General features: G+C 46.5%; 2 protein-coding genes, 2 long non-coding RNA genes and 1 pseudogene across 18 annotated transcripts; 3 read left to right on the top strand and 2 right to left on the bottom strand.

The window, feature by feature from the left end:
• The first annotated feature begins 33,034 nt into the window (after positions 1-33,034).
• LOC139045093 (uncharacterized) lies at positions 33,035-44,682 on the top strand. Of its 2 annotated transcripts, none has more exons than XR_011502762.1 (3): positions 33,035-33,114; positions 34,289-34,483; positions 44,557-44,682. It is a non-coding gene; the product is annotated as an uncharacterized lncRNA (long non-coding RNA). The 2 variants fall into 2 exon arrangements; XR_011502761.1 differs by lacking the exon at positions 44,557-44,682 and adding an exon at positions 37,582-38,917.
• Positions 44,683-65,938: 21,256 nt separating this feature from the next.
• LOC123285344 (coiled-coil domain-containing protein 93-like) lies at positions 65,939-223,080 on the top strand. Of its 13 annotated transcripts, none has more exons than XM_070507483.1 (16): positions 65,939-66,416; positions 83,751-84,230; positions 106,975-108,015; positions 152,237-152,335; positions 153,123-153,179; positions 167,908-167,999; positions 189,300-189,336; positions 191,958-192,050; positions 192,337-192,387; positions 193,258-193,344; positions 205,180-205,262; positions 207,355-207,392; positions 208,802-208,886; positions 212,914-213,027; positions 215,057-215,187; positions 217,645-223,080. In XM_070507483.1, the coding sequence occupies exons 4-12, from the start codon at positions 152,273-152,275 to the stop codon at positions 207,365-207,367; spliced, it is 576 nt and encodes a 191-aa protein (XP_070363584.1). In that variant the 5' UTR covers positions 65,939-66,416; positions 83,751-84,230; positions 106,975-108,015; positions 152,237-152,272; the 3' UTR covers positions 207,368-207,392; positions 208,802-208,886; positions 212,914-213,027; positions 215,057-215,187; positions 217,645-223,080. The 13 variants fall into 13 exon arrangements, with proteins under 13 accessions (XP_070363584.1, XP_070363585.1, XP_070363581.1 ...); XM_070507479.1 differs by lacking the exons at positions 65,939-66,416; positions 83,751-84,230 and adding exons at positions 101,456-101,845; positions 123,544-123,666 and having other exon boundaries at positions 214,411-215,187; XM_070507484.1 differs by lacking the exon at positions 106,975-108,015.
• Positions 223,081-223,677: 597 nt separating this feature from the next.
• On the bottom strand, positions 223,678-241,621 carry LOC123285334 (5-hydroxytryptamine receptor 5B-like). Of its 2 annotated transcripts, XM_070507470.1 has the most exons (4): positions 241,004-241,621; positions 229,761-229,877; positions 226,585-226,669; positions 223,678-225,743 (listed from the first exon to the last, which is right to left on the bottom strand). In XM_070507470.1, exons 1-3 carry the CDS (start codon positions 241,619-241,621, stop codon positions 226,598-226,600), a joined length of 807 nt encoding a protein of 268 aa, XP_070363571.1. In that variant the 3' UTR covers positions 223,678-225,743; positions 226,585-226,597. The 2 variants fall into 2 exon arrangements, with proteins under 2 accessions (XP_070363571.1, XP_070363570.1); XM_070507469.1 differs by lacking the exon at positions 223,678-225,743 and having other exon boundaries at positions 226,668-229,877.
• On the top strand, positions 241,510-244,922 carry LOC139045092 (uncharacterized). The gene is made up of 3 exons (XR_011502760.1): positions 241,510-241,645; positions 243,070-243,168; positions 244,535-244,922. It is a non-coding gene; the product is annotated as an uncharacterized lncRNA (long non-coding RNA).
• Positions 244,923-263,032: 18,110 nt separating this feature from the next.
• Positions 263,033-264,520, bottom strand: LOC139045010 (serine/threonine-protein kinase MARK2 pseudogene; annotated as a pseudogene).
• Positions 264,521-277,605: the final 13,085 nt, after the last annotated feature.

The following is a 277,605-nucleotide window of genomic DNA, read 5'->3' as shown; positions in this document are numbered from 1 at the left end:
TGCGCCTGAGAGGCGGCCGTGATCGTCCCGTTCCGGCCTCGAGTGGACGGTGGCCCCGCGGGGGTCAGCAGGAGGCCTGTGGCAGAGCCCACGTCCGCCTGACTGCCCGTCCGTGTCCTTTCCTGTCTGGAACCGCCTTCGCCTGCGGGGCTCTGAGCTTTATTATCACGTTCGCCGCCCGCCATGTGATCCTCACTGTACAGCCCACAGAGCAGCGACACATCTGTCGCCTCACCTTCCCTGAAGCTCCATGAGGGCGAAGATCAGGGATGGACGTGCCTGCGCCCAAGCCCAGCGCGCCGCTTACTGGGACCCAGCCAGGCCCGTTCCTTTGCGGGTGGTCCCTGCCTGCGTCCCCGGGGGGACAGAGTTGCGTGGGTGGAACAGAGACAGTTTGGCCCGGGAAGCCTAAAATATGTACTGTCCGGCCCTCTACGAAAAAAGACTGCGGACTCTTGAAGTAGATTATCCCCATTTTACAGATGAGGAACCTGAGGCATCTCGCTTGGGCAGGGTACCCAGCTCCTGTGTCCCCAGCTAGCCCTGGAACAAGATGGGACGCCTCTCCCTGTCCATTTCCCATTACGGCTCCTGCTTATTACAAATTCTGCCAAGTGCATCTGGCCTCTGTGTCAAGCTTTCTCTTCATTCCAGACCCCAGGGGAGGAGAAAAGTATGGCTCACCTCCCGGGTGGAAAGGTGAGGATGTAAGGAGCCCCAGAAGGTGTGGGCATTGGGGTGGGGCTTTGGAAGGTTAGCAGCCTGTGGACCACTGTTTCTCCAGCCAAATCAGCTGCTCAGCCCTGGCTGCAGGGCTCCCGACACAAAGAGACCAGCTGCAGTGGGTCAGTCAGGATCACACCTGAGTCACAGGTAATCCTCTGGTAGAGCATCCTATGGGGGCACCTTGGGGTCAGCATTCCCTGTCCTTGGGCTTGGCCCAGCAGTGCCTTGTGGAGTCGTGGGCTGGTCAGGCAGAGAGGACACTGCTGTCACTAGGGGAGAAGCTAGACCTTGGGTTGCTGCCCCCCAGCCCTAGGCCAGTCCCTCAGCCCAGAATCAGCACTTAGAGAGGCTGCAGCCCAGGGAAAGAGACCTTCCTTAGGAAGCAGGGGGACTTTGAGAAGGATGTCACCTCTCTGGACCTCAGTTTCCTGGTCTCTAAAGTCAGGATAATAATATCTGTCTCGAAGGGCCCTGTTATCCTCTAGTCCTAGAACCTGCCTAGATGCTCTCATTTGCATAACTGAGGGGGGGATGACACTTCAACTCACTTGCCCCCTGAACAGGACTTGGGGTTTCCTTTCAGTCTTGGCCGTGAAAGGCACCCTGCCTGTCACAAAGGGCTTCCCCGATCAGATGCGAATCTGGCGATGGTGAGGAGCAGGGATGCTGGAGCCAGACTGCTGGGTGAAGTCCCGGCTCCAGCCCTTACTAGCTGTGTGACCTTGGGCAGGTTAAGCTCTCTGGGCCTCGAGTTCTCACCTGTAAAATGTGGATGAGAGTACTACCTCCTTCCTGGGGTTGTTGCAGGGATTCAGGGAGTCATGTATGCACAGTGTCCAGCAGAGTTTGTGCCGGATAGCAATTAACCGTTATTGTTAAGATCTGTTCTGCTTCTGAGACTCCAACTTTGGCTGCTCAGTTGTCTATGTAAATACTGTTACACAATGTTTTAATATGTGATCCCAGCCAGATCCAGAATGTGAGATACTCTACAAGGCAAATGATGTGCTTTCTCTAACAAATCAATGGCATGAAAAACAAGGAGAGAAAGGAGACATAAAATAAAACAGACTTGAAAGACATAGCAGTTTAATGCAATATGCGCCTTTTGTTGGGATCCTGAATCAGGAGTTAGTTCACTAACTGTAAAAAAGACATATTTGAGACAACTTGGGAAATCTGAATATGAACTGAGTACTAGGTGTTATTAATGAATTATTTTGTTAGGTGGGATGAAGCATAATGTCTCTGTACATGAGAAGACCAAAAAGTCTTCTTGCATGCTGAAGTATTTACAGGTGCAGACGTGATGTCTGCTGTTAGTTCAAAACATTCCAGCCAAAACAGAACAAGCAAAAAGCAGGGGCTTAGATGAAACGACATGACAAAATGTTGGTAGTTGTTGAAGCATCATGACAAATTCAGGGGAGGTCATTATACTATGCTTTACTTTTTTGTAGGTTTGGAAATTTCCATAATAAAAAGGTTTTTTAAATATGTCTCTTTAAAAGTAGGGTAACCAATTGGACTTCATCAGATTCAAAACTTTGCACATCAAAGAAGATTATCAAAAAAGTGAAAAGACAGTCGACCTAATGCCAGAGAATATTTGCAAATCATAGATATAAGGGTCTAATATTCAGAATATATCAAGAACTCCTAACAACTCAACAACAAAAAGAAACAATCCAATTAAAAAATGGGCAAACAACTTGATAGACATTTCTCCAAAGAAGATACACAAATGGCCAACAAGCACATGAAAAGACGCTCAGTGTCATTAGTTATTAGGGAAATACAAGTCAAATCCACAATGGGATACCAGTTCACAACCACTAGGACGGCCATAAAAACAAAACAAAGCAAAGCAACCCACAGAGAATAACAAGTGCGAGGACGTGGAGAAGCTGAGCCTCTCAAACCTTACCAGGGGAATATAAAGTGGTTCAGCCACTGTAGAGAGCTGTTTGGAGCTCCTCACAGAGCTGAACGTAGAACGACCATGTGATCCAGCCATTCCACTCCCAGGAAGAAAGCCCCAAAGCATTGAGAGCAGGGACTCAAACAGAAACTTGTACGCAAATGTTCATGTAATCACAATAACCAAAAGGTGGAAACAACCCAAATGTCCATCAGTTGATGGATGGACAAACAAAATATGGCATATTCCACACGATGGGACATTATTTGGTCATGAAAAGGAATGTAGTGCTGATACATGCCCCACATGGACGACCTTGAACACATGCTAAGTGAAAGAAGCCCATCACAAAAGGCCATGTTTTGTATGATTCGCTTTTGTAAAATGTGCAGAAAAGGCAAATCCATTGAGACTGAAAGCAGATGAGCGGTTGTCAAGGGGTGGGGGAGGGGGAGGAGGAGTGACTGCTAACGGTTTCCTTCAGGAGTGATGCGCGTGAGCTGGAACTAGGTGGCAGTGCTGGTTGCACCGTATTGTGAGTACACTCAGAAACACTGAATTGCACACTTTAAAATGGTGAATTTTACCTCAACAAAAAATGTATATTAAGAAAAAGTAGGTTGACCAACCCCACTGCAGAGCTGGTAGAACATTTATCACTCATTCAACTAAAGCGCCCCATAGGGTTAGCGTTCAGGGATGGGGAGCGGGAACCCACGGGATAGGCAGGTGTTTTGCTTAAGGCTGGGCTTCCAAAAAGAGTATGTGGTCTTCTCCATCGTGTGCTTGAGGACACGTCCACCCCCACCCACTCCTCCCTCAGCACTCCCAGGATGTCCGTTCACTTGTTCATGCAGCTCCTGCCCCGTGCCAAGTGCTGGGGTAACACACGGACAAGAAAGAGCCGCGGCCCTCAGGCAGCTTCCAAGTCAAGAAAGCAAAACCACAAACAAACCCACGTGGGCAGACAGCCCTCCCCTCCTCCTGCGGTGGGGCCACCACGGAGGGAGTGGCTCACATTAAAAAAAAATAAATAAAATAAGATTGGCAACAGATCTTAGCTCAGGGCAAATCTTCCTGAGCAAAAAAAAAAGTGAAGGCCCTGGCCCTGCTCACCCCAGCTCTGACTCCTCACCACACCTCCTTTCTGCTGCTTGTGTGTTTGGTGAAACTTTCAGTAAAAGTTTGTTTATTTAGTCAACACATTTATTTAAGCTTCTCATTTATTTAGCACCTTATTTATTTAGCAACATAAGAAAGTAAGATAATTTCCAGCAGGGCAAGGCTACTAAGGAAATACAGCTGTGGGGAAGGGCATTCTTTAGCTAAGGCAGCTAGGCAAGGCCTCTCTGAAGAGGGGGTGTTTGGGCTGAGTCCTGAGTGATGGGAGAGATTGGATGGAGATCTGTGTGAACGACGTCCCCAGCAGAGAAGGTGGTTAGTTCCAAGGCCCAAGGACAGGAATGAGACAGTGTGTTTGAGGAGCGGAAAGTCCAGTGTGGCTGGAAGACAGTGTGGTGAGAGGAGAAGCCAGGAGGGGAGGGGGAGAGGTAGGCAGGGGCTAGATCGCTGGGCTCTGGCAGCCCGAGAGAGGCCCTTCCATTTTATTCTAATGGCAGTGGCCGGTCCTTGGTGACCTCGGCAGGAGCTGTTTGTGGAAGGTGAGCAGGGTAGTTTGACAGGATGAGAGAGAAGGGGAGGAAGTGAAGGCAGGGAGCACAGCAGCCCTCGCTGTGAAGAATGGCTCTGAGAAGGGTTTGGGTTTGTTCTGTAAGTTGTGCTTGTATGATGATTATCTCACTGAGGAATACTGTTATTGAGATGATCTCATTGAGAGAGACAAATTGATGATGCCAGAGAGAGGGGTCACCGCAGGAAGGAATTCCCTGGGTGGGTGAGAGGGCACGGGGTCCAGGGCACGAGTGGGAGAGGAGAGAAATCAGGCAGTTCTTCACTGTAACAAGAGGAAGCTGCAGTCAAACCATCACGTGTACACTTAGACGTACAGGATGCTGTATGTCAATTATATCTCAATAAAGCTGGAAAACACAGGGGGAGGCTGTGGTCAAGGGCCCAGGCTGGTGATTTTATGAGGGAAGATGAGGTGGTTCTTATCTGACTGCTTCTTTGTTCTCGGTGACATATGGAGTGAGGTCATCAGCTGAGAGTGTAGTGGGGGGGGGGGCGGTGAAGGTTTGAAGAAAGCAGAAAAGATGTGAACTTTCCATTTGAAGAGGGAGAAAGAATCCCCAGGAAAATCTAATGGTTGTTGGACAGCATCGAGTGCCCGTTTGAGATCTGGGTCAAAGACGCAATGCGAGACTAGTTAGTGCGGTCGTGTGATTTTCTCCAACAATGTTCAGGCGCTCAGGTGCAGGGATGGGTGGATGGGTAGCTGAAGGGTTTAACCAGAGCTGGAGTTTGCCAGTCAAGTACAGAGTGAGGAGAAACGGGCGAAGGAGGTGAGAACGTTTGCAAAGGAGGATAGTGAGGGCCTGGGGGTGATCTATGTGCTTAACACTTAGATGGTGCGTACCACGTGCCCAGCACTGTTTCCAAGCACTTTACAGAGGGAATAAGTGGCAAGATCATTGGCCCAGTGGAACGTAAGGATTGTTGGAATGGGGTCACCAGAGTGAGCCAAGCAAAAGCATAAGGAGGTGGGTGATACTGGCTCAACACAAGGTTGACATAAGGGAAGCCATACCGTAGAAGAGAAATCATACTGTAACTTTGAATGATCTCTGCTAACTAAGCCAGCTGGATTGGCACCCTCCAGGAGATCCACCTGTTCTGTAGATTTTATGAGCCCTGCTTGTGCATATACCTTCCAGCTGCGATAAGATGTTAACTTTGTTCTTTTGAGTTCCTTAGGGATGCGCTGACACTTGGACAGAGAATCTATCTGGTGTGGCCACTCCCAGTCTGTAACATCAGAGGGTCAACATTCCTAACCGTCTCCCTTTGAAGCCACTGCTTCAAGATTCTGTGCCCCCCTTAAGATGGTTCTTTTGGACATTAGTCGGCCATCTTCCCTCTTGCTAGCAAGCTGTAATAAAATGCCCTTTCTCTGCCACCATCTTGCCTCTTGACGATTGGCCTTTGGCTTCTGGTGAGCAGATTGTGCCCTTTGCACAGCAACATGGTGATTAGAGGGTGGGAGGCTTGAAATGGACACTCCAGAGGTGGCATCAATATTGGTGATGGCAAGTCAAGAGTATGACTGTGGGAGTCCATGTCTGAGGTGGGGTGGAAGAGAGTATTAAGAATTGAGGATGTCTATTAATCATGTTTTTTATTTTCTACATTTTATGACAATTTAGGGGCCTTGCTATTCACAGAGAGACTGCCCCTCCCAGGACTAGCTAATTCCTAGAGACAGCAGAGGACTCCCCCCCACCACCCCAAGCACACCTTTCATATGCACACCAACCAGTCCAGAGCCCAAACCCCCAACTGTCTCCTTTACCTAACTCTCACACCAAGCCAGTCTGTCCCTTCCTCTAAATGACCCCGGGGTCAGGTCCTGGCCAACTAGAGACCACCCCCATAGCCCTGCCAAAATTATTCAAACTATCCAATCCTAAACGCACTTAAACTCCCCTCCCCTGCCTTGCCATTTCTTCCCATGGAAACCACAGTCAAGGCTCTAGGCCATGCTTTCCACTCGCTCCTTCTGCTTCTTAACTGAACCTGGAAGTTCCCCATGTGGTCCTGCACAGCATGGTGGCCCCCTCTAAATGCTTCTTTCAATGGCACTGACATTTCCATGTTGGCCCTCAATCACCTCTATAAATTAAATCCCAGGTACAATTTAAAAAGAAGGCTCAGTTACAAGAGGCCAAGATGGTGGATTGTCTCTGCCAATGTTGAAGCTGGTGAGAATGGTGAAAAGGGAAGGGGTAAAGAATACAGGGATCCAGAGGTTGCCCAGTGGCATAATGGTTAAGTTCACGCACTCTGCTTCAGTGGCCCAGGGTTCATGGGTTCGGATCCCAGGCGTGGACCTACACACCACTCATCAAGCCATGTGTGGCAGTGTCCCACATACAAAATAGAGGAAGATCGGCACAGATGTTAGCTCAGGGACAATCTTCCTCAAGCAAAAAGAGGAGGACTGGCAGAGACCTGAGACCGAGTCCTCCACGTCTTTGGAAGGGATGTGAGAGAGCATCGAGCCTCTGCCTTCAGGGAGGCCCACACTCCAGCCGTCCCACTCTTTAAACATTCACCCTGACCCATCCCCCAAACCCTGCTCAAAGAGAGAGCCTCAGTGTTCCTAGTGCAATGTTTCATCCCCCTCACCATCTGGAAAGTTCTCTTTCATGCCCAGATCATTGTCATCGCATTTAACCCCACGACAATCCCATAAAGTCAATACTGTTGTTTCCCCCTATTTAATAAAAGGCAAGGAAACTGCATGTACTTGTGAAATTTGCAGGGACTACACCCATATTTACCAGGACGGGGCCAGATGACATTCCATGTCCTTCCGTCTCTGATGTTCTGGATTCTAAACTCATCCATTAGGTTCAGCTCCTAATTTTCCTGTAGCAAATACTCTATAAACACACACGTCCATGAAAATTAAGTGGATATTAGACACGTAATCTTCATGTTTCTTTCATATTCTTTGGTTCAACAAATATTTATTGAGGGGCCGGCCCCGTGGCCAAGTGGTCAAGTTCGCGTGCTCCGCTGCGGTGGCCCAGGGTTCCACCAGTTCGGATCCTGGGCGCGGACATGGCACCACTCATCAGGCCATGTTGAGGCAGCATACCGCATGCCACAGCTAGAAGGACCCACAACTAAAAATATACAACTATGTACTGGGGGATTTGGAGAGAAAAAGCAGGAAAAAAACCCCAAAAAACAAAAACCAATCGTTTATTTAGAGTCTATATTGTGCCAACATCTTGCCGTGTGCTGGGGGTGCAGAGTGAGAAGACGCGGCCACTGTCCTTGTGGGGCAAACGTGCCCCCTGATTTCTTCACATCCAGACTGACTGCTTTACACCTAAGACATTTGCTAATTTGTATGTTTTCCATATTACATATCTGAAGGAATAAATAATTAAGTAAAATATAAATATTTTGTAATACATTTACACTTAGAGATCCCAAATCTGAAAGCTTAAATAAAAAGTAAGGAAATGTAAATTTGTAATATTTCCATTGATTACCATGTGTCAGAGAGAAGAGTGGGTTGGGAATCAGGAAATCTCTTTTCTGCCCAAACCTGGCTCTTGTATTAATTGGGCAAGTCCATGGGCCTTAGTTTCCCCATATATATATGTGTATCTATATATCTATATATCTCATGATATTACATATATTATGTCATGATAACAACAGCTACTCTGTGTGTCTCAGAATGCTGCAAGGATCATTAAGAAAATACATCCCAAATGGAAAGTCCTAAGGAAAGGAAGCAATGATAATTACTTGTCAGATGAAGCAACTGCAGTGAATTATCCTGAGGTTCATTGGTTTTACGTTTCTTTGGCTTTAGAGAGAGACTGATGTGATAATCTGAGTCAGTGCAAGAGAGGGGAGCTGGCAGCTCTTCAGAGACAGCCGTCTAACCCTGAGCTCCTCATTCACGCAGCCAGCCCTGGATTTCACCCAGGATCCCTAAGACCCCGGATATAATCTGGAGCCTGGCCAGCTGATCCCACGGGGAACTTCCAAACTTCATGTGGTCAATTATTTCACCGACGGAACTTTTTCATGGATTGGTCACAGAAGACAATACATATATGGTTTCCTTGCCCTTTTCCAATTAGAGGTGGTTTTAAAGAAGAAAGAAAAACACGGATGATATTCTGCATTTGAAAGTTGCTTTGGTTCATGGCAGGAACCCGAGGCCACACCTTGGGAGGAAGAAGAGGCCTTTCTGCGGCGTCCACCAGGTGGCACCAGGTCCCCAACACAGTCACACAGCCTTTCCAAGAGGCCGCAGGTGTACGAGGGCGCTTGGAAGGCAGAGCGAGAAATAAAAGAAATCGGCTCTTGTTTATGGGTGGGGAAACCGAGGTGGACGTAAACACATGCAGTGACGTGAGAACAGGCTCAAAGCATGTAACAAGCCCTGAGCAAGAAGGTTCACACAATAACGCAAAGCTGGGCGCCCGGAAAGGAGGGCGGCGGGGCAGGTGGGGTCAGCCAGGGGCTCGGGGACTGCCGGCTGCACCTGCTCACGAAGCCAAGGGGACGAAGCGGTGTCGAGTCTGGATGCCGAGGGCAGCGGTCCCCTGACAAGCACCGACTGGGCCCCTCCCTCCTCCGCAGTGGCAGGGCCTAGGCTCCCAGAGATGAAGGACTTAGTCCCTCCTTCGGATGGAGCGCAGCCCCGAGGGCCCAGGCTGGGGAAGCTGAGCTGAGACGGCACGAAGGCCCGAAGGCGGCGGAGTCCGCGCAACAGCCGGCACGAAGGCGCAGGATGTGAACGGTGCGCCCCGTCGAGGAAGCTGCTGAGACCAGCGAAGGTGGAGGAGGAATGAGAGGGGAGAGCGGGGTCTCGGCCTCTGGAGCTTTGAAAACATTACCAGTGGGAAGGACAAACTAGAAACTAAAGAGATCGGCTACCTACAGGGGACTAGTGTGAACGGGGTAATAAGATGAGGGAATAACGGGACGGGAGAGCGGGAAGGAGGCGGCAGTGACACGACTCTGGGCGTGTCCTCCTGTGCAGCTCTGGCTCTTAGACCCATAGGAACGCTCCACACACCTTCACAGAGCCCAGATCCAAACAATGAAAACCAGCGAGGATGTGGGGGAGCCCAGGATGGAATACGAACAGTAACAGTGAACTTAACTCTATCCCAAATCATTGATGTAACCACATTGATGGGAGTGGAGAAAAAAAATAAAACAACTAACCTAAGTAACTAGAACACAAATACTATAATCTAGTTAGTACATGAGTATGTCGCAGGGATGGAAGTTAGCAATTCCCACATTACTTTATGGATACACTAAGATTAACAAATCAGTAAACGTATCGTAGATACTGAGAGTGGAGTTCATCACTGTAGGAGGAAGAAGTCACAAATGAGGACGGGGAGGCTGAATGAACCTGGTGCTGAACTGGAATCAGAAGTATCATATCAGTTCGTGTTTGGCTGTGTAGATAGACAGACACGGAGATACAGATGTACGTACATGTGTGGGTTAGTGTAAATACATATATTTCCGAGCTCTGTCCACTGAGAGAGCCCAGAAGCACTGAGAACCCAGCAGTGATGAGCGCCCAGGTCTTAGTTTCTAAGCATCATTCTCCAATAAAAGGAGCCAGGGCTTCTTGGAGAAATGGTTGACTCCAAGGCTGAGGCAGAGAAGATACAAGATGAACCTGGAATGTCTTATAATGCCAGAAAGTTAGGATGTGCTTTAAAAGGATGGGGGCGAGGCGAAAGGACACAGGAGCCAATCTGAAGGTGCTCCCAGTGTCCAAGTGGTAACAATTTGAGTGACAAAATAAACAACGATAGTGTTGAATTATAACCCATATAATAAAATAGATACGCATTATTCCATCCTGATATCAATAAAAATGAATGAACGAATGAGGGAGGAAGGCAGCCCATGGAAATCATCATTAAGAAACCAGCATGGTGGTAACTGTTGTAGACAGGGTCCACCGATGGATGCTAAAATGAGTGGGAACAAAGCTGAGTACAAATAGGATGTTTGCATAATCTCAAATGATCTCCTCTAAGACATTTAAGGGAAAAGTAGTGATTTTTCAGTGGAGTAACTCAGCAGACAGCACTTTAACCAAGTGATCAAGAGAAACATGACCAGTAATAAGTCTCATCGACATCTCATCGTACCACTTGATAAGATGCACCAAGAATGACACGTCCTTCCTGTGGAATTCTTGCAAAAATGCATAACCTCATCCTACTCTTGAGAAAACATTAGACAAACCCACACTGAAGGAGTAGCTGTCCGAAGCTGTCAAGGTCTTGGACGATAAGGAGAGACTGCAGAAGGATGGTCACAGAGTAGAACAGACTAAGGAGACTCGAGGACCAAATGCAACGTGACGTCCTGGAACAGTGAAGGGCATCAGTCAGCAGTGCTGTGCCGACGTTAATTTCCTGTTTATGAAAATTGTACACAGTAGATGCTAACATTGGGGGAATCTGGTAAAATACATACAGGAGTGCTCTGTACTGGTTTTGCAAATTTTACTTAAGTCTAAAGTTATTTCAAAAAAAATTTAAAAATTACTGATGCCTTGTGAGTTAAGAGGAACTCCTATTTTTGAGCTACTGTTTAACACCAGGTATCCTTTTCATATTTCCTAATTTAATCCTCACAGCCCCCCACGAAGTAAGTACTGAAGCCTGTCTTCGCTCATGGGAAAACGGAAGCTCAGACATGCTAAGGAAGCCACCCAGTAAGAGAAGGGCTGGGATCCAAGTGCCCCCAGTCAGGCTCCAAAGCCAGGCTCTCCCCTCGTCCCTCCAGAGACAGATCTGTCCTTGGCCCTTCTTCTTACTCTCCCTTGGTGAGTTCCCTCTCTGTGCCGTGACTCTGACCACAGGCAGTCATCGACGGTGTATTGGAGTTTAATGGACAGAGTGTTATCTTTCTCAACGGTGCATAAAATAATGGAGTGTCCTACAGTCCACAGGTGTCTCAGATTCAATGAACTCTGATACTGGCCATGTGCAGACTGTCCCTGCTGGGCACCTTCATGGCTGTAGGTGTCCCTTCTGTGTGCCCACGGCTCTCTGCTTATCTCTACCTCTTATCTTAGCTCCTAGCACACCATTTTTTCCAATCAATATTAGCTACTTATTATTTTCTTATTTCCTCTATTTATACGATGGAAGTATTTCTCAGTAACTTGTCTTCCTTTTCTGGAAACGGTACTCTGTAAACCAAAGGCATTGCCATTTATTTCTTTTCTCACTTGGTTAATTTGTCCCCTCCCAGGACATGAAATTGACATGTATCACGTACATCCTGGGCCTCAGCGGTGGTGGAGGCAGGAGGCCTGGGGAGGAACTCGGGATCTGGGTCCTCTTCTGGCTCTGCAGGAACTTGCTGGCCTGCCATGGTCCAGCCCCTTCCCCTCTTGGAGCCTGAGTGTTCCCATCAGGGGAAGAAGGCACTGAATTAGCCGGTCTCTGAGGTCTTTCTTGCCCTAACTTCTAGAGTTCTCCATCTGAGTCCACCGCAAATCCTCGCTGGAGAAGAAGCCCTCTCTCCAGCCCAGCCTGCGCTGGTGAGACCACACTGACCTGAGCACCCTGTGCCTCCTCTCTGGTGCAGAGTGGAGCCTGCCTCCCAGGCCCACACCCCTCGGCCACCCAGGCCTCCCCAGTCACAGATCAGTGGCTGACATCTAGAGAGCTGTTTTGAGGCACAAATACTGGAAACAGAAAAATGAGCATGAGCTGCGAGGAGCCAGGGGACGCCCTGCTGTACTGCCTACTTTCTTGTCTGTCTCCTCAGGACTGGGGCCTGTTCAACTTTGTGCCCACTCTCACCCCCTCGTCCACACTCAGCCATCAACAGCACAGAATATGTACCCAGGAAATGCCCAGCGAGTGAAGAGGTCACATGGTGACTAACGGCAGTGTAAATGGGAGAAATGCCCCATCAGATCAGCTGATTGGAAAGGAGTAAAGTAAAGGAGGAAATTCACTGATGCCGCTGTGAGCTTAGGGAAGACCTAAGACCCAGAACACCGAGGCCCACGTGCTGGGAGATTAGTACCCAGAAAAGGACTGTGGCAGACACGCATGGGTTTTGCCCGCCCGGCCTCCTTCCCTTGTGCATCTGCCCGCCAATTCGCCTTGAGTTTCCCACCCCTCCCCCAAGAGCCCCTGTGATCTGAACGGGGTGACCCCAGCCAGAGGTCTTGCAGATGCCACAGGACCCAGGCCACAGGCACAGCACGGAGCCGAATGTGAGCTCCTTTGAGGCCTCCTGGTGAAACAGCGGGAGTCGTCGCTCTTCCTCATGGGTCCAGACCCAGCGCACAGCCCCGAGCACGGGTGGCCCTTTGGCACCACGGCAGCTCCAGCCCGAGAACAAAGCCAGCCCGCAGGACAGCTGAGCAGATAGCTGGAAGGACGCGGACTCCTGACGCTCCTGTTTGAGCCCTTGCACCAGCCACGCCCCACTTCGCCTGGACTTTCAGGAAGGTGTGCCAACAATCTCCTTTTTCCCCCCTTAAGCTACTTTGAATCAGGTTTCTGGCACAGACAACTAAAAATGCGCTAATACAAGTGACAGATGTTTTAAAACTGGCAGATTTGAAACAACTGCAGGCTTAAAAAAGAAAAGTCTTAGCTAACACACAGTGCTGGGAATGCGGTGTCAGAGGGCAGCCCGAGAGCCGCGCTGGGAGGGGAGCGGGCGGCAGGCGCGGGTCCCACCAGGCTCAGCGGCCACAGCGCTGGGCTGTGGGGGCTGCAGGGCGTCCTCTCGTCCTGGGACAGGAGACAGAGGCCCCAGGCTGCGCGTCCTTCTCCAGCAGCGTTGCTGCCTTCAAACAGCACTTCCGAAAGTGTCCGCAGGCGGACACAAAGGGCTCTCAGGAGCTGGGGGAGGGCGACACCTCTTTGCCAGGAGAATGCAAGGAGGCCCGTCCATACTCCTGCCACACCTGGGGTGGCCAACAGGGGAGACACCGCCCACGTTTACATTGTAAACATGTGCGTAATTTAGCCTCTCTTTTTCTGGTTAAACGTTACCCACAGCTGCCTGCTGGATGGGAAAGATGGCCAACAGATCACCGAGCAGGTATGTGTCAGGAAAGAAGTTCCCGCCGACAGCCGGGATGTTGACCCTTCATTTTAACAGCCGGGGGGTGAGGGGGGGCATAAAAGTCACCTGTGCAGAGGGTGTGGGGTTGCTGTTCGTGGTCCCCCCAGATGCTACATGTGCAGGAAGGCAGGGCTTTCTCTGAGGTTATAACCCCCTCACATTCATTCGTGGGCAGGTCCTCTGAGGAGGCAACGTGGGCAAAGTTTTTATTTGTTTTTCCTTCCAAAAACCATGATTTCAGAGACGATTAGAAAATTGTTCTTCTCTCCAGTGCTCTGAAGCTTCCCACGTGTTCCCCAGAAACAAGACTCTCCTGTCACTTTCTTTAGGCGCTTCTTGCTGGTGAGGTTGTTACTTAAACTACATACCAGGTACAGAGAGAAGATTTTAACGTATTTATCTCATATACGGACTCGTAAAACATATATGTGTAAATATGTCTCACTTTAGTATTTGTTTAATGCAAAAGTATCGTATAGATGAGCAAACTGAGGCGGAGATCAGGTAAGCGACCGGTTTAAGGTCACAGGGCTTGTACGTAGGCAAGAGAGCATTCTCTGAGTCTGTTGGACCAAACCCCGAGGTTCTGTCCACCTTCTGCCACCTCCAGCCACGAACATGAAGGAAAGGCAACATTTAAGCAAGGAACCAAACTGTAAATTGATTCTCCCCTGCTCAGTGTTCCAAAAGCACTTACTGTCTTTGTCCCTCATTTTTAAAAGTCAGCTCTATTGAGACGTAATTTACATACAATACAATTTTATTTATTTCATCTTTAAAAATTTAAGCGGACAGTTGAATGAGTTTTGACAAATGCATACACTTATGCAACCAGCACCACTCTCGAGATATATAATATTTCCATCACCTCGAAAGTTCCCTCATTCCCTTTTGCCGTCGATCTCCTCCCCTGACCCCTGGCTCCCAGCAGCCTCTGCCCTCATTTCCGACCCCACAGTCCGCCTGTACTATAATGTCAAGTGAATGGACTCGTGAGGCATGTCCTCAGTTTTGTTTCTTTTACAGAACACAATGCATTCAAGGTTGTGCATGTGCTAAGAGTTTGTCCTTTCTATCACTGGGCAGCGTCCTGCTGGGCGGATGGAGCGCAGTTGTCCAGGCATCCGCTGAAGGGCATCCGGAGTGTTTCCAGTTTCATACCATGGATAAAGCTGCTGGAAACATTCATGCGCAGAGCTCTGAATGAGCATATGTTTTCACTTCTCCTGGGTAAACACCTAGGACTGGGGTCTCTGGGTTATAGGATGAGTGTATTTTAACTTTATGGGAGTCTGCCGAACTGTTTCCAGAGCAGTTTGCATTTCCACCAGCCACGTAGGAGAGTCGCAGCGGCTCCACATCCTTACCCGTACTTGGTAAGGGCAGTCGGTTTCATTCTAGCCATACTAGTGCGGGTTTAGAGCTGTCCACTGTCGTTTTCACTTCCGCCCCTCGTCCTCACAGAGAGCCACAGGCTCAGGGACAGCGCTCAAGGCTCAGCACTCATGGTCTTCTCTGAAGGCCGTAGCTGGGGGAGGCGACTCCCAGGGACCCAAGTCAAAGCACGTGGAGAGAAGCTTCACCTCTGGAGGACAAACCCGAAGCCCGGCTTTGTTTCAAGCTTGGTTTACCCGTTACCCACCTGCCTTGTCATCAAGAAGACTAATCTAACCGGGCGGCTGCTCTGGGTTTGAAAGGAGGGGCTGACTTGGCTCCACCCACTGGGCCACAGTCTAGACATCGACCTCCCTGAACCCGCTGGGCGTCTCCTCAGGACCTGATCAAAGAAGAGGTATATTAACAGTGTGTCAGGCACCGTTCCAAGCGTTGGCGACCTGGTCTCGGCCCTCACAGAGTTTACTGTCCAGTGGAGGAGACAGACACTAAAGAAGCAACTACACAAGTTGTGCGTGTCACAAAGGCAAGTACAGTGACCCTTAGGCACATAACAAGTGGACTTAACCCGATCCCGGGAGCAGACAGGTGCTCAAGCGTTCCAGCAGCGGAAAGAAAGTGTGCAGAGCTCCAAGGAGGAGGCTGCAGGGGGAGCTGGATGAAACAGGTGACGCCCAGCCCGGCCAGAGCTGAGAGAGAACATCCAGGGCCCGGTTCACTGCAGCGGGGGCCTCGGCCACCGTGTTTTCGCCAAGGTCCCCAGGCTGTCCCGAGGCCCCCAGTGCTTGAGAACCACCGCCTGGAGGAATGACCCACTGGGCCACCTTGTCCACACCGCGCCCAGCACAGCCCCTCCCCAGATGGAGCTGACTCCCGGCAGACCTGCTGGAGTTAACTCTCCACACTGGGCAATCCTCTCGCACTTCGTTAATTTTTTTGCAGACTGTGGGGTTTTTGCTTTTCATCATTATATACCCTTATTTTTAAAATCAGCTTTATTCAGGTATAATTTACATACACCAAAATTTACCAATTTTAAATAAAAATTCAAAGAGTTTCGACAAATGTACACAGTTGTAAAACAACCATCACCTAAAAAAGTTCTCTCCAGCCCTTTGCAGTCAGTCCCCGTCCGCCACCCCGGGCCCTGGCCACCGCCAACCAGCTTTCTGAAAGCACAGTTCCACATTTCTGTACTTTTGCGTGAATGGAATCATCCGGAATGTAGTCTTCTGTACCCAGATTCTCTCCTGTGTGGAACGCTTTTGAGATGCGTCTGCTGTGGCGGATCGGAGTTCACTCTTTTTAGTGGCGAACTGGTTTCCAGTGTAGGGGTTGCTACAATTTGTTCAGCACTTGATGACACGAGTTGTTTGTGGTGCGTGTCTGTTACGGATAAAGCGTCTGTGAAAGACAAGCACGAGTCTGTGTGTGACCGGGCTTTCAGTTGTCCTCAGTGAACACCTGGCAGTGGGATGGCTGGGCCACCTGGTGCGTGTAGCTTAACCCTATGAGAAGCCGCCACCCGGGCTCCAGAGTGGCGTTTTGCATTTCCAGGCAAAATATGGGAGCGCTCCAGCTCCTCCATGTCCGTGTGGAAACTCGGCACGTCCGTCTTCTTCACGGAGCCGTTTCAGGTTGCGTCTCCATAAAACCACTCTTCCTGCCCGGAAAAAACACGGTTGAAAGGGACAAACGCCCCGTCAGGCGGCTTTCGTAGGAGTGTGGGGGGGACCGGAAGGGCTGGTCGCCTGCGGCCGCTTCCCCCCGCGGAGCGCGGCTGCCGGGAAGGGCCGGGGAGGGAGGATTCGCCTTCGAACGCGCCCAGCGCCCAGCACGGAGGACACCGGGACACGAGCAGGGCTGGCCGGGAGCAGGCCGCGCTGGAGGGACAGGCCGCCCCTGACCCGTGGGGGCGGGGACCCCGCCAGTGGAGGGGGAGGGCGAGGCAGAGAGGGGGCTCTTGTCTCCTTGTGAAGTGAACCCTCCCAGGCCGGGAGTTACAAGTCGTGCTTAGCTGTGTTTTGAAATAACTCCCTGTTACAGCAGCTCCCGATTAGTTCCATGCTAACCTACAAAGCAGCTGATCCTGGGGGCACTGTGTCCCCTCGGGGGCACAGACCCTCCCCACGAGTTGCTCAGAGATCAATGAGGAAGTGAAGGGCACTGACCGTCATTTCTGACCTGTTTCCAAGGACGGATTCTCTGACGCCCTCTCAGGTCTCTGATCTAGTCATTCGTGGCCTCTTCCTGAGTGGGCCTGGACACGCGAAACGGCAGCCACGCAGCCAACATCACTGCCACTCGGGTGACAAGGTGATGTTCAGGGCCCTGACTTTGCAAAGTTTAATTGACACAGTTTCTGTCTTCCAGGATTCCAGCAGCCGTGCTGCTAAGGCCGCAGGCCCTGAGGGGCCAGCCTCAGCTCTGTTTCCCAGAAGCCACACAAACCCCTGTTTTCACCCCATCTCAGAGCAGACTGAAATGGGGGTCGCCCACAGAAAGGACGCCACGAAGACTGAGCGGCTATAAAAGTATGGCGATCAGCCACACAGCTGCCGCTCGCCAGGTCTGTCAAGAGGCCAGGCAGCCCGGAGTGTTCCGGGGGAGAAAAATGCTATCTGATTGGAGAAGAGAAAATGGAGCTCCGGCTGAAACCACTTTGCCTTCCACAGCATCTTTTTAATCCCTTTGTCTGGTGCATGACATCAGTTCCCAGAACAGGGGGTTATTAATAACTGTGGGACCTTTTCCCAGTCTCCAGATCAATTGGCAGAAGCCTCTGGTTACTTCCTTCTGGATGCTTCTGTTATTCAGAGCTGGAAGTGGCCTCCTCCTTGAAACCCGTGTAGTTTTCACCTGGCTTGGGAATTGCACGGTGCCTCCCAGCCCCTAACCCACTGAGCTGGATCGTGAGGAGGCCTTGCCCCCGCGCACCTTCCTGAGCTGGCTCAGCGCTCGGCTGGCGTCTTTGCTCCTCTGAGATGCTCCTGCTGTCTCCAGGGGGGTGCAGCCTGTGCCTCTCCTCCCGCTGGCTCCTCACTGCCAAGTGCAGACCCAGTCATGACAGGATCTGTGGAGTTGGCCAGATTTAGCACAAGGTCACTTTGAGCTGGCTCCTCAACTCGTATCTGTGGAGGCCCCCAGTCAGCTGCTGGGCAGGTGCTAAGCAAGCCCAGATCTCAGTTTGTGGACATTGGGGTGGACACTTCTCCAGAAGGAGGTCCTTGGCAGCAGCTCGCATGGCAGGGGAGGGTCATAAATGCACTTGCCCTCAGCTTTCCTCTTGCTCTTTCACCCTCTCTGGGGCCTGGCCATGCCCGTGGCTCTGCCAGGATCTCCTCTCAGGAAACTGCTGCTCCTCTGACTCTCAGCCTCCAGGCTCCCCACTGCCACCTGCCCACTGACCATGTCACCAGAGATGGCACACTGGCATCCTAGCCCAGCAGGGCACTGTGTGATGGACAGGCCTGGGTTACCTCCTGGCCCCCAGGCCAGTTAGCTCCCCGTAAAGAAACTAAAACAAGAACGCCTGCCTGGTGACGATCGGCGATACTGAGAGCAGAGCCCACCCCACACAGCGCACAGCAGGCACACTCGGCCCAGCAGACCTCGTCCTCCCCACGAACCTGCTCGGCCTCCTCTTGCTCCCGTCTCAGTTAAGGGCATCATTGCTCTCTGAGTCCTCAGACTGATGACACGGCAGGATTCTTGTACATCTTTCACTGGTCTGTTTTGTTCTATTGTGGTGAAATATGAATAACAGAACACATATAACATAAAATTTACCACTTTCACCATTTTTAAGTGTACGGTTCAGCTCACGTAAGTACGTTCATGTTGTTGTGCAGCCATCCCCACCGTCCATCCCCAGGACTTCTCATCTTCCCTGGCTGGAACTCTGTCCCCTTTAAACACTGACTCCCCAGTCCCCCCGCCCCCGCCACCAGCCCCGGCAACACCCTTCTACTTTTTGTCCCTATGAAGTTGACTACTCTAGGGACCTCTACAAGTGGAATCATACAGTGTCTGTCTTTCGGGGTCTGGCTTACTTCCTTTAGCGTACACTGTCCTCAAGTTTCACCTACGGTGTAGCATGTGTCAGAATTTCCTTCCATTTTAAGGCTGAATAATATTCCATTGTATGTATTTACTACATTTAAAAAATGCACTTATCGGTCTATTATTTTAAATAGGATTTTTGGAGAGGAGACTAAGGCAGAGTTTTAAAACCCACACACGACAGAAGAGTTCACAGTGCAAGCTGTCCCCTCCCAGCCCGAGGGCAGGGCATCCCTCCGTCCCGGCCTCTGATTCCCCTCAGGAGGGACCTTCCCTTTCTGCTTTCCCTCGGTGCCCACGGCCCAGCCCTGGTTTCTGCCCAATGCCCTCGAGCTCTACTGGTTTCTCCACCCAGACTCTGCCTTCTGGAAGCTGTCCTGCACGGGCTGCCAGAGGGGCTGCCCTAAGGCGAGCCCTCACCCTCACTGGCACATGGCCTTCGAGGCTGCCCACCAGCGGGTCCCAGCTGACCATTCCAGCACATGTCCCCTGACACCGGGCTGCTTCCTTTCCAAAATGCCTGGGAGACCTTCTTTCTCACAAGAGTCAGCACAAAGGAAGGAGGCATTACCCTTCCTTAGAAAGTTCTCCGGGCCAGTCCCGGTGGCCTAGTGGTTAAGTCTGGTGTGCTCCGCTTCAGAGGCCCAGGGTCGGTGCCTAGGCGTGGACTTACATCACTCGTCTGTCAGTGGCCATGCTGTGGCGGCAGCTCCTACACAAAAAGAGGAACACTGGCAACAGGTGTTAGCTCAGGGCGAATCGTCCTCAGCAAAAAAAAAAAAAAAGGAAAGAAAGAAAGAAAGGAGGAAAGTTCTCTGAATTCCTCCTGCTACCCCGACCTGAATTTCTTTCTGACTCTGCTCTGTGGCCACTAGGTTACTCTCCGATCTCTCTCAAGAAGAATAAATTCCTGGAAGGAAGAAAGGAAGCTCATTTATCTTCGAATGTCCCTAGGGCCCACCACGGGCCTGCCTGGAGGAAGCGCTGTGGGTGTCTGGAATAGGGAGGGCAGTGCGTGGACGACTTCTTCACACAGGCCTGGGTGCAGAGGCGGGTCCGTAGGAGCCTCTGTTCCCTCCGAGTGCGGGCGATGACAGTCTGCCTCGTGGGCTTGCTCAGAGGACGCAACCAGTGTAAGGTCAGTATAGCTGGTGTTTGATAAAGGTGGGTCCTCTCAAATGGGAGCACAACTGCCTGTTAGGGGCCAGGCATCCGTGACACTCACCCACGAGGACAAACAGACCCCGGCGCAGGGCTGCGTCCCCCTCTCCACACAACCGAGGGGAGGGAAGAGGGTGGCTCAGACGAGGCCGCTGTTCCTGCAGCAGGGCAGGGGGGAGGGGGTGCCTCAGTGGTGTCTCCAGTTCCAGGTACCGCCAGTTGCTCCCACAGATGCGACAGGCCCCTGTGGAACTGCCCTTAGGGGCAAGGTCACATGCTGAGGCTGCACGGAGGCTGCAGCCCACCAAGCCCTACCCCGGCGTCCTCCCCCTCGCTCTTTCCCAACCTTCTCCTCCAGCTCCTCCTGTGGGGCCCTGAGCAGGGGGGAGGCATTGCCAGAGGATGGGGTACAATGCACTTCGCCCCCGGCCCCCCGTGCCACGATGCTGGGTTCACTGTGGCCTCCCCTACACGGCAAAGTTCTTCTGGTTCCTTCTTACTTGACGGGGCAACCAGAGAAGCCTCAAACAGGGAAGCTGCTCCTTCAGCCCTTCGCCCCTTCTTAACCATATTTACGAAATGCTTACAGATGCCAGGCGCTATGGGGCATAACCTGCTTTCATAGGGACTGACGACCACTCTGTCGTCAGTCCCAGCCACCCCTGCCCCTGGTTGGCCGCCTCCTCTTCCTGAGTCTGGCCGCTGGACGCCCCACCGGCCAGGCCCCCCAGGTGCAGGGTGTGGCCTTCTCCAGGTGAGGCCGGGTCTCTCTGGTCTCATGCTTTTCCGCTTCACACATTTTGTGGACATCTCTCATCTGTTGTCATCTTCTTTCCCCATTTCTTTGTCTTTTGGATTTATGCCTGTTTTGATCCTTTCATTAGCTCAGTGATGTTTCCCCTTGGAAGTAGAGAGAGATTCTGGTGTTCCAGCTGCCATGTTTAACTAGAATTTCCTTCCAATCTAATTTCCACTTGAAGTATTTTTACAGTGATTATGGCATTTGGATATGTCCAATTATAAAATAGTTTTTGCTTACTTTAGAAATTTGGAAAAATACAAAGGTACAGAGAAGAATACAAAGGTCACTCACAATCCCAGAAATCCCAAAAAAACCACTCACCCTTTTGCTGTGTGTATACACAGTCTTCAAAGATACAGAAGTAAGCTCTTTCTGCTGTCTTGAACCCGGCGCTGACACACAGAGGCTGCTGTCTCTACCACAGGCTTCTGTTGATGGGCGCTGCCAAGCCTCATGGGGACACCGAGTAATCCTTGCTCTGCTGATCTGGTGCCTCTCGTCCTCCCGCCGCCCCCTCACCCCCCACCCCCATTTCCCTCCGGCCGCACCACCCCGGAGATGTTCACAAGAAAGTCACCTGCAAGCCAGGTCAAAACCACAGTGCTCACCTGCAGTGCCCGAAGGAGGGTGCTAAGGGACATGGAGGGTCCCCCCCAACTCTCTCATCTCCAGGGAATGTGCTGCTAGACCATGAGAGAACTGAGAGGAAAGCGCCCGCCGTGCCGCCACTGTATTCCAGTCTCCCACTAGCGGCCAGCTGTGTCTAGCCCTTGACATCCGCAGCAGAGGACTTCCAGGGTCCTTTGGGAATCGCCGTGGTGGGGGAGGTTGGGTGGGGGGAGAGGGAGTTGTCCTGTCAATCAGCAACTGTTCAATCCAGCAAAGGAAAATGCCCTGCCGTCTGAGCCGTAAGACACTGAGGATATGGATGTGGATTCAGAACTTGGACCAAATGGAGAAAATGGTTGTACCAGAGACCAAGGAAATGCAAATTAGAAAAACAATGAGGTGCATCCTCCCACCCTCTCCCAATATATTGTAGATAAGCTCAAAGAGACTCACCAGCAAGACAGGGACGCCTATATTGCTGGTGGTCGTGTACAGTGGGAAAACGCTTTTGGAAAGTAACTTTTCAATAGCATTGAAACTTTAAAATGTTATGTCTTTTGATCTAGTAATTTTAGTTCTAGGGCTCTAGCCTGATAAACAAACGGCAAGCAGTAGGATATAGTGGAGTATATGAGGGAGCCATTTGGTGTAAAACTTTTTTGGCCTAACCTTGTTTTTTCCAGAAGGGCCTAACTTGGCCATTGAGCATGGACTGTGTATCTGTTTTAAGGATCTGCTCTGTCCCAAAGACAAGAACAAATGCCCTTAAGATAAAGGTGCACCTTCCCCAACCTTGGCATCTCCTTAAGGATAAGCAACTCTCTCTAGACTAGGAAGTGATTGCTGTGCTCACCTGTGACCACCGTGGTCGAGACCATGGATCTGCCACCTGCTGTGTCCACCGAGACAGCAGACCTACGACCTGCTGTGTCCATCCGTTGCTGTGCCGACAGGGCAACCTCGTGACTATTGTAAAAGGGACAATTCAATCATATGTGATACACGCTCTTTGACTGTATATGACCATGCTGTACACCCCCACCTCTTTGGAGTGCTCCATTCCTTTGTGGAAGGACTCTCCCGGGCTATATGGTCCTCAAATCTGGCTATAGTAAATTCACCTCAATTTTGATTTATACATTGGTTATAGATTATTTGTGTCGACGGGCCTAAGGAAAGAATTCTAAATGTAATAGAAGCTTTCTGCACCAAAATATCAATTGCAGCATTACTAGTAATGTCAAAAACAGTAACCGTCTCAAAGCCTAACAACAGGAGAATCATTCCGTGAATTGTGTTTGTGTAAAGTTTATTACAATATGACCAAAGGATTGTTATTGAAATAAGTGAAAACAGCCAAACCCAATATTTAGTATACAGTTGGATGATGGCTGTCAGGATAGGAGCAATGTATACACTGAGAAAGGAAGCAAATACACTCACATTTGAATGCTAGCTATCTTTGGATGAAGGGACAGAGATTTTTTTTTCTCTCTACTTTTCCGTGTTTTACAAATTATCTATTAACTAGTAATACTTTTATATTTGGAAAAAGAATAAACCTACTTTTTAAGGAAAAAATAAGCCAGTTTTCCTTCCCAGCAGTCAATCGACTGTGCGTTCAGATCACAGGCCTCTCTTAGAAACACAATTAACCTGGGCTCCTCTTGTGCGATCCTTTATCATGTTACTGATGAGGAAACTGAATTTAAAGAGGGCAGCTCCCCCAGTCCTGCCCCCGGCCCATCTGCCCCTGGCCCCACACTGCCTCAGAGAGTGAGCGAGGCACGTGGGACCCACCAGTCACTTAGCCACATCTCAGCGAGTGAAAGACGACTGGGATGTGGTGGCTGCTTCTGGGGAGTGATGGGCATTCCACATTCTTGAGGAGGGGGAGCCGGGCCGGGAAGATGCTTGGCCTCATCCAACTAGGAGGCCTCTGAGCTGGTCCCTGACTCCTCCCCAGGCATAGCTCGGGCCACACGGTCCCCCATAACTGCCTGTGCTCGGCCCCCTTTCCTCACTCTGGCCTTCCTTCCACTGCTCCGTCCACCTCAAGGCACTTGGTTAACTGGACTTCCTACTTGGAAAGCTGTCCCCTCAGTCCACAGAGCTCTGCCCCCAGTCAACTCCTGCCCAGCCTTCCAGTGCCCCTTCCTCCAGGAAGTCTTCCCTGGCCCCCAGACCAGGTGCTCTTGGTTGTTTTCCCCACAGAGGGACTGCCACTGTAATTACATAACCGTTAATGTCTGTCTCCTCCTCCGGGCCACAGGGCCCTGGGGGATTGTTTACCCAACCTCTCTGGAAACGAAGCGTGCTGGCAGATAGTGAGCGCTCAAAGCACAGCAGATGAACAAACGAATGAAGTTACTGGCTCTGCCCCCTCCACCAGGGGCAGGGCTTGCGGGCTCGCTGCCTGTCTGCTCCCTGGGGCAGCCAAACCATCCGCTGCCCTGGGGGAAGCCAGTGTGGCCTCACCCGCTCATTTCCGCTTCCACTGGTCAGAAGGGGTTCGGGGAGCAGCGGAGGCAGGGCGCAGTTTTACACAGAATGGCTGGGAAAGGCCTTCATGAGAAGGCGACACTTCAGCACAGACCTGCGGGAGGCAGCAGAGCAAGCGGCGTGGCAATCCGGCGGAAGAGCACGCCAGATACGACGCGGCACCCAGGTAATTCTGAATTTGACATGAATGTTCAATACATCTTTAGTGTAAGTATGTCCCAAATACTGCGTGGGACACACGCTAGAAATTACTCATTGATTATCTGAAATTCCAGTATTTGTATTGAATTATTTCACGTGTTACGATACGAATGTATTGCTATTGTAATTTGAAAAGCATCAAATAAAATTCTGAGATAAATGAACAGGAAGCATTCTTTAAGGAATCTCTAAGCCCAGATATAGAGGTAAAGCTAAGAAACTACTACGGACCACACGCCCTCTGAGGTGACCGCTCCTCTGAGGTGACCGTCCCTAACTCCCGGACAGCCCCCTTCCTGCTCCTCTTTCGCGTGTATACACATCTGTGCTACTTTCCGAGGGCTGTGGTCAAAAGTTCCACAGTCTGGGTGGCTTAAACCACAGAAATGTAATCTCTGAGAGTTCTGGAGGCTGGAAGTCCACGGCCGCGGTGCCCAGGGCCACGTGCTCTCTGAAGGCTGCGGGGAGGACCCTCCCTCGCCTTGGCAGCCGCCGGCATTTCTCGGCTTGCAGCAGCGTAACTTCTATCTCGTGTTCTTCCTGCGTATCTGTGTCCACAGTTCCCTCTTCTTAAAAGGACACTAGTCATTGGACTGGGGCCCACCCTAATCCAGTATGACCTCATCTAAGTTGATTACGTCTGAAAAAACCCCTATTTCTAAGTAAGGCCACAGTCTCGGGTCCTGGGGATGAGGACTTCAACGTACCTTTTTGGGGAACTCAGTTCAGCCCCTAACACTTAGCTTTAGGGACTGCAAACCATTCCGGATTGTTGACTTTTTTTGGTAACTTAAGAATTACTTTATAACACACATGCGGCAAAGTACACAACTACTAAGTGTACAGCTCAATGACTTCTTACACATGTACATGTGTGTGAACCCACTCCCCAGATCGAGTCACAGAACACGCCAGCACCTCAGAAGGCTGTCTCGGGTTCCATCCCAGTCCTTAACTGCAGTGTTTGGGAATCCCCAAGACCCTCCCACTTCTGACACCACCCGCAAGTTTGAGGGACCCTAAGACAACTGTCAGCTTCAATCTCTCACTAGAAGGACTCACAGAATTTACTGAAAGTTGTTATACTCATGGTTACGGTGTATTACAGCCAAAGGATATGGATTAAAATCAGCCAGAGGATTGTATAGGGCAGAGCCCAGGAAAGGTCCATGCACGGAGCTTCCAGTTGTCCTTTCCCCATGGAACCGTGGACAGGGCTAACTTCTCTCAGCAGCGACGTGTGACAATAGCACCAAGGGACTGCCAACCAGGGAAGCTCTCCCAAGCTGCAGTGTCCAGGGAGTCTTCACAGGGGCTTCTTCAAGTAGACGTGGTTGACCCCCTTCCTGGCGGACCTTAGCCTCCAGTCCCTTGAAGGGTCCATCTGACATTGCACAGCTCAAAGCTCCCTCCACAAATCACAAGGTTAGACTATCCAGTGTGGCACAGTCCAGCCCCCAGGTAAACAAAGGCACTCCTATGAGGCAGGGAATTCCAGGAGTTTAGAGATCCCCTCCCAGGATCTAAGGGCAGACCCCTCTTCGGGTAAGGGTAGTTCTTTACCACACAGCAAGCTTCCCCAGGGAAACAACTGCTCTGACCTCCATCTCCATAGGGTAGTTTTTGAACTTCTTCTAAATGGAGTCATGCAGTAATCATTCCTTTGTGTCTCACTCCTTTTGCTCAACATGGTGTCTATGAGGTTTGTCCTCTTCAGTCCTGTGAAGACTGTGTTACGTGAATATACCATGAATTTCTCATCCTGAGAAACATTCTATTGTTGATAAACATTTGGATTGTCTCCGTTTGGAGCTATTTTGAACATACGCATGCATGTCCTGTCGTAGACATAGCACTCATTTCTGCCGGGGAAATCCTCGGGAGTGGAATTGCCGGGTTATAGACAAACTTTGTTCTTTTTTAAAGATTGACACCTAAGCTAACAACTGCTCCCAATCTTTTTTTGTTTTCTTCTCCCCAAAGCCCCCCAGTACATAGTTGTAGATTCTAGTTGTGAGTGCCTCTGGTTGTGCTGTGTGGGACGCCGCCTCAGCATGGCCTGATGAGTGGTGTCATGTCCGCGCCCAGGATCCAAACTGGCGAAACCCTGGGCCGCCAAAGCAGAGTGCGTGAACTTAACCACTCGGCCACGGGGCGGCCCCTATAGATAAACTTACACGCAGCTTTAATAGATGCCGCCAGCGCTCCAAAGCGGGTGGACTTTCTCCTACCCCTGGTTTCTCCTTCTCAGTCTCCTTTGCTGTTGGCTCCTCATTTTTACAACCTCTCGATGTTGTGTGTCCAGGGCTCAGTTCTTGAACCGTTTTTCTTTTCCGTCTATACTCACTCGTTTGCCTATCTCACCCCGTCTTATGGCTCTAAATACTGCTATAAACTGGACTGTCTCTCCCCACGCACCGCCCCCCCGAATTGTTGAAGCCCTAATCCTCAGGGTGACTGAATTTGGAGACTGGGATTTTAGGAGGTCATTAAGGTGAATTCAGGTATGAGAGAAATCCTAATGTGATAGGATTCGTGGCCATACAAGAAGAGGAAGAGGGGCCAGCCTGGTGGCGCAGCGGTTAAGTTCGTTAAGTTCGCACATTCTGCTTCTCAGTAGCCCGGGGTTCACTCGTTGGGATCCCAGGTGCGGACATGGCACTGCTTGGCAAAAGCCATGCTATGGCAGGCGTGCCACGTATAAAGTAGAGGAAGATGGGCACGGATGTTAGCTCAGGGCCAGTCTTCCTCAGCAAAAAGAGGAAGATTGGCAGTAGTTAGCTCAGGGCTAATCTTCCTCAAAAAAAAAAGAAGAGGAAGAGAGATAGGTCTTTCTCGCTCAAGGCAGAAGCACCTAAGACAGGCCCTGTGAGCACAAGCGGAGAAGACAGCCGTCTGTACCCAGGCAGAGAGCGCTCGCCAGAGCCCAACCATGCTGGCACCCTCATCTTGGACTTCCAGCCTCCAGAACTGTGAGAAAATCCATCTGTCGTTTCAGTCACCCGCTCTATAGCATTTCGTTATGGTAGCCTGAGCTAAGGCAAATACCATCTGTACGTTATCTTCAAAATTTATATCTCAAGCTCAGACTTCTCGCTTGAACTCAGTCCCATAAATTCAACTGCCTACCTGATGTCTTCACTTGGATAACTGACAGACGTCTCAAACTCAGTGTTTCAAGCTAAGTGCATGATCTCTCACCGAATTGGTCCTCCCCTCATTTTCCCTCCTCAGCTGATGCCTGACCCTCTTCTTCCAGCTGCTCTGGCAAAACACCAGATATTACCCTTGACTCCTCCCTTCCCCTACACATCACATCCCATTTATCAGCACAGTCGATTGGCTGTACCTTCAAAATATATCTAAAAAGTAGACCAGTTATCACTCTGACCAGTGCCACAACAAGCACCTCCCATCTGGATCCTGGCACCCACCTCCAGTTCTGCCCCCACTCCTCCTACAGTCTGTTCTCAACAGAGAAAACAGAGTGGTCCTGGGAAAATGTAAGTCAGGTCACAGTACCTTTTGGTTCAAAACCCTCCAATGGCTTCATCTCATTCAGGGTAAAAGGCGAGGACCTGCCTATGGTTTATAAGGCCCCAGGTGGTCTGACCCCTGTCATTTCCTGCTAATTTTCCTCTCATTTACTCCACTCCAGCCCCACTAAGCCTGTGGCTGTCTCCTTCCTCATTCCTGTTCTCATATATTTTTACACACGCTCTTCTTTTTCCTAATTGGGCTTATGAGACGTTAATCTATTTATTGGTCTTTGCAAAGTACCACTTTGGATTAATGAATTGCTGCTTCTCCCCTCTTCCTCCTCCTTCCTTGGTCTGTTTTCTCTCTATTAGTGTCAATATTTATTAATTCTTTCCTCATTTCTTTTGGTCAGTTTCGTTATTCTTTTTTTGTTGTTTAACATGATAATTAAATTATCTTGTGTGCTCTTTCTCCTTCGTTGTCTTCTTTAGCAATGAAGTAACTTTAACACGTGTTTGGCCCCGCTCTGCTTTTGATGCATCCCACAGGTTTGGGAGGAAGTGTTCTCCTTTTTTATTACTTATAAGATAATTTACAATTTCAGAGTGGATACTTTGTAGAGGAGGGACAAACTCTTCCTCTCCACTCTTAGGATCACTGGCCGGAGCCAGGAAATCAAACTGATAAAAGACAGGGTAACAGGAGAAAAAACCTAATGATGTACCTATGCACATGAGTTCACAAAGAAACGTGACTCAAGGAGGCGGTTAAATTTGGGGCTCAGAGACCATCTTGGTAAAGGGCGATAAAGTGTGGAGAAGAAGCGAGACAAAGGCAAGGGCTTTGGAGCTTCTGCAGATGAGTAAGTTTGGGAAGGAGACTAGCAAATACATGGCAAACAAGGGCTGCTTCGTAAGGCTTGTTTTACAGATGAGAATCATCTCAGATGAGGGGTTGCCTCCTGTCTGCAGGGTACTTGTCTTCCTGCAGCAGGAGAGGGAGACACCTTCACAAACGGAAGTGTCTGCTACCTTTACAAGGGGAAATTTACGTCCTGCTTTTAGACAGAAAAGGGGAGGGCAGAGAGCCGTTTGCCATCAGCTCGCAACAATCCTTAGCCGAATGGGATCTGATCCCCTTCATCTTCTTTGATATAATGATTGGGGAGTGTATTTCCTAATTTCCAAGTAGTTAAAATTCTGCTTACTTTTTAAATTTTTACTATGTTGGATTATGATCAGAAAAGTAAGGTTGACACTTTTTTGAATTTGTTCATTATTATTTTGTTTTTTTGACAAAAACATGATCAACTTTTGTAAATGCTCCATGGACATAAAAAAATTTTCAATATGAGGGACATTTCTCTATATGTCTATTAAATTATATATTAATAATTATTTGCTTTTGCTACATGGTAAATTAATTTTTATCTATTAGGAATTTTTTTTAAGTTAAAAAAAATTTTTTTTGAGGAAGATTAGCCCTGAGCTAACATCTGCCACCAATCCTCCTCTTTTTTGCTGAGGAAGACTTGCCCTGAGCTAACGTCCATGCCCATCTTCCTCTACTTTATATGTGGGATGCCTGCCACAGCATGGCTTGACACGCAGTGCCATGTCGGCACCCAGGGTCTGTACCAGTGAACCCCAGGCCACCAAAGCAGAATGTGCAAACTTAACCGCTGCACCACCTGGCTGGCCCTATTAGGGATATTTTTGATAGTGTTTTCTTTTTGTATTCAGCTCCTAAGTTGTTTAGTGCATGTAGGTTTATTTCTATCATATCATCTTCATTAATTGTGTCTTTTATCATTTCATAATATCCTTCTATTCAGGTTAATTTTTACTACTTTTGTTTGTTTTCCTATCTTTGTCTGTCCCTTTAATTTCAGCCTGTATATATCACTTCATTTTATCTGCACTTCTCATTATCAGCATATGGGTGGGTTTCCATTTTAATCCGATTTAACACTCTATCTTTCTTTGGGAGAATTTGGTCTTCCTTTTCCCCTCCAGATTTGATTAAATTGCTATTTATTTCTTTTTTCGCCCTTTTTTTTAAAGATTTTTTTTTAATTTTTTTCCTTTTTCTCCCCAAAGCCCCCCAGTACATAGTTTTAGATTCTTCGTTGTGGGTCCTTCTAGTTGTGGAATGTGGGATGCCGCCTCAGCGTGGCTTGATGAGCAGTGCCATGTCCGTGCCCAGGATTCGCACCAACGAAACACTGGGCCGCCTGCAGCAGAGCACGCGAACTCAACCACTCGGCCACATGGCCAGCCCCCTTTTTTCCCCCTTTTTAATTGGTGAGTTCTAGCATACTTTTTAAAGTTCTACTGCTCATTAGTATTCACATTTCTCTCTGCTACTACATAAAAAACAAATAAATATTTTCACCTCTAAAATTTACCTTCCTTCACAGCTTTACTCTTTCCCAAAGGAAATTGTTCAAATCAGTATTTTTCAAACAGTGAGTTCCAATCCTCTAATGAGTTGTAAAATTAATTTAGTGGGTTGTGATCACTTTTAAAATAAAAAAAGAATTATAATAGAAAAATTCAGAGAACATAAAACATAGTAAAAATTTTGTTTCAAAAAACCGTGCCTTTGGGCCAGCCCAGTGGCGTAGCAGTTAAGTTCGCACATTCTGCTTCAGCAGCCCAGTGTTCGCCAGTTCAGATCCCGGGTGCAGACGTGACACTGCTTGGCACGCCATGCTGTGGCAGGCGTCCCACATATAAAGTAGAGGAAGATGGGCATGGATGTTAGCTCAGGGCGGGTCTTCCTCAGCAAAAAGAGGAGGATTGGCAGCAGATGTTAGCTCAGGGCTAATCTTCCTTTAAAAAAACCCCAAAACTGGTGATTTTGATTACAGGCATACCTTGGAGATATTGTGGGTTTGGTTCCAGACCACTGCAAAAAAGCAAATATCACAAGAAAGGGAGTCACACACATTTTTTGGCTTCCCAGTACATATAAAAGTTATGTTTACACCATACTGCAGACTATTGTGTGCAATAACATTATACCTGGAAAAACAATGTATATACCTTACTTAAAAAATACTTTATTGCTAAAAAATGCTAACCATCATCTGAGCCTTCAGCAAATCACAGTCTTTTTGCTGGTGGAGGGTCTTGTAGAAAATGCAATACCTGCGAAGTGCAATAAATTGAAGCACAATAAAACAAAGCATGCCTGTGGACCTGTGGGTGTGTGCACGCATTTGTGTACTGGGTCATGATAGAAAATGCATTTCTTAAAATGAGTATGTGGGGGACGAAGAATTTTTCTCTACCCTTGTAAGTTCTTCTGGCTGCTCTAAGAATTAAATTAGATTAACAAGAGAAAATCAAATTTAATTTCATACATATGGGGACTCCATTAGACTATGAGGCCTGAAGACATTCTGGCATTGAGGTTTATATGCTATTCTGAGCTAAAGAGAAGGGGGTAGGGGTCTGGGGCTTCAAAGGGGAGGAAGACAATTCACGGGAAGACGGGAGAAGCAAATGTTTGGTGAACAAAGGTTTGCCGTGTGTGCAGAGACAACGGGACACAGAGAACTTTGTTCCCCAGGCCCTGCTGAGCTCCCCACCACAGCTCACCCTGCTCCTCGTATTTGTCTCTGGCGATAGTTCTCCTTCCAAACACACCCTCCACCTAAATTCTTCTAGGTGGTTAAGGGGAGGGAGCTAAAGGAAAACTGCCTCGCGCCCCAGACACACATTTCGTGGTGGCGAATTTGGCTCCCCTCCAGCCCCGTCACAAAGTTCGACATCCACTGGGTTAAACGCGTTCATATTTCTCGTCGGGTGACAAAGGATCGAGTTCCGAGGCCTTGCCTGTTCCGTGAAAATTATGAGCGGGAAATTGTTTTCTCTTTTAAAGTTCATTTTCCCATTCAAAATCAGAGAGCTGAACCCTGAGAGAAATTTAGAGCAGTGATTCTCAAATTTAAGGGTGTGTAAGAATCACCTGCTGAGCTTGATAAACCACTGATTCCTGGCCCCACCTGAGATTTTGATTAGGCTTTCTGGCCTGAGGCTCATGAACTTGCATTTCCAGCAAGTTCCCAGGTGATGCTGATGCTGCTGGTACCAGAGCCATATCGTTGTGGCAATGATGTAGAGCAGCGATTCTCAAACCTGCGCATGCCTCAGAATCACCTAGAGGATTCGTTAACACGGAGCGCTGGGTCCGGCCCCCAGCTTCTGACTCAGCAGGTCGGGGGTGGAGCCTGAGAGTCTGCATTTCTAACACGTTCCCAGGCGATGCTGCTGCCGCTTGTCCTGGACTCACACTCTGAGAAGCGCTCCTTTAGAGGAAGGAAAGGTCAGCTTTGATGGAGGGCATCAAGGAAAGGGAAGGAGAGAAGCCCGGAGCTGAGAGAGGACCTGCCTCCACAGTGAGGGCTCTAGGCAGCCTGGGGCTCAAGCCAGGCCACTAGGGGCCTAGTGGATTTTCCACAATAGGGAGAGGAAATAAACCATAAACAACCTACTGGGCCAACTGCCCAACAACAGTAGCCATGGGCCTGTCAACAGGCAGCCCCTAGGCCACTTGGCAGGAGACAGATGTGTAAGTAAGTGAATGCTACTGGCTATTGGTTTGAGCCAAGATGGAGATACAATTTGTCAGCAAGATTGTCCTCTTTCTGGGATATTTCACCCTCACCCTCAAAAGGCCCTAAAGATATTAAGGCAGAAGTATTTCAGTGAGGGGAGAGGGGTCTCATGAAGGAAATAGGAAGACAGTGGAAGGGACTTCCCCCAGATTAAGAAGAAATAATTGTGTATGTCTGTGTGTGTAGGAGCGAGACCTAGGGCTCCCTGAGCAGCAGGGCTGGACCCTGGGGAGCGGCCAGGCTCCGAGGAAAATGGCTGCCTGAATCTAGGCGCCCCCTCTCCCCTCCAGGTGTCACACGGCACAGAAGCAGCATAGCCTGGGGGCTAAAAGGAACCTCGCCTACCCAGACCGGGTGATTCCTAGTAATGTGTGTGAATGATGGCCACGAGGAGAAGGGGACTCACGTGAAAAGGAAAAGTGCCCCTTGCAGCAGCACTTGCCTAGGAGATAGCAAGACTGAAGGTTGTGTTTCACCGATATTGGTACTCCTCAGTTAAAGCTGATAAAGGATGGTGCACTTTGCCTGACCCCAGGATGCCAGGCCCTTGCAGGACCTCACTGTCAAATTAACAAACAGAAACGTCATTAAATTGGAGTCAGGAGGCCAAGAGGGGGAGCTCTCAGGCCCTACATGGACAGCAGAGCCCAGCAGGAAGAAGAAAGACTTCCTCTTGTTGACTGGCTGGAAGCTCGGCCAATGAGAGGCTGTCACAACGCAGCGAGTGAAAAGCCCCGCCCCTCTGGACTCTGTTTGCAACAGCCTTTCCGACTGCGGCTTCGCTGTAGGAAGGAGCTTCTGCTCCCTTGCTGCTGGGGGACTTGCACGTGGCTTGCCAAGGTTGCAGACCCTAACTTGCAATTCTTTGCTGATCTTAGCCACCTGTGAAAACTTGTGGGCTTACTCGGTTTGTCTAGAGTGCTAGTTTTCAGAGCTTGCCTAGCGTGACTGTCTTTCTAGTCCTTGACAGCTGACAACACACACACATTTTGTTCTCAGGGTCCTACTCTGAGTCAGTTTCTTCCCTGGCAGGGGCTCTCTTGCAAGCTGACAGACTCAGCTTCGTGACCCTCCACCTCTGCTGGTCTTCATTTTCTTTTCTGGTGTCTGGAGGTCCTACCAAAATTACCCTGACGAACCTCACTTTGCTGAGGCCAGTGTTGCTGGACTCTGAGCCGAAAGGTGCCCTTTTGTGCTCGGGTTTGGTCTCGTGGGGCCCCAGCCTGTGGGTGATTCTCCCAGTGCTGACAGAACTGCGCTCACTCTGCATCCCTGGGTTTATTCTTGTTAACTGAGGGTGACCCAGTTACCGTATCTTGTGACTTTTTCTAATTCCCAGCAGGCCTCGGTGAGACTATTTTAACTTTCAAGTTTTGTCAACTGAGCTTTCAGTCTTGGTGGCTTTTCAGGAGAAAAGCGACAATCAGTGTCATTTCCTGAGCTTGCTTTCAGTCTGTCCTCTGGCTGAAGAAGGCGTCCCTTCTGTGGGTTCTGCGTTAAAGTGGGGGCTGCCGTGCTCGGAACTCTCCACCCCTCCCTCGAGGGGCGTCCTCAGGCCTGTGACGCACGCAGCCTTTCGGCTGGGCTGCACCGCCTGTCGATAGTGTGCCCTCTGGGATCATTGAGGCCAGGCAGGCAGCTCTCACACTTGGTGGGAGAAATTTCATGAATCAGATTACAAGGTTTCTTAAATTCTTTGGGAGCTCTTGTGCTAATTGGTTTATGGAAACTTATGAGTCCTTATATTAATTTTTTTAAAACCTCAAGAATTTCCAAAAGAAAAAATTGATTTCCAATGTTTTAAATGTTTTGGGTCTTTTAAGAAAACCGTTCCTGCTGAGACAGCAGCTCTAAAGGGAAACAAAGATTTGGGTTAATGACCTTGGTTATTATGTTACAAATAGAAGGTTATTAGGTTATAGCTCAGTGCTTTCTACAGTTGAAAGTGTTAATAGTTGTTATTTAAGTGTAAAAAGAGGAAAATTCCAAACAATATTTCTTTCTTTTTTTTCAGGAAGATTGGCCCTGAGCTTACATCTGTTCCCATCTTCCTCTACTTTATATGTGGGACGCCTGCCACAGCATGGTTTGATAAGCAGTGTGTAGTTCCACAACCAAGATCCAGGATGGTGAACCTTGGGCTGCCAATGCAAAGCACACAAACTTAACAGCTACGCGCCACCAGGCCAGCCCCTTGTTACTGAACCAGGTTCGTGTTTGCCCCCTCCACTCCTCCCCCCGAGAAAGCCAAACAGTGAGATGACAACATCGCAGCAGAGAGAGGGTTTACTTCCAAGGCAGCCAAGTGAGGAAGTGGGAGCATGAGCCCCAAATTTGCTTCCCCAAAAAAAGGGACTCAGTGATATTTATGGGATGGGGCAAGGTGGTCTGAAATGTGGAGTGAGGTGATTGGAGGTGAGGAGAGGTGAGGTAATCCATGATCTGCACAAGCGTAGTCAGACTTCATGACTCTTCATAGGACCCATGTTCACAAAATGGCGGTATTAGCATGATCAGAGGGTGGAGTTTTTAGCCTCTTGATGTCGAAAGGTTGCCTATCAGACATCTGCTTGAGCCCCGTTGAGAGGTTGGTGGCCTCAACTGGCCTGAAGTGGACAAGGAGTTCTAATTCCTGAAAAACAGCTCACACACCCATTACCATGGTGACCCAGGCTCCAGGGAGATGTTATCTATAGGACCCTGGTGGGAGTCAGGTAGCAGATTGCCTAAACAGCACAGTTACCAATGGCTGGGCTAAACAGCTAAAAGCTATAATCAGTAACTGCAAAGAGGAAAAAACTTTAGTACCTAGATACTTAATCATCAATGGCTGTTTGCTGGTTTCAATCCCCCCTATTGTTTGGTCACTTCTCATTCTTGAGGGATTTGGGGCGATGACCGATCTAGCTACTTCCTGCTAGATTGGGGCGTAGATCTGGGTTAAAGGAATGACATTTTTAGCACTCATTTGGAAATATTCTCATGTTCCTGGCTTACCAGAAGGACAAGAAGTATAGACAACCCAAATTTTAACAGTCCCTGAAAAATAGACCTAATCCCAGTGGGGCCTCCATCTGTTCTCCAGGTGGGGAAGACATCTGGTCTCAGTTTCTGATAGTCTTTTGTTTTACTGGAGATGCATCAGAGACCAGAGCAATGGCCTATACCCTGATCTTTCAGTTGTCAATGATGATGGCCATCAGCACAGACTCTCTACCTGGGGGTCATCACATTCCTAAGGAACTCAAAAGAACAAACTTATCAAATTATAGCAGCTGACAGGGTTCATAAAATCTACAGAGCATGTCTGGGTTAGTTAATCAGAGGTCATTCAAAGTTACAATATGGTTTCTTCTTTACAATATGGCTTCCCTTATGTTAACCTTGTGTTAACCCGTATCAATCCCCCCTTTTGTTGTTCATCTTCAATCTTGAGGGGTTATCCTGTTGGTGAGGAGCATAGGTTGTTCCATCTCATTGGACCAGTCCCTTGTGATGCAGGTGGGCTCCCAAAGTTCAGCCCATAGTGTGTTAGCAAGTAACCAGGTATTTAATAAGAAGTATTTCTAGAGAGACAAAAAGAAAAACACGGTTAATGGTGGGTGCAAATTATAAACCTTTCTGAGTCCAGGCAGCAGACAGTCAAAAGATTTCTGGGCGTCAGAATCAAAGCATCTTTTGCAGTTTGAAATGTCTCTGATGATGTTATCAGGTCTTCAAGTATCTTACTGAGTGTCTTACACAGCAACAGACGTGAATTCTCTTAAGTTTATATTAATTTGTCCAGCTTCAGTTTGCAAAGGTTCAGGAAAAAGGGCAGGTTCAGTTCTCAATGATTCCAAATGAAAATAATGGGAAAAAAATTGAAAACATTAATTTGGAGATTTGTGGCCAGATATTTCAAGAGACTAGAAGAATTCAGGATCCAGTCCAGTTAACAGATATAAAATAAAAACCTCAAAGACAATTATCAGGACTAGAACCTAATATCCATGAATGTGTACTATAGCTTTTATTGAAACATAATTTTTCTCTCTGAAATCACCCTCATTTTTACCAAAGATAGCCAAATTAAGACTAATTGGTTTGCAAGATAAGTTTCGTTTCAAGAAAATTGCCTCAATTATTTACAGAAGTACAGTAAGAATAGCAAGTGATTATATAGGTTCTTTCAAATCTGCTTTGCTGGAACTCTTTCTGAGGAATCTCAGGTTGAACTTTAAAGGCCTCTCGAGGCCAAGAAAACCAAGCCAAAGACTTGTCATCAGATTTTGCCTGCAATACCTACAGATATGGGTGGATTCCTCTCTTCTTGAGGACCTCCAATATATTTCGAGTTCCAGGCGCCTGCCAGATAAGTGACCTTCCTTACTTACCCGGGGTCCTGGAATCCTTGTAAACAAGGTACCAGGCCAATATTTCCAAGTGGCTTTGTTCCACAAAGTCCAACCCTTGTTTCTTAAAGGCTGTCTGGTCATATCTGAGTCTATGCCAGTTTCTCTCAAATATGACATTCCAGTCAAAGCCTTGGTAAGATAACCAATGTTTCCAATTGTGTCCTGTTATAAGGAGAACAGAGTCTTATTGAACTTATGGCAAATAACTACATTGCCATGAAAACGATACTCACTCATTAAGAGTTTCCAAATCCTGGAGGGATCAGGCAGGGAGAAAAATAAGCGTTTCAAATCTGCTTACAAAGGTATAATTTATCAAATTGATATGTCATAGTTAGCATGAGAGAAAAAGAGAAAAGACTTCCTTAAATCTGGAAACAGAACATCAAAAAATCAGCAATATCTCAAATGAAAAGTCCTATAAATCATAATCATCCTCATCAGTTCATTCAGTCCTGTGTAATCAATTCTTGATCTTAATCTTCTGTTAGCAGTTGTATGAGGTCATGAGTTTCTCTGTTAGAGTTCTGTAATTTCTTACCCTGTTCAGTTTTACGATCTGAAAGTTTATTAGAAACCTTATTCTAGCTGGCCCAGTGGTGCAGCAGTTAAGTGCACACATTCTGCTTCGGCGGCCCTGGGTTCACCAGTTCGGATCCCCATTGTGGACATGGCACCGCTTGTCAAGCCATGCTGTGGCAGGCATCCCACATAGAAAGTAGAGGAAGTGGGCATGGATGTTAGCTCAGAGCCAGTCTTCCTCAGCAAAAAGAGGAGGATTGGCAGCAGATGTTAGCTCAGGGCTGATCTTCCTCAAAAAAAAAAAAAAAAGAAAGCACTGCAAAGAAATCTTAACCTGTTTGGGGCTGGCCCCGTGGCTGAGTGGTTAAGTTCATGCACTCCGCTGCAGGCGACCCAGTGTTTCGTTGGTTCGAATCCTGGGCACGGACATGGCACTTCTCATCAAACCACGCTGAGGCAGCGTCCCACATGCCACAACTAGAAGGACCCACAACGAAGAATATACAACTATGTACCGGAGGGGCGCTTTGGGGAGAAAAAGGAAATAATAAAAATCTTTTAAAAAAAAAAAGGAACCTTATTCTAGAGTGTCAGAATCCTTTCCATGAATTTCTCTGAAGATGAAACATTTTGCAAAAGCATCAGAGTAAAACAATAACTGTCTGTAAACAACAAGATCCCAAAATGGCAACTGACAAAGAAATTTGGTTAGTTTTGTGACATATAATACTTTAAAATAATAACCAGAATTGTGGCTGACAACCAGGACCAATCAGAATTTTAGGAATGTTATATAATTTTTAAAACATTTATATCAATAACATTGACTCACATAATACCACCCTAGAAAGTTTATCATCACTTATTTGACAATGTTTCCCATGTAATTTAACATACCAAATAAGCCTAATTAGCTTAGTGTCTTCCTCCTTCTAGGAAGCAGGAGGAAATTTCCTTGAGAAGTCTCAGGGGCCCTCTGAAAATCGTCAGAGAAATTCTCTTCCTTCTTCCAAGCCAAATGAAAGTATTCAGGATTTGAATATTTTGGTGGTGGGGAGAGCTTGTCAAAAACATCAAAAGGTTTTAAAACACTTGTTCAGATAGGAAACCATGCTCAGTCATCCATTCAAAGTGACAACAGAACCAGTCAAGGGCAAACAGCTAAAACAGTCAAAAAATCTGAATAGAGACTCCAGTCTTTCTGAACAGAGGGAATTATTGTAACAAAACATAGATTTTCTGTCTTTTAGGTAGACTTATCAAAAATAAAGAAAAAGCCTTTTATAACCTCTTTATCAAGAGCAGACCAAAAGGTCAAGAAAATTATCCTTTAGAGAGAGAAAACAAAATTTTAATTTTTGTACCAGCTTATTGTTTTTTTCATTAAAACTCATTTACTCAATTGGATTTACTTTAATCTTAGCCAACTTGACCAGGCATAAAACTCCCTTCAGAATTTCTCTTTCACAAACCTTCTATAACTTTCTTTTTATATTCAGAATTTGTCCCATGCTTCCTTTCTTCCCTTCTAGTACTTGAGGACAAATTTATCTTTCTTAACCTAACAAACAAAAATACTTCCATTCTTTATAGCTTCTTTACTGAAAACATACATTTTAATTTCCTTGTATACAGAGTTGTTTGCCTTATTAATTTTTAGTAGCTTTAATTACATATATTAATTAGAATTTTTAACCCATATAGATCCTACTAAAAACTAAGCAATTATGAACTGTCCTTTACATTAGCATACTGTGGCTTGGCAAATTTATAATTTTTTTGAGGAAGATTAGCCCTGAGCTAACATCATGCCCATCTTCCTCTACTTTATATGTGGGACGCGTAGCACAGCATGGTGTGACAAGTGGTGCCATGTCCACACCTGGGATCCGAACCGGCGAACCCCGGGCCACCAAGAAGAGGAACGTGTGAACTTAACTGCTGCGCCACTGGGCCAGCCCCCAATATAAATATGTTTTATAATTTCTAGGAACATGCTACTTCATGGTGCAATCTTAATAAAATACAAGACATGTTTACTATTAGACCCAAACACATTTTAGTTTCTTTGCAATAAGAAGCCAAACATAGATAAACCTAGACATGTCTAATGATAATGTTTCAGTATTTTATCTCATTTGAAAAATGACTGAGGTATTCAGTGAGTTTTTTATCACTCAATTTTATCTAGCAACACCTCAAAGTTTCAAGTTACCAGAAAGATTTTGGAAGCTATTTTAAATATACATGTCATAAGACATAATTATTTTTAAAAGCTCACCCAACACTTTTATCTTTTCCACATTTAGTTTACTCATTCCCAATAATTATTTAGATTGCCTATAAAACTTCATGAAACATTAGACACAATTAGCCATCATTTAAAATTATTTCTGCTAACCAGTTTGGTGACAGAGATTGCATCAGCTTATTCGACCAGTAAATGTAGAATAAAGGCTGCGTGTCTGCATCACGTCCAGTGCTGACTCTGAGGGCATGTCCATTCTAATCAAACCAACGAATTTAAATGAGCTTTCATTTACCAAAGATTAATTTTATAGCATGTTAACTTAAAAAACATTTGGATTAACTTCTTTTCCATTTATAAATAATTTAGGTGAGCGCTTACTTTAAGCCAATTAAACAGAGTTCTCAATTTTGGCCATACCATCTGGAGGTAAAAATATCACACACATCTGACATACATATAGACACACATACACAGAATCTCCACAGCTATTGTTTTAAAAATTACTGCCATGAATCAGGTACAGTAATACAAAGCTCCCTAGGTATGAATCCAAATTTTGTTTTAAGCCTTTTTACTAATATTTGTGGAGAAGACACTCAAGATGCTAGATTTTTGGCAAAGGTGCTCTTCTGGCCATTTTTTTGGCCTTTTCCCCCTTTTATTATTCAGTCTTAGAAATTAGTGATGGGCTAGATAGTCCCCAGAGGATTTGCAAGCTCTCTGAGATAAGGGAAATGGGTGGAACTGCCTCTAGAGCTGCATTTCCAGTCTTACAAGGATTTTCCTAGGACAGTTGCTCTTGATTTCTCAGAAATTGGGTTGTGACTCAAATGACACTATGGGTTGATCTACCTGTCCAAATACAGCATAAAGGCACAGAGAAACCGCTCATGTTTTCTCCAAGATGGAGTTTCTGGGGCATAACCTATCCAAAGTTGAAAGCATTTCCAATTAATTAAAATGAACCCGAGGGGTGAGACTCCACAGATGCTTGGGGCATCCGCATGGTGCTAAGGCTGACTGACAGTAAGTGTCTGACTGACAGTGGGCCAGAGAAGGGTGCAGAGCCTGACCACAGGCGTCAATATAGTTATAAGATTTAGTCAAGTCCCATTCAGCACAAGGCAAGCCAGGGAGGCAAGAGGCAAAGGCTTGGAGCTGGCCGGGGTGGGCTCCCAGTGCCAGGGTTGAGAGTTAAGTCCCTAGCAGAAAGTTTTCCAAGTTTTGACTTTACAGAAGGTCTAGGTTCTGCTCAGGTCCAGCCTGAACTGCACCCCTAGCTGATGACAACAGAGGAGGTGATGAACGAGACAGACAAAGAAGGGAAAGAGGTGATCAGGCCTCACCCTCCCAGCCTCTTCCCAAGAGTCATCAAGATAAGGTCACACAAACAACAGTTCCTGGGCAAGACAGTTTACAGAATAAATTACTGGTCTCCCGTCCCCACAACTGACTTAGTAGGTGCCTAAAATCCTCAATAAGCTCTTGACAGGAGAGAAAACCGGGTTCCAGATTGTCAGTCAACGATTGACCAAGGGGCCAACCTGGAATCACTCCAGGGGCCCAAAAACCAGAGGAGAGCTCCCGGGGTGGAACATGGACGCTTCAACACCAGGCAGAGGTGGGGTTAGGGTGGGGTGTGGAGCTTCCATTAGCATCAGTAAGACCACGAGTGGAAGCTGAGATTCCAAATTTGATTAAGTTATTAAGACCAGAGAACTCTCTGACTGTGGCCATGTGGTGTTACAGAAAAATACCATCTTTTTCTTCTTCATGGACTTGTAATTGAAAGTTGTCCAATTTTGAAGAATGCAGCCTAGGGGGCTGCAGGTAGGAATGGAATTAGCATTCCCCATTGTTTCAGAATTTAGACCCGGCTGGTCAAAGTATATTTATGCAGCAGCTAGAACCAGATCTCAAAACAAACCAAACCAAGCCAAGCCAAGAGCACTTCTGTGAGTGGATCCCCTAGTTCTTACTTATTATTGAGCATCCTCGAAACCAAGACCCTCACAATGAAGGTCAGACCAAGGCTTCCTTTGTTGGAAGTCCCGGAGGGCGTCCCCTGCCAAACCAAGGCTTCCTTTCGGAAGTCAGACTTAAACGAAGGCGGAATAAGAATGCGATCACTTGTACCCAAGTTACTCACCAAAAAGACATCTTCCAAACCAAGAAGCTGTCTCTCTACTGAAAGTGAAACTATGCACCAAGCAGTCGGCAGCGCCAAGCCAGGAAAGAGTCCCAGAACAGTCCCAGGAGAAATGCACCCGGCAGCTGCTGGACGCACCCACAGGTCCTCCATACTGGAAAGGGGCTCACGAATCTCGGGCAAAAAGGTCCATCTGCACTTAGCTCCTGGCTGGCTCACCATTTGTTACTGAACCAGGTTCGTTTTTGCCCGCCGCCCAGAAAGCCAAACACCAAGACGATGACATCGCAGCAGAGAGAGAGTTTACTTCCAAGGCAGCCATGTGAGGAAGCCAGAGCATGAGCCCCAAATTGGCTTCCCCAAAAATAGGGACTCAGGGATATTTATGGGATGGGGGCAAGGTGGTCTGAAATGTGGAGAGAGGTGATTGGAGGTGAGGAGAGGTGAGGTAATCCATGATCTGCGCAAGCATAGTCAGACTCCATGCCTCTTCATAGGACCCATGTTCACAAAATGGTGGTGTTAGCATGATCAGAGGGTGGAGTTTTTAGCTTCTTGATGTCAAAAGGTCGCCTATCAGATATCTGTGTGGGCCCAGTTGAGGGGTTGGTGGCCTCAACTGGCCTGAAGTGGACAAGGAGTTCTAATTCCTGAAAAACAGCTCACACACCCATTACCATGGTGACCCAGGCTCCAGGGAGATGTTATCTGTAGGAGCCTGGGGGGAGTCAGGTAGCAGATTGCCTAAGCAGCACAGTTAACAATGGGTGGGCTACACAGCTAAAACCTGTAATCAGTAACTGCAAAAAGGAAAAAACTTGAGTACCTAGATGCTTAATCATCAATGGCTGTTTGCCGGTTTCACCCTCAAACAATATTTCTAGTCAAAGGCAATCCTTAGGAAATAGACTACTTTTCTATGACGCCCTCCTGATTTTATCACAGTATAAAAATGATGTTAGCATAATGTTCTAGTCTATGCAAAATTTGCTTTATTTTCTCACAGAAAGGATAATCAATCTGAACTCTATATATTTCCTATACTGTTTTTATTCATTTTAAACTAACATTGTTTTCATAAATGTTTGAGAATGTGAAAATGTAAACATTTGTGTTCAACCAAATTGAATTATATAATCAAAATCTTCATGAAAAGAATTGATTTTGGACTTCAGACATGCTGCAAATTATGTGAATCTGCAGAGGTACTCTAATCAAAGTATGGAAATTCTAAAAATAATTTTTTATGATAATTTTAATATCAATAGTGATTGCAGATTATTTAAGGATGCTTAAATTTCTAAAAACTCTTGCTGACTTTTATATTTGAAAGTAATGACTAATTTTTAATAGAAAAAAATTTCTAGGAAAATCAGAATTCCTAAAACAGAGAGAAAAAAATTACTGAATTATCACAATGTAGTTTTTTTAACCCAATAGTTTTTACTTATATGCTTGCCTATACACAAACATATTCTTTAGAAAACAAATCAAAATGGTAAAATAATGTAATAGATACATTGTTTTATAATGTTATTTAAGATTTAAATTTACATTTTCAAATATAAATGCTATTGGACATTGTATATTATATATGTATATGTTTAAATATATACAGTGCTATAATACCATCAATAAGTAAAAAGCTTAGCTGTGATAGAAAGGAGAGGACTGACAGCTAAGGAAAAATTCTCACCTTAGCCTGTAGTCTGCTCTCCACAGGAGGAAATAAAGAGTTACTCTCGCCTGCTGTACACTCTGAGAAGGTGAGAACTTTACATTGCCTCACCTAGTGCAAACTCTGACTCTCAAATGTCTACTGCTTTGCTTTCATGTCACGTTTTACCATGCTCCTGGGTTGTTTCAAGAAGCAACAAGGAATCTTCACTTCAAGAATAACTAATAGAGGCCAGCCCGGTAGTGTAGTGATTAAGTTCTTTCCCTCTGCTTTGGGGGCCCAGGGTTTGTGGGTTCGGATCCCAGCTGTGGACTTACACATCACTCATCAAGTCACGCTGTGGCAGTGTCCCACATACAAAATAGAGGAAGACTGGCACAGCTGCTGGCTCAGGGCCAATCTTCCTCATCCAAAAAAAAGAATAACTAATAAATTTAATGATTATTATTTTAACTTCTCTTTATTTTAAATATTTTATTGTTACTCTGTTTAATGACACAGCCAAGACAGCAACTGTTCCAAGACAACAACATCTTGTTTTTGTGACCAATCTATCCTGATGACTCTTTTTAATATTGCTCTTTCCCAAATTTGCAATCATGAAACTGTTAAGATGTCTTTTACAGCTAAAACATCTTTGGGGTTTCCTGGGCAGCCATGGAGAAACACAAGATTTGGTTCTTCATCTTACAAAGGAGAGGCAAAGAATACAACCAGATTCATATGGCATTCTCTAGATTAGCACTGTCCAATAGAGCTTTCTGAGACAGTGGAAATGTCCCAGATCTGCACTGTCCAATACTATAACTACCAGCCACGTGTAGTTGTTGAGCACTTGAAATGTGACTAGTATGTCTGAGGAACTGAATTTTTAATTTTATCTGATTTTAAATAATTTAATTTTAAATAGCTACATGTGGCTAGTGGCTATTATATTAGATAGCACAGGTTTAAAAAACTGAAAACTCATACGAGAGTGATTTTGTTTACCAAACCAAAATATTAAAACCTGAAAATGTCAAAAGAAAACTTCAGTCTTTCTAGTTGAATTACATATAAGTAACTTGTTATTTATATAAGTGTGTTTCAGTGGTTATATACTTTTCAGGTTCAGAAAAACCATGCTCCCAGACCCTTATACAGTGAATAAATCATAAGTATTATATCTTAATAGAGGATTCTACTTCCCTCCATTCTGTATGCTGATTATAAAAATTAACCAGAGCAATTTAGTCATATCAACCACAGGCTGGTTTGTAATTTTTCTGCTTACATTTGCCTACAGGTCCTTTCTAGAAGCGCCAGATCAGAGGTTGAGTTTCCTGGAAGAAATATCATAAAGTCTGAAAGGACACACCAGGGAATCTTGATTATGGACCCTATAGGGAATGAAATGATAAGTTGAACCGTGGCAGGACAAACATCAGCGCAGACATGGTAGTCAGGCTGCATGGAACAGCTGAGTCAGGACTGCCAGCACATTCCTCCTCCAGAGCAGAGGTCGGCGTGGAAGTGACTGCTGAACCCAAGCTCTTTGGATCAAGTTCAGTACCTATAAATAGGCCTACTGATTTACATTTTCTTTTGTTAACTACTTTAAATTACAAAACATTTTGTTTTTTAAATGACCATCCCAATTCTCCTAATTCTGGGATAGACTTTGTATAGATAACACATCTGTTGGACTCAGTAAGGCTGGAGGAGCCTTAGGATATGTAACTAACTGAGTTTGTGCCCCTTCCCTGGATACCAGGAGGTCCCTTCTATTGAAGTTTTCTGCTAAAAATCCCACCAGCTCCAGTTATGATAAGATTCATTCGTGGAAATTAAATTTTGCTTCTGACGAGCTCACAATGAACAACCTCATCAGTAAAAATTACGCCATCCAGGATGATAAGTTTTCTGTGAAGCCAGTTAAAATATCGCTGATCGTGCCATGACACAGGAAATGACTACTAACACTCTTTCTCTCAACTGATCCATCAAGGAAAATCTCTCTGCTCTCCTGTGTTGTAATCTAAGGCGTATTTGGTCATAACGCCTCTCAGACACTTGAGAAGGATACTTAGACAATTTACCCAAATTACAGGGTACACCTGTCATGGCTTCCCGTATTTGTGCGACAGCGTTATCACTACAAAAGTTGGGACTCAGAGAGAGGAAGGGGTGTGTCACCTGGGAAAGGTTCCTCCACCATTAAGGAGCATTCCTACCTCTCCGCTGGTGGCGTCTCAATGACCTGGCTCTTATATCCATGTGCCTGAGATCATGGTTCCAGTACTCCGTGTGTGCGTTTCGTCCTCTGGCTTAGGATCTCTGATTTGGAATGCTGCCTTTGAAACTGTCCCTAACAAAGGCAATGACAGCAAGTGAAGCTGTGTGGACTGTGTCACTATACAGGTTCAGCAAGAAAGCCTTGTCCTAGTTGCTGCCACGGTGCTGGAAACAGACGCACTGTAGTTAACGCTGACAAGACACAGCAGCGTTTGAGCCCTGCCTAATACCTCCTTTTGCGTTTGAGTAGATGCTTCAGGGGAGACAGTGGTTCCTTCATAAAAGTCAAGAACAAGTCAAGTGGTCGTCCCAGGTGGGAACAGCCAACCAATGGGAAGTTTACAGCTGAGCACCAGACAGGAGGCTGTTAGGGGACGTTCTGCGACGTTGGCTGTGTTCTCCCTGCAGCTGCGTCAAGTGCATTTTTAGCACGGTCTTAAGTGGTGCTGCACCACCACTATTCTGTTGGTTCACAGGCTAGAAGATTCTACAACAAAAGAAACCAAAGTGACCTAAATAAACACATAGAAATCGTGTGAGACTGTCATGTGAATCAAAGATAGCGGCGTAGACCTGAAATCTGGGAAACTGCCTGTGCTCTCTGCGGTCACCGTGACGCTGTGGGAAAGGGAGGGCTAAGAGAGGGGATGGTAGAACACTTTCCACGGGCAGCAGCGTTTGCCCAGGGATGTACAAACTGAACCTTGTATTCCATGGCGTGGGGCCGATCAGTTAACGCTGAGGAAGGACCGTGAACTTTGAGTGACCCCCGTACTCCAGCCCCTTGCAGGACCTAAGTGACCAACCGATGACAGGACTTGCTTCAGCCACCTCTACACAGGTCTGTAGGCTCCTTTGGTTCTCTCCAGGGTGCTGGTATCCAACGCTTAGCACAACCACTTTTTTGGTCCTTAAAAAAACCCTTTGATTTTTTTCTCGGAGAACTACTCAGTGAGTTTCTTCTCCGGTGTGTGTTCCCCTGCCTGGCAAGTGAATACACTCAGCTTTGTATTCCCTCTACCTGTGGTGGTCTTTATTTCAGTCGTTGAAAGACACGTGGCCGCTGTGTTAGACTGCAGGGCCTTCGCTCTGTGGGTGAAGGGAGGAGGGCCCATGACAACTGCGGTTGAATTTCCCATTTGCCAGAGGGATGGGGCTCGGAATCTGAAAAGAGTTTCTTGCACCTTATGCACACTATGGACTGAGTTTGTTGATTGAGATTTGCTGTTCAAACTCACTGTGCAATATAAAATGAAAAATAAAACCTTTCTCTTCATCTTCAACCCTTGGCAACTTCCCAGTGGAAAATATAACAGTTTCTTACGTACAGCCTTATGTATGACCGTATTTTTTTCTGAGATGGGATCATGGTATTTAAATTATTCTAAACATTGCTTTTTTATTGAACAGTATAGGTGGGGATCTTTCCATAGAATCATAGCCTACCAACTTTAATCTTTATAGCTGTATAGTATCGCATTGTATGCATATAGAATAATTAACCCATCCCCAAATTTGTGGACATTCAGATTGTTTCCCTCTTTTTAACTACAAAAAAACAAAGCTACTTTTCAAAAACTGAGACAAGCAAAAACTCAATAGAAAAATAGGTAAAAAGAGACCAGAAAAACACAGGCAAACGGGGTTTTTTTTTTTTTAGGAAGATTAGCCCTGAACTAACATCTGCTGCCAATCCTCCTCTTTTTGCTGAGGAAGACTGGCCCTGAGCTAACATCTGTTCTCATCTCCTCTACTTTATATGTGGGACTCCTGCCACAGCATGGCTTGACAAGCAGTGCATAGGTCCACACCAGGGATTTGAACCAGCAAACTCCAGGCCACCGAAGCGGAACAGGTGAACTTAACCTCTGCGCCACCTGGCGGGACCCAGCAAATGGTTTTAAACATACAAAAAGATTTTCAACCTCACTCAACCTACACTATAGAGAAATGTAAATGAAAACTACAATAAGATACTAATAACACCTTACACCTATCAGATTGACAAAAATCCAAATGTTTGACAATGCACTTTGTTAATGAGGCTGTGAAGAAACAGGCACTCACATATTGGTGGTTGGGACATAAAATGGTGCAACCACTTGGAGTGAATTTGGCTAACAAACTTCCATATGCATCTACACTTTGATTTAGCAATACCACTTCTGGGAATTTACCCTGAAGACTGACCCCCACAAATATGTAACAACTCACGCACAGGGTTATTCATCATGGCACGATTTTTAACAGCAAAAGATCAGTTCCAGTGCCTGTTAACAGGGAACTGATTGAATAAGATACGGTACATCCAGACAGTTGCACTGGTTTGTTGATTCTGTTGATTTTTCTACGTTAATCATATTGTTTTTCACAAAATGACAGCTGATCTCTTTACTTCCAATCCCCATATCGCTTATTGCATTTTCTCATAGCACTGCCGAGCATCCAGTATAATTTTAACGGGTAGTCATGGGGGTAGACAGGTTTTTATTTTCCATTAATCTTCAAGGGGATGCTTCTAAAGTTTCTCCATTGAGTTATTATTTTTTTAAATTCACTGTTGGATTCAGTTAGCTAATATTTTATATTGGATATAAAAATATATGTTATATATGATATCAGCCTAACTGACTTTTTAAATAATGTCCTTATCCAGTTTTTGGATTCAGAGTTACACTAGCCTCATAAATCAACTTGGCAGCCTTTGCTCATTTTCTATTTTTTGAAACACAGAGTATGTAATAAGAGTATCCATCCTTTGAAAATTTGGCATAACCCGCCTGTCAAACTGTCTCGGCCTGTGCTTTTTCGGGAGAAGTGCTTAATTGCAGTTTCATTTTCTTTAATGCTTATTGGTCTATTCTAATTTTCTCTTTCTTCTTTCATCAACATTAGAACTTTTCATTTTTCCAGAAATTTATCCATTTTTTGGTGGGTTTTAAAATATTGGTGCATATTTACTATAAAATTATTTTACAGGGGCCGGCCTGGTGGCACAGCGGTTAAGTGCGCATGTGCTGCTTCTCGGCGGCCCGGGGTTCGCCGGTTCGGATCCTGGGTGCGGACATGGCACCGCTTGGCAAGCCATGCTGTAGTAGGCATCCCACGTGTAAAGTGGAGGAATATCGGCACAGATGTTAGCTCAGGGCCAGTCTTTCCCGCAAAAAGAGGAGGATTGGCAGCAGTTAGCTTAGGGCTAATCTTCCTCAAAAAAAAAAAAAAAGAAAAAGAAAAACATTAGTTTACAATTTAAATCTCATTTTTGTCTTCAGTTATTTCTCCTTTTCTACTTTCTCTAGTTGCTTCTTCTTTGTTTACTTTTTCCTTTCTTTTTTTAAAAATCTTATTAGAGTTCTGTCTTACTGTTTTTGACGAACCAATTTTGGTTTTATTCATTTTCTCTGTCATCCTTACTCTTAATTTCATTGCTCTCTACACATTCCTAAGTGACGGACGGTACACATGGGACGTGTCTTTCTGCATTATTTGAGTCTTAAAACTACTTACATATAATTTTATAAAAATACAATGAATTATAAAAAGAAAAAACTGATGGGGGGACGTAATTGTCACTCAGCTCCAACAGAACAGTGAAACATTTCAATCAGTGAAATCAGAATTGCTGACGTTTTGCCTCCTAACAGTGACGCTTCTCTTCTTCTTATCGTGTTATGTATACAAGCATGGTGACAGAGTTTCCAATCAATTAGCGTGATGCATCGACAAGTGTTTAGACCATGGGAGAAGGAAGACAGCAGTTGATGGAAGATGACTTGTTGGTAAAGGACTAGAGAATTAACGAGGCGGCTCTAGAAGAGTTTTAGAGTTGTTTAAGTTCACTTTTTTGTTTCTCTTTTAAAGCTTTCATTATAAAAATTTTTAAGCACATAGAAAAGAATAGTCTAATGAACACTCAAAAAATCTTACTTAGATTTAACAATTGTTAATATTTGGGCAAATTTGCTTCATTTTTTGTTGTTATTATTGAGGTATTTTAAAGCAAATTACAGTATACTTTCTTACTTTGAAATAGTCTAGTAAGTATCTCCAAAAAAATAAAGATATTTTCCTACATAACCGTAATACTATTGTTCCACTTAAAAAAATTTAACAGGAATTTTTTAAGATACTGCTCAGTCCATATTCAGACTACAGTAATATTCCTCAAGTGGCTTCTATAATTGTTTTTTTAATCAAGATCTGATCAAGGATATATGTTACATTTAATTGTTAGGACTCCTAAGCCTTGATCAGTCTAAAACAGCCTCTCTGCCTCTCATTCTTCCCATGACAATGACTTGTTGAAGAGGTCAGAACGGTTGTCTTATAGAATGTTTCAACTTCTGGATTCACCCAATTGTTTCCTTTTGATATCAGTTCTTTTGTTCTTCTTTCTCCTATATTTCCCAAAAATGGTAAGTTAGATCTAAGTCTTAATTGGTCTGATTTTGAATATTTTGCCAAGAATCATTTCACAGGCGATGCTGTTTATGACATACTGCATCATATGGGGAGGTACAGCGTGTGGTGTTGCCCCTGTTAGCAACGCTGGGAGTGACCCGTGTGTTAAAGCGGTGACAGCGTCTATTGAACAGTTATGTTTATCACAGGATAATATGACACCATGCAGACAGAAAGTGCTGCATCAGATTTTCAAGTCATGGTTTTGGTATCTGCTGGTAATTGTCTGGATCAACTATTTCGTAAGGGTTGATGAAACTCAAACTTCTTTGTTCTATCATTGGTCCTACATTTATTAGCTGGCATTCCTCTCTACAGAAGAGCTTTCCCTCATCACTTGGGAATGTCTGTTTACTCTGAAATACATTTCTCACTGGAAAGGTAGGATAAACGCTTAATTCCTTCTATCTAATTAACAATTTCCTAATAATGGGTTAGTGGAAATTACCCCAGCCTTGGCTCGTTGAGTTCCCCCTTAGCTTGCTCCTGTGTCTCTTTCACACAATCCTGTCTTTGAAAACTTCTTGTTTTTTTGGGGGGTGTGTGGGGGGGAAGATTAGCCCTGAGCTAACATCCGCCGCCAATCCTCCTCTTTTTGCTGAGGAAGGTCGGCCCTGGGCTAACATCCGTGCCCATCTTCCTCTATTTTATGTGGGATGCCTGCCATAGCACGGCTTGATAAGCAGTGTGTAGGTCCGCACCCAGGATCTGGACCAGCGAACCCCGGGCTGCCAAAGCGGAACGTGCGAACTTAACCGCTGCGCCACTGGGCTGGCCGGTATTTGCTTTTTTTTGAAACGAGTTTCCCCAGTCCTGCCTTGCCCATTCCCAGCTCCGGTGGGAACCAGCTGTTTCTGCGAGCCCCGACTCCTTTTCGTAAGGACTGGTACTGAGAGGTCAGGACCCAGGCGCACTGTGCTGTCTGACCCTCATCCTTTCAGAGCACGTACCCCGTCCTCCCCAAACAAGAACACCACTGGGAGCTTTGGTTCACGCGGCGTTGCCTGCACAAGCTCTTCCCCACGCATTACATCAGTGTGACCGTTTACTGAGAAGCGTCAATCCGGTAAAACTCAAACACGGAGTGATTTGACTTCTTGTACCATCCCCGCCTTCAACTTGCTCTGAAAGCCTTCCTTTCCCAGGCCTCAAGGCCATTTGAGGCCCCTATCATTGCATGTCCATGTCTTTTAGTCAGTAGAACGATCCAGTTCAGTTTAACTCTATTTTCACATCTAATGCAAAGCAACCCCCTCCCTCCTCACAGGACGGGCAGCGGGGACCTCGTGTGAGGCGGGGTCTGCTGACTGACTCCCTCCCGCTGGTCCCACTTCCAGGTTGTCGCTCCTCGGGTGCTGGAGAAGGAAAACAGAGGGTGAAGAAACGCAAATGTCTTTTGCTTTTTTGAGGTGATTCATTTCTTTATTGAGATATAATTCACACTTCATAAAAACTCTCCATTTTAAAGTGTACAATTCAGTATTTTTTAGTATATTCACAAGGTTGTGCAACCAACACCACTATCTAATGCGAGAACATTTTCATCACCCCAAAAAGGAACCCAGTACCCATTAGCAGCCACTCCTCAATGCCTCCTCACCCCCCAACCCTCCCCCTACCCCAGCCTTAGGCAACCGCTAATCTACTTTCTCTCTGCATTTGCCTATCTGGGACATTACATATAAATGGACAATACATATACTATTTGTGGCCTTTCATTTCTGCCTACTTTCACTTAGGATATTTTCAAGGTCTATTATTCATGGCTGAATAATTCCATCATTCCAATATATAATTATTGGATTGCAACATATAATTATTCCAATATATAATAATATACATTATTATCCAGCATTCCTTGGCTGGATCACATTTTATTTGTCCATTCATTAGCTGAGGGACATTCGGATTGCTTCCTCTTCTTGGCTATTATGAATAATGCTCCTGTGAACCTGACTGTACCAGGTTTTGTGTAGATGTATGCTTTAAATTCTCTTGGGGATATGCCTCAGAGTGGAATTGCTGCATCATATACTAACTCTATGCTTAACTTTTTGAGAAACTACCACACTGTTTTCCAAAGCAGCTACAGCGTTTTACATACCCAGGAGCATTGGATGAGGGTTCCAACTCGTCCACATCCTCACCAATACTTGGTATTTTCTGTTGGCTTTTTTGATTTTCAAATTATGGTCATTCCAGTGGGTGGGCGTGGTGTCTCAATGTAGTTTTGATTTGAATTTCCCTAATGACCCAGGATGTTGATCATCTTCTCATGGGCTCATTGGCCATTTGTATATTTTCTTTGGAGAACTGTCTCTTCATATCCTCTGCCCATTTTTAAATTAGGTTACATGTCTTTTTATTATTGAGTTGTAAGAGTTCTTTACATATTCTGGATACTAGACCCTTATTAGATACGTGATTTGCAAAAAAAATTTTCTCCCATTGCTTCGATTGTCTTTTTTTCTTTCTTAATAGTCTCCTATGAAGCACAATAGTTTTAAATTTTGATGTAATTCAGTTTATTGTTTTTTCTTTTGTTGCCTGTTTTTTGTGTCATATCTAAACCATTGCCTAATCCAAGGACAAGGGCATGAAGATTTATTCCCATGTTTATTTTGTAGACTTTTATTTAGATTTGATTTTAGATTTGATTTTATTTAGGTCTTTGATCTTTTTTGAGTCTTTTTTTAAAATTCAAATTGAATTTATTTTTTAGAGCAGTTTTAGGTTTATACCAATTTTTTATGTATGGTGTAAAGTAGGGATCCAACTTCATTCTTTTATACGTAGCTACCCAATTGTCCCAGCACCATTTGTTCTATTTCCTCACTGAATTATCTTGGCACCTTGTTGAAAATCAATTGAGCATAGATGTTTGGGTTTGTTTTTTGACTCTCAATTCTATTCCATTGGTCTATACGTCTATCCTTAAGCCAGCACCACACTGTTTTGATTATTGTAGCTTTGTAGTGAGTTTTGAAATCAGGAATGTGAGTCCTCCACCTTTATTCTTTTTTTCCAAGACATTTTTGGCTTTTCTTGGTCCTCTGCCTTTCCATAAGAATTTTAGAAGCAGTTTGTCAGTTTCTACAAAGACGACGCCTGAAATTTTGATGGGGATTGCACTGAATCTGTGGATCAGCTTGGAGAGTAGTAGGTCAGACAACAGCAAGTCTTCCAGTCCATCTACTTAGGTCTTCCCTAATTTCTTTCAACAACGTGCAGTGCGCAAGTCTTCTACTTCTTTTGTTAAATCTATTTCGAAGTATTTTAGTCTCGTTGATGCTATTATAAATGGAGTTGTTCCCTTAAGTTCATTTTCAGAGCAAATGTCTTTTTCCTTCACTGGGAGTAACTGGAATCTCCTGCTGTGGCTGTCGGTTTACCTCGTAACGGACTGACCACAGAGGCCTCCTGTGGGCAGGCATCCACGGCCTGGCTCTCTCACATGACACGTGTGCTCTCTGGAGGGCCCTGCAGGCCTCCACAGAGCACAGAGTTCCCCGCTCCAGGACAGTGAGCTCCAGGTCCCGGATTCCAACTTTGCTACTCAGCCTCTGCCCCACCGGCCCATCCCACAGCCTCCTTCTGGGTTTTCCTCCCTGTGGCATGCATCCTCCTGGGTGGGATTCAGGAGAGAAGCTCAACCACAGCTAGCTCGCATTGTGCTCCCTTGTCAGGTAAGCGCTTACCTTCCAGATACTGCAATTTACTATAAAGGTATAGTAATTACAGTGCTGTGGAAAGGCACAAGGGTGGAAGGAGAACCTGACAGAACCCACAGAGAATCCAGAATATACGTCAAAAGTGAATTACCCACTTTTTGGGAAAAGGATAGCACTCTCAACGAAAGGTTTCAAAACAACTGGTTGTTGATTTTGAAAAAAAATAAAATTAGTTTCCTACCTCACACTTCACACAAAAGTAAATTCTAGGTGTACAAAATATCTAAAGGTTGTAAAAACCAAAACTTAAAAAAACTAGAGGGAAATATAGAATATTTTTATGACCTTGGAGAGGGGAAAGATTTTTTTAAAAGAAGAAATAATAAGCATAAATCAAAAAAGAAAAGATTGGGGCCGCCCTGTGGCTGACTGGTTAAGTTCGCGCCCTCCGCTTCAGCAGCCCAGGGTTTCGGCGGTTCGGATCCTGGGCGCGGACTTGGCACCACTCGTCAGGCCATGCTGAGGTGGCGTCCCACATGCCACAACTAGAAGGACCCACAACTAAAAATATACACAACTATGTACCAGGGGGCTTTGGGGAGAAAAAGGAAAAATAAAATCTTTAAGAAAAAAAAAAGGAAAAGATTGATAAATCTGATCATGAAAAGACACCATTAAGTGAAAAATCATGCTCCAGACTGGGAGAAGTATTGGCTGCATATAACTGATGAAGGATTTATATCCTGACTAAAGAAAAATTTCTAAAAATCAATAATAAAAAGACAAGCAGCCCATCTGAAAAGTGGCCCAGGCAGAAACGGAGATCCGAATTGCCAGTGAACACGTGGAAAGATCTTCAGCCCCGTGAGGCCAGGGAAATGCACATTAACACCATAAGGAAATACCATTTTACACTCTTCAGATTAGTAAAAAATTAGAAACTCTGGAAATACACAGTATTAGTGTTGGACACTCGTATTCTGCTGGTTATTTTTGAGATCTTTTTGTCAGTTGAAGATGTGTATACACCAAGACCTCGTAAATGTCACTAAAGAAACTTGCACACATGCATCAGGAGAGGATGCTATAAAAATGTTTATATAGCAAGGCTAAAAAAAACAGCAAACAAAACAAAACAAAAACTCTGGAAACTCACCAGATGGCCATCAATAGGAGATTAGATAAATGCTAAAACATTCCTACGGTGCAATACCATAGAGTAGTTAAGATAAATTCACTGGAGCCATCCTGTTTATCCATAGGATAAATCTAAAAAAAAAAAAAGAGCAAGTTGCAGAAAGGTACCTACAATGTGATAGCCTTCATATAACACTTAAACTATGAACACAATACTAAATATTGCTAACGGGTACATTTATATATATAGGAAAAACACAACAGGTGTGGCAATATAAGCACCAAATTCAGGAGGGAGGGAGGGAATGAGATCAGCTGGGCTGTACGAGGAGGTCATCACAGTTTCTGTTCTTGTTTGTGTGCCTGAAATACCTCACCAGAAGCAAACAAAAACAAAATAACTCCCGGTATTGTGAGAGCTCCAAATTCCAGTTTTTGTAAACTCTTTTATTCAGTTCTAATTTCAGCCTACTGCTTCCAAAAAACGTTGTCTACCCTCAGCCTGGTGACACTGATCAGTTTCTACCTCGAACCTCATGACTAAGACTCTCCCTTGTCTTGGGGAAGCCAAATACTTGCTTCTAGTTGGCAAGTCCATACAGGAATTTCTTCCCACTTTACAGCCAGTGTTTTCTTTCTAAAATATTCCAACCTGTTTGCCTAATTTTCAGAGAAAGGGGCATTCACGAGCTGGATACAGCAAACCTTTGGGAACATGGGTTCAGAGTGGGGGGTGTCAAATTTCCTCATCAGCCAGCTTTAAGACTACTGAAACGGAGTCAGGATTATCCAGTTCCAGTTCTGACTCTGTCCCTAGCCAGGAGTGCAAGACCATGGGTGAATCCCTGAACTGCGCGGGCCTTCGGCTTCCTCACAGTCAAACAGGGGTGGTGGAGCAGAGGATCTCTAAGGTCCCTTCCTGATCTAACTTTCCACGATTCTAAGGCAGGATTGATTTAAGGCTCTGTCAAACCTTCCTTGGCTCTGAAGTTTCTCTCTTCTCTCATCGCCATCATGCCGGCTGGATAAACACTGGTGATCTCAAATCTCTGGACTCGAGGGATGCTGTATTCTTCACATGCCCAAGTTGCAAGTACAAAGAGTCAATTTACCCCACCTGCCATCAGGCAAGTGTCCTGGCTGCTCCTCGGGGTAGAGACTAGCACTGTCTTTGTAACTTACACCAGCACTCGTCTGGTAAATCCCTTGAAGGGGCTCGTAGCCTCTTTGCGGTAAAATTCTCCTGCTTTCCCCTGGTTGGCACTAAGAGGAGTCTATTTTCTGAGGTATGGCACAATTACTTCCTGTTGATGGAGATACTGTATTATCAATGGACAAAGAGGGCCCATTTGAATTTATACAAATGCCAAATATTAAGTTCAGTGGGAGTAAGAACGGTCAGCTTCTAGTCAAACCTGTCAGTTACAAGAGTTGGCAACTACCTGTTGCAGTCAGGAATTACAGGTTGAAAGCAAGTAAGGTCAGTTTAATTCACGTGGTGTTTAAATTCAAAAGAAAGGAGACGGGCAAGCCGAGTTTGAACATTACACAGTTAATAGCAGGGAGGGTGCCTCATCCCAGATGACTCAAAATGCCAGTGCAGTGTGGGAAATGATGGCGAGAAATGTAGTGTGGCCAAGTTCTTGAAAGAAGACAGTGCGAGGTAAGTTACATAGCTAAATCATGCACAAGCAAAGGCAAATTTTGGGAACTCACAAAATCAAAATACATTTGAGAATATTAGTTTAGTGACTGTGAACAGACTAATATTGTGTATTCTAGGTTTATTTAGAAATTAGATGAAGCAATAAGAAAAACTAGAAAATATGGCATAAATATAAGTAGATTATCTGAAAAGAAGAAAAAGGTCTTGAGTTATTGCAAACAGTAGAAGGCAAGAGAATTTCATCCAGGCATAGAAAGCTCTAAATAAATAAGACTAGGCAGGAAATATGGCAAATACACATCTCAAAGTTTAAAAATTTGCTGATTTCTTAATGCATCATTTGACTTGTTAAACGGTAAGCTGGCAGAGTAACAGATTCCACCTCTATTTCAAGCACTACCTGATACAGTTAATGTGGCAAAACAAAAACAGAAGAAACACAATTGCGCAATTCTGGAGTCGTCGTCAAAGGTTCCCACGTACGACAGGCAGGCAGCACCCCGAGATTTACAGTCGATGGTTGGAATGATTTCATCCTTAATATAAGGGAACAAACAGGCAGGAATGTGCTGCTGTTACTAAAGCAGACGCAGTGGGGAAGTTTCACTTCCACATTCTGATCTAGCTGATGAACTCTTCTCACTTTGCCGGATGACCGTGAAGTGTGTGTGTGTATGTATATGATGGCCCACATGTCAAACTACTCCTACTTTTGGAAATATCTGTAAAACTCTAAATGACCTTGTTAAAATGGAAAGACTTAGGATTGCTCGAAATTATTAGAATAAATAAACCCTGCCCAAATGAGAACTAGTCTAAATCAATATTCTACTTCTGAGAGTGGGTTTGTCATGATGGTGAGTTTCAGTTTTGTTTATTTGGTTTGGCTCAAGAACACTCCCTTCATTCCATCTTAGTTTTCTTTGACCCACCCACACCTACTAAGTGCCCCTTTTGATAGTCCATCATTGTAATAACTGTATAGTCTAGTAATTTCTGTTTTCCCTACTAAACTGACAACACGCTCCAAACTGATCTACAGATTCAATGCAATTCCCATTAAAATCACAATTACCTTTTCTGCAGAAATGGACAAACTGATTGGAAAATTCATATGGAAATTCAAGGAACCCCAAATAGCCAAAACAATCAGAAAAGGAAAACAAAGTTGATGGACTCATATTTTCTGATTTCAAACCTTACTACAAATCTATAGTAGTCAAAACGGTATGGCACTGGTGTAAGAATGCAGATATATATCAGTGGAATAGAATTTGGAGTCAAGAAATAAACCCAAACACTTATAGTCAATTGGTTTTACACAAGGATGCCAAGACAATTTAATGGAGAAAGAATAGGCTTTCCAAAAAATAGTGGTGGGACAATTGGATAGCTACATGCAAAAGAATGAGTTTGGACCCTTGCCTCATACCATGTACAAAAATTGACTCAGAATGGATCAAAGACCTAAATATAAGAGCCAAAAGTCTAAGACTCTAAGAAGAAAACATTGGATTACATAACAGTTTCTTAGAAAGATACCGGAAACACAGTGACAAAAGAATAAATAGATAAATTGGACAATAAAATTAAAAACTTTTGTGCTTTGACGGGCATCAACAAGAGAGTGAAAAGACAACCCATTGAATAGGAGAAAATATTTTCAAATCATATATCTGATAAGAGACTTAAATCCAGAATATATAAAGAGCTTTTATAAATGAATAATAAAAAAGACAACACAATTACAAAATGAGCAAAGGCTCTGAATAGACATTTCTTTGATGAGATATACAGGATGGCCAATAAGCACGTGAAAAGATGCTTGACATCATTAGTCATTAGGGAAATGCAAATCAAAACCACAGTGAAATACCACTACACACCTAACAGAATAGGTATAATAAATAAGACAAATAATAACAAGTGCTGGTGAGGACGTGGAAGAAACTGGAACCGTTATACTCTGCTGGTGGGAATGTAAAATGGCACCTTCACCACGGAAAACATTCTGGCCATTCCTGAAAAGGTTAAACATACACTTATAATTTATCATCAGCAATTCCACTCCTAAGTATATGTCCAAGAAAAATGAAAACACATATCAAGGGGCCAGCCTGGTGGCATAGCGGTTAAGTTCGCATGTTCTGCTTCTTGGTGGCCTGGGGTTCACCAATTCAGATCCCGGGTGTGGACATGGCACCGCTTGGCAAAAGCCATGCTGTGGTAGGCGTCCCACGTATAAAAAAGTAGAGGAAGATGGGCATGGATGTTAGCCCAGGGCCAGTCTTCCTCAGTAAAAAGAGGAGGATTGGCAGTAGTTAGCTCAGGGCTAATCTTCCTGAAAAAAAACCCCAGAATCATGTCCACACAAAATGTTGTAGTAGAGTGTTTACAGAAACACTATTTGCAATAGCCAAAAAGTGCTTTGGAAAAACTCAATGTCCATCAACTAATGAATGGATAAATATAAATATGAGGCATTACCAATAGGGGTACTGATAGGGTGTTACTGATACTGGCATTGTAGGTGGGAAAGTATGAATTCTTATCTTTTTTTTTGAGGAAGATTAGCCCTGAGCTAACATCCGCCACCCATCCTCCTCTTTTTTGCTGAGGAAGACTGGCCCTGAGCTAACACCCATGCCCATATTCCTGTACTTTATACGTGGGATGCCTGCCAAAGCATGGCTTGACAAGTGGTGTGTAGGTCTACATCCAAGATCTGAACAAGTGAACCCCAGGCTGCTGAAGTGGAATGTGCGAACTTAACCGCTGTGCCACTGGACTGGCCCTTGAATTCTCATCTTAACAAAGTGCACTCTTTTACCTTGAGATAATGTTTAATGCACTGTTCACTTTAATGGTTAAAGCAGATTGACAAAATAATGAAAAGCAATAGGATATACTGGAGTACATGAGGAAGCCATTTGGTTTAAAACTAATTCAGCCTGACCTTGTTTTTCCAGAAAAGCCTGATGTGGCCTGTTGAGCATGCATTGTACATCTGCTTTAAACATTTACAGTGTCTCAAAGCCAAGAATGATGCCCTCAAAGATGGGGATGCTGCCTCCCCCCAAATCAGCATTTCTTTTAGGATAAGCATCTCTTCCCAGAAACTAAGGGTTAATTACAGACCTGCTGTGTTCACCTTGTGACCACTAACCTGCTGTGCCAGCAAAGCATCTCATGACTGTTGTAAAAGAGATATTCCTGTCCCACGTGATGTACATCCTTTGTTGCAAGACCGTGTGTAACACCTCTGTACACCCTGCTTCTGCAGAGTGCTTCCTTCCTTGGAGAAGGAAGCCCCCAGGCTACAGTCCTCAAAGCTGGTTCACAGAATAAACTCACCCCAATTTTGATTTATAGATTATGGATTACTTGCCTGGAGAAGATGTACAATCTATGTTTGATGGGCCATAAGTGAGGCTTCTTTAGTGCAAGCTGACTCTGTGTTGAACCAGAATAGCTACCCTGTATGTCCCAATATGTGAAAATCTCGTCAGTACTGAAGACTATTGAATTGTATAGCTTAAATGCGTAAATTGTACGGTATACGAATTATATCTCAATAACTGATAGCAAAAGAACTTTGGGACACGGACATTTGAAGATTGACAGGAGATGATACCAGGAATTACTTCTTACGTGTGTAGTGATGTTGAGGTTATATTGAAGCTGGGTACCTGAGGGTCACTGTAAATATTCAGTAAGTTCAGTAAGAACAGGATTACCCTTTGACCTTGTTCCCAATAGCATCACAAATGAAAAGAAGTTAACCTTGTCAATTTGCTGTTTTCTTGTTTAACCTGAGGGGTGAGTCAAGGGTCACAAGGATTTTTGAGCTTGTTTTGCAGAAGAAAAGAATGCCTTTAAGCAAGTTAGGATCACCAGATAACCAGCCCTCAGCTGCCACTGATGCCCAGAAGTCTGATTGCCCAAGGGCTTATCTGGAGTGAAAGAAACTCAATTTCCTATTTGTTTCTCCAAAACTCCTTCTCTCAAGCCCTTAGCTCTATAAAACCCAATGCTCTCTCCTTTTGTTAAGGCAGATTTGAGAGAACCTATGTTGCCAGCTTCTTGTTTTGGTGAATTCGAATAAACTTCCTCCATCTCCAAGCACCATAGCTCAGTGATTGGCTTACTGAGCACAGGGCACATGAACCTGAGATCAAGAGGTTCGGTATCTATCTTTGTAAGAAAAGAATCTTATCTCCTAGAAACGCTACAATATTTGTAGATGAAATAGTTAAAAAATTATTCTCTTGGGGGCTGGCCCCGTGGCCGAGTGGTTAAGTTCGCGCGCTCCGCTGCAGGCGGCCCAGTGTTTCGTTGGTTCGAATCCTGGGCGCGGACATGGCACTGCTCATCAAACCACGCTGAGGCAGCGTCCCACATACCACAACTAGAAGGACCCACAATGAAGAATATACAACTATGTACTGGGGGGCTTTGGGGAGAAAAAGGAAAAAAAGAAAATCTTTAAAAAAAAAAAAATTATTCTCTTGGGGCTGGCCCTGTGGCCGAATGGTTGAGTTCGTGCGCTCCACTTCAGTGGCACAGGGTCTCCTCGGTTTGGATCCTGGGCGCCAACCCAGCACCGCTCATCAAGCCATGCTGAGATGGCATCCCACATGCCATAACTAGAAGAACCCACAACTAAAAATGTACAACTATGTACCACGGGGCTTTGGGGAGGAAAAAAAGGAAAAAGAAAATTATCTTGACCCTACCTATCTCTTGAAGAATCACCCCAATTTTCTGCCCCCTTACCCTTACAACCAAATCATCCTCCAAATTATCTACTCTTCCTCTCTCGAATTGTGTACCTACCATTCTCTTTGGAACCCATTCCAATCAGGCTTTCATCCTCACCATTACAGTCCATCAGCAATTGACTTGGCTGCTTTTCCTTGTTCCCTCTTATTTCAGTGGCTGCTCTTTCTGTCCCCTTTGCTGGTTTCATTACCATCTCAACCCCTAAAGCTAGAGTTGACAAATAAAAATGGCAACCAATAGGACATATTGGAGTATATGAGGAAGCCATTTGTTGTAAACCTAATTCAGCCTGACCTTGTTTTTCCAAAAGGGCCTGCCCCTTGGCCGTTGAGCATGCATTGTATATCTGCTTTAGACATTCCCTATGGCAAGAACAAAGGCCTTTGAGATAAAGGTGCAACTTCCCTCCCCCTCCCAAAATTGGCATTTCCTTAAAGATTAAGCATCTTTCCTTAGGCTAGGAACTGATTGCTGCGCTCACCTGTGACCACCCAGCTCAAGATAACAGACTTGCTTCCTGCTGCACCTGCCAAGATAGCAGACCCACTACCTGCTGTGTCCATCAAGCGCTGTGCCGACAGGGCAATCCTGTGACTATTGTGGGAGGGACATTTCAATCATAGGTGAAACAGCCTGTTTGGGGGTATATAACCACTCTGTATACCTCACTTCCTTGGTGCCCTTTCTTCCTTCGGGAAGAAAGGCCCTGGGCCATGGTCCTCAGATTTCAGCTCAGAATAAACTCTCCCAAATTTTCATTTATAGATTGGTTATGGATTATTTTTGTTGACAGAGTGCTCCAGGGCTCGGTCCTTGGGTAACTCTTTCAAATCTGTCTAGACTTAGTATCTAGATGATCTCATGGCTTTATATACTCTCTACATGCTGATGTCTCCCAAATTTACACATCCAGCCTAGAACCTTCTTCTTCTTTTTTTGGTGAGGAAGATTGGCCCTGAGCTAATATCTGTTGCCAATCTTGCTCTTTTTCGCTTGAGGAAGATCGTTGCTGAGCTAACATCTGTGCCAATCTTTCTCTATTTTGTATGTGGGATGCCACCACAGCATGGCTTGACGAGCGGTGTGTAGGTCTGCGCCCAGGATCCGAACCCACAAACCCGGGGCCACCAAAGCAGAGTGGGCAAACTTAACCAATATGCCATTTGGGCCGGCCCCTGGACCCTTCTTCTTATACAACTTACAACTTATAGATATATAAGCGAGACTCATATATCTAACTGCCTTCTTGATATCTCCATGTGTTAACAGGCATTTCAAACTTAACATCTCCAAAATTTAATTTCTTCTCTCTTCCCATTCCCAACCTGCTCCTCCCAGTGTTTCTCATTTCAGTAAAGTGCAATTCCATTTTTCAAACTGCTCAGGCCAAAAATCTTGGAGTCTTAACTCCTCTTTTTCGCACACTCTACCAATTAACTCATCAAACCCTGTGTGTCATCCTGTCTGAAAATATGGTGACACTTCACCCCTCCACTGCTTGCACGTTCCCCAGCCACCACCGTCTCACTTGGGAGTACTGTGTGGCTTCCTAAGTTGTCCCCGTCTTGCTCCCCTATAATCTGTTGTCAAAAGTCCCTACTCCCCTACATTCTATTCTCAAAACAGAAGCTACAGTGATTCTTTCAAAACAGAAGTCAAATCATGTACTTCTCTGCTCAAAACCTTCCAATGGCTTCCCATCTCCCTTAATAAAAGTCAAAGTCCTTACAATGCCCTTTAAGTCCCTACACAATTTGGCATCTTGTTACCTCTGACCTCATTTCCTACTTTTCCCCTCCCATTCTCTGCTTCTGCCACTCCGGCCTCCTTTCTGTTCTTACAATGTAGTAGGCATCCTCTTGCCTCAGAATTTCTGCACTTGCCACTCTGTCTACCTGGAAAGTTCTTCTCCCGGATAAAGGACATTTCTTGCTCCCTCACCTCCTTCAGATCTTTGCTCAAAGTTTGCTTCTTAGTGCTCCCCCTTGTCCTATTTAAACAGAAATCTCTTTCCCTATCCTCAGCACCACTTTCCCTGCACCGCTTCATTTTTTCCCCAGAATACCTATCCTACTTGACAGAGTATGTAATTTATCTATTACTTTATTTTCTATCTCCTCTCCCTGAGAACAGGGACTTTCTCCTGCTTTGCTAAGTGTTTGGCACATAGTTGGTATGCAATATTGTTGAGGGTATGAATGCTCTTCATAATGAACTTATTCTCTCGGCCTCATTGTTTAACCGGCACTAGCTTCACGGGAGTTTGGCGTATATCCCTGAAAGAGTTGAAACTGACTGAATAGAAACACCGTCCACTCACTCAGACTGTGGCATCTATCTTCGTAAGGGAGCCCAAAGCACAGAGTGGGAATTCTGGAGGTTCAGGTTTCAGCTGCAGCCTTGGTACCAATCAGCCATGGCTGGCACATCATTTTCCTTTTTGGCCCTCAATCTCCTCATCTGCCAAGTGGAGATCGTTGCTTTGAACGATGTCCCGGGACTTCTGAGAACGTAAAGTGAAAGAGGAAGAGCTGAGTCGGGAATGATGGCCTCACTAACGTCCGTATCACACACAAAGACGTACTTACCCGGCACTTTATACTTTTTAAAGGCAACGAACAGACCTGAATTCAAACCGCAGGGTTCTGTTAGGGACCTCGGAACGCAGTTTTGCTGTTAAGCCCCTAGGCATACCAGTGGTATGACAGTGAAAGCTCTTGATGTCAGCCTATTCTTTTACGTGTGAACTGTTTTCTTTCAATATCCTTGAACAAACCAGCGAACAGTCAGGGCCACGGATGCCCAGCTCCCATGGGAGTTGTTTCCTAACCACTTCCGTGTATGTGTGGTTGGTTAGCGTCCCCTCAGCCCATCTGTAACCCAGAAGCTTGATTTTTCTCACAGTAACACGTGGTAACAATTGGCTCACGTTTATTTTGGATTCAGTGACATATCGTTAATTTACACAAAGCAGTAGTACAACGCCTGGCATATCTTACAGCCTCCATAAGTGCTTTCTATAAATGGAGCATGTATTGACCTTCTAGTCCCAACTGCAGTCCTTCCACCATTTTACTACCCCCAGTTGAGGATCTGAAACAGTATGGATTTCTCTACTTGGTTTCAAAAGCTTCCGCAACGTATGGAAAGCAGAGTTTCAAAGAGATATTTGACCACCCATGTTCATAGCAGCATTACTCACAATAGCCAAAAGGTAGAAGTCTCCTAAGTGTCCATCATGGTATGTACACACAACGGAATATTATTCAGCCTTAAAAAGGAAGGAAATTCTGACACATGCTATAACACGGAGAAACACTGAAGACATTATGCTAAATGAAATACGCCAGTTGCACAAAGACAATTACTATATGATTCCACTCATATGAAGCACCTGAGTAGTCAAATTGACAAAAAGTAGAACGGTTGCCAAGAGCTGGCAAAAGAGGCTTAGGAGAAGTTGTTTAATGGCTATAGAATTCCACTTTTGTAAGAGGAAAAGAGTTCCTGAGATGGCTGCACAGCAATGCAAACGTACTTAACTCTACTGAAGTGTACACTTAAAAGCGGTTAAGATGGTAAATTTTATGTTATGTGCATCTTCCCACTACTAAACTTTTTTTTTAAATCCCCATCCTATTTATCAAACCTGACTTTCCAGTCCTGTGGTCTGTCTTTCCCCCGTCCCCCGCCCCAGTTTCAGTTAGACTGCTGTCTTCAGTGCACTCCCAGTGTAACACCCACTCCCTTTAGAGCCTTTGCCCCATGGTGTTTCTTCTCTGGAATGCTCTTTCACCGTTACCATCCATTTCCAAAAAGTTGCTTGTGCTTTCGCCCGAAAGATCGGTTATCTTTTCCAGATCAAACCAGGAGTCACAGCCTCCAGGTCGTCCCTCCTCTTTGAGACCACGCTCCTCTCCCTTTCCTGCACCAGAGAGGGGCCTACACCGGCTCTGTGTTTAATGCGGTGGCTGAGTCTCTCCAACTATCTCTTCTACGCGCGAGCATCAGGGGCAGCATGTCAGTTCTCTTCCCGCATCCCGCGCCCAACACACATGCACGCCAGCAGCACGGAGCTCGGCGCACAGGGGCTCCAGGGACAACTCGATGGTCCGCACGTCGAGACGGAGGAAGAGCGGTCTCCCCGAGGCCGCGAATAATCTCACACAAAAGCTTTCCACGGCAAATTCCCGCGAGCGCACGGGCCTGACGCGGCAACTGTGGTCCTTCAGCATCCTTTAAGGCGGCCCCGTCACTCGCACCGTTTTCTACCCTCGGAAACCCTTCCCCTCGCAGCATCCGAGAGGAAAGCGAGCGGGAGGACGGAAGCAGCGCTTTTTATGGAGACCCTCAAGGAAGAAACAGTCTCGAGCCGACCGTCTGAAGGACCTCCAAGGCCTACACCGGCCCGCTCCGCTTCAAAACAGGCAAAAAACCGTTAAAAATCTGTGTTTCCGGCCGAAGCGTCCGCTCCTACTGGAAACAGGGACAGGAGAACGGAGGCCAGCCCAGGGACGGTAAGCCACAGGACACAATTTCCTTCATTCAAATCGCTCGATGGGGCGGGACACGAGTAACCCGGAAGTGGAAGTCCGTATCCTTCCGGTATTAGAGCCCGGACCGGAGGAGTTTCCGGCCAGACTTTTACCCAGGCTTTCCTGGTTCTACCATAGTTCTACTCAGCACACTCCCTGCTTTCTGGTGCCCTACTGCCGTGGCGGCTTAGATCCGATCCTCCTTGCCCAGCCGGAGTTTTGCCGCAACTCCCCAGGAGGCTCTACTGAACCTTGGCTACCCTTGTCTGAAATAACCTTTACCCTACGGGTCCCCATCAGGGTCATCTGACGTTTGCCAGGAGGTGAAAGCTCCCGGGATTTGTATCTCCCGAAGCGCAGGTCGGCCCGGCCGGCGCCTGCGCGGGGCCTTACCATAGAGAGGGAGCCGCCTCTCTGGTCCCGGTTTACACTCTCTATGGTACAGCCGGCTCGTTGGCCATAACTGGAGACAGGGAGACCGCAGTGCGCAGGCGCTCGCGGCTGCTTTTTTTTTTTTTTTTTTTTTTAATCTCCGCACCGAGCGCTTAACCTCATTGGGGTGGAGGAGAAGGCGGCGGCTGTCTGGTTCGCAGCGGCAACAGCAGCGAATGATACGGCTGTAAGTACCGGGTTATGGTGAGGAGATTTAGGCCCCGGGCCCCTGCCCCCTCCCTCGCAAGTGACGGGCGCCGAATTTGGGTGGCGGCGACTTGCAGCGCTGTCACCGGCTCTCGGGTGCACTTTGGGGGAGGGGGCGGCCCTTAGGTGGGAGCCGGCTGAGGGGCGGGATGGGAGGGTTGTTTATCCAACCAGTCGGTCGCTGATCCCAGGCTGCTTTGCCGGGGGGGGGGGGGGAGGGGGCGTGGGGTCAGCCCGGCTTTGTGTCCCCCTCCCTGTTCCTCTCCGAGAGCCCACCCCCGCCCCCTCCGTGACCCGAGGCTCCGGCCAGATAGGAGACGCCGGCGGAGCCCGAGTGGCGTTTGAAAAGAGCCCGAGATTGCAAGGGGAGGCGGCGAGGGAGCGAAGCCCACGGCAAGCAATCCTGGGCGAGGGCCGGGTGTGGAGAAAGATCCAGAGGGAAGGGGTGCCGGGGAGGCGGGGTGCCGGGGAGGCGGGGTGCCGGGGCTCCGAGCCTGCCAGACAAAAGCGGAGCGAGCGGCGCCGAGCCCAGCCGCCGGCCGGGCGGCCTCGGGGGTCCCCCTGGTCCCTGCGGCCGCAGAGAGCTGCTTTCGGAAGCTGGGAAAGCGGACGAGTGCCGAGTTAAGCCTTGTGCAGCCTCCTCAAGTTGCCTTTGTTGTGCTCTCGCTTCCTTCCTCCGGCTCTGCTCCTGTCCCTCGTTGCCAGAGCTGTTGGGTTTCTAGGATAGATATGGAGGAAAATGCTGCCTCTGCTTTGTGGGGCGGATTGGTCTATTTGTCAACATCAGAATGTAACCTTACAATATTTTTGTGGCCTACCGTCAAGTGTTTCCTTAAACAGTTGTGCACGAGGGCTCTGCCTGAAATGTGTAGTAATCACAATGTCTGGTGGTGGGGGCGAGGCAGCTGCTTTTTTAATGAGTGATTCTGAGGCCACTAAAGTTTGAGAACTGCCTCGGGACTACCTTCTGGCTAATTTTCTGCGAGTTTCTTCATGGAGTGCGTCTTTCCTGTGGGTAGAGGCAGAGAGTGTCGTGAACGGTTGCTCAGACATGCTAACAGAGGCCTGTTGTGTAGAGAGAATGAACTGTGCCTTTCCTAATGTCGAGGAGCTGCGTTCACTCTAGGAACAATAAGCCAGTCTTTCTAAGAGTAGTTGAACTGCATAAAAACAGCTCCTTCTGCGTAGTCTTCTCGTGGTTCTGGTGGCTGTGTTTTATTGAAGTTCTGCTAAGTCTCAGAGCTCTCCAGACCCAAGCCGTGTCCTGCTCAGCCTTTGGTTGGCCCAAGGGTGGCAAATAGACCTATTGTCACAATAGCAGTGACCATCATAGATTGAACAGCCAGCATTTGCCAGATACTAGGCTGGGTGCTATATGTAGACTTTTGCCAGTTCTTTTTTTTTTTTAAGATTTTATTTATTTTTAATTTTTCTTTCTTCTCCCCAAAGTCCCCCAGTACACAGTGTATATTTTAGTTGTTGGTCCTTCTAGTTGTGGCATGTGGGATGCCACCTCAGCATGGCTTGATGAGCGGTGGTGCTAGGGCTGCGCCCAGGATCCGAACCAGTGAAACTGTGGGCTGCTGAAGCAGAGCACGTGAACTTAACCACTCAGCCACGGGCCTGGCCCCCTTTTTTTTCTTTTCAATTTAATTTTTATTGTGACATATATAAAACATAAAATGTGCCATTTTAACCATTTTTGAGTATACAGTTCAGTGGCATTATTTACATTCATATTATTGTGCACCCATCACCACAATATGCTTCCAAATCTTTTCCACCACCCCAAACAGAAACCCTGTAACCATTAATCCCCATTCCTCCCTCTCGCTCAGCGCCTGGTAATTTCTAATCTGCTCTCTGTCTCTATGAATTTGCCTCTTCTAGATACTTCATGTAAGTGAAATCATGCTTTGTCCTTTTGTGACTGGCTTATTTCACTTAGCATAATGTTCTCAAGGTTGATTCATTTTGTAGCATGTATCAGAATGTTATTCCTTTTTAGCTGCTGAATAATATTCTGTTGTGTGGGTGTACTTAATTTGGTTTATCCATTCATTTGTTGATGGGACTTGGATTGTTTTCACTTTGTGACTATTGTGACAAATGCTTCAGTGTATATTGGTTTGCAGATTTCTGTTTCAGTCTCTGTTCAATTCTTTTGAGTACATAGGGTTTCATTTTCTCCACATCCTTCCCAGCACTTGTTATTTTCTGCTTGTTTGTTTGTTTTTTGATTATGGCCATCCTTGCACGTGGAAGTGGTATCACTGTGGTTTTGATTTGCATTTCCCTAATGACGTAGGTGTTGAGCATCTTTTCATGTGCTTATTGTCCATTTGTATATCTTCTTTGGAGAAATATCTATACAAGTCCTTTCCCATTTTTAAATTGGATTTTGTGTCTTTTTGTTGTTGAATTTTAGGAGTTCTTGTATATTCTGGATATTAAGCTCATCAGATACATGATTTGCAAATGTTTTCCCCCGTTCATTCTGTAGGTGGTTCTTTCACTTTCTTGATAATGTCCTTCGATGCACAAAAGTTTTGAATTTTGATGAAGTCCAGTTAATCTGTTTTCTCTTTTGCTGCTCATGTTTTTGGTGTCATATCTGAGAATCAGTTGCCAAATGCAAGGTTGTGAAGATTTACTCCTGTTTTCTTCTTAGAGTTTTATAGCTTTAGCTCTTACATTTAGGTTGTTGATCCATTTGGAGTTAACTTTTGTGTCTGGTATGAGGTAGGGATCCAACTTCATTGTTTTGCATGTGGATATCTAGTTGTCTCAGCACCATTTGTTAAAGACTGATAGAAGCTTTTTAATTACATCATTTAATGATGAGAATACATTCTGAGAGATACGATTTCATCATGTGCAAACATCATAAAGTGTACTTACACTAACCTAGATGGTCTAGCCTACTACAAACTTAGGCTGTATGGTGCTAACCTTATGGGACCACCATCGTATATGTGATCTGTCGTCCACCAAAATGCCGTTAAGCAGTGCATGACTGTGCTTGTTTTCTGTATCACTCACTGGCATTTATATTTTGCTTTGGGTTTTTACTTCATTGCCTACTCTTCTCAACCTCTACACGCTCACACTGCCCTCTTTTCTTCCCTTAAAACAGAATACATAGACGTTGTGTGTGTTACAGCTTTGCTGCTTGACGTGTGTAAGATGCACTTAATAAATGTGAGTTCCCTTTCTTTTAGTTTTGTGTAGTTACTTTTAAGTGGCCTGTGTTCTAAGATAGGTTACTGTATAAGGGCCTTCAGGGTAGGGTGTATACCATTTTTCTTGTTCCCCAGTTTCGGACCCTCTTTTGTGCCCCCATCACTCTGGTGCCCAGTCTGGTACCACGCAAGTGATGTGCTTAACTTTCATGGACTGAATTGTGAAGCTAAACATAGATCTTTGTGAATACATTTGGGTAGTTGCAGAAAATTATCCTCAAAAGATTAATGATCAGTGTATTATAAAGTTCTTCAGGATTTTTTCTTTTAATTTTATTGCTGTCTTATTGGTTTATAACATTGTGTAATTTCAGGTGTACATTATTCTGTATCAGTTGTTGTGTAGACTGCATTGTGCTCACCTACAATAGTCTAGTTTTCATCCGTCACCATATGTATGTGCCCCTTTACTCCTTTCACCCGCCCTCCCCAACCCCTGCCCCTCTGGTAACCACTAATTTGGTCTCTTTACCCATGTGTTTATCTTCCACATGTGAGCGAAATCATACAGTATTTGTCTTTCTCTGTCTGGCTTATTTTACTTAAGGTCCATCCATGTTGTTCCAAATGGGACGATTTTAACCAGGTCCGTTTAAGTCATTTTTCCCAAATGTGGAGATTGTTCATAGAGTGTAGGTCTTTTAAATGCCTCAGGAAGTTTTTTGTATGTGAGATAGGTGGATAAACCTGTTAGGTTGCATAACATGGGGTTCATTTCATGGATGATTGAAAAAATCTTAACTTATTTAAGATTATGATGAGTTTTAATTTGGGAATTTAACTCATTTTAGGTGTGATTTTTGTGTATCTAGACCCTGCCTTTTCATTTTTGACAAATGTTCTCAGTGTTACAAATTATTTTGAGTTTGTGCAAGGAGTTTGTATTACTTTTCTAACAAAAACATTAAATATCATTAGAAGATTCTTTTGCTTAAAAATCCCAAAAGCTAACTAGTGGAGAAGTATCTGGTCTTTCTCTCTGGGTTCGTGTTATCAGATTTCCCTCCATCGCATTCTTTAGTGTTCAGCAGGGTCTCATGTTACTTGTGCTAAGTGATCAGACCTCCCTGGGGAGTCCGTTCTGTAATCTCTGGTCCAGATGTCAGTGAAGGGAAGGCTTAGCTTGAAGGTTGGCCTTGGTGTTCTGTTTTCCGGTAGGTGTTGCCTCCTCAGTAGGCATTTCCTAGGCTGTTGTTACATAAACATTTGGATCATCTGAGATGCTGGTTATTCATCCAGTGCTTATTTTAGCAGATCCTCGTTATTAACAGTGAAAACGAAGGAAGGAATTATTTTCTTCTCTTGTTTTCTAGATCTAAGCAACATAAGATCAGAGAGGCCAGAGCAGATCTAGTATTTCATGTGCTTTCAAGATAATTGTCAAGCAGCAAAGTGGTTCCACAAGAGCGTGCACTCCCTTAGTAGGCACAGTGGTTTATAGGGAGAGTAGGCAGGAGAGATGCTGACTGTTTTCTGGCCTTATTTATGGAGAAGTTGAGCCTGGTATGTATCTGAACCTATAGCTCTATCTTTGTGTGTGTATTTTATCTAAAAAGTTTGATTCAAGAAGTGTTTTTATCTTTTAATATATCACCCTCCAGGTGTGGGCTCCCATTCTGAGGAGGGTGGCCCTTTAAAAAGAAATGCTCTCAATGCCACGTTGCTCTCTGTGGAGCTGATTCAGGCTGCTGGGTGTGGTATTTTAGCCTGTTGCTGGGTTGAGCTTACCTGTTGGTAATGATTGGCATGCCAAGTAGATTGCCTATGGCCTGTGATTGCATTTTTTAAGTGAACACGATGGAAAAAGCTTTCCATTCTCTCATTCATTTCAGAACTTGGAGTAGATTTCTGAAATTCCCAAGGGAGCATTTGTTTGGACAAAGTAATCATATTTGTCTGAATTGTGTAGTAGTGATTTGTGGAATCTTGTAAGAATGACTAAGCACTGGAAGATTAGGAACAACTAATCATTTGATTGCTAGACCTTTTGGGGTGGGATTGTGTGACTGGAGGGGATGCAGAAAGGGTGTCCCTAGGTGTTAATGAGAAGTAGACCAAAAACACAGAGAGCCTTTGATGAAAACTACCGCCGAAGAGAGAGATTCTGGGCTGTATCCTGGGTATACAAGCTATGTACCTGGGTATTCCTATATACCTTGATCAGAATCTTCATTCAGCAGACTTTGCTGCTGTGTCTAAGGACAGAGAGAGGGACTCTCAGCCCTGGTCCCCAAGAGCTGTACCCCTAAGCGGGAAGGCAGACAAGTAAGGAGACGGTTATGATTCCTGTGAACGTGTGCTACTGTGGGAAGACTGAAGAGGGAAGCGCTCCTAATCTGGGGGTGGAGGGAAGAATGTGTCCCTTTCCTGTTTTGATCTGAAGGATGCGAGGCCCTGAACCAGATACATGTGCCCCTGGTTGTGCGTTCTGGGGCCTGTTTGTTGCCTTCCATTCGTGAGAGCTCTGTTGGCTGGAGACCTGGCTTGTGACCACAGGACAAGGAGCCTGACTCTTGGCCAGATTTTATACGCCATGGTCTAATTTTATGAAGTGGCTGCAGGCGAGAGCCAGGAAAAGCACCCTTGCTGGGAGAAGGCAGTTTGAAACAGACATCCTGCAGAGAGCTCTAGGTCTTGATAAATTCAAGGCTATTCTGTCTTTAAATCTTTACTTGAATCATCAACTGATCAGTGATTCAATTTTGGGATTTTGGGGGCGGGGGTTAGACATGGTGCTTTTGGGAAACTGGTTGCTGTTGAGATGGCTTCTGGATAGTGATGGAATTATTAAAATTATATAATTTTTCTTGTAGGAACAAGCTTATTACATGCATTATGGGCTGTAAAATCTTTTTAAAAAGATACCTAGGGGATATTCTTGTGTCCCTTTTTATTATGAATGAGTTTAAATTTGTTGTAGTTATATATGAAGATTCCTTTCATCTTGTTTAAATTACCTAGAAAGGAGAAATAGAACTGCTACTTAAGTGCATTACATTTTTTAAATTTTTTGAGCAAATAATACACATGATCTAAAATTTAAGTTTTCCTCTTATCCTATCTGCCATCCACTCAGTTCCCTTCCTGGAGACATCAATGTTAATGATATATGTGAAAGAAATGCGTATATATACACACGCTCACACTCCTTCCCCTCCTTTTTTGTACAGATGGTAACCTATTACAGACCACCCTGCATTTTGCGTTTTTGTTTTGTTTTTTTTTCACTTAATATGTCTTGGAAATCATTCTATGTCGGTACATTAAAAACTTCGTCATTGTTTTTTAAATGAAGAGTATGGCTGAGTAGTAGGCCGTTGTATGGCATACTGTAATTTACCCAGCCCTCTATTGAGGAACATTTAGTTTTTTCTAGTCTTTTGTGTTTATAAACTATGCTACAAAGAATAATCTTGTAATAATTTATTTTGCACATGTATGAATAGGTTCCTGTAAGTCAGTATTTTGGGTTGAAAGTTACGTGTCTTTAAAATTTTTGCCAAATTATCCACCTTACAGGTTTTAACAAAGCCCAACCTGCAATATGAGAATCCTGTAGTTAATATACTTAAAAATGTAATTTTGTAAAAGCATATGACCTTGTCTTGTCATGTGTCATTTTTGAATTAAAACATGGCTGTAGTTCAGTGATCAAAAATGAATTGAGCACTTATCTTCTCATTATGTATTTGTATTTCTGTCTTTGACTTTGCAAGAATTCCATGGCTGGACAAGGTTCAGAAATAAGCTTTGTTTCCTTATAGGTGTTGCTAATCCTGCCTTCTTGAGTTGAGTACTAGAGACGGACAGTTTGCTGAATAACTGGACCTTTTTATATTTTTCAGTTCTCGGTGTAGTAAGTGATGATGCCTATGGTGTCAGGATTACAATTCTCTTTGACTTTACAAATAACTTTCTGGTATTTATTGGGTATGGTATGGTTTGACTAGGAAGAATATTAACATACTTTTTAATGTTTTAAAATTTATATTCCCTTTGAATAGATAATATGTACATGGTTAAAGGGTTTAAAAGGTACACAGAAATAGAGTGAAATGTAAGTCTTCTTTCACCCTTTTCTCCATTCGTCCACATCCCATTCCCAGAGGCAACCACTGTTTTTTGGTTCTTAAACGATCTTCCAGATGTTCTATGCATGTACGAGCCAGTACGTGTATGTATAGGCTGCAGTGTCGTTCTGTTAGTACCACTGTTATTTTTAACATGTGTTATTTCTTGTTATATAAATAGTATATTTCCATTGTAAAAAGTACAGTGTTAACATTTGGGTATATTTCCTTCTCATACTTTTTCTGTGCATGGAGTATATAAGTGACTACTTTTTATTTTAGAAACAAAAATGGTGTCATAAACACCAACATGCTGTTTTCTAGTTGCCTTTTTCACTAAATTGGTTGTAGAGATCTTTCCAGGCCAATAAGAACATGCTTTTACTATCATTCTCAGTGACTGCACGGTTTGCTGTTGTTTGGATGCACTGTAATTTCTTTCCCAATTCCCTGTTCTTGAACATTTAGGGTTATTTTCATTAAAAAAAAAATTCATGAACAGCTGCAACGAACAACTTTATATTTTAGTGTACTTGACAGATTATTTCCTTAGATAAATTCTCGCATTTGGACTTGTCAAATCAAAAGATATATTGAAAGCTTATTGATAGATGTTTCCAAATTGTCTTAAATAGCTATGAATTTTATTCTCATCAGCAGTGTATTAAAGTGTATATTTGATTATATTCAAGTACATTCTTTTTTTTTTTTTAAAGATTTTATTTTTTCCTTTTTCTCCCCAAAGTCCCCCGGTACATAGTTATGTATTCTTCGTTGTGGGTTCTTCTAGTTGTGGCATGTGGGACGCTGCCTCAGCGTGGTCTGACGAGCAGTGCCATGTCCGCGCCCAGGATTCGAACCAACGAAACACTGGGCCGCCTGCAGCGGAGCGCGCGAACTTAACCACTCGGCCACGGGGCCAGCCCCGTCAAGTACATTCTTAAGTGATCTTTTTTCCTTAAATGTAGGACTAGAGTGAGGGTTAGGTCTTTCGGTGTTTTAAAGAAAAGCATGTTTTGTTGCATGAGCATAAGTCAATGTTGAAAAAATCCCGAGGCAGCCACAACTCAGTTTGGAAAGCACGAACATCCTCATGTCCAGTTCAGTATATGCTAACATAGTAAGGCACAGATCTCTTTTTTGTGCTTTTGGAATTTTTCTTAATTTGCATTCATAATAGTTTACATCATTGTGAAATTTCAGTTGTACATTATTTCTTGTCTGTCACCACATAAGTGTTCCCCTTTACCCCCTGTGGGGCACCCCCCATAACCACCGAACTGTTTCCTTTGTCTGTGTGTTTGTTTATATTCCACATGAGTGAAATCATCTGGTGTTTGTCTTTCTCAGTCTGGCTTATTTCGCCTAGCATAATTCCCTCCAGGTCCATCCATGTTGTTGCAGATGGGATGCTTTTGTCTCTTTTTCTGGCTGAGTAGTATTCCGTTGTATATATACCGCGTCCTTATCCAGTTGTCACTCGATGGGTACTTGGATAGTTTCCATGTCTTTGCTATTGTGAATAGTGCTGCAATGAACATAGGGGTGCATATGTTACTTTGGATTGTTGATTTCAAGTTGTTTGGGTAGATACCCAGTAGTGGGATAGCTGGGTCATATGGTAGTTCTATTTTTAGTTTTCTGAGGAATCTCCATACTGTTTTCCATGGTGGCTGCACCAGTTTGCATTCCCACCAGTAGTGTATGAGAGTTCCCTTCTCTCCACATCCTCTCCAACATTTATTATTTTTAGTCTTAGTGATTATAGCCAATTTAACAGGCATAAGGTAGTATCTTAGTGTAGTTTTGATTTGCATTTCCCTGATGATTAGGGATGTTGAACATCTTTTCATGTGTTTATTGGCCATCTGTATATCTTCTTTGGAAAAATGTCTGTTCATATTCTCTGCCCCCTTTTTGATCAGGCTGTTTGTTTTTCTGTTGTTCAGTTGTGGTGCTTTTGGAATTTTTTTCCTGAATCCATAAAGTATGAGTATAAAAATGTCATTTTAGTAATAGCAATGTTCTGTCATAATTGAGAAATATAGCAAATTTTTCCTAGCTGTTGTGCGTAAGCCTAGCAAGGTACAGATTTAAAGTTGGTATGCTTGAAAAATGGTTGACTGGGGGTGGGTGGGAAGCAGTATGTGAAGTTGTCTTTTCAATAGTCTTTGTCGTTGCGCAGCTGACGTTCCAATTTATTTTGCTCTGCCAGGTCACTTACATTGCATTGTGCTGTCGTGCTATCAAATGACATATCAAATGCTCCTCTCTTCTTACCCACCTAAGTCTGGGGACGTCACGTTTCAGAAACCTCTTAGAAAATCTCCCCTGCGAGCATAGATGATCTTTTCTGCTTACCTTTTAAGCGGGTTTCGCTCTTAGAAACCACCTCTTAATATGGTGCTAGAAACTGAGATTTTAATTTTTAAAGGGGAGACCTGATTTTTATGTATATATGGGATAAGTAGTCAGTATAAAAAGTGGGAGGTAACATGAAAAATTTAAGATTTTGATAATTGACAAGTTTTTTTCTTAACCATGGTCTAGATGCAGACCAACTCTAAATAGTTAAGGGACGGACGTCTGTGGACACTATAGCACCCAATAACAGTAGAATACACGTTGTTCTCAAGTGCGTGTGGAACATTCCTCAGGATAGATTGTATGGCATACATGAAACCAGACTCAATAAATCGAAAGGATGGAAATCATACAAACTATGTTCTCTGACCACAAAGGAATAAAATTAGATATCAATGACAGAAATTTGGGAAATTCACAAGTATGTGGAAAACAACACACTCGTAGGTCACCAGTGGGTCAAAGAGGAAATCACAAGGAAAATTAGAAAATATTCTGAGATGATCGAAAACAAAAATACAACATACTGTGGTGGTGATGGTTGCACAACAATGTCAGTGTGCTTAATGGTGCTGAACTAAAGAATTAGAAGTGGTTAGAATGGTAAATCCTACGTATCTTTTACAATAATTAAAAATAAAAAAACAGCTATCCCTCATTCATTGTTCAACAATAAGTGTTTAGTGAACACCTCCTATGCTCCATGCAGAAGACAAACAACACTAAATGACATACCATAACTTAGACCTCGTATGCTCCATGCAGAAGACAAACAACACGAAATGACATACCATAACTTAGACCTCGTATGCTCCATGCAGAAGACAGACAATGTGAAACAACATAGCATAACTTAGATCTCGTATGCTCCATGCAGAAGACAGACAACATGAGACGACATACCATAACTTAGACCTTGTATGCTCCATGCAGAAGACAATGCAAAACGACATAGCATAACTTAGACCTCGTATGCTCCATGCAGAAGACAGACAACGTGAGACGACATAGCATAACTTAGACCTCCTATGCTCCATGCAGAAGACAGACAACGCGAGATGACATAGCATAACTTAGACCTCCTATGCTCCATGCAGAAGACAGACAACGCGAAATGACATAGCATAACTTAGACCTCCTATGCTCCATGCAGAAGACAGACAACGCGAAACGACATAGCATAACTTAGGCCTCATATGCTCCATTCAGAAGACAGACAATGTGAAACGACAGCATAGCTTAGACCTCCTATGCTCCATGCAGAAGACAGACAACGCGAAACAACATAGCATAACTTAGGGGCATCAGTGAGAGCAGTGCTCCGAGGCAGATCGCAGCTGGACTGTCTGTACCTGTACTGTGCACACCGTGGAATGTTACCCAGCCATGAAAAGGAGTGCAGCACTGATGCACGCAACAACATAGAGAAACCTTGAAAACAGTGTGCTAAATGAAAGAAGCCAGACACCCAAGGCCATGTATTTTATGACTCCATTTATATGAAATGTCCAGAAAAAGCAGATCCATTCAGTCACAAAGTAGATTGTTGGGTTTTGTGGGTTTAGCAAAGGGGGTTAGGGAGTGACTGCTAAAGGATGTGGGGTTTCATTTGGTGTGTGTATGGAATAATTCTCAGACATCCTTTTAATAAGTCTACCCTCTCACCCCAAGGGTGGGGGTCAGCAGTGTTTCCAGGCTGGGAACCGGTCCTCTGGCCTTTCCAAATTGCTTGTTTTCCTCTGAAGAGGCCCCAGTCTCTTGTCTTTGTGCTTGTCCATGTTTATTTGCACATTGCTTTTACCTGGAATGTTTTTTGCATTCTTTCTATGCCCCCGTTACTCCCACTCCCCAAGAAGAAACTGAACTCTATTAATGACTACCAGTGACTGTTTGTCTTCTGATTTTCGACTCAAGCAAACTTCATTCATTCCACAAATGCTTCTCCAGTGCCTTGTTGGTGACAGTCATGGTTGTAGGCATGAGGTAAACAAAATAAACAAGGTCCCCTTCTTCACAGGGCTGTCCTCTGGGAAAGTCAGACAGCAAACAGGGAAACTTACATGCACTAGAATTACGTCTTGTCATAAGTGCTTTGAAGGAAGAGAACAGGGTGCAGTGACAAGGGACCCACTTAGAGTGGTTTTTGAAGGGCTCACTGAGGAGGTGACATTTAAGCTGAAGTCGACAGCGAGGCTAGTGTAGGCATAAGGAGAGTGTTTCAGGCAGAAGGAATGGCAAGAGCGAGGGCCCTGAAGTGGTAGAATTCAGAACCAAGAGGAGGCCAGTGTGTGTGACTAGAGATGTTTGGACTGGAGCTAGAAATCTGGGAGTCCTCAGTTTATAGGCAGTTTTTAAATTCATGGGAATGGATGCTGATGGTTTGGGAGTGAGCAAAGTGAGAAGACAGGAGGCATTGGACTGAGCCTGTCACCAGATCCCTCGAAAGGGAGGAGAGAGGGTTAAAGAAGCTTGGTAGATGCAGCCGGAGAAGTAGCAGGAAGGCGTGAGATCACTTGTTTTCTGGGAAATGGGGAGTTTTTCTGAAGGAAGGAGTGGTGAGCTTTGGAATGCTGCCGAGACGTGGAGTTGCTGAAGTACAGAAGAGTGTCCCTTGGACTTTCCAGCATGGAAGTCGTCGGTGATGTGACAAGAGCAGCTCCGGGAGAGCAGTGCTGGCGGGGGAAGCCCAATCAGAGGGGCTTCAGGTGGGGCGGGAAGTGCATCCATGCAGCCAGCTGGTGTAGACAGCTGTTTAAAGAAACTTCACTGTTAATGGTGTCATTGATGAAAGGCGTGGCAGCCCAAGAGAAGGCCTTTGAAAGATGGGTGAGTTAGAAGAAGTTTATAAGCTTCTGGAAATGAGCCAGGAGAGGAGGAGAGCTTGCTGATGCTGGAGAGCAGACAATTGAAAAGTTCAAGGTCCGAGGAGGCAAAAATGAGAGTTTTTCCTCCTTATCATAGAAGGGAGAAAGATGCGGGTGGTTGCCATGATTTGGTGGTGGAAGCTCTAAGTCATCTGCACTGCTTTCTTTATCAACCAAGTAGGAGGTAGGAATATCCGGAGAGAGCTGCAGGGTAGGGAGCTGGGCGCCTGAGGAGGTGGGCAGGTCGTTTGGGAGAGAAGGGCAGGCAAACTTAGAAGAGAACATGAGTTGGAATGTGGGGTGGTGGTGAAGGCCTTTCTGAAGTTTATCATCATCAGTTAAAAATGAAACTGGTTGGAGGTGTGTGTGTGTCTTCTCTTCGGCCCGAGTGACTGTCTGCTGCAGGCACGAGAAGGCTGCTTGCGATGAGATGTGCGGAGTTCATGCAAGGGTCCAGTTTGCCGGCACTGTTCCAGAAAGAGAGGAAGTTGAGGGTAGTCTCAGACTATTAACACCCCCATGGGATTTAATCCGGACTGAAAGAAAGCGAAATTGGGGGGGGGGGGTGTGTGGCATTGAGTGGGTTGGGGCGCTGTGCTTGAACTAAAGAGCTGAAGGTTGGGCAGTTGTGGTTGTGCAGTGGGAACTGAGAGAGAGACAGGGAGAGGTTGCTGAGGCCTGAGAGCAGACAGCTGGAAGGTTGAAGGTCTGAGGAGGCGGAGAGGAGAGGGTGTGCCAGCTAGGTGGATGTTGAAGCCGCTGAGGAAACTGAGAGGAGACAGGGAAGGAGGCTGGAGGCTGCATCTGCAGTGAGTGAGGCATGACCTGCGGGCTGACCGAGGAAAGCAGGGCTGGGACAGCGGCCGCTGCATCTGCTGCTGTGACTGCGATGCCCATCCTTGAAATTCCCCCTTGAATTCCCTCAGGGAGGGTTTTATCTTCCTTTCTCTGCCACCTATACCACCCTCTGCAAACCCCCAATTTAGGACTTGTCCCAACACTGTCGCAGCTCTTTGCATTTCTCTCTTCCTTCTTCCAGGCAACAGCCTCCTCGAGGGCCTTGAGCGTGTCTTACATTCGGTGATTTCCAGGAGTTAGCATAGTACCACACTTGTCACCTCATCGGCAGAGAGTAGATGTTTGTTCACGGAGTGAACGCATGGGCTTCAGAGAGGGGGGCTGTGGGAGGGAGGAGAAGGAGAGAACAGACGTGACAGGTGGAGGAAGAGCAGACCTGTCACGGCAGAGCAGGCAGAGTGTCTCTATAAAATTTCAAACGGGATCATCGTTACAAAAATTGTTATAATGCAGAAATGTCGTGAGAAATAAGGAGAGAGAGAGAGGTGCTATTTATAAAAATTGCCCTTGCCAGCCCTTTCCATCCCTATTCTTTTTTAATGTATATGAAGCCAGTATTCTCCCCAGTGCCACTCAGGAAGTAGCAGAGTCAAGATTAGAGGTTGGAATTCTCCACTTTGTTGCTCTTTTTATTACATCAGACTGTCTTATTGTGTGTTTTCTCATTCATTATTCTTTCTTGGTGGAGCTGGTATCTTTTAACTTCGTCCTGTTGGCCTGCAGCAGAGTTGGGCTGTTGTTCTGGTCCAGGTTGCTCTGTCAGTTTCTGCTCTGCAGGTGCTATAAAGGAGAATGACTGTAGGACCATTGTCTTGACCTTTTCTTGCTTTGCCCCTAAGACCAAAATGAAGTGGCAGGACAAGGTTGAGATGCTGGAAGCTCACTCCTGGAGTGGGGGCAGAGAACGTGATGTTGGGGAACGGAAGGGCAGTTGCGTCTGGGGTTGGGTTTGAAGGGAGTTGGGGCATTTTCCAGAAACACCTGAAATGTGTCCCTTTTCCCGGGGACTGACACAGTAGCATTTAGGGTGCCCCAAGCTTTCATAGTGAGATTTTGCTGAAGGAGAAAACTTTGCCTGGTAAATTGAGAAGAGAAGAGGTGCTTGGCTTTTCTGACGTCACTTACCTTTTCTTCTACATCATTTTTACCTTTCTCTTATTATTTTGGAAAATGTGTGAAAGTTGAACTTTGTTTTAAAGCTTAGCAATAGTGTTACATTCTGAGTAGTTTCTGATGTCTGCACTGCTCTAAGGTCATCTTGTGTGTGACGCCTCTCTTGAATGGTGATTACAGAAGTGACGGCGGGGACTTCGAACAGGCGCTGCTCTAGTCCGTGAGCTCCTGCGGCCGGGCGCCGAGTCCCGTCTGTCCTTATGTCCCAGTGCCTTCCAGTAATGCCTTACGCACAGTCACAGGCCTGGTTTGTATTCACCTCAGCCCTGGGTCCCCTCAGTGAGCGCTGGGTCCAGGGCATCTTCAGACGGTGGTTTCCTTGGCGCACTCTTCCCCTGTATTTTTCTTGGTTTGCTGTTGGTTTCTCTCTTTATGATGTAATTGTAAGTTTCCAGAAAGCTCTTCCTGTGGGGTACAAGGAGAAGAACAGGTAAACTTGCTTGAGTAGCTAAAAATATGTCTGAAAGGATCCACAGGAAACCAGTGACATTATTTGCTTTCAGGCAGGGACCCTGGGTGGCTGGGGCAGGAGTGGGACGGAGGCCGTGCCCTTTTGTACAGTGTCATTCGAGAACTATGTGATTGATATTCCCTGAATACCCACTTTCCCCGTGAAGGCAGAGATGGGGAAGGTGCTCAAAAGCATGGGGAAAAGGTACCAAACAAATCCAGTTTAGTAAGCATAAATGTAAGCTGATCATGTTACTTTTTTCTTTTAATTAAGAAAAAAAAGGAAAGCAAGGATGCAGTCTGCTGTCTGCCTGCGGGCGTCCAGTGTCTTTCATTCTGGGGTTTCCTACGCAGGAGTTTGTGACCTGCTTCGGAGTGTGCTCAGCCCTTATTGTGTAATCACCTTCAGGACGTGTGTATTATTTGTTAGAAATCTCACACAATTCTGATTGAAGGGGAGGTTTTTGTATAGTGTGTATTTTGAAACTCACAGTAGAGAGTCTTGAATGACTGCGATCATTCCTCTCCCAGGAATGGGGACTTTGCTCTCTTGCCTGTTGTTTGCTAGCCGCTTAAGCGTGAAGTCTGACCTCCTTTCCCTGAGTCGGAACAGAACTAGGCCAGACTGGTAATAGCAAGGGTTTGAAGGTGGGGAAGGGAGATTGGTGGTTCATGGAGCCTTGGGAAATCACTCACCCATACCTTGCCTCAGTTTCTTCATCTGTAAAATAGGGATGTTACTACCTACTTGACAGTGTTGGTTGGAGAATTAGAGATTTTATATAAATCATCTAGCAAGGAACCTGACACCTTGGGTAGATGCTTAAAAATGGTATTATCATCATCATTATTGGTTGGTGTCTGTTGACTTTAGGCCCTTTGAAGGAGTAAAGGATATGAGATTGTTTCCATTGAGAATGAAAAGTAGATATTTAGAGGAAGGAGGAGTGTATCAGTGATCTGTTGGTGTGTCACGAAGCGGAGTGTGCGCACCTAACCGCTCGGCCCCGGGGCTGGCCCCAAGTTTTATGTAATTTAGAAGTGCACATTTACCTGCTGCACCTGAGATCTGGGATTTACTGTTGTGTGAAGAACATTTCTATTTAGTACAGTTTCAATAGGCTGCTGCATCTTGAAGATAGGTTTTCTGTGGGTCTTCGTAGGTTAGAATGAAAGGAAATGAGAGAAGAAATTGAAGTAAGAAATAAATGTGTTCAATTGGTCCAGCAGATTAAGTGGTCAGCTTGTTCAGTTTGTCTAAGGAAAATGATTTTGGTGCTTTCCCTATTTCCTGTATTTTGCGCCACTCCAAACATGATTTTGAGATCTCCTGATTTCATAACAAATGCCAGGCCCAAGTGGTGCTGTTGTCAGCTGAGAATACTGTGTCAATAACGGATCAGGATGGGAGCCTGTTTCTTTTTCTCCCTCCGTCACTCTCTTTTCTTTGTTGGTGGGGGGCGGAGGCTGGGACTACTGCTCACCCTGTTGTAAAGCCGCTGAGCAAGGTTGGTGTAGGTGCTGCCTTTGACTTTGGTTACTGTTACCAGGCCGGCCACTTTGGTCACTGGTGTTTCTGATGGGCCTGCCCCATATCCAGCTCTTGGTCATTGATTGATTGATTGATTGATCGATTGAGGAAGATCAGCCCTGAGCTAACATCTGCTGCCAATCCTCCTCCTTTTGCTGAGGAAGACTGGCCCTGAGCTAACATCTCTGCCCATCTTCCTCTACTTTATATGTGGGATGCCTACCACAGCACGGCTTTTTGCCCAGCGGTGCCATGGCCGCACCCGGGATCTGAACCGGTGAACCCTGGGCCGCCAAAGCGGAACGTGTGCACTTAACCGCTGTGCCACTGGGCCGGCCCAGCACTTGGTCTTTTAAAACTGAGAGTGAGGCAGTAAGCTACTTACTCTGCCTGCAGTGATTCAGACAAAGAGTGGTGGTAGGGTCTTAGAGGGAAGCAAAATTTAAGCTAGAAATAAATATGCTAGCTAAAGCAGAGGATTGCTTTCCTGACTGGTGCACTTACAAGCTGGAAAATTGTGAAAACTATCAACCCACCAACTGTGTAGCTCATTGGCTTCTTGTTTTGGGCTTCAGTGTTCTTCCTGATAAAAATAATAATTATGTTATTCTGCTGTGGTTGCCAAGCGTTCATGCTTCTCACTCCACTTGGGATTGTAAAGGATTCTACAACGTGAACTGCTTTGTCGGTGATTTAATGTTTCATAACATTTGAGTGTTATGTTATCTGTGCTGATTGTCGTTTTCTTCTCTTACTTTTCAGAATGGACTGCTGAATTATGAAGTATTTCAGACCCAATAGTAGAACATCGCTCTGCCACTCACTCCTTTATCTCCTACTAGTTATTTAAATTGGACTTTTAATATCCTCCCAGCTGCTCTTCAGACACACGTGGTGCATTGTTGCCATTCCGCGGATTGCATCTTTGAAACACAGGCTCTTAGTAACCTTCCGCAAACAAAGAGGCCACCTCCTGGATACGTTTACCGGGGGCTGTCACGCTGACTGCCCTCTAGCTTTTGCTGCATCTGGATTTGAATTCCACCATGGAGCCTCGCATGGAGTCCTGCCTGGCACAGGTGTTGCAGAAGGATGTGGGGAAACGACTGCAGGTTGGCCAAGAACTCATAGACTATTTTTCAGACAAACAGAAGTCTGCTGACCTTGAGCATGACCAGACTATGTTTAGATAAGCTTGTGGATGGACTCGCTACCTCGTGAGTGAACTCTCGCAATTACAAGGTAAGCTGTGCTATACCAGGCCCTGTTATAAGTGGCCAGGCTGCCTTGGTGAATCAAAATTGGGCCTTAGGAAAAAATCCTTTGTGAGCAATGAGAATGATTCCTTGGCTTCCAACAAGACACTCAGTCAGGTTGTGGCTTTTGGGCATTTCATTCTAGAGCAAGTAGAGTTTTCTTTGATTTTTGTTGGAAATCAAAAAAGCCTTATCCTTTAGCACTTTGAGAGAAGGCTAACTGAACAGATAAAGAGAGGCTTTTATGTTGGAAAGTTTACAAGCACTTGCAGCCTTGAAGTTAAAGTGAATATTGTGTCTTGCAGCAATGGGTCATGAGACCTCGGTGAGTGGCCCTTCGTGTGAATAACAAATGTCTTCACTGATTTTCTCTGGGGGATGGAATTGGCAATAGGATGTGGAGCGTTTTACCTTCAGGTCACTGGTTTGAAGTTGGCCCAGGTGCCTGGCTACAAATAGTCTGAGTTGCCAAGGATTCTCCTGTGACCTGTGTGTAATGGCCTGGAGGATGTCCTTCAGGTTCTGAAGATCAGGGCTCTTAATGCAGCCTTGGTGGGTCAGAGGGGGCAGCAGGGTCCCATGACCCACGTGAGTTGTGACGGGTGCCCATATTCGCATTCAAGGACTGAATTTTCATGAATGAAACTGGGCAGGACAAGAAGTGCTGCAGAGGTGTCGTTCTGTCTCCTTGCCTACAGCCCCCCAGGCTGTCTTTTAGTTTGCCAAGAGGTGGCCCCTTTAGATCAAGGTTGAGCTGGAAGAAAGAGTGAGAACTTTGTATGACTGCTGCTAGGTGCCATAGACATTGTGAAAGGGGCTTACAGGAACAGAATCTTCTGTAGTTTTTTATTGACCCAGTCTTCTGAGATTGATTTGCACTTGGAAACTGGTGCCTACTGGATTCCTTTGTTTGCTCTGATTTAGACTCTGCTTTCCAAATACTTAAGCCTCCATCTCGTCTAAGATTCAGCAGGCCTTATACTTGTTAATGATGTTACCGAGGACCCTAATATTTCACTTACAACTGGGTATAAAATTTATCCTGTCTTTGGAAGCTGAGCTTAGAATTTTATTGATTCATCTGTTTATTCATTTAGCTGAAGTTAGCAAGTGCTTCTTATGTGCTCAGCACTGGTGCTGGATGGTGGGAGTGTTACAGAAATGAGAGGTGATAGTCGAGTCGATACGTTTTTGAGGGCTGTGACACACCTTGTCTGTGTTTAATCACGGCTCCACCACTCTTTCTGTGTGCACATTAGGATGCTTCTGGCTGAAAGTGCCTGAAAACTGACTCAAAGTTTCTATAAGGAGGTTGAGTAATTCCCATTAAGAATTTAAGAAGGCCGCAGTAAAGGCAGTGTCCAGGGAAGAAGAGTGTCTGTGTGTCTTTTACTTGAGAGGAAACCTTCCTCAGAAGCTTGCCGGCAGACTTTCACATCACAGTGGCCAGAATGGCTTTGCGTGCCCACCCCGGCATCACTGGGAAATTGACGGTGTCCATGATTGCTTTCAACCGTCATGCTTAACCTCCTGGCCTTAAGATCGGGTCCACCCTCCACTGAATGAAGCATCTAGTGTGAAGGAGGGAGAAATGCTTGACCAATGTCTGACTCCTGTTAGGAAGGAGGTTAGGGACAGGACTGAGGTAACACGCATGTTAAATAAGTAACCTATGGAGTGTGTTAGACTGTGTGAGCTTTCTTAACCTCTCCAAGCTTTAGTTTCCTCATCTGTAATGTTGGGATAATCAAGTTATTATAAGCACTCAATGAAAGAGTGTGTATAAAGCTATCACACGCTTGCCACCCAATAAGCATTCAGACATCAGTAGTCGCTGTCAAGACTTGCTTCCTGTCTTGAAGGAGCTGGTAGTCTGGAGGTGGGCAGTGACAAATAAGCAAATGATTATAATATAGTATCATGCGCAATCATAGAGAGACAGAATTGGGTGGAAGACAGAAGAAGAAAGTAGTAACACTGCCTGGAGGAATCCAGGGTTTTCAGGATTGGATAGTTTTTCCAGAATAGCATTTGCAGGGTCACAAAGGAGTGAAAGATTAAGACTTGACCCTTTGTGACATAATTTCTAAGAAAGACAGCTTGGTGCAAAGGAAAGACGGGGTTTGCTCCCCACTTGCATTTAATCACAGACAAGTCACTTTACCTGTCTGTGCAGTGCAGCTGTTTGACTGGGTACACTCTCGGGAGGCCTCAGGCCCTCTTATCTTAGGTGACTTCATGCAGATGGCTTTGCGGTCAGGGCCCTGTCTTATGGTTCTAACTGTACACACTGCTGGCCCCCGCCACCCCCTCTTGTTTATGAGCTCTTTAAGTGTGGTGACAGCGTGCCTCATTCACACCTGGAGCCCACAGCCTGGACCATACATAGTAGGAGCTCAACGAGTACTGGTGACACGAGTGAACCCAGGTGTTTAGCGAGGCTGCTCCGCAGGCATTCCCAGTAGCTTTACCAAAATCTGAAAACGTTTCTTTTAGTTCCCCCTCACTTTTTTTTTTTTTCTTGATGATTGAGCAAGATTTCTCATTCAGAGCCTGAGGTACATTTTAGGTTTTATTTGACATGTTTGTATGTTATGGATTGAAGGGATTTGCTTTATGTTAAACAAATGTTGAAGCTTGGCTTCTTGAAATTTTTTGGTTTTAATTAAGCACTGAAAAGAGGAGGGAAGGGAAGTAATTTTCACCTTCCAAAACAATGGTATTTGGGTGTCGTTATTCCTTCTGTTAACAGGGAACGTAGATAAATGCCAGCCCAGTGTCTTATTTAGAAAAATAGTTGGGTGGAGCTTGAATTAGTTTACATTTGAGTGTTAACGTGGTCGACAAATCTATTTGGTACTAATTGCAGTTTAGTAGCTACCATTTATTGCCTGCTTACTATGTGTTAGGGATTTTATCTGTCTTATCTCATTGAATCTTCACAACAGCCCTGCAGGATAGATGGTGGCATCCTGATTTTATACATGAGGTAACTGAAATTACCCAGAATTAGGAGGTGATTTCTGCTCGTGGTTATGGAACTGGGATGTAAATGTAGGTCTCTTTGATTTCCTAGCCACTGCTCCTTCCATAAGAACAGGGGTCCGCAAACTTTCTTAAAGGCCACATAATAAATACATTAGGCTTGATGGACCGGATGGTCTTCTTGCAAATATTCAACTCATTTGCGCCATTATAGTGCAAAAGCAGCCACAGACAAGAAGCAAATGAACTGGATGCTGTGTTCCACTAAGACTAATTTACAGGAACAGGCGGAGGGCCAGTGTGGCCCGTGGGCCGTGGTTTGTCAGCCCTGAACCCAAACACTGAGCACCTGCTGTGTGTAAACACTTTTTCTTCAGTGCTGGGAACCATTCATGATTCCTCCAGGAGAAGCGTCAGGCTGGTAATTTGCATATAATTTGGGGATGGGGGTTAAGCAGAGCAGTTTGTTTTTGGAGCATTTTATATGATATTTCAGGAAAACGTGCCTTTTTTAGCTCTTTCGCTGAGACTCCTGTTAGGATCAGTATGCATTCTCCTGGCGCCCCTGGTACCTGCTGCGACCTGGCTTTAGACTTTCTCGGGTAATAGAAGTCATCCTGGGGGTTGAGTATTTGGTTATTTAAATAATGCCCTCACACAGCCAGAACACGGCAGGGCTGCCCGTGCAGGTGCTGTTCAACCCGCCAGGACTCACTGGGTTCTGTGTTGTCACAGTGACCATGGGTCGCGTGGAGGGAGATGGGAGACTTGTTTATGAAGCTTCTTTTCTGGACTACTCAGACATTAAAAATGAAAACAACAACCAAACAGTTTGAAAACGGCTGCCCTCATGGATCTGGTCTCCTCTTCCTGTTTTCCTTGATTAAAACTTGAAGAAAGAGAAGGATGGTGGGGTAGCTTCCTGCACGTACCTCCAGCTACTGTTGTTTTCTTCCCTCCTCCCTCTTGAGGTGAGAAGGGATGAAAGGTAAGAGTGGTCTGACCTGAAGAGGCTGCCTGGGCGGCCTGGAGGGGCTGAGGGAGACCCATGCTGCGCAGGTTTCCCACTTGATCTCGACAACTTTTATCCTGCTGAACGGCGCGGTACTGGGCGGCCGCACGGAGCCTCACGGGGCCGGCTCTTCCCCTTCCAGTGGGCTCGGTGGAAACACAGCATCCTGGGGGGACCAGGTGCTTTTTGTGAGGAGAGGCCCACAGTCCTGTCTTCGCAGCTCCCAGATCCCAACAGCTCGGAAAAGCTAGTGTTTTTTGTTTGTCGTTTGACCTGAAGTGAACTAACGTGAGCCTCCTTACAGTCTTTATTTACTTGCTTAGGGGATGTTTTGCTGCAAAAATATTAATATGTTCGATTGTGGGTTGCTGCCCCAGATTCTGTTTGAGGGGATATATATTTATTTATATATGTAAAACTGTGTGCACTATTTTACCTTTCTAAAACCTGAAAAATTCTGTATTCCAGAACCCCTCTGGCCTCCAGAGTTTTGGCTAAGCGATTGTGGACCTGTATTTAATGTTGTAGAATAATAATGAAAGCCCGTGGTTATGGAACCGTTACCATGTACCAGAAGTTGTGCTAAATGTGTGTTCATTTTTGACTTACAATTGCCGTATGAGGTAGATATTGTTATCTTCTTTTTATAGATGAGGAGACTTATGAACAAATAAATCAAGTAACTTGTTGAAGGTGACAGAGCCAGTAATTAAGGTTTCTGAGATTTGAATCCAGGCGTTTAGGCAACAGTGGAAGTTAATTAAATGCTTGCGATGTGCCAGATACTGCCCTGGGGGCTGGGCGTCCAGTGGGGAAGACAGGCCTGGTCCCTGCCCTCACAGTGCGTGGGTGGCCAGTGGGCGGCCAGTCTAGCTCTGTCTCCATCTCCTGTGTGTGGACTTCATCCCTGTGCACTGCTGTCTGAAGGCCCATGCCGTGCTGCCTTGTATTTGAAATGTGTAGGTTCCCTAGTGACCTAGGGTTTCCTTTGTCCCTGCCCTAGCAGTCTTTATGGTCCAAGTCGGGGACAGGTAAGGCAGATGAGGGCAATGCCCAGTGGTGGATGGAAATAACTGGCTGTCCAGTTGCATCGTTGGAGCGTCTGTCAGTGCTGTAGTGTGAACAACAGAAGCGCCAGGGTGTGCTTCGTCGGAGAGGTAGAATTAAATAGGGCCGGGAAGAATCAGGAGGAGTGAGCTGCACAGGTTCAGAGGAGCCTCTCTGCCTTTCTTGCTCCTCCCTTTCCGGGCAGCGCTATCTCTGCGGGGCTGTAGAAGATCTCGTCTCTCCTTAAGCTTCTTTACAGAGCACAGTGTTACCCCTGCCCTGGATCAGGTGCCGTTTGGGTCGTGAGGGGAGGGTGTTGACAGATCGGGGAGGTTCCTCTTGGTTCCCTTGCCTGTCTGCAAAACCTTGGCTTTCAGTGAGGTTTTTATTTTCTCCCTTGTGTCCTTGAGAGGAGAGCCAGAAAAGATGATTGGATTCAGATTAAGTGACTTCTGTTTCTTTTTCTGGCTGACTGCTCCGTGCTGCCATCAAGTGATAAATCCCCTCAGAGGCTGTTCATTCTCCCCAGGTTTTCCCTGCAGTGTTGTTCTGTTGGTTGCAAGAGGTGAATTTCTCTGGGTGTAGTTTAAGAAGACAGGTGCCTCTGTTGTAAGTAGAAAAGGTACAGTGAGCAGTGTTAAGCAAAAGCAAAAAAACCTCAGGAAAAGTTATTTCAAGAAAATTTATGTGGATTGTCGAGTAAAAATGGTGTCCTTGATGTATGTAATTAATGGCATTTCTTCCGAAATACATGTGTATGTATATGTGGGGGCAGCAAAATATATTGGCAGCAATTCAGATTTGAATATGAACAGTGTGGATTCCTGTCCTGGCACTGCCACTTAGATTTTTGAGCAGGTACCTTTCCTCATGTGTAAAATGGGTCATGGTGTCTACTAGAAAGCGTTGTTATGAGGATGCAGTGAGCCAGTACATAAGGTGCCAGTAGCGCTTAGTACGTAGCCTGTGGTCAGTAAAAGGAAGATGATGAAGATATTCTGTAGTTGTTGGGCCAGATGATAACGAGATCTGTAGGAAGGTAACTTTTATGTGGGAGCGAGGTTGCGTGCCTTCCTGGAGTTGTTGTCAGCTATGCCCTGGAGCAGAGGCCTTAGATCTTTTGTATTAAGATGAATCCTTGAGCTGTGCACTGTTGACAATAAAGAGCAGAGCAGCAGCTGGCCGAGAGTTCTAAGGGTGAGCTTAAAACCTCCTGGTAAAAGCCAGTCCATTGATCGAGGACCCCAGCTTTAGGAGGATTTCATTTATTCTTTTTATTTTTAACATTTACTTCATCTTGTTTCAGAAAGCTAAAATTTAAATAAGGATTCATACAATAGGAGAAATCATAAATTGAATGTCAAAGCAAAAAGAAAAAGGAACAGCTGGGGTGAGGACATGGCGCCAACAGTGAGGCTGATGAGTACAGGAGAGCTGGCGTTTCCTAATAGCTAACATTCTGGAGCACTCATTATGTGCCAGAAACCATGAAGTGCTTCACGAGTTTCCTCATGACGTGGTCCTGTGTGAGGAGCCCTGGGATTATTCCCATCCCTCTGCTGGGGAGGCCGCCTGAGAGAGGTGAAGGAGCTTGCCCAAGGCCACGTAAGTAGCGAGTGTAAGAGGCAAGATTTTAACCTGGAGAGTCTGACTCCAGAGCTCACATCTGAATCCACATGCGATATTACTTTCTTTATAATGTTGCAGCAATATTAAGAGTTTATTCATTGGGGCATAAAGAAAAGAGTGTAAGGATAATCCCCCCCACTTACCAGTGATTGCTTGAGGAGACTCGGTCCTGAGTGAGAGAGAAGCACTCATTTTGTACTTAATAAAAAACCAAAAATATTTAAGATCAGTGTATTTAAGACAGTTCTTTGACTGATCCTAGTAGAATCATGACCATATGTACTTTTTAAACTCCTTATTTTGGACAATATTTAGATCAACAAGAAGGTTTCAAAAACACTACCAAGAATTTTCACATATGTTTCACGCAGACCCCAGTGTTAATACTTCATCACGTTTGTTTTATCCTTCTCTCTCTGTGTGTATTATCATCAGCTGTGAGCTGTTTGAGAGTGTTGCGGACACAGTGGTCTGTTGTTCCTAAATACTCGTGGATTTCCTAAAAACCAGGACATTCACCTGTGTACTCTTAGTTCGGTCATCTAAATCAGTGTTAGGGTTGATAGAGTGCGAATACCTGATCTCTGATTCTTACTCACATTTCACCTGTTGTCCTACTAATGGCCTTTATAGCAAAAGAAAAAACAGTTTTCTGGTCCATGATCGAATCCGGGATCACAGGTTGCATGTAGTTCTCATCTGTATGGTCTCCTTTGATCTGGAGGAGCTCATCATCGGTCTTTACTTATCTTTCTTGATGTACAACTTTGGGAGAGTACAGGCCATTATTTTGTAGAGTCCTTCAGTTTGAGCTTGTTTGATGTTTCTCATGATTAGATTAAGATTGTGCTCTTTTTGGCTGAATACCTGGGAAGGGATGTTGTGTCCTCAGTGCATTGTATCAGGAGGCACATGGTATCTTGGTCCTACCTGGCGAAAGAGGTGTTTGCCGGTTGCTTCAGGAAGTTGCTATCTTTTCCCTTAGTAATTAATAGTATCTTGTGGGGAGATTCTTTGAGAATATGTAAATATCCTATTCTCCTCAAACTTTCACCTACTTGTTTTAGTATGATTTGTGCTTAAAATACTTACTATATTGGCTGGCAAAGGGTGATATTCTGATTCTGTCATTTCTTCCTCATTTATTAGTTGGCTCCATATATTTTTGAGATGTCTATTTTATGTCTATTTGTATAGCAGGAGTTAAGTGTATATTTTGATAGTTATCCGAACAAGGAACTACTCTGAAGAAAGAAAAAAGTTTTTAAAATTAGAGTTATTTAGGTACATTTATATTCATAGAGAATTTCAGGCAACCTAATAATTTGCAAACATTAATAAAATAATGTGATGAAGTGTGGTTCAGGCTCTGGGCTTCCTAGCAACCAAAGTAGAAATGGAGAGATGACCAGCTGTAAGTTTTTATAACTATTGTGAAAGGGACATAGGCAAAGATTAGCAAAATGTCTTCCTGGATTTAGCAGGATATTAAAGGACACTTTGCAGGAGGGGAAAAAAGCAGAGTGTGGAAAACTGATGAAACAGAAGACAGCACTGAGTGAGGTCCAGGTTATTCAGCTGTGCTGTTCCTGTAGACAGAATCCACCAGCTCGAGCTTTGGACTAGGGGAACTTGTCAGACGGCATCTGGGGTGAAAAGAAAACCAAGAGCTGGTAGACCCCACTGAGTTATCTATCTTTGAACAAATTAAGTAGAGGTCTGTGACAAGGACCAGGGCAAAGAATCCAGAGAAATTGGATAAAAATGGCTTGAAATATAGAATGGGAGACCAGTCAGCCTGGAGGAATTTATCTGGCTACAGCAGCTTTTACCTGGGCTTTTGGGTAGGGGCGAAGACGGCTGTTGACTGTGGACCAAATGGATGGGATTACAGATGAGGAAGTACTTTGTGCCGGGCTCGTTGACTGGTGGGAATCTGTTTAGTCATCCTTAAAGGTTTTGTGGAGGAGACGGCCTGTAGGTCTCTTTTGGATGAGGGAAGAGAGATGGCTCAGTGGGCTCCACAAAGGATCATGTTGCCGGTGTCATTAATAGAGCTAATGTTTGAGGTAAGCCGGCTGCTCGTACAGCAGTGAGGCTGAGCAGGATTCCCAGGTAGAGGAACCAGGGTGGGGAGTAGGACCCTGACCTGACTCACAGGGCAGTGGAGCCATCGGAGGACCCCCGGGAGAGGGGGCCCTGCAGCACCAGGTGCTGAAGATGGCCTGAGGAGTGAGGGGTCGGACGAGGGTGGTGGGACTGGCACGAAGGGGAAGTGGGGGAGCAGCAGATTGGAGTAGCAGCGCCTTAGGGACGAGGACAGAGTGGGCGTTTTTGGTGTTAGTTTGGACGTATGAAGGACTGGGATGAATTTGAGAAGTCTTCAAGATTTCAGGCTTCAGAATACGATTTATTGGCTGTGGATGGTCAAGTTCTTTTCCTGCATGATGCATTTGGTCTTTTTCTTTTTGGAGAAGACAATTTAAGAAAAAATACCAAATAACTTTTTTTTTAATATTAAGATTATGATAGTTAACAACCTTGTGAAATTACAGTTGTACATCATTATTAGTCATGTTGTAGGTACACCACTTCACCCCTAGTGCCCTCCCCCCAACCCCCCTTTCACCTGGTAACCACCCATCAGTTCTCTTTGTCTATATGTTAACTGCCACCTATGAGTGGAGTCATATAGAGTTTGTCTTTCTCTGTCTGGCTTATTTCACTCAACATAATACCCTCAAGGTCTATTAATGTTGTGAATGGGACGACTTTGTCCTTTTTTATGGCTGAGTAGTATTCCATTGTATGCCATATCTTCTTTATCCAATCATCAGTTGCTGGGCACCTAGGTTGGTTCCATGACTTGGCTATTGTGAATAATGCTGCAATGAACATAGGGGTGCATGGGACTTTTGGAATTGCTGATTTCAGGTTCTTAGGATAGATACCCAGTAGGGGGATGGCTGGGTCATAAGGTGTTTCTATTTTTAACTTTTTGAGAAATCTCCATACTGTTTTCCATAGTGGCTACACCAGTTTGCATTCCCACCAACAGTGTATGAGGGTTCCTTTTTCTCCACAGCCTCTCCAACATTTGTCACTCTTGAAAATACCAAGTAATTTTGAGGAGCATTTAGAAAAATAGTCCTGGAGACATTTTTGTCTTTCACTTCTTACTTTGGCTGAGATTCCTAAGCCTTATGTGCTTTGTGATTTGTATACATATCTTGGGAACAGACTTTTTCAAATACGTTTCTTAGGCTGCCTAAATGAAGTATTTTTGCAAACGCTAATTTAAAAAAAAATTTTGTTGAGCCTGCCCTGATGAGCTAGTGGTTAAAGTTCATCATGCTCCACTTGGTGGCCCAAGTTCAGAACCACACCACTCATTTGTCAGTAGCCATGGTGTGGCAGCTAGAGGGCCTGGAAGGACTAGAAGGACTTACAAGTAGAATATAGAACTATGCAGTGGGTCTTGCGGAGAAGAAAAAGAGGAAGATTGGCAACAGCTGTTAGCCCCGAGTGAATCTTTCCTAGCAACAACAGAAAAAAGAATTTTGTTTTTGTTACAGTAAAAGTGCTATGTGCCTGTTGTATAAACAAGAGCAAACTAACAAAACTTCTGACAATAAAGTTAGAATGAAAAACTTGGAAATCACTCATAGTCTTTTGCCATGACTTAACTATTTTATTGTTTGTATCTGTTGACAAAAGGTGGAAAGAATATTTGTGTAAGGCCCAGGATACTACACATGCTGTTTTGCCAGCTGTTTTTTTAGGTTAAATGTATGTCGTGATCCATTTTTCCAAATCAATAAATTAGATCGCTTATGAGTTAATATTAGTGTATTATTCTCTTCCGTGAATAATACCCGTCATTTTTTTATCCACCCCTTGGTTGCCGACATCTAGGTGGTTTCTAGTTGTTTTGTTCCAAGCGTCACTGCAGTGGCCATCTACGTGTGTTTATGCCCCCTGGGGTGTCTCTGTGCTGACAGTTCTGAAAGGTTGAATTGCTGGGTCACAGTGGGCCCCACCCACCTGTCAGTGGTGGATGAGTACCTCTCTACCAGTCTGCGTGTTATCATTTCTCTTAATATTTTTCCTTTTGGATGGGCAAAAGATATCCCTGTGTTGCTAGAAGCAGTTTAGAAAATATTTCTTCTGCTTCTTTCAGATAAGAGCGAATCTTAAGAGCATATAAAGTAAATAATTTTATTTTTGTTAATCTCATTTCCCCCTCAAATGATTGATGAAAATCTGTTCTGTCTGGGGTGTATTAAACATTAGCAGAGAGGGAGATGTCAATAATTAGGAGGAGGAAATGCTGATTCTTCGACAAAGTCCACTTTGAAATGGATTAAAGAAATTGGGAAACTATCTGTTGTTATTTAATCCCATTTTGGTTTGTTTTTTTGTTTGTTTTTTGTGGTTTTTTTGGGTGAGGAAGATTGGCCCTGAGCTAACATTTGTTGTCGATCTTCCTCTTTTTGCTTAGGGAAAATTGTTGCTGAGCTAACATCTGTGCCAGTCTTCCTCTGTTTTGTATGTGGGGCATGTGCTACAAAGCGGAGTGCATGAATTTAACCGCTACACCACCTGGCTGGGCCCTGTCTAGGCCTCAGTTTCTCATCTGTAAATTGGGAGCAATATTGATCTGATAGGTTCGTCCTGACACACGCAGACAGTGCTTGATACATGGTAAGTGCTGCAGACTTGTTAGCTTTATAATTATTTTATAGCAGCTAATGTAATATTCTTCATTTTGTTAAAAAACAAAATTCATCTGGGTAAACTTGAAGATCCAAGATCTAATTGGCTTCATTCAGTGATTCATGAATCGGGAACCATCCCATCCAGCAAGTAGAAAGGAGCTCCAAGGAGCTGCACAAAATGGAAGGTTTTTATAGACAGCAGGGGGGACGGGACAAGGAAGATGAAAGAGTGCATTACTTCAGGCAAGGTGACCTTTCCTTAGGGGAAAGCAGGGGGTCCCAACAGGCAGATTACCACAGTGTGCCGATCAGGAAATTTCAGACTGACTGGCTTAGAGTTCCACTCCTGGGAGAGGCTGAAACTGCTGTTGGGTTTGGTGTTAAGTCTTGGTTTGCCGAGAGGGGCTTAGCACAAGTGACTCCATTTTGGGCCTGTTGTTTCTTCTTAACAGTTTCCTTGTGGTTGGTACAGCACTATGGTTGCCTGTCTTTGGTTACCTGTTAGGAATTTAAATTGTTCCAGAACAACCAAACAGTGGCGGAAAGAGAGGCCACAGAGGAATAAACAGTCCGGTTGCAGAGTAGCCTCATCTCAGCAGACTAGTTGAGGGCGTATCGGCTGTGACTCTTTGCACGTAGCGGGTGCAAGTTCACTGGCCAGGTCTCTCATTGCATTGAAATGTGTGCTAAACTGGATTGTAGGGTATATACCCTGCCTTTCCTTTCTTTAAAAAAACCCACAAAACTATTTTGGAAACAAACATCAGTCATCTCTGAGTGGGACTTATCAGAATCACCCTCTTCCCTCTGGTAAAACCCTAAGCTAGGCTGTATCTGAGCTTCCGGAGGTTGGTTCCGAACCAGGCTGTAGTGAGGGGGAGGCTTCAAGTCGCTGCACACATCATTTGACTTGTTGAGAAGCCACAGACCTCCTCCACCCACTGGAGGCTCTCCTAAGACCTAGGGTCCCAGGTCATACCCTTTGTCAGACTTGCCTTCCCTTATCACGCTCATTTTAAGTTGACCCTCTTCATAAAGTTCACACTGATCACAACGTCCTTTAAGGTTCTTCAGCCGTTACTGCCTCTACTACTCATCTGGTGTTAATAATTTAGTGCCCTGTAATGGCGCTTTACAGATCCCACACTCTTTATATCTTCCACAGCTGAGTCTCTTAACTTGGGGCCCTGGTACAGGCTGGGGGGCTGCTCTGTGAAGCCCCAGCTTGAATGTAAAATCATGTGTGGATCTTTATGTGCTTGCTTTTTGTTTGTCTGAGAAGGCTCATAGCTTTAGATGCCCGGAATAGTCTACAGCAACAAGCAAAATAGAGTGACTGGACTCAAGGAAGTGCTTAATAATCACTTTCTGAAAGAAGTTTCTTCATCCCATCACCGCCCCCCGCCCCAATCGCTCTCACTGGCATGGCTGAGGATTCCCCCTTCCCAGCTCAGCCTCCACCTGCCTGCTCCATTCCCCTCCAGCCCCTCGACACCTGCGCCAAGCTCACTCTCAGGCCCCTTCTCTGGGTCCCTCAAACTCCCTGCCCTCTTCAGGCAGGTACAACAGCTGAACGTTCTCACACACACTCCTATTCCAGTTCGCTCACCCCCAGGGTGAACTTTTCTCCCTTTTCACACCCCCACATCCTCGGTCCCCTCGCGGAATTCACCACCGGGCAGGCCCTCTCACCCTTGCCAAACGCCTGCTCCCCTCGGCGTTCCTTTTTCCATCCCCTGGTAGGGGCCAGGGTCGACCCCAGACCCACGCACCGCCCGCAGCCCCATTTAACCCTTTAGTCCCGACCTCTCCTCCGACCCCGGGCCAGGCTGACTTGCGGCTGGACACCCGCTTGGAGCTCAGGCTGCCTCTGCAGCTTGGCAGCGGCCAAAGGAGCCGCCCCAGGTCCTAGGCGGCTCACACTGGAGCTGGTTCCTGGGCTGGATTCACAGGAGCCAGCGTCGCTCTGCCCGTCGCCATGACGACGCCGACAGGCTCCCAGGGTCAGCGCTGGGATGCGACCAAATTCCCCGGGGACTAGGGGGAGTTGGGGCCGTGGCTCGAGGTTCGGAGGGCATGGATGACTTCTGGGGACTCGGAGCAGTCTGAGAGGCCTGCGGGAGAAGAGAGAGCGTGGCTTAGGAGGTGGGAGGCCAAGGGATTCCCTAGGGGAGATGAGAAAGTCAGGAGACACCGGGAACTGGAAACCTGCGAGCACCCAGAGGGGCGGGGCCAGCCAAAAAGCAGGGGCTGGAGCTTCCCTACAGAGCTGCTTTCTGGGACGCCCGACTTCAATATAAATAATTTGTTTTACATTCCCTGTTAGGGTAAATTTCAAACAGGTACAAAGCTGGACAGAATAGTATAATAAGCCCTCAACACCCACTTGCAACAATTACCAAATCATGGCCGATTTCTTTCATCTGTACCTTTCTCCTACTTCCTCTTATTTTAAAGAAAATCCCAGACATCGTTTCATCCATATTTAGCATGTACCTCCAAAAGATAAGGCCTCTTTTAAAAAACATAACCACAATACCAGTACCTAAAAAAATCACAGTAATTTCTTAACATCTTCAAATACCCAATACTCAATTGTCTCATAAATGTCATAAAATATTTTTCTGAAGGGTTGGCCAGTTTGAATCAAACCACATATTGTGATAGATTGATATGTCTTTTAGGTGACTTTTAATCAATAGATTCTTCCATCATATCTGTGTTGTTGCAATTTATTCATTGAAGAAACTGTTTCTGTCCTCAATGCTGGTAGTTAGGATTATAAACTGTGAAACTGGGCCTGCTCCCCCGACCCGGCTCCACCCTGCTCTCCCATGGACATTATCCTTACACAGAGGGCTCAGGCCTCTCCCCAGGAGCTGTCCTTGTCTCCCTCCCTCCTTGTATGACTTGACACTTACTGGATGTTATTTATGATTTCCTAGTGATAAGAGATTGCAGTAGGAATCCAATGAGGGTGCTTGCCTTTCTCAAACCCACATCACTTGTGCTGAATGTGGGTTTTTTTCCCCCTCCACTGGGAATGTTGATTTTTTCCATCTTTCCATTCTCCAATCCTTCCCGCTCCTGTACCATCACCACTGATTAAAGATCTCCCCATCTTTCAAGGCTGACACTAGAAATGGTACATCCCCTGTCCTCCTCCTCATGATCCTTCAAGCTGGAAGGACTGTGTCCTTTTCTGGGTTTCCATACACTTTGTTCCACCATCTCTCTGGGCACTTATCTTTTTATGCGTTTTACTCATCATTATTTGTATATGTGTCTTAAACTGCGGAGTTCTTAGGGGGAGGGGACTGTGCCTTATCTTCGGATCTCCCACAGCCCTTGACACAGTTCTCTGCTCATAGTGATTGCCCAGGAACTCTGGCCACACGAGTAAAAAGTTTCCTTTGTTTATATAGTCGGTTGCTTTAGCTCCTTCTGTCTTGTTGCCCCACAAGGTGGTAGGGTTCAGAACAGGTGCCCTATTCCCCGTAGTCCCAGACCTTTCCACCCCAGCTCAAATCATCAAATGCTTGTTTCCATACACTTTTTAATGGATGTTGGGTAACACTTTTTAATTTGTACTTAAATTTTTTCTTAGAAAAATTGACAAACTCCCTATTTTATACATAAAGATAGATATGGATATAGATACGATACGTAGGTCTCTGTACAATCAAGTAACCAGACTGCATACTACAGTGTAGCGGACACTGCTGGTTGCCTGCTTCCACTTTCTTACAAACAGAACCCCCAGCTTTGCTCTGTTTTCTCCTCAACCCCCAGTCCCCCAGATTCTCAGTTCCAGCAGGACATCCTGATTAGTCTTGGCCAATCATGGAGTTCCCGATCCTCTTGCTCACGATTGGTTACGGTTGAATACATAACCTATTCTGGCCACAGAGACATTAGGGGAAGGCTTCTGGGGCCCCCTGGAAAAGGCTTCCTCTCTCCTACGAAAGAAATGTACGGAGATAGAGTATGTTTCTCTTTCTGAACATTGTAATGTCCAGAGTGATTCGTTGGAACTGCAGTGGCCAGCAGAGGCCATGAGGGGCCCTAGCATGAAGGTGAAGCTGGTGAGGAGGTGTCACCAGCAGAGACAGGAAGAAGACCCTGGCCTTGGATGACATCATTCCACCTCTGGTTGTTTGGTACCGCATCCCGTTATCTCTCTCTCTCAGCTGAAAACATTCTGACATACAGTGATTTCTTTTTATTGTTTTGTTTTTATTTATTTAGCATTAATTGAGGTTCATAACAGTTTACATCATTGTGAAATTTCACTTGTGCATTATTTCTTGTCTGTCACCACATAAGTGCTTCCCTTCACCCCGTGTGCCTACCCTCCACCCCCTTTCCCCTGGTAACCACGGAAGTATTTTCTTTGTCCATGTGTTTATATTCTGCATATAAGTGAAATCATATGGTGTTTGTCTTTCTCAGTCTGGCTTATTTCACTTAGCATAAGATCCTCAAGGTCCATCCCTGTTGTTGCAAATGGGATGATTTTGTCTTTTTTCATGGCTCAGTAGTATTCCATTGTATATATATACATCACATCCTTATCCAGTCATTGGTGGATGGGCACTTGGATCGTTTCCAGGTCTTGGCTATTGTGTATAGTGCCACAGTGAACACAGGGGTACATATGTTATTTTGATTGTTGATTTCAAGTTGTTTGGGTAGATACCCAGTAGTGGGATAGCGGGGTCATATGGTATTTTTATTTTTAGTTTTTTGAGGAATCTCCATACTGTTTTCCATAATGTCTGCACCAGTTTGCATTCCCACCAGCAGTGAAATAATTGGTTAGTGAATTGGGTAGATTCTGAGTTTCTTTTTTTTTGAGGAAGATTGGCCCTGAGCTCACGTCTGTGCCAGTATTCCTCTACTTTGTATGGGAGACATCAAGTGCCCGCCCTGAGTGTTGAGGAGTAAGGATAAGATGCATAGAGCAGCATTTCCCACACCTCGGGGGCAAGGGTCAGAAATGCAGTCCTGGCCCCTCCCCTGAGGTTTGACCCAGTGATGGGGTGGGCCTGGGAACCGGAACCTGACCACGCGCCCTGGACAGCTCTTTGATGAGGCAGGTCTGGGACAGAAGGGAAAGAGCTGCCCCAGGAGAGGCGGGTCCATCCTCTGTCCTGCCCCTCTCTGCTGGGAGGCTACCCGCAGGGGCTGTTCTCTTTCTGGCCAGAGCTGGGGCCGCCTTGAAGGGGGGAGAACATCTTCCAACATGTTCATGTCCATGGGGACGTCTCAGTGGGATGCCATCTCCCGAGGCCACGCGGGGGCCATGCTCCAGCGCCCCAAGGTTTTGTGCGGGTGTGACCAGGCCTGAGGTCCACCACGTCTGGGGCCTGTGCCGAGGGGCCACCGCTGACTACCCTCTCCGGTAAGCACCACGCGTAAGGCGTAGACCAGGACATAAAAGGGTGATGGAGAGCCACTGCCCCCGCTTCTCCTCTCCTCCATGCCCGCTGTTGTCCTCAACCAAACAAGGTGTGAAACTCTCCCCTTGGGGTTCTTTCTTTCCAGAAAACTCCTCAGTCCTGTATGCAAACTGATCCTTGGTGAGGGCAACCCATCCATATTTTGAACACCTTAGAACATCCCGAACCCGAGCTGGGACTTCTGTTTCTGAACCTCCCTCCCCACCATCCCCTCCCTCCCTCCCGCAGCCAGGTGGGGCTCCTTAGACAACCCCAGCTCCTTCCTGCCAGGGTGGGAGCTGCCCAAGGGGGAGCTGCGGCCCTGCAACCCCGGAGTCTAATTAGCCTCCTCCTGAGGCTGGGGGGGCTGGGGGCGCTTAAAAGAGGAGTGTCCCATAGAGGTGAGGGGCTCAGCGAAGCTTGGGCATTGAGACCGGGACTGCATTATGACTCTCACGGGCCCCGTGAACTTTAAATACAAATTACGTTTCAAGACTGCATTGGCCTGAATGCAAATGTGATCCAGGCTGGATTCATTGGTATATAGTCATTATTATTTTACTGTTTTTCCCTCTAATTTCAAAATACCTTAAAAGTGAAACATTTTCAGGGTCCCTAGAAGAGCCGTGACCCTTGGCCTGGGGGCCCAGTGGAGACACCGGCCACCCAGGACCTGATTGGTGAGGGGCCAGAGTGCAGAGGAAGGGGAGGAGGCTGTGGAGGCTGTGCGGGGCCCTGGAGACCCGGCTGGGCTGCAGCCCCGGGTATGGTAGGTACAGCCTGGGTGCATTCCTTACCCTCTCTGAGTCCCTGGTTTTGTGAAACACGATTCATTATGCCGATGAGACACATTGGGGTGGAGGTGACAGGAGATGCTGGGGATGGGGCCACAGTGCTGGGTACACAGATGAGCTTGATGCATTCTAGGACCCCTGCACTCCCCCCTCAGAGGAGTACGCTGGGCTGATGGCAAGAACATTCTCTGCCCAACATGACGTGGTGAGCTCGGGTGAGGGAGGTGGAAATCGGCAGGATGGATAGGCTCACACCAGGCACCTGTCAAATCGTCCCCACTCCCCTCCCCCCCCCCCGCTGCCTCTCTCAGCCTGGAGTTGGCAGTGGCCATGCCCTCCGGAGATGTCTGGGCATCTGTTTGCTCCTCCTGGCCGCCCCTCAGCAGCCCCCCAGCAGCTCCCTGGAGTCTGCCCAGCTCTCAGCCAGATTTCAGGCCGCTTTTGCTGCATTCATCACGCTGCCCCATGACATGGACTCTCAGGGCTGCCCAGGTTGGAGGCCCCAGGTCAGGCTTGTGCGGGGGGCTGAGATGGGCCTGGGATGCTACCTCCAGAGGACAGTGTTTGGTCCAGGCAGGCCCTGCTCAGGGACTCATTTACACCCAGGTTCTGCCTGCACAGGCCAGGAGTCCTCTGCCCCTCGCCGGCAGCCCAGAGCCTGGACAGAAGGATGCTGACACTCCTGTTGAGAAGGCGGGTGGGCACAGAGACTGGGGAAGGGTGGGCGCTACTGCTGGATGCTGGTGTGAGGGCTGAGCGTGGAGGAGGCAGCTCCTCTGGAGCAACAGGAGGATGTACCCCAGGCTCAGGCTCTGGTGGCGAGGGCTCTGTGCCAGCCCACTCAGTAAGCACGAGGGAGGGCCTCTGTGGGCCGTGCGGAGATGGGCACCTGGGGTGGATGAGGCAGGGTCACCACGCCCGACAGGCTACAGCAAGAGCTGAGGACAGAATGGACCAGCTGGTGAGAAGTCAGTGAGCAAACGGAAGGGTCCAGACAGCCAGTAATCTGATGAAAATCATAGCAGTTGTTACTTAGTCACTGTGGGCTGTGCGCCAAGCAATGTCTCAAGCACTTTGCACATTTTCTCTCCTTTTTTACTAATAATAACCCGAGGAGGAGGAAACCAAGTCAGCGGGAAGCTCATTAACATGCTCCATGTCAACCAACTTGTAAAGCACAGAGCCAGGCTCAGCCCAGGCTGTTCGCACTCCCGACCCCAACCACAGCCCCGGGCCTCTGCCCCTCACTCGCCCCTCACTCTAAATCCACACAGACAGAGAGCGGGAAGGAGGGAGACCAGAGGGAGCCAAAGAGAAGGGAGAAGAGGACAGACGAAGGGAAGGCAAAGGCCAAGGAGAGTGCAGCAGGGGCTCGGGTGGAGGCTGGAGGAGGAAGCAGCCGGTACCAGAAGCTGCCCAGGAACCAAGAGCAGGAGTCCAGGGTCAGTTTCAGGGTCTGTGAGGCCCCGGAGGCCCCCAGTGTCATCATCCCTGACCCGCCTCCAATGCAGGGTGGGTGAATCCGGTGGAAGGAGGGAGGGGCGATGCCCACGCCCACATCCAGCTCAGCTCACAGGGGACACCCCAGGGGAGACAACACAGGGGAGAGGCAGGACAAGCCTCGGCTGACTCCCAGCCCTCCCCAGTGTCACAAATATCGGCTCCATGTCCACATGGAAACAAAGGAAGTTAGACCCTTACCTAAAACCACATACAAAATTAACTCAAAATGGATCAAAGACCTAAATGTAAGACCTAAAACTGGGAAACTCCATGAAGAAAAAACAGGGCATAAGTTTCCAGATATTGCATTTGGCAGTGACCTCTTGGATATGACATCAAAGGCACAGGCAGCTAAAGAAATAATAGACAAATTGGACTTGATGAAAATTTTAAAATTTGGTGCATCAAAAGACGATGTCAACAGAATAAAAAAACAATCCTCAGAATGGGAGGAAATATCTACAAATCATAGATCTGATAAGGGATTAACATCCTGAATATGTAGAGAACTCCTAAAATTCAACAATAAAACAAACAACCCAATTAAAAAATGGTCAAAAGATTGAATAGACATTTCTCCAGAGATGATACACAAACAGCCAACAAGCACATGAAAGGTGCTCAGCATCACTAGTCATCAGGGAAACGCACATCAAAGCCACAGTGAGATACCTCCTCATGTCTGTTAGGTTGGCTCCCACCACAAATGAAAATAGCAAGTGTTGGGGAGGATGTGGAAAAATCGGAAGCTTTGTACACTGCTGGTGGTTGGTGGGAATGTCAGTAGTACAACTGCTATGGAAAACAGGATGGCAGTTCCTCGAAAAATTAAAAATATAATTAGCACACATCCAGCAATTCCACTTCTGGGCATATTCCCCAGAGAATTGAAAACAGGGTCTCGAAGAGGTATTTGCACACCCTTGTTCACGGCAGCATTATTCACAACAGCCAAAACACGCACACAACCCAAGTGTCCACTGACGGATTACTAGATAAGCCAAATGTGGTCTATCCACACAGTGGGATGTCACTCAGTCTTAGAAAAGAAGTTCTGACACGTGCTGCAGCGTGGATGGACTTCGAGGACGTTATGCTAAGTGAAAGGAGCCGGTCACAAAAGGACAACTACTGCCTGACTGCGCTTATCTGCAGCACCTGGAGTCAAACTCACAGAGACAGAAGAAGGGCGGCTGCCAGGGGCTGCGGGAGGGAGGAGCAGGAGCTGGTGTGTCATGGGGACAGAGCCTCAGTTTTGCAGTATGGAGCGAGTTATTATGGGTACAGATGCCCAACGTTACAAGTGTATTTAATACCACCGAACTGTACACTTAACAATGGCTGAGATGGCAGATTTTATATTGTCGTTATTTAACCACAGTTTCGAAAATTGGGAAAAAAAAAGTCATGGTGTCTAACAGTTCTGAAGGGTGAAATTTCCCATTCAAAAATGAACAGTCACCAGAAGATGGGAGCATAAGCAGAAGAGAAGTAAATCCTCCTCAGAAGAGGAATCCCACCGATAGGGTCCCCGGAGAACAGAGCAAAGGAGAAGTCAGATAAATAGTCCTTCATATTAAACACATGAAAGATAACACGGCCTCTTAGGGAAAACAGGCTTAAAGTAGATATGAAAGAGATTGGAGCAGAGATACAAAGTTACATCAGAAGGAGGGAGAAAGTGAAGTGGAAGAGCTCAGGAGAGAGAGAGAAAAGAAAGATAAAAAGGCACATTACAAGCTAAAAAAGAGGGATAGTATTGTGCAAGATAAAGTGGAAGAAAACAGTGAAATAACAGTGATTATGGAAAAGATAATAAATGAAAGGAATGATTATTCTGAAAAAGAAAACAGAATGAATAGAAAAACCAATAAATTGTTCAGAGAAGAAAACCTTCCTGAGATGGGGAATAGTTGAAATTTACATAGCAAAAAGGTCATATTATGTCCCAGCAAAAATGGCAGCAATCAACCCAAGCCAGGAGCTGGGGAGTTTGCTGAGCATCAGGCAATGATGCTGAATGCATTCAGGCGGGGGGACCTGTCTCCTCACGGTGGGGGCGGCGAGGGGGCCCGGGAACAGGCTGGCCTCACCCTCCCCAGAGCAGCGTTCAGGCCTGAGGTTCTGAAGGGTGAGATGTGATCAAGACCTTCACACTCCGTCCAGTTGTGCTGGCATAAAAGAAGGGGCAGATGTCTGTAGATGTGCAAGAAGTCAGGGAGGTGGCACCCAGCAGGCCCCTTGTACAAGGAAAACGACTTGATTAAAAACGCTGCCATCCCAGAGATGAATCAAAATGAAGAATTCCAGAAGAGAGACGCTTGATAGAAATACTGTGGTGTGTAGGATAGAATTTAACTTTGCCCCAAAGGAAGTGTGGCTCTATCCTTAGCCCCTGAGAGGTGATCCTTGAGCCGGGATGTCAGGCCGGATAGGAGCGTCCCTGTTTGCCTGAGAACCTTGGTCACACTGGAAAGTCTAACAGCGGGATTCCAATAGGGAATGGCGACACTGGGGTGATCTAGGGTGGGTCACCCTGGGGGGCTGGAGACTGACATCAGCCACGTGGGTGATCAGTCGCTCCTATATAATGGAGCCTGCAAGAGAAACTGGATGCTCAGGTCAGGGAGCTGCCCAGGCTGGCAGTGCCCCTGCGTATTGTCACATGTCGATGCTGGGAGGTCAAGGTATCCCGACTCCATGGGGAGAGGACAACAGAAGCCCACACATGGTGCTTCCTGCCTCCGCCCGCTTGCTGCTTCCCTTGGCTGACGTGAATCCGCATCCTTGAATATCACAGGAGGGTACAGCTTTCCACAAGTTCTCTGGGTCCTAGCAAATCATCAAACCTGAGGGTGGTTTTGGGGAACACCCCTCAAACTTGTAATTGGTGTCAGAAGTGAGGGTGGTCTCCTGGGTGGATTGTGACCCCTCCACCTTCGCACGGCTAAACTCTTCATGTGCAGCACACATTTCAACACTATAATACAAAAGGAGGACTTCCACTTCTAGACTAGATATAGCGGGGAAAAATTCCAATGCAAGTACTTAGACACGTTGATTAAGCTAAAACAAACATCGTTTTAAATGCCTACCTGAGCATGTGAGAACTTGAAGGAACCCACTGTGACCAAAAGCTAAGAGGAGATTGAACGCAGAGTGGCCAGTGATCCTCGAAGCTGTGGGCTTCCTTGGAAGCATCTAGAAATCCCTTAAACCCAGAGACACTGGTTCTAACAGCCATACAGAAGAGAAGGCCAGGCCTTGGGCCCATGCAGGCAAGATGCAGTGTCAGCACTGAGAGCCTGGGAGGAGCTAGAATCCCCGAAGAGCTATGTCCCCATGAAAGGTGTGGAAGAGAAAGGAGGGAGCAAGAAAATGGGTCTGTCCTGGCCTCAGCTTTGTGTGAAGAAGACAGAAAGGGAGAAGGAGGAGGAGGAAGATGAAGTGGGGTGGGGAGGGAGAGATTTCACCCCTCCCCCACCCCACCCCAGGAAAAGTTAAAGACAGAAGACCATCCTCACATGGATTTGGGGTCCGAGTTTACACTCCGTGACGAGTATCATATCAAAGCTGAGAATGATTTTAGTGTCTTTCCCAGGTGGCAGCTGTCCGGGGGCTCCTGCTGGAAAGGAACACACGTCTCTCCAGAGCATTGACCCTCAGCGCAGGCCGCTCAGGATTCCACGGACCAGATCAGCCAGATATGAACTCACAGTGAAAATGGCGCCAAAACATGAAGAAACAATGCACCGTGAGCAAGTGTCAGCAGAAACGGAATGTGGAATTAGATCACCAAAGATGTCACACAGGGGAGTTAGCAGGAACAGAATAAAATAAAAAGGTGTAGGTGTTTACAGAAATGAAAGAGAAAATTGAAAACACGAGCAGGAACACAAAATGATCATAAAGGACCAAACAGATTTGACAACCAAATACAACATCTCAGAATGAAAATACAGTTGTTAAAATTTAAAAAGTCAAAAATGGCTTAAACATCAGATTAGGCACGTCTGCAAAAGAATTAGTGAATTGGGAGAAGAGCTGAAGGAATTATCCATCACTCAGAGAGAGACAGAGGTGGAGAAGAAGTGTGATTCCTCTCCGGCCGCCACCTGGAGACGAGCCAGGAGCTGTCCCTCTAGACAAGGCGGAACGGACAGAAGAACAGACACAAGGCTGGACGAGGTGGGCGGGGCTCCTCTACCCCAGAAGGCCCCCTGCCCAGCCCTTGAGTTGTCTCAGAGAGGGAATAGGGGATAATTATAGGGGGTTAGACTGGACTCTGACTTGAACCTCACACTTTCCCTTAAAATCCTTGGCAAATCTAACATCCAGGAATTCACCCAAACCTAAGCCTTTTGGGAAGAGATCTGTTTCCAGTCTGTTCCGTATTGGCAAGTCACTTCCTGTTCTCCAGTTTATCTCTATAATGACCAGGTCTCCAAGGACCCTTACAACTCTCATATTCTATTACTTATGACATTCTGAGATGATGGAGTTCATATGTGACCGTTAGCTCAACCTCTGTACTCAGGATGAGTCAGAGATCAAGGGATGCTTAGAAACAGCTCTGCCGACTTCTGCCTATGCAAAACACCACCACAGAGAAGTTCACCATTAGAGAATCATTTGTTTGGAGGTAAACATTGTCCCACTTAGATTCCAATAAAACTTTTTTTTCTCCAATGGCCTGGAGAAGGGATAGATAATTAAAGCCGGTGACACACATAATGCCGTAATGGGAGTTATTTTAACAGATTCTTCTCAACAAAACCATACCTTCTAAGAGGGATCTACTGGTGGGAGGAAAGAGGGGAATGTGGGGGACAGTCATCCCTTGAGGAGGATGCGAACTCTAGCTGGTCCTGGGATACGGGAGAAGCAAGTTTGGAAGGTGGGCGTTTCATAGTCTCGTGGCCGCCTAGCCTTGTGCCATCACCCCCAGGTCTCACGCTGACTGACTCAGCCTGTCTGGCCAGCAGGTGGCAGTGCAGGGTTGGAAATGAGCATGTCCACTGGCTTTCTTAGGAGGAGAGCCGAGAGTTCAGCTGGCTTCTTTTTAGGGTGACCTCAGTGTTCATTTTGGAGGAGACCATAGGCACTGGGGCAGCCAGATGTGGGGTACACTGCCTGATCCTTTGTTCCTGGGAGCTGGGTCCCAAAGCCAGGGTGCCAGATTGGTCTGGCAGTATCTGCAGGATGGAGCACATTAGGTGCGTCCTGCTGGAGTTGGGGGAGGGTCATTTTGAGGATGAAGTGAGATCTGAGGGGTAGAAATGCTTTATAACCTTCCTGGGGCTGCACCCTGTGAGAGTGGGGGGAACCTTCCAGGGGGCCGGACAGCTTCACGTGTGGGACACCTGGGCTAGGGTGGAAGGAGTCAGGCGGGGTGGGGGTGGCAGGGCAGAGGGGGGAGCGCCATGACGTTGTCGCAGCCCTGGGACGTCAGCTCGTTGGGTGGGCGGGTGGAGCAGGGGCAGCTGGGACCGGGGAACCAGCCTCAGGCTGGCCAAGTCTCAGCCTCATTTCTCAGCTCTGTCAAAGGCTTGTGAAGTCTGTGGGGAGAGTCTTCCCTCCCAGTCCTGTCCGGGCAGCTTGTCAATGCTTTTCCTCTCGGGCAGCCTCTGCATCCCTCACGCTGGCTCTGGAGCGACACGCTTGGCCAGCTCCCTTGCCTCCACCTGCCCAGGTAGCCCTCGAGCAAGGGAGAAAAGCGAGCTGCTGGCTTTGAGGATGGGAGAAGGAGCCAAGAGCCAAGAAGGTGGGAGCGCTCTAGAGGCTGGAAAAGGCCAGGACACGGCTGCTCCTCTAGAGCCTTGGGAGGAGCGCGGCTCTGCGGATCCCTGGTTTCAGCCCAGGAGACTTCCACAGGCTGTCGGATGATCTGCTTGTTTGTTTGAAGCCAGTGGGTTTGTGACAATTCGTTGCAGCCGCCACAGGAAACTACTGTAACAGTGGAGCTGGGAAAGCGGCTCTTCTCCCGACCCTGCCCAGTGTGTGCGCCCCGGGTGCAGAGTCAGAGCATCAGCTTAGAAGCCGCAGCCTTCCTCCTGTGTGACTCCAGGCAAGTCCCTTATCTCTGCCTCTCCATTGCCGCATCTGTAAACCGGGGTGATGGTTACCCCCACATTGCACCCTCCATGCGGGAGGCAGGTGTCCACCTCAGAGAACTCCTTTTGCGTCCACCTGAGACCCAGTTCCCTGGGCTCCCTGGAGAGAGACTTCCCCAGGATCCTGGACCCCATTCCCGCCCTCAGTGCTGACACCTGGGGCCTTTTTTGGAGCAGTCCTTTGATTTCCTGTCCTAGCATGCTGTGTGTGGAGTTGTCACTTCTGTCACCCAAATCCTGGGGCCTCCAGGTTCGCTCTTAAGGAACTTTGACAGTAGCATCACGATCCTGGTTTCCAATATTAATTCTAACCCTGCATCCATGGCGTGCAGTGTTCTGCAGTTTGTTTGAACTTTTCCTTTGTTCCAGGATGGATTTCACTTTTAAGAAGCCTCTGAATGGAGAGGAGGGCAAGTGTGTTCAAAGAGGCTTTCCTCGATCAGGAGCGGGGCGGGGGGGGGGGGGGGTTGTCAGCAAGGTTTTGCCCTTTTGTTACAGGGTGGCCTCTGGAGAGAAGGGTGTGGGCGGAGGGACCTGCTCCGAGAGGGGCCAGCACCCTGGCTGGCGGTGGGGGAACAGGGGGTGGGCCTGGGCGGCAGAAGTCCCACCACTTCCCCTTGGAAGGTCTACCCTGTCTCCAGGGGTGCCTCTCGTGTCTAAGACTCACCAGTCCTAGTCAGACAGAACAGCAGCCTTGGAAAGAGCTGGCTTTGAAGTCAGGCTGCCCAGGGTTCAACCCAGGCCGTGTCGTTCACCAGCAGATGATGTCAGGCAAGGGACTGCATCCTCCTCACAGTTTCTTCCAAATGCATGCAAGTTCCTATGTTTCCCTTCCTGAGAGGAGCTGGAAATTTAGACCTGCCCTCTCGGAAAGGGCTTCTGATCTGAGAGGAAGGTGTGTGCAGGGTAGCCAGGAGCACACTCTGAGGTCGCCCCAGCCAGGTGGCTGCCTATTCTGTCTACAGATGAGACTGGCTGGGGAGAGCGTCACTGGGAAGCTGGGCTGATGGGAGAGAGCAGCGCCCACGTCCACGCAGCTAGGAACGTCTCTGCCAGGCTCCTGGCGCCCTCTTCTGGCCTCGTTGGGAAAGAGACTGCTGGTGGGCATTGCCCAGCTCTTTACCCTGGACGGAAGCCTGAGATGGCCAACTTGGCTAAGAAACAGGGATCTAGACTCCACCACCACCCACAACATCTGGCCCCCAGAGCAGGAGTCCTTCCCTCTCCCTACACCCAGCCCCTTTGTCTCCTGACTTCTCTCCACGGCCCGTCCCGCGGCATCTTAATTTGGTTTGCAGAAATGCACATCCTGGGAGGATGGCATGTGGCACAGCATGGGGCATGCCCCTTCCTTCCCTCTAGTCTCCATGTCCTGTAATCATCAGCTTGGCCCTCGGGGCCCACTGTAACCAGGGGCTGGCCGGGCTCTGCTCTTGAGGGTGGTTCCTGCACAGAGGGACGTGATTTGAAAATCCAATTGGTGGGGCCGGCACATTCCATTCCTGAGCTGATCAGTTTCCAACCTGGGCATGCAGACGAGCCGTCTGCAGCATAATGGCCCTTGGAGGGATGGTCTGGGGGCACCGCTGGGGAAGTGGAAGGGCCCTCGGCAGGAACATGGACCTAACACTTAGTTTTGAGAAGTGAGGATGGCCAGACTTCTTCTGCTCCACCGGAAGGGAACAAGCATTGATGGAGCATCAGCTGTGTCCTGAGCACCTGCCTGTACATTTATTCACTTACTCTTGCTGATCAGCTTGTGACACGGGTATTTATACTGTTCTGTTTTACAGAGGAGTAAATGAGGCTCAGAGGGGTGAAGTTAATGACCCCAGGTTACGCCAGTCTGATCTAAGCCCAGGATGTCCGGCTCTGAAGCCAGCATCCTTCCACTCCCTGCAGTGTTCCACCACCCTGCCTCTCTCCATCATCCTGCTGTTTCTAACTTGTAACTTCTGACACTTCCAGATGCTCTCTCTCTGTGTGTCTCTATCCTGATCTCACTTGCTCTCCAACCCACCCTGTGTCCCCGAGTCTCATGCAGCAAAGCCTTCCTGACAGACAGGCATGGCTGAGGTCCTGTCCAGCTCTCCATCTTTACAAAGCCCACCGCATCTCCCAGCCCTGCCCCTGCTAGCTGTGCTCTCAGTTGCCCCCGAGCCCCATCTCATCTGAGAGAGGAGGCATCCATCCCAGCCTTGTGAGATGGGCACAGGGTCCCTGGGGTCGAAGCCCCTCGCCCTGGGGTGCACGTGGCTGGTGCTCAGCAAACACCGTGCCCCTTCCTGAGTGGGTAGTGGCAACATCTGGTGGGGAGCAGAGGCTGTGGGAGGCAGGGCCGCTGGCTGTGAGGAGGACCTCTCATCCCTGTATCCAGTGTCCAGCTGGCATGTCACTGTGTGCTCTTGACCAACCACTCCGTGCACAGCATCAGGTGGTGTCTGAGATAGAAAGTCCTGCTGCCTGTGGGGCCTCACGCAGAGCAGCCTGTTCCCATGGAGACGCCCGGGGGACCCCAGGGCCAGAGTCTGTAGCTGTTCCTCTGGCCCTAGCAGCCCTGTAGTACTTTGGGTCTGTGGAAAGTGAGGCCCTTAAAATCCGTGCTTGGAGAGTCACAGGGCAAACCAGGAAGAAGCTCGGTGTTTCTAACACATCCACAGCCCAGGCCTCCCCTTCTCCTGCGCCCACACCTCACCCGGCACAGGTGTGGCCCCTGCGAACGCTCTTCCCAGGCCTCGGCGGGCCCCAAGGCAATAATCAGGGATTATGATTATTGCCCCCGCTGCTTTATTTACCAACACGGTTAAAGGGGAAGCCACCTATTTCGAGGAGGGTGGGGGAGTGCTAATGCCACCAGTGTCACTGTGTGTCCTGGAACACACTGGGCAGAGAAAGCAGGTGCATGAGGGTCCAGTTCTCTGACCACCCTCTGGGGGGCAGGTGACGGGAGAGCTTGGATCAAGGTGCAGCTGGACACAGTGTGGGGCTGCTGTCCAGGAGCATCAGCTGGAGTTTTGTCACTTGCCGCCTCATCCCACAAAGCAGAATGGAAACAATTCAAGGATGCGCTGAGCACCTGCAGCACCGACAGCCTGCGTGCTTCGGCTCTGCTGCTTCCAGGTTTTGCTGAGTTCGCTCAGTGTCTTTGGCAATGCAGAGCGAGGGGCTGGGATGTCTTGCTGACTCTGGGTCACCGGACACAGAGGTGGACGTGTGGTGTGATGGAGAAGGAATGGGCTCCAGGACCAGCCGAGACGGTCAGGACAAGGTGGGGGAGACCGGCCTCGGCGCTGCAGGTCACCGGGGCTGCCCGTGCCAGGGCCTTTGTTTCCTCTCTACACCTCGGCTTCCCAGGCTGTCCAGTTTGACCTCGTGGTCTCTAAGGTTTATGCCAGCTGTGAAGTTCTGTGATTTTGGAAATCACTGAGAAGTAGAAAGAAAGTGTGATAAGAATTACTCAGGGGCTACAACCGGCATGACAGGGATCAACATTCTCTTTCCGGTGGAGACACCCCAAGCCGTGTGCTCACAGAAAGCCAAGCAGTCACATCCTCGTGGCCCCAGGGAACAGACTCTGTGCTTGAAAGCCAGTGCATGGTTCGCGGTGGCCCAGCCTGTTGCGTCTCTGACAGGTGGTCGGAGTCCGAGCCTCCTGGAGATGCTGGTGTGTGAGGGGCTGGGCTGGGGGATGCAGGGCGAGGTCTGGGGCTCAGAGGGCTGCCAGGGGCTTGAAGACCAGGAATAACCATGTTTCTCACCATTCCTGGAGACCTTAGCGTGACAGAGTCCTCTATTTTTAGTCGGGAAAAAAAATAGTGTAAGTAGCTTTAGCCCAGACACAATTTGAGCACCTAGAGCATCTTCAAAGCCCTTGATTGTTCGAGGCTTTTCCACGGTGTCAGGTACTGTTCACACGGCTGTGTTGACAACCTCTCTTTGACCATCTCTTCTACTGACCCTGTCCTCCGTAGCCCGTCCATGGCCACACACACAGACACACACAGATGAAAGCCTGGATTATCCCTCGAGTGTTCTAAATTACGACGATCTCCTTTCCACCTGACTTACCCCTGTGATTAAATTAGCTTTGGGAAGTTTACTAATTCCTTTGCCGAGTGAAAGACTCAGTCAGTTATCCCTGGGGGCTGATAGCTTGCAAGAGGGTGTCCTGGAACGATGCTTTGGCATTAAGTAGGTGTCAGTGACGATGAGCCCATTAAACAACATTTGGAATATGTTCTGTGCATTCTTTGATGAAAGGAAACTTCGGTGTCCTTCCTCTTTCATTCTGATCTTCTTTTTCCAAAAATAATTATAGGATTAGCCTGTGGCACCGGCTTTGGGGGTATCTTCCTCTGTTATTCAGCGTGAGCACATGTGTGTACGCACATGGGGGCATGAGTGGATGTCTGCGTGTGTTTACACTTCATTCTGATTCTAAGTCCTGGCTCGTTAATAATGGCTGACTGCATCACTAAGGAGCCACTAAATATTGTACTACTTATAAGTAATCCGTTGCCCAAGGCACGGGGCTACTTAATGAAGCCTTGAATTAATGTGTGACTCGAGAAATACATCATTCTACAAATATAGGTTACTGGAAGCGTAATTTAAGCTGTTCTGTTTACTTCACTACTTGGATGAATACAAGGGAAGAAGTAATAAGTACAATAACAAATAAAATCTGTGAAGCCAGGCATTGTGCAAATTAGTTTTTTATTATCTTTTTTATTACTTTTTATTAACTTATCTCTTCGGTTGTCATAATAACCCCATAAGAGAGACACTACTCCCATTCCCACTCTGCAGATGAGGAAACCGAGGCTCAGGTGTGTGTCCCTAGTCCAGGGTCCTGCAGTGGATTCAAATCCAAGCGCATGTGACTCTTGTAACTACTGGATCCTGCATCTCTGGGTGGAAAGAGTGAGGCAAAGAGCGGGTCTGTGCGCTAGGATGTCAGTTATTTGCCTAAAGGTAAATGTGGAGTTTGTTGCCTAAGGGGCTGGTATTGATGGTTGGAGGACGCAGTGGTAAAGGGGACATCGAGGAGAACCACGCAGTTTTTATGGCAGAGACCTTGGGAGAGAGAGATGGTCACTGAGTGTTCAGCGAGGTGCAGCTGGTGACGAGCTTTCTACACCTTGAGGGCTGGTGGCCGGGATGACCTGTTCACTAACCAGAGGTGACGACGCAAGTAGAGCCCGGTTCAGGGGATTTGAGGTGAATGTGTGTTTCTAGAGGACGTTCAAGCCAGACTCATAAAACTGTCTTGGACCTTTCTTCAGGGACAGCCTCCCAGGTTTAGCTGGGCGACATTCTCAGACTCCCAAGATGAGGCTGACCCTGTGCTGGCCCCTGTTCGGGGAGGGCTGAGCCCCACCCACAGTCACTCCCATGGCCTGGGATGACACAGATAGAGGCTCTGTTCTGTGGGCCTCAGGTGCTTCCTGCTCACCCACGATCATGTGGGACCGAGCTCTGCCCAGCTGTCTGCCTAGTGCACGGCTTGAGCTCTTGGAAGTGGTACTGCACCGAGAGGATGTACTGAAGACTGCGCAGGGGTATGGATGGGCAGTGGAGTGTTGGGGACACACTTGGTGGATGGGTGGGTGACAGGCTGGTCCATCATCCAGTGTGCTCTGGTCTCTGGGCCTCACTCTTTGGCAGATCATGGACTCATCTGGGAGATCTGGCAAGGATCTTAAAGATGCAAGCCCCTTGGGGAAGCTGGGGCCCACCGTCATTACCCCACTGGCTCGTGCCCCTGGCTGGTGACAGAGAAGACAAAAGTCCGGATCTCTTAATTCCTGGCATTTTGACATTTGACATGTTTAGCCAAGCACTTGCCGTGTGGTTAGCACCATCGTCTTATTTCAGGAGGTCAAGAGCAGAAGTCAAGCATCCCCCAGAGGAGGGCCGTCAGTGGAGGGCTCAGAGGAGACCCTTGTGTGTTTAGGACCAGGGCTGCAGACTAACTTCTGGATTCTGGAGCACCTGGAGCCTTGGGTGACCCAGGAGCTCTAGAATCTCGAGTCTGGAGGGAGGGAGGAGACTCAGGTGAAAGGGGCCGGCTCCCTGGTTGGGGGCGCCCCACCCTGCACCTCTCTTGGGGAAGATGTGGCTGCCCTCCTCTCAGCTGCTGGTGGCTTCTCCAGGCCCCTTGAGTGCCCTGGGAACTGTCCAGCTAACAGTCGGCTGAACTGCAGGGGCAGCCGTCCCATCTAAGTCACCCGGGCCAGAGAATGGCCTGTGGTGAGTGAACTGGAGACCTGCCCCTGGAGGCGGGTGTGGGGACCAGACTGGGGACCTTGGAGGGGAGCCACTGCCATGTTTGACCTGTAAGCGGTTGCATTCCTGACGGCTGGTTAGGTTAATGAAAAACAAGCCCAAGGGCCTGAGGAGTCCCTCGGTAGGGTGGGAACTTCTTGCTACAGATTCCAGGTTTCAGACTAAAGTGACATAAAAGGGATAGATGGTTCAAGCTCCTTCTGTTATGGATGTAAACTTGGAGGCCCGGAGAGGGACAGTGACTGACCCATGGTCACAAAGCTGGTTACGAGTTGGGCCAGGAGCCAGATCTCCTCCCTGCTGTAGCCCACTCTCTGTGACAGTAGTTGCATATATTCAGACCCAGATGTTGTTACTACCAGCTGCCAGTGTATGGAGTCTTTCGGTATCATTATCTCATTTTAGTAACGTTATTAGGTATTTAAGATGTGCCAGCACCTGTTCTAAGTGCTTCACATTTATTTTCCTACCCTTTAATCCTCTCAGCACTCCTCTGAGGCAGAATTGATCCCCATCCCCTTTCCCAGATGAGGCAGTGGAGGCCCCGTCGACAGTAGGAGGCTGGGGTTCGGCCGGGGGGTCTGTCTTGGGAGGCGCCCTCTTGGCCACTGCACTTGACGGCCACCTCGCAGACCTTTGCTTGAAGGGCCAGGGTGTGTGCTTGGCCTTTTGTGTTTGCTAAGGGTAAGAAGAAAGGAGACAGGAAAGGCCTGGGGAGGGGAAGCAGGTGGAAGGGGTCAGGTGTCCCTGGAAAGCTCAGCAGTGGGTCCTCTCAGCAGCCCACCCAGACAGGCCACCCTGCAACCCCGCTGCCCCCAGACCTTGGGCCAGTTCTCTCAGCGGCCCGCCCTCATGCCCTCACCTGCAGTGCGGGACTCTTTGGCATGACTCTTGGGCGTGACTCCGAGGGCGTGACTCCACGGGCTGCCTCCCAATACAGTGTCCCGGCTTAGCAGAGGTTTCAGGCTCATTACTGTCCTCTCAACTTGTCTGTGTGTTTGAACATTCCCATAATAAAAGATTTCCTTAAAGTACAACAAAAGATGGCCTGTCCTCAGGAAAGTGCCGAGGAGCCGCCTGGGGTTTGAGCGCAGGAAGGTCTGTGGGCTGCTGCCAGGCGCTGATCCTGGCCGGGGTGCTGGGAAGCTCTCGGTCAAGGCAGCAGACGTCCCCTTAACTCAGGTCTCCTGACCTGCTGATGCTCCCCGCCCCCGACCTGCTGACGGACGCCCGCCCGCAGCTAAGAGGCTGCTCCTCACAACAGGGGCAGCAAACAATGGCCACAGGCCAGATTTGGCCAGCCGCCTGTCTTTGCAAACAGTTTTCTTGGGACACAGCCATGCTCATCCACTTCCGTACTGTCTGTGGCTGCTTTCTCACCGCAGCAGCAGAGTTAAGTAATTGTTACAGAGACCCCATGGCCCGCAAAAGCTGCAAACATTTACCACATGGCCTGTACAGAGAAAGTGTCCTGGACTAGACTGCTCTAGAACATCATCACTTCTGCTCTCACCAGCTGAGGTGTCTGCTTGTCAGTCAGTTGTATCTGGTTCTAAACCAGTTTGTGCCGCTTTTACTTATTATTGTAAGCAATTAAATAGTGTATAGATCAGTGAAATAAGAGTGAAAGGAAAGTTTATTACCATGAAAATTAGGCTAAATTTTAAAAATTAGGGAAAGACCCAATAAACGCAAGTCACTATAAACAATTGCTCTTAAATCGGGTAAGGGCAAGTGAGTTGTATAAAGTTGGATGGGGGGGGCGTCAGCACACAAATTAAGAATAATTTTGCGTTCAGAGAGCTTTGTAAACATCTTTGAGGATGACTCTAAGGACACTGAGACTGGAAATTGTGGACAATGTCCTGTAGCTGTGGTTTACGCATGAAAGGTGACCCGCACTGAAGAAATCCATCAAAGTTTTGGAAAACCAAGGTGCGTCTGTGCTTTGGAAGGAAAACAAGGTTTAAGGAGGACAGACATGCATGTGGTTTTTGAAACATGTTTTATGGATCTCGACTTGAAGTAATTCTTTGAAAATGGCCCAATTACTAGTCCCAGTAGAGTCAGATATGAGGGCTTATCCTGTAACAGAAACCCATCCTAAAACTGCTTTTGAAAGAGGAAGCTTCCCTTCATATCCTTCTGTTCTTTCCATCTTTCCTTTGCGGCCCCTCCCAGCGTGGAGAGTCTGACCTGAGGGAGCAGGGTTGGGGCGAGGGGAGTGGGTGCCTTGTGGAGGCGTTGGCATGGCCATTCCCAGGCTGCAAGGAACTGGGACGGAGGGGGCAGGGTGTGGAGGCGGCTGGAGTGGCCGGAAGATTAGTGACACTGAGCTAATTGATTGAGTTAATTGAGCAGAGAAGTAAATACGACAAGGGAATGGGAACCAGTTTTCTCACTCTCTGAGGAGGGGATTCGAAACCTGAGACGAGAGAAGGCTGGTAAGAGCCCTGGGGGTTGGGTGGAGGTGGAAGCATCACAGAGCTTCTGGGCTTTCGATTGCGTTTACCCAGATAGTTAACGGAAATAGTTATAGATACGTGGGAAATAGTTATAGATACGTGTGTATGTGCGTAGTGATGGATGCACGTGTTCACTGAGAAATGAGGAGCAATGATACCCCAGTAGCAGTGAGCATAGCTAGCACACAACCTTCAGAATATAACTGATGGAATAAACTAGGAATCCGTGAGTCCATATGGATACAAGCAAATAAATGCACATGTGAGCAATGGTCGGGGCAGGGGAAGGTCTTCCTTACAAGAGAATGCAGCTAATGAAGGGAGAAGGGCTGGTGGAAATAGATAATCACCAGCTGGTGCCCATCACAGTGGTGGCTGACACAGGCAGGAGCCATCAGTGGACCCTGTGGTTGGTGGGTGAAAGTTTGATGAAGAGCAGAATATTGGCATAATATCGGGCTACCTCCCCACAAAGTGCTAATCAAATCCAGAGGGAAAACCATGGCTTTGTTGTGGAGAAACCAGGCGGACACCAGGCTGACCAGATGATGAGGGGTGGGATGCGGACATAGTGGGCCTCCTGGTGCGATGCACGGAGAAGAGCTCAGCAGGCGTCTCTGTAGTTAATTCCAAGAACGTAGTGCCGGGTCTGCACGTGTGCACACCCCGAGTGGCCTGAGGTTGAGATCATCCTGTGGAGTGAAAGTCCGGTACTCTTAAAACTCTCAAGGCAGGGGAGACAGGGAACAGCTGAGGAACCGTTCTGGATGGAAGGAGACCGAGGAGACGGGACAATAAACACAACGTGTGATCTCGAACAGGATCCTGGGCCAAACAGAAAAAGCGATTCGTGGGATAGTTGGTGAAATTTGAAGGAGATCTACGGACTGGATGGGAGATTGGTATCAATGTTCATTTCTTGATTGGAGGAATCATTCTAACGTAGGAGACTGACAAGCTACACACTAGGGTATTTAGAGGTTATGGGCAGAGAAAGAGAGAGAGAGAAGTGGAGTAAAATGCTAACAATTGGAGAATCTGAATGTAGAGTATGAAGAAGTTTTCTGTGCTATTTTCGTAACTTTTCTGAAAGTCTGAAAGTTTAAAAATAAAAAAATTACTTAATTACCAAAAATTAAAATAAAAGAGCTGGCAAAAACTAAAGATTCTTGAGTCAGACAGCCTTCAGGCATGGTTTGCTCAGGGCTCCAGCTCGCTTTTTCTGCCACACTCTCAGCTCTGCCCTTCTCTGTAAATTTTATCCTCAGGCTGGTTTCCTTTTGATCCCAATGTGGCTGCCAGCAGCAGGGACTATTGGCCCCAAACTTCAGTGGGCATATTAGTTACATTGATTGGACTAATGCAGATGCTGGATGTGTGTGAATCCCACCCAAAGCATAGTGTTGCTGCATCCTGGTGAAGGGTAGCTCCCCCATGGAGAATGTGCATGTTCTTGGGAATTAACCTGGGTACTTAACCAGTGAACGTCCAGCAAACAGCTGTGTGTGGAGCAGACACCCAAGAAGGTGAATTTAGTGCAGATACAAAGGACATGAGTAAACACTTGTACCAAAAGAATTGAAATTATTTTCTAGGAAAACATAAATTATTCAGAGAATGAGAAAACAAGCCATAGAATGAAAGAAAAATATTTGCAAAAGACGTATCTGATAAGGTCTATTATCCAAAATATAAAAAGAACTCTTAAAACTCAACAATAAAAAATAAACAACTTAATTAAAAATGGATAAAAGATCTAAACAGACACGTCACTGAAGAAGATGTACAAACAGCAATTAAGCATGTGAGAAATGCTCCATGTCGTGTGTCATCATGGAAATGCAAATTAAAACATCAATGAGATCCCACTACACACCGATTAGAATGGCCAAAATCCAGAACCCTGAGAACACCAAATGCTGGCGAGGATGCAGAGCAACAGGAGCTCTCATTCACTGCTGATGGGAATGCAAAATGGTATAGCCACTTTGGAAGACAGTTGGGTGTTTTCTTGCAAAACTAAACATACTCTTACGGTATGATCCAGCAATCACATTCCTTGGTTTTACTCAAATGAGTTGAAAATTTATGTCTACCCAAAACCTGTGCACGAATGTTTATAGCAGCTTTATTCATAATTGCCCAAACTTGGAAGCAACCAAGATGTCGTTCAGTAGGTGAATGCATAAATGAATGTGGTGCATGCAGATAATGGAATATTATTCAGTGCTAAATGAACTGGGCTATTAAGCCATGAACAGACATGGAGAAACAGTTAATGCATATTTGAAGTGAAATAAGCCAATCTGAAAAGGCCACATATTGTATAATTTCAATGATACGACTTTCTGGAAAAGGCAAAACTTTGGAGGCAGTAAAACGACCAGTGGTTTCCAGGAGACATCCAGGAGATAAGAGAGAGGGAAGGATGAATAGATAGAGCATAGAGGATTTTTAGGGCACTGAAAAGACTCTGTATGATAATATAATGGTGGATACGTGTCATTATATGTTTGTCAAAACCCATAGAGTGTACAACACCAAGAGAGACCCTAATGGAAACTGTGGACTTTGGGCGATAGTGATGTGTTAATGCAGGTTCATCAATTGTAACAAATATACTACTCTGGTGCCAGGATGTTGACAGTGGGGTATGCTGTGTGTGCGCGTGGGGGGAGGGCGGATATATACAGGGTATCTGTACTTTCCACTCAATTTTTGCCGTGAACCTAAAACTGCTCTGAGATACAAAGTCTGTTAAAATATGTACAAAACAAAACAACGATTGAAAAGATAGTCAAAGCTCTATACCTCAAAAGACAGCAGGCCCGGTCTTATAAGACTGGAAGTTCTACTAAACTTTCAAGGAAGATACAATCCCTGTGTAATAGAAACTGTTCCACAACTTAGCAAAGATAAAGATCTTCCTGCCTTTTTTTTATGATCCTGACGTGCATATATCTTAGGTTAAATATTAGCATAGTGAATTCACTGCTGAATTAAAAGAAAAAATGTACCATGACCGATAGAATTCTTCTCAGTAATGCAAGGAAAGTGCAAGATTGACATAAAGGAAACTCTAAAACTAGATCAAAGGATGTAAAAGACCTGAAGAAATGGAGAGACAGGCAGTGTTGTAGGAGAGGGAGACGTGACTGGGTCAAGAGGCCGTGTCTTCCCAAACCAATGTGGAAGTCCACAAAAGTAATTCTAATCAAAACGCCAACAGGATTTCAGTGAAGCTTGACAAGATGACTCCTTTAAAGTTCATCTGAATTAGAAATGCGTAAGGATAACAAAGTCAATTTTGAAAAAGAATAATAATCAGGAGGTATATGAACTATTTACCAAACATATTTTGAGGTTAAGTAACAAAATATTGAACATTCATCCAACAAATATTAATTGAATACTTACTATGTGTCAACATCTTCTCTGTGCAGGTGAGGTAGGAACAAACAAAATGGTTAATGTCCTTGCCTTCTTGGAACGTGCATTCTAGTTGGGGGATCAACAATGACTGAACCAACGATTCCTTTTGTACAGCAGTCAGTGATAGGTGCAGCTCGGGCCAGGGTGGCAGGACTGGAGCTGGTGAGAAGTGGTCCAATTCTGGAATACTTTGAAGGTAGAGCCATCAGGATTTGCCCATTGATGTTGATGTGCGGTATGTGAGGGAGAGGAATCAAGAACGACGCAAAGGGTTTGGGGCTCAGACGCCAGAAGAACGGAGCTCATGGACTTAGATGGAGGAGATTTGGGAGGGGCAAGAGAGAGGGAGTGCACGAGTTTGCTTCTGGTCCTTTGGTTAGAGATGCTCACCAGACACCCAAGAGCATTTGTCCAATAGGTAGTTGGAGCTGAAAGTTCTCCAGCATCAATGATGATAATAAAGACCACTCAATAGTCACCGGGCCCCTGCACAAACAGGGCACATCCCGGGGTGGCTCGGAGGTGGGCGGCTGAAGGCTCTGCACAGTTCACTGATCTCCAGGCTCCTTGCTCTGTTCCCTCCCCAGTCTCAGTCCCTCTGGCTCATCTTGCCACTTCTTGGCCGCCCATCAGAAAGGTGGATAGAAGCAGAATAAGGTGGGCCAGAGGAGGGGGAGCAGGGAAGAGTGTGTGTCTCAGCAGACTGACTTGTTCTGCATTTTAATCAGTTCACAGGAAGGAAACATGAGGAGGGCTGTAATGAGATCTGGAAGGAGCCCCTCCCCCCTTGCAGGCTAACCGAGATCCTGCACCTGCTCTGAGCTGCAAGGACCCGAGGATTTAGCCCCAGATCCTGTAACTGAACCCTGAGCCCTAGACTGACCAGTATTTGCAATTTCTAACTCCAGAGGAGCAAAAGAGAAAAGTGCTTAAGAGACAGAATGAATCCAAGAACGCCAAGGCTCTTAAATGGGAAAGGTCAGTTAGGAAATACCTCATTAAGAGAAGAATAGATTAGAAAATAGATCAAGAAAAGATGATACTTGGTAAGTTTAATGTAGAGGTTAAATGTAAGCATAGGATGATAAAGCCATAAAGAAATAGCCTACCAATTTGTTGCTTGTTGGTGAGTTTTAACTGTAAAGTTTTCAAGAAAAGCATGAAATATTTTGAAAAAGGCATGAGTTTAAGTATAGATTCTAAGAAAAACCCCTCACTCACTGTCCCACCTCACGCTCCTAAATGAAGCTCCGATTCTGCCCAAGATCCTTGGGGGCAGAAAGTATTATGGTTTCCGGAAGCCCCAGTCTTTGGTTCCTCCCAGTGGGGGGCGGTTCTGAGGTGAATTCAGATTCTTGAGCTGCAGGAACTGCCTGGGTCCTTCCTATTGCCCTGGCGTGGTGACTGGCCGCTACATGAGCTTCAGAAGTTGGCAGCGGGGAGCAGGACTTTCCAGCTGCCCAGCTGGCCGGCGGGGCTCACCTCTGCCCCCGCTCTCTCCTCCCTGCCTTTCTCCCGTTTTGATCTTTCTCTTCACTGGAATTTGATGTCCTGTGAGTGGTAGGACAGTCACTGTCACATCACCTCTGTGGGCTTTCTTTGATGTTTATAATTTCTCATTCCGGAACATTCCAGGCACACTCTTTTATCTTGCGAAGTCCGAGTTTTTTCCTGGGCTGTGCAGAAAGTCGGTCTCCGGGTACTCGTACTTCAGGCAAACTTAACTTTTGCCTTTAAGAACACAGTTTGCACGCTGGATGCTTTTCTTTCTATGAAATTTTTCTTTCTGTCTCTGAGGGTTACAGAGAAAGCAGAGGACTTTCAAGGCTTTCATTCTTTGTTTTGCTCCCACTTTTCCTTTGGTATTTCCAGATACTTCCTGGACAATGATATGACAGGAGGTTCTGTCTGCCAACTGAGTGGAGAAGGAAGGAGAACACCCTTGGGTGCAAATGGCAGCTCCACCAGTGGCCAGCGGAGGGCCCTTCCATCAAGGTACTGCACTGCTCTGCACAGTGGTCCTCTCACCTCCTTGCAGCTCCCCTCCCTCATGAGAGAGTGACTACCTTGTCACATTCTGCTCCAAGTGAGACTCGGCAGGTTAACACGATGAACTCCCCCTTCTTTCCTCTTCTCCCTCCATTCTCCCCCTTTCTTTCCTCACTTCTCGGCCATCAGAGTTGACACCCAGATCCCCCTTCAGGACTGAAGGACTTGTTCCCCTGGCTGCTGGGGAAGCTGCCACAGATAAGCCTCCACCCTCCATCCCACAAGCAGTGAGGAACCATTAGGTGTATTGGTGTGGAAGATGGACATAGTGAGGCATGTTTTAGGTATAGGTGACACTGTTTAATTGTTGGAGTCTTGCGGGCAGAGATTTCATAGTAATACTTAATGCCAGTGGTTGAAAATTACTTTGGATTTTATTTAACAAAATTCACTGTTTTTTGCTTTGTTGTAAAGGAAACCAGTGACTCAAGTTTCACCACACGTGTAGCTGGTTTATGAACTTTTGACTGTTCCGTTGTAATTACACTTTCCTCCTCCTGGGTGTTGGCACCTTATGATGGGAGTTTGAGAGAGGCTGCCACGCCACGTGTCACCATCCTTCCCCCCTCCTGAGTTTGTGTGGTTAGGAGTATTATTATTATTATTATTATTTTTTTGAGGAAGATTAGCCCTGAGCTAACTGCTGCCAGTCCTCTTCTTTTTGCTGAGGAAGACTGGCCCTGAGCTAATATCCGTGCCCATCTTCCTCTACTTTATATATGGGACGCCTACCATAGCACGGCGTGCCAAGTGGTGCCATGTCCGCACCCAGGATCCAAACTGGTGAACCCCGGGCCGCCGAGAAGTGGAACGTGCGAACTTAACCACTGCGCCACTGGGCCAGACCCAGGAGTATTATTTTACCAGCAGTTACATGATGGGTTAGCATTGGGACTAAATCAGAGGAAGGATGTCAGTTGAGTGACACTTCTACTGATGCCGGTGGGGAGTGAGGGGAGCTTGGACTCAGGCGGGAACAATGTTGTAGTGTCAAAATCTCATTTCTTTTTATGGCTGAATGATATTTGATTGAAATGTATAAACCACATTTTGTTTAACTATTCATCTGTTCATGGACACTTGGGTTGTTTCCACTTTTGGCTATTGTGAATAATGCTGCAGTGAATACAGGTATGCGAGTAACCGAGTCCCTGTTTTCAATTCCTTTGGGTATACTCCAGGCGTGGAATTGTTGGGTCATATGGTAATTCCATGTGTAGCTTCTCAAGGAGCCACCAAACTGTTTTCCACAGCAGCTGCACCATTTTGCATTTCACCAGCAATGCAAGAGAGTTACAGCTTCTCCACATCCTCACCAACACTTATTTTCCAGTTTTATAGCCATCCTAGTAGGAAAGAAGGGGTATCTCGTTGTGGTTCATATTTAATTCTTAATTGCAGAAATTATTTTTGTAGTACTTCTTTTCCCTTCCTTTGCAATGAGTTTAATAAAGTAGTTCTATTTCTTTTGTTTATGGTCTTATTGGATTTTTTATTGTAGATCTTTTTGAAAATAAATTAAGTTTAAATCATGCACAAAGGAACATCGTAAACACTAACAAAAAGACTTAACTGGACCTAAACTACTTTAAAGAAGCTCACATTTTGTGTTACGAAGCTCTCCATTCAAATTGCTTTTCTCTTGCCATGGAAGATTTTCTTGCTTTCTCTGTTTTTCTTTTTCAAGTCTCTTGTGTCAAGCCCGTATGGTCTAGTGGAGATGTTTCTTTTTCCTGAGCAATTTGACAGCTGAACTCATCTAGTCAAAAAAGCTGCCTGTCCTTGTCTTTTTTGAGTAACATTTATACTCTGTTGGCAAGATGTGAAACTCCCAGTATCATAGTGTTCTTTATCGAGGGTGAAATGATACAGGGCTATGGAAGTCTCCACAACCAGACCCACCCCTTACCCTGCCATGACTGAGTCCGTGACAACCTGGAAATTCTCAGATTGTCTTTCTTTAAAAACTTTCCCAGCCAAACGCCACCCATTATTTCCATTAATGACTGTAGGAAGGGCTAATGGAAGTTAATCACAATGGAAAATGAAAGTTTCTTTCTTTTCTTTTTCTTATTGTATGTTTTGAAGATGAAATAGGGAAAGGTATAAGATGATCTCTGGGCATTGTTTGCAAATCTCTAAAAAATTATGCTTGCATATAAAAAAACATTGGACAAATCTAATACCCTTTCAAGATAAAACACTCAAACTAGGATTAGAAGGGAACTTCCTCAACATAATAAAAGATATTTATGAAAAACCCATAGCTAACATCGTGTTCAATGGTGAAAGTCTGAAAGCTTTTTTCCCTAAGATTAGGAACAAGACAAGGATGCCCACTTTTACCACCTCTGTTCATCATAGTTATAGCCACAGAAATTAGGCAAGAAAAAGAAATTAAAGGCATGCAAATTGGAAAGAAAGAAGTGGAAATGTCACAGATGACAAGATCTTACATGTAGAAAACCCTGAAGAATCCACAACAGTACTGTTAGAAGTAATCAATGAATTCATCGAAGTTGCAGGTTATGAGATTAACATCAAAAAATGAGTTATATTTCTATACACAAGCAATGAGTAATCCAAAGAATATTAAGAAACAATTCCATTTACAGTAGCATCAAAAAGAATAAAATACTTAGGAAAAAAGTTAACAAAAGAGGTACAAGACTTTTAAATAAAAACTACAAAACATTGCTGAAAGAAATGTTAAAAGACATTAATAAATCAAAAGACATCCTGTGTTCATGCATTGGAGGGAAATATTGTTGAGATAGAAATACTCCCCAATGTGATCAACAGATTCAACACAATCTCTATAAAAATCACAATGGCTGTTTTTGCAGAAATGGAAAACCTGATCCTAAAATTCATACAGAAGCTCGAGGGACTTCAAACAGCTAAAACAATTTTGGAAAAGAAGAGCAAAGTTGGGGGACTCAGAATTCCAAAGTTCAAAAGTTACTACAAAGTCACAGTAATCTAAATAGTGTGGTACTGGCATAAGGACAGACACAGTAGACCACTGGAATAGAGAGTCCAGAAATAAACCTATATATCTATGGCCAATTGACTTGTGACAATGATGCCAAGACATGCAATAGGAAAAAGAACATCCTCTTCAACAAGTGGTTCTGAGACAACTGGATATCCACACGTAAGAGAATGATGTTAGACCCTTACCTCACACCGTATACAAAAATTAACTAAAATAGATCAAAAACAAAAATACAAGAGCTAAAACTATAAAACTCTTAGAAGACAACATAGAGGAAAAGCTTCATGACCTTGGCTTTGGCCCTGGTTTCTTAAATAAGACACCAAATGTACAAGCAAAAAAAGAAAAAATAGACAAATTAGACTTGATCAGAATAGAAAACTTTTGTATATCAAAGAACACTAGTAAGAGAGTGAAAAGACAACCCATAGAATGGGAGAAAATATTTGCAAATCCTATATTTGATAAGGGTCTAGTATCTAAAATAAAAAACTCTTTCAACTCAACTCAACAACAAAACAACACTCTTATTTTAAAAAGGGCAAATGAACTGAATATACGTTTTTTCCAAAGATACATGAATGGCTAGTAAGCACATAAAGAGATGCTAAATGACAGTCACTAGGGAAATACAAATCAAACTCAAAAGATATCATTTTATACCCATTAGGATGGATATAATTTAAAAAATAAAAAATAAGTCTTGGCAAGAACATGGAGAAATTGGAACTCTTATGCATTTCTGGTAGAATGTAAAATGGTCCAACTGCTACGGAAAATGAAGACCATGATTCAGGAGGTCTGGGGTCGGGTCTGAATTTTTCATTTCAAAAAGCTCTCAGGTGTTGTTGATGTTGCTGGTTCATGCTCCACACAATGAATAACAAAGTGCTAGGCTAATTTAGGAAAATATTTACCTCTCAGGAAAAAAAAGGAGAGAGACACTCAAAGAGAAACTTGCCTTCCTTCCTGCCTGTGGACATTGTCACGTGAGGTTGTGTTTCCTGGAGCTGCTGTAACCATTTTGCCTTCATGAGGAGAAAGCAGAGAAAACCACACAGATCACATACAGCCCTGAATGACCAACCGGAATCTTCAAGCCCTAGACTTCTTGTTCTATGACATAGAAAAGCCGCTTATTTTTTAAGCCCCTTTGGGAATAGAGCATCCTATTACATCTGAAAGCTCCCTTGCAGACACAGTTCCACTTTCCACTCACTGAGTGTATTCCCCAGAGGAGGAGCAACATGGGAGACATCCACATGCCACATCAGCAGCTGACGTCAGGTCCCAGGTTTCTCTCACATGGTGAGCATCTTACTCTACTGAGTAGGATATGAGGGTTTTCCTGCATTGAAAATGACCCGTAGGGGCTGGCTCCGTGGCCGAGTAGTTAAGTTCGCGCGCTCCGCTGCGGCGGCCCAGGGTTCAGATCGTGGGCACGGACATGGCACCGCTCGTCAGGCCACGGTGAGGCGGCGTCCCATATCCCACAACTAGAGGGACCTGCAGCTAAGATATACAACTGTGTACAGGGTGGGGATTTGGGGAGATAAAGCAGAAAAAAAGAAAAAAAAAGATTGTCAACAGTTGTTAGCCCAGGTGCCAATCTTTAAAAAAAAAAAAGAAACCAAATGTTGCCTATTTAAAAAAAAAATGACCCCTAAAGTCAAGCCAATCACTTCACCTGTCCTCATTGAAAAAAAAATCTGTTTCTGGAGAAACAATTAATTATGTTTAGATTTACTAGAAGTATCATGTTAAATCTTTAATAGTGCACATACATATGGCCAGAATGAACTTAACATTGATGGCCATCAACAGTCAGTCAAGAGATACTAATACTGTACTTTTGGGTGATTTAACGGATTTTTTAGGGAAAGTTTAACTATATAAATTTTCCACTTTACGGTCTGACTTTGGTGTAAAAGCTACTTCCACTATTATGCAGTCTGTTCTGCATTAATATCACAAAATGGCATAAAGGCTATCTTATCCTGTTTCGTTATTTTCTGGATGAGTGAAATCAGGCCCAAAATGGTGAAGCCCAATGTCAGTCTAGTCCAGAACACCTGATGCTTAGACCAGGCCTCATCTCATGAGTAGATTAGGTTATTATTGCATTTTGGTATACTGTTTCACTTAAAACACAGAATTCCTGATGATATAGAAGCAGCTGCAATTGCTGAACAGACAATTGGTCCTGAATTTTGATAGGCAGGAAAGTGAACCAATATAGAGGATGAAGAGAGGAACATATGCAGAAGTATGAAAGAGAGGAAGTAAATAAACTGGAGAAATCCTTCAATCAAGAAGGAGCTGGGACGTATGATAATAAAGAGTTAATGTTAATACATAAAGAGCTGTAACAAATAAAAAAGCAAAATTCCAAATACAAACAGACTAAAAGTATAATAAAATATTAACGGTACAATCCAGGTGGTAGATAGATGGGTATTCACTGTAAAATTCTTTCAACTTTGCTGCATGTTTGAATTTCTTCAAAACAAAGTGTTGGAAAAAAGCAGGCAGAGGTCACGATTAGGCCATTCAAAAAGAAGAAATACAAATGGCTAAAAAAGATAGGAAAAGGTGTTCTAACTCACCAGTAAGCAAATAAATGCAAATTAAACATTAAAGACTGCTGATCTCTGGCTCCACTCTCCCCACTCCTCAGGACGTGCTCAACCCTGTTGGGCAACGCCAAGGTGAAGGGAAGGCAGCTGAAGCCGCAGGATGCTACCCTTACCTGTAGGAGCAGTCTGCTCACACCTGGACGATGAGTTTCCAGCCCATAAGTCTCACCATGGTTGTAAAGTGGACGTGTAGAGCAGGTGTGGCAATATGGATTCACAAACATTAGATTTCCAGGTTTAGTTTTTGCCAAAGCAGGAGCCATGTAGAGTCCCCAGAAGCTCTTGAGGAGGAGGTAAAACTCCTTCAATCCCAGCTCTTCTCCCAGGTCCTCCTTGAGGGGTGAAAACAAGACCAGATGTGACTCTACTCCTGATGGTATTTGCCAGTCCAAGATGGTTTGTTCATCCGCCGTCTTTCATTCTGCAGCCATCCATACGCTGAGGGCTGTGTTCCCAGGGGCACGGGGTCGGGGTGGGGGGCTGTGGGCACAGGACGGCCTTTGCTTCAGCTTCTACCTGGGCTCATTGTCATGGTGTCTTGGCTCAACTCTGCCACCTCCGCTGACTCTCAGTGTACAGAAAAAATGCAGTCCCTCTCCTCTAGGTCTCGTTGGCCTGGGAAAATCCACCCCCACTTCTCAGCCAAATACATTAATTTTCATTAAGACAACACAAAACTAGCATTTTAATGGCTTTCCCTTCCAAGTATATCTGAAATGTATAATTTTAAACATATATCTATATTTGGATATATTGTCCTAAATAATACTACCGTTCTCCTTCTAATACAATAAAATGCCCATAAAAACATGTTTTTACCTATAAGTTTGGCAAATATTAAAAAGAATGATAATACACAATGTTGGTAATAGTATAGGGAAAATGGCAGTTTTACCCTATGGTTAGAGTGTAAATTGTAACATCTTTTCTTGAGGGTAATTTGGCAATAGACAGTATATTAAGTTAAAAAAATATATATACAAACACATAAAAACACACATTGACTAAAATATTCAACCTTTAGGAACTCATCCTCTCTATAAATATAGATAGGAGGAAGTTCGTTGCAGCATCACTTACAGCAAAATTAAGAAACATTAAGAACAGCAACAGATAAAAAAATTTTAATAAATACTATAAAAATAAAAATATAAGAAATAAAATATTAATAATAAATTTAAAAATTCATTCAACAATGTATCAAGTTTGGCACACCCTAACAAAATAATATGCAGCCACTAGATTTATTGACAAGGATATACTGCTAAGAGAAATAAATTAAAGAATAGTATACACAGCAGCCTGGTTTTATAAAATCTATGTATTTTATAATGTACGTATATGTAAAAAAATGTCTGGAAGGATAAATCCAAAAATATTGGTAAGGATTGTCTCTAAGTGATGGACTTATAGGTGATTTTAAAATTATTTATTTTATTTTAAAATTCTCTCATATTGAATAGTGAAACTAAGTTTTAAATGAAAATGAGTTACAGGAAAAAAAAGAGTGTTGATTTTTTTTTTTTAAGTGCATGGAGTTTGGAATCAGGACAAACTGGATTCAAATCCTCCTTTCTCTGTGTGACCTTGGTCACCTGGTCCCCTGCTCAGCTTCAACTTCTGTAATAGGAAAAGGCTGCTATTGGTACTTTTTTCACAGAGTTGTACAGAAAATATATGGCATCAGGCTGGGCTTGGGTAGAACACAGCAGCTCCTTAGAAGTTCCCCCTTTGTTGGATCCATTATTATAGGAAAGCAGCAGGGAGTTGAAGCAACACAAGCAACCTTTGGTGGTCAGGGCAGTGAAGGCGGTGGGAAAATCTCCACTGAGTTAGAGGTTCCAGTGTGGTTCTCTTTCTTCTGTAACAGTGGTCCTCAAACTTGAGAGCACCTCAGAATCACCAGAGGGCTTCCTGAACCCAGATTGCTTATCTCAGTAATTTTATTCTGTTTATACTCAAATACCATCCATTCTGTATCATTGTCAAAGTCAAAATTGTTTTAACACTTGTGAACAAGGATGTGAGGAAACAGGCTCTTGTTAGAAATGCAAATTCTCAGCCTTCATTCCGGAGTTGCTGATTCACTGGGTTTGGGGTGGGGCCTGAAAATTTGCATTTCTGACATGTTCCCAGGATGCCTTTGGTCCATTCCAGGGACCACAATTTGAGGACCACTGTTCTACAGTATAAATATTCTTCATTATTATCATGAGATAATTTTCACTTAGAATTGATGGAAAGGGAGCAGATGGGAAAGAGAAGGCCAGAGCTATTCTCAGGTCAGCTAAAATGCACTCACAGCATCTTGTGTCTATCCTCCACCACTACCTACCCAAGGCATGGGCCAAAGGAGAGGCTACAGGTGATAAAACCAGGAGGAAGGATAAACTGCAGAGGAAAGCAGCTCTGCTATGCTGGTTTCCACGGCAGAGGAGAGGAAAGTGGTGAATTGTGTGTCCACTCTTAAAGACTTCTGCCCAGAAATGACATGAGGCACTTATTATCGACGAAAGCAAATTCCAACAGACTTAGCCTTAAACGGCAGGAAAAATGAATCCAATCTGGAAGGAAGAGAACCGGGAATATTGGTAGATAGCACTAATGAATACTACATCAACCTACTTTGTGGTCTGAGTTGGCCATTTGAACCAGTTCTGGCCAGTGTGAGCAATTAGATATGTTGTGTGGATGGATCGTAACTCAGTTAATCATGATGCTATTGATGGGCAAGTGGGTTATTTCCAATCTTTGTTATTTCAGACAATGCTGGGATGAACAGCACAATGCCATTTTGCACATTTGAGAGTAGATCTGTGGGATGAATTCTAGAACTGGAATGGCTCGGTCATTCGGCATCTTGATAGACATTGCCAGATTGCTTTTCATCAAAGTTGTACCAATTTACACTCCCAGCAGCAGTGTGTATGAGAGAACCTGTTTCCTCACATCCTTGTTCACAACAGTGTTTTAACACTGACTTTTGCCAAAAGATAGAGAATGAGTGGTCTTTCAGCATAGACAGGAAGTATATTACCCTTATTATAGGTAAAGTTGAGTACTGCTTTATAAATACAGAAAAGTGAGCATTTATATTTCTTTGTGTGTTATTGCTCACATCCTTTGCCCGCTTTGTTCTTGAATTGTTGATCTTTTTCTTTTTCATTGGTAGGAGTACTTACTGCTGTATCTCCTCTGTTAGGTCACATAACCGTTATAAACTATACTTTCTTTTATCTCTCAACAACTATTATAAACTACACTTTCTTTTCTTTCACTTATCCTTCAATTTGTCTTTTTTATTATACAAAAATCATTTTTTCAATTTGCCTTAATTCTTGGTATAACTATTTAATGCTCATAACTGGTACTTATGTCAGTTTCTCTCTAGTCATTTTTGTTACACAAAGCTTGTTCTCTAGTAGATTGCCTGATGTCCTGCATGTTAACAACAGTTTTGCCCTTTATTCTTTTTTTTCCTAAAGATTGGCACCTGAGCTAACAACTGTTGCCAATCTTTTTTTTTTTCTGCTTTTTCTCCCCAAATCTCCCCAGTACATAGTTGTACATCTTAGTTGCAGGTCCTTCTAGTTGTGGCATGCGGGACGCCTCCTCAAAATGGCTTGACCAGCGGTGCCATGTCCGCACCCAGGATCTGACCTGGTGAAACCCTGGGCCGCCGCAGCGGAGTGCACAAACTTAACTACTCGGCCACGGGGCCAGCCCCATTGCCCTTTATTCTTGAAGGTCAGTTTCGCTGTATATAAAATCCTTGGCTCACATTTGCTTTCCTTAAGTATCTTAAATATGGTACTCCATTTTATCCTGACATAATGCATTGCTACCAAAGTATGATAAGACTCTAATTTTCTGTACCTTATAAGAAGTCATTGCCCTTTTTGCATAGATGGCTAATGGATATTTTCATCTTCTTTATAGTCTGGTAATTTCACTACAATATGTCTTGGTGTTGGTAGTTGTGATGGTTAATTGTATGTGTCAACTCTACTAGGCTAAGGAATACCCAGACAGCCGGTAAAACATTATTTCTGGTTGTTTCTCTGAGGATGTTTCCGGAAAAGATTAGCATTTGAACTGGTGAACTGAATAAAGTAGATGGCCCTCCCCAATGTGGGAGCATCTTCTGACCTGTTGAGGGCCCACATAGAACAAAAAGGCACAGGAAGAGTGAGTTGCCCTCTGTCTGCTTGAACTGGGACATCCATCTTCTCCTGCCCTTGGACATTGGTGCTCCTGGTTCTCGGGCCTTTGGACTTGGCACATACACCATCAGCTCCCTCCTGCTTCTTAGACCTTTGGAATTAGACCAAATAATATCACTGGCTTTCCTCATTCTCTGGTTTGCAGATGGCATACTGTGGGACTTCTCAGCTTCCATAATCAGGTGAGTCCATTCCTATAATAAATCTCTCTCTCTTACTCTATCCTATATGGATATCTTATTGGTTCTGTTTCTCTGGAGAACCCTGACTAATACAGTAGTTCTGAGTTGATATTCTCTGATACACAATGTACTCTTTAAATATGAAGCCTCAAAACATTTTGTTTTTAATTTCAGGCAAGTCTCCCTGAATTTTAGCTTGTAGCATTCTCTCCTCTTGCTTCAGCAGCTCATTTTTTCTGCATATTGGATCTTCTGTGCCTGTCTTCAAAATGTATCACTTTCTCTTGAATCCTTTTAGTATCTGTTTTAACTTCTTTTGGTTTTTTAAATGTCTTCTTCCTTTTCTTTTTCCTGTCTTCCTCAAGAAATTATTTGTTGTGTTCATTTTCTCTTGTTCTCTTCTGATTTGGTCTTCATTCCTAATATGGTTTTTTTCCTCTTGTTTTTAATTCTCTCCTGAGTTCCGTCCATTCTGAGTTTTCCTAATTCTGATTTATGTTGTTCACTCATATCTTGTGTCACTTTCTTAATGTATTTTTGGCCCTTTTTGAAGTAGAGCTTGACACTTTTGATTCATTTTCTGAGTATATTTTTATGGTCTATTTTTATTATTTGTAGGGATGTTGTTCAACTCCTTATCCTCTTATTTTTCTCATAAAATTGAATAGGATTTGATTTCTATAACTTTTCCTTACTTATTTTTATGTGAAGTTGGCTTTCCCAAACTTTTAGAAAGAGGAGAAACTTTTCTTCATCTTTATTGTCCCTGTCCTGCTCAGTTGTGTTTTTCTTGAGGAAGATTAGCCCTGAGCTAACATCTGCCACCAATCCTCCTCTTTTTTTGCTGAGGAAGACTGGCCCTGAGCTAACATCCATGCCCGTCTTCCTCTACTTTGTATGTGGGATGCGTGCCACAGCGAGGCTCGACAAGTGGTGCCATGTCCACACCCGGGATCCAACCCGGCGAGCCCCGGGCCGCTGAAGCGGAACTTGCACAGTTAACTGCTGTGCCGCCAGGCCGGCCCCTCCTGCTTAGTTTTGATTTCACTTCTAGTAGTTCCTCCTCAGGACACTGTTCTGAAAGGGAGCTTTGATTCGTGTTTCAGGAGTTCATGGGTCAATGAACAATCCCAAAAGGAAATTAAGAAAACATTCCATTTAAAATAGCATCAAAAATTACAATACTTGGAAATAAGTTTAACAAAAGAAACACAGAACTTATATACTCTGAAAACTACAAAATATTATTGAAAGAAATTAACCAAGATTTAAATACATGGGAAGAGATCCTATGATGGTGGATCAGAAGACTTCATAATGTTACGATGACAACACTCCCCAAATTGATCTTCAGAGTCAACACAATCCCTGTCACAATCCCAGCTGATTATTTGTAGAAATTGACAGGCTGCTCCCAAATTCATATGGAAACATAAGACTCAGAATAGCCAAAACAATTTTGAAAAAGAAGAACAAAGTTAAAGGACTCATACTTCCCAATTTCAAAACTTAATACAAAGAAATAGTAATAAAAATGGTGTGCTGCTGACGTAAGGATAGACATGTAGATCAAAGGAATAGAATTGAGAGTACAGAAGTAAACCCATATATCAATGGTGAGTTGATTTTTCACAGTGGTTCCAAGGCCATTCAATGAGGGGAAAGGACAGTCTTTTAGACAAATTGTGCTGGGACAATTGGCTAATGCATGTAGAGAATGCTAATGGACCCCCACCCCATGTCATATACAAAAATTATCTCAAAATCGACCAAACACCTAAGTAAGAGCTGCAACTATAAAACTCTTAGAACAAAGCATAAAGGTAAATTTCTGTGACGTCGGATTTCATAATGGATTCATAGATACGACACCAAAGGCACAAGCAACAAAAGAAAAAAAATAGATAAATTGGACTTCATGACAATTAAAACTTTTGTGCTTAGAGGACATTATCAAGAAAATGAAAAAACAACCCACAGAATTCAGGAAAATATATCTGATAAGAGACTTGTATCTAGAATATAAAAAGAACTCTTACAACTCAACAATAAAAAAGAGAAACAACACAATTAGAAATGGGCAAAGTGTCTGAACAGACATTTCTCCAAAGAAGATATATAAATGGACAGTAAGACATGAAAAGATAGTCAACATCGTTAGTCATCAGAGAAATGAAAATCAAAACCATGAGATATCACTTAACACCTACTAGGATGGCTAAAATCAAAAAGTCAGACAATAATAAGCATTATTGGGGATTCAGAAAAATCCAGAAAGTACTCTGGCATTGCTACCACTATCTTCCTAGAATTCCCATAGGAGAGCGTTGTAAAATACCCTTTTTTATATGAATTTCAAATATTGTCTCCCGTTTACATTTGTCTTTTGTTATCTGAGCTTCTTGGCTGGGTGTCTTGGAGACGAGGAGGTGGGGGAATTTGGAGGGTGACCTGTGTTTTGTGTGAGCTGGCGGCAGCACTTCCTCATCCCCCAGGGAATGCCTCCATCTCCTACTGTAACAGTCTCGATGCTCTATAGAATGATGGGACTTTCTCAGGCTGACATTGATATTTTCTCCCGGGCTTCATCAACAGTGCAATTCAGTTCACTTATTGCTCAGAAAACATTGCTATGGTAACCTATTCTGGCGTGTAAAGCAGTTACTTAGAGTTGAGGAAAGAGAAGGTGGACTAAAAAGCTGAACCTCCAGCCATTCAGTCGCCATTTATTACCCAAAGGCCCTTGAGGGAATGAAGGGAAACAAGCACACGAGGCTCATTGCCGCTCTCTGTCCATTACAGCTGAGGAAGGGGTTGATCCAGCTGCTGATCAGAGGACAATTCTCTAAGGCAGGGGAAAGTGGTGGATTGAATTCCTTGTCACATTGGGGTTTGCAGAATAGTCTGTAATGAGCTTTCCAGATGTCTAATTTGAGGTCAAAACATAGCTTGTTTTAAATTTTCTTAAACTCCTTTGGGGTTCCATGAATATTTAGAACTCAGTTTCCATAGCTGTGGAACTCTGTCCCAAGGTTGAACACAGAAATCCAGTCTTTCATAGCTTTTCTCTTCCAAGTGGTTGTCAAGAATCCTGAGAAATGTGCAAATAAGTGCTTCAGCTTGAGATCGGGGAAAGATGACATATAGCTTCCTATTACCACTGTAAAGAATTACCACAAACTCAGTGATGTAAAACAACACAAATTTATTATCTCACAGTAATCAGACGTCCAAACTGGGTCTCCCTGAACTAAAATCAAAGTGTCAGCAGAGCCTTTGGAGGCTCTAGTGGAGAAGCTGTTCCCCTGCCTTTTCCAGCCTCTCAAGTCTGTCTGTGTTCCTTGGCTCATAGCCCCTTCCTCCATCTTCAAAGCCAGCTGGGTGGTATCTTCAAAGCTCTCTCTGCCTCTCTGACCTCTGCTTCTGCTGTCACATCACCTTCTCTGACTCTGACCCTCTCGCCTCCCTCTACAAGAGCCCTGTGATTACACTGGGCCACGTGGATCATCCAGGGTAGCTTCCCATTTCACTCACTCCATCACATCGGCAAACGTAAGGTAACATATTCGTGGTTTCTGGGGATCAGGATGTGGACATCTTTGAGGGGCCATTATTCTGCCTGCCACAGGCTCCAACACATCCCAGGTATGCCATCTTAACCAGAACCCGGTCTTTTCACATGGGTTCCTGTGAAGCTGGAGGCCTTGCAGGCTCTGGTGCCAGGAGAGTAGGATGCTACCTTACACCTTACAGCTGAAGCTGCCCAGGGATGCTCTTAAGAAACAAACACTTAAGTATTACTTAGAGCAGGGAAGAGGTCCGACAGGAAAGTGTCATACTGCAGTTCAATGACTCACCTGCCAGTCCTCTCTGAGACTTTGCTTCATCAACGACTCTCATTTTTTCTTTTCCATCTTCCATTTCTTCTTTTACCCAGGGATATGTCTAAGTCTCTTCTATCCTAAAAAAGCAAACAACACTACCTTGCCAGCACACGACAGCAGCCCTTGGCCTAGACAAGGTGGCAGTTTAAGAAGCATTTTTTTTTTTTTATTGAGTTATTGATAGGTTACAATCTTGTGAAATTTCAATTGTACATTAATGTTTGTCAGTCATGTTGTAGGTGCACCACTTCACCCTTTGTGCCCACCCCCACCCCACCTTTCCCCTGGTATCCACTAAACTGTTCTTGGTCCATAGTTTTAAATGCCTCATATGAGTGGAGTCATACACAGATTATCTCTCTCTCGCTGGCTTATTTCACTTAACATAATTCTCTTCACTTAACATAATTCTCTAAAGGTCCATCCATGTTATTGCAAATGGAATGATTTTGTTCTGTTTTGCAGCTGAGTAGTATTCCATTGTATATATGTACCACATTTTCTTTATCCATTCATCTGTTGATGGGCACTTAGGTTGCTTCCACGTCTTAGCTATTGTAAACAGTGCTGCAGTAAACATTGGAGTGCACAGGACTTTGGGGATTGCTGACTTCAGGCTCTTTGGATAAATACCCAGTAGTGGGATGGCTGGATCGTATGGTAGTTCTATTTTTAGTTTTTTGAGGAATCTCCATACTGTTTTCCATAGTGGCTGCACCAGTTTGCATTCCCACCAGCAGTGTATGAGGGTTCCTTTTTCTCCGCAACCTCTCCAACATTTGTTGCTATTAGTTTTAGATATTTTTGTCATTCTCACGGGTGTAAGGTGATATCTTAGTGTAGTTTTGATTTGCATTTCCCTGATAATCATCGATGATGAGCATCTTTTCATGTGCCTCTTGGCCATCAGTATATCTTATTTGGAGAAATGTCTGTTCATGTCTCCAGCCCATTTTTTGATTGGGTTGTTTGATGTTTTGTGGTTGAGTTGCGAGAGTTCTTTATATATTATGGATATTAAGCCTTTGTCAGATATATGACTTGCAAATATTTTTTCCCAGTTAGTGGGTTGTTTTTTTGTTTCAATCCTGTTTTCATTTGCCTTGAAGAAGCTCTTTAATCTGATGAAGTCCCATTTGTTTATTCTTTCTATTGTTTCCCTTCTCTGAGAAGGCATGGTGTCCGAAAAGATCCTTTTAATACTGATGTCAAAGAGTGTACTGCCTACGTTTTCTTCCAGAAGCCTTATGGTTTCAGGTCTCACCTTTAGGTCTTTAATCCATTTTGAGTTTATTTTGGTGAATGGTGAAAAAGAATGGTCAATTTTCATTCTTTTACATGTGGCTTTCCAGTTTTCCCAGCACCATTTGTTGAAAAGACTTTCTTTTCTCCGTTGTATGCCCTCAGCTCCTTTGCCAAAGATAAGCTCTCCATAGATGTGTGGTTTTATTTCTGGGCTTTCAATTCTGTTCCATTGATCTGTGCACCTGTTTTTGTACCCGTACCATGCTGTTTTGATTACTGTAGCTTTGTAGTATGTTTTGAAGTCAGGGATTGTGATGCCTCCCGTTTTGTTCTTTTTTCTCAGGATTGCTTTAGAAACTTGGGGTCTTTTGTTGCCCCATATGAATTTTAGGATTCTTTGTTCTAATTCTGTAAAGAATGTCATTGGGATTCTGATTGGGATGGCGTTGCATCTGTAGATTGCTTTAGGTAGAATGGACATTTTAACTGTTTATTCTTCCAATCCATGTACATGGAATGTCTTTCCATCTCCTTATGTCGTCATCCAATTCTCTCAGAAGGGCCTTGTAATTTTCATTATATAGGTCCTTCACTTCCTTAGTTAAATTTACCCCAAGGTATTTTATTCTTTTTGTTGCGATTGTGAATGGTATTGTATTCTTGAGTTCTTTTTCTGTTGGTTCATTACTGGAGTATAGAAATGCTACTGATTTATGCAAATTGATTTTATACCCTGCAACTTTGCTGTAGTGGTTGATTACTCCTAAGAGTTTTCCACTGCATTCTTTGGGGTTTTCTATATATAAGATCATGTCGTCTGCAAACAGCGAGAGTTTCACTTCTTCCCTCCCTATTTGGATTCCTTTTATTCCTTTTTCTTGCCTGATTGCTCTGGCCAGGACCTCCAGTACTATGTTAAATAAGAGTGGTGATAGAGGGCATCCTTGTCTCGTTCCTGTTTTCAGGGGGATGGGGTTCAGTTTTTGCCCATTGAGTATGATGTTGGCTATGGGTTTGTCGTATATGGCCTTTATTATGTTGAGGTAGTTTCCTTCTATGCCCATTTTGTTCAGAGTTTTTATCATAAATGGCTGTTGGATCTTGTCAAATGCCTTCTCTGCATCTATTGAGATGATCATGTGGTTTTTATTCCTCAGTTTGTTGATGTGGTGTATCACGTTGATTGATTTGCGGATGTTGAACCATCCCTGTGTCCCTGGTATGAATCCCACCTGATCCTGATGTATGATTCTTTTGATGAATTGCTGAATTCTGGTTGCCAAAATTTTGTTTAGAATTTTTGCATCTATGTTCATCAGTGATATTGGTCTGTAGTTCTCTTTCTTCATGGTGTCCTTGTCAGGTTTTGGTATCAGCGTGATGCTGGCCTCATAGAATGTGTTAGGAAGTGTTCCATCTTCCCTAACTTTTTGGAATAGCTTGAAAAGGATAGGTATTAAATCCTCTCTGAAAGTTTGGTAGAATTCCCCAGGAAAGCCATCTGGTCCTGGGGTTTTATTCTTTGGGATGTTTTTGATTGCTGTTTCAATCTCTTTCCTTGTGATTGGTCTGTTCAAATTGTCTGCCTCTTCATGAGTGAGCTTTGGGAGATTTTAGGAGTCCAAGAATTTATCCATTTCCTCTAGGTTATCCATTCTGTTGGCATATAGTTTTTTGTAGTATTCTCTTATAATCCCTTGTATTTCTGCAGAGTCTGTTGTTATTTCTCCTCGCTCAGTTCTGATTTTGTTTATTTGAGCTTTCTCCCTTTTTTTCTTTGTAAGTCTGGCTAGCGGTTTGTCAATTTTATTTATCTTCTCAAAAAACCAGCTCTTTGTCTCATTGATCCTTTCTACTGCCTTTTTCGTTTCAATAGTATTTATTTCTGCTCTGATTTTTATTATTTCTCTCCTTCTGCTGACTTTGGGCTTCATTTGTTCTTTTTTCTCTAGTTCAGTTAGGTGTGCATTAAGGTTGCTTATTTGGGATTTTTCTTGTTTGTTAAGATGTGCCTGTATTGCGATGAATTTTCCTCTTAATACAGCTTTTGCTGTATCCCATATGAGTTGGTATGGCATGCTATCATTTCCATTTGTTTCCAGGTATTTTTTTATTTCTTCTTTAATTTCTTCAATGATCCATTGCTTGTTCAGTAGTGTGTTGTTTAGTCTCCACATCTTTGTGCCTTTCTCAGCTTTTTTCTTGTAATTAATTTCTAGCCTTATAGCACTATGATCTGAGAAGATGCTTGTTATTATTTCAATTTTTTTAAATTTGTAGAGGCTTGCCTTGTTTCCCAACATATGGTCTATCCTAGAGAATGTTCCATGTGCACTTGAGAAGAATGTGTATTCAGCTCCTTCAGGGTGGAGTGATCTATATATGTCTATTAAGTCCAATTGTTTTAGTTTTTCATTCAGCTCCACTATTTCCTTGTTGATTTTCTGTCTGGATGATCTGTCCATTGATGTGAGTGGGGTGTTGAGGTCCCCTACTATTATTGTGTTGTTTTTAACATCTTCCTTTAGGTCTGTTAATAGTTGCTTTATGAATCGTGGTGCTCCTGTGTTGGGTGCATAGATATGTATAAGCGTTATTTCTTCTTGTGAAGTGTCCCTTTGATCATTATATATTGCCCCTCTGTGTCTCTCTTTACCTGTCTTATTTTGAAATCCACTTGGTCTGATATGAGAATTGCAACACCTGCCTTTTTTTCCTTGCTATTTGCTTGAAGTATTGTCCTCCACCCCTTCACCCTGAGTCTGTGTTTGTCCTTGGGGCTGAGGTGTGTTTCCTGGAGGCAACAAATTGTTGGATCTTGTACTTTAATCCATTTTGCCACTCTGTGTCTTTTTATTGGAGAGTTCAATCCGTTCACATTGAGAGTGATTATTGATGCATGTGGACTTAATGCTGTCAATCTGTCGCTCATTATCTTGTTTTCCTGTGTTTCTTTTCCTGTGTGCTTTAGACTACCCATTTAATACTGCAATTTCTTATGCTGGGTTTGTTAGATTTTTCCTTATCTATGATTTGTGACTCTGTTCTGTACTTTATTTTAGTGTCTACCTTGAAGTTTGTATTTAGAATCTCGTGTATAATATAGTCTATTCTCTGGTGGTCTCTTACTTACTCGACCAATACTGATTTAGACCCTTTGCTCTTCCCCTCCTAAATAATTATTTTTATTTTTTATTCCAACTCGTCTTATTAATTTGTAGTTAGAGTGCTAAGATCATCCTTGTTTTGGTAGTTTCCTTATTTTTACACTAATGCTATAGTTGAATATTTGCTATCCTGTTCTGGTTCTATCCATCGGTCTCCCTAGTCTGTGGATTGTGTCCCCTTTCTCCCTTTTTTCTTTTTTCAAGTATGAGAGCCTTCTTGAGGATTTCTTGTAATGGAGGGCTTTTAGTTACAAATTCCCTTCACTTTTGTTTGTCTGGAGAAGATTTAATTTCTCCCTCATATCTGAAGGAAATTCTTGCTGGATAGAGTATTCTTGGCTGAAGGTTTTTATCCTTTAAAGCTTTGAATATATCACTCCATTCTCTCCTAGCTTGTAGGGTCTCTGTAGAGAAATCCGCTGACAGTCTGATAGGGGCTCCTTTATAGGTTATTCTCTTTTATTTTCTTACTTCCCTGAGTATTCTTTCCTTATCATTCCTATTTACCAACTTTACTATTATGTGCCTTGCGGTGGGTCTTTTTACATTGACAAATCTAGGAGATCTAAAACCCTCCTCTACACACATTTCTCTGTTGATCCCTAGATTTGGGAAGTTCTCTTCAATAATTTCGTTAAGCACAGTTTCTGCTCCATTTTCCTTTTCCATATTCTCGGGAATTCCTATGATCCTTATGTTCTTACTCCTCATTGAATCCATTATCTCTCGGAGATTTTCCTCATTTTTTTTAATTCTTAGTTCTCTTTCTTCCTCTGTCTGGCGCCATTCAGCCTGTCTGTCCTCGATTATGCTGATTTGCTCCTCTAGGTTGTCTACACGGGCATTCAGGGAATCCGTATTCTGTTTTATCTGGTCCATTGTGTTTTTCATCTCAAGTAATTCTGTTTGATTCTTCTTTATGATTTCAATCTCTTTTGTGAAGTAACTCCAGAACTCGGCTTGTTTCTCTATCTTTCTCTCTACCTCATTGAGCTTTTTGATTATAGCTGCTCTGAATTCATTATCACTTAGTTTACCTAATTCCAAGTCCTCAGGACTTAATTCTGTATTTTTATTGTTTTCCTTCTGGTCTGGGGCCTTTATAAATTGCTGGATGGTAGAGGAGCGGTTTTTTCTCATGGTGGTAGAATTCAGTTGCAGTTACAGCCTGTCGCCACTAGATGGGGGTTGAGAGCGGCGTGTTAGCTCTCCACCTTGGGGCAAGATGGCTGCGCCCACTGGCTTTGCTGGGGGGGAGGGGCTGTTACTCACACCCACCGGTCTGGGTTCAGATCAGTTCTGTTCTCTGGTCTCCCAAGGCCCTTGATTTATAGGATCCCCGCGGATGGAAGCTTTCCGCCCGTCAGCGGGTCTCCACTGAATCAGTGGCAGAAGTCTTGGATGATCCCCGGGTCACGCGGCCCCTCCCCCGCTCCTTCCCGACCTGCACCCCAGCGATGGCAGACTCTAGGGGAGGGAGCGATGTTCTCTCCTACCTTTCTAGCGCCTCCGAAGGTGTAAAGCTCAGTTTATGATCTCCGCCTTCTTGGTATTGTAGGTCTCTAACGAGCTGGCATTATGTTTATTCTCCGAAATTCAGTTCTTCCAATCTTTGTACTTTGGAGGGGAGAGAATCCCAGGTCAGCTCACCCTGCCATTTTGCTCCGCCCCTGATTTTGATTCATTTTTTTAAAGAGGTTTTTAACAGGAAGATCTCAAATAACCACAGCTTAAGTGCAGCGTCCCAAACAAGGTAACAAGGCTGGGTGAATATATTTTTAAAAATTAGACAACAAATGAAAGGTTTTTAAGCTAAATTGTTACAGCAAAATATTTTATTCAACAAAAGATTCAATCTTAAAGTTCTATTTTTTTTTTGTGAGGAAGATTCACCCTGAGCTAACACCTGTGCCAATCTTCTACTATTTTGTATCTGGAATGCCACCACATGGCTGACCAGCAGTGTAGGTCCGCGCCTGGGATCTGAACCCGTGAACCCAGGCCGCTGAAGCAGAGCACACAGAAGGTTAACCACTCGGCCACAGGGCCAGCCCCTTTAAAGTTCTATTTTTTAATCAGCCTAGTTTAGATCTTTGTCATTTCATTTCCAATCTTCTAAAGCTACGTGGGTGAAACCAGTCTCTCCATCTTCTAACTCACTTTGCGTCTTCAAGCAAGAGATTAATAAACAAATTTTTTTTTTACTGCATCTACAATTGGTAGTGATTAATAACCTCCCACGTGGGAAGCTATATTGAGAGACAGAGTAAAGATAGCCGACCAAATTATTCGGAGTTCAAGATAGTTTATATGAAAGAGCCAGAGACCCAATACCAAGTTTACTATATTCGAATTAAAAGTTCATTAATCCATCTGCTTTTTGGATGATCCTCCAAACAGTTACAAGGAAACACCAAGGAAGATCCTTAAAATTTAAGATATTGAGGGGCTGGCCCCGTGACCGAGTGGTTAAGTTCATGCGCTCCGCTGCAGGTGGCCCAGTATTTCGTTGGTTCGAATCCTGGGCGCGGACATGGCACTGCTCATCAAACCACGCTGAGGCAGCGTCCCACATGCCACAACTAGAAGGACCCACAACGAAGAATATACAACTATGTACTGGGGCTTTAGGAGAAAAAAAAGGAAAAAAATAAAATCTTAAAAAAAAAAATTAAGATATTGACACAAATTACCTGCTCAAGACCATCTACTGTTGCATTAGCTTTATCATCATCAACGCCAACATACAATGGCTCCTTTTTCAGAGAAATCCTCGCCAGGTCTTCAACTTTTCGAGTTTGTGTGGCAGAAAGCAGGGTGGTCTGTCTGCGTGCTGAAACAGATGCAAATAAAAGTAACACAGATCTTTCAGGGAATCTTCAGAATTGCTTCACACCTACAAATGCTCCAAGTAGAACCTTCAAGAACGGGGACATGACAGCACTATAGACATTAAGAGGAGAACATCATGAACATCTCTCTGTCCACAACCTTGACAACCTAGACGGAGGACAATTTCCCTGACAGACAAGCTGCTAAACCCACTCAAGAGAAAGACAAAACGTGGATAGCCGCTATCTATTAAAGAAATTGTACCCAAAATCTTCACATAAAGGAAACTGCAGCCCCAATGGCCTCCACTGGTGAAGTCTATCGAACATTTAAGGAAGAAATATTACCAATACTTCAAGAACTCTTCAGGACACTGAAGAGAGTCTACTTCCTGACTCATGCCTGGAAGCCAGTCACTACCGTGATCCCCAAACCCAACAATGGTTCATAAGCATGGATGCAAAATTTCAGCACAGTGACTCAATATATAAAAAAGGATAATGCATCATAACCAAGTGCGGTTTTTCCAGGAATGCAGGGTTGGTTCAACATTTGAAAGTTAACCAATATCATTTACCATATTAACAAACTAAAGAAATAACATCTGACAGTTTCAAAGGACACAGAAAAAGCATTTGACAAAATTTAACATTTATTTCTGATTAAAAAATCTCAGCAAACTAGGAACAGAAGGGATCATGCTCAATATGATAAAGTGCAGCTACAAAAAATCTATGGCAAACATCCTACTTAATGGTGAAAGATTGAGCGCTTTCCCCTTAGGATCAGGAAGAAGACAAAGATGTCTTCTCTCAGCACTTCTATTCAGTATTGTACTGGAGATGCTGGCCAGTGCAGTCAGGCAAGAAAGGAATTAAGTGAAGAATTTTATTTTTTTCACATGTAGGTGGTATGTTTGCCTACGTAAAAACCCAAAGGCTAATTTCATCTGGAAGGTCATACTGAACAATCCCACTGAGTACAGTAATAATTATCTTGCCAAATAAAAGACCAAAATTAAAAAATTAAATGTATTGTATATACAAGCAATGAACAATTTAAAATTTTAATAAAATACTTAGGGATAAATCTGACAAAAAATGTGAAAAAACCTGTACACTGAAAACTCTAACACACTGCTGAGAGAAATTACGGAGCTAATAAATGGAGGTATACCTTATTCTTGGGTTTGAATGACTCAGTATTGCCTTCCACCAATGATCTATATTCAACACAATCCCAACCAAGATGCCAGATTTTTTAGGGGGTAGAAATTGACAAACTGACTCTAAAATTGATACAGAAATGCAAAGAACAAGAAGAGCCAAAACAATCTGAAAAAGAACAAAGGTGGGAGTTAACTCCACCCAATTTCAAGACTTAATAGGAGGAAATGGAACTCTCACACACTGCTGATGAGAAAGCAAAATGGCACAAGCTAAACATACACCAAACACTCCACTCCTAGGTAGTCACCCAAGAAAAAAGGAAATGTATGCCCATGGTAAGAGTTGTAGATGAATGTTCACAGCAACTTTATTTGTAATAACCAAAACCCATAAATAGCACAATCATCCATCAACAGGTGAATGGATAAACAAGTTGCCGTACATTTACACAATGGAATGCAACTGAGGAATGAAGAACTACTGATACACATAAACAGCATGGATGACTTGCAAAAGAATTTTCTGAGCAGACCAATTTATAGTGTATGATTCCATGCATACAAATCCCTAGAAAACACACACTGATCTACGGTGACAGAAGGCAGATCAACGTCACCTGGGAGGCAGACGTGTGTGAGCAGTCGTTGGAAGCAGGTGAGGGCTGTTCTTACTGAAGGTGAAAGGGAGGGATCACAAATGTGCACAAAGAAGCTTGAGGGTTACGGAGATGCTCACTGTTTGATTGTGGTGACGGCTTCACAGGCATAAACGTATCAAAACTTAAATTGTTTACTTAAAATATGTGCAGATTATGTCAATTATACCTCAACAAAGCATTAAAAAGCAAACTCTCTAATGAAGGAGATTATGGCCTTATTATAGATATAAGCAGCTTACAATGTTGCGAGTAGTATAACCAAGATATGTACAACTCAAATACAACACAGAAGGCCACAAGTCTACTGCCACCTGGGAGACGCTAGAATGAGGTAAGGAAAGGAAGATGGGGTTGCGGATGTGGACTGGAATGACACGTAAGGACTGTTTAACTTGCATTATAACCTCTAAAATGGCAAAACCACTGTAACAAGTTACTAGTAAGCTTGATGCTTGCATTTCAGACAACCTCTAAGGTTGATTGACACAAGCTCACTTGGCTGTGTTAGAAATCTGGTATTAACAGTTTTCACATAGGAACAACCCTCACCTACTTCCAACTACTTTGCAAACCACATGCAGATGCCACCTACTTACTCGTCAGAAGTTTAATAATTTGCTTTAATTTCTCTTCAAACCCAACATCCAAGATACGGTCAGCCTCATCAATAATCAGACACTGCAGGTTTTTATACATAAACCCTGGGGTATTCTAACAAGACAAAGAAAAACTGTTAGCTGTCAGGTTGAGGTTTCACACAAGACAGTAAGACAGGGACTACACAACAGTGTTCTCTTACCTGCATGTGGTCCAGGAGACGGCCTGGTGTGGCCACAATAATGTTGATCCCATTAGCTAGTTTCTGCGCTTCAGCAGATCTGTTACTGTCCCCCATTGTTAACCCATACGTATGAATATGGTGTGTCATTAGCTCCTTAAGAACACCAAAAGTCTGCATGGCCAGCTCCCTCGTAGGTGAGAGAATAAGGACTCCTGTTCCTACAAAGGCAACAATGACACGCGGTGAAAGTCAGCCTGCAGTTATCACCATGAGTATGTACCCGGTACAATAACTCTAGTGAGGTACGGCAAAGACAGTGGATCACAGACTTACCATTTCTGGGCATGAACTTTAACTTAACAATGAGTTCAACCGCAGGGACGAGAAATGCCAGGGTTTTGCCACTGCCTGTTTTTGCAGCTGCTAGAAGATCCCTAAGGATTAAGACAGGAAAGGTCAGAGACACTTAGTCTACTCATTCAACAAGTCATGTACTGAATACCTACCATGTCACTACCACATATGGTTTGGGCATCAACGCCAGAACATGAGCAACAAAAGACCCAGTCCCCACCTTCTCCATCGCTGAAAGCAATCACCTGCGTCAGATACCCAACTCAGAAATAAGAACCAGGCTATACAACAGAAGGGAACGCTTTTCTTCAAACATCAGCAAATAAGTCTTTAAAGCAGGTTGGATACGTAAGCCAACACACAGTGCAAAATCAACCGAACATACTGGTATTTCCTTTCTGAACTACTGGCACTGAAAACAGATTAAAGCCCAAACATCAATGTGGATCATACCTGCCTTCCAGAAGCAGTCTGATGCTTTTATGCTGAATCTCGCTCATGTTTGTAAAGCCCATTTCTTTTATTGCCTTTAGAGTGTTCTCATTGACAAGACTAGTCAGAGAAGCAAATGAAGTATCCTCAAAAGCTCCTAGACAGAAGACAGTTTATCATGAGCAAGTTTCCCCCCCCGCCCCTTTTTAACAGTTAATACTGCTATAATTGCCTAAGTTCTTTTTGCTGGCTAAAGGCACCACTGGGTTGGAGTCAAGCTTAGAAGAGCTTCCTCCAGTCAGAAAAGCCAAATCCCCAACCATTTCTATATATAAAGACGACGACCCTACACTTCTGAAGTTTCTCCACCACTGACGGCGGTGTACCTTATATCCCAGAGCCTAAACTGTGACAAAAGAAGAAGGGGCGGAGAGGACGTACAATCAAGGAACTTGTATGAAATGAAAATGGCAAGGCTGGTCGGGTTGGGAGAGAGTTCAGAGAAAAACGAAATGTTTAAGAAATCTGAAATAAAAAGTGAAAACATTTAGTATAATAACAACTGAATTTGAAGTCAATCGAAAGAGTTGTTAATTTAACTCTAAAGAGACAACTGAGAAGAGTCAGGTGCAGACACAGACTGTTGGAGTGAACCCACACAGCAAGCGTGCTGTGGACCTGCAGCAGGTGAAGGCATCAGAATGACCCATGAGCTCCCCAGCCCGCACACGCCCTGGCTATAACCCAGGTCTTGCCAACCTGGGCACTATGGACATCGTGGGCTGGATAATTCTGTGTTGTGAGAGGCTGTCCTATGCATTATGGGATGTTCTGCAGCATCCCTGACCTCCACCCACTAAATGCCAGTAGCCTGCCCCCAGTTCTGACAACCAAAATATGCGGCCAATCCTCACAGGCCACCTGGGACAGAGGTGGGATTTATGGGATGCAGGACCTTCAGTGTTAAAACTGGTCAAGACCTGGGTAAACTGGGATGAGCTGGTCACCCCACCTGGGAGGCAAAACTGCCCTGGCTGAGAACCACTGCCAGAGCCTTTGCCATTCTGATCGAGCACGTCTGGTGCTGGGTCTCAACATTTTAACAAAAGTCTCAAACCAAACCACTCAAGTAACTCCTGGACATCTCTGGTTAGGAGCAACTCATGCTAGCCTAAACTCTTGATTTTACAGACAAAGAGCCAAAGGCCAAAAGAGGTCAACCCGGCACAGACCCTCAGTAATGTTAATCTCATCCTTCTTCCTTATCAGTAACTGAGCCAGTACTAAACTTCTGGGCTCCAGACTCCTGCGCCAATGATTCTCCTACTACGGTATGGGATGAGATCCAGAAAATGACAAACCGAAGGAACAAAGGCTCCCAGAAGTTGTTTGTGTACACAGCAAAATATTTCAAGACTTTAACTCAGAATTTGATTTGTATCTTTGTTAGACTTTTTGTCTGATGCAGAGGGACAGTGGTACCTGATCCTTTTTGTGAAACTAGGAAGTAGGGCCCCTGTGTTATTACTAAAACCTCCAACACTGTCATTCTGTGAAGTTGTTGCCTTTTCCCCCAAAGCCTGGATCTCTAGTGATTAGACCTTCCTCAGCCCCATGCTAGAACCTTGAGGGCAAAGAATCTAGTCTAGATATGAGGAGAGGGTGAAAAGGAAGTGATCTTCTGCATTTGGTTTGGGCATTTTGAGTGTCTGTGAATGTTCTGTGTTTTGAGTTGAATGCTGGGGGACTTCCTGTCTGGATGTGAGAGCGTAGGCTGCTGGTTACTAGATTTCTTAATTTCACGGACCAGTAAAATTTTAAAGCAAAAATGGAGGTTGACCTACGGTTGCCATCTGTCTTTTGCCAGGCAAGGGCCTTTTTAAAAGTAACTTCTCTTAGTTTCTCTATCATTTCCTAAAAAGCCATTTAACTCCCAATCTTAAAATAAAGGACAGTCCTTCAAATTGAATACATTTAGCATCCTGAAAAGCTTACCACATGCCTCTAGTTTTTTCCTGTTTTGCTGGAGAGCAGTGAAAGGATAGTCACGGACCAGCAGTTGGGAACCATTGAACTCGTTGTCTTGTGCGGGGCTCGAGACTCATCACCCATGTTCACACCGTTTACAAAGCTATAGTAACACACTCTCAATGCCAGCCAGGAGAAAAACGGGTCTAACTTCCAGCCATTGGTATTCTAGGTCACATCTTTTTCTCCCATGTGGGATGTGTATCCTGTGAGGGTAGCTATTTTTCTCGAATGCCAGGGAGCTGTGGCAGAGCGTGGCTGTCCAAGAGGTTCCCTCCACAGCCCTTCATGCTGGGAACTCCAAAACAGTATTGGATTGTCTGTGGGAATCCTATGACTCAACATGCTTTGCTTTCCTTATCTGATCACACTCTCCAGCATCCCACCAAGTGATAATTCTGGGTAGATCTGATTAATGGAAAAGGAAACAAGTATGAAAGACCAGAAAGTGGATCTCTGGATCCAAAGCAAAGCAGAGACAAATTGGCTTGAGCAAGTGTCAGCCTCCTTAGTTGTCTGGGGCTGTGGTGCTGGGGTGGGGGTGCGAGTTAGGAGCTACCGTAGTTCTGAGTGTGGTCTCATCCTCTGCCCCTGCTTCTGGCTTTGTCCGTGCCTGAGTTGGTTGTTTGGAGGTGGGGTGGAGTGGAATGATGGAAATAAATGGAAGATGCTGACAACAAAAGAATGTCCCTTATTTAGATATTCTCAGCCACCCCTATCCTGGGCAGCCACTTCCTAAACGTGTCCTTTCCTCGAGCTGGCTGCCCTCCGTGATCAAGCATTTCTTCCTGTCCCTGTGGGAGCACCATGCAGCATGCCACGTGTCTACTTTCCTAGGCAGCTAAACCTTGCCACGTGTGGCTGTGCTCTTGGGGAAACACAACTACTGTCCAAAAACTGCTTTTGTGATGTAGTGGCTCTCTCTGGAGAGAGAATGGCAAGCCTGACAGATGGCAGCCCCTCCATGATGTTCTTCAGTAGTACACGAATTGAATGAAGAGCCAGGGGAGGACAACAAAAGCTCTTATTTGACTTTGTGTGCTTACCCTCAGAGCACCAGAATCTTCCACAGGTTATGGGGTGTGGGTGTGTATATGTGTGTGTTTTAATTAACTGGAGTTTAAGGTAGGGAGAAACACCTCCTTTTGCATATCAGCCCAAAAGAGCTGGGAAACATTTAATGAAGCCCATATGTCCAGTCTTCCGGTGTGGAAGAGCCTGTGAGTTGTGATGCCCAGCTTTGTGGTTTGCTAGCTGTGGATCAATGGGAAAATTACGTACTCTCTCTGAGCTTCACGTTCTGTCATCGTGGCCAGTACCAGCCACCTTGTAGCATTGTGCGGATTGAGAGAGAGAATGTTGTGAGTGCCAAGCTAACCCGAAGCCCAAGGCTGTGTACTCAGTACACCCTGTTCTCACATCTGAATATTTTGGGGATGCTTTTTCATCTGTCAGTTGAGGGTTATGCTAGGGGTTCTCTGTGGTTCTTCACCTTTCTCTGGTCTGTGGTGCAAGAAGCAGGGAAAAGAATGACATTGAGATCGATCGCTAGAACCAGGTGGTTTTGGGGATAGCTGCATTTGTGTTATGTTTCGGGTATTTACAAAGCACTCTAGTACATGTGGTTTCATTTGCTCCCACAGTAGCTCTGTGAGGTGAAAGGAACTGACATTCTCAGTTTCACTTTACATGGAGAGGGAAACTGAGGCCTGAGGCTCTGAAGTGAGGCTCCTCCTGCACAGCTGCTCAGCTCTCAGACGCTAAGCCAGTTGCTTTTGCTATAGGACAGTGTGTGTTGATAGCTTGTCATCACGTGGTCAGTTCAAGGACAGTGATTTGGGTTCACGAGTGGTGCCATCTCTGAGTTGGCCTTCACCGCAGTGGTGTTTCACCCCATCGGCTCACGTTTCCTAACTTTCTTCTGCAGTGGCTGGTGAAGCGAGCTATAGAAACAAAAGAAGAGATGGGTGACTACATCCGCTCCTACTCTGTGTCCCAGTTCCAGAAGACCTGCAGTCTCCCTGAGGTCAGTGTTCTCATTTTCTTTTCTTGTCCAGCTGAGAGCATGGGTGCACACTTAGAAGGAGCAGAGTGAGCGCAGGGTGCCCTGCACTCCCACCCCCATATGGCATCTCTGCCTCTGCCTGGGCAGCACTGAGACTGGGCCTCCTGGGTCTCTAGAACTGCCTCTTTAAATGGGCACTGAGTGGAAAGCCCTATGGTTTTGTCCTTTTCTGTCAGTTTTGATACTTGATCCAGAACTTTTATTAAATTATAGGAACATGAGTATATTTTTTGTATAGTCATATAAAGCTTCTCAAGAGACCACTTGCCTAGAACATTCTTAGAGTAACAGTTGGAAGGTAATCACAACAACAACAATAGCTCATCACTATGAAATGCTTACTACATTCTAGCCCCAGCACATCACCTGCCTTCTACTCTTTAATCCTCATGGCTGCCCCCTGAGATAGGTGTTTCTGTCCCTGTTTTACAGATGGAGAGACTGAGGCTCAGAGGCTAGGTAACTTGCCTGAGGCTTCTGAGCTCCTAAGGATTTGAAATGAGAATACTTGTCGTCACCACTGCACTCAGTGGTCCCCGTTTTTCTCTCTGACTATAGAGCTCTGTTTTGGAGCCAGCTGCAGAGGCAGCAGCTTTTTCCCATGCAGAATGTATTCCAGTTTCTTAGAAAACTGAGACTGGTTCAGGTGAGGTAGTGACGGGAGGTCGGTTTATAGGCCAACGTCTGAGCAGTCCAGTGCGTTTCAGTCTTCGCACAAGATTTGTTTATTCCTTGTTTTGTCTTACAGGATGATGACTTCCTCAAGAGAAAAGAAAAGGCCGTCAAGACTGTTGTTGACCTCTCAGTAAGTTCGCCTGTCCGAGTCCCTGTGTAGGAGAAGAACGTAGGTTCACAGCCTCCAGATAGCCCTTTGGTTTAGTCACAAACACCCTGCTCCCTGAGGCTCCGCCTGCTGGGGCTGCCCAGGAGCTGGCCTCAGGTTGGGGTGTGAGGGAAGCCCTGCCTTCTGTGCCCGCTGTCTGGACCCGGCGTTCACGGGGAGAACTTGCCACGACCACTGCACAGTGTTTTTCTTAGTTTCGGTTTCAAGGGAGAAATATTCCAAACTCGTAGCCCTTCCTTGTTTGTCCCAGTGCAGGTATAAACTTTGAGTAGCTCCAAAGAGGAGATGCTGACCTGGAGAGGGTAGATTGAGGTTGCTGCCCCCATGGTGGCTTTGGAGAAAGAGTAGCTTCTGTGGAATGTTCTGGGATGGCCTCTGTCACCATGCGCAGCCTGTTGTAACCTCTGGGAATCTGTATGCGTGTGCCCACTTCTCTAGCACAAGGGGTAGAGGAGCTTCGGGCCTTTTCAGAACACTCTGGGCCAGAGCCCAGCAGAACCCGGTCAGCCCGCCCGCACTCACCCCCCAGCCTTCCTACCTGAACTGATGGGAGTGGAGCCTCAGTGCCAAGGTGCAAATTCTCTTTCTTCCGGAAATAATACATCATGCTGTTTTGCCTGTTTTTCACTTTAAGAATAAGTGTGTGGTCTCCCAAAGTGATTATTCTGAAAAGAGTAACAGTCGTTTGATGATAAAAGACATAAAGTGCTTGTTTAAAACAAAAAAAGTCTTTGTCGCTTTATAGTTGTCATGCGTATTTTTTCCCCTGTTCCATTTTGGAAATAGGAAGAGTGGAAAACCTTTAAGATAGTTAGGCTGTGAAGCCAGATACAATTGTAAGTTTGGTGGCAGTATTAAGTAACAAAAAGAAGAGGACATGCTATGACAGCAGAGTAATTTTTTTTCCTGGTTATGAAATAGGTGTTCAGTTTAGAATATCCTTAAAGTGTTTTTTTAGAAAAGGTTGACAGCTACAAGGGAAGAAACTCAAGCTTAATTTCACAAGACTGAAGCAGCCACTTCTGATGGTTGGACATGTTTCTTTCATATTTTTAATGTGCATTTTTATAGAATTATGCTTTAAATATAATTTTGTAGTGTTTTTCACTTACCAATATGGAGTTTTTTGTTTTTTGTTTTTTGTTTTTTTTGAGGAAGATTAGCCCTGAGCTAACCTCTGCTGTCAATCCTCCTCTTTTTGCTGAGGAAGACTGGCCCTGAGCTAACATCTGTGCCCATCTTCCTCTCCTTTATATGTGGGACACCTGCCACAGCATGGCTTGCCAGGAGGTGCCATGTCCTCAACCGGGATCTGAACCAGCAAACCCCAGGCCACCGAAGTGGAACATGCAAACTTAACTGCTGTGCCACCAGGCCGGCCCCCCAGTGTAGAGTCTTTTGTATGCTGTTAAAGACTCCTCCTAACAGCGTTTGTCATTACAAATAATAACCACTTGATTGGATATGCTGTTGCTTTCTCTTCTTTTAAATGATGCTTCATTTCTGGAAAGATACGAGAATCAGATGACAGCCTAGCTCTGATACAGGGAATTGGGAGCTGGGGCGGGAGAGGAAGGGAAATTCTCTTTTCCCTATAAACCTCGTAGTATTTGAATTTTATACCAAGTCTGTGTATCACCTATTCAAAAACAGAAAATAAAAGTAAACTTTTTAAATGAATGCTTAGTTGAATATCTTCCTGTGTAAATCTCACTCTGAGCCGTGCGTGGTGAGTGGGAAAACATTACGGTTTTCAGCCTTATCAGTGAGAATAGAAGGCCAGCATAGCTGTCGGTCATCCTATCAGTGGAACTGGGACTGGCCTCTCTGTACCCATCAGACATTTCAGGCCTCTAGAGACACATTATTTCTTCTTCTCATTTGCAGTGGAGTTTTTAAAGAAAATCATCTGCTTGGTAATGTAACTGTGTAGAATTTAAGGAGACAAAGACAAAAATCTGGTGCCCAGATGTTGTTCTAAGCATTTATATATAACTCATCTAGCCTCACAGCAACCCTAGGAAAAAGGAGTATTTTTTTTTTTTGCAGATGAGGAGACTAAAGCACAGATAGCCTATGTATGTTGTCCAAGGTCACATTGGTGATGGTGGAGACTGCAGGCAAACTCTTGTACCCACTATGCTGTGAGCTTCTAGAGAAAACGGTGTTTGCAGCTAATGAGAAAATAATATCAAGAAAAACAAAAGCGGAAAAATATTTGCAAGTGTCTTTGATAATAGTTCAAATTGCATAGTTTTTTTCTCTTTTTATGTGTGAACTTACTCCTCAATTGTCTGTCAGTACATTTGTAGCAGGAATGATAAAGAATTTTTATGGAAGGCCAGACCTGGCCTTTGGGCTTTGTTTTCTTCTTTCCCTGTCTACTGAAAATTCTTCTCACTTCCAGATTCTGTCTTCTTAGGTTTCTTAACTGATCTGTGTTGCTGTTAACCTCCATCCCTCCTGCCCCTCGCTTTTGCGAGTGCTTCCTTGCAGCCTGGAAATAAAAGTCCCAGAAGCTTGCAAGAGACTCCAGGGCTGCACTGCATGTCCCTGGCTTATTCTTGTGAATCAGTGTAAGAAGTGGAGCAGCTTGCTGTTTGTTATTGTTGTCACTGTCCCCAAGGAAAATCCTTCCCTTGGTAAAGGTAATGAAATCCTTCCTAGATGGCCAGGGCTTGTGGCTCTTCACCAGTCTCAGGCCCTGAAGGGAGTTTTCTTCTCCTTCTAGCCTTTTCCCAGTACAGCCCTTCAGATGCCTCATCAGTGTTTGTAACTTGCTCCTTATTGACAAATCTGGAATCTCAAATTTAAATTATGAATGGTAAATTGAGGATTAAAATGTGGCCAAACATTTTAATATAGGTGCCTGGTTTCTAGACCCAGCCTCTAATAAAATATGTATTTAGGGGCCGGCCTGGTGGTGCAGCGGTTAAGTTCGCATGTTGTGCTTTGGCGGCCTAGGGTTTGCTGGTTTGGATCCTGAGTGTGGACATAGCACCACTTGGCAAGCCATGCTGTGGTAGGCGTCCCACATATAAAGTAGAGGAAGATGGGCACACATGTTAGCTCAGGGCCAGTCTTCTTCAGCAAAAAGAGGAGGATTGGCAGCAGTTAGCTGAGGACTAATCTTCCTCAAAAAAAAAAAGTGTGTAGTTGCTATTTATTGACTGACGGCCTCTGAGGAGCATGGCACCTAATTAGGCATTTTACACATGTTATTTCATTGACTCCTCACCAACACTCAGGGAGTTCTATGTTATTATTTTCATTTTAGAAATCAGTAAGTTGAAGCTCAGAAAGGTTAGTAAAATGCCTACATAGTTGCAGAGCTAGGAAGAGGCAGCCAGAGTTTGATTTTATATCTGACTCCTCAAATACAACAGATGTTGGTGCTTTTTCCAGTTTTCTCCCTCTTCACCTGGTCTCTGATTTCTCACGTATTGCTGGCCCCAATTTTGTAGTAATGTTCTTGACATTTCCACACTCTGGGCAATTATTCTTCTGGGTCCCAGAGACTCAGACGCATCCAGAGTGGTTGGGTGCTCTCCCACCACCACTTCGGTTCCTTGTGGGGCCAAGTCCTGTGACTTTTCCTATTTGAAGACCCCTTGTCCAGCTGGACAATAGATGCTAAGTGGAGATTGTTGTGTTGTCTTCTTTTTTCATCTATTAGCGTGATACTGTTGTGCCTCAACCAGTAGGCTTTTACTTACTCTTGTTTAGATATGACCTCTTTAAAAAAATCAATATTAAACATTTTAATGTTTTTCAAAATATTTAGCTTATTCTTATCTTTAGCCATCCTTATAGGACTATTCCAGTCTTTGCATTCATGCTTGGTTATGTAGCCCAGGCTTTTTTTTGGTGCATGACTTTTTGTTTTAAAAAAGCTTGTTTTTCTTTTGTACTGGTACTCTAGTAATAATGATAAAAAACTAGAAATTGGAGGAAAAGTACAAAGACTGAATCACCCATGATACCACCAGCCAGGAATACTCACTTCTATTCCAAGCATGAAATACAGGGTTTACAGCTATCAATATAGAGAATTAGAGAGAAGAAAAACTGGTATTATACTGTATATTCTGTTTTGTTGTTTGCTCATTTTGCTTAACAATGTAATTGAAGATATCTTTCCATGCCAGTAAATATGCCTCCATAGCTGTAGTGGCTGTGATCGTTTTTAGTGGCTGTTGAGCATTCATTGTGTGGTACTAATTAACTAGCTTAGTTTGTATCTTTTTTTTTTTTCTTTTGGCTATTATGTAGGACATCCTCATGGCTAAATTTTTTCTTTTATCTTTAAGTATTTACTTAGGATACATTCCATGAAGTGGAAGTGGGTCAGAGGTTATGCCTAAAGCTATTAGTACCTCTTGCCAGATTACCAGGCTGAAAGGCTGTTGTGAACTTTAACTTTTGAGCTCATCACCTGGGATATTCTCTTTGTCTAGGCCTTATTTTTCTTTCTCCTGGGAATTATTCCCAGTGCTTCTGCTTTTTTCTTTGAAATGTGTTGGTGTTGACTTTAAACAATAGACAGCCAGTTATTTCTCCAGCAAAAATGAGTTTATTCGGGATCAACAGAGAATTGCAGTTAGGCATCTGTCACCATGGTGAACCACTTGCAAGGTCCAAGCAACAAGGGGAGGAGAAACTCTTTCATAGAGGGGAAGAGGATGTGGGGAGGGCTAATGTAAACAAAGAGTCCATTGGAGGAACTCAGAGTTCAAAGTGTACTGGCTTTTCACTGGCTGAGTTGTGACACTCTCTCACTGGCTGTGACAGTCTCTCATTGGCTGGACAAGAAGAGGAAGTCTTTCTTCTTCCACGTGGGCTCGACCATTGTTGTAGGGTGTGAGAGCTTCCCCTTCTGGCCTCCTGACTCCATTTTAAATGAGGTTTCTATTGATTAATTTTCACATTTTTCTCTTTTGATCAAGACCTTTCTCTGAAAGCATCGCTGATTGAGAGGTTTTCCTGATTTTATCGGCCTTTATTCCTGGTGCTAAGGAATTTTCCTGGGTGTCATGTCCCACATCAGAGGGAAAGTGCACAGGTTGGAAACCTATTGAGGTCACATTCAAGTAACAAGGAGGAATAGGAGGGAGAATTCTCAGGGTGGTTTTTTTCTTCCTTAAGTCCATATCTTATCAAGATCATAGGCATTGGAGGTCATCTGAAGCGTTATGTCAGCATCAGAGGTTTGGCAGACAAGCTCCCAGCAGGCCTAGTCTGGAGATCTTGGGAAAGCTGTCTCATCAGATGTCATCTGCTTTAATTCCAGGAAATCTTTACTTTCAAGTCACCAGATGATGTGCAGGTCTGGTCAGGGTTTGGTGGTTTCTTTAGATGTGTCACATGAATCCAAGAGTCTATTCCAAGAGTTTTGTGGAGGAGGGGTTAGTTAGCAGTACCTGATAGGGGCCTTTCCAGCGAGGTTGAAGAGAGTCCTTCTGGAGGTGTCTTTTCTAATAGATGGAATCTCCAGGGTGCAAGGTGTGATGCTTAAGGTCTTGGTCTCGCTGGAGCACACCGTGAAAAGATTGCTCTACCAGAACGTGCTTAATTTTGTTAGCATCTGTTAGACCTTTACCGTGTTGCAAAGTACCTGACAGGTAAAAGGGGTTCCTCGATCATCATGAAGTTCCAGAGGAGTTCCTCAGGTGGGATCTCCTTTCCAAAAGGATCTTAGCTACAGAAGAGGCATTAGCCTGTCTGCAAAGGAAGGCTTCAGTGCAGTGAGAAGACACAGACCATGATTAAACAAATTTATATCCACGAGACAGGGGAAGTTGGCTGAAATTCATTTGCCAAACCTCGACTGGTTCGTTAGACCATTTAAAATGTCTGGGAACAATACAAACAGGCTTCCCTGGATTATATTTTGGACAAGTGGAACAAGTGAGGTATGCATTTCTTGTGGCCTTGTTTCTATTTCCCCACCAATATTGATTCATGAATGCTATCACTTTGTCAATAGACAAGTGGTTAAATGCATGTACACTGTTTAGGAGGGGGCATTCTGGAGTACGTGGTAGGACTTGGTTGGTATTTAGTTTGAACCAGAGCTTTCTCTTCTCTTATCAAACCAACAACTGTTGAATTTCCACTCTTTTTCCTCTTCTGAGGCCAACTGTTAGGCTTCTCTAGCCAGTTTTGCTAAGTTATCGTTTGGGGAAATATCCCTTTGGATCATGACAAAGGCTTGGCTGCTGTTGGTTCCTTTAAGGGCAGTATTCCTTGTGGAAGTTTCAGCAAGGTGATTTTCTTTTGCTTCCAGAGATTCAAGTTTAGAATGCCGCGGTATCTTGATAATAGCTAAAGAGCAGGTAAAAGTATAGCATCTAATAATTTCTGAATGTAGGGGCCATTTTTAAGTAGGCAAGCCCCATTTCTTTCACAACATTCCAAAATCATAAGCTTACTCTGAAAGTGTGTCTACTATTAGTATAAATGTTGGCAGTTTTGCCCGTGGCTAAAGTACAAGCCTGTGTTATAGCCTATAATTAGACCTGTTGGGCTGAAGAAGCCATAGGTAAAGTTGCTGCCTCAACAATATCAAAAGGAGTTGCAATAGCATACCCAGCACAGTGTTGGCCATTGTCGCCTTTTAAATAAGAACCAGCAGTGAACCATGAGAAGTTGATGTTACTTGGGGGAGTTTCCTGAGATCGTCATGAGGGGTCAGGAGGTGATCTGGCGGTGTTAAATTGTCACGAGGGGCTTTGTTGGTACTGGAGGGGAGAAGAGTAGCAGGTTACGTTTATTACAACGTGATAGAGTTACATGAGAAGCAGTTACCAAAAGGATTTCATAGGAGATGAGGCAGCTGGCTGAAGTATGTTGAATGTGGTGAGAATTCAGGAGGGCTTCTACTGCATGAGGTACAAAGATAGTTGAAGGGGATCCCACAGTTTCCTTGGTGGCCTTGACCTAAAGGGCAGTGGCAGTTTTGGTTCTAGGACAAGGGGATATCCCCTTGCTACAAGGTCCACTTGCTGGCTATAATACCCTATGGGTCCATGGTGGTCTCTGTTTCTTCATGTGAGTACCCCAGGGGCATTCCCTTTCTATTCATATATAAAAAGGAAAAAGGGAATCTGATAGTTGGGATGTCCAAGGGCAGGTGGGTTCGTTAAACTCTCCTTTATGCCTTAAAGCCTATGTCATCCTAGTCGTCTCACAAAATTGAGTTGGGGTTTTTCTTTAGTAAAACATACAGAGGTTTGGCCATAAGAGAGAAATTTGGAATCCAATTTTGGCAGTAGCCAACTAACCCAAGAAAACCTCACAGTTGGTGCTTAGTTTTGGGTTTTGGAAACAGGACACTATGAAGCCTATCTGGATCTAGGTGTGGCCCTTGTTCTGATATCAGATGCCCTAAATATCGAACCTGGGTTTGGGCAAACTACAATTTTTCATTAGTGACTTGTGTCCCTTAAAGGCTAAAAGCTTTAGTGATTGGATGCTGTCTTCCTGTGAGGAGGCAAGGGAAGATGAGCAAAGAAGCAGATGGCCCACATATTGCAGCAAAGTAGAACCCCTAGGGAACTTTCTATCGTCCAGATCAGCTTTCAGGCTTCGTGAGAAATGGGGACTCTCAGTAAAATCCTGAGGTGTTACTGTACAGGTGAATTGTTTTCCTTCCCAAGTAAAGGCAAAAAGGTACCAGGTAGCTTCATCAACCAGAAGACACTAAGAACACAGTGCACAAATCAGTTACATAAAGGATTTACTTCCACTGAGAATGGGTGTTAGTAGCATATGAAGGTTAGGAACAACAGGATGTCAAGGGATAACAATGTTGTTTATTGCTTGGAAGTCCTGGACAAATTTCCATGCTTGGCCCTTGGCAGAGCCTGAGACAAAGAAGCCGGGAAAGAGGAATGTCAAGTTTGGGAAGCCATTTTATCTTTCTTTAATCATTTGTTTGCCTCATTTAATCTTAAATTTTTATTTTGCAAAGAGGCAATTTTAGCCTTGTGATAATGTTTGGAAGCCTCAAAATACCATTCAAAATAGGTATTGCATTCAGTTTTGGAAATTATGGAGTTATGGTTGTCTGATTTGGTTTTTAAAAAAGTAAGTTTGGAGAGTTCAAAAGTTCCCTATAATTGCCATTGGTGTTCTAAATTACCTTTGGTTAAGTTGATCTGTTTAGTTAGAGACGTGAATGAGTGAGGACTATGTTTTTTTTGTTGTTGTCATTGTTATTGTTTTTAAATATGGCGTATGAGGGCAATCTTACGTTTTAGTTTCTTTTAATTTTTTTTTTAAACTTGATTATCTTTGAATTATTATTTTTTTGGCAGGGGAAGATTCACCCTGAGCTAACATCTGTTGCCAATATTCCTCCTTTTTCCCTCCCCAGAGTCCCAGTATATAGTTGTATACTCTAGTTGTAAGTCTTTCTGGTTCTTCTCTGTGAGCCGCCACCACAGCATGGCAACTGACAGACAGATGGTGTGGTTGTGCAACTGGGAAGTGAACCCAGGCTGCTGAAGTGGTGAGTGCTGAACTTTAACCACTAGGTCATCAGGGCTGGCTCAGAACTATGGTTTTTAAATATAAAATCAGCCAGGGTCCCTGTGCAACACAGGGGGCCTCAAAATGTGTTCAAACAGCCTAAACAGCCTGCAGGTTTAATACCAGCACAATTCTAAGAGAACAGCTTAATCCGGGGTGGGGGGGTGGGGAGTGGCGGGGGTCAGCTTGAAGGCCAAAAGCACAGTTCCAGTGGAACATCCTAATCCAAAGGCTAAACAGCCCAGTTCCAGTTGAACAGCCCAGTTCCAAAGGAATGGGGCCGAAGGCTGAACAGCACAGTTCCAATGAAATGATTCAGGATCAACAGAGAATTGCAATTCAGGATCCACAACCATAGTGAGCCCCTTGCAAGTTCAGAGCAACAAAGGGAGGAGGAACTCGTTCATAGAGGACAAGAGGAAGTGGGGAGGGCTGTTGTAAACAAAGAGTCTATTGGAGGAATTGAGAGTTCACAGTGTACTGGCTTCCATGGGCCGAGTTGTGACAGTCTCTCACTGGCTGAGCTTTTGCTGGGCAAGAAGAGCTGGTCTTATTCACTTGGGCTTTGCCATCATTATAGGGCATGAGAGCTTCCTCTTCTGGCCTCCTGACTCCATTGTAAATGAAGTTTCTGTTTATTAATTTTCACATTACTTTCTTGTCCTCTCCATACCTCCTTTTCACAGAATGGCTAGCTGCTTTGCAGAAGGCTTGCTTCATAAGAGGTGGTATTTTTCAAAGGACGTAAGAAAATGAAATTGTTGCCACCCAGGACAAGCCTCCCCTTACCACCTTCCACTTTTGCATCATCATAATAATCGCTCATTTGTCTCAGTGTGCTGCTGTATAGCTTACTTCCTCCTTTTTGAGCTGTCAGCCTTCCATGTTCATGAAGTCTCTGTCCTGTGCAGCGAAGTCTATTACTCTCTCTTAACCTTGAGTAGAGAGTACCTGTGAATTTTGACCCAAAACCCCAAAAGATATATTCATTTATTATTTATTGAGCATTTTTTGGTAATGTTTAGAATTGTGTATGAGAATAGAGGGGACAGGAAAAAACAAGACTTTTTAGAGCTTCCAGTCTAGTTGAAAGGAAATGCATTGCTGAACTTACTGGATCATCTAAGAAACCAGGTCATTTAAAATTACTACTCCACTGTGTTCTTCCATAGGGCATTCTGTGAGGAGGGCCTCTTCATTCAGCAAATGTCTGATAAAAATATGCAAAAAATATATGTCTTATCCTTTATTATTTGTCAGATACCGTTAAATATATTGATTGATTAATCCTCACAATAACTTTACTTATACCTGTTTTACAGATAGAAAACCAGAGGTTAAAATAACTCGCCCTAAATCAGACAGGTAGTGAGTATTGGAGCAGGGACTAAAACCTTATCTGTCTGACCCCATGTATTCATTCAATAATATATATGTTTTAAGATTGACATCTGAGCTAACATCTGTTACCAGACTTTTCTTCTTCTTCTTCTTCTCGGCAAAGCCCCTCAGTACATAGTTGTACATTCTAGTGGTAGGTCATTCTGGCTCTGCTGTGTGGGACGCTGCCTCAGCACGGCTTGATGAGCAGTGCTAGGGCCGCGCCCAAGACCCGAACCAGCAAAACCTGGGCCACCGAAGCAGAGCACGCGAACTTAACTTTTCGGCCACGGGGCCAGGCAACCATTCAGTAATAGTAATTGAGCACTCACTGTGTGCCAGACCACATTCCAGGAGCTGGAGTAAAAGCAGGGACATTCCAGTAAGAGATTCGGGGTTTGGGGACCACAAGGTGGCAGTAGCGCACACAAGCTTTATTTGGGCTGTGCTTTGACAGGTTTGCATGTGCGGTGAGGGAGTCTCTCACAATATGTGGCCATCCAGAGGCTTAGGCACAGGGGCCACCATCCAGAAGGGGAAGGGAAGAAGGGACCCCCCCCCCCCGGGGGCATCACAGAGGAAGTTTCAGTGTCTAGGTGATGTTGCTCAGCAGCACAAAGGGAAGTCTCTGGGTTAGAGGTGTCTGAAGGGCTTGGGTTCTTTATAGCCCCAGGACTTATCCTGCATGGTTAGCACGTGCTAGGTGCAGTTTCACAGAGTATGCAATGTACCCAGACTGTAAGTGGCTAAGAGTCTGCTTATTTGGGCCATGTTTAAGACAATTGGCTGTGTAAAAATTTGAGTTTGGCACTGGCAGGCTTTTGAGCCAACAGGTCTCAGACTGCTGTGAAGAAATAAACCTAGGAGCCAACATGCAGAAGCCATCTGTGGCTCATATATATAATGCAGTGACCTGATTCTTATTTACTAAGTTATACTGCTTGGTACAGACTCAAGGAGACCCGAGGCGGGACTTGTGCTGGACCTCAGAGCAGAAGACATGCCTGCAGGGCTCATGTAAAAGAGAAGAGAAAAGAATTAAGGCTTGGGGTGTCTGGAGAAGTCTGCCTCCCCAGCTAACTTTCCTGTCTATAGACATGTTCCTCTCTTCAGAAATGATCGCCGTCCGTCCATCTCTCATCATTTCCTTTGCTCAGTACCCAGGGGCTTTGTTCTGTTTGTTGTTGTGTTATTAATGTGAGAATGAAAAAGCAAACAAATGTATTTGTCTCAGTTATAACTGTTTCTCATGGGATCTTTCAGGACTTTGCCCTTGGTGGTGGAAACATCTGTGGAGCCCCTTTAGGTGGAAGCCAGTTTGTTCACGGGGCTCACGGGCTGAGGCGTGTCTGTTATGGGTTTGCCTGTTGAGCCCTGTGACAGTGAGCTGTTAAGGTCAGTGGAGGCAACCCAGGAGTGTGGCTTCCTGCCGGGTGGGGTGTGGTCTGGCCCACTGGAGCTTTGGAGTGTAGGATGCCAAGTTGGTAGTGACTGTTTCACTGCCTGCTCCTTTAGGTCATAAAGGAGTTGTGAGGGGCAGCAGTCAGGGCTTTGCCGCAGACACTGCCTGGCGCTGTGCTCTGCTACTCCCTCACCCTGGTGTTTGGATGTGATTCAGAGCAGTTGCTCTCACCGGTGAACCTGCTAAATAGAGATGTGTGACTCTCACAGTGCAAGAATCTCTGCTTTACAAAGGACTCCCCTTAATTCTTTAATCCCATGCATGTGTCCTTTAGCATCTACTGAGACAAATGATCAGAACACAACATGACGTGTGGTCAAAGTTGGGGTATCAAACACCTTGCAGAGTCCCAGTTCTGGAGTGATCCTGCCTCTATCATTTACCACCTTTGTCCCCACGGGCAAGCTGTTTAACCTCTCTGTGCCTGTTTCATCATCTGTACAAGGAAAACAAGGATAGCTACCCTCGTAGATGTGAGGATCAAATGAGCAGCACATATAGAGCAGTATATACCTGGCACATACCCAGCATTCAATAAATGATTGCCATTACTATTGCTCCCACTATCAATGGCAAAAGATAAGTTGATTCTGTTTCTTTTTTAAAAACACAATCAAGTGTAAAGCATTTTTTTAATTAATCACAGACTTTAAATTATTGATGGAATTATGTTACCACATCAGTATCTTTGCAGGATTAAAAGAACATGAAGAATGAGAGACTGGGAGTATCCTTCAAGATCTGTTAGTCCAACCTTCATTTTACAGATGAAGAAATAGGCCCAATGAGAGGAACTGCCTTTCCCAAGGTCATAGAGCTAGTTAGTGGCAGAGATGGGACTAGACATCAGTGTTCCTGACTCCTATTGCTGCGAAGGGTGACTTGGCAGTAGTTCTTTTTACACTTGGCCTGGAAACCTCTATAACATTTAGGTCCCTAAGCAAACCATTGTAAAGATCCATGTGGCAGCCTCACCTTGTGTAGTGAGTCTTGTGAGGGGGCTCAGCGGAAATGGCTGGTGGGGGACTAGAATGCCCACCAGAGGCAAGTTAGTGTAGTGGAAAAACCTTGGGACTGGCAGCCAGGGTACGTAGGGCTACGCTGGATACTATTCTAGAGATCCTGGACAAATTATTTAATCTCTGCTTGTTCAGTAGTAACGTGGAGGTAACAGCATCTGCCCTGCCTGTACTTCATAGAGTAATTATAAAATGCAAAAGGTGAGGTGCTTTAAAGTATAAGGAGTGATTACATAAAGGCCAACGTTGTCATTGTTTGCCAGAATAGAAGGTCTTTGTAGCTGTTGGTTTCAGTATGCTCTTGTTTTGGAGTCAGTCTTCTTTGGAAGAATCCAGTTTCCTGTCTCAGGTCATTGACTGTGGTAACTAAGGAAGATAGCAGTTAAGCTCAATAATATGGTACTGCTACAGTAGTCGAGCTCATTGGAAATTAAACCATACACAGTAAGTGACATCATATGGGTTAATTATATTTTCCTTTCCCTATAAATTTGTTTTATGTTATTTATAGTTTCCTATTCATGTAGACACTAGCAGCAAACTAGGGAATGTTTGTGGCAGCAATTATAAGAACAACCTTCAGCATCATCCCGGACTCTTTTCCATTCCTTTTCTACAAAATTGTTGAGATTCTGTAGTATGTGTTGTAGAACAAATGTTTTTCTGTATGTTTGAAACTTTTCATAATAAAAAGTAAAATAATAAAATTAACTAGAATTCTCAAGGGGGGAACAATTCTAATTAGAATAAAAATGCCACTATCTGGAGAAGCCTAACAGGAACACTTGTCTTGGTGTTGTCTGGGTAAAGATTAGATGTGTTGAACTCTGGTGGTGGAGAAGAAAAGGTCCAGAAACAAATGGAATACCTTGGTTGTGTAAACAGCTGCCTATTTGTACCCAGAGCCTTGAGAAAATATTACTAAGGTATTATTTGACTGCTAGCTTGGCAGTCAACTAGGACATTTATTTGGGGTAGAATGACAAACCAGGTTATCTGGAGGTGAAGACCAACATTAATTGAGCACCTGGTACATGCCGTATGCTTTCTTTAGAAGACAGGGAGAGAGAGAAAGAGAAAAGATATATATATAAAAGACATGTATATGTAGATATATATAGAGAGATATAGTTTCAGAAGGTGTCCTACACAAAATAGATCTATATTTTCTTCTGCATTTATAACTAAATCACACTCTAGTAATTTAAAAAGTCAGTGAAAATTTATAGCGCATTTTATGTTTTCATACATCTTTTTGAGGATAAACCTCGAAACACTTTTATGAAAAAAGATATGTATCTCTGAAGGATTTGTAGCCACTCTCCTTCTCCTGTGTTAGAGCCTAAGAATTGACATCTCCTTTGCCATTTCAGGACTTTTTTGTAAGGATTGTGGGTTAACATATATATGTCTGTGATTGTTGAACTGGTTTGCCACTCTGGGTGGTGAAAAGGTCTGGCTATGTAGTGACTGTGCAAATTTTGTATTTTTTCTGGAAAATTTTATTGAGGAACAAAAAAGATTTGAATAGAGAGAGAACCCTTGTTTCTCAGTGCAACACTCAATATTATAAAGATGTTGGTTCTTCCCGAAGAAACCTATAAATTTGAGGTGATACTAATCAAAACAATAGTTTTCCATAATGAACTTGACAAGCTGATACTATGATTCATCTGGAAGAGAAAATGTGTAAGAATAGTCAGGAAGTTTGAAAAAGGACAGTGGAGACATGATAGAGACTCATAAAGCAAGAGCAACTGAAGAGGATAATATTGGCATATGTTAAATATGCATGCCATTTTAAATCAGGGAAGAATGACTATTACAGTGATAATGCTGGGATTCTTAATTTTCCATTCAGGAAAAAATATCCCTGCCTTTCACTGTACCAAAAAAAAAGAAAATCTGGATGGATGAAAGAGCTAAATATAAATTACAAAAGTAAGATACCAGAATTTTTTTCACAATCCCTAGGATAGGAAGTAAGATATAAAATGATTAATAACTTTGACTACATAAAATATGAAAATGTCATAGGACCATAAAAACCCGCTAAGTTAAAACAAAGTTGGCACACAATAGATTGGGTGGAAATACTTCTACCTGTACCGAAGTCAAAGGAGCAGACTCCTTGAAGGCAGTGACCCTGAGTGCGCCCTGTGGACCCGCAGGAGAGATGCGCGCTCGCCGTGATGGGGAAGGACTCGCTCCCTGCCTGACTGGACGCATCTGGCAGCCAGCTCAGGAGGAGAGCCTTCTCACACGCAGTAAGTGCCCTGTCTCCTCCACTTCTTAGGATGTTTACAAGCCCCGTCGGAAATACAAATGCCAAGAGGAGCTGCTTGATGAAGAATCTCGAATCCATGCTACACTTTTGGAATATGGCAGGTAATGAATGGGACCCTGTCTAAAGTGTCTATTTTATAGAACCATTGGAAAGAAAAGCTAATTTGAATTGCTTCATTGCGATTAACTTGGTTGACTTTTACCTGATTGAGTTTGCTGTTTTTTACCCTAGATTTCCAGCATCAGGGGCTTTTCTCTCTCAAGTTGTTAGCCAAGTTTCCTGATGGTGCTAGAGACCTGACCTTTGAAGGGAGCCCTGGCTCTGCCTTCCTTGGGGGGTTGGGGTGTTTGGGGCATTTGCAGCAGCTGGGGGGAGGGTCCGCACTTCGTGCCCCCGCCATTTGTTGAAATCTTTAGATAAACTAAAGAATTGAAAGCAGTTATAGCAGTTTTACTTCTTTAAGTGTTAGAATAAGAGTTTTGGTTTCCTGTGAAGAATTGTCCTAACCAGAAGAAAGAATTTAGAAGTGGTTTGTTACTTCTTAAAAAAGTCTCTAATTTTTAAAAAAGCAATCTAAGATGCTCAGTTTTTCTGTGAAACACACACACGGAAGTGCTTCTCCTCACTGAATTTTTGGTTGACCCTGGGTGTTGACCTTCATTCTTGTCCTGCGTTTTCTACTTAGGGTGACTGACTCCTTCATGTGAGTGTGCCTCCTTGTGCTTCTTCCTTTATGCTGGAAGTGGTTGCTGTGCGCTGCCTCACAACCCAACCCTCCTTGCGTGGCTGGAACTAACAGCACTACCACCTAGTGTCTCCCTAAGTGAGCACCCGATGGCTTCCCCCTCTGGGGTAATAGAACCAGCGGAAATTAGGCTTAATTGGCTTAATTATTCCATCTTTCAAATGGAATTGCAATCACCACTTTGTTTTTGTTTTTGAGGGAGTAGTGTGGGGTCAAGTCCTTCCTTCCCAAGGATGAAAACTAGTCTGTTTTCTAACTAGTTGTTAGTTCTGTCCCTAAGCCACCTGGTGTGTTGGCTGCCCCCACAGCTGACAAGTTGCTGCTGTGAATTGAACCCCTCTTCTGAGTCAGGCAGTACCAGAGCAGCTACGTAATTTATGGGACCCAATATAAATGAAAATGCAGGGCCCCTTGTTAAGAATTATTAATAATGATTAATTGTCAAGAATTTCAAGACAGCATCAACAACCAAGTGTGGGGCCCTTCTGCCTGTGGGGGCCCTGTGCAGCTGGACGGTTGCACGCCACAGGCACCGTGATGGGGTCTTTCTAGCCAAGCCCAAGCTGCAAGTGAGTAGATGAGGCTGCACTGCTCTGGGTGACCCAGAGCTGGAGAGACAACCTCTGTGAATGTCACATGTTCCAGAGCCAGAGTACTTAGGGGAATCTTGTGCTGTTTGTTAGTTTGTATTGTTCATACCTCCATTTTCTCCAATATCATGGATCCTCCGATGTTCCTGGGAGTGAAAAGGAGTCAGAGAGTTGGTAAACGACCCACCTCACGGAGACCATGCTGACGCTATTTCGATACTTTGTTTTGAAATCCTCAGTTTCCAATTGGATCTTTTGCGTGCCTGATAGATGGTAGCTGTTATCACCTTGGGAGGGCTGGGTAAATTCGAGACATCCTCTGCATCCTCAGGAGTGCTTGGTGCAGTTTGAGGCCAGAGTCAGGCTGGGCTTTCTTTACGGAAGGGAGCAGGGCACAGCTTCTGTTTGTGACTCCTCTCACATTTGGAGGGTGAGAAAGGGGCACAGTGTCGCAGTACCAATCTTAGTTCCTGTTGGTGGGTCATGCTGAGTTCTCCTGATTTCTCAGACGAGGGTAGGTGTGTGATGAGGATTTTTTGTTTTTGTTTTTTTGGGAGAGGGATTATTTTGCTTTCTGTGGAGCTTTCTGGCAAGGAGAGAGTGGGTTTGTGAGAGGTGGGCAAGTGGATACTTAGGACATTTTGATAGTTTTTTAGCTCATTCTCCTTTGTGAGAATGGTAAAGACAGCATTCAGAAGGGTTAAAAAATAATTTGCCCAAGGTCAACTACTAACGATTAAGAACTATTAAGAGCCTCAGACTGTGACTTGAACTCAGGTTTGTTGGGCTCTAAAAGCGTGTCATTATTGTTATCTACAAATATTGTTTGAGCCTCCAGTGAGAGTCTGGCTCTTGGTTTTAGAAAGACAGGTGTAGTCTTAGTTATTTGGTCTGAGACCGAATAAGAAAGGAGTGGTTGTTAAAACTGACAGAGTATATTGGATAAAGTTAAAGTGCCAACAAGTGTGTTTTGTTTTCCTTCTTTGGCAAGTCCCCTCCCCTCCTTTCTGGCTCTCCGACTCTTTCCTCAGGGTTCTGTTCAGAACTCTCCACTGCATGGAGACCTTTCCCCTTAAATGAGGATTACATAACAATATATATGTGAATAACTTTGAACAGTTTGTCTTATGTAGAAAATGGTAAATGTCAACTCTTAGGTGCTGTCATCACCATTATCACCATCATTATTAGCAGCAGCAGTTTTCTGTTCTCAAATGCCCTTAAATGGGACCTTTAGATTCAAATGAGGATGCTATCCTGAGCCTCTCCTTTCAGTTCTCCTTGTCCCTAATACTCAGTACCCCTAGCACTAACGCTCCCTGCAGCCCCGTTATTCTTGCTCTTAGTCCCTCTGCCTTCCCTTCCCCAGTCCAGCAAGGCTGGCCCCCTGCTGGCTCTGGGACTCGCTCTGCTGTATCCTGCCTCTCCCTTTATGTTGTGGCATCCCTTACTTGCTCATCCCCACCTAGGAATCCAGATCCCCTATCTGTTGTCAGGATTTCTGTTTTCCTCTTCATCTCACCTCTTGATCAGAGGGAGAGTATTTTGACTCCGAGAGGAAGAAAGTCTGAAAATAGAGTTTCCTCTTTGGGGCTGAAGATCACTCGTCAGCCGAGGCCCACAGTGCATCTGGCTTTGAGGTCAGCATTGCAGCTTATTCCTCCTTTTAGACTTTCAGTGGCTCAAATAAGGCTGAGCTTTAAGCCTGGTCAGCCCTGCTGAAGGCCTTAAGGACCGTGTGTCCATTAAAAACTTGTTTGAGTATGTTTATTCAAATGTTATGCTGTTGGAAAAACAAAACTCATAGTTTTGATTTTAGACTTAAAATTGAAACTCTGTAATATTTCAGTTTTATTATGAGTCCAGTCAACTTTTAGGAGCCAATTTAAACACCTAACCATGCTCTACAAACGGCCGCTGTGGGGAAATGCGTTTTATGTGCAATGTGTTTGACTTGCAAGTGGAATTTTGAAGCACAGCCACTAGAGGCTGGAGTTAGCCTTCTCTACGCTATTTGACACTTAATTTCGAGTTGGCTTGAATTCATTCTGTACTTAGTAAATGAAATATGATGTGCCTCTCCTGGGCTGTTTGTGTCCTCTCTGATGTTGAGGCCCATGACATGCTCATAGAAGGTAGTTAATAAATGCTTATTGGATGAACGGAGAATAAGGCCCACAGTCCTTAATATTTAGGGCTTTTTTAATGTCCCTATTTTGTTCTGGGTTGCAGATCGTTTGATATTTGTCTTAATTTGTCCTGGGGCAATTGTTCTTGATGTTTAGTTTGTTTTTTAGAATTGTGAGTTCCCACATGGTAGCCACTAGCCACACATAATGGAATATTATTCATCCTTGAAAAAAGAAGGAAATCGTGCCACTTTAACAGCCTGGGTGAGTCTAGAAGACGTTATGCTAAGTGAAGGAAGGCAGACATAGAAGGAGAAGTACTACGTAATACCACTTACTTGAGGCATCTAAGACAGTCAGACTCACAGAAGAGAGTAGAGTGGTGGTTGCCAGGGGCTGGGGAAAGGGGACATGGAGAGGTGTCAGTCAAAGGGTACAGTCTCAGTTACTCAAGGTGAGCATGTCCTGGAGAGCTACTGTGCCTCTGGGTAATAGTGCTGGGTGTTGTATTTAAAACTTTGCTCAGAGGGTAAATCTTATGTTAGATATTCTTATCACACACACACACAATAATAAATAAAAAGGATGGAGGAAACTTCTGGAGGTGATGGATACGTTCATGGCATAGATGGTGGTGATGGCTTCACAGATGAATACTCATCTCCAAAGTCATCAAATTGTGTGTGGGAAATCTGCACAGCTTTTGCATGTCGATTATACCTCAAGAACATGGTTTAAAAAAAGTAAGAGTGGGTAAAGAGGAAACTGACTTAGTTTAGAATGCTGCTGCAGGCCTCGTGGACAAGGTGACTGGGACGCTTTTACACTCCCTGCTGAGTGAGCAAAGGTGGCATAGGATGACATAAACCGTCATTTTGACCATATAACAAAATGGATAGAAGGCAAAGTCCAGAAGGAAACATGCAAAAATATTACAGTGATTACTTCCAGGCAGTGGGATTATAGAAGATTTTTACTTATTTTTCTTAAACTTTCCTGTATTTTTTTCACACGAGACAAACAATAGAGGTGATTTCAGAATCTGAACTTGTGCCAGTCTCAGTGATTAGTTGCAGACGACAGAATCCATTCTTTCTGGTTCGAGCAAAGGGGAATCTGTTCATGGGTGCTAGGACTGAGATGCCAGGACCACCAGGGGACCAAGCTTGGATGCCCCATGGCCACGGACAACACTAACAGTCACCTGGACAATCAGTAAGCCTGCCCTCGACTGTTGCCGTGGAAACCCCACTGCCTGTGATGCTCAGGCCCAGACACTGGAGCATGCTGCTGTGGGAGAACCGGACCCTCTGACCCCTGCCAGCCAGGAGCCCCATCCTCCACCACCTTGGGGGGCTCACTTCCACCTTTTAAATCTCCGGCAGGCATCTGTCCAGAGGAGCTGAGGCCACTGGCAGAACCCTAGCTGCAAGGGAGTCAGGGAGATGCAGGTTTCAGTTTTTTCCAGAGACTCCCATGTAGCCAAGCACAGAAGGAGGGGCTTGGCATACATTTTGAGTGAATCAGCCTGCAGGGTCCACCAGAGAAGTGAAATAAGAGTGAAAAACATGATCAGTTGTACCTTCACCCTCTGAAGGCCCTGTGAAGGCTCAGTTATCTATTGTGCTATAATAGGGGACAGCAGGAAGCTCCCTCTTTGTCCCAGGAGCACTGGCTCTCAGAGCCCCTAGCCTCCACAGTGCACACTGGCCTGACTTCCCGCTGTTACTATCATCCTTGATCCACAGACTAGCAAACCGAGGCTCCTACAGGTTGGGTGACTCATGCTGCTTGGGGCTGGGACCAGGAAGGACTGACTCACGGCTCGTGCTTGTTCCCTGTCATATTCTGGCTTCTCAGACACGGGACGTCAGAGTGATGGGGCTGCTGCTTTGCCTCATTGCTGCACCTCAGCCATTTGTCAAGGAGCCTCTGTACTGTCTTGGAATGTGGGGACCCTACAGTGAACCTAACAAATCCCCTGTCGTCACAGGGGCTTCCTCCTAACAAGAAAGGCAGAGACGGTAAACAGATGTGAGACGGCTCCAGGGGCCCTGAGTGAAGGCTGCCAAGCGGGGGGATAGCGGAGAGGCTCTGAGGAGGGGTCTCTCTCCTGCTGGGTGACAAATGACCCCGACACTGAGCAGCTACTGCAGTAAGTGTTTATCTTCTGGTCTCTGTGGGTCAGGAGCCCAGGGGCAGCATGGCTGGGCAGCTCTGACTCAGGGCTCTCGTGGGGTCAGTGAGGATGTCAGCTGTGGCCGCCTCGTCCCAGGGCTGGAAATCTACCAGTAATCTCCCGTGTGTGGCTGGCGGCAGGAGGCGTCAAGTCCTCACCATGTGGGCCCCTCCACAGGGCCGCTCACAGGTAGGGGATCTGGCTTCCCCCAGGAGAGATGGAGATGGAGATGAAGCTTGAGGTGTGCACATGCACACCCACACACTCACACATACGCACACACACCCTGCCCTGCCTGCTTTCCTCCCGCACAGCTGTGATGAAATGGAGAACAAAGCGAGGACAAACACCCTCTCCCGTTGTTCCCAGACCACCCTTCCTCCCCGTCCACAGCTTGCTTTCCTTCAGGCTTCCTGAGAATGGCCTTGGAGAGTCGTCCCGCTGACAGAGAGCTGTCTGCTCCTTGTCCCTGTCCCCTGGAGCAAGGAGACAGCACAAGTTTCTGCTGGCCATTCCAGTCTTCCATCACCTGCCAGCACAGGGGGCTTTGTGGTGGGCACCGATGCCCACTTGGAATTGCTGGACAGGGCGTCCGATGTCCTTCTAGAACAAGGGGTTTCCATTCAGGCAGCTGGAGCACACATCGCTGGGAACTCCCTGCTTTGGATCTTATTTGCTGTTGGCGAGTTCTCAGGGGGGGTGGGGGGCTGGGCTCTGGCAGGGGAGGCTGGGGGTGTCCACCTGTGACAAGGGGCCTGGATATGGGAGGAGCAAAGTGGGGGCTCTCTTCTCCTTTTTAAAATAGTAATCCATCACTTCGTTGGACAATTGCTCATTTTTTTTCCTTTTCAAAATTATGATATAGACACACAGAAGACACCCAGTGTATACGCATACATATGTGTGTGTGTGTGTGTACAGTTTAAAGATTCATGTCGTGGAGATGTCTGTATTCACCCCCTGTGTCAGTAGATGGGATATTGCTAGCAGCCCAGAAGCACTTGTATCCCCCCTGACAAAAGCCCCTCTCCCTGGGGTGACTGTCAGTGCCCTGACTTTGTGACAGTCGTGTCCCTCCTCAGCCTCATAGTCTCACTCCCCAGGGGCACGTTCAGCTGAGGCGTTGCATTTTCCCCATTTTTCTCCTTTACGTAAAGTGCAGTGTGCACCCTGTTTGCGGCCTGGCTGCCTGGGTGACTCACTCGGCTGCTGGGGGCGGCCAGGGTACCTGCATTCTGGTGGCTGTTTTGTGTTCCTTGTGTGGATGGGCCATATTCAGCCATTGTCCCATTGAGACATGCAGGCCCATTCCAGCTTGAGGCTCCGAGAGCACACCACCCTAGGCCGTGTCCCACGCTTCACTGGCATTTATAGCTGGGAGCAGAACTTCTGGGTCCAAAGGTGCTCTGACCTTCCTGGGCAGTGCCGCTGTCTTTTCTAAACGAGAGCACGTGTGCGCAGGTCCTGTGCGGAGTTCAGGGAGGTGCAGCATCCTCCAGGAGGATCAGCTGCAGAACAGCCTGGGTGGAGAGGAGAGCAGCCGGCTGCTCAGAGAGGGATGGATGGTGGAGGCCCGGCCGAGGGTGTGGAGGCAGTCAGTGATGCCGCTGCATAGAGCGGCCGCTGCTGAGAGGGACAATGGCAGGCATTAAGTACATGGAGCTTTCCAGGCAGGAGCAGGGGTGGGCAGGGGCTTTGAGGCTGGGGGCATCTGTCAGCTTGGCTGCCACAATAGAGTGCCATAGACGGCCGCGTGAACAACAGAAGTTCATTTTCCTACAGTTCTGGAGGCTGCAGGCCCCAGATCAGCATCTGGCAGGGCGGGTTCCTGGGGGGCCCCTCCTCCTGGCTGGCGCCTTCTCCCCAGGGCCTCACGTGGTGGAGAGATCATGCTCTCGTCCCTTCTTCTTGTCAGGGCACTGGTCCTACCAAGCTAGGGCCCCACCCTCATGGCCTCATTTAGCCCCTAGCATCTCCTCACAAGCCGGTCTCCAGCTACAGCCACCCTGGGGGTTAGGGTTTCAACATAGGAATTTGGGGAGGACACAAACATTCACCCAGTAACGGGGGCTTCGGGGCCTTTGAGGAACTGGAGCCTGCATGGAGCAAGGGGGGAGGGGTGTTGTGGTTATCTGTCGTTGTGTAACAAACCACCGCCTATGTTAGTGCTTTAAAATGAGAATCATCATTTATTCACTCACGATTTCAGTTTGGGCTGGGCCCAGGGGGACAGCTCCTCTCCGCCCTCTGTGACATCAGCTGAGGCCTTGCTCACAATGCTGGCAAGTTGGTGATGGCTGACAAGCTGGGAGCTCAGCGGGGCTGATGGCCAGGGGCCTTGGTCCTCTGCCATGTGGCCACGTGGGCTTCCTCACAGCGTCATGGCTGGTTCCTAAGAGAGAGAAAGTGCCACTTGCCAGTCTTTTTCAAGGTTAGGCCTGAACCTGGCAGGAGTGTCATTCCTTCCATCGTAGAAATCACAGAGTCCAGGTACAGCTACTGGCCATTCCTACCACAGACCTTGCCTTTTTGGGAAGAGAATAAAAATTATACATATTTAAGGCGTACAACATGTTTTGGTACTCCGATACATAGTGAAATGGTTGCTACAGTAAAGCTAATTAACATGTACATCTCCTCACATAATTGTCTTTTTTTTTTCTTGGTGCAAACACCTGAAATCCATTCTCAGCAAATTTCCAGTGCATGAGACAGCAGTGTTATTACTGCTGCACGTTAGCTCTCTAGACTGACTCATCCTGCTAACTGCAGCGTGTGCCCTTTGACCCCTGCTCCCACTTCCCCCACGCCTGCCCCTGCTGACCACACAGGCCTCGTCTTCTCTCAGCCGTGTGCGGTGGGAAACATGCCACCTTTTATGTTGGCCTCACATCCTGGGCTAAAGATCTTCATGTCCTTGAAGTGCATATTGCCTAGCTCTTTCTCCAAGCCTGCACCACCCCAAATAGTTAAGACACGGTGGAGCACCCCAAAGCTGGGACAGTCAGGGCCAGCTGTCTCAATTGCTGGACATTGCTCTGTGGCCAGTGCACAGGACTCTCCATGGCCAGAGTTGCAGTGGAGTGTGTGCTTTTTTCTGGCGTGGGGTCCATGGCTTTGATCACATGCTCTGATGGGGCTCTCACCCAGAGAAGGGGTGCCGTGATCGTGACCACAGATCTGATCGGACCAGCTCTGCAGCGTGGCTGTGAGAGGAGGATGGTCTGTCCAGCCTGAGCCGACCTCACAGAAGCCACGGTGCATCACCTGCCTGCTCCCCATCTGCCACTTAGCAGGAGTCCAGGAGTGCGGCTATCCAAATTCACTCACTTTTGTGTTTTTGTTCAGTTTTTTCTTGTGGAAAACCAGAGAGACACGAAAGTAGGAAAAACAGTATAATGACTACTCCCCCCATGTGCCCAGTTCCAGCAATTATCAGCTCCTAGCTAATCTCGTATCGTCTATCCCCCCTCCTTCTTCCCCCTTTCAGATTATTGTTCTCAATGTTTTTATAGACTAGAACACACACTGCACAGTGCTTCTGTCCTCAGTGTGTGCATGGTGGGTTTGCACACTGTGAGCTCACCTGGTTAGAATCCTAGTACCCACTTCTGATGTGTGGATAGGGGGGCAAAGTGTTCCCACACCACCAGCAATTCCCTGACATCTGACAATTCCCTGACAGTTCAACTCAATTGGGACCCTCTCCACTGGAGTCAGCATACTTACTTGGACCAGAGACCTTTATTTCTGCATAAGGTGTCAAGTTAAGGTCCCCTGTGGTTTCCTTTCAGCCTGAAGGACTCCCCTTGCTGGAGGCAGGTCTGGCGCACAGCACTCTCTCAGCCGTGGGTTCTATGGGAATGTCTTAATTCCTCCCTCATGTTTTAAGGACAGTTCTGCCAGATATAGGATTCTTGGTTGGATTCTTTTTTCCTTCTGCACTTTGAGTACGTCAGCCCATGCCCTCTTGCCTCCAAGGTTTCTGGTGAGAAATCACCTCCTGATCTAACTGGGGAAAATAGGAGGAAAGCTCTCTTCCTCTCAGCTCTGTGAACGTTAATGATGTCTCTTCGCATGTCTTATGCAACAGAACATTTTCCTATAGTATTATACTATCAGTTAAGTTGTAGGATCATTTTCAGATTAATCAGAATTTAAGGAAAAGGAATTGAATATTTGAAGTCTAGTCGTTATGAGGTCTTTAAAAGCCAAATATGATTACATATTTTTAAATTAGAAGTGAAAAGGCCATTGAAGCATCCTACAGATTTTAATTGCTAATAAAGGAAACACCACTCTCTAATATCCCACACAAGTAAAAAACTCTTTGGGGTCCTTTTTCTTAAGAGTAAAGGGGTCTTGAGACCAAAAAGTGAGCCAACCACTGGAGTCTATCCCCAGCCATGCCTGGTGCCTTTCTTGCTCTGACCTCATAAGGAGCCACTATGATGGAATTGATGAAAACCTATATCAGCCTCTGGGTGGGGTTAGGTTTTCGGTCTTTTGCCCAGGCAGCTGTTTTGGTGACCTGTTGGTAGACCGCACCCAGCTTGTTTTCTCCGATTTTTTCCCCCATTTTGTTTATTTTTTCATCTACTGTTTTTTCTTCTTTCATTTTTATTTTCTTTTTGATTTTTCTTTGTTCTCCTTTCTCATTTTTTTATTCTTTTTGTCTTTTTCTCATTTTTCTTTTCCTTTCTCTCAGTTTTTTCTTTTTCTCTATTTTTCTTTGTTTCTTTTTTCATTTTTGTTTATTATTTTCTTTTTTATTTTTCTTGGTTCTCCTTTCTCACTTTTTTCTATTCTCATTTTTATTTTTCTGATTTTTTATTGTTTTATTTTTCTCTGTTCTTTTCTTTTTTTAATTTTTATTTTCTTGTTATTTTTCTCATTTTTTATTCTTTTTGTCTTTCTAATTTTTCTTTTTACTTTTCCCTTTTTTCTTTTTCTCCATTTTTCTTCGTTCTTTGCTCATTTTAATTTTTTCTTTGTTTTTGTTGTTTCTCCCATTTTATTTAAATTTTTTAGTTAGTACTTTTAGTATTAGTGCAGTTAGTATAGTTCGTATTGTTAGTGTAGATAGCATAGTTAACGTGTTTATTATACTTTGTATTATTTGTTACTATAGTTAGTATAGGTGCCCTTCTTAGAATCATTAGTGTTAGTTACTTTTGTTTATTAGCCTAATTAGTAAGTAGGGAGTAGTGTTAGTTAGCGTTAGTTTCAGGTCACCATGTCTCTGGGCCTGGCGGCCGCCTCTGGCAACAGTAAGACCCATGTAGCCAGTTACAAGCTGCTAAAGACCATCGGGCAGAGCAGCTACTGCAAGGTGAAGCTGGCCCAGCACCTGCCCACCGGGACCGAGGTGGCGGTTAAGATGGTGGAGAGGAGTGGGAAGAGCGCCTCCAGAGCAAAGGCGCTGCACTGCGAGGTCCAGAGCCTGAAGACCGTGCGCCACCCGAACGTGCTCAAGCTGCTGGAGGTCGTGGCCACAGAGCAGACGGCCTTCATCGTCAGCGAGCTCGTGAGTGGAGGAGACCTGCTGGACCACATCCGGAAGAGCGGCCCCATGGCGGAGGACGAGGCCCGAGGGAAGTTTCGGCAGCTCGCCTCGGCCCTGGAGTACTGCCACCGGAAGGGCGTGGTGCACCGGGACCTGCGGCTGGAGCACGTCCTTCTGGACAGCGAGGGCAACGTGAAGCTGTCGGGCTTCGGCAGCAGCGCCGTGTTCCTGGGCCAGGAGCTGAGCACCCAGTGCGGGAGCCCCTGGTATGCGGCCCCGGAGACCTTGCAGGGCCGAGCCTACGCCGGGCCCCCGGCGGACGTGTGGAGCCTGGGCGTGGTGCTGTTCTTCCTGCTCACCGGGGCCCCGCCGTTCTGGGGGTGTGACCTGGCGACGGTGCGCAGGCGGGTGCTGAGTGGGAGGTTCCCGCTGCCGATGTTCCTGTCCTGGGAGTGCAGGAACCTCCTTGGCAAAATGCTCACCCTCAACCCACAAAAAAGAATAAGTATCCAGAAAATCCTGAAGGACCGCTGGGTGAATATGGGGCAAGAGAAACTGCGGCCCTACAAGGAGCTGCCCTTTGACACCAGGGATCCCTGGGTAATGAGTGTAATGCTGAGCATGGGGTTTCAGCAGGACAGGATAGAAGACTCTTTAAAAAACAAGCGATATGACTCCCTCATGGCCACGTACTTAATGCTTAGTGACAAGAAACCACGGGTGGTGGGCCACAGCATCCTCGTAAGACCTTATGTGCCTCCCATGGACCCCAGCAGCCGTAGCTTCTCCCTCACCTACTCGGTGCAGCTGAAGGCGTCTGCGTGCGCAGGGAGACGCCATCGCATCAAACCTGGCTTTCCCGCCTGGCTCTGCAGGGCTGCAAACCAGCATCAGCTGCCTAAGGGGAACGCGGAGTCAGAGCTGAAGGCCACAGAACCTGCCAGGATCCTACCAGGCCTGGAGTCCAGGACCGCCACCCCCAGCCCAACCCCCCTGCATGGGCCTGGGGCCTTCCCCTCCACCCACAGCACCAGCAACATTCCAGGGGGCCCAGAGGTCACCTGCCGTGGCAACCTCCTCCATGCTGGGCAGCGTGAGGGGGCAAGGCCAATCTCTCCTTCTGGCCCCACCCAGGGCCGGTGGCGGGCTGCTGGGAGCTTCTTAAATTTCCTCAGAGACTGGTGTTGTTGCCTGGACCCCAAAAAGATACTTTGAAGTAAAAAGTACCCTTGTAAAAGATATTTGTTCTTCATTTGTTTAAGCTTAGTGTCTGCAAAATATCTTGTAGGGCCGGTTTAAAATAGAATGTATTAATGGAAATCTGGAGGTTCGGGAAGGCCAACAGATGAGGAGATGATGCCATTGCCAAGATAGTTTGTTGCTCATAGTTCCCAGAGGGGCCACACCACAGCACACAGGGCCCCACGGGGAAGCCCCAGGGTGGTCAGGAGGCAGAGGGAGCGGGGGACACTGTGGGCAGGAGGAGCCTTTCCTGTGATTTCTGGAGGAAGGAACAGCGAGGCAGGGTGAACAGGCTCAGGACTGGCTGGTCTAAATAACTTCACAGGCTTTGGGGCACGAGGCTGTCCCAGTTGTCTGATACCCACCCTGGGGGACAAGGCCCGGGGGTAGCAGCCTCGACTACACATGTCCAATAGAGGTAGTTGGGGTGTGGATGGACACTGGATTGGTTGGTTTGTATTTGAAAAATGGGCCCAAGAAGAAGGGTTCTCCCTGGGGGTGGCGGGTCGGCATGACGAGGGAGGCAGGAGGCCGAATTGATCGGATTCAGAACAAGGCGTGTCCACATGTGCACGCAGGACACATGTTAAAGCATCAGGTTACAGAAGCTAGAAACATGGTCCAGACAAGGCTCAGCTCAGATGTCACCTGAGGAGCCTTCCCTGCCTGCTCCGTCTACAGTGACAGCGTCCCCACCCCAGTCTCCCTGCCGTCACCCACCCCATTCCCCTCACAGCGTTCAGGGCCCGGCCCCTTGCTCAGCACCCCACCGTGACTCTCCCCACCCAGAGGAAGGTCCTCACAGGACCTCCCATGCCCTGCACCATCTGGGCCTCCCCCTCTCTCGTCTCCTCCCACCACTGCCCCCACCCCCCTCTCCTGGTCCCCCGGCCCTGCTTTTCCTCTGTGGCACTTCTGCCATCTAACCTGCTGTGCTCTGCTCAATGTTTGTCCCCCTCTGTGATGGCTCCATGGGCGCAGCAGAGTTTGTTGTCTCATCTCCTTCACTGCCATCTGTCCGTGCCTCCAGCCTGAGTCAGGGCTGGGCACAGAGCAGGGCTCCATGGACAGCGAATGAACAGATAACGCTTAGCACTCCTGGAAGCGTGCTCCTTTGTAATCTGCAGCGTTCACTCACTAGCGCAAGTCTGAGGCCCTACTGCTGCTGGGCCAGCTCCGGACACTGGGCAGCAGTGGGAGAAGCAGGCAGAGGTCTCCAGTCTCATACAGCTGCCAGCCTAGTGGGGGCTGAGAAAAAGTAAGTAAAATATACACAAAGCCAGGCGGGAGTATGTACCATGGTGAAAAAGTGAGGAAGGACTTGAGCAAATTCCTGAAGATCTTTAGGGAGTAAGCAATGCAGAGGGTAGAGTGTTCTAGGCTAGAAGACCAGCAAGTGCAAAGGCCCTGAGGCCACAGTGGGCTACAACTTAGAGAGTCTTAGTTATTAGTGTGGAGTGTTAGTTTTGTCTCGAATCTGAATTTCGCTTTTGTTTATAATCCTTGCTTTCACCTTTCTAGCTAGTTAACCTGAGTTCAGCAACTTCTGTTCTATTCTATGATTTAATGTAGAACCGGGTGAATTTGGGTGAAGTCAGTATGTGTTCATTGAATGGCCTTCCTGGGCCCAGCTGTATTAGGCATCAGGAGGCTGTGAAATCAACACAGTGGTCTCCCTCTTAACGACCCCACTGGATGAATATCCTCGCTGTCCTCCAGCCCCTCCACTGCCCCATCTCATCTGAGTCTCGAGCTCCGACCCTGACCCTCTGTTGCACCTTCACCCCCACTTCCACTTCCCCCTAGACTTGTCTCTCTGAGTGTCCTTGAGCTTCTTGAAGTCAGCTTGACCTAAACGGAGTTCAGCCCTTGCCCCATGTCTGCATCCTCTCCATGAAGTCCCTCTGGGTGAGGGAACACCCCCAGCGGACTCCTCCACCCCCAGGCAGGACTCCTCCCCACCCTGCCTTGCCGATGTGCCAACCCCCTGGATGCACTGCCTCGGGAACCCTGTGACCTTCTCCCTCCTGTCTTCAGCCTTGGGCTGCACACTGACCTCCCCCTCTTCACAAACTGCCAAATGGCTGCTACACTTACAAATGGGGACGCAGAGGTGACACAGGCAGGTGTGATTGGAAATGGTGAGCAGCATCGCAGAGCAGAGCGCAGACCAGGGCTCCCAAGAGGGCAGAGATTGGCTATTGTGGCGTCAGGACGGCCATAAAGGGGGCGAGGTGGGCACCCACAGCAGCCCCTCTCCATGTTCCCCAGGAGCCCTGCGTCTCAGCCTCGGCTTGGGCTGGCTGCCCCTCCTTCTGTCTGTTAGGTGGGTGCCTGTTCATTCGTTCACTCACTCATTCGCTCATCATGGACTTGGTTCCTGCCTGGTGCCAGGCCCTGGCTAGATGATGGCGGGTCCTTGGAGACCCAGCTCAGACCTTGTCTCCTCCATGAAGCCGTTCTTGATCCCCACCCCCTCCTGCAGCCCCTCTGGCCTCACCTGGGCCCCCAGTGCTGTGATCACACTCTGATGAGCTCTCCAAGCTGTGAGCCCTCGGGGGGCTCTGGGCCAGATGCAGAAATGGGTTCAGACATGGGATGATGGCTAAAACCCTGAATACATGAGAGGATTACCCACGGGCCTGATGGGGGTCAAGTTCACCTCCTCTCTCCCTCCTGGACCAGGGCTCCTCATTCCCAGGAACTGAGTGACCTCACCCTGTGCTCATTTTGACCCTTATCCATCGATTTTCTTTCAATGTTAATTCTTTTTAAACTCTGAAGTCAGGTCATGAGGGTGTTCCTCAGTAATGAGAAACTTAATTATGACTTCAAGGGAGGGAATGCATCTGTGGTGCCTGAACCAAGACAGAACAATGTGGAAAGCACAGGATGCTGAGGAGGAGCTGGCTCAGGGGCTGGGCCTCGGGGCAGCAGAAAGAGGGGAGACAGAGACTTAGATGGAGACAGAGCTGCCAGGGTGGGGTTCAAGCCGGGAGGAGTGGGAGTCCAGGGGCCTCCACACGTGAGGGTGGCGGCTTCCGGAGTCCCCCTCTGTCATGTACAAGCCGTGTTTCTCATCCTGCAGCGCCTCCAGGCCTTAGGACGAGCTGGTCCTCCAGCAGGAGCGCCTTTGCTCTGCTCTCCAGACAACAGTGCCCTCACGCTGGGAGACTGCCCTCTGGGCATCTGTTCCTCAGCCTGCCTGTCCAGTACCCCCACCCCCACCATGACACACGCAGCCCGCTCTGTGCTTAGGTCACCTGGTTGTCATCGCCTGAGGCTGGCCTGTCTGCTTGTGTGAGAGACCGGCAGACCTGGCTTCTAAGCCTTTCAAGTCTGCGTGACCTTGGACCAGTCCCTTGTCCCTTTGGAGGCTCAGTTGGAGGCTCAGTTTCTCACTATAAGTGGGTCTGGCAGTGGCCTCCTCACTGTGGCGCTGTGCTCTCTGAGCTGCTGGAGATGGCGCATTGGATGGGTGCCTCTTGCTGGTGCCCTTGGTGCTGACCCCAGGGTCATGGCCCCAGCATGCCCAGGGTTTGTGGAACACCCGGCTGTAGTGATGCATGAGGTAGTGGGAGATGGGCAGGAGGTCAGGGTGCAACTTTGGAGTCAGAAGACACAGCATTCCTTGGGGACACTTCCCTGAGCCCCTGGTCCCAAGCCTCGCCCACCCACACCCCTTCTCAGCTGCCTTCGGGGAACTCAGTGAACCCCTGCTCTGAGGCTGCATTCCCCGTGCATCTAACCCAGGCCGGACACTGCTGTGGTCACGTCCCGGGTGAAGGAGTGAAGCTCCACGGGGCTAACGGGAGGACCACAAATTCAGATGCCTCCAGGGGTCAGGCTGGCTCAGGCTGTGGAGGACCTGGGCAGGGGGAAGCTTAGGGAGTAGCAAGCTGGGAGCACAAGCGCTGTCCAGAGAGCGGCTGCAGCTCAGCTCCAGAAGAGCGTTGCCTTGAGGGACTGTCACAGGTGGCCAGATCTCATTTCATACATAAAATAAGCTAGACAGCTGGAATTTTGTTGGTAATCTTCCAGTTTTTAAATGTTAGCGTTAACTTTTAAAATCTAGATTTGCCACTATTCCCTGTGTTGGTTTAAAATGCTTGGCTGTGTGTGGGCTCAGGAGCAGCTGGCAGACTGGATGCTCTTGTGACTCTATTCCCCCTCCTAGCTCCCTCACCTAGTGCCTCCTTGTGCATGTTCAGGGGACAGCTTCATCCCCCAAGGCAGAGTATGTTGGCCTGTTGGCTCCTGGGTGGCTGGCTCCCATATGGGGGCGCTGGGCTCTTGGGGGAGTCACCCTTTCCTGCAGCGGCCCCGTGGCAGGTGGTGCTGTCCAAGCCCACTCACACATACCTGGCGCGTCCATCCACCCTCTGTTAGACTCGCTCTGCTGTATCCTGCCTCTCCCTTTATGTCGTGGCATCCCTTACTTGCTCATCCCCACCTAGGAATCCAGATTCCCCATCTGTTGTCAGGACTTCTGTTTTCCTCTTCATCTCACCTCTTGATCAGAGGGAAAGTATTTTGACTCCGAGAGGAAGAAAGTCTGAAACTAGAGTTTCCTCTTTGGGACTGAAGATCACTCGTCAGCCTAGGCCCACAGTGCATCTGGCTTTGAGGTCAGCATTCCACCTTACTCCTTCTTTTAGACTTTCAGTGGCTTAAATATGGCTGAGCTTTAAGCCTGGTCAGCCCTGCTGAAGGCCTTAAGGACCGTGTGTCCATTAAAAACATGTTTGGCTATATTTGTTTAAATGTTACGCTGTTGGAAATACAGGGATTCATAGTTTGATTTTAGGCTTAGACAAAATTGTAACTTTGTAGTATTTCAATTTTATTGTAGATCAAATCAACTTTTAGGAGCCAACTTAAACACCTAACCATGCTCTACTAACTGCCACTGTGGGGAAATGCGTTTTATGTGCAGCGTGTTTGACTTGCAAGTGGAATTTTGAAGTACAGCCACTAGAATGCTGGAATTAGCCTCTTCTACACTATTTGAGGCTTAATTTCGAGTTGCCTTGAATTCATTCTGTACTTAGTAAATGAAATTTGACGTGTCTCTCCCAGGCTATTTGTGTCCCCTCTCACGGTAAGGCCGATGACACGCTCATAGAAGGTAGTTAATAAATGCTTGCTGGATGAACAAAGACTAGGGCCCACAGTCCTTAGTATTTAGGGGTTTTTTAATGTCCCTGTTTTGTTCTGGGTTGCAGATAGTTTGATATGTGTCTTAATTTGCCCTGTGGCTATTGTTCTTGATGTTTGGTTTGTTTTCTAGAATTGTGAGTTCCTACGTGGTAGCCACTAGCCACATGTGGCTATTGAGCACTTGAAATGTGACTAGTGTGACTCAGGAACAGAATGTTAATTTTAATTAAGACACACTTAAATTTAAAAATTCATGATTGGTTTAGCTATTGGACAATGTTTGAGTATGTTTGGAGTGTCTTGAGAGGTGAATCTACTGATTTTAAGTTCTGTGTGTGGCTCCCGTATTTCTCGTGGACTGTGCTATTCTGGATGGTCCCCCTTGATGTCGAAGACCCGATACTAAGTCTAGGGCATGAGGAAGGGAACTGAGGGGTAAGAGGGCTGGGACGCCATTGATGCTGACGGTGTAGGACGTGAGCCCGCTTGGGGAGTCGGAGCTCACGATAGGGAAGGCAGGAACGTACTGAAGTATATGGCACTGAAGTTCAGCCTGGCATTTGGGAAGAAAGGGCAGGGCTGACAGGGCAAGGGGAAAGGGTGTAGGATAGAGCAGCATAGAAAGGATAAAAGAGAAGTAAATGCTTTTGTAGTAGAAATTAGTGGAAGCATTCCCCTGCTCTTTGTGAGGGATGACAGGCCGTAAAGGGCTATCTTACTCTCTTGATGAAGCTCGGACAACATGGAAGAGTCTCCCGGAGACACTGGAACACCTTCTGTTCAGAGACACTGAACGCAATGAGGCAGGCATTAATAGGCAACTGAGGACAGCTGTTCTTTGTTATGGAAGCATTGCCTCTATGTCACATGGAGGAGGAGCCCTTTAGGAACATGAGCTGGACTTTTCATTCATTCAGCAAACGTTTATTGAGTACCTACTGTGTGCCAGGCACCGTACCAGGCGGTATCGAAACAAAAGTGAATGAAGTTGTACGTGAATATTCATAGCAGCAGTATTCACAGTCTCCAAAAAGAGGAAACAAACCAACTGTCTATCAGCTGAGCAATGGATGAACAAAATATGGTTTGTCCATACAGTAGGGTATTATTTAGTTATAAAAGAGAATTAAGTGCTGACTCATGCTACAATATGGATGAACCTTGAAAACATGCTAAGTGAAAGAAGCCAGGCACAGGAGGCAACATGTTGTATGATTCCATTATGTGAAAGGTCCAAAATGGCCAAATGCATAGAGACAGAGAGTAGATTAGTGGTTGCCAAGGGATGCCGAGAGGGGGCAATGGGACAGACTGCTAGTAGGGATGGAGTTTCTTTTTGGGGAGATGGAACTATTCTGGAATTCGGTAGTGGTGGGATTTGCACAAAATAGTGAATACACTAAAAACCACTGAAGTATACACTTTAAAATGGTGAATTTTATGTTATATGAATTTTACCTTAATTTAAAAATGTGAAAAAAAAAGCGAATGAAGCAAATTCTCTCCCCTCCAGGAGCTCATCAGACAGATTACACATAACACATAGTTACTGGGCACCGTGGGAGTACACTGCTGGTCTGTACATGGAAGCACACACCTCGGGGGGCCTAGCCTAGTTTGGGCTGGTCAGAAAGTGTTCCCAGAGTCTCTGTCTTTAAGGAGGAGTAGATGGGACTTGGGAATTGAGTCACTCAGATTTAGTTGTTTGCTGCTTTATTTGGGAAATCCATAAAATTCCTGGGCCTTAGATAAGGGCTATCTGCCTGAACGTGAGTCTTCTGCCCTGAGGGTCTCTGGAAACTGAGGACCGGGAAAACAAAGGAATACCCCAGATGCAAGGACACTTCTGGACTTCTGGGAGCGGGAAACTGGTGAGAACCGCTCTTGGTCAGGGTACTTGGTTGAGAAGACACAACCCTCCCGCTGGATTGCAGGGATCCATGGGGAGGCTTAAGAGATGGAATCTGGGCTGAGCCAGTGTCATTTCCCAAGCGTCACATTAGAACTGAGCCTCCAAATATGCTTCTCCTGTCTCCTTGATCAGGAAGCCAACTAGCGGCCTATGGAATTGGGAAGCTGGTGCTACAGCTGCTGACAAGGGAACCACACTGCTTCTACCAAAGTCAGGAAGCCACTGTGACAGTTGCGACCCCAGAACCAGGTTTCTGCTACTGTGATCTGCACCAGCACAATTAATCTGATATGCCCTCCCTCTCTCCTCATCGAACTGTTGCACGTTCAGAACTCCAGCAAATGCATCTGAGTGGAGGAACCTAAATGGCGTGGAGAAACCTAGGTGCAAGAGAGTATGGAAAACAGTTTTTTGTTGTTCAGCCTCTGCGGTAGAGGAAGACGCAGTAGATGCTGATTCAGCCAGTTCACAGAGGCTGCCATGAGGTCCTTTCCAGAGTTTATCTCAATACTCATGATTTAACCTCAGTCTGCTGCACTTTGGGCCTGTAGATTAATTCCTAATGGATGGGCACATTGTGCCCAGCGGTGACTTTTTGGTCTCTCCAGTTATAGGACAACTTATTGCAAGGTCAGGTGATACTCTTGGCTTCTTGATTTCTGCATTTCCTTTCACTTATGTTTTGTTTATTCGTTCAGCATGCGTTGGAAATAAAGGATGTAAAAGTAGCATCGATGTCCTTCAGGAGAAGATGCAGACAGGCAGTTGGACATGATTGCCATCTGGGAAGTGGGGGCACCTGTACAGACACAGGGGTGGATTGCCCACAGCAGGGTGTCTGTGCATGGGGGATGCTTTGGAAAGGAGGTAGCTTTAGAGCTGAGATGTGAGGAGTGGTTAGGAAAGTGGAAAGAGGGAAGAGAACGGCACAGCGTGGGCAGAGCTCTCTGTTCAGGCAGTAGATGGAGAGGAGCGTGTGGATGGAGATGAGCGGCTGGGAGTGAGGCTGTGGTTAGAGCCATAGAGGAGGAGCCCTATGGAGAGTGCTGAGGAGGCCCTTTTTCTCCTGAGGGAAGAGGCCTGCCATCAATAAATGCAGATCTGACCGATGGGAAGTTGGGTGAGGAATGGTGAGGAAAAGTGGGAGTGGGGTGAGGCTGGAGGCCCAAGACCAGGCAAGAGGCCAGCACACTAACCGTGCGGGTGAGGGATGGTGTGAGCGTGGGCAGAGCAGAAGTCTTCAGTTGGTTTTCTTCAACGGTTGCATGTAACCTTATTTCCTTATAAACTACTTAAAGGTAAGTGAGGTTGGGTGTTTTGCATTGTGCTTTTTGTTTTGAGTTGAATGGTCTTTTATTGTTATACTTGCTTTTCAAAAATAAAAAAGCGTAGATATTAAACAGAACCTAAAAATAAACTAATTCAAGCTAAAGTGCATTGGTGAGTTTCTTTGAATTTAAGGTTGTGTGATGTGAACACACCACATTATTGACATTGTGCTTGGGTTATGTTTGAGAATAAAAAATGGCCTGCACTTGAGGTGTGAAAGTAGCCATTAGAGAGCATGTTTAGCTTGAGCAAACACACCCATGTTTGTTTATACAGATATTTATAAGGCTTTTAGATTAAACTGTGGATCCGAAATGCATTTCCTGATTCAAGGAATAATGATTGCCCTGAAAAAGAAAGTTGCACTCTGCATTATCTGAGAGTTCCCATTTATGTTATTTATATGGCAAATATGATGACTGGCCTTTTATTCAAAAACAGTGAAATATGTCTGCAGTTTAGGCACTTAAAACATTTTCTCCAGTCCCTAAATAGCCTAAGCCTAATTCTCTTTGGGGCTTTTCTCATAAAAATGGAACCAAAATGCATTTGACCAAATTTATGTGATTTTTGAATAGTAATCGAACTCCCCTTTTTTGTGGCCTGCAGGAGATATGGATTTAGCCGCCAGAGCCAAACAGAGAAGGTAAGAAAAGCCTGGATAATGGAAGAGAATATTTGAGAGACGGAAGTGCCCCCTCCTTTGCCTCTGTCTGCAGTGACAGGCTGCCTAGCGGCGGTGGGATGGCCGGGTTGCTGCCGGCCAGGCTCTCGTCCTTGGCCAACGCGAGGCAGCAGGGATGTGCCAGCTGCCTGTGGCCACTGCATCCCCCTCCTGCATCACCAGCCTGCTGCCTCCAAAGGCCAGGGAGCTGAAGCAGCAGCCTCATCGTGGGGCTGGAAGTGAAGGGTGATTGAAAGTCATGGCCCGGGGTCAGACACTGGGTTCTAATAACTCCAGACGTGTGAAGATGAAGTCCACTCACAGGGCCCTGAACCCTCCTCATCTGATGAGACAGACCCTAGGCAGGTGTGGACAGGATGCTGGCAGTGAGAGAGAACACAAGCATAAATTACAGGCCTGCCCTGTGCTAGGATACCCTTAGCACAGGTGTGGAAAATCAGGTAAGTCGAGGTTTTCTAATTTCACAAAGGAGTCTCAAAGATTTCTCCTAATATTTGTATTTATTAATGATCCTTAATTGTCGGCACCAGGGCAGGCATATAAATCTCGTAGTGCCAAACCTGGACTATGTTCTAGGCCCTTTGTTCAGGGCACGCATGTGTTTTTTTTACTTCCTTCTCTGAACAGCTCTATAAGGAAGATGCTTATTCCTGTTTTTCAGATCAGAAAGCTGAGATTCAGGCTCCATGATTTGTCCAAGATCACACAGCTCCTCAAGTGCCATAACAAGAATCTGAACCTGGATCTGTGTGACATCAAAGCCTGTGCTCTTATCCACTGCCTTTTGAATAATGCAGTGTTAACTAAAGTGGTCACTGGCCTCTTAAGAAGTAGAGTCCTGCAGCTTCAGATCTATTAATAACCTCTTTTCTCATTCCCTACCCGACTCCCAGATTTTCTTGAATGAGATGCCACTCTTCCTGCTGTTCTCCTGCCACCCCTCCCTCTGTCCAGATCCCCTGTCCGTCAGTCCTTCTTCCAGGAAGCCTTCCCTGACCCCTAGCCTCCTTCTACTTCCTGTAGTAATTGTTGTCTCAGAGTCATCGGAGGGCACCGACAGTGACTAGGAGCATGTGTTCTCAAGCCAGACTGGCTGGTTTCGGATCCTAGCTCCTCCCCTTTGTTGTGTGACTTTGGACGATATACTTAATCATTGTGCCTTAGGTCACAGCCTCTCTAAAATGGGGGCAGGAATTGTACTACTTCACAGCATTGTTGTGAGGATTAAAATGTAAAGGACATAGAATGATCTAGCACATGGTAAACATCTAGAAAGCATTGACTATTATCAGTAATCAGTCATGCACTGATTATATCATCTTCTTTTTTGGTTTTCTTGTTACTTATTTTTTTCGATATTTGTGTTTTCACTCAACTAAATAGTTGTTTCCTCCAAAGCAAGGTGTTTTCTCGATTTGCACATGTCATGTGGCATCCGGTATATACTAAGAATATGGTGTGTACATTTAATTTTGATTTGTAATTTTAAGTCTGAAAAGAATGTCTATATGGGACTTTATTCTGAGATAAGGCAATTTCATTATGACTGGAAAAATACGAGATTCCTATGCAGTAGTATTCATGTTGGGCTTGTCTTGTCCTTCTTCTATCAGATGGCACATTTGAACTGAAAGTCTTGTTTCCCCATCCCTATACCCAGCAGTTAGGAGGTCAGATTGCTGCCCTGGTCAGTCATAGGCTTGTTATAGAAAAGCATCCTAGAATTGGGATGGTCTGAGACGAGCATCTGAGATGAGTCCTCTCCTTCAACCCTGGATGACCCTAATGTCCAGAGAGGGTAAGCCTGAGGTCACCAGCTGGTGAATGGCAAAGATGGAACTGAAACCAAGAACTCTAGACTTCCCGCCCATGCTTGAAGAACAGCAGTCAATCCAGGTGTCTTGAGTGTGTGGTACGTTGAGAGCCTGAGGCTGGGTCACTAGCGTGAGCTTGATCACCAAGTGAGAGAGTTTAGGTTTACATCTTTCAGACCAGTGGTTTTCAAACTTTGTTGACCACTCTTGACAGTAAGAATTCTATTTTTCATCATGATTAAGTACACACACATATATACCAAAAGCGAAAGTCTCACAATGCAATACTTAATTCCTTTCTCCATGCAAAGCACCCTAATGTGTTCTGTTCTATTATTTTTATTTAATTTATTTAGATGCTAGTTATACCTGCTAAATTGCTTTCATGTCTCACTAATGGGTATCAACTGGCAGTTTGAACAAAGACTTCTTTAGGCCATGAGCTTCCCCGAAGGTGTTAAAGTGGGTCAAGACCCAATCAAAGTGCAAGGGTAAGTCTGGCAAATGTGTGTGACCTGATATGAATTTAATCAGCAAGCAGTTCACAAATGGAGACAGGCATTGGCCAAGGCCTGAAGCTCAGCCTGCTCGGTCTGTAGCCAGCATGGAAGCTCAGGTCTCTGGATTTTCCATTCTTTCTCAGGGACTGGTTCAGCTTTCCAGATCTGTGTGTTTTCTTTCACAGACTCGTGCCTCTTTGCAATGTTATCCTTTCTCTGCTGAGTCTCCAACTCCAGTGCTCAGCTGTTTTCGCATCTTCCCTTCCAGGCTGAGGACACGAAAATGGCACTTCCCACGGGGCTCTCGGCTACAGAAAAAGCTGATGCCCATGAGGAAGATGAGCTTCGAGCTGCTGTAGAGGTATGTGGCCCTTGCAGGCCCCTGAGGTTTCTGTTTAAATCATTTGGGTAGAAATTTCACTTTCATCCCCAGCTTTCCAAAATGTCAGTTGCCTCCACAGCCAGCTTCTCTTAGCTGGCCTTTCACAGCCTTTCTAGTTCTTTTTCTCACCTCTATGAACCTCACCCTGAAACAAGATCAAGTAAAACAACCCTTGGATTCCACCACAAAGAGCTGTTTAGACGTACTGCCTAAGTCTTACCTGGTGAGATCTGCTCACCACTCCTTCTCCCCACTCCTCTTTTAGCAGTGCGTCCAGTCACTGATGACCAAGATGACCGCCATGGCAAATGAAGAGGTGAGGTGGGAGTGTCATGGGGGAGGGCGTGGTGTGGAGACGGGGCTTGGAACCACCCTGCTCTGCTCTGTGGGGCCCTCCTCCCAGAGGGACCACTTTCTTCAGAGCCCTCTTTTTTCAGTACTCAGTGCTTCCTGTTTCCTTGGGATCTTTCTTTTGGGCAGCTTTTTATAAATGCATAGTGTTGCTATCCGTGGGAACCTCCAGGAGGGAGACTTGAAGGACCTTTGTGAGAGCAGGATGTCCCTGCTGGGGCAGCATCACAAGGGCCTCTGCAGGAGAGCCGCTGTTCAGCCCACCTCAAAGGAGACCCTGTCTTCTGTTTCCTTCCCACACTTTCTAGGGAGAAATAGAATACTGAATTTATAGTTGGTCTTGCCAGAGCTCAAGGCCTGTCCAGAAGGTTTAACCAGGTGCTTTGAAAGGATCTTTCCTTTTTAGGGCGGGAAGGGCCTGTGGCAGTGAAGAGAGAGTTTAGGAGATCTGAGATTCCTCTTCCTCTCCCACTTGTACTTCTTTTCCTCCTGAGTCCTAAGCCTTCAAGTTCCCTTAGCCTCTGTTTAGTGACCCTCAGGAAGAGAGACCTTGGGATGGGGTAGGTGGAGTAAAGAGCCAATTTCCAGAGGAATCCAGGGTCTGAGGAGAATCTAGCACAGTGAATTGAGTGACCCAGGAGGTAGAGAGGTCCCTTAACATTTGTTGTCAGCCTGTTTTCTCCCTTCCTTGTTGATGAATACAGAAACAAAAGCCAAATTATGTTTTCCCCTGGAAATGTTATCTATTTTGCCGTAATACTCAGAGTGTTCAGGTTTTCCAGTTCTGTGAAAGAGGAGGCATGGTCTTGAGCACACACCCTCCCTCTGATTGCAGACCCATCTCACTGCAAACTCCGTGGGCCAGATCGTGGGACTCTGCTCTGCCGAGATCAAGCAGATCGTGTCTGAGTACGCGGAGAAGGTACGTGGGGGCCTCCCTGGAGTCTTTGCCTCAGGTGACACCCCAAGGATGTGTTCTCCTGATTCTCTGCAGCCTTCCCCAGCAGTGTTGGAGTCAGGTTGTAATTCTTCAGCCACACTTGTCCAAAATGTACGCCGTGTGAAGCCGTCAGCATTTGCCCATTAGTTAAATTAATTTTCTTCTGCAGTGCCTATTTTTCTATAAGTATAAAACCTGTATAAATATAGGTTTATAAATATTTGTTGTAAATATTTGCTTCTGTAAATAGAGAAACCTTTTCTATTAAAAGAAAACCTGTCTCGGAGCAGTTAGGCATGGGACGAATCGCTGCCTGAGGGACAGCACGGGCACCCTTCCTTCTCTGCCCGCTTCCTGTAACTTGGGCTCATCGGGTGATTGCACTGAGGAGTGAAGGTTTGCCACTTGGGAGATAAACCCCATAACTCACCAAGCCCAAGGCAAAATTTTTTGTTCTTCTTTATTAAAAGGGTAGAGAATGAACAAAAGCCTGAAAGTCATACATCAGCGTTAGAGTTTTTCCATCCTGAGAATAGGCAGCCAGACCTTGAATATTTCAGGGAGACGGTGATTAATCATTTTGCACGTAACTGATTCTGGTCTGGCTGAGATGTAGTATTGGTAAAATCAGATTTACAGGTCATTGTTTCACATCCTTCCTTCCCCAGCCATACTTAGTCTGCCCCCCTAAAACGGTGATGTCTTTTGAAGCATCCAGCTTCACTTTTCCTGTCTCAAAAGCCTTGATGACAAATTAGCTCTGCTCTGCCCCTCTGTGCAGTGTTCTTCTGGAGTGATTGCACGGATGATGTAGTTGGGGAAGGGATGTCACCTGTAAGCTGGGAGTTACAATCTGCTGTAAGCACAGCAGGTGGTCATCTCCCACCAAGTGATGGGCTTTCTGAGCAAGACAGTGAGTAAAATGGCACAGAATGTCTGGGGGTGGGGTTCTCATGTCCCCCACCCTGCGAGTCAGTGCTTCTTAACATGGGTTTTCTAATCTAAGTTTCATAGAGTCCAGAGTGTCCTCTGTTCCAGTTTCCCCTCAGGAAAGGTGACAGTGGTCAACATGTCCTCTGAGATCTGACCAGAAAAGGAGTTAGGTTATCCTAAAAGCACAAATACAAAGACTTGAAGGTCTTGTTGTGGAAAGTGTGTACTTCACTGCCCTGAGAAGAAAGTGTCTTGGTTTGGCGTCTACACGGGCACCTGGATGGCAAGAGTATGAGTCTGTACCTGCCCTTATGCTGCCACGTAGCATTGCTGAATCTAGTTTTGAAAACAAGACAGCTGTATGAGTACTCGCTGTTATTTCTACAGGGACGCTCGTTTTTATCTTTGTGCTTGGCCACTGCAAGCAGATAGGAGCTCAGGTTACTGTCAGAGGGAAAGCAAGCAGGCAGACCCTCCTCTGGATGACCGTACAGCTCTCTCTCCCAGCGCTCTCCTTGCCTTGGAGTCCTGCAGCTTACCTGTTTTCCCCAGTCAGCACTGCGCTTCTGTGTTCCCTCCCAGGTCTCTTATCCCCAGAGCTTTCCCATCCTCACCCTTGTCTAGTGATCTGCACCCAACTCTGATGGCTGCATTTGGGTATTCTGTATCCTGGACCATTCTCTGCTTCCACTGCATTCTGCCAGAAAAGAGTGAAATTAGAGGTGGTTTTAGACAGGCCTCTTTCCAAGGACCTATCTATAATTAAACTTCTCATGGAGAATTAGAGGTCAAAAGTCCATTGCTTGATTGTCTCTCACATTTGTGTTGGGTCAGTCATATAGCCTTAAAGATGATGGTTTTGAAATTCAATTGCTGTTAATCCTATTCCCATATCGTGCTGTTTTCACATTAGCATATTATTTTCCAGTGTGTGTCCCCGATATCCATAGTTATACATAGTTGCAGTTGTCACAAATGTCTAAAAGAGGTAGAACAACGCACTTAAAACCACAGCATTTGGGGGCCAACATACAAAATAGAGGAAAGTTGGCACAGATGTTAGCTCAGGGCGAATCTTCCTCAAGCAAAAACAAACAACAACAAAAAAACCCTACAGCATTTGGAGTCATATCTTGGTTCATATCTGACTCCTCTACTTCCAGCTAGGTGGCCTTAGCTAATTTTTGTAACCTCTCTTTGCCCTAGTATCTTCATCTATAAAATGGGAATAATATTACTTTAGTGGCAGGGTGTTGTGAAGATGTAGTTAAATGTGACCAAAATGCCTAAAACAATGCCTGACACGTTGTAACTATTCAGCTAGTGATGGCCTTTATTTGCATTTTTATAGTCTACGTTTTTTTTGGTCATATTGTAAACATTTTCCATGTTTCTGGCCTTCGCAGTTATTTTAATAGATAATCCATGTGTTAATAAAGTACAGTTTATTAAACATCACTGTATTATTAGACTTTTAAGTTGTTTCTAACTGTTTGCTGTTGTAGATAACACTGTTGTAAAATCTGAGCAGATAGCTTCTGCTAAGTTTTCCTAGGAGTTAGATGATTGGGTTCTGACTCCTGTGTGGCTTTACAAGTAAGTTGTAATGGTATAAAATATTTTCACTGGTGAGGGCCTTCTCAGCATGGCCTGAACGCTCCCAGCTGTGGTTGTTCCTTTGTCTTACTGGCCACTTTGGTGGCTATAAAGTGGTACCTCTTTGGACCACTGGGAGCACTGAACATGGTTCTGTGTTTTTGTTTGCTCCTTCTGTTTTCTTCTATCTGAATTGTCTGTGATAGCCTTTACTCATTTATCTTTTGGTATGTGATGTTTTTCTTGTAAATTTCAATAGAGTTTCTATTACCACAAAGGTAATAGGTTAAAACAACAGACATTTATTATCTCACAGTTTCTGTGAGTCAGCAGTTGGGCACAGCTCAGCGGAGTCCTTTGTTTCAGACTCTCAAAAGGTTGCACTGCAGCTGCTGCCTGGGACCGCAGTCTCATCTGAGCCTCAGATGGGGAGGGATCTGCTTCCAAGTACGCATGGTTATTGGCAGCATTCAGTTGCCTGCCACCTGTTGGCTGAGATCAGCAGCTCTTGGGGCCCAGTTCACAGGCCTCCCCAACACTGCTACTTGTTTCATCACAAACAGCAAGGGAGAGCACCTCCTCACAAGACAGATGTTATAGTTTTATGTAACGTAATTGTGTACATGCAATCACATACGTCCTGTCACCTTTGCTGTTTTCTCTTGGTCAGAAGCAAGTCCCAGTCCTGCCCACAGGCAAGGAGAGGGGATTACACAGAGGCCTGAACACCAGGAGCTGGGGATCATGGGGCCATCTTAGAGTTGTCCACCACAGTGTGTTTGTTTCTCTCTTGAATCTTGCTACCGTAGATTGGACTGAAACTGGGCGCTGGCAATTCACCTAAAATTCATGCCCCTACATTCAGGGTCTCAGTAATGAAACCCTTGGAAGTAGAGATGGGATTGAGGAATGCCCAGGAGGGAAGTCACTGGTGATGCTGGAAAGAAACCCGAATTAGGCTGATATTTTTGCTTAGTAAAGAAAAGGAACAAGATAATTTTTGGAGGGTGAAAGTGTGAAGATGGTTTTGTGACCTAGGAGTGACTCGAATAACCTGCGCAGTAGAAGTGTTTGGGAAGTCAACGGGCGTTGGGATATAAAAGTGAAGTAAAAAACATGTACAGGCTTCTCTTTCATTTGTAAAGTTCACAAGTTCTTATAACAATATAACATGATAAATAATCTTTGTGTTTCAAAGCAAGTCTCTGAGATGTGTAACTCAATTCCATATGATTCGTGTAAAGCAGCAGGGAACAGGAATGTAGAGAAGCTTCCAGATGTATAATTCACAAGTGTCAGTAAGCTCTGGGCCAAGGAGCACCATCTTTCTTTGTTTCCAAAGGGTAACGCCCATCCCAGAATGTGCTCAGTGAGGCCCCACTGTGCTTTTTGGTGTTGATGTCTACTATGCTCCCTGCATGTTAGCATTCATTTTTACAGGGAAGAAGAATCTATGACTGCAATTTGCAGAGAACCAAAAAGTCTGACTAAATGTATACTTCTGCTCTACTATCCCCCACTCATTTGAGCCAGAAGAAAGGGAATAAAGCTGAGCCAGAGAAAGTGCGGGGTCCCCAGAAGGGCAGGAAGGGACTTTCCCTAATGCCATATTCTAACCAACCATCCACCATTTCAACCCCTTTAATACTTTTCTGCAATGAAATCATTCCTTGGTCAGCATCTCCCTGAGACAGGATCTTAGAGCATTTTGTGGATCTAGAGGCACAGAGCTTTCTTGGGGAATCATAAGAATCTATCCTGAGTGCCTTCTGTGTCCAGGTACTTTGTATACCATTATCTCATTTAATTCTCAGAACAGTGTCTGCCTCCTTGTTTATAATCCTCGGCCTTCCTCCGTCATCATACTTACTCATATGCAGTTGAAACCATCTGTTTATGTGTATGTGGACCACATCTCACTCTTCTCAGTAATCTCAGAGCCTTGCCCAATGACTGGCAGTGTTGGTGCTCAGTACAAAAGCTCGTGATGTGATATCCATTTTGCAGATGAAGACACTAAAGATCAGAGGAGTTAAGTAACTTGTTCATTACTGTGTAGCTAATAAACTCCAGATTTGCATACAGGACTATCTTGACTTTGAAACCTGTCTCCTTGGCGAGATGGAGCATCCTTAGGGGGAAGTGGGGATGACTTCCTTTGCTATCCTTAGTATCTGCCTTCCTGGCTTTGTAGTGACCATGTCTCTTTAGACTCTCCCACCATCCAGCTGCCAACCTTGGGCTAAGTGAAGAGAAGAGGCTCAGTCATATTGGGAAAACCACAGAAATAAGTAAAAGTGAAAAAGATACAGCCCAGGCACTCACACCCAGTCACACCTAAGCTGCTGAAAGCTATGGAAGTTTCTATTTGGGATGTGCCAGTGGCTTTTCATGTCGCTGGAAAATACGACATTCAGATGTTCTCATCCAACTCTTTAGGTATCATCCTAGCCAGAAGACTGTCAACATCTTGATCTTATTTCCATGGTGAGATGAATTCTGGGGTCATCAAGGGACTTATTTGTGGAAGGAATTTTTTTTTCTCAGTATGTTTTGGAGGTGTTCCTGTCCAGCAATTGAAAAATTTTGGCACCATTGCTTCTGACCTTTGATTCTGAGGACCATTCTCCGGTTGTGAATCAGAAGCCTCTACTTTGTCTTGAAATTATCTTTCAAGAGCACCTGGGGAATCTCATTAGGTAATTAGATCATGGTGTAGCCAGAAAGAAGTAATGGCCAGGGTGTGGTCAGAAAACACAAAGGACAGAAAGTCGCCCCTAGAGTGCAGACAGCTGCATTTGACTAGAGTGGATTTTGTCCCCCATCTACCATGGTAATTTTATTTCACTTTATAATGCAAGCAGCAGAGAAAACTACCTCTTAAGTCTGTCACTCACTAGCCTGGCCAGTGTGCGTCATAGGAGCCTTTTGGTTGCAAGCAATAGAAACTCTGCCTAGAATGGAGGTATAAGCCAGTGGGAGTCTTCATCAGCTCTCAGAACTGGGAGGCCCGTGAATGCAGGGTCCTAGGGGCTAAAACAGCCTTGTCATATCTTGTTGCCCTTGCTTCACTGTGTCTCTCTCCGTTACCACCTTGGAGGCCTCACCAAATATCGGTTCCGTCTTACAGCAGCCTCCCCACATCCGTGTGTGAAATCCTATGGAAAGGTTCTCCTATGTTCGGCATGGTTCCGGTCACGTCTTCCTCTCTGGGCCAGTTCCTCTGGCCAGGAAGTGGGTTCTGTGGCTGGCAGCCCTTCTGGAATGAGAGTGGAAGAGAGTGATTCCTCAAAGGACGGGATTGCTTTTATTAAACCAAATGATGCTGGGCACACAGGTCAGCCAGCACCTCTGTAAGGTCTTTCTGCAAAGTAGGCCCTCAGGACATTTATATAACTAGCTTGGATGGAATTGACCCCAAATAATCAATTGTTAATGTATCATCTTCCCTCTTAGGTAGCTGCCTTCATTTTGTTATTTCTCTACCCTGGTTTTGTATTTCCAATTAGTGTTATGAAGGCTTTGCAAACATTTATAAAGAAAATTGGTATAATTTTGGAGATATTTTCAGTTTCAGCTTGGTTTCTTTTCTGCCAGAGAACTGACAGAATTGACCTCCTAGGTGGGATGATTTCTTCTTTCAGCAAACATCTGTTGAGCATGCATTATGTCGCAGGCAGTGTCAGGTGTGGGGGGCAGGGACAGGGTTATGAGGAAGACATGGATGCTGCCCTGAGGAGCTCCCGGTTAGGAGTCCGTCAACCTGTAAAAAGATAAATTACAGAATAATATAATTTGTGTGATTTCAAGTGGATGACAATTGCTGCTTGGTTTGTGTGGCCATTGGAACTGTCAGTGTCTGCCCAAAGAAATGTGGTTGTTGTAGTTGATATTGAACTTTTTTCTTGTTCATAGGTAGAATGGATGACTTTTTAAAATTGTACCCAGTTGAGGTGAAATGGAAAAGGATAGCTTAAGAGGGCTGGGGACTGAGAGAAGATAGCATACTCCAGGAACCTGGCCTGGGTCAGAAGGTCACGGGAAGTTTAGCGACCAGAAGACTCTGACCACTTTGTTAGAGAATCAGGTCTGATCTAAAACCAGTGTGATTTCTAATAAGCTTAGCTGTGAATGTTTCTAATCCTGGCATCCAGCCAAAAACACCAAAAAACATTTTTATCATTTTCTAGCAGCATTGGCTTGTGGAGTTGGGGAGGAAGTGTGGTACAAGGGAATAGTTTCCCTCTTGCGAACCTCTTTCTGTGGCCACAGATAGAAAAGCCCAGGTTGGGATGAGGAAAAGTGAGGGCGTGGGTAGATTTTTTACCCCTTCCTTCTAGACTTCATTTCTTCACATCAAGTCACAGGTGTTAGATAAGTCATGCCCTAAATCTGTAAACTTCTGGAGGGCCAAGATTTCATCTTTCAGCTCTGTATCCCTGTTGCCTAGTGTAGAATAAATACTCCATAGAGGCTGGTGGATGACTGGAAGGCTCTGTGCAGACTCACCCAATAATCCTGGAGGGTGACCTCTCTTCTGAAGACAGGCTCTTCTGTGAGGTTGTATGGATCAACTCATTGCCGTCTTCTTCTAGCACGACTAACAATGCACTATTTATTTGTCTCTGCCTGTCTCCAGGACCAGAATGTCTGCTGTAAACGAGGGCTGGGATCGTTGTCTACCCCCAGGGCCTAACACAATGGGTTTTCGTAAACCTTGTGGAGGAAAGGAGGGGAGGGAGAAGAAGGAACAAGAAGAGCTTTGAAAACTCTCTCTTCCTCTGTGGCACAGTTTAGGCTTGGGGAGATGTGGAGGATGCAACACCTTTATTTGTGAATGAGCTGGGTTTCCCCGACTAGACTGTGAGGGTCCAGGGGGAAGGTCTGTGTCTTTTCCCCTTCCCCAGCGCTGCTCACTGTGCCCCATACCTGACAGGCTCTAAGTAAAGCTTTGTTGAACTAAACTAAGAGAGGTGGGGAAAGGGATTTAAAACTGAATCAGAATTTAGATCTTAAGGAATCCTGTAAACCTGAAGAGAATAATGCTCAATATGTTTGTGTTTCCAAACTGCTCCAAGATTTCCTAAATTCTTAGTGACTGAGTTATGCAATACAATAACTAAGAGCAGAGAGAATGGTATTAGCTACTGAGTTGTCAACCTGGTAGGATTGTCTCAAGCCACATAGCACAAGCTATACCTTCTAGGGTCTTTATCAATTTGGATAAAGACATAGGAATTAGCTTTGCCAGATTTGAACATCATTTAAAGCTAGAGAAGAAAAGGTGGCTGGTACATTGGAGAATAGAATTAACATTCAAAAACATGTTAGATTGAAATTACGAGCCCAAACAAATAAATTCATTTTTTAGAGAAGGTAAATGTGAACTATTTTGTTTAATTTCGGAAAAATCGGTCATACCAATTCAGGATTTGTGAGGATGCCATCTCACCTGAGAGCAGTTCATGGGGAGTAAGTGGGATGTTTTGGACTTTGTTCACACCTCGTAAACGTTAATTGCATTCTGAGCAGGGATCCTGTATTGCTCACCTTAGGACCCAGAGCTGTACCTTAGACTCAGCAGGTTACGTGAATATGGGTCTTTGAAATTCATGGGTCTCGAAGCGATGATCCTGCTCTATCTGCAGCCCTCAGACTCCATCCGGAGTACTTAACCTAGCTCCTAAGTGATTTTTTTTATGTCCAGAGGATAGCAGCCACGATGGTGAAGGGACCGACATCTTGTTAGAGAAAAGACAGAGGAAAGAGCCGTGGATGCTTCTGTAAGATAAGTTGGACTGTTATGTGGAAGAGTGATTACCCTTAGTCTCTGTTGCTGCAGGGAGGAATGGTGTATAAGCATGTGAGTCTTCTCAGGTCTGGTTCTGCTGTCTGTTTCTGCTGGCTTTTGCTCATGATACTTTGACTTCATCTGTAATTTTGACTTTTGACTGTGAGTTCATATTCCTTGGAAATTAATAGAGAAATTCTTTGAGGCCAAGAGTTGAAGCTCTGTTCTTCCAGAGAGGATTTGCTTTTGCTTCTGACAAGCACTTGGGCACACCCCGGCTCACCTGGGGATCATGTATTGGTCCCAATCATTGATTGGGAGAGCCTCATAAGTACTGAGCTCCAGTCAATGGAATCGGCCCACTCATCATTCATATAACACTGAGACAGGAAAGTTCTTTCTGATTCTACTCTTACTAGACAGGTGACTCAAAGAGCCATATAAACAGAGAGAAAATACTTGCAGTGCACATGAAGAATCTTGACGTCTCCATACAAACTTACTGTTATATCTCCGTTATGACAGTATATGTTCTAAGCACACATGGGCTTTCAAAATCCTTTCTCTTATTGCCAGGGAGCAATTCTCATTGCTCTGCAGAGCCCCTTAAATTTGCATCTGCAATGTATTAATGTACACTAATATCAGGATATTAAGTGCCGTTTCGGTATTTGACATTTCTCCAGCCCAATTAAAATGAGTAACATGCACAAGAACAGGCCCAAAGTACATATAAATTTGTGAGTTCCTCCATTTGCCTTTGAGTTTAAGAGATGGTGCTATGCAAACTGCTTTGTTTAATGGGAAGTTATTTTTATACAGATAACATCGTTCATTCTAGCACAGAACTGAAGAGATCCGTAACCTAGTTGACAGAAAGCTAACTGCTCCATTTTCAAACATCCCTTTTATTAGGGAACCTAAAGTTTTCATTTCTTTCACATGTCACCCTTAAAGCTAAAAGAACTAGACTGATGAAGGCAGAAACAGGTTTTTAAAGCACTTTGGCTCAAGTGACATTGTGTTCACTGACAGTCACAGTGGGAAGAAAACTGCAGACGACCAAGTCCATTGTGCACAGAGTCTTGACTTGGCGGGTTCAGGGACCGTCTACGTAGTGTGTGAATTTAGGTTGTTAACTACATGAAGGCCAATCTGTTGTTACAAAAGCTCATTGCAGATCTGTTTCCTCCTACACCTGTGTCAAGGTCTATGCAAAGCAGTTGTTGAATTCTAAAACTCAAAGCTTGAAATCACCTAGCTTGGGCAAATACTCAAGAAAAAAGCCAACTTCAGTGGATACACATACCTTCCTGGATTTCCACTTTTGCTGACTTTTTGGCTTTCCAGGATTTCTTACGTTCTTGCTAGCTCACAGATCTTTTAAAAGATTATAAAAAAATATTTTATATTACCTGTTTACTTGTTTTCAGTGTGAGTGCTCATCACGGTGCCAGAAACCGACATCTGTTCAGTAGAGAGAACTTCTGGCACCATCATGAGATAGGAATCTATTATTGACAGCCTAGTGACCATACTTTGGTGGGGAAGGGGGCTGATATAGGAGAGATTCCTGTATTAGGAAGAAGGTTGGGATGTAGATAACCTTTTGGGTCTCTTTCATTACAAAAGTGTACAGTTTTAGCTAAAGTAATCACTTTCTGTTTGTCTTAGGAATTTACTGTTTTGAACCAGATTAATATTCTTGAATGACATTTAAATTTGGTTCACCTAGGAGTAAAAGTTGTGAGTATCTGTCAACTATTAGAAAATATTGAATCTGCACTATACGTCATCTTAATCCACACTGTGGGTTTGAAAGCACGTTCTTAATCTGAAATTGTTGAACAAAATTAGATTGGCACTTTAGCCCTTGCTCCAGTGTAAACAAAAGTGGAATATTTGTAGATGCTTGGCATTCCTGGAGAGACGCTGCACTCTTCAAGTAGAAGTCAGTTAAGATGCCCCAAGGATTTAAATTTTTTCTGTCAAGGATTTACTGCTCCAAAGCCCCCTCTCCTACTGTCCATCTGTCCAACTTTGTCTCCTCCTTCAGAATCCAACTTGGTCATCTTCAGTTTTTTAATCATCAAATATCTGTAACCCCCACCTAGTCCTTGAGCTTGATAGGCTAAGGGTGACAGACACATTCCTGGGCCATAAAGCTACAAGTTGACTGGTTTATTTACGGCGTTGATTTTCAACTTTGGCTACACATTATAATCACCTAGGTCCCACCTCCAGAAAATCTCATTTAATTGGTCATAAGACTTGAAAAACTCCCCAGGTGATTCGGTTTTACAACCAGGATTGAGTACCACTGTTCCAAAGCTCTTAGCAATAATACTACTTTATATTGAGTAGTTAGTGAAGTGATTTCCATACAAATTAGACATTTTGATGTTGAGAATGTTTTTAACTATTGCATCAAAATATTTATATCAGATTATTAACCAAATTATGTACGGCAAATATCCCCAACTCCCGCTTGTCTTTGAGCTGCACAGCTCCAGAGGAACCTATGTTCAGGGAGCAAGAGCCACTGGGAAACCAGACCCCACTGTATTCTTGACCAGAGCCTGGTAACCGTTAGGCACTGGGATCTGTAGCTATGGCTAAACTGGAGTGCTCAGTTTGGGCTCCAAGCCTGAGAGTGGACCCAGGTCTTGGGATTTTATCTCCCTCTGGGCAGCTGTATATTATGGGACCTCAGAGCAGTGAGGAAGTCACGTAGGCTCAGAACCACATGGGGGCTGCCCATCCGCCCAGCCACAAAGCAGAGGGATGCATTTGGATAGGAGCCCATCACCCCAGGGACAGCGTTCCCTCGTAAATGTGGCACACAAACAGTGCTAGAATTTGGCTCTTTGCTCGTAAGTCATTCTTGTGTAGGGAAGAATGACGAAGGGTAGGGGGGACAGAGATGCAAAGTAATTTTATAGGTAAAGATGTTGGGAACCTGGTAATAAGACCCCATTCCTCACGTGCTCACAGGTGGGAAGAGAATTCACATTATTAGGCACATCTTCTGCCCTTGGGTGGACATGTCATTTGTCCAGTAGATATTTTGGAGGGGCTGCCATATAGGCCTGTGCTAAGCACGGGGATTGCAAAATTGAGCAGGCTGGGGCTCCTGCTCTGAGGGACATGGGAAGGGAGGAAGCCACACAACAGGAAGAGCGGCATGGCAGCTTACTCCCCACTGCCACCTTCCACCCAGGACACCTCGCCTGAAGGACGCTGAGAAACCGCATGCCCCACACACCAACAGGGAAGTTCCTCCAGCCCCTCGTGGCTGGGCCAGTCATGACGGCCACGTACCCTCAGCCTGTGCCAGCTCTGCCCCAGCTTGTGCCCGGTGGGGCTTCCACCGAGACAGCCAAGTGAGCGCTATCCTGATAGGACCGAGTCCTGCCCTGTGTCTCATGGAGGAGAGGGTGTTTAGGGTCATGTTGATACATTTTCTTATTCATGTGCCAATTTCCTTGTATTTACAGTTTCGGCAGTGCACAAAGAAACCAAGCAGTTCTTCACTTTATATAATACCCTGGACGATAAAAAGGTCTATTTGGAAAAAGAGGTAAGAGCCTTTATAAGAAAGAAAACAACTTAATCCGACGTGCGGCTGCCAGTGCTGTTGACCCCGGGAAGCTCAGATGAGCTTGGTGTCTGGAACGCGTTCCATTTAAGTGGAAGGAGCGCCCGCTGTGTGCCCGCTGCTGGGATACAGAGTCAGAGTGCAGGGTGCCCGGGAGCTCACACTACAAGGGCTGAAGGGAGACTGGCGGACAGCGGTTTGATGGCTGCGTGGGAGAAATGCCGCCATGAAAAGAAACAGTGGAGGCTGGAGCGCTGCCTGTGGAGGGGGCCCTGGAGTTGGGGAAACTTTACTTTGAGTTTTAAAGAAAGGGAGGAACCAGCTAGATAAAATGGGATGGTGGGCCGTTAGAGTTTACATGGGGAAAATAGCTGTTTTATCCTCTGTCAGTGGCAGACAGAGGCATGAATTAAAAAGACTGTAAAATTCAAAGCAGGGCTGAAAGGGGTTCCTGTGGGCACTGACAGCCCCTCCATATTGCTCTGACTCAGTCAGCTTAAGTCCATTCATGATTCAGGGCACCCTCAGGTTGGAACACAAATGATGGGGCAGGGTGTGCAGTTGATTTCCAAAAAAGAATAGTCCTGTGTTTACGGTGGCGGCACCGTGCAACGGAGCGAGCATGAGCTTTGGAGTCAGACAGATTTGGGTTTTAGTCTGGCCCTATTTTCCTCACCTGTGAAAGGGAGATAACATCTGCCTCACATGGTTATGATGGAGTTAAAGGAGAAAATGACTCTGATGTTTCTTGCACGTGGGGGTTCTCAGTACGTATTAGTCCCTGCCTACCCCTTCACCTGGGGTTGACGGAGATTGTTTTCCTTTGATCTTCGCCCTGCAACCTGTACTGTTTACCACTTTAGTAAGAGCAATAATACAGATGTATCTTTACCTGAACCCAAATGGAAGCATCTGTAATTCCTTTCACCTTTATTGCCTCTTGTCAGTCAAACCAGATGAATCTCTCTCCTCCCAGAGGGCACTCCTTGAAAGGAGGGGTTGAGTTTTGTTTTTCTCTGTATCCAGGGCCTTAACACATTGATGGGCACATCACAGGCATTTGATAAATGTTTGAACAGGTGAGGTGAGTGCATTTGGTGGGATTTACGTCCAGCCTGTGGGACGGCTCTGCTACACACCCTGTCCTTGGGGTTTTCCTACATGGCACGGGGAAGACTTGCCACCCCTAACTTAGGGGGCCATGCCCTTCTGAGAAAGCTTTGAACCCCGTTGACCAGGCGTCCTCAACAGTGCTTGAAGTTGTTGCCTCCTTTTAAAAACTAGGAGTGTGCAGATGGCTGGGGGCTTTTTCATTCTAAGCCATATTAACACAGTTAGAACTTTGCATTTTATTCCAAATCCATGTATGTGATACTTTAGCTTTCAAACATCCCTGTGGAGCCATAAAGACAAGAATATCATCTCCATGTTACAGACTGTGAACCTGAGGCCCACGTATAGTAAAGGCTTGGTCCTGAGCTCACAAGTTGAGTTAGTGACACAGCCAGAAAGAGGACCTAGGTTTCTAGACTCCAGTCTCAGAGCCTTGCCCTGGACTGTGCCACTGGGGCAGATAGAGGGTCCTACTTTGTGGGCTATGGCAGTTTCCATGGGAATGGGGACCTTGAATGATGCCTTCCCATGGAGGCTCTCAAATCCACCCAGCAGCTGGCCACATTGGCAAAAAGATCTGTGGGAAAGAACAGGATGGGCACAGTGTTCTCGCTCTCCACCCCAGCTGACCCTCCACTAAGCTGATAGCCCTGGAAATAAAGTGCAGTGTTTGGCAAGATGGAAAGGGCTGTCATGGCAGCAGCCCAGAGCCCTAATTTTAGCGTCTTCCCACCTGGGTCTTAGGTCCCTTCAAGGAGCCCTCTTCCTACATTCCCTGGGCAATACTGTGGGGCTAAGAACCCGTTGTTCTTTTTTCTCATGTTACTTTCGTCTATACAAACAAGGTATGTTCCTTTCAGAAGCAGGCTCCAGAGACGAGACAACCTTCCAGTGGTGGAGGTGGCACAAGGACCTTTCAGCCTTTTGCTTATCGTTTTTTGTTTTTTTCTTTATTCCTCAGATTAGCCTGCTGAACTCAATTCACGAGAACTTCTCACAGTAAGTGCTGTTGGTCCTGCTCCCTGTCACTACCTCGGTGCCCTGTACTTGGTATTCAGCTCACTGTCACATTGCGGTGGCATGGCTGAGTGAGACTGGGCTGGGCATGGGGTTCTCACACTTCCACCCCTCCTGCAGCATGCAAACATGTCTTGCTTTACATGGTCGTGAATTCTTGCAAAAACACAATGATATTAGAGTGAATTTTGAAAATACCAAGGGAATATCTTAGGGAAAAAAGTTAACTTTCAAATAACTTGCCTCTGCCTAACTAGCATGATCTCTTCCTGTATTCCTTTTGTCTTGCTGAGATCAGATTAACAGCATTTGTTCTTGAGCACTAAAGATGCTTTAATATTTAGATGATGAAATTATATAATGTTTAAAATCTTGCGGTAGATTTTGTTTTTAAGTTAATAGGCATCCTCCAAACTACTTTATTCAGATATGAATTTTTTCTCCAAAACTTGGATGGCAAGGCCCAGCTGTCCCCAAATCATCGCAACCCTCCAGCTTGCGGTTGGCCGACCTGCCATCCGGGCAGCCCCACGGCGTGCTCTCTGTGTTGCAGGCTTCCTTTCCTTCCAGCACAGGGTCTCTGCTGTCCCCTGGCAGGTGACCAGCAGCTAAGATCTTGATGGATTAGAAACTCTAGATTTTAAGCTTCATTTCTAATTAAAAGCAAACAAAAATCCCACAGCCCCCGATAAGATTCAATTAGTGACTTACAACCTGTGACATTTCTAAAAGTGGCGCCTTCATCTTTATTTCCTGATAATTGAGAGAGGCTGCAGTTTGAGTGTTACTGTGGTGAGTTCTGCCCGTCAGCCTATCCTTTGGAAGAACTCTCAGTCTTTGTATCCGTGTGCTCCCATCCTTCTGGCGTCATTCCCCCTGCAGAACGGGAGGTGAAGGGAAGGGTTTTAGGACATCAGGGAATCCACTTGTTTAACGGCTGCTTCTCGAAACAGGACTAGGTTTTCCCAGCCTGCTTTTAGGAAAATCTGAGAATATGCCTTCCAATCTTGAGGAGTGCCTTCAAATCCTCAGATTTTTAAAAACTAAATGGAATTCATTTCTTAAGCAGTACCTGCCATCTTTCACAGTGAAAGATATTTTTGTTAGTTTTAGTCACACTTTATTTTACTGTAAGAAAATACAGATTAGTTAAGAAAATTGTAGGGAGAATGAAAAAAAAAAAGATTCACATTCATTTAAAAAACCAGGCTAATTTTCATGCCTTCCTCAGTTTGGGATCCCTAACTGCCTGGGATCCCAGGGTCCATGGTGCCTTGCAAAGGCCTGGCTGCCACTTGGGGCATGACCTGGGTATGGGGCTCATTCCTTGGTGCCACCCCCTTTCTCCGAGTCCTCTGTGCTGGTCTTACCTTTGCTGGTCTTTCTTTCAGAGCCATGGCCTCCCCTGCTGCCCGGGACCAGTTTTTGCGTCAGATGGAACAGATCGTAGAAGGAATTAAGCAAAGTAGAATGAAGGTCAGACGGCTTCTTTTCTCTCCTGCAGCCTGTGTTTTGTGGTGGTGATGGAGAAGGCCCTGCAAAAAGCAGGCCTCTTCTGGTTGTTCTGGGAACGTGCTCTCAGACCTGAAGACACATCATCAGTGTCTGCAGAGGGGCCCCGCCATGCCTCTGAGCCTGCAGTGGGCAGGGCTAGCTCCAGGCGCTGCCCGCCCTGGGGGTTCAAAGGCTGCTCTTAGCAATAACCCCCATGGATCGAACACCTGTGTGCCAAGCATGGCGCTAATCCTCCTCAAAGCCCTGTTCAGTGAGGAGTGGTACTCCCGTTTCACAGGTGAGGAAACCCACTTCACCAGCAGGCTTCCTCTCTTGCCCAGAATCCCTTCCTCACTGGATCTTTGGTTCCTGATATTCTGCCATTAGAGATTCATTCCTTAGATCTTGAGAGCCTTTTAGTTTTCAGGAACCCCCCATAAAAAACGCAAATAATTGCTGAACCAAATTCTGCTAAAGTGAGAGGATATTGAACCTAAGAAGTCAGAAGAGAAAAGAGGAACTGACCAGGGGTGTGGGAGTTCCAGAGAAGCTTTCAAGAGAACCATTCAGTCTGGGGCAGCATGGGATTTTCTTTGCTTTGCGGCTCTGCACATGGGCCGTCTGGTCTGCAGGAAAGTAGACTTGCTGACTGTCTGGAAGCCAGACACACAGCGCAGTTTCCTGCTACCGAAGCCAGTGAACCTTCTCTCATTCCTCCAGATGTCTGTTGCTGTGGGTCCTGTTTAAAAAACATATTACACCAGATTGGTCCTCAGGTATGGCAGTAAAACCTCCTGGTCTTAGGGCATCTTCTCGCACTATCTGGGAGCAAAGTGGTCCAGGGGGTGATGTCAAAATGTAACATGTGGAAGGAAGGATTGCCTGTGGGACCTGTCATCATAGTACCTGCTCACAAAGACACACATTCAAGCTGCCTGTGATCTCCTCTGACAAGGGATGAACTAAGGGCAGACTCTCTCCACCTCCCTTTCCCTGTAGAAAATATTGATCTCCCCATTAATGACTTCAATAAAATGAGGCCAAAGGAGCCAAAAAAATGCATCACTGGTGACAAGATTATTCAGCGACACAATGAGAGCAGCCTGAGGCAGCGCTTGTCGTGTGCGCGTACACTTACCCGAGACAGGACAGGCTCTCTTGCAGAGCGAATGAGTCCCTTCTCCGTGCCCTGGGGCATGCGGCAGGTGGAGGCCAGAGAACTGGGCTGACCGCAAGCTGTAGCAGCCCTTTCCACCCCTGCGTGCTCCTCCCCGGGGAGCTGCTCTTGCTCCTAGTGAAGAACCACAGAATTTATTGGGGTTTTTTCATTTGGCTGCCCCTTCCTGTTTACTGGGAGATGACTCCTGGGGGGAAAAATAGGCCTGAGCCTTCATTCTCTCTGTTCTCTCCCAGGCTTCCTGCTGGCAGCACCTCAGTGCTGGCAGTGAAGGAGGCTGCCGCTGTGGCCGCCTCACCTTCCAGGTGGTGGGCCCCTAGAAGGATGGTCAGGACCCGGGGTGCAGAGGGCTATCTTTCTTGTGTCTGTGTTGCTAGTGGCTAACAGAGCTCCTGGCCCATGCTGGGCACTCGAACTGTGTGTTGAACAAGTGAATTCATTCAGTTGACTCCAGATCAGTTCTCAGAGGGTTCCAGGCAGGGTCTGAATATTGGCTGGCACCCTGAGTGGAGCAAGTCTGTCTGCTTTGCAGAGCAGCTCTCATTGGTGTGGATGTCTTTCGTTAGTTTGAAAAAAGCCATAGCCTTCCCTGTCTCAGTGGCCTGATGGGTCCTGCTCAGAGCAGATGTGGCAGGGGAGTCTGTGTCCCCCCAGAGCACAGATTTCTCCAGAACCAGCAGATTCAGGGTGTACACACAATAGAGCAGCGGTGGCTACGAGTGGTAGAATAGGTGCCCGTGGTCCGTGGAAGGCTTCCTGAGCAAAGAGGGACTCACACACTAGTAGGCATTTTGACCTCACCCAGAGGAGGTAAGGTCTCTGGGTCTTTGGAGTACTGAGAGCGAGTGCTCGGTCAAAGAATCTGGAGTTCCTGACCTCGAGTGCGAAGGGGTGATCCAGTAAGCAAGGAGTAGGAGCAGTGTGAGTGGGTGAGGGGATGCTGAGAACAGTGTGAAAATGGAACTCAGACCTGAGAGTCTGCTCCTGACTCTGAGGGTGAGAGGTCTCTTACCACTTCTTACCACATGCTTTCTAGGATGGCAAATGTCCAGATGAAACACTGTCTTTATTGAGTAGCTACTGTGAACCAAATGATGTATCATTCACTTAACACGTAATGTCATATACTCTTCACAATGAAACCTGTGATATAGGTGATATTATCCTTATTTTACAGCTAAGGCACCTGTTCTTCAGAAAGGTTAGCTAACCTGTCCAAGGATACAGTGAGTAGCAGAGCTAGGATTTGACACCACGCCTTTGTGGCCTCAACTTTATGCCCTTTCCAGGTTCCCACCCTACCTCCCAAAGTAGGTCCTGGATACATTTGAATTAAAGTGCATTTTTTTGCTTATATCACTAGGATATAGTCAGTCATGGCCAGATTTTCTGCTAGAGTACAGAGCAGACAGGAAAGTCCTGGAATCGACCTGCCTGCTCTGCTAAATATGAGATAGGGACCTAGCTTCGAGGGTCCCCCAGCGCAACAGAGAAAGTAGCTGACAGCTTTGGGAAGGGAGGTCCAAGAAGGAACAGCAGTGGGCGTTGTGGCAGGAACCATGAGCAGTGATAGGCATTCGGGCAGCATCTGGAAGTCGGCCACGAGGGAGCAGGGCTAACTGCTGAACCAGGCCTCTGAGTGTAGGAGAGCCCTGGCTGGAGTCCCCAGAGGGGACTGCCCCCTTCTGGAAGACCTGGGTACAAGGCAGGTTTCCAAACTCCAGACCCAGGCATGGGTATGCAGCAGGTGGCCGTCTCTAGAGCTGTGGAAAGAGGAGAGCACAGAGTCTCAGAATGAGTTATCAGTGGACTTAGGAGCTGGGCACACGGTCAGGATTGGACCAGGGAAATAAAGTACAAGCCACTGCCACCTCTGCCCAAATGTCACCTCCTCAGAAAGCCCTCCCTGGCCAGCCTGTCTGAAGAGGCCGTGCACCCACCCTCCTCTCCGTCCCTTAACCTTGTTCATTTTCTTCACAGTACTGATCACTGCTTGGAATTTGCTTGTGGAGTTCTCTGTGTGATACTTGGTTAGTGTCAGTTCTCTAGAACATGTGCTCCGTGAGAGCAGTGACATCACCTTATCACCGCTGCATTTAGTGCTCAAGATGTCCACTCACTCAATATTTGTTGAATGACTAAGCTTTTAGGGACCTTAGAAAAATTTCTCTAATCAAAGACTGGCCTTTATTTATGAGATCAAAATCCTGGAAATAACCTAAATCGTCCACCAATAGCAAGATGAGTAAGTAAGCAGTGATTGTTAGGAATAGCGTATGGTTTTTTGAGTTATAATTGTAGACAGTTTATAATAGCATTGAAATACTTATGCTCAATAAAAAGAGGATAATTTTGTAGTTTGATCTCAGTTGTTTAAATCAGAGTTGCTCAGTGTAGCATTTGGACCAGATACTTCCTGCTGTGGGGCTGTCCTGAGTGCTGTAGGGCTTTAGCAGCAGCCCTGCCTCCTGCCAGTAGATGCCAGTAGCACCTCCCCACCCCAGCTTTGGCAATTAATCTGTCTCTAGAAATTCTGGGGGGAAAATAGCCCCTAGTGGAGAACCACCAACCTGTTTTTTGTGAAATTGTTTGAGGTCAAAAAAAAAATTTTTTTAATGGAACAGTTAAACGCCTAATGATAGAATTGCTAAATAAATTATAGAGCCTCTATGCAATATCACACAAATAAACCAACCTCAAAAATGATGCAAAGAAAGAAAATACTGGAAGGAAATCCATGAAAGTGTTAGTAATAGTTGTCTTTTGGATGTTGCCAGCAGCCCTTCATCAGAACATGCCTCTTCATCACTGTTTCCCAAAATGTTTCCACAGATTGAAAAGAAGAAGCAAGAGAACAAAATGAGAAGGGACCAGCTGAATGACCAGTACCTGGAGCTGCTAGAGAAGCAGAGGCTGTACTTCAAGACTGTGAAGGAGTTCAAGGAGGTGAGAGGAGGGTTGGGCCCGGCACGTGAGGCTGAGGTGAGATCTGTGTTCACCTCCAGAGGAGCCTTTCAAAACCAGAGCAGTTCCTGGTTCTCGCCTGGTCTGTAATGGGAGATGGCAAGTTGGCAGTGTGATCTGGCAGTTAAGTGTGGTTCTCAGCAGTTCAAGATCATGTTGTTCTGTGGCCCATCTCAAGGCTCTGGTTGAATGTTCTGTGAGAAAGCGTCTTTATTTTCATTTTCCTAACGCTTAGTAGGCACCTTAAACTCACCAGCAAACAGGCACCATCACCCACATCAAGGGCCACCTGGGAAGAGCACTTGTTCTGGATTCAGATCTAGAATTTCCCTCCCCCCATTCTTAGGCAGGGAGGGACCTCGAGAAGCTGCGTGGGAAGAGACTGGACATTGAGTATGGCAGGCTTGGGTTCCAGGCCCACCCTCAGCACTTACCCACCGTGCACTGGGGCTGTGGCCTAGTCCCTCCAAGCCTCAGTTTCCTCAGTGGTGGGTTCTGGTGGGTCAGATGAGGGATGGAAGCATCTAGCACTGTGTTTGGCACCTGTAACACTCAAGTGAATGTTTTGTCGCTGTCTTTTCTCTCTGCATTGGGGCAGGGTTACTGTCCATTGTTCCAGAGAGAAAAGTGTTTGCCCTTAAGAGAAAAGAGACTTCATTTGGTCACTTGACAGGATCTCAGCAGCTTTATTTTCAGGAACTCTTTCCCCCTTTCTAAGCTAAATCCATGTGGTTTTAATGAGTTTAGAGATTGCTGAAAATACAGAGGAGCTAAAAGTAGGTTGTATCCTGGTGTTTAGTATACAGGATAAAAAATATAATCGTTCCATACCAATGATTTTGTTCTCGTTTATTCCTTCTTTCCTCTCTTCTTTCCTCCTTCTTTCCTTATCTTTTTCTTCTCTTTTGTGTAATTGTAACTTTTGGTAGCCACAACTCACGGGCATTTCAAAATCTCTCATCCTTTCCACAAATGTCCCTCCAGCTCCTCCCACGCCCCTGGGGATGGATCAGGTTGTAGAACAGACCTGGTCCGTGTGTCAGGGAGCTTCCACTGTGGGGAGGGAGACAGATGATCAGCTAGGAGACAGCGAACCTAGGCGAGAAGTAGTAAGGGATGAGCAGGAGTTTCAGTCTTTGCCGTGGGCACTAATGCAATGCAGGTGATGTCATTGGCTGAGAAGGACTTGGCCATGGGCACAGCAGGAGGCTGCAGCCGGGAGCAGCCGGGGACAGGGTCTGAGGCTTGGCAGCATGGAGAGCGAGCGGCGAGGTGCTCCGGGGCTGAGAGTTTGCGCTGACGTTTTTGAAAGGGCCAGTGAGTGTGCTGGCAGGGCACAAAGAAAGCCCCTCTCCTCCCCACCAGAGCTCGGTCTTCCCCTTAACCCAAATAACTCACCAAGAGAAAAGGCCCAGAAGAGGAGAATGACTCTTCACATGTTGCTGGGACGCACCAGCCCTGCCCTTTTGACAGCAGAAACAGAAACGTAAGCAAATAAGTTGGGGAGGATAAGTGTAAGCTGTCAGAATCAAAGCAAAGCGAAGCGAAATGGAAAAGCTGGTTCTTGCAGTCCAGGCTCTCAGGGCAGAGGGTGCCCTCCAAAGGAAGCAGGTCCTTCCACTGTGGTGGGCATCAGGATTTCTCATTCCGCTGTCTCAGGCACAGGATCTCTCACGTCAGAGACAGGCGGCTCCTTCAGAGCCAGCGAGACCCTGGACCAGTTCTTGTCCGAGCCTGTTGTCTTCAGAGCAACTCGGAAAAAAAGGCAGGGAGAATGTAATATGTTCTGCGGACAGCTATATATATTTCCTTTAAAGGACTCACCTTTCTAAAATATAGCGTGTCCTCTTGTTTTTGATGTCAAAATTGTATTTCCCTTTTAAAATAGTGGTGATAGTGTGTATTCCTTTTTTTTTTTAACATTGTACTTGGCAAAAATTTTGAATTAGCAACGACGTATCAGTGTTCCCAAATTTTAAACTTCTTTCCACAACTTCTTTCCTCCTCTGAGGTAACTCAGTCCCTCGTCGGGCCACCACCATTATTGAGGAGGAGGTGGCGATGGGGGCTGGCTTGCTGCTCCCCGGGCTCCACCCCATCCCTTCAGCCAGAGCAATTCTGCTCTTACATCTGCAGTTCCAGGTAAGATCTCGATTGTGGTAGAAAAACAGTTTGAAAGGGCAGCCCTTCATCCCAGGTGGAGTGGCCTCTCTCTTCTGCCTTCTTCACCTGCCTCCACCCACCTGCTTGGTGTTCTGCTCTCATGTTCTGAATTCTCACCACATCCTGGTCCCTAGCACTTGTGCTGGGCAATAATTATTCTCCATGCGGAACACAGCATCATTGTCCGAAACGTGGTCTTTGGCCACCTTAGTAGTTCCCTTTGTTGGGTTTGGTTTACTCCACATTAATTGAGCACCAGTGATGCCCCCTGGGCTCCATGCGGGCACTAAGACATGCCCTCATCCTGACCCCCAGCCTCCTCTGCTGTCAGGACTGTTTTGAGTAGAGACATTGGGTTATCTTGGAACTTTCATTGGCTTGCTCACCCTGGGAGAGTGTGTGGATAACAAGTCTGCCAGGAAACAACACATCCTCTGAAGTCACCGTAACCACAGCATTACATTAATTATTGTCTCTCACAGGGTCACCAAACCAAGATTTAAATTCTATGTAAATTCTAGCCAGCACTGATGAGTGCAAACCATAACATTTTTATGAAGCTGGCTCTGGCTACATAATCTCGCGTGAGCTGAATTCACTGTGAGTGCTGTGTCTGACACAGAGTGGGCCCCATAGAGTCTTCAGCAGGAAAGAAATAGAGGCAAGGACACATTTTTCCTTTTGTTCTAGAAAGAAATGCCTGAAGGACTCTTCCTCTATTTGCTTTGAACAGACAGACAATATCGTTCTGTAGTCTCCCAAAAGGCGTCTCTAGTAGATTGCATGAACTTAATCAGTGTTCACACACACTAGGTGACAGCCCAGGATATCTTGACTGACACACTCAAGCACCATCTCAGTGTGGTGTGATGTACAGAATTACCCCTGGTGGGCCTCTACTCTGGGGGTTTTGGATGCTTCTGATGTTTTTGCCTCATTTAAAAGGTGAGGTCAGTGACAACTGAAACTAATTTACTTATTCATTGTTTTATTATGGAAATTTAAAAAATACGCAGAAGTAGAGAAAGTAGTGTAACCTCATAATAGTATGACTGCCTGTTCCTGTTCCATCTCCTCCCCTCCTCACTTCTTTTTGGCTGGAAGTTTTTCCCCCAAGAAAATCTCAATAACTCATTTTAAGAAGCAAAACTTTCTTCTTAACTTTTCTAATACAACAAATGTTACTCGACTTCACCTTCTTTCTCTTCCCACCCCTAGGAAAAATTAACTGCCTCCCCTCCAAATACATGTGCTCAAACAGTGCCAGAGTACCCTGCTTCTCACACTAACTTAGCCCACCCTCAGCTCAGGGCCTCGCTATTCCAGAGCTCTGAAGGGAAGATAAGTATAAACTATACAGTGAACTGGCACTTGTCTTAGTAAAACCAGGGTCGCTGTAGCTGGAAAGATCAAAGAGCCTCCAGAGAGGTGGGGTCCCTAACCGGGCCCAGGGAGATGGAAACGTTGACCTTGAGGCCTTGGATGCAGAGGTTCAAGGGTGAAAGAAGGTTTCTCTTCCATGCTAAGTGCATTTCCAGGGAAGCATGGCTGCTGGAGGCCTGGCCACCCTGCCAAGCCCGGGCCCTCGGGCTTGACCTTTCCAGGCCCCTCCCATTATCATGTACACCTCTCAGTGTAGACACGGCTCCTTGTGACGTGGCCCAGGGAAGAGGTGGAGATTGTTTGCTAGCAGATGGCGGTTTCCTGAGCTCCCAAGGCCGGTGGGAACAGGGGGAAGGAGGATCCACGGTGAGCAGCTTTGGAAGATGTCTGCAGATGGGAATACACAGTGACGCAGAGGTGGCCTTGCACCACTCGACATCAGATTCCACACTCAGGATGGGAGTGACCTCCCTTCGTGACACTCCTCAGCACAGGCAGTAATAGATCTCATGCAGCTCCTTTTTAAGGGGACAGGTGCCCCTTGACACATTTCTCTCACCCTGTCTTCTGTGAGTTTCTTTCTTTCTTAAAGCTAGGACATTCCTAACTTTCACTCTGTCGGAGTAAGAACTTCTCTGCATGCTCTGCTTGCTGTGTAAACCAGGGCTGCCTTTTGCCACTCCTTCGGCTGCTGTATCCGAGAGCCTTCTCCCCTTCCCCACTGTAGTGGTCCAAGATTGGCACCTAAGTGTCTGCTTTCTGCTTCTGGACCCTTGAGGATTTTGGAGGCTTCAGGAAGCCCTTCAGAAGGACAGTGCCTGATCCTCTCACCCTGTTGTCAGTCTGACAGTTCAGAAGCCAGTAGTCATTAGAGCTGTCTTGGCATTGAAGGTCAGCACGTTGCCAGGAAGTATCAGCGTGCTCATGGCAGCGTGCCAGGAGGCTGGCTTAGTGGGTCAGTGGGTGTCTCCTATGGGACTGGGGGAGGACAGTGAGACCATCTGGGCCTCACGTGGGTGCTCGTGTCACCACCTCCTCTCTGCTTCCCCCCAGGAGGGCCACAGGAACGAGGTGCTGCTGTCCAAGGTGGGAGCCAAGGCCTCCTGAGAGCCCCCGACATCATCATTGCATGGCCGGGGTTCTCTAAATGCCACATACTGACAACAAGGCTGTGAAATGGTTCTGAACGCTGCATAGAGAGATGCGGGTGCAGTGATCTCAACACCCTGGACATGTTCTTGCTCCGATTTGCTTCCACGTCATCTCTGTGTTGGTTGTCGTTGATGGAATCAGATGGTGTAGACATCGGGGCTTGGATAACACCCATCATCCTATGAAGAAATGTGGGCAATATTTGTTCTCTGTGTCAATTCAACTTTTATTTCTTCAGTAACACTGCACATATGAAGGTACCTGTATTTGTATGGACCCTCTGAATAAAGAAGAGTTCATTTGTTCAGCAGATGTTAATTGAGCAACCACTGGGAGGTAAGCACTGAGGGAGATGGAGAGAAGTATGAGACACAGACCCTGCACCCCAGACACCCAGCATGTGTCCCAGGGTGCAGACATAGCCCACCTGACCCCAGAGCTTTGCCACCTGGGATTTTTTAGTAAACAAAGGCTTTTAGCTGAGTGACCAGCCCATGTGAGTGTTGGTCACTTGGGCCCTTCACTGTCTGTGGTGCCTTTCATTCTTGGCTCCTCAAGATGCCGGCCAGCTGGCGAATGGTGTAGCAACTGGAATGAAAGCTCAGTACTGCAGTTGGTTTAATCTTTACCCACTACTCGTTGCTCAAGGTCATTTCACCCAAAAATGGAAACGGGCCCCGCATTGAGGACACTTCAATAAGAATGACACCTTCTCATGCCCGATTTTTCATTTGAGTCACAGCCAACATGGGGAGGAACTTGTGCATCTCCCTCGTTAAGAGCACGTTAAATGTGCCCTACCCTCTGGACACGTCGTGGTCTAAGCAGAGATGTGACCTGCACACCATTCACTGCAGTCCAAGGCAGGACATGCTCAGTCTCAGAGTGACAGGCCATGAGCAGGTACAGAGGGCATCAGGAGGAGGAGCACTGAGGTGTGCAGACGTCCGGGAGACTCCATGGAGGAGGCAAGATTTGGGCTGGGTCTGAAGGGGGCCTCACATTATAATAGGCAGAGAGGGGTGGAACGACCACTTTGGATAAAGTACGACTATGATTAAAAACTCGAGGGTGCAGAGAGTCCGAGGCCTGCCTGTTGGGAGAGGAGTAGACTGGTCTCTCGGGAGGCCTTAGAGGAGCGATGGGCTGGGACCAGCCTTTGGAGGGCCTTGAAGAGAGGCAGAGGGGTGACTTTATTCTCTGAAAATGAGCAGTCCACGCCAAACACTCAGCTCCTCCTGCCCTGGTCCTCAGGAGCCTGGCAGCTCAGTTATGGTCAGTTAATCCCAGCCTGGGGTTGGCACTTCATTCTGCATAAACCTTGCACTCATACCAGTTAGCAGGTTTGGACAATAAAACAGGAAAGCTTAACCATGTCAAGCAAATAGGGCCTTCAGTGCAGCCACGGGAACCTCGTGTTCATTTGTAGTGCCGTAATGTATGCATTAAGCAGGGCTGATGTGTAGACACCTAAAACATCTCATGCTGGACTGACAGCAGCCGTTAGCTTCTGTGCCAGGGCCAGGGCAGCCCAGTGATGGGATGGCTGCTCCCGGAGCTGAGTGGAAGCAGCAGTCTTTGAAATGGCACTCCCGCGTGCTGAGCGCACTTCTCCTGGGCCACGTGCATCTCCGGATAGGCTGGACCCTGGGCCATGGTCATGTGTGGACTTCGGCAGGGCTCCGTGAAGTTGACGCAAGTGACTGCCACAGAGTGGGTGGCTCTCTGAAGGCAGGGGAAGGAGACAGCAGTTTGATGGGAAAGTATTTTAGGTTCAGGAAAACATCTTCGCCCCTTGTTGGGACGCTCAGAGACCCGCTCCCTAATTCACAACTTCTGAGCATTTGGGAGACTCTGTGTGGCTCTGTCCACAGGTGGCAGGGAGGAGGAGGGTAATATTCTGTGGTTATGGTAGGCCACCTCTCTGTGTTATTGGGGGAAGTATGGCACGACGAATCCTGAGCAACCAATAATTCTTTTTAAGAGCCCGGTGGCATAGTGGTTAAGTTCGTGTGCTCCAATTCTGTGGCCCAGGGTTCGCGAGTTCGAATCCTGGGCATGGTCCTGCAGACTGCTTGTCAGGGCCATGCTGTGGTGGTATCCCACATACAAAATAGAGGAAGATTGGCATAGATGTTGGCCCAGCGACAATCTTCCTCAAGCAAGAAGAGGAAGATTGGCAACAGATGTTAGCTCAGAGCCAATCTTCCTCACCAAAAAAAGAAAAAGTAGGGGCATTTATTTATTTGGGGCTATGTTTCTGAAGAGTTTCACTGGGTTTGGTTTGGGGATAGGGAGTTATCAATAGAAATCTTTTCCCTCTCTTTAATCTACGAGGCCTAATACAGATGATAAATTTGTTTCCATTCCTTGAACACATTTTTAATTAGGCAGAAGCCAGTCTTGAGAATTCCGTGTTTGCCACAGATAACCCATAGAGTGGCTAGTGCCTTTGTGAGTAATTACAAAGATGGACAGTACAAATTAGGACATTAAGTGTGCTTTACAGTCAGGCCTTAGAGGCTGAGGAGAGGCCCCGAGGCCCCGAGGCCCCAAGGCCCCATCATTTGAGAAGTCACTCAAGGAGGTTCCTCCGCATCCTTCTGTATGTCCAGAGTATGGCTGGGTGTTCTGCCAAGCCCACAGGCTTTTCTGGAGTAAACAAAGAAGGGGGAAGACATCCTTCACTTACTTTTATGAAATGCGTGCTTCAGGAAGAATGAGGTTTCCCCAGGAAGCCTTCAGCTGTCCTGCTCCGTCAAAGCAATGAGCTTGCTAAGGGGGCAGACATCCTGTGGCTGGCCGCCCAGGGCCCTGGGATTCTGGGCCAGCCTCTGGGTCAGGGGCTCCCCTCCTTCCCACATGCGTCTCGTGGAGTACATGGGCTGCTTTGGTTCAAACCAAAGTCAGGACAGACTAGGTGACCATGAGACATCTGGGGCGACAAAGGGGACATATTTCCTGTTGTCCTTGGCCTGGGCTCAGTCTCTCGTGGATCACTGGGGTCAGCTCAAGCACTGGAGGGAGGTGCCAAGTGTTAGAGGACAGCCACCCCAGTCACACGTGAGGGGTGTGTTTCCTTTTTTAACAGAGAGGGCAACTTCCAAGTTTGTCAGGCCTAAGCTCTGGTTGGAATCTGAAGTGTGTGGTTCTAAGTAGATTCTGGTTCCTTGCCCGTATTCTGTGGATGGTCAGGTCCTGCCAGTGTCGACTGAGCCTGGCAGTGGAGCCAGAAGGCAGAGGGGCTGGTCCAGACAGGAGGCCTTTCCCAGGCCGAGGAAGCACTCCCTGACCAAACACCGTAACTCTCGGGACCTCCTGACACCAGGGCGGAGGATGGGGAAGGCTCCGGGCGGCCCTCTTACTACCTCACACAGCACCATCCCTGTGACATCAGGCTGTAACGCCGGGGGACCCGGTCACGTCTAGTGACCCCAGCAGACCCGCCTGAAAGGGCCCTTGGACAGCACACAGTGGCCTGTCACCTGTGCCACCTTGGTTTCTCTCAGCATGGCCTGGTGTCGTGCTCTCTGCAGGTGACTGATGGTCAGTGGAGCAGGGAAGCAGTCATTTTAGCAGTACACGTGAAAAGTTCCCTTGGCCGAGCCTCAGAGGCGGATAGCTGGCCTGACATGTGCTTTGAGGGAGAGCACGAGGATGTGCTGTGTGATTTGCTCGTCGCCTTGGTTGGCCTCCAGGGGAAAGTGCAACTTCCCGCAGAGTGTGGCAGTGGCGGAGCCCAGCAGGATGAGGTGCCATGTCTGTCCATGGGGCTGGGTATGGCCAGCAGAGCCGCCCTGTTTGATGCATCTTCAAGGAATCTCAGGCCCTCTCTTTGTCCTTTTCCCTCTGTCCAGAGCACTCCATCTAACAGCACATGGTGATAGGCTGAAAATGGTACATAACAAATGGTTATAATGGTCTCCCCTCTTCTCACAATAACTGTGAAAACGATAGGGGGGATTTAGGAACTGGTCTGTGGCCTGTTTGACCATGTCGGGAATCCTGTGTGCTCTCCACATCAGCCCTACATCCGTTCCTCAGAGTGCGAGCTCGTGCCTACTTGTGGCCGTTGCCCTTTCTGTTGCCTCTGCCTAGATGGCTTTCCCCCCAAGGTCGTGGGCAGTGGCTTTCCCTGACGCCATGACACTTGTACAGACCCATTCAGTGTCAGCCTGTAGCCCTGACCATGTTCTGCCCTTTCCCTGCTCTCTGTCTTGCTGGCATATGCCACTGTTTGAATGTCGGGGTCCTTTGCAAACCGTGCCTGCCCTCCCCTCGGGGTGTCAGAGTGACGGCGGGGACCGTCTCCCCAGCAGCTGGCTGGGGGGATGAGGAAACTCTGGTTGGATAAAAGAGCTTCTCCACGTGGCAGCTTTGCCCCCCTGTGTTGGCAGAGTTCAGATTGAGCCATTCATCTGACCTATGCTTGGTTTGAGAGCAGGTAGACAGTTTTATTCAGCAGCTTCAGAGGATCTCTCTCAGAGTGTGTGTTATATTCTCATCGTGAAGGGTGGGATGAGAAAGGTGTGAGGGGTTTCATACCTCGCAAAGGAATTACCTTCTACACATGTTTTTTCTCCCCATGTAGGAAAAAAGAAAGCGTATGCACACTAACATCAGAGATTAGATCGTGGGGTGTGTTTGGGCTCAAAGCATGTCATGAATCTAAAGGTAACTTGACTGGTTGAAATGACTCAGCCACGAGAAACCAAGAAGTGGGAAGCAGCCCTCGGATACGGTCCTGCCTCGTGGAGGGTGACCGACGACCTTTTAAAGGTGCAAACGCACACACCTTTCAAACCAGCAGTGCTACTTCTGGGAATTTTTCCATGTACAGGATTTTCACTGCAGCATTGTTTGCAATAGCAAAAAGAAAAAGACAAAAAAAACGCTGGAATCTACACCAGCGTGGGGCAGTGGTTAAATATATTCTGGTGAATGTGTACAATGGAATATTAAGAGAAATTTAAGAGACTAGAGCCACTGTGTAAGCACTGCCATGGAATGCCCCCCAGGATGCATGGTTAAGTGGGGAGAAAGAGGCTCATCGTGTCCTAGTGTTTGTCTTTCAAAAGAGGAAGGGGATGGGGAAAAACGTGTGTCTGTGGGTGTGTATATGTGTGTGTGTGTCTGTCCGTATACACACACACATGGACATCTAAACATATCTGCTCGCATATGCCTAGACGAGGAGGATACACGGCACCTGGCGGCCTTGGTTGCCTCTGGGAAATGGGGTGGGAATTACTTTTCACTGTATACCTTTTGTACCTTTTGCATTTTGTACCATGTACCGGTATTATCTATTCAAAAAATAAAGTTTTTAAATTTTCATTTGGTTTGCTTTTCTAAAAAAGAGAAACGAGAGAAGATTCTTATTCAGTAAATCTGCTTTCCTTAGGAATTTAAAGCCTTTGAACCAAAAGTAGTTAACTCTCCTTTTCTTGGGTCTTGAGGGAGAAAGGGAAGTGGAGGGGCTGTCCTCTTCCACAGAAGACCTTTGGCAGACAAGCAGTGAGGATGGTTCTGCTCTGACGTGTGAGCGTGTGGGCGTGGAAGGGAGGTGGGGGGATGGGGAGACGGACTGTGCAGTGGCTGCGCCCTGGGAACAGACGAGGGCTGTGGCAGGGTGGCCTCCATCTTGGAGAATCACAGCACAACCCCTGTTCCTCTGGCTTTTGGGGTGAAAAAGATGGCGATGGTCCCCTGCACCATGGTCCGGGGGGCGCTCTTAGCACTCTCCAGGAGCCGTGCCTGTCCTGCGTGGAAACCTACCGCCGGCGATCCTGTGCCCAGCCCTCTTTGCTTACCAGCAGAGCTCTGATTTTATCCCCCTCTGGGGTGGAATGTGTCCGGCCCAGGTGAGGACTCATGACAGCTGTTCTAAAACAGTCACAGGAATCCGTTTCTGCTTGCCACAAATTGGTTTACACACGTGTGTTTAACTCAGCTCGGGCCAGAAGAGAGGAGACTTTCCTGCTGATGATCAGCTCAAGATGCGTGAGGAGAGCTGCTGTTTTTGCAAGTTGTTGGGGAAGAAAGAACGACATGGTGGGAGCAGCCTTAGCCATTTTGAGACTGTGAGGAAACCTCCCAACACACTGAGCTTGGCAGAGTGAAAAGACGGAAAGAGCCTGGCTCCCTGAAGGCATGACGGGCATCTGAACCAACCTGGGGACCACTGGCCTCTGTATTTCTTGTTCCACGAGAAAAATAAATCCCTATTCATTAATTCATTCAACCAACAAATATTTGAGCTTCTCCTGCGGCTCAGGCCCTGGGAACACAGCAGTGAACAAAGCAGACAAAGGCCCAGCCCTCCTTCGGCCACACTCAGTGGGGAAACACGCCAGGTAAAGAGGGAAACCAGATGGCACGTGCTTCCACCTGCTGATGAAACCAGGACGAGGGATCCGGAGTGTCTTGTGAGGAGGTGGCGGCCGCGGTTTTATCATGAAGAGTTAGGGCCTCCTACTTTACATTCTTCACTGAGAACTACCTCGGTTTTAATTGTGGACATTTGTCTAGAGCGTCAGCTTGCCGGCTCTTAGAGATTCAGGCTTCATCCCTGCTGTCCGGGGGCTGCTCGGCGTGCAGAGCCTCTGGGGTCATCGGGGCTGGCAGCAGACATGGCGGGGCGCCCTGCTCCACACATGGCTCCTGTCCCTGACTGCCTTCTTGCCCCTGACTCTCGGTCACCCTGACTTTCTTCCAGTTCTATTCACTGTGCATCACTTTATAGGCTTTGTCATGTACAACCCAGGTGTTGGTTTTATGGTTTAAACACTATGGGTAAAGTTTCTTTGCATGATTTTAATGTTGATATCTCAAAGAGAATGTTTAGGTGTTCTCGGATTAATTCAGGTAAGAGAGAAACTAGGTTTTACAGTTTTCTAGATTGATGTGCTTTTCTGTTTTAGAGCTTTAAATTACTGGTGTTTTATAATCAAAATCCTGTATAGAAAAAACTCTGTTACTGTTTCTTCTTTAGGATATCTGTGTTCTTAGCATTACATAAATATAAACAAATAAACGATGACAAAAGTCCTCATGCGTAGTGAGGGAGGGGGTCCCCGAGATACCTGTGGGAGAATTCCGGCCAGAGGGAGTAGCCGGTGTCGGGCCTTGAGGTAGGAGGGTGCCCGGCAGGTGACTGAGGAACACGAAGGCACCTGTGTGGGAAACCATTGCAAGGCTTCAAGAAGGTTTCAATAGGGATCCCTCTGGGGGCCGTGCTGACTGCAGCCTGCAGGGGAGGCGAGGGCAGAAGCAGGGAGCCCAGTAAAGAGACCACTAATAATCCAGATGAAAACAGACCTGGAACAAGTTTCACGAGACAATGTTTACCCTTTCTATACTACACTCTGATTTTTTTTCCTGTTCTGCTTAAGTACTTTGTAAAAATGCTGAGCATTGAATTATTGGTTTCCATTTTTCATCCCCCCAGAGCACACACCTTTGTCATGGCGTCCTGGCAGGTGGGATGTACTTCCCCAGCCCTTGAATCTGGGCTGTTGCTTGGTCTATGGCTTGTTAGCAGACTTGATATGAGCAAAAGTTTGAAAATGTGCTTGTGTGGTTGGGCTTGCCCTCTTATACATCTGTCTTGAAAAGGACAAACCCTGCTGGCCTGAGGAGGATGCGGGACACAGGAGCAGAGCTGCAGAGGGAAGCCGAGCCCAGGAGAGCCCAGCCCAGATCAGTGCAATCCCAGGCAACTCACAGATGTTTCAGCAAGAAACAAAGGCTCATTGGTCTACACCACTGAGATTTTGTAGTAATTGTGCACAGTTATTGAGAACACAGCTGACAAACCACCACCAAAGTGATTCCATGGTAGGTTGTGACCTGGAGTTTGAAAGACACCTCTATACCACCCAGCATTAGTGTGGAGGGACCAGATCAGGGGCCAGAGAGCAGGCTTCTGGGGACATGTGGAATAGATGCTCACAGAGGACAGCAATCATGATCAGAATCCACATTCTCTTCAGATATGCCTAAAGAAACACGGAGACCATGTTAAAGGGGAGAAACGTAGCATGCTTTACATTATACATGACTCAACTTATAAAATAAAACTATTAGGCTACCCACATCCATCCCACAGGCCTGGAACTTTGTGGAATTGGATTCTGACATGAGGACAATTTAGTGCTACCTTAATCAAATAAATCCCGACAGGGAAGAGATTAATTCCTCTTATAGCCTTCCAGCTCCATCTTAGCCATGTTCTACAGACAAGGAGATTTGAGGCAGAACAGACACATTATGCTTATTCCTGGAATGTTCATTGTAAATCAGATATTTTGTCAGTAGGCTTCTATTTCTGATACTCCATATTAAAAAGAATTGCAAGTGCATCCTTACATAAAGTCAATCATCAACTGATCCGTTTCAGAAATTGAGCATTTTTTAATTATAGTGAGTGGTCAGGGAAGGCCTCACGAACTGAGCAAAAGGTTCAAGTCTAAAAGGTCCAATGGGAGTTGCCACCAAATTAGCAAGCAAACAACTTCCTTTTAAAAGAAGGACTCAACGGTGGTTACCAGGGAAAAGGGGGGGTGGGGGGAGGGCACGGAGGGGGAAGTGGTGTACCCACAACATGACTAACAAAAATGTACAACTGAAATTTCACAAGCTTGTAATCCATAACATTAATAAAAATAAATAAATAAATAAAAATAAAAGAAGGACTCAATGTAAATGATTCCTTCTGCCTGGGATGCTTCCATAGGATCCTACATTAAGTCAAAGCCCAAGCCAGATGAACACAATGACAAGGCATCCCATCCAATAGTGAGAGTAACCAAAGATCCCATAGGCGACCCCCAACCATACCTAGACTCTTCCTCTAAGGCTCCTGCCTGGAATCCAACTGGAACAATGCAAGCGGATCCGCTACTCCAGGTGCGCGTCTCTCGTGCTGCAAAATGCAAGCGAACACTGAAATGAGTCCAGTCAGATTTCTGTTGGGTTCCCTTCCCCTCTCCCATGTCTGAATCCAGGCAGACTTGAGTCCAGACACCTTTTCTGCATGGACTCACTGTGACCACAGGCAAGCTGCTTACCCTCTTGGAATATGGTTAAATGAGGACAATACCGATCTTGTAGGATTAAATGAGCGTTTGTATATAAAACCTAGTACAACAGCTGCACATGGTGGGTCCTCAATAAATAATACTCTTAAAATTGATTCCTGGTTGTGTGTTTTATGAAGAGAGGGCCAGGGAGGAAGATCATTAACACCACCTAGTGTCTTTCAGCCAAGAGGGAAAATGCCCAGTAGCCCCAGGCTTGAGCTCTAGCCCTTAAAATGCAATCATGAGGAATGACACAACCTGAGAACCTCCACCCCCTCCAGCTTGTCAGTCATCTCCTAGTCCTTTCTCCCCTGCCTTAATTCAGAGGATCTGAGGTGGCTTGTAGGAAATACACAGAATATGACAGTGAAATATAAATAGAACATAAAACACTAGGATAAGGAAAACCTAAATAAGAATTGGAATTACAGACTGGCTAGAAACATTAAAAACAAATAAGTAGGTGACCAGTTCCTACATAGATTCCAAAGTTAAGTCAGAAAAGTGGTTCTGTACTTCCTCCGGATCAAAGTGAAAATGGAAACAGAGCCACTTATAAGTCCTCATTATCTTAAGAAAACATGCCTTCATCTGATGACTTTACATTTTTTTTTAAAGATTGGCACCTGAGCTAACATCTGTTGCCAATCTTTTTTTTCCTTCTTCTCCCCAAAGCCCCCCAGTACATAGTCGTATATTCTAGTTGTAGGTCCTTCTTGTTGTGGCATGTGGGACGCCACCTCAGCATGGCCTGATGAGCGGTGCTGTGTCCGCACCCAGGATACAAACCGGTGAAACCCTGGGCCACCTAAGCGGAGTGTATGAACTTCACCACTCGGCCACCGGGCCAGCCCCTGATGACTTGACTTCTTTATGTGAAATGCATTGATAGGTTTCACAAGATTGTTGCTTGAAGAATCTTCCAATGATAGAGAAAAATAAAGTTCCAAAGTATGACTCCAAGAAGGCTGTCCTGGGGTCCACACCAAGCACGTTTGTGGTGTCCCAACCTCCAGCAGCAAAGGAATAGCTGGACCACATGCTCTTCCCAGACTCCAGCTCCTTCTCAACAGGGCTGAAAGCACGCAGAGCTGGGACCGTGGGTAGTTTGAGGTGACACAGATCCTCAATTGCAAAAACACAAAAGTTCAGCAAATACAGGTTGTTCCTAACTCATTTGATGACAAAATCTGATCTGACTGAGTGTGAGGCTATTTTTAGTCCTTTCCTCATTTTATTGCAGAAATATCCATGTGTTTGATGAGAGGCTACTGGCCCAGACCCAGCTGGGGATGTTATCTAATCTATGGACCATGTACCATATCGCCTTTCTAAAACTTAAAAAAAGAAGAGTTCTAAATCCCAAAACCATCTGGTCCCAAAGATTTTGGAAAAGGCACCAGGGACCTATCTTCTCTGATAACCCCCAAAGGGCAGGTGCTCTATAGTGTGTGCTCAAAGCATGTCTGTACACCTCAGACATCAAGGGAGCCAATGGCCGAGTGGACTGTTGTGGAAATGAAAAGCCGAATCAGTAGGCAGCCAGTCCAAAATTAGGCAGACTGTGGCCAAGATGACTCAGTCCAGGTATCCCCCTCATCCAGGCCCCTGGATCCCTACACATCCGGGCCACATTTCACATTGTCAGGAAGCCCAAGATTCACTGTGGCAGTTTTGGGGGAGTTTTGTGTGTGTTTGTGTTTTAGTTCCACAACAAGCATTGTCCCCATCTCAATGATAGACACGTGTGTGTGTATATGCATATGTGTGTGTGATCAGTCATACAGATGACTGATTCTGAGCCTAGAAATGAATACTTCAAAAGCATTTTTATTACACATACAAGTCAGGATGGTGAAGTCCTGGGGAAATTTCTCACAGCTGCTCTCCCTTGTACAGAAGCACAGACGAGCCCTCGCCAGGGCGTCTCGAGGCTGGCTGCACGGTGGAATCACCTGGGGAACTTTAAAAAGCCCTGCCGTCTGGGTCTCAGCCCCAAGAAATGCCAATTTAATTGTTCTAAAGAGCAGCCTGAACATCCAGCAGTGTCTCTCACTGATTAAAAAAAAAAATTCTCTAGAGAACTTAATAATGTATAAATTACCAGATGTCTTCTTTGAAAGTCTGATTCAGTAGATAGGGTTTGCACTGGATACTTTTTTAAAAAGCAAAAGCTCCGATGATCCTCATTTCCCAAATCAGGACACATTGTGTTGGAGACTGGGGGAGATGTGGTGAATGGGTGGATAAAGGGTTGGGAGGTGGGGGCTGTTTCACAAAGGACACCATCTCCTGGGTGGAACACAAAACAGGCCACTGGGCCCTGTGCTGAGACCCTCTCTGAGGAATATGGTATTAGATAAAGGAAAGGCATTGATCCTCTTGTGTCAGTTCTAACCAATTAGCAGCAACTGCCTGACGTGCTATCTGAAAAGGATTCTGAGGCAGACTTCCTGCTCAGTAGGGAAATGTGCCAAGATTGATTAGCAATGTATGCCACTCATGTAGGAAGAGGGCATATCTGCGTGCTTGCCCCACATTTGCTGTCTTTCTGAAGAGCCTTTGGCATTGCTGCACCTACAGTCCAGGCCCAGTGGTATGGCTCTCAGATCTCATTAATTCTCAGATGTGGGGGGAAGGCTCGCGCATCACTGGTGAGGGGGAGAAACACAAGTTCCCTCCGCACAACTCTACCCACAGTCTTCCCAAGCTTTGTGTTCATCTCCGCTTGGTGAAGAGGCTCTTGAAGGCGTTGCTGTAGTTCTTGTTAAATGCTGTGTAAATCAGGGGGTTGAAGAAAGAATTGGAGTAGCCCAGCCACAGGGAGATGCTTTTCCAGATGGGGGGCAGGCTGCAGGTGCAGAGGGGGCTGATGAGCTCTGTGAGGAAGAAGGGGCTCCAGCACAGCACAAACACGCCCATGAGGATGCCCACCATCATGGCCGCCCGCTTCTCCTTCCGCTCCCGCCACGAGTCTCCACTTTCCTGAAAGGTCAGTGTCGGGCGACGCGCCTTGAACACCATCTCAGCCTCGTGAGGTGCCTCCTTCACCTTGGAACAAAGGAAACAGAGAATTAAAAAGTAAAACCTAACAGTGGATCAGAAAAGCAACATGGGGCTACTCCAGTCTTGGCCAACACCTCCCCTCCAGCCTCTTTCAAGATGTGCCTATACCATGATCCATCAAACAATATTAGGTGAAAAAGTTCCTGAAACTGTAGGTTAAAATGAGTTCTCAAGGTCCTGCAGGGAGTGAGAGTGGTGGTCCCCACCATGTCCAATAATATGATATAAAGTGGGAGGGAGGCAGCCTCAAGGGCAGGGACCTTGGCATAAGACCCAAGCTTGAGTCCCAGCCTTGCTGGCCAAGCTTTCCAATCTGTGAAGCTGGGTGACCAAAGTCCTGTCCCCCTGCCATGAGGCCATCGGGGAGGTGAATTGGGAATGTGTGGTGGGTGCCCGCACAACCCCTGGCACCTGGACTCGCCCATTATATAGGCATAGAGTGGACTTGGTGCTGGGACCAGGACCCTGAATAAAACAGACCCAGGCCTGCCTCTCACAAAGTTTGCAGCTGGAGAAGCAGCCTTTAAACATTACTATTGCAAGAACTTATACAATTACTGTGCTAAATGGATTCAGCTTAAATTATTGGATAATCTGTATTGCCTAGCTTTAAAAAAACTAACCGTCAATGCCTTTGTGGTCGTAATTGGTTACCATTGAGGGAGCCTCTGGCACACTCTCTACTCTTATCCCCATCCTTTGGTTAGCACCTATTTACCTCTCGCATCTCAGCTTAAAGGCCACCAAGCCTCTCAGAGTGGCCTTCCTGACCCTCTAAACTCAAGTACTTGCCCTGTTTGGTGCCATCTTCTCCTCTTCTGTAGCAGTTTGTGTGATGTGGGCATGAGAGCTGGCTCCTCTCTGGTCCCAGCTGAACGAGGCCCGGGACTGCGTCTTCCTGGTACACTAGCTCCTAGCAGCAGCATCTGGCACCTGTAGATTCCCAGGAAACAGCTGCCAAATTCCTGCTTGACCCTTGCAACACAACGTCCACATGTGCATTCTCCTTCCTTCCGGGAATGCTGTCAGGCTGGCCACAGATGCCAGAGAAAACACAGAGGCAAGAGGCTCCCAGGCAAGGCGTGTGTCTAGTTTTCCTCCCAGACACAACAGAAAGTAGCAGTTGGGACAGCCACACAACCGAGGGGCACTTTACAGTGTCCACAGCACCTTCCCTTGTCTTCTCTCCCTTGGGTCAGACGGCCAGAGCTCAGTGGGTGGAGGAGTTCTCAGGTGGCCTGACTTACGCAAGCCCAGGACACCTCATTCAGCGCTGCCTTCAGATTCTGTGTCCTCTGCTACTTCCCCTCACCACCCCTGCCTCTATTTTTTTGGAAAATCAATCAGCCTGAAAACAGACCATGGAGATGTGGACAGAGAAGATTCCTTTCCTTTGCGAGTATATACCCACATCCTCTCTCCTGCCGCTTGGAGAGACAGAATGAAAAGGCAAGTGATTCCAGCAAGAGAACAAACAGCATTTCCCTCCCCCCCCACCCCGCCCTTATAAAGGCCTGGCTTGGCAAACACGCACCCTCTGGGGGCCAGCGAGAGCCCCTCTTTCACAAGCCGTTCCAAGGTTTTCCAGTCCTCCCACAGGTGGGCAGAAGTGGCATGTCACCTTTCCCCTTTAGAAGAGACGATACTGACCAATTCCCTCACAGCAGACCATCATCAAGTCACCAGAGGAAGTCTGAGTGATAAAACATGGCATCCTGAAGTCACCCCGTGAATGTTTAGCCGTCTATTGCTGGGAGAGAAAAATGGGATCAGAGCATGAGAGGAAGTGGAGGGAGATTTGTTTTCCTCCCACTCAGCTCATTGATGGGCACTGTTCCAGCCATTTCTCTGTGGACCTAAATGACCTCCCAGGCTCTTGAGTCCCTCCACTGTGGAAGGCAAATTCCAAATCCTGGTTGAGCTCTAGAAGTAAAGAAATGGGGTAACTTCAGTTCAAAGAGATCCTGGGGGAGGAGAAACAGAAAACCCAAGGCCACTGATTAAACAGCTTTAAAACACCCCGGCCTCCCCCGCTGCAGCATTTAGCAGAGTCCCCCTTTGCTCCACCACGGTGTCTGTCTGCTAAAAGCCTGTGTTCACAAATTTCACCCGTGCCTGCTACATGCTATGCTCAGTGACGCTGGAAGACAATGGAACCTTTCCAGGAACAGCCTCAAAAAAATGCCAATCAGGGATGATCCTGGTTTGCTAGGAGACTGACTGGTTCGGCTTCTTTCATTTGAAATGTGACATCCAGTAGAAAACCAAAAGGCAGCAAGAAGAGCAACTCTGGAGAAGCTACTATGGAACAGAGATTATGCTAAACGCTGGTAATGGATGCCCTTGCCACCCTCACACCATACCTTTGAGGCATTGTTATCATCACCATTTTACAGTTGAGAAAACACTCTGAGAGGCTAAGTACCTCATCCAAGGTCACACACTTGCTTATTGTTAGAGCTGGAAGTCGAACTTGGGTATTTTCTACTGGAGACCATACTCTTAACCCCTGCCTGTTATTCTGCTCCTTGAGTCAAAGTGACTGATCTGAACAGGTTCCACAGAATCTATTTTAAGGATCATATTTATGCTTGGGATGCTTTCAAAATGGACATGTGTGGCTTCCTGGGCAACTTCTAGGGCCTCTAGCAACCAGCCCTGGGGCTATCCCTGAGCTCTTCCATCTTCCTCTTTGGTTTCTCTCTCCTCAGCCTCTTCACGCTGACTTCCCTCTGCACACCTGTCTGAAAACAGACCCTTCAGGGTTAAGAGGCCTCTCACCCTGAGTTAGAATCTGCTCATTGGAAGGCAAGAATGCGGGCTGTTGAATGCACACAACACATAGCAACTGGCACTTCTTGGTCCTGCCATGAAGGGAAAGGTGCTCTGAATACAAAGAAATTTGGAAACATCCAATGCCATGGCCAAGGCCATGCCAGCAGGGAAAAGCAGAACCAAGGTGCCTGCCCAGTCTGTCTAGTTCCAGACCTGTATGGTTTCTTTCTGCCAAACTGAGACGTGATCTAAAAATGAGTTTACCTAAATATCTCCATAGATTCTGAGGCTTTTCCATCTAAAATTAATTAAGAACCAAATCTGCCGGCCAATATACACTCAGACATTTATTAGCTACCTACTGTGTGTGTAGGGACTATGTACTGGAATTTCCCATCAAGTCCCAATTTCAAATATTCTGTCCCACTATTCCGATAAGCACTCTGATGTCAGGGCATGGATTCCAAATCATCATTCAGAATGTTGTGTCATGACCAACACTCCAGGAGGGCAGGGACCATGAGGGTCCTGCCCACTGCAGAATCCCCGGGACCTAATGTAACATAGAATATATAGTAAAAACTCAGTAAATATCTATTGAATAAATAGATGTTTGGGGAGACAATTCTCTTGCAAGCCTCTTGCGTTGCTGCACATTTTGCTAGCAAAGGCACTGACAGCCCTGGATTTGGACAGCTTGTCAAGGATGTTTGTGTAGCAAACCGCCTGGGAAGATAGAGAGAGTATCTCCCAGCGGGAAAGAGGGCAGTTTGCTTGCAACCCATTAGAAAAGATTCAGGTTTCCTAAGAGCCGAGGGCAGGTTTATTTATTGTCCAACATTGGTCAATACAGACTTGAGTTCCCTAATCTGGGAGTTTCTCTACTGTGACGCAAATCCATCTGGGCCACTCTGTGTCACTCCCATGGGACTTTGAGGGAAAGGGGAACCAGTGCAGACATGAAGCTCATGCTGCCTGTGTGCCATGAGTAATAAAGTCTTTGACTCTGATCCAGGAGTCTCGAGTCTTCTTGGAGCATCCAGTACACTGGCAGGCTGACCTTTCAGCTTGCAAACAGACCTTCACAGTTCGTGACAGCTGTCCAGCACTTGGCTAGGTGGTTCCACACACTATCTTACTCAATTATAGCAGCAACCAGGAAGGAAGGAAGGAGGAATCCAAGGCTCAGAGCAACATAGTGATTAGATAGGATTCCAATCTGAGCCCCCATTTCTAGAACTCTAACCATGAAAAACCTCGTCTATATTGTAGGCTTACTATGAGGACTACAATGAGACAGTAGTACATAGTAGGACCTCATAAATGTCAGCTTCATGTCCCCTTGTCCTTTCCCTCTCTTCTAATAAAAAAGTTCCAGCTGCCACAGAAGGAGCCCACAAACATTTGTAATCCTCTCATATTGTCAGATAAACATCCTAATGAGAAATAGAAAAGGAAGGCAGAAAGAAGATGGTTCCTAATCACTTGGGAACCTACCAGTTTGCACTGTGGCCACGCGAGTCAGGCATCCAGTGGGGCGAGAATCCTTACAAAGCGGGTGTTGGGGCAACCATGCTAATCCTTGTGGCTAGTGAAGCCCTACATCTGAGGGGGGGAGGACATAGTGACGTTTCCAGTCGGGTTTGAAGGCAATCTTGATTATAACTGGAATTCCCTGTTCCTAACCAGAGCTGCGCAGGTCAGGACTTGGACCACTGTGCCTCCATTCTCTCTGCCCAAGGTTTCCTGAGAGAACAAGCTCCAAGTTGCATTTCTCGAAGGCACTTTAAAGAGATAACTAACCAAAATAGCCCCTGAAAGTAAACAGAAGCTGTCTAGCTTGTCTGACAAACTAGAATAGGAAATTTTCTCAGCTGCTTGTCTTGCGCAAAAGAAACTAAGAAAATAAACCAAGGAAGTTTTCTTGTAAAAAATAGAAGCAGATCAGTGCTAGGCTTGAAGAAAATTAACTTTCCTTTCAGTGTAATTATACACTCCACGGAGTATAGTTTTGCTAAGCCTTGGAGTATGGTCATAACATAAGGTACCATTGCTATCGTTCTGACATTTGGAAACATGGATTTTTGTGGGGAGTTAGTAACCCTGGAATGGCTAAGGACTCCCTGGAGTTAATGGTGAGACGGGGAAAATGTAATCGAGTGTGTTAAAGTCAGGCTGCATTTGTGTTTTCAGCTCTAATATCATCTGATTGAAAGTCATCCCCCTTTGTGAGCGGTTGCCAGTGGAAGGTCCTCTGCTGAGGCAGGAGGTTGAGTCCTGAGGTCCCTGGGCTCCCAGACCAGAGATTCCTGGCGCATGGGAGGGTGTAACAGAGAGAGGGGAGGTTTCGCCTTTTGCACATGCATTGTGCAGCCTCAGTGCTCTGATCTAACCCTGGGGGGCCCTGCCTCCCCTGTGACCACTTCCTGCCTCAGAGAGCCCTGGTGACTCTGCACTGTGGGTTCCCTCCCTCAGGAGAGCCCGAGGGCAAGAAAGGAGCCTCAGGGAGTGCCCCGTGCAAACTGAGCGAGCAGGCGCCTACACATCTGTGTGGGCAGCAAGTTTTTCCTTTGATTTTCACGGAATTCTGTGACCTGCCAAAAGGTTAAGAACTATGGAGTTTGGATCTCATTCTTCCACTGAGAAGCTCAATCTTCTCCAAGAATTACCCCGATTTAAGAAGTAGCCTACTGCAAGGTCCTTCGTGAAAACACACAGTCCCTGCCCCATACTTGTCCCCATCCCTCTGCGTTTCTCATTCTCCCCTTCCACTCTTCCCAACAGTCCACTCAGAGAGAAAAGAGAAATGCGAGTGGAGATAAAGAGGCAGAAGGAACAGGATGATGTAAGGAGAAGAAGACAGAAGTTCACAGAGAGGGGAAGGCCGGGGTATTTCTGAAGGTGTAGAGGAAACGCTCCTCGGTGTGCCCAAGTGCTTCCAGAAACTCTCAATTAGGTGCCAATCTTAAAAGAATCAAACCATAAGCCAGATGTTTCATTACCACTGATACAATTTGATTCACAAAATTTACTTTTCTGAAATTAAAGTAACCTTGCCGTCTGGCATGGGAATGTGTTTGCGCCCACAGTTCTTTTAATAGATGGAATGAGAGCAAGGGTGGTGATTTTCTACCGCCTTCTTCCCATAACTGAGCTCTGACTGAACCCAGGGCCCACGTGCAGTTCCCTCCACAAGCCCACCAGCTGCTTAGTCTTTGGTGGGGTCCACATGACTACTGAACACTGGACAAGTGACAACAGCATAAAGGGCTCTGCACAGATTTCAGGTCGCTCAGGGCTTACGTCCTGTATGCTTACAACATACAAACTTGTTAATGTTAATAGAGAGGATTGGCTTAGAGAGCCAAATAGTTTGTACCTAACAGGAACTAAAACTCAGATCCAAGTTGTCACAAACCCTACAGCTCAACACATTTATTTTGCCCTTTACAGTTGACAAATTGCTTCCCCATACATAGTCAGTCCTTCAGGACCATTGTTCTCTGGACAGACTTCTAGCAGAGCGCCTATAAGACTTTGTTGCATTTATAATTCTATAATTGTGGTCTACTAAAATTAATCCCTTGTGAGCAGATACCTTGCTTGCCCATTCTTTGAAACCTCAGAGGCTACCACATTGCCTGATATACAGGTCAGTGAAAGTCAATGAGGTAATGTTGAACACCATCTGCGTGTCTTAGCAGGTGGTTTAAAAAATGTCCACAGGTTTCTTGACACTTCTCCCAAAGACGGAGCATTCCCCGTCCCTTAAGTGTGGGCTGCAGTTAGTGACTCACTTCTAATGACTAGAATACAGGGAACATAGTCAGATGGAACTTCTGAGACGAGAGCATAGAAGGCACTGCACTTTCCTCCTTACTTCACTCCCTTAGATCAGGGGAGGCCAGCCGCCATGTTGTGATGACACTCAAGCAGCCTGTGGAGACCTCCCGTTAAGAGCCACGAGAGTGAGCTGTCCTGGAAGCGGAGGCTCCAGCCCCAGTCCAGCCTTTGAATAAGTGCTGCCCCATCCAACATCTTGGCCACAACCACAAGAGACCTTAGGCCAGAACCACCCAGCTAAGCGGCTCCCAATGCCTGACGCACAGAAACTGTGAGTTAAAACAGGTTTGTTCTTTCAAGCCACTAAACTTTGGGGTAATTTGTTACACAAGCAATAAATAATCCAGCTATGAGGGTAACAGCAGTAAGAGGAAGAAAAGAGGAATTTTAAAAAATAATAAAATACTACAGGACCTCTCACTTGTGGTTTACTGTTTTAGACACTCCACATCTACTATTCTCTCACTCACTCTTCACAAGGATACTCTGAGGCAGATGGCAACATATCCATTTTACCTGCAGGGAAACGCAGACTTAGATTAAGTCACTTGGCTAAAGTGCTAGTAAGTGGCACAAAAAGCATTGAAATCCAGGTCTCCTTATTTCCGCATCCCACGCTCTTAGCCGCTGTGTGCACTGCCCCCCACACGGTTACCGACGGGGTGAATGAGGGAAGGGTGCCAACCGCGCTTTAGGACGTTCATGAGCCCCAGGCATCTTCACTCTGTGGGCCCCTTCCTCCTTTAAAACATGTGAAAAATTATGTCTTATGACCATATTATTATGAAGACTAATATAATGGAGGCTGGGTTCATGATTCTAAACTCATTACTATTATATTCATTTCTCCTCTAATTTTAAAAGAAATTAAACCATTTCCATGGGCCCCTAAAAGTCTTGTGGTTCTTGGTAACGTGCCTACTGTGCCTAAGGAATACACAGGCCCTGGTATCAACTTGTGCACAGCAATCAAACAGACAATTGACAAGAAAAAAACAATTTTCTTTTGTCTTTTCCAAATTTTCTTTTGGCTGGGAAAGATTTGCCCTAAGCTAACATCTGTTGCCAATCTTCCTCTCTTTTTTTTCCTCCCCAAAGCCCCAGGACATAGTTATATGTTCTGGTTGTAAGTCCTTCTACTTCTTCTATGTGAGCCGCTGCCACAGCATGGCTACTGACAGATGAGTGATGTGGTTCTGCACCCGGGAACCAAACCTGGGCCGCCGAAGCAGAGTGCACCAAACTCTAACCACTAGGCAATCAGGGGTGGCTTGACAAAGAAAAGAAATTGATGTCACATTTTAAAAGCCAAGTCAATAATCTCTATTGGCTTTGCTTTTTTCCTCTTCTAACCAATAAAGGGCTCAGGGTTGTAGAAAATAATCATAACCGGGCATGTGCTTTGGGGGGAAGCAGAGTATACAGAATATTCTGTATATATTGTATATGTGGTGCTCACTCTGTGAGGTTGAAGCAAAGGAAGGCAGGGTAGGAATGAGCCCTGTCTCCTGCGAGCAGCTGGCAGTGTCTCTGGCTCACCTGTGTTCAGCTATTCTGGAAAGGAGCGTTCACATGCCTAGTTTGGAGAGCCTGCTCCCCACAACCCACCTTGCCTGGGATATGACTGCCTCATTCCTGTGAAGGTGGAGATGCCTGTGAGCAGTGGGAAAGTGCTCAGAAGTCAAGTTGCTGGAGACAGCATGGAGTAATGACAAAGTAAGGGAAAGAACAGTGACACACTCCCTAGATTTCGCAGCCAGTGGCTGGCCAATGGACTGTGAACAGAAGTGACATGTGTTTACTTCAGGGTAAGCCAGTTAAAAGCTGCTGTATCTCCATATATCTCTTCTCCTCCCACGGCAACCTGGGAAGCCATATGTTCAAGACAGCATAGCTGAAAGATGACAAGTGGCCCCATCCATGAATTCCCACCTGAAGGAGAGCTGTGCAGGAGGGCTGTCAGACCCACACTAAACTTGGAGTGAGAGTGACAGAAACTGTTAGTTTGGGGGTTATATTTCACTGAGCATATCTTCGTTTATCCTGACCAAGAGGGCAATGGCAGCTTGGCTGGATCACGAGGATTAGATGAGAGGAGGAATGTAGAGCACCAGAACAGTGCCTGGAAGGGAACTCACTCATTAAACATTTATTTCCTTCTCCACTTTCAAAAATTACATTTTGCCCCAAAGAATTAATCGCTGTCCAGGAACTGTTGCAGATTCCTTTCTGGTAATATTTGAGCGTTGGAACCTGGGCACAGAATTCTAAAAAAGATGAAGGATGCAGACAGCCTCATCACCAGAGGCCTTCAGACTTCATAAGTGCTTCTGTCACCCGCAGAGAGCAGTACCAACACTTTGCAGGATCTAAATTCATCTCCACTCATTTCCTCTAGAGTGCAGAAAAAAGCAGGTAGGGGCAATGTAGAGAGAGAGAGCATTCCTGGCCTGTTGTTTTAAATTTTTGTTTGGGTGTCTTGTGGCGAGAAAGCTTGCAAAGGCTGACTCAGCAACATTACCAGGAGTTCGAGTGAGGGCTTGCTGGAGCCCAAGAAGCAGGATGCTCTCGAACACCATCTTGTCTGCAATCTCAGCATCATATGATTCCAGACTCAGCCATGGTTTAGACCAATACTGTGTCTTAGAGAAGAGAACTTGCAGCCCAAAGTGGAGAAGGGGCTTGCCCCAGGTCCCACTGCCAACGAGTGGCTGGATCACAACTTTGCCCCCGCCTCCCAGAGCTCTTTCTCCCCACCAGCGGCCACCCCGGATTGGCCAGGCTCCCGTCCAGTCACATCTTCTTTGTATCACTGCCTGAATGGGGCCTGTCAGAAATGAACACTAAGCTCAGGCTTGGTGAGCCTTTCTGGCACCCCCTTCAGCATAATTTCTCGGGGGCCACATTGGAGTGATGCAGCTATTAAAGGCAGCCCACCCCGGCAATCTGACAGAACTATCATCACCCCAGGCATTTCCAAAGGCCCTTGCAGAGTACATTAATTCTGGAGAAATCTCTCCCCTGCCAACACTTTCCAGTTATAGTCTTGACATTCCGATTTTATGCTACAAAATTCCTCTGCCATTTAATGAAGGGGGAAAAGCCTGCTTTTTAAAACACATATATCTGAGTAGGCTAAGTATCTGTGTTAACTTTCCAAAATTAAAGCAAACTAACAACAAAAAATCCTGTCTCTTTCCTTCCCTGCTCATGCTCCCCATGGTATTTGGAAGCGGGCAATAAGTCCTGTTATTCTCTAGGAGGGCAAGCGTGAGACACCCACTCCCCATGGAAAGTTTGGGGCTTCCAGGCTGAGGAGGCAGCTGACATCTATTAGGGCCTGGCCAAAAGGCAGAAAGCTCTGATTCTAAACACCTTCAGAGAAGTTCTGCCCAGTGCAGGTCCTCCATTGCATTCATTTCCAGGGTTATCTTCCAGCCCACTGTAGACTGCCAGGCAATGTTGCCCTCCTAACTCGTGCCAGCTCTGCCACCCCTGTGTGCCAGGCACTGTGCTAGATGCTTCAGATTCTTCATCGGGGGGATCCTCACCAAGAGCTCCTTGAACCAGGAATTAACTTGCTCACAGAGACTAAGCAGCTGGCCCGATGTCCCGAGCTGGGATTTGAAGGGTTCTAGCTCGTTCCAAAGTCCCTAGAGGAGGGCAGTGAGGTTGGGACAGTGAAAGGAAAGGGACGCTGGATAACTTTTTATCCTCACCTCCCCCCTTGGCAGGGAGCTGGCGCGTCGAGTTGGGGCATATAGTCTTTGGAGTGCAGAGGACGGACTAGGGTGCGGTGGAGACTGAAAATAAGGGGTGGATGCTCACAGGAATTTCCTCATCTGCAGGAAGAATTCCCAGCCTACCGCTGTCTCTCTTGGTCTGGCGGGGACCAGGAAGCTGGCGGTGGCAGGAGTTACACGGGCACAATCGCTCCAGGGGAAAATCAACAGAGGGCGCAGCTGATCGGACGTGCCCTCAAGGCTGCCCACAAACGCTGCCCCTGCACGCCCCCTTCAGCCCGGTGGTTGAGCGGGTCCAGCTCCAGCTCCAGCACTAGCGTGTTAGTGGCGAAACCCCTTCCCCCGGCGAACGAGGCACCCACGTGGCGAGCCCTTTGCGTGCTGCGCCAAGTGCAGGTGACGAGCCACTCCGTGGGCGCCTCGGGAGAGCAGATGGCAAACTCCCCGTGCGCTCCAGCTGCGCTGGCGGCCAACCTTCTCGCGCGTGCCCCCAGTGTGCCAGCTTCTGCCGCCAACTCTCCCCTCCTCCAAGCTTTGTCCTCCACCACAGAGCCCCTTCCCCAAGCCCCCATTCCGCCGCCCGCCCCTCACCTGCACGGTGGCCGGCAATGGCAGCACAGCCCTGCGGTGGCGGCCGAAGCGAAACTTCGCCGCCTTGTAGATCTTCCAGTAGACAAATAGCACCAAGCCAAGAGGCAGGTAGAAGGCGCCACAGGTGGAGAAGACGACCTAGGAGGGTTCCTGGCTCACCTGGCAGCGCTGGAGCTGAGCGTCGTACGCCTCACCCCAGCCAAACAGCAGCGGCGCGAGGGCGATGAGCGCCGAGAGCGCCCAGGTGAGCGCGATCATGAGCGCGGAGGCGCGGCGGCGGGTGCGCAGCGGGTACTGCAGGCGCCGCGTGATGGTCCAGTAGCGGTCCAGGGCGACGGCCGCCACGTTCCAGATGCTGGCGGTGCAGCACAGCACGTCGAAGGAGATCCACACGTGGCACAGGCTCCTGCCCAGCCACCAACGTCGTCCAGCCGACAGCTCGCTCACCAGGCTCAGTGGCATCACTAGCGCTGACACTAGCACGTCTGACACGGCCATCGAGGCCACCAAGTTATGTGGCACACGATGGAAGGCGCGGACGCGCAGGATGGTGACCAGAACCAGCAGGTTCCACAGGAAAGTGGCCGCGATCAGCAGCACCAGCAGCGTCACCACCAGCACCGTGAAGACTGAGAAGGGCGGCTCTCGGCCGGGCAGGGCGGCGCCGCCTGGGGTCGACCTGACGACCGCGCCGGGGCTTGGGCTGCTGTTAGAGGCCTCGGGTCCCGAGGGAAGGGCGACGCCAGTGGCGGCCGCCGAGAGGTTCGCTGCTTCCATGGCTCGCGGCGCGCCGGCTCCCAGGTAGGGACCGCACGCGCAGCCCCGGGGCTCGGCAAGGACGGGGTGGGTGGCCTCGTGGGAGGGGGCACTGCGTGCCCGGGGAGGGCTTAGAGGGGTTCAGGTCGCCCTACCCTGGTCCTCCCTTGGGCCTTAGTTCCCCTTTGGCGCCTCTGCCTGGCGCCTTCGTGGACATTTTTTCCAGTGGAGAAAAACAGAGTGGGACCCCTCAGGAGTCCAGCTCCGCTCGGCGCGCCGGTGCCACCCACCTCTCCTCGCCATCCCCAGAGCAACCGGCTGTCATGGGGCTGGGAATCCGAGAGCGCAGCCCAGAGTCCGCGCAGGGCCGGGCTTGGAGAGCTGCCCCCCTCCCACCTCCAGCCCGGCGGCGGGGTGGGCGGTGGTGGTCTGGAGAACCTGCGGATGGCAGCCCGCCCTTCGCGCGGTCGGGCCTCTTCCCCGCCTCCGCCGTGCTCTCGGAGAGGACCACCAACTGCGGTGGTCTCGGCGAAGGTTCAAATCGCGTGGGAACTCCGTCTGGATCTCTCCGATGGGCCTGGTGGCACGGTTAGGCCCGCCCCCTCCCGGACAGAGGGTTTCTTGTTTCCCCACATCTTGATCCTGCATACTCCTACCTGAATTAGGAGACTCCAGTATTGGGTAGGGAAACAGGACGCCCCTAAAGCCTGCTCCATCGCGCCGCTCCACTCGCAGCCCTTCTGCCCCCAGGGCTTCATGGGCCTTCAGCTCACTGTGTGGCGCCAGGCGGAAGGAACGCGGCGCCTAAGAGTTTGGCAGAGGCCTGGAAGAGGGAAGGATTACAACCTCCTCGCCCTGCCATCCCTAACCCTGCCCCATCACATCCCAGCCCGCAGCACACCCGTGCTCGCCCCACCCCGCCTTGCTGTTGCTGATATTCCTGACTATAGTCTCTGTCTCCTGGTTCTTCACACCCAGGGTTGGACTGGAGTCACTTTAGGTTGACCCTTGGGCAAAGGTAGAAACCAACTAGAAAGGGGACATTCTCCTAACCCTGCACTTGGCCCCCCAAGTGCACTTTTGCACTTTTAAAAAGCAGTTGGATCACAGTTAAATCAACTGAAAGCTGCATTGCGGCTGCGCCTGGGACTGGACCAGAAGCATAAAGGACGCAGAGCCCAGATTGCCCCTCCTCCTGTCACCGCAGCACGACCTGCGGTCACGTCCTGGGTTCCTAACACTCTGGAAAGAGCTCAGGCTGAGCAGGTGCTCAGGAGAGCCAGAGCCAGCTCCCAGAGAAGACTTTCTGGAAAGGCCCCCTGGGCTGGAGCAGGTGCAAGGGTTTTCTTCCCTTGACTCGTTCCCCCCCCCCCCCCCCCCCCCGCCGCACCTGGGGCAGTCTTGGGGAACGGGCCCTGAAGGAAGGGATGCGCCAAGAATGTCCTTCTCCTTTACTCTCCTTTCCTCAGGACGGTGCTTGCTCACACACACAGACTTGATATCCCACTCAGGGGCCATGAGAAGTGACAGGCAAAGAAGTCAAAATGAAAATACCTACAGATGTAAAGGTGAAGTGTTTGGGCGGTGTGGGCTGTTCAGGGGTCACAGAGATGGAGGAGGTTGTAGTCAGAGAAGACCTTCCGCTGACTGAAATGCAGGGAAGGAATTTAATTATTGGACGAGATGCATGGAGGGTTGGACCTGGCAGGGGCGTGCATGGCTGGGTTGAGGTGGCAGGAGCTGAGCGCGCAGGGTGTACATGCCAAGGAGCAGGGTTTGGAGTTGATCTTGGAAAGAGCTGCATTTTCGATTTTTTTGAGAAAATTGACATGATGAAGACAATCCTTTAGAAGGAAATGGTGACTAGGCTTTGAAATAGTTTCACAGTAATTTTCTCCCCATTTTATTGGACAAGCCTTATAACAAGAGCAAAGGATTCCCAGATGCAGAAGCATTCACGTTATTCTGGTTGGGTGCCTGACGTGCTTTGATGCTCCTGTCTTAGCTCCCAGCCACGTGCATTTTTCATGCTGGAAATCAATTTTTCATTTTGCAGATTTCTCTTAACACTTTTCATGTTGCTGTATATTCTCTTCATAGTTGCACTTTTTATATTGTACCATTTATTAGGTGAGAGATTTTGAGCAACTTAGGCTTTCTGAGACTCAGTTTCCTTATTTTAAAAATGAAGATAATTATGATATCGAACCCGAAGTGAGTTCACTCACCCGTTTCGCAGCAAGCCAATCTCTGACACCGGGTGTGGTGGAAGAAAGTAGGAATTTTATTTTTGCACAGCGCTGAGCAAGGAGAGAGGGCAGCTAATGCTGAAATCCCAGACTCCCCAAAAAACTAAAAGGAAGGGTTTTTATTGGGGGTTTTAGGTAGGGGAGGGGGAGCATATGGCCTTGCTGGTCGGAGCTTTCCCACCAGCCTGTCTTTGGCCTTGAGACTACTTGCAGAGAGGAGGGGGCCCGTGAACCTGCTGGTCAGCAGCTTTCCCACCAGCCTGTATCTCTGCGAGGAGGAGATGATCCAGGTGCTTGTCCTTGCCGGTGTCTGTCTCCAGGGAGCATATTGGATTCTGGAGCCAGGAAGACAGGGAGTAAGCAGGGAAAGAGTGCTCTGGTTTTAACCTCATATATGCTGGGTTTAATGTGGGGAAACTGATATGAGAGTCGGTATCAATTATACCTGTGAGGAGATTATTATAAAACTATAGTTAAATAAAGCCAGTAGCACAGGGGTAAGTGTTCAGTAATTGATGACAATTGCTACTATTTTTAACTTTCAGTTTAAACCTTACATTCAGTTCTCTTATGATCTTTTGATATAGATTGTGTTTTACAGTTTTAATTCCTCAAATGTCTGTAACAAGAAAACCCATTCACACATTTTGTTCCCCTTGCTCTTACCCTTTTTACTCATCATTAGCACTTGCCGATGAAGAAACAGGGAGAGCTGTTGACTTGCCTTGTGACTGGCAGCTGCACTCCGCTCTCCTGACCCTGTCTCCTCTCTGCCCACGATGCCGATGCCGAGCTACCCTCCATATGCTGGTCTGCAGGCTCAGTCTGATTGTTTTCATTTAACTCTTTTATATAAATTGTTTTCTATAAAAATTGACAGTTTAGAGGGGCTGGCCCCGTGGCCGAGTGGTTAAGTTTGCCCGCTCCGCTGCAGGCGGCCCAGTGTTTCGTTGGTTCGAATCCTGGGCATGGACATGGCACTGCTCATCAGACCACGCTGAGGCAGCGTCCCACATGCCACAACTAGAAGGACCCACAACGAAGAATATACAAATATGTACGGGGGGCTTTGAGGAGAAAAAGGAAAAAATAAAAAAATCTTTAAAAAAAAATTGACAGTTTAGAAATCTGTATTGTCTCAATTACAAGTCTTGAGCTTCTCTACCCTCGTCTCAGACCACTCTCCCCCTGTTCACCACACTCCAGCCCACCTGGCCTCCCAGATCCTTGAACATGACAAGCACATTCCATTCTCAGGGCTTCGGTGTAAGCTGTTCCATCTGTCTGGGATGCTGTTCCCTCAGATAGGCATGGCTCGTTCACTTACTTCATTCTGGTCTCTGCTCCAGTGTCACCATCTCAGGCCTTCCCTGACCATCAGATCTACAATCTGTCACTCTATCTAAAGGTGTTCTCTGTCCCACTACTCTGTTTTATTTGTCTTCACAACACCTCACAGAGGGGACAGCACGTTATTTATTTAGTTCCTTTTTGCTATCTGCCTTCCCCACTAAAATGTAAGCTCTTCATAGGCAGGGAGTTTATTCACTGCTGTGTCCTGAGCATCTCATTCTGTGCCAGGCTCACAGAAGGTGACTCAATAAATTTGCATGGATTTGTTGAATGAATCAATGAGGCATTGTCGGGAGAGGTGATCCATGGGCCCTGAGCACCCCTGCACCTTCACATGGGACAGGCCAAGAACACCAGGTCCTGACTGCTCATTACCCAGCCGTAGCTCAGAGTTGTGTTTGCACAGAGTGACCTTGACAGATGAGGTACCTCTCTCCCTGGGCAAAGGGCAACTTGCATCTACTTACTATGAAAGTGGTGAATCGTCCGAGCTCAGTGTCCCTTTCTTGTAACACAGCCCACTCTCTGTGCAGGCGTCCATCACGGGCCCTTTCTGTCTCCCCCGTGGGACTTGGGAAATATGGAAAGCCAGAACAAATGAACAGAGAGCTCAAGCTACAGCTTCTGCCCAGGGAAATAAAGTGTTTTGTCTCTGACCCATGAGTCTCATGTCTCCTGAGAGCATCTGTGAAACAGTTACAGGGCAACTTGTTAGCTCACAAGGAGGGAAAATTCCAGACCCTGTGCAGTGCTTGACAGGCATTTGGTTTGCTGATTTTTAAAGTATTAGCAGAATTCTTTTGCCCTTTTGAGATTATTTCCTTGGTATATTTTCTCCCAAAGTTAGTAAGTAAGTTAAAATGTAGAGACAGTGTGATTGTTCTTTTTACATATTTCCAAATTGTATCTCAGAGAGTTTTAATGGATTCACTGTTCTCTTGGCCCTGGCTTTGGAGAAACAAGAGAGAGACGGACAGCTTTGCCAAAATCAATTTGTTATCATTAGAAGAAAAATGTTTAATTGGTATATAATGATATATTTTACCTGTTTTGATTTGCATTTCTTCAATAGCTAAAAACCTGCATTTTTCCTCATGGTGGTTTATTATCTATATATCCTTGTGTGGAAGCTGTTCCTGCTCTTTTAACTACCTTATGCAGGAGGCTGAGTGCTGAACTTATGAATATTGATCAATTTCAATGTAATTAGCAGATTTTCATCCATGGTGTTGTCACGGTTTTTCCTTTGTCATTTCTCTCCTTGCATTTATTCTATTACATTTTGTTGAATAACTTTTTCTTTCATATAGTAGGACACATTGACCTTATCTCCATCAATGTCCTTAATTTACCCTGTAATCATAAGTTGCTTTCTTGCCCTTTATTTCTGTTATTGAAGTTTACGAATAGATTGAGGAATTTGACCCTCTAATTCCTCTAGAGTCGTTATTCTGACGTAGCAGGAGACGGTGGTTGAGCCTTCTCGAGCCTGTGCATGTGTAATTCTGTCCAGTGAAGCCCGGCCCTGATTATTGAGTGCACGAGCCTGTGCCATTGTGATGGTACAAAGGTGGGTAAGAGGTTGTCCAGATCTTGGAGGATCTTTCACCGACCAGAGAACAAAACCTTCCTATCTGATAAGCAGAATGCAGCAAAATGTGCTAACAGCTGATGAGAGTTTAAACGAAGGTTTCTGGGTTTGCTGAGGAGACAAATCACCTGCGATGAGGAGGACCGGAGAAGGTCTCTGGAGGGAGGCAGCTTTGGACCTGGACATTAAAAGATGGGAGGATTTTCACCAACAGAGGTGGGGAGGGAGCAGGAAGGAGGCAAACCCAGCAGGAGGAAGAGGGCGAGCAAAGGCTTGGAGGCAAAAGAAGAAGAAAACAAATCAATCAGAGCAGCAGAAGGTCATCCAGAAGGCCCAGCATGGACCCCATGACAGTTCCTTCGCTTCTGGTTCATCAGCTTTTGCTTTTAAGGAGAACATAGTAGAACATTTCTATCCTCTTTAGTCAGCGGATCCTACTAGTTCTCTTTAGTGCGTTCATGTGTCTCCCACGCTTAGCTTTTTCTGCTGTTATTAAAAAGCATTCCTTCCTTGATGTTATTGCCCTTGTGTTCTTACAGATGATTTCTAAGATCATTTTATCAGGCTTTCTTCCTATTGGTTCATCAAGTCTCAAACCAAGTGTTACCTCCTTTGAGAAGCTGGTCTGATCCCCACCTCTGCCCCACCCTGACTCAGCCGCTACCCTTCCTTTGGCTGACCCCTGAAGCCAGGCCTGCGACTGGGACAGGTTCCTGCTTCTCCACTAAATGGCAGCATCCCTGAGAATACGGGCCTCTCCCTGCTCTTCCTCCTGGAGTCTACACAGGGCCTGGTGTGGCTCAGTAAACCTGCACGAATGAATGAATGAATGAATGGGTGAAGACAGCTACAAAGAGAACCAAGAACCATCTCAGTGAAGATGGAGAGCAGCGAGGGTGTGTAAAGACATCAGGGAAGGCGACTGATCATAGAAGGTGAGGAGATGGGACCTGCTAAGCATGAAGCCAAGGAGAAGCAGAGAAACAGCAAAAGAGAGGGGAGGAAAGATAGAGTTTCAAAAAAACTGGAGAAAACATGTTTGTAGTCAGGACAGGGTTGAGAAGAAGTGTGTGTGTCCCAGCTCAAACATCACTGTCTCAAAAGGGTCTAATTCATTAGTTCTCAAATTTCAGCGGATGTCAGAGTCACCTGGAGAGCTTGTTAAAACACAGGTTGCTGGGACCATCTCCAGAGTGAAGACTGAGCTGGGGGCCAAGAGTTGCCTTTTTAACAAGCTCCCAGGTGATGTTGGTGCTGCTGGTCCAGGGAACCATTAGTCTAAAGGAGGTCTCCAGCCTTTCTCCATCCACTCTCCATTTTCCTTATGTGACTCATCAACCTCCGTTGTATGCCAAGCGCTTTACATAAATTAACACATGTAATTTTCACAACAACCTTATGAGATACTTTTATTACCTCCATTCTATACATGAAGGAAGAGACAGAGAAATTGAATTATGGACCAAAATCATGTACTTAGTTAAGCTCTAAAGTCTGTTTGACTACAAGACCAATTTGAAATGCTATAAAGAATTCCCATGGGGTCTGTCAGCTGTGGGATCTTGGACAAGCTCCTTACCTCTGTATGCCTCAGTGTCTTATAAAATGGGGATTCTAGAAGCACAAATCTCATAGGGTTATTGGGAGGATTAAAGGAGTGAATTCACAAGAGCCATTATAATTATGATCTGAAGTGTCCACGATTCTTAGGGGTCTACCCTCCCAACTAGAACATAAATCCCACGAAGACGAGAAGTTTGTCGTGTTGGTTGCTGGGACCCCAGAACCTAGAACAAAACTTGATGCTCACTAGACGCTCCATAAATATATCTTGTTGTGTTTTTTGCCAGACGACCTTTCCTCTTAAAATCAATAGTATTAATATTTTTGAGATTCAGTTTTTATTATATTTGCATTTGAACATCTAAATGCATTGACTACCTCCATCGAGGTCAGCTTCTCAGCCTAAGCACTATAGACACTTTGGGCTAGATAATTCTTAGTTGGGGAGGAGCCGTGTTGTAGGATGTTTAGAAGCATCTTTGACCTCTGCTCACTAGATGCCAGTAGAAACTCCCCAGTTGTGACAACCAAAAATGTCTCCAGACATTGCCAAATGTCCCCTGGGGAATCACAATTGCTGCACTGAGAGCCACTGACAGATAATTCAGGTGTCTCTCTCCAGCTGGCATCTTCCCTCTCAAATGTCCCGCTTGACCACAGGAAGCCTTAATTCTACCAGGTTCCCCTCTTGCAGTTTCCCAGAGAATGTTCCTCAACGTTGGCATGGATCCCCATGTGATAACCGATATTCTTTACAAGGACTTACACAGAGAAAACCGTGGGGTGCTGAATATGGCTGTTCGAAATCAGCCTATTGCAAGGATTGACCACCGCCCTCCATGTGCGGGCCCTTGAGGATTTCTCACCTCCCTGGAGTTCCAGCCTCGTCCCTCCGTCCTCACATCCCAGCCCGTTTCTGGGGTGTCTGGCCGTCCGAATGTCTACTTGCATCGGAAACAAGTGTTCCTCCCAAGGCCTTGCCTTAGTCCCTCTGCTCACCTGGGCAAAAGCAACACCCCAGAGACGGACGTTCCCTGAAATCAGAGTGATTCAATCTGCAGTGACACCTAATGGGAAGCTTTACAAAGAAAGCATGAAATGAAGACATGCCACTTCATCCCTCCTGCTACCGTCCCAGCTCCATTTGGCTCCTAACACAGATGGTTAAACTCTTGAACAAGAATGCTTCTGCTTGCACACACACACACACACACAAACACACCTCAAGAACAAATAAAATTTTTTAAGGACGGCGTAATCTAAATCCACATTTGGAGGAGTATTTTTCCCCCAAAAGGAATGCGATCTGCAGAGAAGCATTCCACACACCATGAAAATGCTCTGTTATGGGGCCATGCAGACCAGTTTCCCCACTGTGCTTCCTGAACCTCTGTTCCAGAAAGGATTGCTCCTTTCCCTTGGCATAACCAAATCACTCAAAGGAACTGCCTGCCAGCAAAGGTGAAATTCAGGCCTCCCCGACCAGAGAAACCAAAAAGGTGCCTGCAACTGTCAGATGGCCTTTTCCCCTCCTCACACCCACTGCTTGTCTTGGTCAAGGTTTTAAAAAGCGTATGGGCTATTCTCAGCTAGGTACCCATTCCATCTATAGTTGGAAATACACCTCCAAAGATATCCTCTAGACATTAACACATGCCCCGGTGTCATCTGGCTTTAAAAAACTGTTTTTAACCACATTTCTTCAATTATGTTTTACATTGAAATTTAAAGAGAGTTTATTTCTCTCCTGTGCTATAAACTACCATTATCGGTCCTCAGCCATCCAGAGATTGGGTTGTGTTGGGTTGAAGATGCGGTCTTTCTCACCTGGAACACAGGAGGCAACTGATCTGGGTCTGATGTTGGTCCCAGCCTCCCCACCGCTGTGGCTTTGCTATAAAATAAAAGTGGGCAGAAGTAATTTCTGCTTGTCTCCAACCCACTACCAAAGCACTGTTAATGATCGGATGCCGATGGAGAAGAGAGAACACGTTCAGGAGAACGCTAGCTGTAATTGGCATTGTTTTTCCACTGTGTGGGAGTTGAAGCTAATTTGTTTGCAGGAATGTGGGGAGAGATGGTGCCTTAGAGTAAGTGTTCCTCCTTTTACTCTTGGAGTTTTAATTAGCAGATGGGCTCTTTTTTCCCCCTAGCTGCTTTCTTTTACACGCTGGAAGGTAGGGTTTAGTTTTTTGATTTTTTTTTTCCCCATGCATTCAAAGCTCGACTGTTAAAAAATCCATCTTTTCTCACTAAAGCAAAGTGCTCTAGCAAAGACTCTTGGTGTCTGGGTTTATGGGTGTGGATGTAGGTGAAAGTATTGGGCTAGAGATATTAATTTGGATGTCAGTCAGAGACTGGAGAATGATGGAGGGAGTGCGGACAGACAGGAGAAGGACAGAGCCCCGGGCCCTCCACCACAAGCAGTGGGGAAGATGAGGGGACCGAGTGAAGGACACTGGGAGGAGCAGCCACTGGAGGAGGAGGAAAACCGGGAGAGTGAGGGCTTCTGGGAGCATGGAAGGCAGTGTCTCGAGGCGGAGGGAGCGGTCCACTCCGTCAAGCGCTCAGAAGTCCATGACCGCGGGGTTTAGCACAGTGCTTGTGTCTGCACAGAGAGAAGCTCCAGAGCGACCGGCAGCAACTTCAGGGTAGCGAGGGAGGGGAACCGTGGGAGGGGGATTAGCTTTATACAGCACATTCCATTTCCTTTATCAAATTAAAAATATCTCTGAAGCGAGTATGGTTAAAGTTGTATTTACTTCTATTTAATCTGGGTATTGGATTCATGAGTGTTTATTACATTATTTCCTTTATTTTTCTATATGTTTAAAATGTTGCCTAATTACAAAGAAGAAAAACCATTTATACATAAATATTTAAAATATATATGCATAAAATATTTTTAGAATGATGCCCAAGAAACTGGTAAATAGTTGTCACTGGCATGTTGGCATGCGTTATGACTTTCGTGGGCCCTAGGCAAATTTGCCTCTTTTAAAAAATATTAAAAATTATGTTTTATAATTGCCTTGGTATAAAGACAAATATTCAGGCTGGATTCCTTATTATATGTTCATTATTGTTATATTCATTTTTTCCTCTGATTGTAAAAGAAATTAAAGTTAAAACATTTCTGGGAGCCCCTGAAAGTCTTGTGGTCATGTGTGCGGTGGCCTGTGGACAGGAGGACAGAGGACAGAGAGAGGAGTGCTGACTCTCCTGGCCCCTCCCTGCCAGGCCTGGATCCAGAGGGAGGCTGCGTTCCTACGTGGCCACAGCTCCTGCCAGGTGGCCCCTCAGGCTCCTGCTGGGCTGGGCCTGGTCCCCCACCCTTGCCAGCCCCCTAGCCCTGCCCATACCTGCAGTCCCGCCAGGGCCTCTCTGCAGATAGCCCTCAGGAGGGCCCTCTGTGCTGGCTGGCCCCTGGCTGACCCGCCTCCACACCCTGGATAATGTCCTGCTGGACTTGGGATGGGCTGAGGTTCCTCCCTTGTCCCCAGCCCAGCCCCACCCACCATGGCCTAACTTAGGGTTTAAAACTTCCACTTCTGCTGGAGGCATCAAAAGGCAGCTGTTTAAGAGGCAAGTACTACCTGGACCCGTTACCAATTGGTGTAGCGGAAAGTCAGACGCATCTGAACTTGAATCCTGAGTGACTTCGGGCAAGTCACTTAACCTCTCTGAGTCTCAGTTCTCTCCTTTGTAAGTGAGGGCACTTGTACCACCTTCTTGGATTGTTGTGAGGAGTAAATGGATCAGCAGCGAGCCCGGCACACGGCAGACACCAGGAGCAGGTCTCTGGGGAGTTTAGCATCTGACTGACCCCATGTGACCCGCCCCGGGGGAGGGCAGACACCGCTGTCCCCATTTACAGAGAAGATGGGTCCAGAGCAGCAGTGAGGGCCCCAGCAGGACTGGAACTCAGGGGTCCCAGCGCCCAGGCCGGGCCTCCACCACCTACCTTCTTTATTTCTTTGTCTTCAGTATTTGCGTTTCTCCTACTCCATCCCTCAAGGGTTTGCTGTCACCTATAATAATCTAAAAAATAATTCTTAAAACTTTGGTGCATCCAAGGACACTATCAAGAAAGTGAAAAGACAGCCTACAGAATGGGAGAAAATGTTTGCAATTCATTTATCTGCTAAGCTTCTAGTATTCAGCATATTTAAAGAACTCTTTAAATTCAATGGTGAAAAGACAAATAACTCAAGTAAAAATCAGCAAAGCATTTGACTAGACATTCCTACAAAGAAGATATACAAATGGCCAATAAGTACACGGCAAAACACGCAACATCACTCATCATTAGGGAAATGCAAGTCAAACCTCAAAGAGAGAACACATCACGGCCACCAGGCTAACTTTAATCAAAAAGATGGCCAATAACAAGTGTTGGCGAGGATGCGGGGAAATCAGGACCTTTGTACATTGTCAGTGGGAATATAAAATGGTTCAGCCACTCTGGAAAACAGTTTGGTGGTTCCTCAAAAGTTGAACATGCAGTGACCAGGGCCAACCCCGTGGCGTGGTGGTGAAGTTCGGTGCACTCTGCTTCAGCAGCCTGGGTTCACGGTTTCGATCCTGGGCATGGACCTATACCACTCATCCCAAGGTCTGGAAGCAGTGCTCGGGCCAAAATGACTCCAAAAGCTTCTTGATGGGAGGGGACTTCTGGCTGTGGTCGGGCAGCAAGCTCCTTGTGGTGTCTGAGGGCCCACTGTGTGCTTGCTCAGAGTGCCCAGAGAAGAAAGTGCAGAGGCTGGGCCCAGAGGTGTTCACAAACCAAATACTGATGAGCCAGCCAGGCAGACAGAGAATCATAGCTGATGGGCTGTTTCCATGGGTGAGGGGTGGGGGTCGGGGCAGAGGCCCACGTCTGCTGGGGAACTAGTTAAGGGCAGAGAATATTTAACTGAGACTTGAAGGCTGTACCAGTGAAATATGAGTTTGGCTGAAGTAACAGGAAACTCTACCAAGAGTGGCTTAGACCACAAAGGCATCTAATGTTAAATGTTTAAAGACCACGTGAGAGATGGGAAGTCCAGAGGTGGTCTGGCAGCCCAAGAATGTCATCAGTGACTCAGAAGCCACCCCCTCTCTACTCCACCATTAAATGAATGTCGGTGTCACTCCCTCATGATTATAGTGTGGCTGCCTCCAGTCCAGCCACCACATCTTCACAGTCAGTGCTCAAGCCAGAAGCAGGGGCGCATCTTCCTCCCTGCCCATCTCTTTCTTTTCAGGAAGGGAAATCTCTCACAGAAGCCCCCACAGATTTCCTCTAACATCTCATTGGCCAGAACGAGTCCTTGCCCCGACCAATCACCAGAGGTGGGAGTTGGGGGGCAGTTGCTTGGACCAACTGTCATTCCTCCAAACTGAGCATCCACTGGAAGAAGGCAGGGTGGGGTGGGCAGAGGCTTCTGTGTGAGCAACCAACTCGATCCTGCTGTAAAGGAGAAATGGATGAAGGAGCTGAGGTTTCAAAGACAAGGGAACAGAAGAGCAGGAGGAGCAGGTGCAGAGGTGGGAGACGAGCCGGCGGCGGGATGACTGTGGTTCGTGACTGCCTGAGCACAGCGCAGGGGGGGACAGGGGAGCAGGGCCTCGTATGACGTTTGATGTCCAGAGGGAGGCGTGCCCTGGGCAATAGGGAGCTACCGAGAGACCCTGAGCAGAGAGCGAGAACAGGCACAGCCGGGAACCCACAGGTGTGCAGAGGTCCCTGTGCTTCAGGAACTGAGCAGGGCCATTCTGTGACAGGTAATAATGTTGCTGATGACCCCAGAGGCCTCTGCTCAAACAGATGATGATAACTGACACGAGAGAGTAAACACAACCTTAGTGAATGAATTTGCTAGTGGCAGAGATCTGTTTATGCACATTAGGATGCACACACGCAGCCCGGTCCTTTAGGAAGCTCGGTCGTCACATCTGTGATGCCCACACCTCACCTCTCGCATCGGCCCTGAGCCATTGCACACCCCTCAGATCCCCAAAAACACACAGCGTAGGTGTAGTAATTTACACAGTACGCATCCACCTCTGAGGATGAGGGTGACTGCGTCCGTGCTTACAGAGGAGAAAACCGAGGCTGGAAGTGGCTCAGGGGCTTGCTGGTGAATGGCGGGGGTGGGATTTGAACCCAGAGCCTGTCTCTCCCAATCCACCGTGCTGCTTTACGACTTCAGAGCCAGGATGTTTGCTAAACCCGAGGGGGATCAGAACCGCTGCCCAATCCAGCACTCCCCCAGGGGGCAGAGAGCGGGTGGAGGGCTCTTCCCCATGCAGTGCTCACCCACGGGACCCCACAGACATGTCATTCGTCACCATCCAGGGCCTCCGGGGCCGAGCAGGAGGAACGCCCTGCACCCGCGGCGACCACTGTCCATGGGGTGACACTGCTGGTTAGGCCTCACAGTCTGGTCCATGATCCAAAGGACAGCACCCCGGCTAAGGCCAGCTATGTCCACACAATCACATCCTGGAATTGAGGGGTGCCTGGGGCTTCAGTTGGCCAATTGTGGCCTTAAAAGGCAAACTGCTATCATCCAGGAGGCTGATTTCTTTAATTAAATTACACATTTACGACCCAAAAGCCAAGCCCCTTTCCCTGTTCCCTTCGAGCTCTCAGCCTCTCAGCTTTTATTGCTGTCCAGGGCCAAGTTCTTAGCTTCTAATTGAGTCCCATTGTGCACGTAAATACTGGGCCTTCCACATGTCAACTTCAGTACAAGAGGCCCTCCCATCACCCCCTCCCCGGGATGCTGCCTCCGCCCTGGGTGCATGGCTCTTTACTGCGACTCTGGAGCTGAGGATTCAGAAGGAGGAGGCTGGGAGGGGTCTGCCCCCTGGCATGGCAGGGAGCGGTGAGGGCTCACCTCTAAAGCCTCAGCCGGCTGGAGCCACGGCCAAGGCCAGGCAGTTCAGAATAAGGCAGTTACGTGCGTCATCCCTGCCACCTCTTGGACGGCGGGCCCTCAAGCACGGCTGTCAGCGTGAGAGCGGAGGGTGCTGTGGGCCCAGACCCACCATCCAGAGTGCAGGGGTGAGAGGTGAGGGCTCTGGAGTGCGAAGCTGGCTCCACCATGCTCAGTTACTAAGGCAAGATGGGCCTCAGCTTTCTCATCTGTAAAATGGGCATCTTGGAGTCTCTCCCTCCTGGCATGGGGATTAAATGAAGTGCAGGGAGAGCCCGGGAGCAGGCTGGGATGAGTCCTGCCCTGGGGCACGCTGTCGCTGCTGTTCTCAGGACTGTCTTCTGGGGCAGGCTGGCTTTTTCTGTAAAGGGTGAGAGTAAATACATTAGTCTTTGAGGGACCTGTGGTCTCTGTCACGACTGCTCAAATCTGCTGTCGTAGCACAACAGCAGCACCAACAGTGGGCAGTCCAGGCTCTCAATCCTGCTTTCTGGGAGGGGGTCCAGGCCCTCAGACTCCCAGTCTTACACACTAGTGTTTCCAGTAGTGGGCAGGGCTGCCTTCTGATAAAACTGTAGTTGCCTGTGATGGCTGACCCCTGGTCCAGGAGGCTGGCTAAGGGGAGGGGGGTGGGGGCGCGTGACTCACCTGAAGTCATGGGGCAGAGGTCATGTGCTCTGGATTCCACATCTCCCAGCCCCAAGGTGGTGGTCTGTTTGTAAATCCTGCCCCTGGGGGGCCCTGCAGCTGAAACACGAGTTGGGGGAGGGCTCTGTTCCTTGCTGTGAACTGAGTTGTGTGGAACCGGGAATTCTGCCAAGTCCCAGAAGCTCAGTGCAGACTTCCTGAAGCTGCGACCTGCCCCTCCTCACTGTCACTGACGAGGGAAAGGCTTGGGCGGGGGACCGGAGGACCTGTGGGATTGCACCTGCCCTCGTCAAGGAGCAGGTCTGGGTGACCCGGGCACAGGTGATGGAAGGAGAGGGTCCCGGGAGGGCTGGCTTTTGCCCTTTGAGTGAGGGTCTCCTGTGTGCCAAGCACAGAACCTTCTGAGTCAGGTCTGGAAAGCTGGGCACAGAGAGATGAGGGAAAGCTTCCAGGTCACACAGGCGGTAGGGGCAGAGCTGGGGTCTGACACAGACCTGATGCCCGGGCCCACATCCTTTCCACTTTCCCAGGAGCCATCGAGATCCTACATGTTAGTGTCCTTCAGAGGGGCGCTGAGTATCGGCAATGGGAGCCTTCCCTGTCTTAATAAGCTGAGTCGCCGTCAGAGGGAACACAGAGACATTGTCTGCGTGCCACCCGGCCGGCTGTTCCACATCGTCTGTCCACACCATCCGCAGTGCCGGGGGCTGCTCCCAGCCAGCCTGAGCACACGTGCCCAAAGCTTAGTCCTGGCTCCATCCTGCGCTGGGTCGCTGAGTCCTCCGAGCTCAGTCCTCCCATCCGTGGGGCTGGAATCAGTAGCTACTCCACGAGGATCCAGGAGGATTAAACGGGCTAAGAGGTACGAAATCCTTGCGGCCGCGGGGCACACAGGGCGCTGGGGGTCTATTGCACCAGTCTTGTTATTTCTCTCCCCTTTGATGAATAAGGAGGAGACCCCGGGGGCAGGGCTTGTCCCCATTCTCACCGCTGCCCAACTGTGGGTGGTGCCCAGGCTGGACTCCGTCCCCTGCCCCTCCTGAGTGTCCCCACTTCCACACCTCAGCTGCTTGGAAACTCGGTGAGGCTGCCCCACTTCCTGAGGCCCCTGTACCTCTCCCCTCCTCACCTGGCATCTCCCCAGGGCTGACTCAGTGCCCTCCAGCCCCAGGCCCTAGGCCCCAGGCCCCACGCCCTGCCATGCTGGATGTGAATGAAGCAATGGACATGCACTGCGCCTCCTGCACAGTCTGACGGCACTCAGCATCCCAATCCTGTCCGAGGCCCCAGGAGCCCAAGGGCGCAGGGTCTGAGTCTTCAGTCATGCATGAATTCATCTGACAGTTCTCAGCACCTGCTTTGCCAGGTGGTTACTGGGAATGGAGAGATGAGGCAATCACAGGCCAGCTGGACAGAAAGGGGACCTGTGGATGTTCATGGTGCAGCATGAGGACAGGGTGACCAAGGGCTGACCTTGTAACCATTCTTGGCCTCGGTTTTCTCATCTTTAAAACAGGAATAGCAAAACCTACATCACATGGCTGTTGTTGAGGAGAGCGGCAGCCTGGTCCTCTGCCAGAGACTGTCCTAAGCACTTTAAAAACACAAACTCCCTTGATCTACATGAAAATTCTACGACATAGGTACCACCATTATCACCCCTTTTTGCAGATGAGGAAACTGGGGCACAGACAGGCGAGGTAACTGCCTCAGATCACGGAGCCCGGGCGGTCCAGCTCCAGCATCCAGCTCTTGGTCGGTGCCCTCATGGGGTGTCCGGGGCCTCCTGTCACCCTTTACTGGGACCCACGGCCACAGCCTGACGTCAGTGTGACTATTCATGGGGGCGGGGTGGGGGCACCACCAGCCGGTTTCTCCAGGCACTCCTTTCCTATGAGACAGGCAGCTCAAGGGGCTGTGTTGTATTCGCTGCTGGTTACCCAGGCCCAAGTCCAGGCCACCACGTTGCCAAGTCTGAATGGATGTTTGTAGAATGAATACCCACTGTCTGTGTTTAGCGTGCACTGTGCCCACCATGTCCTTATCTGCACTGCACACCTGGCTGCATGACTGTCACCTCTAGCAGTCGCTGTGCCAAGGACAGCCAAGGGGACTGGAGCTGCTCAGCCGGGGGCAGGGAGCCCTGTGGATGCCCCAAGTGTCTCCTGGGCTGTCCAGGGCCAATTCACAGGGCGGCTGAGCTAGCTTCCTGGAACAGCAGTGAGCTCCCTGCCGCTGGGGATGTGCAAGTAGGTGTTTGGGGGTGTTTCCTGAGGATGACTCAGTATCCAATGGGGCACGGGCTCAGACAGCTTTCAAAGTCCATTTGAGGCCTGTGTCTCTGCAGGCAGCACAGAGCAGTAGTTAAGGACATGGGCCGTGGGGCCTGGGATATAGCAAGGTTTCCTGCCCTGTGACCTTGAGCAAGCCCCTCCCCTCTCTGTGCCTCAGTGTTGTCTTCTGTAACAGAGAGCTAATAATGGGCTCCCGGGAGTGCTAAGAGCTGCTCTCCTCACCATCTCCATCATCTCAGAGGAAGGGAGGAAGGAGCCTGGTCCAGGGGCAGGGTGACATCGGGGAGCCCCAGTCACATCTGCTCCACTCCCCACACCATGAACATCTTGCATCTGAGCCGTTGTGTGTGCTGTTCCACCAAGCACACCCACACCCTGTCCCCTACCCCACCCAATCAAATCGTGGTGATGTTTGAGGCCACCCCAGATCCCATTGGATGTCTCCTCCCTTCTCGCTGAAACCATCCACATCCCTGGCTCCTCCTCTGGTGCTATCTGGTCTCTTGTGGACAGAAGCCCAGGCTTTCTCCTCCTCATAGTTGCCTGAGCTCCCAGCCTAGGACCAAGTACACAGCAGGCACTCAATACACGTTTAAGGCTGCAGGGTCCCATTCACTGTGCTCCAACATGAGGGCATTCTGCTCTCTTTCCCACGGGTGCCCTGAAAAATGGCAGTGCACAGAGCGAGCCTAGTTGGGCTCACAGAGGAGTGGAGGGATGTACCACGTGTGTGTGTGTGGCGGGGGGGGGGGGGCCCTGGGCAGCACCACCTGCCACAGGGGCTGCAAGAAAGGGCGGCTCCCCTAAGAGCCCAGCCCTCCATATGGCAGCCAACCACCCAGCAGCCTGCAGGCTCCCATTCTCTCCTCTGGGTGCTGAGCTGCCCCTGAACATCCACGAGGAGGCACTAGGTGGGGTCCGAGGGGAGTGGAGGCTGCAGGGCCAAGAGCATCCAGAGTCCAGGCCGCCTCAGGCAGCCACTCCTGAGCCCACCCCGGGCCAGGCCTCTGAAACCAGCAGCCTAACCTGGGGCCCCGTGGACATCTAGATTTTAAAAGTTAATGCTAACATTTAAAAACTGGAAGATTACAGGCAAAATTCCAGGGGTCTAGCTTATTTTATGTATGAAATGAGAGGATGTGGCCACCTGTGACAGTCCCTCAAGGCAACGCTCTTCTGGAGCTGAGCTGGAGCCGCTCTCTGGACAGAGCTTGTGCTCCCAGCTCGCCACAGTCCCCACCACTCCCTAAGCTTCTCCCTGCCCAGGTCCTCCCAAGCCTCTGCCAGCCGGCCTGACCCCTGGAGGCATCTGAGTTTGCAGTCCTCCCGTTAGCCCCGTGGAGCTTCACTTCTTCACCCGGGACATGACCACAGCAGTGTCCAGCCTGGGTTAGATGCACGGGGAATGCAGCCTCAGAGCCGTCCAAGGTCACGCAGACTTAGAAAGCTGGTCTGCCGGTCTCTCACACAAGCAGACAGGCCAGCCTCAGGCGATGACAACCAGGTGACCTAAGCACAGAGCGGGCTGTGTGTGTCATGGTGGGAGTGGGGTACTGGACGGGCAGGCTGAGGAACAGATGCCAGAAGGGCAGAGTCTTGCAGCGTGAGGGCACTGCTGTCTGGAGAGCAGAGCAAAGGCACTCCTGCTGGAGGACCAGCTCGTGCTAAGGCCTGGAGGTGCTGCAGGATGAGAAACACAGCTTGTACGTGACAGGGGGGGACTCCGGAAGCCACCACCCTCATGTGTGGAGGCCCCTGGAGCCCCCTCCTCCCGGCTTGAACCCCACCCTGGCAGCTCTGTCTTCATATATGTCTCTGTCTCCCCTCCTCCTGCTGCCCCGAGGCCCAGCCCCTGAGCCGGCTCCTCCTCAGCATCCTGTGCTTTCCACATTGTCCTGTCTTGGCTCAGACACCATAGATGCATTCCCTCCCTTGAAGTGATAATTAAATTACTGAGGGGTATCCTCATGACATGTCCTCAAAGTTTTAAAAGAATTAACACTGGAAGAAAAGTCCAGACTGCTAATGCCCTAAATGAGCACAGGGTGAGAGAAGGCCGCTCAGGTTCCTGGGAATGAGCAGCCCTGGTCCAGGAGGGAGAGAGGAGGTGAACTTGACCCCCGTGCGGCCTGTGGGTAATCCTCTCATGTCTTTGGGGTTTTACCCATCGTCATGTGTCTGAGCCCATTTCTGCATCTGGCCCAGGACCCCCCGAGGGCTCACAGGTTGGAGAGCTCATCAGAGTGTGATCACAGCCCTGAGGGCCCAGGTGAGGCCAGAGGGGCTGCAGGAGGGGGTGGGCATCAAGAACGGCTTCATGGAGGAGACGAGGTCTGAGCTGGGTCTCCAAGGACCCGCCATCATCTAGCCAGGGCCTGGTACCAGGCAGGAACCAAACACATGATGAGCAAATGAGTGAGTGAACGAATGAACAGGCACCCACCTAACAGACAGAAGGAGGGGCAGCCAGCCCAAACCGAGGCTGAGACACAGGGCTCCTGGGGAATGTGGGGAGCGGCTGCCGTGGGCACCTGCCTCACCCCCTTTATGGCTGTCCTGCTGCCACAATAGCTGTTCTCTGCCCGCTCGGGAGCCCTGGTCTGACCTCTGCTCTGGGAGGCTGCTTGCCATTCCCAGCTATACCTGCCTGTGTCACCTCCGTGTCCCCATGTGTACGTATACCAGCCTCTTGGGGATTTGTGAAGAGGGGGAGGTTGGTGTGTAGCCCAAGGCTGAAGATGGAAGGGAGAGGGTCACGGGGTTCCTGAGGTGGTGGATCCCAGGGGTTGGGGGGCATCAGTCGAGCAGGGTGGGGAGGAGCACTGCCTGGGGGTGGAGGAGTCCACTTGTGGGGATCCGTCACCCAGAGGGGCTTCAGAGAGAGGAGGCAGACTTGGGGAGAGGGTTGAACTCCGATTGGGACATGCTGACTTCGAGAGGCTCAGGGACACCCAGACAGAGAAGTCCAGGAGAAGCTGGATGTGGGGGTGAAGGTGCAACAGAGGGTCAGGGTCAGAGCTTGAGACCCAGAGGAGATGGGTCAGAGGGGCAGTGGAGGGGCTGGAGGACCTCGAGGATGTTCATCCAGTGGGGTCGTCAACCGGGAGACTGCTTTGTTGATTTCATAGCCTCCTGGTGCCTGACACAGCTGGGCCCAGGGAGGCCATTCAATGAACACGTATGACTTTGCCCAAATTTGCCTGGTTCTACTTTAAATAATAGACTGGAATAGAATTTGTTGAACTCAGGTTAATTAGCTAGAAAGGTGAAGGCAAGGATTACAAGCAAAAGTGCAATTTGGATTCGAGACAAAACTAAGAATCCACACTAGTAACTAAGACTCTCCAACATGCAGCCCACTGTGGCCTCAGGGCCTTTGCACTTGCTGGTCTTGCAGCCTGCAACTCTCTACCCTCTGCATTGCTTACTCCCTAAAGATCTTCAGGAATTTGTTCAAACGTCCTTCCTGACTTTTTCTCCATGGTATACATCCCCGCCTGAGTCTGTGTATATTTTACTTCTTTTTTCTGTGTCTCCCCAACTAGGCTGTCAGCAGATGAGACTGGAGACCTCTGCACGCTTCTTCTGCTGCTGTGCCCGGTGTCCACAGCTGGCCCAGCAGCAGTAGGGCCTCACTGATGTGCGCTGGGTGAGTGAACGTGGCAGACCACACAGGAGCACGTTTCTGGGAGTGCTAAGTGCTGTCTGCTCATTCACTGTTCATGAAGCCCCGCTCTGTGCCCAGTCCTGACTCCAGCTGGAGGCACGGATGGACGGCAGTGAAGGAGATGAGAAAACAAACTCTGCTGCTCCCATGAAGCCAACATCACAAAGGGGGACAAACAGTGAGCAGAACACAGCAGGTTAGAAGGCAGCAGGGTCACTGAGGAAAAGCAGGGCCGGGGGACCGGGGTGGGGGGGGCAGTGGTGGGAGGAGACGCGAGAGGGGCAGGCCCAGATGGTGCAGGGCCTGGGGGCTCCTGTGAGGACCTTCCTCTGGGTGGGGAGAGTCATGGTGGGGTGCTGAGCAAGGGGCCAGGCCCTGAACACTGTGAGGGGAATGGGGTGGGTGACGGCAGGGAAACTGGGGTGGGGACGCTGTCACTGTAGACGGAGCAGGCAGGGAAGTCTCCTCAGGTGACATCTGAGCTGAGCCTTGTCTGGACCATGTTTCTAGCTTCTGTAACCTGATGCTTTAACATGTGTCCTGCGTGCACATGTGGACACGCCTTGTTCTGAATCCGATCAATTCGGCCTCCTGCCTCCCTCGTCATGCCGACCCGCCTTCCCCAGGGAGAACCCTCCTTCTTGGGCCCATTTTTCAAAAACAAACCAACCAATCCAGTGTCCATCCACACCCCAACTACCTCCTCTATTGGACACGTGTAGTCGAGGCCACTACCCCCTGCCCTTGTCCCCCAGGGTGGGTATCAGACAACTGGGACAGCCTCGTGCCCCAAAGCCTGTGAAGTTATTTAGACCAGCCAGTCCTGAGCCTGCTCACCCTGCCTCACTGTTCCTTCCTCCAGAAACCACAGGAAAGGCTCCTCCTGCCCACAGTGTCCCCCACTCCCTCTGCCTCCTGACCACCCTGGGGCTTCCCTGTGGGGCCCTGCATACCCTGGCGTCCCCACTTGGGGAACCGTGAGCAGCAAACTATCTTGTTAATGGTGTTGTCTCTTGAGCTGTTGGCCTTCCTGAACCTCCAGATTTCCATTAATATATTCTATTTTAAACTGGCCCTACAAGATATTTTGCAGACACTTAGCGTAAACAAATGAAGAACAAATATCTGTTACAAGTGTACTATTTTACTTGAAATTAGAATTTATTTTCTTGGGGTTTAGGCAACAATAGCAGCCTCTCAGGAACTTTAAGAGGCTCCCAGCGGCCTGCCACCGGCCGTGGGTGGGGCCAGAGGGAGAGGTTGGGGAGCTCCCATCATGCTGCCAAGCATGGAGGAGGTTGCCACAGCAGGTGACCTCTGGGCCCCCTGGAATGTTGCTGGTGCTGTGGGTGGAGGGGAAGGCCCCAGGGCCACGCAGGGGGGTTGGGCTGGGGGTGGCGGTCCTGGACTCCAAGCCGGGTAGCAGACTCGCAGGCTCGGTGGCCTTCAGCTCTGACTCCGGGTTCCCCTCAGGCAGCTGATGCTGGTTTTCGGCCCTGCAGAGCCAGGCAAGTAAGCCGAGTTTGGTGTGATGGCGTCTTCCTGCGCATACAGATGCCTTCAGCTGCACCGAGTAGGTGAGGGAGGAGCTGCGGCTGCTGGGGTCCATGGGGGGCACACAAGGTCTTACCACGATGGCGTGGCCCTCCATCTGCGGTTTCTTGCTGCTGAGTATCAAGTATGTGGCCGTGATGGCATCGTATCTCCTGTGTTGTAAAGAATCTTCTGTCTCGCTGAAACCCATGCTCACCATTACTTTCGTTATCCAGGGGTCCTTGGTGTCAAAGGGCAGCTCCTTGTAGGGCCGCAGTTTCTCTTGCCCCATATTCACCCAGCGGGCCTTCAGGATTTTCTTGAGAGTTATTCTCTTTCGTGGGTCGAAGGCGAGTATTTTGCCGAGGTTCCTGCACTCCCAGGACAGGAACATCGGCAGCGGGAACCTCCCACTCAGCACCCGCCTGCGCACCGTCACCAGGTCACACCCCCAGAACGGCGGGGCCCCGGTGAGCAGGAAGAACAGCACCACGCCCAGGCTCCACACGTCCGCCGGGGGCCCGGCGTAGGCTCGGCCCTGCAAGGTCTCCGGGGCCGCGTACCAGGGGCTCCCGCACTGGGTGCTCAGCTCCTGGCCCAGGAACACGGCGCTGCTGCCGAAGCCCGACAGCTTCACGTTGCCCTCGCCGTCCAGAAGGACGTGCTCCAGCCGCAGGTCCCGGTGCACCACGCCCTTCCGGTGGCAGTACTCCAGGGCCGAGGTGAGCTGCCGAAACTTCCCTCGGGCCTCGTCCTCCGCCATGGGGCCGCTCTTCCGGATGTGGTCCAGCAGGTCTCCTCCGCTCACGAGCTCGCTGACGATGAAGGACGTCTCCTTTGTGGCCACGACCTCCAGCAGCTTGAGCACGTTCGGGTGGCGCACGGTCTTCAGGCTCTGGACCTCGCAGTGCAGCGCCTTTGCTCTGGAGGCGCTCTTCCCACTCCTCTCCACCATCTTAACCGCCACCTCGGTCCCGGTGGGCAGGTGCTGGGCCAGCTTCACCTTGCAGTAGCTGCTCTGCCCGATGGTCTTTAGCAGCTTGTAACTGGCTACATGGGTCTTACTGTTGCCAGAGGCGGCCGCCAGGCCCAGAGACATGGTGACCTGAAACTAACGCTAACTAACACTACTCCCTACTTACTAATTAGGCTAATAAACAAAAGTAACACTAATGATTCTAACAAGGCCACCTATGCTTACTAACTATAGTAACAAATAATAGAAACTATAGTAAATATGTTAACTATGCTAACTACAACCCAATACTAACTATCCTAACTGCACTAACAATACTAACTAAAAAATATAAAGAAAATAGGAGAAAGAGCAAAAACAAAGAAAAAATAAAAATTAAAATGAGAAAAGAACCAAGAAAAATTGAGAAAAAGGGAAAAAAGAAAAATGAGAAGAAGACAAAAATAATTTAAAAATGAGAAAGGAAAACTAAGAAATATAAAAAAGAAAATAATAAATAAAAAGAAAAAAGAAAAAAGTAAAAATAAAGAGAAAAAGGAAAAGTAGAAAGAAAAATGAGAAAAGTCATAAAGAACAAAAGAAATGAGAAGAGAAAACCAAGAAAAATTAAAAAAATAAATAAAAAGGAAAAAAGGAAAAATGAAAAAAGACAAAAAGAATAAAAAAAGGAAAAGGAGAACCAAGAAAAATAAAAAAATAATAAATAAATATGAAAAACAGAAAAAAACAAAGAAAAAGGGAAAAATAAAAATGAGAAAAAAGAAAGAAATGAAAAAATGAGAAAGGAGAACAAAGAAAAATCAAAAAGAAAATAAGTGGCTCCTTATGAAGTCAGAGCAAGAGAGGCACCAGGCATGGCTGGGGATAGACTCCAGTGTTGGCTCACTTTTTGGTCTCAAGACCCCTTAACTCTTAAGAAAAAGGACCCCAAAGAGCTTTTTATTTGTGTGAGATATTAGAGAGTGGTGTTTACTTTATTAGAAATTGAAATCTGTAGGATGCTTCAGTGGCCTTTCCACTTCTAATTAAAAAATCTGTAATCATTTTTGGCTTTTAAAGACCTTATAATGTCTATACTTCAAATATTCAATTCCTTTTCCATAAATTCTGATTAATCTGAAAAAGATCCTACAACTTAACTGATAGTATAATACTATAGGAAAACGTTCTGTTGCATAAGACATGCGAAGGGACATCATTAACGTTCACAGAGCTGAGAGGAAGAGAGCTTTCATGATATTTTCCCAGTAAGATCAGGAGCTGATTTCTCACCAGAAACCTTGGAGGCCAGAGGGCATGGGTTGACGTACTCAAAGTGCTGAAGGAGAAAAGAATCCAACCAAGAATCCTATATCTGGCAGAACTGTCCTTAAAACATGAGGGAGGAATTGAGACATTCCTATAGAAAGCACGGCTGAGAGAGTGCTGTACACCAGACCTGCCTCCAGCAAGGGGAGTCCTTCAGGCTGAAAGGAAAGGACCCTGGACGGGAACGTGATGCCTTATGAAGAAATAACATCTCTGCTCAAAGTAAGTATGTGGATAATTACAAAAGCTGGTACTATTGTAACTTGGTTTGTAGCTCCACTTTTTGTTTTCTACATTAAGAGACTAAAGGGTTAAACCCCCAATTATTAGCATTTGTTTTTGGACTCACAGTGCCTAAAGATGTAATTTTGTGACATTAATAACTGAAATGGGGTGGAGTCCGAGCTGAATAGGAGCTGAGTTTCGTATATTACTGAAGTGAAGCTGGTCTAAATTGACATTCGAGTGTTCTAACTTTAGGATGTTAAGTGTAATCCCATGATAACCACAAAGAAAAAAGCTATGGAACATACACGAAGGAAAATGAGAAGGGAGGGAATTAGATTGCCTTTTCAGTCATTGTACAGATGAGCTGCACAGCCCTGTCAGCACAGAAAGCCCAGGGGACGGCTTCTCCACTGAACCATCTCTGCTGATCACAGGAGGCCACCCTGTGGCCCTTTCCCATGTCTGCAGCATCAGTGACAGTCTTCCTCAGGTTGTCTTTTGAGCTAATTGACAGTCCAGCACAGGGTAGTTTCTCCAGGATGCCATAAAGCAGCTGTCAGCTGTCTTGAAGGCTCTGGCTGTCCATAGCTCTCGCCACAGCTACACAATGGCTGCCAGGGCCACAGGCCACCTCCTGTCTCACCACAGGTGCGAAATTGCAAGTAACACCAATGACGATGACGATGAGTGCCACTCCTTACATGCCAAGCCCTGGGCTGGGCCCTGGTGCACGTTACTAATGATTTCCACAGCAACCTAGCAGGTCCAGCGTGGTCTTCACTGCAGAAAAGGGGGACTGAGGCTCCTGGAGGCTGTGTAACTACCACTGTCACATAACCAGCTGACGCCGAGGACCATTGTGAACCCAGGTTTGCCGACTCAACCCACTCCACCCACTGCCTGCTACGCCATGCTCCTGTTACCGCCTCAGCAGCCAGCAGCAGACCAGTGTCTGTCCATCATGTTAGAAGTCAGGACAGAGGTTACTTGAGGGCAGTGATGGAAGGGGCCGTGGGGGCTTGTGAGTGCTGATAATATTGGGCTTCTGATCCAAGGACTGGCTAGCCAGGTGCGATATTATGATTTATGAGAAATAAATATTCGGTCATTCAGATGACCAAAATATATTTTTTATATCTATTTGGTCTTCCTCTGTGGTTCCTGGCTTACAGCTCCCAAAGCCCTTTGAATTTCCAGAGAGAGAAGAGCAATGGAAGCATCTTTGGTTGTACTGTTGGGTCTCTGGTCCTCCACTCCTGAAATTGCTTCAGAACCATAAAGGTGGAACAGGTGTCTTGTTATTCATAACAAGCCCGTTTCTGCCACAACTGGGTCTATGTTCATCATGTGACTTTTTCTTTTTTGAGGAAGATTAGCCCTGAGCTAACATCTGCTGCCAATCCTCCTCTTTTTGCTGAGGAAGACTGGCCCTGAGCTAACATCCACGCCCATCTTCCTCTACTTTGTATGTGGGATGCCTGCCACAGTGTGGTGCGACAAGTGGTGCCATGTCCACACCCGGGATCCAACCCGGCGAGCCCCGGGCCGCTGAAGCAGAACTTGCACAGTTAACTGCTGTGCCGCCAGGCCGGCCCCTCCTGCTTAGTTTTGATTTCACTTCTCGTAGTTCCTCCTCAGGACCCTGTTCTGGAAGGGAGCTTTGATTTGTGTTTCAGGAGTTCATGGGTCAATGAGCAATCCCAAAAGGAAATTAAGAAAACATTCCATTTAAAATAGCATCAAAAATGACAATACTTGGAAATAAGTTTAACAAAAGAAACACAGAACTTATATACTCTGAAAACTACAAAATATTATTGAAAGAAATTAACCAAGATTTAAATACATGGGAAGAGATCCTATGATCGTGGATCAGAAGACTTCATAATGTTACGATGACAACACTCCCCAAATTGATCTTCAGAGTGAACACAATCCTTGTCACAATCCCAGCTGATTATTTGTAGAAATTGATAGGCTGCCCCTAAATTCATATGGAAACATAAGACTCAGAATAGCCAAAACAATTTTGAAAAGGAAGAACAAAGTTAAAGGACTCATACTTCCCAATTTCAAAACTTAATACAAAGAAATAGTAATAAAAATGGTGTGCTGCTGACATAAGGATAGACATATAGATCAAAGGAATAGAATTGAGAGTCCAGAAGTAAACCCATATATCAATGGTCAGTTGACTTTTCACAGTGGTGCCAAGGCCATTCAATGAGGGAAAGGACAGTCTTTTAGACAAATGGTGCTGGGACAATTGGCTAACGCATGTAGAGAATGCTAATGGACCCCCACATCATGTCATATACAAAAATTATCTCAAAATCAACCAAAGACCTAAGTAAGAGCTGCAACTATAAAACTCTTAGAACAAAGCATAAAGGTAAATTTCTGTGACGTCGGATTTCATAATGGATTCATAGATACGACACCAAAGGCACAAGCAACAAAAGAAAAAAAATAGATAAATTGGACTTCATGACAATTAAAACTTTTGTGCTTAGAGGACATTATCAAGAAAATGAAAAAACAACCCAAAGAATTCAGGAAAATATATCTGATAAGACACTTGTATCTAGAATATAACAAGAACTCTTACAACTCAACGATAAAAAAGAGAAACAACACAATTAGAAATGGGCAAAGTGTCTGAACAGACATTTCTCCAAAGAAGATATATAAATGGACAGTAAGACATGAAAAGATAGTCAACATCGTTAGTCATCAGAGAAATGAAAATCAAAACCATGAGATATCACTTAACACCTACTAGGATGGCTAAAATCAAAAAGTCAGACAATAATAAGCATTATTGGGGATTCAGAAAAATCCAGAAAGTATTCTGGCATTGCTACCACTATCTTCCTAGAATTCCTGTAGGAGAGCTTTGTAAAATACCCTTTTTTTATATGAATTTCAAATATTGTCTCCCGTTTACATTTGTCTTTTGTTATCTGAGCTTCTTGGATGGGTGTCTTGGAGACGAGGAGGTGGGGGAATTTGGAGGGTGAACTGTGTTTTGTGTGAGCTGGCGGCAGCACTTCCTCATCCCCCAGGGAATGCCTCCATCTCCTACTGGAACAGTCTCAGGGCTCTATAGAATGATGGGACTCTCTCAGGCTGATATTGATATTTTCTCCCGGGCTTCTTCAACAGTGCGATTCAGTTCACTTATTGCTCAGAAAACATTGCTATGGTAACCTATTCTGGCGTGTAAAGCAGTTACTTAGAGTTGAGGAAAGAGAAGGTGGACTAAAAAGCTGAACCTCCAGCCATTCAGTCGCCATTTCTTACCCAAAGGCCCTTGAGGGAATGAAGGGAAACAAGCACACGGAGGCTCATTGCCGCTCTCTGTCCATTACAGCTGAGGAAGGGGTTGATCCAGCTGCTGATCAGAGGACAGTTCTCTAAGGCAGGGGAAGGTGGTGGATTGAATTCCTTGTCACATTGGGGTTTGCAGAATAGTCTGTAATGAGCTTTCCAGATGTCTAATTTGAGGTCAAAACATAGCTTGTTTTAAACTTTCTTAAACTCCTTTGGGGTTCCATGAATATTTAGAAGTCAGTTTCCATAGCTGTGGAACTCTGTCCCAAGGTTGAACACAGAAATCCAGTCTTTCATAGCTTTTCTCTTCCAAGTGGTTGTCAAGAATCCTGAGAAATGTGCAAATAAGTGCCTCAGCTTGAGATGGGGAAAGATGACAGATAGCTTCCTATTACCACTGTAAAGAATTACCACAAACTCAGTGACGTAAAACTACACAAATTTATTATCTCACAGTAATCAGACGTCCAAACTGGGTCTCCCTGAACTAAAATCAAAGTGTCAGCAGAGCCTTTGGAGGCTCTAGTGGAGAAGCTGTTCCCCTGCCTTTTCCAGCCTCTCAAGTCTGCCTGCGTTCCTTGGCTCATAGCCCCTTCCTCCATCTTCAAAGCCAGCTGAGTGGTATCTTCAAAGCTCTCTCTGCCTCTCTGACCTCTGCTTCTGCTGTCACATCACCTTCTCTGACTCTGACCCTCTCGCCTCCCTCTACAAGAGCCCTGTGATTACACTGGGCCACGTGGATCATCCAGGGTAGCTTCCCATTTCACTCACTCCATCACATCGGCAAACATAAGGTAACATATTCGTGGTTTCTGGGGATCAGGATGTGGACATCTTTGAGGGGCCATTATTCTGCCTGCCACAGGCTCCAACACATCCCAGGTATGCCATCTTAACCAGAACCCGGTCTTTTCACATGGGTTCCTGTGAAGCTGGAGGCCTTTCAGGCTCTGGTGCCAGGAGAGTAGGATGCTACCTTACACCTTACAGCTGAAGCTGCCCAGGGATGCTCTTAAGAAACAAACACTTAAGTATTACTTAGAGCAGGGAAGAGGTCCGACAGGAAAGTGTCATACTGCAGTTCAATGACTCACCTGCCAGTCCTCTCTGAGACTTGGCTTCATCAACGACTCTCATTTTTTCTTTTCCATCTTCCATTTCTTCTTTTACCCAGGGATATGCCTGAGTCTCTTCTATCCTAAAAAAGCAAACAACACTACCTTGCCAGCACACGACAGCAGCCCTTGGCCTAGACAAGGTGGCAGTTTAAGAAGCATTTTTTTTTAACAGGAAATCAGTGTTCATTGCACGGGACACCATGTGGCTGCTGCACAGGAGTCTTGACCACATTTGTCTTTGTATCATTAAACAAACATCCAATGTTCTGAGTGGGAGCATCCATATGGCAGAACCTGGATCCCAGGCCCATGACCTGGCATCCAGGGAAAAGGAAGAAAGAAGATCCTTCCATTTTGGATCCTTCATGGGAGGTAGGGCACAGCCATTGCCCCAGAACTATATTTTGTAGGGACGTTCTCCCCGCCCCATGCCCATATCAGTTAGGATCGGGTCTGGCTGCATGTGAGACACACTCCACCAGAGAGATCACAATGTTTTAAACAAGATAAAGATTTACGTCTGTGTCACATAAGTGAAGTCTGGAGGTAAAGAGTCCAGTGCTGACGTGGTGGCTCCATGATCATCAGGGCTTCAAGTTCTTTCTCTCTTGAGCGTTACCACATTTAGCATGGCAGCTTATAGTCCAAGGCGGCTGTGATACTCTAGACATCATCTCTGCTTTCCAGTCAGAAAGGTGGAAGTGACACAAAGGAGGAAACCACACAAAGGGATGTGACCCCATATTTCTAGGCTGCTTTCCCCAAGTTGCCCATGATACTTCCTCTGCCATCTTGTTGGCCGGAAGTCAGTTGCACGGCCATTTACAGGAGTTGCAAGGGCGGCTGGGCAAGGTCATCTTATTCTTGGCAACCATGTACCTAGTTAAAATCAGAGGCTCTGTAAGTGAGGAAGGAGGGAAGAATGGACACTGGGGGACAACCAGTATTTTTTGCAACACCCCCAAATAGAAAGAGGATTGAACCCTTGCTATTTTTTACCTTTCTTAAGAAAATGATGAAAGTCCTCTATGGCTTCTCTATCAGTTCGTTATCTTGGTTCTCCTCCTGCCCTTAGGACATGTGTCTTATTCTCTCTCCCTCTGTCTTCCTCCCTGACTGTATCAGTTAAGGTACCTTGGTTGCAAGACACAGACAGTGGCTGTCTAACTTAAGGAAAAGGGCTCACAGAGTCGAAGGGAAGGCTTGAGAGCCCGGCTTCGAGAAGTCAGAACCCAGACAGCTCCAGGGGTTTGGGAAGCGAGAATTACTTGACAGTCTCATTGGGATGCAGATGCTAAACTTCATGAGCTTCAATTATTTTTTTGCAATACTTGTATTGTGAACCCTGGAATTTTAAATTGTGTTTGAGGAAGTCTCACTGGTCTAGCTTTTCTCATGCCCGCCCCTCCAACAGGTGAGGGCAGAGCAGCTGGAGGTACCGTCCCATCGAGACTACACACAATGGGCTTGAAAAAATTCTCTGAGGAAAATGGAAATGCTACCACCAAAAGGAGAAATGGATATATATAGATGCTTCCTACCCTTCTCCAAATACAGATCAATGATTACTTTTACTGCTCTGGTTTCACCTGCTATTCTCTACAATGCAGCTCACTCCTCTGCCGCACGCTCCTCTCACTGCAGCCCAGCCAGGCTTGTGCACCGTTCTCTCTTTGCACAAGCTGTTCCCACTGCCTGGAATAGCCCTTTAGCTCTCGCTGTTCTTCTTTACCCAAGAGATCTCTACAAACCCCTCCTGTCTCCGGCCAATGCTCATGTCATCCATGAGTTCCTCAGGCAGCGCTAGTTGCCCACGCTCTGGACTCCCACAAGACTCTGCTCATGACAGATTTATTTTTATGTGTCTCCCTCTCCCTGTGGACCACAAATTTCTTCAGCCCAGAGATTGTATTGCTCATCTCTGCCACTGCAGCGTCCAGCACAGTGCCCCACACAAAGTAGCTACCCAATAAAAGTCTCATGGATGAATGAATGGCTCTAAATGTCTAGCTCTAACTTTTCTCCTGACTTCCAGCCGCCATACCAATACCCCTGGATATCAGCTGAATTCTCAAAATTGACTTGCTCCAAACTGAGGCCCCCCCCTTCCCATAAAGCAGCACCTCTTCCTGATTTCTTTTCTGTTGAGTCCCTATTTATTAAACTCATACTCTGTGTGCTAGACACGAGGGGTACAGAAATAATTCAGATTCAGTCCACGCCCCCAAGGACGGTTTTCCGATCAGGGTTTTCCATTCTCGACACTGTTGACATTCTGGGCCGGATAATCTTAGCCGTGGGGGCCTGTCCTGTGCACTGTCGGATGTTGAGCAGCATCCCTGCCCTCTACCCCCTAGTTTTGCCACTAGCAAATGCAAAGAAACCGATGTGTAGCCTTGAGCACGTGACCTTAACTCATAGCTCACTTTCCTCATCTAACTAATGGGAAATAATCCCGGCCTTGCAGGATTAGTGTGAGAATGAAATAAATCAACACATGAAGCAGCCTTTGCTTTGCGAATCTCTTTCTCTCCACTACCCCATCTTCGTGCTCATCTCACTCCCTTGTCTTCTTTGACCCACCCCCGCCTCACCCAAGCATCGATGGAGGACTGTAGGGTCACAATGTCTCTCACATCTGTTCCTTCTTTCTCTCTCCAATTCCCTGTTTTCCACCTCCAGTTTCGCCCTGATCCCCTCCACCCTAAACATAGCCAGAATTAGTCCTAATGCACAGCCATGTCGCACCTGCTTTCTGTCCATTGCCGTCAAATTCAAGTTCAAACTTCCTGTCTTGGCCGTCTAGTGTATTTTCTTCGAGCTCCCCCTACATCCCCAGCCCCATCTCTCACTGCCTTCCCGAAGTATCTGTCATGCTCTGATAATAGCAGCTAAGATTTCTGAAGTGCTTCTTATCTTGGTTCCCAGAATACTGACAGCAGCCCAATGAGGTTGACGGGACTGTTATTTGACAAATGACCCCAAGCTGCTTCCTCTTTGCCTCTGTCATGCTGTTCACGGTTCCTGAACACCTGGTTTTCTCCCTTCCTTCACTCCCTCTGCCCCAGTTAAAGCAGCCTTCAAGGCTCAACCCTCATGCCACACCTTCCCAAAGCTGTTCTTGACCCTTTAACCCTTGGAGATGGTTACTTTCTCTTTGTGGTACATTCCCCCAGTATTTATCCCTCTCACAGGAATCTTCTAGAACGGAATTGGAATCACCCCTGCAATTGACTGAGTGTAAGAGTTACTTAAGAGTGTTTACTCTTAGTCACTTGACTGACTTAGAGAACCATTAAGAAGTCTTACTCTTAGTAGATGCTCAAATATGCATTATCCCAACAAAGGTGAGGCCACTTCTCACATGGTTTCTGACCTTTTTTATTTCCCTCAGTCACAGCCGCCCTGGCAGCGTATCCACTGCAGCGTCAGGGCTGCCGGCCAACCTTCTCCTTGCCGGCAGCTCCACCACCGTATTAGGGCCCACATTCTCAGTTGCTCACTGGTTTCTCCTGACTCCATCCGCGGACACCAGCATTCCCTCCAGGCGAAGGGAGGAAAGCCTACCTCAGCCCCCTCTGGAGCTGGCCAGCCAGTGGAGGTGCCCTGGCTTGGAGATGAGCAGAACAGCACTTGCATCCAGGCCAGGCCATTTATTCACGAGCTGTTGTTGACCCTCTTCTGAGCTTCCCTTTTCTCCCTCTAACGCGAGGATGATACCTTCCTTCCCAGGGCTGCGGGGAGGCTTAGAGAAGGGAAAGTATCTAAAGGCTTTGCTGGAAGCCTGGCCTCCCGGGGTCAGACTCATTTCTCAGCATCCTCCTAAGCGCATGCTCCAAGGACGATGGAGCCTGGCAAGTGTTTGTCCTTGTTCTTCCCCTGCTCAGTCCTCTCCTTCCTCTAACCGGGGAAAAGGAGCCCCCTGGAGTCCCCCTCTGCCAACAAAACGAAGATCAACCAACCCCCCGAGGATCCTCTGTAGAGGCGCCTGCGGGAGCTGGAGCGCGGCGCCCTCATCGCGCAGCCAACCTTCAGCCCTGGCTGAGCGCCCTCTGCTGGGGACATTCGGGCACCGTAGGAACTCTGAGACACTTCAGCGTTTATTGGCCTCAAGCGTCTGAAACTATGACGTTTTGGTGGTGGGGGGAAGGGCGTGAGAAAGCACGTGGGTTCTAGAAAACATCCTTTTTCTGGTTTCTGACCATCCGCCCCTTTTCTGATGTGCCCGGTAGCAGTATCAATAGTTGTCATTTCTAAGAGCTGACCGTCGGATTCCGTGCTAAATGCTTCCCGTGCGTTATTGCATTTAATCCTGCAGATAGCATTACTTCCTCCCTCTCTATAGATGAGGAAACTGTGGCACAGAAAGGGAAGTAACTAGTTCAAAGCCTCACAGTAAGTAGGGCAGCCGAGATTCACACCAAGTTCTGCCTCACTCCAGAAACTGCTGCCCAGAAGGTCCCGTGGCTGTCAGCCCCGCCTTTTCCCCGGGCCGGTCCTCCGCACAAAGCTCTGCGCAATGCCCGAGGTCCCACTTTTTCCTGCCTCCTGTACCTCCAGATCCACACCAGCTTCTCCATGATCTGTTCCTGGGTGGTGAGCTTGCCAATTGTTCGATTTTTGACACACCATTGCCTTTCTTGTTTTCAAGTCCTGGCTTTGCTCTGAAGCAACCACTTTCCCTGTGCTCAGGAGCAGAGAGGCTGCGGGCAAGGATAGCATGAACGGTGGGAAGGAACCTGGACATCATACCCACCAAAAGAGGGAGAGAGAGAAACCAAATCTAGGAATCCCTGAATGTTAGAGGGCCCTCAGGGCTGTATCTTTCTTCTTAGTTGTGAGCAACAAAGAGCCACTCCGAATGATTTAAACCGAAAAGGAATTAATTGAAATGATAATCGGTGGCTGGAGAACCAGGCTTGGAAAACAGGCAGGAGTAGGGGCAGGACCACAAAGTCAGGCCCCACGATCAATCTGCCTGGAGAACTCCTGCTGCCTGGAGGGCACCGCTGGAACCAACTCTGCTCCGCTGCGGGATGCTGCGGCCCCCAGAAGCGGGATGAGGGAGCTTGCACTTGTTTTTGCTCTTTTGTTTTGTTAGTGCCTGATTCAGGGTCGGGCAGGTATGTCTTGATCCATCAAACCTAGGTCACTGCCCTGCCCTGGCTTCTGCTTTCCTGAAGGGAAGCGATCTTCACGGCCCACCAGGACTCAAAGGACATGGTCTCCAAATACAGGAAAGAGGTTAGACCCTGGGAAGCCCTCAAACAAAAAATGTCCACTACAGTGGTCATCCAGTTAAAAAAGTTCCCATGCCCCTTTAAATTTACAGATGATACTGAGTCCTAGAGGGGAAAATGGCTTTCTTCTTAAAGTCATGCAGCCAAGGCTGATGGGTTTCATCTCCTGTGTCAACACCAGTCGACTGAATTCCAATTGACTGGAACACTGTTGGGCCAGCTCAAGGCTGTCTGCCTGGGGCAGGCACGGGGACCCTCGTTGTTACGCTGTGCTACAGTGTGCTTCTTCCACAGAAGGCTTTCCCACAAAGGCACAGCTGTTTCCCTCTGGACACCCTGAGTCTGTCTCCTCGGGGCCACCCTAGTTTGCAGATGACTAAACACTATCACCATTTCCCGTGTTGGGCATTTTCACTTTGCAAGATGAGAACATTAAAAAGTTTATAAAGAGGTTGTATGTGGATGGATTCTAGACTGGATGTTCCCAAACCTAGCTGTGCGTGAGAATCATCCAGAGATTCCCCTGCCCCACCACAGGCCTAAATCAGAATCTTGTGGGCAAATGGGGCAAGGCAATCTTTAGAAATCTTGGTGTTTCTCACGTGGCACAATCAGCATTTGGGAACTCACTCCCTACAAGAGAAGCTTGTCTTCTATAGGCAGAGAAAATTCCATCACCTTTTCATCAGTTGAAGTCCACCAGAACCCAAGAAGAAAGCAGAATTTCCAGGGTTAGAAGTAGCTGGAATATTTAATCTGCATCTATCACATGATGTGGAAAACAGTACTGCAACTGTTCATGACCTCTTTACCTTCTCGAGACTGTAACCAGGTCTGTAAGAGGAGGTTGGCCCCGTGCATGTGTCCCCTGCACAATTCCTGGCAGGTAACACAGTTCTAAGCCATCACATACGGGTATCCACAGGCACGACTGTTGCTTCCGCCTTCACACTCAGCAGAGCAGCCTTGAGAACTGCATTCGTCTGCTTGACAGTCATCTTAGGAAGCTGCTGCAGGATTGGAGCACTTTCCAAACCCTGGGTCCGATTTTCAAATTCCAGGGAATCCAGACTGTCAGAAATCCCATCTTTGTACCCCCAAAGGCCCAAACTGGCTAGGGACTTGCAATGTGTCCCTGTACCTGACGCTGTCGGGGAGCACACTTGGCATGTGCAGCATACTTATTAATGCTGACAGCTAACAGGTAAGGCTGCCCTGTGCCAGGACGCTCCTAAGCGCGCCACATGTTAGCTCATTCAATCCTCACCACCTTATGAAGGAGGTTTTATTCCTTTGTTTTACTCATTTAACAGGCCCAGAAATATATGAGGCACAGCTGGAATTTGAATCCAGGCATTCTCTTCAGGAGCACTCATTTTTACTATCTTTTAATTTTGCCATCTTGAATTCAGCTTTACTTACACTAACCTGGCTAGTTAAGACAAAAATAAATTTAGATACAGCGATGCCTTGTCACTTGCAGCCCAGGAGACCCGAAGGGTCCTATTTGCATGTAGTGATCTGCTTGACTCCCAGTCCATGCTGCCAAACCTTCCTAGTTGAAGCCACATAATCCCCTGTGGCAAGCTTATGGCCTCACACATGCCACCAGAGCTGTGTTTTTGGCACAGGAACCTAAGGATCCCTTCTCCTTGTACAAATGAACCTTGCAGACGGTGCTGCCCCGACCTGGTATCTGAGTCTAGTAACTGGCTCCCTCACAGCTCAATCTGGCCAGGTTGGTCATCTGGTTGTCTGAATGTCCCTAGTCTGGACCATCCTGCAGCAGGATCTCCCACAGGACTCAGCAAGTACCTGAAAGAAGCTGTTAGTGTAAGAGGAACAGTCTTTCTACAGTCTGTTTATATACTTTTCTCAGCATCTCTGGAGACTGCCTTACATGGTGGAGGTCAACAATGGAAGACAAACAGGGTCACTGGACATGCTGAGACAGAGCGTGCCAGCCGGGCACAAGCAGGTA

The sequence above is a fragment of the Equus asinus genome, chromosome 4 (genome assembly GCF_041296235.1).
Source record: "Equus asinus isolate D_3611 breed Donkey chromosome 4, EquAss-T2T_v2, whole genome shotgun sequence".
Taxonomy (NCBI): domain Eukaryota; kingdom Metazoa; phylum Chordata; class Mammalia; order Perissodactyla; family Equidae; genus Equus; species Equus asinus.
The sequence above is the reverse complement of the archived record's forward strand: the minus strand, read 5'-3'. Positions and strand labels throughout refer to the sequence as shown.

Bases quoted from the DNA above. Each gene is read 5' to 3' on its own strand.
- LOC123285334 (XM_070507469.1), bottom strand. From the start codon at position 241,621: ATGGAAGCAGCGAACCTCTCGGCGGCCGCCACTGGCGTCGCCCTTCCC. The intron at 229,878-241,003 runs GTGAGCCAGGAA...CTTTGTTCCAAG, and splicing joins CTCAGCTCCAGCGCTGCCAG to GTGAAGGAGGCACCTCACGA.
- LOC123285344 (XM_070507473.1), top strand. The intron at 152,336-153,122 runs GTCAGTGTTCTC...TTTGTCTTACAG, and splicing joins AGACCTGCAGTCTCCCTGAG to GATGATGACTTCCTCAAGAG. The intron at 192,388-193,257 runs GTGAGGTGGGAG...CTCTGATTGCAG, and splicing joins CCGCCATGGCAAATGAAGAG to ACCCATCTCACTGCAAACTC.